Source organism: Apium graveolens, chromosome 8, assembly GCF_009905375.1.
Source record: "Apium graveolens cultivar Ventura chromosome 8, ASM990537v1, whole genome shotgun sequence".
Lineage (NCBI taxonomy): Eukaryota > Viridiplantae > Streptophyta > Magnoliopsida > Apiales > Apiaceae > Apium > Apium graveolens.
In genome coordinates, this window is record NC_133654.1 from 167,654,684 (window position 1) to 167,943,041 (window position 288,358).

General features: G+C 36.0%; 1 protein-coding gene and 2 non-coding genes across 3 annotated transcripts; 2 read left to right on the forward strand and 1 right to left on the reverse strand.

The window, feature by feature from the left end:
• Positions 1 to 79,709: 79,709 nt before the first annotated feature.
• LOC141680132 (uncharacterized) lies at positions 79,710 to 193,920 on the reverse strand. The gene is made up of 6 exons (XM_074486438.1): positions 192,998 to 193,920; positions 192,536 to 192,918; positions 192,360 to 192,454; positions 80,684 to 80,802; positions 80,014 to 80,193; positions 79,710 to 79,897 (listed from the first exon to the last, which is right to left on the reverse strand). Exons 1-6 carry the CDS (start codon positions 193,806 to 193,808, stop codon positions 79,710 to 79,712), a joined length of 1,776 nt encoding a protein of 591 aa, XP_074342539.1. The 5' UTR covers positions 193,809 to 193,920.
• A 26,324-nt stretch (positions 193,921 to 220,244) lies between these two features.
• Positions 220,245 to 220,351, forward strand: LOC141681746 (small nucleolar RNA R71). The gene has a single exon (XR_012559170.1). It is a non-coding gene; the product is annotated as a small nucleolar RNA R71 (small nucleolar RNA).
• Positions 220,352 to 288,004: 67,653 nt separating this feature from the next.
• Positions 288,005 to 288,111, forward strand: LOC141681747 (small nucleolar RNA R71). Its single transcript, XR_012559171.1, has one exon. It is a non-coding gene; the product is annotated as a small nucleolar RNA R71 (small nucleolar RNA).
• Positions 288,112 to 288,358: the final 247 nt, after the last annotated feature.

Genomic DNA, 288,358 nt, shown 5'->3' on the forward strand with positions numbered 1-288,358 from the left:
CTACTGTGAAGCCTTCATCTTCCAAGCCTAAGAGGACAAAGATTGTTCCTCAAACACCTCAGAAGAGAAGGAGGATTGTTTTGAGAGATGAATCTGATAGTGAGGTACAGGTTCCTACTTCAGAACCTGTTGATAAAGAAGCTGAGAAAGTTCATTCTCAGAAGGATTCTGGATTTGGGGGATCTAAGCTTTTCAAAAGGCTTAGAAAAATGACCTCTTCTGAAACCCCTAAGGAATCCTCATCTTCAAAGAGATACAAGAAACAGAGAGCAAAAAGGCCAGTTTCGGATGATGAGGAAGCAGCAGCTAAGGAAGGAGATCAGGAATCTCTGATCTCACAAGAACTAGAATCTGCTAAAGCCACTGCTTCTCCATCAACTCTAACTCAGGAAGCTCCTATTGAAAAGGCCAACACACCATCTGTGTCTCCTGTTCTAATGTCTGTATCTCCTGTTGATCCAGGCACAAGTGCTTAAATTGATATCTTATATAATGGAGCTAAATTAGTCTTCATGAGTATACATCTATACACACCTATGAACCTGCTATACGTGTGGCGATGAAGCCAATTCACTTACACTTATCATTTCTATTTTACTGTTCCAAAAGGACCAGCATAATGTCTATTAATTCTCTTTTCTTTCTAATTCTAGTAATTCATGCTCATGAACGTTTGCAATAGTTACTGGTTATTGAACCCCATTCCCACATGTTTCTCTGTTCAATTAACCTAGTTTGTAATCGCTTCCAATCGCATTCGAGGCTCTTTGATCGTTCTCTTAATCTTCTCGTCCATCTACGAATGATATACTGAAACCATGGCGTATTCAATTTCTAACGTTCTCGAAATTACTTTAGAATTAAAAATTAATGAGAAAATCTCGACTGAATATGATTGACACACAAACTTATCACCATATCTTAATTTCCTTGAATCATAATCGAGTATATTTACTGAGCGAAAATCTTTTACTATTTTGAAGAAAGTACACTAGCCTGGAGGTATCACTGGCATTTTCTAACCCATATTATCAATTATTTTGGTTCTAAGAAGTTCTCATAAGAAACTAACTACAATGTTTTCCTTGACATCTAGTCACATATAACGTTTATTCTTTCTTTGTGCCTTACTATCAGAAAGTCTTCTTTGACATCTATGTCTCGTATCATATTCTCGGAGTAGCTTGAATCCCTTGAGTTATCGTAGACAAATTCCTATCTTTTATTTACACCTTACTTAATGCCCATTCCTCTAGGAGTGGTATATACTATTCTGGTTTGACATAATTCATCGTATTTTGAATACTCCTGTCAAATCCTAAATCAAACAATATTGATCATTTACAATCAATTTCTGGATCTGATGATATACCGCAATTTCTTCAAGCAAGAACTAACCCACTTATTGGACAAACTGTCTATTATTATAAGAGAATAATTAGGTTTGGATAACCTATCGATAATGATACAGTTAACACTTTCCTCACCTTTGGTTCTCATGTGACTTCACTATGACGTCTCTTGGCGAAATGTATCCATCTAGTCTTTGATGTCCTGCCTTAACTCTTGGGGAGGTCTAACATTTACTTACATGTTTCTCCCATTTTCTCTTCATGTCTGGTCACTAGATATTTTCTTTTAGCCCTCGGTATTTAATTGTACTTTTGAGATGCATTCCATATCTCAATTTACAAATTTTTCCTCAAACTCTTCACGTTACTCATGTCCCACATAATACCCACATCTTACCTATATTGTGGCATCTTCTAAAGTTTCTTCATCATCCTTTTGATTTCACTTCCTTTCCTATTTTTGTTCTCCATTCTCGTAGCTCATTCAAAACCGAACTCTTGACATTAATACTCATTTTGATGTCATATCAAATTAGATATCAATACTAACTTGATGCTCACAACATCCCATTCTGAAGTAAACATCAATCATCTATATTAATACCACTTTTGATATTTAACAACTTAAGTATCAACATCAATCAGAAACGGAATTAAAACTGTGTCTTATACTTTATCCAAAACAGAAATACTTGGTAAATCATTTATTGTATGATTATCAAAACACTTTAGAAATAAGACGTCTTTTAATAAACTTTATTACAGATGATAAAATCTAATTGTTTGTCTAATAAAATCCATATTGGTGTAGTCATTAACTGTTAGTCCCTTAACAATATGACAAGAATTACAGAAGGGGGGTTGAATGGAATGCTTGAAACTTTTTCTTGAAATAAAATGTTCTAACTCCAATATAAATATAAGTGTATTGATTAGCACAATGCGGAATAAAAACTTAAGTGAATCAAAACTCAAGTAATTAAAAACAATAGTCTTTAAAAACTTTCTGGTGGTTTTGAATGATTCTACCAGAGATATATATTATATATCGAGAGAAACCTGTATGCAGAAATGCTCACAGCTGCTTACAACAATTGAACTTCTAAGACTACAGAGAAATGCTAAGAATCCTGCTTACAAATGTTTCTCTGCTTTCTTGCTTTGATCGATCGTGTCTTAGTTGCTACTACTTGGTTTATATATCACCAAGATTACAAAGTAATAAGACAAGATAATAAAACAAAAACTATCTAGTCTATTACAATGCTACTTCATTACTCTATTCCAGCATCTTTGAATATCTTCATAATAGCATGGAAATGGCAATGCTTCTTTGTTCTCGAAAACCCAGTTGAATAGGCTACCACATTCCATTTACATCCACTCGACGCATATGACTGTGTTGTCACTGTCAACAGATATTTGAATTCTTTATCCGTCGGGTTCATGATCATCCGTCGAGTTATTGAACATCCGTCGGGTTGTCTATTTGATCATCCGTCGACTTCATTGTAGGTTATCCGTCAGATAGCAAACTGGCACTTGACTTCATTTCATTTAGGCAGAATTACAAGACATCATTTATGTACAATTAATCAACCTATTCTGCATATCTAGTTAAAGTCAACATGACTTGAATACTACTTATAGAATCTATACTATGGTGAATGTAGAAATGTGTTACAGACTTATTATTACATAAGCTACTCACTCGATGGATAATAAGTCATCATCCGTCGGGACTATAATCAGTCATCCGTCGGGACTATAATGAGTCATCCGTCGGGACTATAAATCTTATCCGTCGAGTGCTATATTATTTCACTAAGTAAAATCTACTAAGGTGTTTTTTTCGTGAAATCATCAAGTACACAACATATACACAACAATCTCCCCCAATTTATGTGTACCGGAATTGTAGCCATAAATTAAGAGATACTTGATGATAACAAAACACCCTAAAAATAACTTTAAGAGAAAGTAGATATTAATGAAAAGTGCTTCAAATAACAAAAATGTACAAAGTTTTGCTCACAGTCATTTTTCAAGATGCTCCTCTAGCCTGAGCAGATTTGTCTAGTTTTTTGAAGGTCTGGATCTCTTTCCAAGCTTTCTGTTGTTTTCCTCAATCTGATTTTGGAGCTGCCTGTGGAATTCCAATTCATCAGATTCTGAGAGATTTAGCTTTCCTTGCATTTCCAAAAGAGTCTCACTGCTAGAGATACTCAATTGGTCTTCCAATCTGAAGAATCTTCTCACACCTTTGTCATCCATGAACTCCATCAGCCAGTAGGGCCTTAGATGCACTCTTCTCCCTGTGTAAGGGATGATTAGAGTCTTTGGGAGTGCATCTTTAGCTCTAACACTCCTTAGTTCTTCAATCTTCTTCAATACCAATCTTCTTGCAGTAATGTTGAACCCAAAGTTCTTCTTGAACGATGAATAAACTTTAATCAGTACAGCTTGGCTTTCTTGAAGGATCCTATGAAGAGGCCACTGAATCTTCTTTCCTCCTTTGTACTTGAACACTAACCTTTCAGGTAGGTTTCTGTATGCATCAATTCTTCTCACTTCATCTAGTTCATCCAAACAGAGGTTTAGATCAGAAAATTCTTTGATGTCACACAAGTACAGATAGTCTCCCTTACTGACTTTAGATTGAGCTTTGACTTGAGACTTGGATTTGAGAGGTGACAGCTTCACTTTCTTGACTGCTCTTAACTTTGTTCTTTTTGGCTTGCTAAGGATTGGTAGATTGAAGTCAGGAATTGGTATGTTCTCCCATTCTATTGGCTCATCCTTGGGCACAATAGGTTCACCATGAATATTCCTGTAGGGATCCACCACCCTAATATCTTCAAATACCATAGAGGGCTTTGATGCTTGAGTTATAGATGGTGTGGATTCATTAGGAAATTGATCTCCCAATTCCTTGTCAACAATATCCAGTTTCCTTTTAGTTCTTTTAGACAATTCCTTCTTTCTTGGAGATTTCTTCTATTGTTCAACTTGCTTCTTGGATTCAATAGCTTCAGATGGTTGAGAAGGAATTTGTTGTGATAAATTTACAGCATGTAGCTTGGCCAAGATAGCAATCTGCTCTTTCTTTTGTTTAGTCTTTTTAGCATCCAGAGCAGCTTGCTTCTTTTCTTGCTTCAATCTAGCCTTTTCTTCTCTCTTTGCTTGAGCAAATTGAGGATGTCCAGCTACCACACAAATTTCTTTCCCATTTTTGGAAAATCTTGGCAATTCTTCTTTTGGAAGCTGAATCAGCTGGATCTTTGTATAAAGCAATTGACCTTGACAGAAGCTTCTTCTCATCAGGCTTAGGTGTCTCATACACAGTGTCCAAAGGGTTCTTTAATGATAATTTTGAGTAGTTTGCCCTTGGTTTAAGAATTATTTCAGCCTTTGGAGATTTGATGCAGGAAGACTGTCCACTTTCCAGATAGTTCATACTCATCTCATTCATACTAATTTGCTTGACTTGAGAGTGATGGATGGCTGACTTAACTGGCTCCTTGACAAGTTCAAACTTCTTCTGTATTTCCTCATCAATCTTCTCCCAGTTGACTAAACTCAACTTTTCCTTATCAGCTGCTCTTAAGTTGGCTGCTGCTGCATTGATCAGATCTATGCTATCTGTAACTGATGGCTTTGAGATAGTAATTGAAGGTACAATTACTTTACTGATTTGAATCTGAAGCTTCTCCCCCTCACTTGATCCTTTCTTTCCCTTTTTGTTATCATCAATTTGAGTAGAGGAGGGGGTTTGAGCAGCCACCAGTTTTTGAAGTAGATCAGTCTGTTAGGCTTGATGGAGATGAATGGCAGTTAAAGATGCTTCCATGGCTGACATTCTTGTATCCAAGGCATCTATCTTGGTTGACAGATCAGAATTTTTCCTTCGTTGCCTCTTGATGTCAAGCATTGTAGCTTCTGGAAGTTTAGAATCTATCCTGTCTGAAATAGCCTTTTTCATCTCCTCAATATCATTCTTCATAGTATTCACATCTCTAGCATGCTGGAAGCCTTGGATTTGTTGAAGTTGTAGGGAGGCTAGATGTGCATGAAGGAGCTTCTTAGTGCTGGCATTGGTAGTGGTTTGAAGAGCAGTATCTGTCTGATTGATTAACTGGATCAGGGTTGTCTTGAAGTAATGCTCATCACAGTGCTTTGAGAATGCCCATGATGGCATATCTGACCTTGAACTTGAGCCTACTTCTCCCCCTATGTCCATTGCTTCATCTTCACTATCCCCACTCCCATCTCCAAAGAATTTATCTAAACCACCAGTCTCATAGTCCACATCACCAGCTGTAGAAGGAAAAACTGTGATGACATCCTTAGCTCTCATGATAGACTGTATGGTATGCACCAAATTCAGCATCCTTTCTGTATTGTCATTGCCCTGTTCAGCTAGAAGTTGATAAACTGGAACAGGGTGAGTAAATGCCTCAGCATCAAGGGAAGTGGAATCTATAACAGCTTTAGGATGCTGAGATAGTCCTTCCCTGTCTGCATCCTGAACATTCATTGACTCACTAGCAATGACATCCATCCTTATTGCTCCAGTACCTGCATTTCTCTCATTTTCTCTCTTTTGTTGCATCAGGGTCTCACCCTGGATCCCCACCCTCACACCCTCACCTTCACCTACTAAGGTGGGACTCCTCTCACTCTCTTTTGCCAATCCTGAAGAAATGGATTGCATATTTTCACTCATTTCCTCTCCTTTTTCCTGGGAGAAACCCAGACTCTCACTCAAAACACTCTTCTCTCTCAATCCTAAGAGTGACTGTACAACCACTAAATCTTCTGCACTTGAAATAATTGAAGTTTAAAGTTGTGCAGAGATACTCGACGGATGAGTGATATCCATCGAGTGAGTGGTTTTGCTATCCGACGGATAACTGCTGTGAGGCTTATCCGTCGGGATACAATCACTACTCGACGGATGAACAATATCCGTCGAGAGAGTAGAAATGAATGAGCTGGGAATAGAAACTATTGTTGACTTTATGCTGATTGAAGATATTTTAGGCACAAAGGACTCAACAGTTCCTGAAAGAATTGGAAAGTGAGCCAACAAATCATCTAAAAGATGATGCTCACTTGCACTAGATTTTGGCTTCCCCAATAGAGTTAAAGAAGGGGAATCAGGAATTGATGTGTTTATCATATCCACATCCATAGAATTTGTTGGTGAGTGTGTTTGAGGTACTTCTATAACTAGAGATTTTGGCTGTGACTCCACATTTATTGGAGCCACATCAAACTGAATTTGTGAAGGTGCAGTGACTGTGTCTTTAGCACCAGTTTGCACAGTGTGTGTACCCTGTGCATCCCCAAAGGTTTTTGATTTCTTCTTTCTGGTATAAGTTTGGGGCGAGCTTGTGTCCCTAACCTTCTTGGCCTAAGCTCTTGGTTGAGAGCTTTATTCAATAGCTACATCCTTTTGGGAGGATGTAGCTAGAAATGAGCTTTTGTCCATTTTAAGCACTGCAGTTTGTTAGGAAACTGCGGTGTGGCTAGGCTGGGATTCACTCAACTCTCCAACCTTATTCTTGGGGTTTCTTTTATGTTCACCCCTTCCCTCACCTAACTTACCCTCCTTCACACTCCCCTCTTTGGCTTTAGTGGATTTTTCAACTGGCATCTTTTGGAAGATACCAGAGGGGGCTTTCTTTGATTTGGATTTTGAAATAATTGTAGGTTTGGCAGCTTTGGTAGGCAACTGTTTGGTCATTGACACAGTTGCCATAACTACACTTGAACTCAAAGAAATTGTGGAGGTTGGAATAGTTGTAGGGATAGGTGAACTTACCTCACTTACCTGAGGTGCTTGCATTACAGGAAAATAGAACATTGGCACATCCTTGTGATGATTAGCCCTGTTCAAATCTGCAATGAGCCTTCTTTCTTGAACCCAACAATCTAGTTTGTTGTTAGGGTTCTCAAGCACAATCTCTTCACAGAGGTGGTTAGCTAATAACATAAGAAATCTAGCATGATACACATTCTTACCTCTTTTATTTAACTCTCCTAATTTAAAACCTAACTCAAATAAGACAAGGTCACTAAAATTGTAGAATTTATCTGTAACTAGCATGTAGAGCATGTTAAGCATAGAAATATTTACTGAATCAAAATTACTGATCTTTCCTGAGAAAACCTTTGTAACTACATCACACAAGAAACTCCACTCTTTCCTAAGACCCATTCTCCTAATATCACTCAGTTTAGAAGTAGGAAGTGCATAGTGCATGTAATTAAGCATATTGATTATATCAGTGTCAGTGTGTGGTGAAGTCACATTGTTATCAGGAATTTTAAAACATGCTTTTATCACATCACTATTGATACAGAATTCTTTACCTTTAATGGTTAGAGTGATGGTCTTATCTGTAGAGTTGTAGGTAGCAGTGGTCCACATCTCTTCAAGAACTTCACAGAAGATTGTGGGTGATTCCAGCATGGCATAGTTGAGCTTGCAACTCTTCACAAAGTCCATCATCTTGTGATAGTTTCCAGATTGCTGAATACCCTTGTTCACTAGTACGGTGAAATTGTTCTTCTCATAAATGAACCCAGTTTGAGACATAATCTTTACAACAGGTGCCATTTTTAGAGAATAAAAGCTTGAAGAGAAAGAGAGTAAGTGCTTTGAGAGAGAATGAAATTAGAGCAGTTGAATTGAGAATGATAAAAGAAAAGCAATTGCAATGAAATAAGCTTTTATACTATCTCAAAAATAATTGATAAAAATAATAAAGTAAAATAAAGTAACCAATAGAAATTGCCTAAAATAGCCGTTTGAAAATAAACTGTAAAAATTCTACCCATTATCCGTCGTGTTATGCTTACAACCTGTAAGTATACTTGATGGATAATGTACAGGGAATTAACGGCTGAGATTAAGACTATTCGACGGATGAGGATAAACTGTTATCCGTCGAGACATAAAATATTCCAGAAACATAATTGATTTTTGTTAGCAAATAATATATCGACGGATGATCAAACTCGATGGATAAAAATCATCTGTCGAGATGTAAATTTTGACTTAGCCAAAATTTCATCCAAGACTGAAAAATCAATTAAGTTTCTGGCTGCATTTCAACTTGCAAATTAACTCAGATAGATTAAAGAGTAATTAAGCATACCTAACTCACTTACCAACCTTTAAAAGGTGGATTCATCCAGTGGCTTGGTAAAGATATCTGCAAGCTGCTTTTCACTTGGAACAAAATGTAGTTCCACAGTACCATTCATTACATGTTCCCTTATGAAATGGTACTTGATATCTATGTGCTTTGTCCTTGAATGTTGTACTAGATTTTCAGTGATGGCAATTGCACTTGTGTTATCACAGAAAATAGGAATCCTTTCAACTTGTAAACCATAGTCTAGCAATTGATTTTTCATCCATAATTTATGTGCATAACAACTACCAGCAACAATATATTCAGCTTCAGCTGTAGAAGTAGAAACTGAATTTTTCTTTTTACTGAACCAAGAAACAAGCTTTTTTCCTAGAAATTGACAGGTTCCTGTTGTACTTTTTCTATCAATTCTACAACCTGCATAATCTGCATCTGAATAACCAGTTAGATCAAAAACAAAATCTCTAGGGTACCAAATGCCAAGAGGTGTTCCCTTGAGATATCAGAAAATTCTCTTAATAGCTATTAAGTGAGATTCTCTAGGATCATCCTGAAATCTAGCACATAAACACGTAGCAAATATTATATCTGGCCTACTAGCTGTTAAGTACAGAAGTGAGCCAACCATGCCTCTATAACTTGAAATATCCACAGACTTTTTAGTAGTGTTTAATTCAAGCTTAGTTGCAGTGGCCATGGGAGTTTTTGCAGATGTGCAATCCATTAGATCAAACTTCTTTAAAAGATCAAAAATATATTTAGTTTGACTAATGAATATTCCATCACTAACTTGTTTAACTTGTAAGCCAAGAAAGTAAGTTAGTTCTCCCATCATACTCATTTCATACGTACTTTACATCAATTTGGCAAACTTTTTGCAAAGTTTCTCATCTGTAGAGCCAAAAATAATATCATCTACATAAATTTGAACAAGTATACTAGAGCCATTAACATTTTTGAAAAATAAAGTTTTATCTACAGTACCTGTTGTGAAGTGATTTTCTAAAAGGAACTTTGATAAAGTGTCATACCGGGCTCTAGGTGCTTGCTTCAATCCATAAAGTGCTTTCAAAAGATAATAGACATGTTCTGGAAAATTTGGATCTTCAAAGCCAGGGGGTTGACTGACATAGACTTCTTCCTCCAAATCTCCATTCAAAAAGGCACTTTTGACATCCATCTGATAGACCTTAAAATTGGCATGGGCTGCATTGGCTAAGAAGATTTTGATGGCTTCAAGTCTTGCAACAGGATCAAATATTTTATCAAAATCTATTGCTTCTTGCTGACAATGTTGGGAACCACGGACTTGGGGTGTTACTATGTTTTACGATAAAGATTACGAAAAGAAGATTACCTTGTTAATGGTTGATTCCACGCTCTTCTATTGTATTCCCAAATTCCCTTGAGCGAAGTGTGGCCTCCGTCTTCTCAAGTTATCCTCTCTTCTTGCTCCTTGGTGGCTACAATATGTTTTCACACAATTTTCAAGCATGAAGAGAATAAGAATATATATAGGCTACAATAGGGACCATGGATAATTAGGTTGGGCCTTCTAATTACATCTTGAGCCTAGCCCAATGTAATTAAATATTAATTCAATCCTAAAGAATTAATATTTGCACTACCTTTCCTAATACCGTAATTTAATTAATTCGGTTCCAATATTATTTGCTTATTAAATTCCCCATGTTTAAAATATCATATGTCCATTAATTAAATAAATTACTGATAATTTATTTAATTAATATCTTTTATCCTTGATCATCCACTCAACCTTTATTTAATTATGCCAGAATAAATTCCACCTGCAGGGTTTCACATAATTAAATCTTTTTGAGCTTTCAAGGGGACATCATTAACCCGAATATTATCAGGACATGGATTCCTTCAATAAATAATATCCACCATGTATATAATTCCATCACCCAAAATATAATGATATAATTCAAAAAAAGTATTTCCTATATAAATCAAAGCATGTAAATAATATACACGTGTCAATTACTATTTCCGGATTAAGAACCTAAGTATTAATAATAACATAGAATCTTAGTTCTCCTTCTTAATCAGTATTGAGGGAACAATTCTAAATTTGATCCTGTTCAATATACACAAAGTATACTAGCATTATTTATTAGTCAATATAAACTAATCTAAATAATACTACAGCCATACCAGTGGATTGTCCAACACCACTTGTGCTGTGAACCTTATTATATTATATAACCGTATTTAACAATCTAATATTCTGTATCCCATTTGATACTAGATTGTTCACAATATATAATATTAGACAACATGTAAACATTCAAATGATTCTCAATTAAACTAGCCAGAAATAAATGTATATACTTCAAATAAATATTTTCAGTATACACTAACAATCTCCCACTTATACTCAAAATATTCTATGTGTATATCAGTGTTTATTTAATCCACTATTATATAAAAATCTATGTGTCCAACCATACAGCCTCCTTGGCAGTCTAAGAGGCCGCCACGTACTCGGCCTCCATGGTGGAGTCTGCAATGCATTTCTGCTTTACACTCCTCCATATAACGGCTCCACCTCCCAAAGTAAAAACATATCCCGAGGTTGATTTCCTCTTATCCCTATCTGATTGGAAATCTGAATCAGTATATCCCAAAGGAAATAGATCTGAGGCCTTGTAAATTAACATATACTCCTTAGTCCTTCTCAGGTACTTGAGTGTAATTTTTCTTGCACTCCAATATTCCTGACCTGGGTTCGACTGATATCTACTAACCATGCCTACAGCAAAGCAGATGTCAGGCCTCGTACATAACATAGCATACATTAAGCTTCCACATGCTGAAGCATAAGGAACAGCTTTCATGCTCTCTATATCCTTAGGTGTCGAAGGACACTGCTTCTTAGATAGAGCAACTCCATGCTTAAAAGGTAGAAAACCTTTCTTGGAGTTCTGCATGTTAAAACGAGCTAATACTTCATCAATGTAGGGCTCTTGAGATAAAGCCAACATCCTTTTCTTGCGATCCCTTATAACTTTGATCCCAAGGATGTATGTCGCTTCACCTAAGTCCTTCATGTCAAATTGTTTGAACAACCATGCCTTTACTGATGACAACATCTCAACATTGTTTCCAATGAGTAAAATGTCATCTACATATAGTACTAGAAAAACCACTGCATTACCTTCACTTCTCTTATACATGCACGATTCGCTTGGACTTTGATCAAATCCATATGACTGGACTGCCTGATCAAAATGAATATTCCAGTCTCTAGAAGCTTGTTTAAGTCCATAAATAGACCTCTTAAGCTTACATACCAGATGCTCTTGGCCTTCCTTAATGAATCCTTTTGGTTGCTGCATATAGATGGTTTCTTCAAGACTTCCATTAAGAAAAGCTGTCTTGACATCCATTTGCCAAATCTCATAATCGAGATGAGCTGCTATAGATAAAAGAATATGGATTGACTTAAGCATGACTACCGGTGAAAAGGTTTCCTCATAATCGATACCTTCTTTCTGAGTATACCCTTTCGCAACAAGTCTTGCTTTCCAGGCTTTCACCTTTTTATCTAATCCCCTCTTTTTCTTGTAGATCCACTTACATCCAATAGGTTTTATACCTTTGGGTGGTTCCACGAGCTCCCAGATCTGATTAGAATACATTGATTCTATCTCAGATTCCATCGCCTTTTGCCAAAGATCTGCATCTTTGTCTTGTACTGCCTCTTCGTATGTACGGGGATCATCATCATGTTCACCAGAGACCAAGTCTGAAGACTCTCCCAAAAACACCAGTGAGATTCTGACTTGTGCCATAGCCAACTTTCATCCTGACTTGCTTTACTGAGAAGACAAGTTATAGATTCTGCATTAGATGAGTTGAAATCAGCTAGGTACACATTTCCTTTTCTCACACCAGTGAGAACCACTTTGTTGCTTCTTTTATTAGTCATAACACAGGATTCTGAGTTGAAGGTTACTGAGTTGCCTTTATCACAAAACTGGCTGATACTCAACAAGTTGTGTTTGAGACCATCCACTAAGGTAACCTCCTCAATGATGACATTGTCCTTTGAAATCAAGCCATATCCCACAGTATAACCCTTGCTGTCATCTGCAAAAGTAATACTTGGGCCAGCTCTTTCCTTAAACTCTGTGAGCAGGGTAGAATCACCAGTCATGTGTCTTGAACAACCACTATCCAAGTACCAAAGATTCTTTTTGTTTCCCTGCACACATCAAAATCAAATCAAGTTGATTTTGGTACCCAAGTTTCCTTAGGTCCTGCCTTGTTAGCTTTCTTTTTCTGTTTCTTAGGCTTTATCTCATTTGACTTAGGGATATCAGATTCATCCTTGGTCATTTGAGTTTGGCCATTGAAACCATTCATTACAACAGAATTATCATGTATATTATTATTAACAGGGAATGGCATGCTATTAGTAAACATGTTATTCCAGTATGGCATGCTAAATGGCATTTGTGGCATACTAAATGCAGCATAATAAGGATTAGGTGCAAATGGCATGTTAACAAACTGAGCATTCATATTCTGTGCAGACATAGCATTTATAGGCATGGGACGCATGACATTCATGTTAGGAAATTGAGGTTGCACAGACATGGAAGTAGGCATGGAAGATTTGCAATTAACAAACAGATGATTTACACTACCACACTTGACACAGATTTTTCTAGGAGCATATTTATCAGGTGTGTAGTTATTGTGTTTATTAATCCCTACTTTACCATTCCTCTTGTTTTTCTTTTTAGTCTCTGGTTTTACCTCAATCTTTTCAAGTCTGTCACTTAACTGTTTGACGGTCATCTGACCAACATTAGCCTTTTTCCCTTTCTTAACCTGACTCGATTCTCCTGAAACAAAGTTCTTGGAAACAAACCCATACTTCTCATTCAGCTTAACAAGTTTGGCTTTACTGATAGGCTTTCTTACAGCCGACGGATGAGGATTTTCATCATTCGACGGATAACACTTTTTGTTATCCGACGGATGATCCTCATCATCCATCGAGTCTACATCTATAAGCACTCCATCTACCAAATTTGGTTCTAGTTTCTCTTTGTTCTTTTTCCAGGCTGCATCACAGAAAGACTCAATTCCTTGAACTTTGGTGATTTGAGCATGGACATCCCTGGATGTTTTCCATGCTTTAATCACCTCTTATTCATGGTCGAGCTGCTTCTTTAAAATTTCCTCTTTCTTCAAGGACTCAGTTAATTCCTCCTTGGCAATTTTACACTCAATTCTTAATTTTTCAAAATCAATAAACTGAGACTCAAGCACATTATTTCTCTCACTAAAAAATACATTGTTTTCTTTGATTTTAGCATTTTCTTTAGTAAGAGACTTAAGTGTAACACGTAAATGATATAACTCTGTAGACATGTCATTTATGGCATCATTACACCCAGCTTTAGACAAATGTGCAAGGTTTGTAGTAATTACCTGATTACTTGAAGAACTTGTTTCTGTCTCATCAGACTTGGCCATTAGGGCTAGATTGACATAGCTGGCATCTTCATCTTCATCCAGACCATCTGCTGCCCAGTCATTTTCTTGTGTTATGAAAGCACTTTCCTTTTGTTTGGGTAGCTCAAAGTATTTTTGCTTATAATCCAATGGCTCAAACTTTTTCTTACTGTAATCTGACTTCCTACACTCACTGGAAAAATGCCCTGCCAAGCCACATTTGAAACATTTGAATTTTGATTTATCCACCATGTTTCTATTTGGCTTGGCTGCTCCAAAGTTCTTTTTGAACTTGAGCTTGGCAAATCTCCTGAAAAGAAATGTTAGGTGTTCTTCAATGTCTTCCATGTCATCTTGGCTCAAAGAATCTTCACTTTCTACTGCAAGCCCCTTGACCTTGTTGTCACAGACCCTTGAAGTTAATTCAACAACTTCCATCTTCACTTCCTTCTCCTTTTCCAACTCAGCAACTAGTGCAATGGATCCTCCTTTCTTCTTTCCTCTCTCCATCCTTTCATCCTGCTCTATTTCAAGCTCATAGGTTTTCAAGATGCCATACAGTCTCTCCAAAGTAAACTCCTTATAATCTTGTGAGTTTCCTAATGAGACTGTCATTGGTTTCCATTCCTTTGGAAGAGATCTAAGGAATTTCATATTGGAGTCTTTTGTCTGATAGACCCTTCCATGCAACTTTAGAGCATTTAGTAGTTTTTGAAACCTACTAAAAATGTCAGTGAGATACTCACTTTCTTAATTTTGAAAATGCTCATATTGCTAAATCAATAGTTGCATCTTGTTTTCTCTAACTTGCTCAGTGCCATCACAGATTATCTGTATTGTATCCCAAACCTCCTTGGCAGTTTTGCAGTTGATAATGTTGTCAAACATATCTCCATCAAATCCATTAAACAGGATGTTCATGGCCTTTTTATCCTTCCTAACTTGTTCAATGTCAGGATCAGACCATTCATGCCTTGGCTTGGGGACTGATGGCTCGTTTCCTGTTGCTGCTCTTATTATAACAGGAGGGCCTCTTTCTATGCAGTCAACATAGGCCTCATCTTGAGAAAGTAAATGAAGATGCATCTTTACCTTCCAATGATGGTAATTATCTTTATCCAGAAAAGGGATCTTGACTCCAACATCCTTCTTGTTCATCTTGTTGTATTGTTTTGATCTTTAAACTCTTTGTAATTTAAGAGCTTTCTCGGATACCAATTGTTAGTCCCTTAACAATATGACAAGAATTACAGAAGGGGGGTTGAATGGAATTCTTAAAACTTTTTCTTGAAATAAAATGTTCTAATTCCAATATAAATATAACTGTATTGATTAGCACAATGCGGAATAAAAACTTAAGTGAATCAAAAAACAAGTAATTAAAAACAAGAGTCTTTAAAAACTTTCTGGTGGATTTGAATGATTCCACCAGAGATATATATTATATATCGAGAGAAACCTGTGTGCAGAAATGCTCACAGCTGCTTATAACAATTGAACTTCTAAGACTACAGAGAAATGCTAAGAATCCTGCTTACAAATGTTTCTCTGCTTTCTTGCTTTGATCGATCGTGTCTTAGTTGCTACTACTTGGTTTATATATCACCAAGATTACAAAGTAGTAAGGCAAGATAATAAAACAAAAACTATCTAGTCTATTACAATGCTACTTCATTACTCTACTCCAGCATCTTTGAATATCTTCATAATAGCATGGAAATGGAAATGCTTCTTTGTTCTCGAAAACCCAGTTGAATAGGCTACCACATTCCATTTGCATCCACTCGACGCATGTGACTGTGTTGTCACTGTCAACAGATATTTGAATGCTTTATCCGTCGGGTTCATGATCATCCGTCGAGTTATTGAACATCCATCGGGTTGTCTATTTGATCATCCGTCGACTTCATTGTAGGTTATCCGTCGGGTAGCAAACTGGCACTTGACTTCATTTTATTTATGCAGAATTATGAGACATCGTTTATGTACAATTAATCAACCTATTCTGCATATCTAGTTAAAGTCAACATGACTTGAATACTACTTACATAATCTATACAATGGTGAATGTAGAAATGTGCTACAGACTTATTGTTACATAAGCTACTCACTCGATGGATAATAAGTCATAATCCATCGGGACTATAATGAGTCATCCGTCGGGACTATAAATCTTATCCGTCGAGTGCTATAATATTTCACTAAGTAAAATCTACTAAGGTGTTTTGTTCGTGAAATCATCAAGTACACAACATATACACAACATTAACCCTTTCTTTATTCCACCTCCCTTCTTTCTTTCCTTCATTCCTTCTCTTTGCTCTATCTTAAATCTTTAGTTCTTGAAAACATTCTTCTCACTTGTCCATACAAATAACTTTTTATTTCTCTTGTCCATTATAAAGGGTATATTCATCCAAGTAAAGCCTCACAAACTTGTAACAATTTCTGAATTCTAATGGTGTTCTTACTTTCTCCAAATTCCCCATTACCTTGATTTCGGATTTTAAAGTCACATCAAAATTTGACTTGATCTAATTGGAGTCGATTTCCATCTAACTGACCATTAATTGGGAAAATTAACCAATTAGCTCACTTAATCGAATAATTGCACCAAGTGATGACTGGCTAAATGAAATCAAAGATCAACTATATATAGTCAGATTGACTGTAACAACCTCTTTCAAGAATTGATATCACAATTATTAGAAGTATCAACATGAATATCAGTAACACACGGAAGTATACTCTCTATCTTTAAAAGTAGGGTATTTTTCAAAAAAATTTGGCAGCATCTCCTTTATATTATTGACTACCAGTCGGGCTCAAGCCGACATCAATAATTAATCAAACAACCAACAATCAACCTTGAAATATACCAATCCACTGCCACCTTTTAAACTCATTATGCCACCACCACATGTAATGCTTAGCCCGTATAACCCATATCTTTAGTTCAACTTAAGATTATAGTGAACAATTCTTATGATACCATACCTTTTCTCATATCTTCTGATTGTAACAGAATATCACTAATGAGTATCATTACAAATTATTTAGAATTCTTCTAGTTCATGTTTCAATTCGAGCTCTCTCATTAACAATTCGTCTATCCTTGATGATATACACTTGTTCTTATTAATTAACTTGTTCAACTTCTGATAACCAACACCTGGTCTCAACCAACACTCTTATAATCTTGTGAAAGAATTCATTTGGTTTTAAAGTATCGCATCTTAAAATTTGTTGCAGTTAAACCACCATACCTTTATCTCCCCTTATGTCTTTCCATACTGAACCTTCTTTGCTGACCTAGTTATAAGCCCAACCATCCCTTGATGAACACACTCAAAGTTTATTCGTAACTAGCATTTCTTCAATCTTGAATCTTCATGACAAATATCTCCCACATGATTGAGGTATGCTTCATCTTCACAATGTATTAATCGAGTATCTGGTTATTATTAAGAGTTTCTTCATTCGCTTCCGTTGTCCAATCAATCATTTGCCTTATCCGATATACACATCTTTACTTTCTTATTCCTCTAGTTAATTTACCTCATCCGGTTCGCTAACTACTCCAATTCATGCCAAAATCGCACACTTGTAACGTATCATGTAAACAGATTTCCGCCTCTAAGTTGATGTCCTTGCAACAATCCCATTATCAGCATAATGGTCCTTCTTTGCATGCAAATGTCCACTATTTATTGGCTTGCAGTTATCCATACTCATCATATAACTCCATCTGCTACACGGGTTTATTTTACTTCCTTTTTAAAATATTCAAAGAATAGACCTTACATCGTACCAGGAAATTCATGTATATGATTCTGATTGGAAACCTTTTGTAAGGAATAAGAGTACAAGGAAACAATCGGAAGGATCCATGAATCAACAAATCATGATTGAAAAAGAAAGAATAAATAATGATTTAGATATGAATGAGACAACCATATTTGTACTCAAGATGGCTAGTCTTTCATACTATATGGCATACATCACATGATTAGGTGGCGTCCCACCAGACTCTTTGTCATTTGGACAAAGCGTCACACCATAACACTGTTTGTCTCAATCTGAAAATAAGACTTGAGGGAAAAAATGATTTTGAAAGGAATACAACAATTTTCTTATCACCTTATAAAGCTGATTATGAACGAAGTTCATACTTTATTCAAGATTCATAAGAACGAATGATATTATAGAAAAGAATGATAGCATTGGTCGCCATCCACATTTTATCTATTTAGAGCTTCAACGCTGATTCGATCAATATATTCCAATCTGAGTCATATATTAACCTTAGAAAGTTCTCTGACATTCCTTTTTAATCGATCATTAGAATAAATTTTCATGTACTGGGTCTTGTATCTTTAGCATCGCGCTCCCATGTTTATAATTCAACTTTATTTGCAGTCTTACGAAATTTACAATTATAACTTCAAATTTTGCTTATGCTGCTGATCGTTCAACATATCACCTCCTTTGCTAATAACATTTTTCCTTTAGAAAAGTCTGGAGATTTCCTCACTCTTCTTTGCTCATACTCGACTTCTTGTGAATCGACGTATTCTATGAACTCTAATCGTCTTAGAAGTTGGATGAACAGTTATTCCGCACATTGGTTTTGTCGTTAAACTTATCAAACAATATTTGCATTCTTCTGCTAGGAACAATCAAATGTTTTCTGTAATAGCGGATCCACTTGGCCTTCTAAATGAACCATACTAACTTCTAGAACCAGTATTCTTCTGTATAATCTGAATCTTAAAACAATCGAGAAACTCAAGGAGTAATTGGAGAACCAAGTCTTAAAACTTGTTTTGTTTAAGGGACTTTTTGGGGGAAAAAATTGTTAAGAAAAATCTCTTTTGAAAACTGGTTTAAAATTTTTAAAATCATACACCTGGTCGTCATTACTGTATGAGTTGGTTGTCGTCCTTCTCAACCACTACAAAGTATCAAACTAGGAACACAATCAGATAAAATCTCATTCATTTCCGTATATCCTCTACCCCTTGTTGGGTCCATTTTACTTTCATTAGTCGACAAAAATTTCAATTACCGCTCCATATTATCTTATTCGTAACTTCACTTCTAGTCTTTTATACCGGTAACACTCCCATCATCATCTCTTACGATTACTAAGTATAACAAGTCTATCCAGTAATCATTAAAACCATTTTATAAAATAAGGTCGACTAATATCACATCACATTACTACTATATGTATCATGATCGTACATAACATCATCATCAATTCCAAGAAAACTCCCGATATCCAATCTTCTCAAACTCTTTTAAATTCCATCTAGCTCACTCCACAAGATAATCATGGGTGGAATACTTACTAGTAGTTTCATATAACCTGGTAGCGGCTATCTTCCGGAACACATGTATCCTCACTCTCGGTTCCTCTCTCATTTCTAATTACCTCGTTTGCTTACTATATGCTGTAACTCTCGAATCCATCCTTATAGGTGTTGTTACTTCATAAGACGAGTTTTAAGCTGATGGTATAGAACAAGGCGTAGTGTAGACAGAAAAGATGCGCTTACAACTGAATATCTGGTAGAACCAGAATTAGCATGCGGGGGATTCTCGAATAGGTAGTCTCACATCAGGGGATGAGATAATAGCTGAAAAAGGTGCAACTGTCACAATCGGAGGTGATATGGTTAACACCAGTGGAAAAGCAGGGCATGATTCAAATGATAGTCCTCCGAATGAAGGCTTCGAATGATCAGACGATACCGAGATAGAAGAATATGCCATCGCTGCTATTAGAGAATCGCGTTGCTAGATAAGAATCTTGAGTCTCATCACGAATCATACCAAAACCTATTATACAGTCGCACTCAACCTCTCGACGTCCTATTTTTTCTATTTCTTAATCCTAATCCTAACCCTCTATCCATTCCCGACATTCTAAGCTTTTTTCAGTGACTTATAACCTGTGGCTCTGATGCCAAAACTGTAATGCCCTCCAAACCCGGGTCAGAAGTTTGGGGTCCACAACACACACACACACCATATTTAAACCTATATATAAAATATTATATGCATTGACCCTTCTTTTCACAACCATGGATTACAGCAGGTTAAAGTATGAAAACAAGCCACAACCTTAACTTTTATTACATCGTACCAAATCCCAACTAGTTCAACTTGAAAATGATATCGTTCTTACAATCTTGCATAACTCATCTACAATAGAAAGCTTCTGCTAGCTCGGTCCAACTTAACCTGGAATCCTAGCTCGCACACTGGACTGGGAATCCTCGTAACCAATAATTTCCTTTTCAACTGTTGAAAACATAAAAAGGTTTGCAAGAGTGAGCTAACTAGCTTAGCAAGTCATAATAGCAATAACGGAGGTTAAACAATAACCAATTGAAATGATTCAAAAGAATCAAGTTTCTGAATAAGCAATGATTAGAATTGAATATTCACTTTTTATTTTAAAAACCAAGGTTAGGCTGCTGATCAGTCACGCACTAACCCCGAGCAAGGCTCCCATCTTTGCTCTATATACTGGATCCAAGGCACGCATTGGCCTATTATGACCACGAATCTGGTCCGACCATGAATCAGGTCCACATTTATAAAACCATCCAATTCTAAAACAATTCAATATGATAACTGTAATATCCTGGATATCGCGTGTAATTATATTTATCAATAAATGATTATTATGTAATTTTTGGTGAATTATCTGATGACTGGTTTTGTTATGTGAATATTTATATGTGGTAAAGTCGAGGTGTGTTAATAAGCTGTGTTAATATAATCACCCTATGCTTCAAGATAAATGTTGTTTATGATTCAGCTTATTGAATCACCCTGTGTGAATTACATTTTATGACCCGTGTGCGGCCCGGCGCACAATTTTCGATACGATAATTATTTCGATGTACCAACAAAACCCGTATTCTCGAAAGACGGGATATTATTACATTATTTTTGTATAAAGTGTTTTATAAGAAGCCTGGTTTGGATAATTATCCAGTTCGGGTATCAAATTGGATCATTTTTGTAGTTACTTAGCGACTAAGCAACTAATTTAACGATCCAAAATGATCCAAAATGAACCAATATTCTAAAAATATATATAGCCCTTTTTATCATTATATTTTATTGGTATAATCACAATCAGTCGGTAAAACCCCGTAAAATACAGAGAAAACATCGAATTAAAATCGTGTTCTTGAAAATCAAACGCACGAACGAAGGCGTTATCGAACTCCGATTCAGGCGTGTAATATATCAAAACGAAGCTCTCGAAAATTACTTTTATAATCAATCATCCGTTTTTATACAGGAATCAAGGTATCTTCCTTATTTAATTAATTTATTTCGAATTATTTAAAGATTAAATTATGAAAATTTGTTCTTGATGTTGTTGATATAATTTGATGATTCCATCATGTAGATAATCTTTTTTGGGTCATTTTGGTATATAATACTTCGAATTTGAAGCTCAGTAACACGTGTAAATTGTGGTTTGATTATTGATTATTCGAAATTAGGGTTTATAAGAGTTTTGAATCTTTTTAATCGAAATTGGGGGGTTTTAGTTCTGAGGGTTATTATTTGATTTTGAAGCTTAAATAAGCTTCTCCAGATATTTTAGAACCGATTTATATATTCGCTTGCATCAAACGATTCCCAGAAGTTGATAGTCAAATTCAAGGTTTCACCAGTTTTTAATTTGCGAATTTTCAAATTATCCGAGTTTTGGTTGTTGTTTTTGATTACACAGACTAAATATATGCTTCTCAGACTTTAATTTCATACATATATCATTTTGTTTGGTTTGAATTTAACTCAAATCGAGTTTTGCCGGAAAAGATGAACCCGGGGGTCGGGTTTTGATCGATTTAAGGGTTGGGGTGATTAATTGTTGTTGTTGTGGTTTCCGTTGAATTACTCGATTCATTTTGATCGATTTTGGTATAGAGAACGTAAGAAATGGTGTAGTTTGACCCTTTTTCGACCTCGCCGGAGTCGACGGTGGTGGCCAGATTCTGGGCGGCGGTGTCCGGATTCTGGGGGAGGTGGCCGTATTCTTCAGGGATTTGGGTGACCCGATCTGGTCAATTTGACCCGGTGTTTTGACCCGGGGTTTTGACCCGATTTTGATTCCCTTCCCCTTAAAATTGAATCACAAAATTTGTTCTGGGAAATTCTATTTAATAATAATTCAAAATTCATTATTTCATTTCTATAATTCATTTTTACTTCCAAAAATCATTATTTTAATTTTGAAAAATATTTTTAATATTAAAATAAATCTTAATTAATTAATTAATTAATTAATTTTAGTTGATAATTAATTATTTAATTAGTCAATTAATTTTAATATTAATTGGTTAATTAATTTAATTAGTTATAATTAATTTTAATTAATTATTTAATTAGATTTAATTATTTATTTTTGATTTAAAAATTCTGAAAAATAGTTTCAAGATTCAAAATATTATTTTAAATTATTTTCAAGACTCGATAATTATTATAAAATTATTTTAAAGTCAGATTCGGGTATTCGAACCCTGTTATTTAACTATAAAATGATTCGGAGTCCCGTTTTAATTCCGAAAAATGTTTAAAAATTCGTATTAAATGCCTGAAAAATCATTTTAACCCCGAATCGTCTTTGACAAATTATTTGGATTAAATATCTTACGTGCTATGTGCTATATGTGATCTAATTGTTGTATAATATGACTGTACGTGCATTGTTTGACTGTTTTTACTATAACTTTCAATTCGTAAATCAGATATGGGTAAAACGAAGGGTAAATAAAAGCTTGTAACGTCTATGTGACGATTAGAGTGATATGAGATTGAGTATTGACAAATACTTGTGATGCCTAGTAGAGTAAGCGAGGCATAGAAAAGAAAGCTAGTGATCAGTAAATAGAACTGAAGTATAGAAAAAAAGAAAGCAAGTGATCGATGAATAGAAGCAAGAAATAGAAAAAGAAGGAAAGTGATGGAAAAGTAAAACTGTTGGATGGGTACGAGTAAAGTTGGAAATCATCGGTGATAAGGCAAGTACTTCTGAACCTTCTTCAAGATATATTACAAATATTTTCAAACTGTCTCATAACATGTCGCTATTATTCAAAATAACTCATGTTTTATATTGCAAGCGCTTTAAACTATTTAACCTTGAACCCTGATTCTTATTGATCTTGAGCCATAAGCCTTATTCTTCATAAACCATTGATTATTTAATTCCCAGACACGAGCCAAACGCATACGATACTACTCCACAAATACATATCTACCACATACTGATTTCTGATTTTGAATTGCTTGACATACCAACCCTTATTCCTTGTTTAACAGAAGACCAATCCTTGGAACCCTTGGTCTTCTACTTTCTGATTCTTTCCTTGATTGAAACCCAATCTTTTTGAATTCCTTGTTATACCTTCATGGTGTTGTAAATCACCCTATACTTCAACATAAATATTGTTTATGATTTAGCTCATTGAATTACATTGTTTATCATATTGTTATGCTGGAATTGGATTATTTTTAAATGTGGACCAGATTCATAGTCGCACCAGATTCGTGGTCATAATAGGCCAATGTGTGCCTTGGATCCAGTATATAGAGCAAAGCTGGGACACTTGCTCGGGGTTAGTGTGTGACTGATCAACAGCCTAACCTTGATTTTTAAAATGTAAAGTGAATATCCAATTCTAATCATTACTTATTCAGGAACTTGATTCTTCTGAATCATTTCAACTGGTGATTGTTTAACCTCAATATTTGCTATTATTACTTGCTGAGCTAGTTAGCCATTGTAAGTTGAATTAGTTGGGATTTGGTACGATGTAATAAAAGTTAAGATTGTGGCTTGTTTTAATACTTTAACCTGTTGCGATCCGTGGTGATGTGAAGAAGGGTCAATGCATATAATATTTTATATACAGGTTTATATATTGTGTGTATTGTGAGCCCCAAACTTCTGACCCGGGTTTCGATGGCGTCACAATAACCAATGTAATTCAATAAAATGAATTATAAACAACATTTATCTTGAAGCATAGGGTGATTCACAATACCATGAAGGTATAACAAGGATTTCAAAAAGATTGGCTTTTAATCAAGGAAAGAATCAGAAAGTAGAAGACCAAGGGTTCAAGGGTTCCAAGGATTGGTGTTATGTTAAACAAGGAATAAGGGTTGGTATGTCAAGCAATTTAATATCAGAAATTAGTATGTGGTAGATATGTATTTGTGGAGTAGTATCGTATGTGTCTGGCTCGTATATGGGAATTCAATAATCAATGATTTATGAAGAATAAGGCTTATGGCTCAAGATCAATAAGAATCAGGGTTCAAGGTTAAATAGTTTAAAGCGCTTGTAATATAAAACATGAGTTATTTTTAATAATAGCGACATGTTATGAGATAGTTCGAAAATATTTACAATATATCTTGAAGAAGGTTCAGAAGTACTTGCCTTGTCACAGATGATTTCCAACTTTACTTGTACTCTTCTAACAGTTTTATTTTTCAACCACTTTCCTTATTTTTCCATGCCTTGCTTCTATTCATCGAACACTTGCTTTCTTTTTCTACACTTCAGTTATATTTACTTATCCCTGGATTTCTTTTCTATGCCTTGCTTACTCTTGATTTCTGCACAAAAATAGATGGTGGATTCAGAAAGAGTTTTTCGAGAGCTTCGTTTTGATATATTACACGCCCGAATCGGAGTTCGATAACGCCTTCGTTTTTACGATTGATTCTCAAGAACTTAACATCTTTATGGTTTTTCTCTGTATTTTCTATATTTTTACTGATCGATTATGATTATACGAATAAAATGAAATAATAAAAGGGCTACATATATTTATGGAATATTGGTTCGTGTTGGATCGATAAATTAGTTACTTAGCCACTAAATAACTGCAAAAATGATCCGATTAATACCCGTATTGGGTAATTATCCAAACTGGGCTTTTTATAAAACACTTTATGCGAAAATAATGTAATAATATCCTGTCCTTTGAGAATACGGGTTTTGTTGATTCACCGAAATGATTATCGTATCGAAAATCTTGCGCCGAACCGCGCACGGGTCAAACCGTAATCCGGATCGAAAAAGTCAAAACACAAAAAATGTCTGGAATTACCAGGTTGGGTTAGAAAGGAGTTTTCGGAAGAGTTTCAGGTCGTAAAAATGTGAAAACGGTCGAAGTTGGATGATTCTCGACTTTATAAAATAATTTTGTAATTATTCAGAAAATAATTAGTAAACTCATAAATCAATATAAAAACATATAATAGCCCAAAAATTACCAGAAAAATACCGTAATTATTTATATTTTATTCTGGTCATAATAAAATTAACATACTTATACTTTACCACATTTAAGCATCTACATATCCATACCCATTGAAAGGATATCTTCGATATATTATTTATTTTGGTATTTGTATGATTAAACATAAAATTAATAATACGTAGATCCTCTCCATTAGGACATGAATTTAATTGATCCAACTCAAAGTCAAAAAGTCAAACTAGCAAAAAAATATCATGTCTTTTAAACAGATAAAAGAGATATTCCATTCTTGCAAAATATCAAAACTATATCCTTATGGAATATACCTCTAAGGCAATATGATCAAAGAAGAAACATCAAGATATGATATTTCTTAGATCTGTGTTGCAATAGAAATATGGCAACAAGCTCGAATAAGGAATATTGCAGAAATACTCTTTAGAAATCTCGTGCTATATCAAAAATGTTTTACTCTTCGCTCCTAAATATTTTTTACATCCTTCAAAAGATTTTTTACTCAAATTTTATTAATATTCATGGTTGAAGTATTAATATCCATTTTTACACCCATTCTGTGTGTTCGTAAATAATTTTCTCCCGTTTCGTAAAATCAGTATTTCTCGGAGAAAATTATTCAAAAATACTCAAAAATATTTCCCACCACTCAAATATATATTATATATTATGAAATATATTTTAAATATTTATACAAGTCAAAACTTTGGTTAAGAGATCCATCTCCTTTATTTCAAGACCAACGATATTTTTATTCGGAAGAAAGGCTGACATAATAGTTCCAATTTTAGATAAACTACTTCCACATGCTATAATGACTTGAAATTTGGTATGGATCATTTAAATGGTATTTTCTAAGTATGGTAAAAATTTCGTAGCATTCAGAGAATTTTTGTCCGGGCACAAAAATCGAGGCAGTTGGTCCCACAGTTGACCAAATTTGACCTAGCTACCATTGACTAAAGTTGACCAAAAATTTAAGGGCATCATTTTATAATATTTAGGTAATTATCATATTTTTTATGATATTTATGTAAGAGTTTTTGGGGTGGTCATAATTAATGGTGCTTAACCCTTAATTAAAGTAATTAAAGAATGATTAAAAGAAAAGGAAAATATATATTTAATATATATATATATATATATATTAGCTGAGATTTTAATGGATACTAGCTTGTGCTTCCTTCCCACTTTTAAAGAAACACAACCTACTTGCCATGTCATCAATCCATGAGATACACTCCATCCACCATTCAGTCCTTCTCAAATCTCAACCATTCAATGCACCCAACTCCTCCTATAAGCCCCACCCCAACCCATTTTCTTTAAGTTAAAGAGCCACAAAGTTTCTGGAATTTTTTCAAGAAGTGCTTCTCTTCATCTCTTTCAAATTCTATACACACACTTCTTCTCAAAAACCTTCTCTCTCTTCTATATACTTACATATATACAAGGTTTTTGAAACCCAAGCTTAGCTTCACCCAACCAAGCTTTATCCCACCAAGTAAGCTCATCCACTACACTTCAAGGCCTCCCGAAGGGCTGCCCAAGTTCGACCAAAGTGCTAAAATCCGGCCGAACCTCCGACAAAGTTTTTCGGCGAATTTTTTCGACCGTTTTTCAAAAGTGGTTAGTTTTAGCTTCTTATTTGAGTTCTTTGTATTTAAGCTTTGTACTTAACTTCTCTACTTCATCTTAAGCTGTAATACAAGCTCTCTTATAAAGGAAGTTCTCGGGGGGAGAACTTAGATTCGAACTCAGAATTCGAATAAGTACTTGATCTTCGTAAAAAATCATTCCAACGAGAAGATCTAAAAAGAAAAGTACTTTATCTCCAAGGAGAGATTATACACAAGTACGAGTTAGCTAATTATTTCTTGCACTTTAATTGGATCTTGGCTAACACTCATTCGTGCTCATAAAATAATTACGAAGTAAAAGTGTAATCCCTCCTATCATCTTTAGTGTTTCGGGGGATTATTACTTGTCTCATATAAACACTTCGTAAATTGTCAAATCTTAAAACGGATCATACGAGTTAGACAATTACTTAACGCTCTTTAATTGGATCTTTTCTAACTAATAACGTACATATAAAATATTATGAATTAAAAATGTAATATCTTCTATCATCTTTAGTATTCCGGGGGATTATAGCTTGTTCCATATAAACTACTTCGTAATCATCCGTTAAAATTAAGGACGAATCAAATTCACGAGTTAGCCAATTAATTTACGCTATTTAATTGGATCTTGGCTAACACATATCGTGTATATAAACAATTACGAGTCAAATCGTATAAGCCCCTTCTAACATCTTTAGTGTTCCGTGGGGTTATACCACGATATCTATAAAATACTCGTAATTATTCGTCCAAACTTCGAAAGCACAATCTTAAGTCAATTACTTGTACTTATTTAATTGGATCTTGGCTAAGACTCATAAATCTTCATAAACGTGCTTGAAGTTAAAAGAGTATACTTCGACCTTATAATCGTCAAAATACAAGTATACCTTAAAACCTTAAGTTGATATACTTAAAGATAAAATTACAACTCCGAGGTTGTAATTAAAGTATTCTTCGATCCATAAATAATTAATTGAAAGAAGAAGAATACTAAAGAAGTCATAAGCCATACGTGCTTAATATAAAAAGGGACTTCTCATATTACTCCACAACTTTATTAAATCTATAAAGGAGTAATTATTAATATACTTGACCATCTTGTATTATTTTAAGTCAAGTATAACTAATTAGTTTTAATATTCTTGTTTAGATATTATACTACTTATGGGCTAGTACAGTAACATACTAGTTCAAAACAAATCTTTTCCTACTTATTTTGTGTCGTGGATTGTCTTGTTAGTTTTGTAGTGAGGTGAAGCTCGTTCTAAGACCCAAGTCCTAGACGTACTAACGGGGAGTTAATAGTCTTCGCACCATGAAGAAGAGGAAAGACTCAAGACCGGATCACTAAGATCCAAGACCGACAAAAGCTAAGGAAGCCAAGTACACACAAAGGCTCTACAACAACTTTGAAGAAATAGCGGGGAGTTATTGTCTAAGATAAGTTGTGTAGGTAATGAAAGAGATATGTCCTAAGTCCAATCATGTATGAGGATTTAGGAATAACTTTTATGTAATCTGTTTTGATTTCATTTATATTAATAAAAGACTAGTTTTGTTTTTATTACAGGCTCTATCTATTTAAATGTTTAAATAAGATATACCACAATTTAGAGTAAAGCTTTTTATGGATTGTGATGAGATCATAATAATGAGACCTAAAAGATGATAACTCTAAACTTAAATAGTTCCTGGTCATAGGATTACTAACTGGTAATTAATAATCCGCAAAGATCGGTACATACTATGCTTGCTTCATTATGAAGGATGTCTGTTCTCATAGACATTTGTGTGGTGACACTATAGCTAGTATGTAGGTGCTTATTATAGAATAAGTTCACTGAAGATGACTCACACAACTGAACAACTGATGGAGTTCACTCACGTGTCAGCAGTTGTTCACATAGTGATAGTTGTATAAGTATCCTTAGACTTGAGGTCATCATAGTCATCTTGTGTACACTGAACTATGCTTTGGTTTAGTTCTTAGTCTCAAGGGACAATTATAAGGGCTCTACTGGGTATAGGAATTTGTACACGAAGATAGTGTATGATCAATAAAGGATCTATCCCTTCCAGTGTAGGAAGAGAATGTTCAATGCTGATCCACTTATGTTAGTTCAGGAATCTCTGGCCAGAGTGAATAAAATTAGAAAGGAGTTTCTAATTTACTTTAAAAGAACTAAGCATAGTGAATGGGAAAGCAAGTGCTTAAATAAGATAGGCTTGACACAAGTTCCATGCCTTGTATTTAATCGTGACATTGCAAGGTAGAAGGAATTAATTGTACGGTAACTATTCATTGAATATGTTCTTGGTATTCTAAGCAGTAAATTCGTATTATCCGGATAGTCGCGATATGCTGAGAAGTATCCCTCACGATGTAGAATAAATATGATTAATTAATTAATCATATTTAATGAATTAGAGAATTTATATAAATAATGATAAAATAGTTTTATTATTATTTATTTCTATTACCGGCTTAATATTGAACCTACAAGGTCACACAATAAAAGAGAATGATTTAATGGTGGAGGAATTAATTAATAATGGCTGATAATTATTTATTTATGAAATAAATAATTAATTGACAAATTTAATAATTGATTAAATGAGATTTAATTGATTATAAATTAATTAAGAAAAGTTCTTAATATTATTAATTAATAATTTAATTTTTGGAAATTATATCAAGTGAGAGAATTATTTCTAAAGTGTTTAGAAAAAGGATTAATAATTAAAAGGTGTTTTAATTATTAATGAGAATAATAAAGTGTTAATAATAATAATATTTTATGGAAAAATTTTCAGCTGAAAATTTTGCCTATAAATATACTATTATAAACCTTATTTTTGCCTCAACCAAAAAGATTTACAAAACCCTAATTCTCTCCATCTCCTCCTCCTTCATTACATCGTTTTCTTGGTGGATACCGGTGGAGTGCTTCACAGTTGAGGAGCAGCTGCTAAGGATCTCCGTTCATCATTTTTGGATCGCCATTAAAGATCTCCATCTTTCCATTAACGTAAAGCTTCTCAAGGTAAACATACTAAACTACGAATTAAATATTATTTTTCGCATGGATCCTGCAGAGGGTTTCGTTTTTTAAGATTTAAATTTACGTTTTCGTTGCGTTTATGTGCTAAAAACCCTTCAGGTAATACATTTATTTTGAGGTGGTGACCCTTGTGTTACGCACCAAGATAAATACTTGTAAAGGGTGTAAAGGCTTCTCCGCCTACTAAAGGAGCGAGTTTATTATAAGGGAAAATCCTGAGTCCGGGAGAGGAGCTCGGGGACTGGATTAGGGGTGAGCGAATCTATTAGAGGTTGCGCCATCGCGAACCAGGATAAAATCACCGTGTGGTATTTTCTTTCCTTGCACTTCATCTTCCGCACATATAAACTGCATAACCACTCGGTAAAGTTTTAAAAAGGGATAAAATATTTTTAAAATGCCACAACAATTTTTAAATTGGTAATTAAGCTATTCAACCCCCTTCTAGCTTAAAATAGCCCTCATACGGGACCTTACAATTGGTATCAGAGCAGTGCTTTTTAACGTGTTTGTTAAGTGATTTGCAGATTTATAAGCACAATAAAAAGTGATCTGGAATGGCATATATTAATCCCGTTGGATGTGGTGAAGGTCTATCTAGCTCACGACCTCCTCTATTTGATGGCACCAACTTTGCAACATGGAAAATGAGGTTTCACATTTATGCTAGATCTCAAGGAGTCAAAGTTTGGATGGCTATCGAAGACGGTGTTCGCATTCCTACCAAAACTATCGATGACATCATCGTTGGAAAGAAGGTTAGTGAATATAACTTAGAGGAGGAAGCCAAAATGAATATAGCCGCAAAGGCGGAAATGGTTCTCACAAGTGCACTTGCAGAAAAAGAATATAAAAGAGTAAATAATTGTAAGTCAGCACAAGAAATGTGGAACAAATTAGTGGTAACCTATGAAGGAACCACTTATATAAAAGATTCTCGGATGGATACATTGATCCAAGAATACAAGAACTTTGAACTCCAAGAAGGAGAAAATATCATCGATATGGAAACAAGATTTACTCGTATTATCGATGAGTTATCTCAACTTGGAAAGAATTATACTCAAAATGAAAAGAATAGAAGAGTGCTCAAATCTCTACCTCCTAGTTGGAAGGTTAAAGTCACTACTATAAAAGAGATGCTCAACTTAAATGAGTATAAGATTGATAACCTATTCGGAAATCTTCGTGCTTACAAAGAAGATAATGTTCCAGAAAAGGTTGCTCCAAAGGTGGAGGATAAAAAGAAAAATATGGCTCTAAAGGCCATATTAATTGATGAAGATTAAAATGACGAGGAGTTAAACGAGGAACTCCAAAATCTCGATGAGACTGAAATTGCTCTACTCACGAGACAACTTCGTCGTGTGCTTCAAAGCAAAGCTCAAAGATACGGAAAAGGCTTCCTAAAATCAAATAATCAACAAAGAGTTTTTAACTCTAACGAAAGGCCAAATTACTCTTAAAATTATTCTTCCAACTATAAGAGTAATTATCCGTCAACGAGCTACAATAAAGGCAAAGACAATCAAAATATAAATACCTATAGTAATGCCAATGCCTCCACAAACCATCCGGTTTACACTCCTCCAAAATCTAAAGATCCATCTTCGGAGGAAACACAAGATGTGTGTTTCGAGTGTAAACAACCCGGTCATTATAAAAGAGAATGTCCTAAACTTTCAAAGGGACGAAGTCTCGTGGCCAAAAATGGTTGGGATCTAAGTGAAGATAAAGAAGCTCCAGAAGCTAGTGAAGAAGTGGCGAATCTATGCTTGATGGCTCTCGAAGAAGAAACTACATCTAGGGAAATCTCCTCTACAAATGAAGAGGTAACATCTAACTACGTCTCAATTAAATCATTATTGGATGAATCTAATTTATCACTTATGAACATGAATAAGCATGATTTAATTGGACTTGTGGTATAATATAAAAGTAAATAAAAAGATGTTGATCAAAGGCTTCACTTAGTGTGGTCCGAGAAAATGAAAATAGAAAAAATACATCATACTCAAAATCAAAAGTATATTCAGATGATAGACTCAAGAGTCCAAGATGAAAAAGAGATTACATCTCTAAAAGATCAAAACCATCTCATCAAGGTTGAAGTAAATAAACTTCAAGAAAATATAATCAACCTTGAAACAAAGAATATATCATTAATTCTCAAAGACGAAGAGATGGAACGTGAAAATATATAATTGAATGATAATATTTGTAAACTTCACGTTGATCTATTGAACTTAAAGATTTTAAATGAATCAAATGTTCAAGATATAGAAACATCTTATAAAAACAATCTTGATAAAGAAAATGAGCTATTAGAAACCAATGAGCTTAAATGTGAAGCTCTAAGGCTAAAAGAAGAAAATTATAAACTCATATCTCAAATTAAGGATCAAGAAAGAATCCTTAACAACAAGATTGATGCCTTAAAGAAAGAAAATGAAAATCTTGAAGAAGTCATTCAAAGATTTACAAAAGGCAATAAGATGTTGGATCAAATGGTGCATACAAAAACCTCATATAATCATGAAGCTTTGGGATATAATAAGAATTCTCCTCCTAAAGGAAATACTCGGAGATTTGTATCACCAATAAAGACTTCACCCGAATCACCATCTTATAAATGTTCTTATTGCAATAAAATGGGACATACCATTCAATATTATAAATTCAAGAATGGAAAAATTAAGGCAAAGCATGTATGGATTCGCAAGGAATCATACAAGAAAGATGATAAACGCGTGCCTCACAAAAATATGGAATATAAGAATCCAAGGCAACAATGGTCTCATCCACCAAGTATGTTTCAAAATAGAAACACAAAATATCATGTAAATGGTAATACATTTAGAAGACAACAAACTCTTAGTAGAAATGCTTATGCTACTTACCATGCCAATAATAGATATAATGTTTATCATGCTCCATCAAGATGTTTTGATAGCTCTAGGTATTATCAACCTCAAACTAGGCCTTATGTATGTAGAAATATTTATATGCCTAATGATTATTACACCATGCCTAGATTCCTTTATAAATCAAATGTTATATATGATGTAATAACCCCAGGACCCTCAAGACAAAGGGGTACCTATAAATTTAACTAATCATGTATGTAGGTTTGTCTTGCCGTGAAACAAGATATATGGTACCTTGATAATGGATGTTCAAGACATATGACCGGTAATAAGTCACTCTTGAACAAAATTAAAAAGGTTACCGCGGGGAGCGTAACATTTGGTGATAGTAGTAAATGAAACATTGTCGGCATCGGAGATATCGGAAATGGGAAAGTTAAAATTTCCGGCGTCCAATTGGTCACCGGGTTAAGGTACAATCTTCTCTCAATAAGTCAATTATGCGACAATGATTACAAGGTAATTTTCTACACTACTCATTGTTATATATTAGATAAATTTGGAAAGTTGGTTCTCACTTGCCCTAGAAATAAAAATGTTTATACATGCGACATGAGCAAGCAAGTGAACGTGTGCCTAATCACTATAAATGATGATCCATGGCTATGGCATCGAAGATTAGGACATGCCAACATGAAGTTGATAAAGAATATATCAACTAAAGACCATGTCCGAGGTATACCAAAACTAAACTATCATAAAGATCATACTTGTGAAGCTTGCGAAATTGGTAAACAAATTAGAGCTTCTCAAAAAGCAAAGTTTATGGTATCTACCTCGTGACCTCTAGAGCTACTACATATGGATCTTATTGGTCTGGTTCCAATACAAAATCTCGGAGGTTGCTCATATACGTTGGTAGTTGTGGATGATTATTCACGATTTACATGGACTGAATTTCTCAAAGCCAAAAGTAATGCTTTTGAATCTTTCTCATCTTTATGCAAAAGGATTCAAAATCAACAAAATAAAAACATAGTCTATATAAGGACTGATCATGGCACATAATTTGAGAATTCAAGTTTCACCAACTTTTGTGATGAACATGGCATCACACATAATTTTTCCGCTCTATACACTCCTCAATCCAACAGAGTAGTTGAACGGAAAAATAGAACACTCCAAGAAATGGCTAGCACAATGCTAAATGAATATCAATCGACCTAAATATTTTTGGGCCGAGGCTATGTCAACCGCTTGCCATATTCTTAATCGGGTTTTGCTATGACCTATAAAACAAAAGACTCCTTACGAGTTATATTTTGGAAAAACTCCGAAACTAAGCTACTTTCGAGTATTTGGAAGCAAGTGCTTCATATTAAATTCAAAAGAGTACCATACTGTTATGGATTAAAACTAATATATATAATTGCTGTGTTTAATACTAAGGAACGTGAGCTCTAAGGCTCGATTTGACTGCTCTTGTGTTTCGTGACTCAATTCTGCCTTAACAAGATGCCTACGTACCTTGCTGATTGCCAAGGATCAAGTCAAAAAACGTAGTTCTGATTTGTGGGGTGAGATCCCTTATATAGATGTTGGTGGTCCTTGAATTGGACTTGGTATAGGAGACTTGATGGATAAGCCTCTGAATTAGGATAGACTTAGGAGTCCTAGGAAGTAGGAAGCTGATTCCTTATCCTTTTAGGTCCCCTTGGGGCTAATCTCTAAGGATTTATATCCTTATCGGGACTCTTTTCAACATCTGATTTCTCCCTTATTAATTAATTACGAAATTAATTAATAATCAGGGCTTTTGGGCCTTTTTTATTCCATCAGGCCTGATCTGGTCCATCAGGCTTAGCATTTCTGGATTGAGTATCATATATCTATTTATTGGGCCTAGCAGCCCATACCTTGCAGTATTTAATTATACTATCATAATTTATTTATCCCTATCATTTGCCCCCCAACTTTTGGGAAACATTGATTAGGTTTCGCAGAAGTTAAATCTATTCGTTCCCTTACAGGGTTTTGTTTTTTGCGTAAAGTGTGGAGCGACCTACACATTTACAATGAATCTTCCTTTTATTCAGGAAATATCTTAATTTCCAGGAATTTTTCCCTAATTTTCTGGGATTTTCCCTAATTTTCTGGATTTTTCCCTTAATTTCTGGGATTTATCCTTAATTTCTGGATTTTTCCCTTAATTTCTGGATTTTTCCCTTAATTTCTGGGATTTATCCTTAATTTCCGGATTTTTCCCTTAATTTCTGGGATTTATCCTTAATTTTCTGGATTTTTCCTTAATTTTCTGAAAATATTACCATTTTTCAGAAATTATTTAAGGAATTTCCTTAATTTTCTGGATTTTTCCCTTAATTTCTGGGATTTATCCTTAATTTTCTGGATTTTTCCTTAATTTTCTCAAAATATTACCATTTTTCAGAAATTATTTAAGGAATTTCCTTAATTTTCTGGATTTTTCCCTTAATTTCTGGGATTTATCCTTAATTTTCTGGATTTTTCCTTAATTTTCTGAAAATATTACCATTTTTCAGAAATTATTTAAGGAATTTCCTTAATTTTCCAGGATTTTTTCTTCCTTCCTTTTTTACTTTTTTTTTTTTTTTTTTTTTTACAATTTTCGACCAGGAATCCATTCGACCAGGATCCTGGTCGAATTAAACCCCATATTGCCCTGGTCGACAGCTTTTCGAGCAGGAGTGTTTCGAGCAGAAGTCCTGGTCGAATTTCGGCCAGGATTTCCGCCCCCCCTTTTTTTTTTTTTTTTTTTTTTTTTTTTTGAACAGAAATCTTCGACTAGGATTTTCGGTCAGAAAACATTATTTTGACCGATTTAGCCTTTCTTTTAAGCCCAGATCGACAAAAATTCGGGCAGGTTCTATTCGACCAGGTTTTTACCTTGCTTCCTGGTCGACAGGGTCAGAAAAAAAAGGTCAGAAATCATTCAGGCATTCTGGTCGAATGAAACAAAATATTCTTTTCTTCCTTTTTCGATCAGGAATTTTTGGTCAGGATTCTTTTCTTGACCGAATTAACCTCCATATTGTGCCTTGATCGAAGCTTTTTTGAGCAGGATTGATTCGACCAGGGTTTTCATTTGATTTCTAGTCGAATGAGTAAGAAATGATCATTTTCATATCCTTTTATCTTGAAGTTGGGCCATATGTTTGGGCTGGACTCTCTTTTTTTTATTATTTGGGCCTAGATTCTTTTGGGCCAACCATTCAGTGGGTTTTTCCTTTTTGGGCCTTTGATTTTCAACTATTTGGGCCCTTTTCTGGGCTGGTTTTATTGGGCTAACCATTCAAAAAGATATTAGGGCCTCAAACAGGGCTTTTATACCTGGGCCTTAGCTCTGGGCCTTTTTAGCCCTACACACTTGGATTTTCCAAGATTCTTATAAAATTGGGCCTTATCTCTAAGTCCAAATTCCAGGTTCTTTCTTCTAAGGTTTTTCTGGATTCTTCTAGAATCTTTGAAAAATTAAAATTCTTTACTTGGTCTTTCCAGGAATTTCCAGGATTTTCCAGAACCTTCTATTTGTTGGGCCCAAATGGGCTTTTTGAGGCCCAAACCACCTCTTCTTTGGCTATATAAAGGTGGGTGGGGGGAGTGTTCCTACTCACACTCTTCACTCCTCATTCCTTCCAACTTCCTACTCTCTCAACCTTCCTTCCCTAGCTTTCAGCCTTCTTCCTTCCACAGTTTCCAGGCTTTTCCCAGCTTTACTAATGGCTGACAAGAGTTCTGAGAGGGCGGCCAAGATAGCCTCGGCTTCAAAACGAGGTAAGGATATCGAGATCCGCTCTTCATATATGTCTTTAATTGATATGATTAATACTAGGGGGGATGAATATCCTTCCACTGCACATCTCGATTCCTTTAATCATTGTAATACTTGGCATAACATAGATTTCAATAAACTAAATGCTCGTTATAACGTCCCTCCCCCCTTTAGACTAGTTCCAGTCTCTGGTGGTGACCGTACTTGCCACTGGAGGCCCGATACTCTCTTCATCTACACCGACGCCCTTAATGCTGGGCTTAGGTTCCCTTTCCATCCTTTTATCCCTCATCTTTTGGCTGACTTACAAATCAACCCGTGTCAGCTTCCTCCAAACGCCTGGAGGAATATTCTATGTTTTATGGTTTGTTGTCTTAGGGAGGGCTTTCCTCTTTCTGTAGCCGTTTTTAGGAAAGTCTTTCAATGTTACAATAGTTCTTCCAATATTTGTGGCTGGGTTTATGTCAAACAAAGGCCCAAAAGCAAACATATCTTTAACAGCGCCTCTATTCCTGATAATAATCCAAATTGGAGGAATAGTTTCGTTGGGTTACGTTGGGAGAATGGCGACTGGGGCACGCTCTTTCGATCTTCCTTCGGGAAGGTCAGTGATGGTAGCCTCAAATCCATTCACTTAACTCCTGAAGAAACTATCATTTACAATGGGCTCACTCAGGATGATGGCACCACCACCAGCTGGACTCTTTTAGAAGAGTTTTCCCTGATTCATGTGGGACTATCCTCTGTTTCTCAACAGGGTATTTCTCTTCCCTTCTCAATTTTTCTTTATTTCACGCATTATTAACATCACTTATTTTGTCTTTTGCTTTGTTTCAGCTGCTAAGGAGATTAACGAGGACAATGTCCCCTTGGTCGAGGAAACAGCTAGGATGAAGAAAGCTCGGTTAGCAGGCCTAGACACCCGAGGAAAGGCGACAGAGCCTATCTTCTTGAGAAAGCACGAGGAGCCTATGGGGGAGGCCTCAACTGAAGGAGCTGAGGGCCATAATGCTCCTATCACTGCTGCTGCCCCTGCTGCTGCTGCTACAGGCGCCTTTCAGCCTCTCTGGGGATTCCGCCGAGGGGATACCGTGGTTGGTTCCACGAAGCATGCTTGGGATTTGTCCTACCATAGCGTGACTCCAAAGGACTTTACTGATGTGGTGGCCACCCCTGACCTTGAGAGGATTAAGCTCATGGGAGCCCAATCTCTGGCTTCGGTATGCCTTCTCTTTTTTTTTAACTTATTTCTCGTTCTTGTAGCATTTTCTTGCCTTATACTTTGTTAATTGTTTTGTTTCAGTCTAACGCCTACTTTCAAGGCGCTGTGAGGCAAGCCGAATCATGGAAGCGGGCTTCTGATAAGGCCGATAATGCCCTCAGGAGGCAGCAGAAGAAGTATGCTACCCTGGAGAAGAAGCTCAAGCGCAAGGAGGAAGAACTCGGAGAGTCTAACGCCGAGCTGGTGGTACTTCGGGCGGATAAGGATAAGGCTATAGACAACTATCTAGACTCGGAGGAGTTTGCTCAATCCATGAGGATTAGGGATGATTCAGTTTTTCCCGGGTTTTTTAGGACTGGTTGGGACACGGCCCTTGGGACCGTGAACGAGGCTTGTCCTGATATTAACCCGGCGGACTACATCTGCCCTGATGACGAGGCTTTGCTACAGAGGTTTCGTACCCGAGTAGTCATCTCAGATCATGTTCCTCAGGATCCGCTCCTTCCTCCTCCCGAGTCTTCTTCCAGACCTGCTGAGGACGATGGCTCTTCCTCCTCCTCCGAGACGACAGAGACATCCAGCGAGAGCGGGGACGACGATGATATGGATGCCGAGGGTACTTCAGCTCCTTAGAGCCTTTTTCAGCCCTGCGTGGCTTGTTGTTGTTTTTTTTTTCCTGAGACTTTTATTTATCGAACTTTTGTAATATCTATCCGATCTATCTCATTTATCACCTTATATGCTTGCATTCATGCACTTGATTTTTATTTGTTAGGGCACAAACATAATTTGAAGAACTCATGAATTTCGTAAAATTGTCTGGGATTCGTCCCTTACACAGGTAATAATAAACTTCGTGATAAAACTAAAACTTATAAAACCTAAGCAAGCAAAGCTTCAAGGTGCTTTTCAACCTACTCGCCATCCTGACAAGTAAGAATCGTATCCGGCTGCCCTATACATAGTAAACCTTTAAGTTTTGTGCATGCCAAGTTCTCGGGACTTCAAATCCATCCATAGTCTCTAGCTTGTAGGTTCTTCCTCTACCCTGTACACTCTTGACTCTGTACGGCCCTTCCCAATTCGGGGCAAGCTTCCCTTTTTGTCCTACACCAGATGCTTCTATCTTCCTTAAGACTAGATCGCCTTGTTTAAAAAACCTTTCTTTAACCCTTAGGTTGTAGTAGAATGAAGCCTTTTTCTGATATTCTACTATCTTTGCATGTGCTTTATCTCGCACTTCATCGATCAAATCCAGGGCTAACCTCCGACCTTCCTCATTTTCCTCTGCGTTGAAAGCCTGAATCCTTGGAGAGGAATGTGATATCTCCACGGGAACTACTGCTTCTGCCCCATATGCCAACAAGAAGGGAGTTGCTCCTGTCGTGACTCTACAGGTAGTCCTATAGGCCCATAATATGGGAAGTATCTCGTCCACCCAATTATTTCTTGACTTCTCGATCCTCTTCTTTAATCCATCCAGGATTATCCGATTTGCTACCTCCGCTTGCCCATTGGCTTGCGGGTGAGCCACAGAGGTGAATCGTAACTCAATTTCACTTTCCTCACAATACCTCTTGAATTCCTCATTATTGAATTGCGTTCCATTGTCAGTGACGAGGATACGGGGAATTCCAAATCGGCACATAATGTTTTCCCACAGGAATTGTGTAACCTGCTTAGTTGTGATTTTGGCCAAAGGTTTGGCTTCGATCCACTTGGTGAAATAATCAATGGCTACAATCAGAAATTTCCTTTGTGCCGTGGCCATAGGAAAAGGCCCTAGAATATCCATCCCCCACATGGCAAAGGGAATAGGTGCGTTGATAGAGGTCAGCATCTCGGGGGGTTGTCTAACAACTGGTGCATGCTTTTGACAGCGGTCACACTTCTTCACATATTCTTTGGCATCAGCCATCATTTCTGGCCAATAAAAGCCTAAACGGGTTAACTTATGAGCCAAGGCCCTGCCCCCCAAGTGCTGCCCGCAAATGCCTTCATGCACTTCCTCAAGAGCCAAGCGTGCCTCATCGGGCCTGAGACACCTCAAGTAAGGAACCACGAAAGATCTCTTATACAGAATCCCATCTATCAAGGAGTACCTTAGTGCTCGAATAGTTAATTTCCGTGCCTCAGTTGTATCACTTGGCAACCAACCGGTCTGAATGTGAGCCTTAATGGGATCAATCCATGACGTCCCCAAGCCTATGGGAGCCACAAGCTTAACATCTATGCTCCGTGTCTTCAAAATACGGAAGTACACACTTCCTGAACTTTCTTCAATCTCAGACGAAGCGAACTTTGATAGCGCATCTGCTTTAGCATTTTCTTCCCTTGGAATGTGTTCAACATGGCATTCATTAAATTGGGTCATCACAGCCCTTACTAGGAGAACATACTTAGCCATCGTACCATCCCTTGCCTCAAATTCTCCCTTTACCTGGGATATGATCAACTTCGAGTCTCCACGGACTTTTAAGTTTTTGACTCTAAGTGTCCCAGCTAGACCAAGGCCAGCAATCAGGGCTTCATACTCTGCTTCATTGTTTGTGGTTGGGAAGTCTAGCTTCATAGCGTACTCAATTAGGAATCCATCAGGGCTTTGCAAAACCAACCCTGCTCCACTGGAATTTGTTTTTGATGCTCCATCAAAATAGAGAACCCAATATTCTTTCTCCTTGTCCTCCTTGTCGACTCCCTTGTCTTGAGGTATGGTATCTTCCTGCCCCCCGACTTCTTGGTTGGGTATGGTACATTCCACCACGAAGTCAGCTAGTGCCTGGGCTTTTATGGCCGTACGTGGCTTATACTTGAGATCGAACTCTCCCAACTCTATTGCCCACTTAATCAGTCTCCCACTCGCCTTGGGACTGTGAATGATGTTTCTCAGCGGCTGATTTGTTAGCACTTCAATCTGGTGAGCTTGAAAATAAGGACGCAGCTTTCTTGAAGCCATCACCAAGGCTAAAGCGAATTTCACAATAGTCGAATAATTCAACTCAGCTCCATGCAAAATTTTGCTGACATAGTATACGGGTTTCTGGACTTTCAGTTCTTCCTTAACCAAAACCGCGCTCAAAGCGCTTTCTGAAACAGCCAAGTACAAGAATAAAACTTCGCTCAGAACTGGCTTAGCCAACAACGGGGCCTGGCCCATATACTTCTTTAACTCTTCAAATGCCTTCTGATTTTCCTCACTCCATATAAAGTCTTTAATGTTCTTTAATGACTTGAAGAATGACAAGCACTTGTCTCCTGACTTGGAGATGAATCGTCCTAGCGCAGCGACCCTTCCTGTGAGCTTCTGGACATCCTTGATGGTTTTTGGTGGTTCCATGTCCAGGATCGCCTTGATTTTATCGGGGTTAGCCTCAATTCCCCTTTTTGAGACCATCAATCCCAAGAATTTTCCAGATCCTACTCCGAAAGCACACTTCGTAGGATTCAACATCATCTTGTGGTACCTCAGGACCTCAAAAGCTTCCCTCAAATGGGTTATGTGATCAGTCTTTACTAGACTCTTGACTAACATGTCATCAACATAGACTTCCATAGTCTTACCAATAAGATCCTTAAAAATTTTGTTTACCAACCTTTGATAGGTTACTCCTGCATTTTTGAGACCAAACGCCATAACAAGATAACAATAAACACCAAAGTCAGTGATAAATGATACCTTTGGAATGTCATCCTTATGCATTTTGATCTGGTTGTATCCGCTAAACCCATCCATGAAACTCAGCATCTCATGTCCAGCGGTGGCATCAATCAAAGTATCAATTCTAGGCAGCGGAAAATAGTCTTTGGGGCATGCATCATTCAGATCAGTGAAGTCTATACACATCCTCCACTTTCCATTAGCCTTCTTCACCATTACAGGATTTGCTAACCACTCTGGAAATTGAATCTCCTCAATGAAACCAGCCTCTAAGAGCTTTTCTACTTCCTGTTTTATAGCCTCTTGTCTTTCCGGGGCAAAATTTCTTTTCTTTTGTTTCACTGTCTTCCTGTTTGGATCCACGTTTAGCTTGTGAGTAATTAACTCCGGGTCTATGCCTGGCATATCAGCTGCTGACCATGCAAACACATCACTATTTTCTTGCAAAAATTTCACTAACTTCCCTCTAAGGGGATCCTCTAATGTGGCTCCAATGAAAGTCGTCCTCTCAGGATTTTCGGGGTCTAAAGGAACCGAAACCAATTCTTCTGCTGGTCTTCCTCTATTCTCATCATTTTCTCGAACATCCATATCTTCAATAGGAAGAACTTGCCCCCCAACTCCATCTGCCCTCAAAGAGGCCACATAACAGCTTCTAGCCATTTTTTGATCTCCTCTCTCTTCTCCAATCCCGTCTCGGGTGGGAAACTTCATAACTGAATGGTATGAAGAGGGGACTGCCTTGAAGGCATGTATCCCTGTTCTCCCCATGATAGCATTATAAGTTGAACTAGCCTTTACCACCACGAAATCCAGCATCTGCGTTGCTTGCCTTGGCTCCGTACCTATGGTGGTTGGTAACTTGATTATCCCTTCTACAGGACATTCTACTCCAGCAAATCCATATATCGGCATGTCGGTTGGTGTTAACTGGGAATCGTTATACCCCATCCTCAGAAAGGCGTCATGGAGCAAGATATCCACAGAAGCACCATTATCAACAAGGACCCTCTTGACTGGGCTGTTTCCTATTATCGGTGTTATGACCAGCGGGTCGTCATGAGGAAACTTGACTCCCTCTAGGTCAGAATCATCAAAAGCCAATGTTACTTCTGTCCTGGCCCTTTTCGGGGCTTCTCCAACAATATGCATAACCTCTCTAGTATATGCCTTTCCGGAATTTTTGGATAATCCAGCAACAGTTGGACCTCCAAAGATCGTGTTTATCACAGGCCCTCGAGGTTTCGGCCCTCCATATATGGTGTTTATAACTGGTCCTCTAGGCTGGGGGTTTCGCCCCTGATCGTCTTGGTCCCTCCTACGATCCTCAAAGTTCTTCCTTCCATTATTATTCCTGTCCCCTCCTTCTCCAGTATATTTATTCAACCTTCCTTTTCGAATCAAAAACTCAATTTCGTCTTTCAATTGCCTACACTCATCGGTGTCATGGCCAACATCTTTATGGAATCTGCAATACTTGCCCTTATCTAGTTTGGCTGGATCAGCCTTCAAGGGCTTAGGCCAGCGAATATCTCTGTCTTTCTCAATTTCCATCAAAATCTGACTTCTAGGAGCATTCAGCTTAGCGTATTCAGTGAACTTCTGCCCAGGTCCTCCCTTCTTGGGGGTTGATTCAGGATTTTGTTCGGTTCTAGGATACTTGTCCTTAGCGATATATTCCAGATCTGTTTTTCGCTTCTTGCCTCCCGTGGGCTCATTACTTACTACGGTCTTCCTCATGCTTTCTTCAACCTTGATATACTTCCCTGCCCTCTCCTGGAGCTGCAACATATTTTCAGGGGGACGTTTGGCCAAGGACATCTTAAAAAACTCATCCCTAGTTCCTTGCTGCAGTGCTATCATGGCTACCTTATCATCAAGGTCTGGGACTTTTAAAGCCTCCTTTGTAAAACGATTCAGGTAGTCTCTCAAAGATTCCTTTGCTCCCTGCACAATACTCATGAGAGATGCTGAACTTTTCTCATGGACTCTCCCACTGATGAATTGCTTAATAAAAGCCTGACTTAACTCCCTGAACGACCCAATTGAGTTTGGAGGCAAGCGACTATACCATCTTTGAGCCATACCTGACAGGGTTTGAGGGAAGGCCCGACACTTTATAGCGTCATTCACGGGTTGCAGCAGCAGTGCATTAGAGAATGTCCTAACATGATTAGCGGGGTCTCCCGTGCCATCATAGGCTTTGATAGTGGGCATCTTAAATTTTCTCGAGATATGGGCATTCATTATCTCTTCTATGAAGGGTGGAGTTGGATCATCAGGATCTCCAAGGGGAAGAAGATTGCTTGGATCAGTTCTTGGGACAGCAGCCCTTCTTCGTACCGGACCATCCAGGTCTATGATAGGAGGAGGGTTTCTCCCCCTAGGAGGCATCTGGCTTTTGGTGGCCTGGTGAGCTTCCAAATCACGCCTCAGCCTTTGGATTTCAGCCTCATGAGCCCTGATCCTTTCCTGCACTTCTTGGGGATTCGCCCCTGGGGTGCTTTGGGGGCGTTGCCTTCCATCGGCCATCGGCTCTTTTCCAGGACGCCTCCTTCTCGGGGCCACTTCATCGTCTGAAGATTCAGAGTCTCTCTCAGTGTAAGGACCAGAAAATTCCCGATCCTCAGGGATAGGATCCAAACCTCGTATATAGGGGGGCGACTGCCCTCGTGCTATGTTTCGCCCAGCATATCCGCTTCCTCCAACCTCGGGGTAAAGGGGCATCCCATAAGGGGGGTTAGTGGTAACAATAGTTGAATATTCATACCCGACGGGTCGAGAATTCACAGGTATATGTACTTGTTGAACTTGAGGATTCGTACCTTGAATAGTCGGGGGAGTCGTCCTCTGTGGTTGAGATTGAGTTGCCCCTATCTGGGTCTCCCCCTGAGTAGATGCATAAGTTGAATGTGGAGGAACCTCCACGGTTGATGAAATCACCTGGGTTATCTCTGATGGTGTTCCTTCCTCCAGAGTACTAGTTGTTCTCCGTGTTCTCGCCATGGTTGTTGTTGTGCCTTCCCACAGACGGCGCCAAATGTTATGGATTAAAACTAATATATATAATTGCTGTGTTTAATACTAAGGAACGTGAGCTCTAAGGCTCGATTTGACTGCTCTTGTGTTTCGTGACTCAATTCTGCCTTAACAAGATGCCTACGTACCTTGATGATTGCCAAGGATCAAGTCAAAAAACGTAGTTCTGATTTGTGGGGTGAGATCCCTTATATAGATGTTGGTGGTCCTTGAATTGGACTTGGTATAGGAGACTTGATGGATAAGCCTCTGAATTAGGATAGACTTAGGAGTCCTAGGAAGTAGGAAGCTGATTCCTTATCCTTTTAGGTCCCCTTGGGGCTAATCTCTAAGGATTTATATCCTTATCGGGACTCTTTTCAACATCTGATTTCTCCCTTATTAATTAATTACGAAATTAATTAATAATCAGGGCTTTTGGGCCTTTTTTATTCCATCAGGCCTGATCTGGTCCATCAGGCTTAGCCTTTCTGGATTGAGTATCATATATCTATTTATTGGGCCTAGCAGCCCATACCTTGCAGTATTTAATTATACTATCATAATTTATTTATCCCTATCACATACGAAGTTTGATCCTAAATCAAACGAAGGTATATTTATTGGATACTCGAACAATAATAAAGCTTACCGAGTGTTTAACCTCAAATCGCTTGTGGTGGAAGAATCTATGAATGTCGCTTTTGATGAAAGTAAACCACCAGCGAAATATAAAGATCTTATTGACCAAGAAAATGTTGAACAAAATGATATTGAAAAGGTTATTCGACAATTCGAAAATATGGATCTCGGGACTCCAGTACATAAAAATCCATTAGAATTGGACGAAAAGGAAGATGAACTTCCTCAAGCAATTCCTACTATAAAAAGTCATCCATTAGATAATGTGCTTGGAGACTTAAGGAAGGGAGTTTAACGCGGTCACAAGTTCAAAACATTGTGAATCATTTTAGTTTTCTATCTCAAATAGAACCTAAGACCGCGAAAGAGGCTTTATTAGACGAGGATTGGATTTTTGCTATGCAAGAAGAATTGCTCCAATTTACTCGTAGTAAAATGTGGGAACTTGTCCCTAAGCCTCATGAAACTTCCATTATTGGTACAAAATGGGTATTTCGAAATAAATTAGCGAGAATGGAATGGTAGTTCAAAATAAAGCAAGATTAGTTGCACAAGGATATACCCAAATGGAAGGAATAGACTTTGATGAAACATATGCACCAGTAGCAATAATTGAATCAATTCGAATGTTATTGGCTTATGCTTGTCATAAAAATTTTAAAGTCTATCAAATGGATATGAAATCTGCATTCTTAAACGGGATTTTGGAAGAGGAAGTATATGTGAAACAACCTCCCGGGTTTGAAGATGCAACACATCCCGATCATGTCTATAAATTATACAAAGCTCTATATGGCTTAAAACAAGCCCCAAGAGCATGGTACGAAAGGTTGAGCAAGTTCCTACTAGACAATAAATTTAAGATGGGAACGGCCGATAAAACCTTATTTACGAGGCAAGAAAAAGATGATATATTGCTCGTACAAATATACGTAGATGACATCATTTTTGGGTCAACAAATGATGCACTATGTAAAGAATTCTCTGAAAATATGAGTAAAGAATTCGAGATGAGTATGATGGGAGAATTAAACTTCTTTTTGGGATTGCAAATAAGGCAATCTGATGAAGGCATCCATATCTCTCAATCCAAGTATTGTAAAGAGATGTTGAAAAAATTCGAAATGGATAATGCCAAACCCATCTCTACTCCTACATCCGATAAATTAACGGAAGATCCAAAAGGAATTCCCGTAGACACAAAGAAATATCGAGGAATGATCGGTAGCTTGCTCTATATAACTGCAAGTCGTCCCGATATTCAATATAGTGTTTGTAAGTGTGCTAGGTTTCAAGTAGCACCTAAAGAATCTCATTTATCCGCGGTAAAAAGGATATTGAGATATCTTAAAGGAACCATCGATGTTGGTCTTTGGTATCCAAAAGGAATACCATTTGACTTAGTATGCTTTTCTGATTCGGACTATGCCGGATATTTAGTCGACAGAAAAAGTACTAGTGGTACTTCAGTTTCTCGGTGGATGTTTAGTTTCTTGGTTTTCAAAGAAACAAAATTCCGTATCCATCTCAACAACGGAGGCTGAGTATATAGTAGCTGCAAAGTGTTGTGCTCAAATATTGTGGATGAAGAAAACACTAGCTGACTATAATATAAAATTTGATGTGATCTCAATCTTATGTGATAATACGAGTGCTATTGATCTTAGCAAGAATCCCGTATTATATTCTAGATCTAAACATATAGATGTGAGACATCATTTTTTTTGTGATCATGTCAATAAAGGCGATATAAAAATGACTCATATTGATACTGAGATCAATCTCGCTGACATAATCACAAAACCATTAAATTCCGAAAGATTCACTAAACTCTACTTGGATTTAGGAATGTTGGAATTTATGAAATAATGGTTTATATATAAAGAACGGTTGAGAATTATAAAGAAGTCTCAACGATAAGGATATTCTCCCGATCAAGTTATTAAGTTTATCTGAAACTCAGATTTGTCAATAAAGAAATTATTGATCGGGTTATGATAACTTAAATAGCCCAAATTAACCGGGAAAATAAACTTAATCGAGTGAATATTTATTATTCCATAAGATTTATAAATATTTAGAAGTCCTTCTTATATAAACTGATTATTATTCATATATATGTATATATATATATTTTCTTAAATATATATATATATATTTAGTCTCATCTTTTTGAGATATATCTAAATATATGTTATTTTAATATATATATATATATATATTTCTGTAATATTTATATATATATATATAAATTTTAGCAAAAATTATATAAGGATAAATATATAATAATCCAGCTATATTAATAAATATAGTTTTTCAAATATATTTTCAGGATTACTTTTAACCGGCCCAATCAAAAAAAAAATTATCCGGCCCAAAGCTTCTATCTAAGCCCATATATTTTAACAAAATATAAAACTATTTATCAAAAATAAACCCAGTCCATATTTTACTATTTGGCCCAATCTGTTTATAACTTCTAATCTCAACCATCTATTCCTTACACTAATCAATCCTGATCGTTCATTCAACAAAATATATAAGCCATTCACTGTTTTGTACAGTGCAGTCACTCTATTCATTCGAAACCCTAATCTCTAACCTCTCTCTCTCGCCTCTTCTCTCCGCCTCTCTTCCGAAGAACCCTAAATCATTTTTTTCATTTTTGATCTTCGATTCTTGATGAAATTCATCAAATATTATACGTATAGTGTGTTAATCATAGTTAGGAACATACGATTAATAAATCTTGGTTGGGTTGGTGAAATCAAATCGATTCCGATGATAAAAATCGACGATTTATACATAAATCGGACGAGAATCATCAAATCGGACATCAAATTGATAGTTTATATATATATACACTCAATTTTCTTTGATTTAAATCATTGTTTTAGCAATAACCTAACTCGATATCAAGGTATATTGTAACACCCCCAAATCCGGGGTCGGGGATTCGGGTTGTCACGAGTTCCATTTCCCTTATTAATACTTAATCTTAACAGTCAACCAACTACTGCGTACTGTGACCCCATAATATACACACACACACACCATAAGTTATAGTGTCAGAGATGAATACCAAAAATAACACAAGTCATTTTTTCCGCAATTATAAGTCATTACACCTCAAAAGGGTTTTTGAATAAATTTACATATTCTTTGCCATTATTACAATTCATAATATACATAAGTCTGGTACATCAAAAGTTGAAAGCCTAGCCTATTGGTAACTCCTACCTCAGCCACAACGGCATCAACGCCTACAGGAAACTACGGAACGTTTCCTATCCGCTCACGAATTGGGAGCTTGGTCCTGCTCATCTTTTCTATCTGTTGTTGTGTGATGAAAGAAGAAAGCAAGGGTGAGCAACAAGCCCACCGAAATAATATGTATAATAATTTAGAATATATGAGCATTCTCATAGTACTCATGAAAGTCTTGGTCAAGAAGAAATGAACCAAGTTTGAAATCTTAATGCGACAAAGTCGCAAAATATTCAGTATATATATACATATATACTTCCCAAATCTTGGAAGTCCTCTTTCATGCATAATACACACCGAGTTCTAGTGTATAACTGGATAAAATATCGTTGCAAGGTGATCTCATATATCTAACCTTGTCTCAACGTTTTTCTGAAAATCTTTGTCATGCATAAGATAATCATTTACTAGATATAAGTTGAAAAGATGAAGTTACAAGATACTCCAATATACTTATATCTTTTCCGAATACTACTTGAACTACCACCGTTCAAGGTATAACCAGTTCAAAAGTTCATCACATAAATGAGACTACAAGATAAGATTCGAATAGATTCAATCTTTGAAATATCATTCAAAAGAAATGAAGTTACGAGATACTTCATTAAGTCCCGATATATATATATATATACACCTATATTTATATATATATCTCATACTTTCCTTGGAAACCTCTGTTATGAAAAATATAAACAGAGTTATAATATCCAATGAATTTGGAAAGAAGAAAACCTTGGCATAAACCTGATATCTTGCTGATCAGGCAAAGATACCAATAAGTAACCTTTTCTACTAGTAGATGGACGAATTCCCCACTGGTCATCACCCTGGCCACATTAGGACCTATGCTGGACTGCCACTCAGCCACTTACGCATTGATGGACTCCCACTGAGCCACTTACACTTTCATGGACGCCCACTGAGCCCATGTTGCTTATGCCGACTCAAATAGATGGACTTACTTTCCGAACGTTGGGCAAGTAATCAAAATATTTTATCAAAACAGCAACCTCGTTGCGAATATAAAATACACCACAGAGCCGGATCCCTCAATTTTTAAGCGAGTATTTAAATCCGCTTCGAAAGGAAGATCTTAAATTTGAAAACGAGTTTTGGGATCCGCTTTAACTTTTAAAATCATTTTGAAGACTCGAAAACATTTTTAAGAATGTTTGGAGTAATGTTGATTTAATAAAATAAATCAGTCCCGATATGTCGGAGAATATCTGAATATTATTATTTAAATAATATTCCCATAAAGGATAATCTCTATAAAAATAATTGAAGTAGAAGTTTTAAAACTCATACTTGAAATGAATAATAAATAACCAAAGATATACTTATACGAAAGTACGATCTTTATTTGAATAATCGAAAATAAGTTTGATTATCGAAACATTATTCTTTAATAAAATAAAGAATATTATTTAATAAAATGAGCGGGGTCATAAGTCCTCGAATGAATATTCAAAATAATATTCATTAAATAAAATAAGCGGAGTCATAAGTCCTCAAATGAATATTCAAAATAATATTCATTAGATAAAATAAGCGGAGTCATAAGTCCTCGAATGAATATTCAAAATAATATTCATTAAATAAAATAAAGTTATCAAATAAACCTTATTCGATTAATAGTTTTTAAAACTATATATATATATATATATATTATACTCGGGAACATCGACTCCCGGTTTAGAAATATGTTCACCTTTGGGTCCCCTATACTAAGGATATACGCAACTACTGCTTATCTCTAGCATAGGTATTATGCAAATTATAAGCAATTGAATCAACAATTAGATATCAAGATTACGAAATAGACATGCATATATACCATATCAGCATGCTCCAATATATCGCAAGATTTGCTAATAACAATCATGCACTTATCACAAGATAATGCATATACATATATACATCACAATAACAGTATAACGGGTAGAAAACTTGCCTGAGTGCTCTGGGGTAGACTTAAGCTTAGAGTGGGTCCAGTAACCTATGAACAACAACATAAGCCGGAATTAAAGCACGGTCGCTTAAGAAACTAGACTTTATCCACTTAGACCCTAACGTTCGCTTATACACTTAACGATTTGCGTTAATCGTTTGCACACCCTCGGCTCCACCAATTTTAATAAATTAATCATTACGAATTTTAAGGAGACTCTTTCGCGAGTAATTTACCAACTTCCTTTCCACCTTACATAATTGTTTCGTAATCCAATTAGTCTTTTAGGGGCCTTAAACAAGGTCTCAAAGTAAAGCGAGGGGTAAAGGTTCGTTCGCGAAACGCCGTTACTTAAAACGGTCGTGTCTCCTAAACCGTACATCGGAACCAAGCGATCCACATATCAAAATGAAGCTTACGACACGATCTAGCTAAACATGGCAATGTTACAGATTGTTTGTTGAGTTTTCTTTACTGAACACTAAGAACAAGCAGTTGAATAAAAATGGGCATTACGACGGCTATGTTTACGCGATTACCAATGTTTAAACTACTCCAATTAACCACCAACCAACTCATAACAATCAATACAACAAAACTTCACCTAAACCATACCACATCAGTCCATAACCTCCAAGTTTTTCAACTCAAACAACCACAATCAAGACCTATGGACTATAATCAAGCTTCAATTACCAAAACACTTCCAAATCAAACCAAACTACTAATAATCATAATCCATGCTTCTCATTTCACAAAACCAACCATTAAACTTACTAACAAATAAAGTAAAGGCTAGGGTTTGAAGTTTATACCTTCCTTGGGAGGTGTTAAGTTGCTAGGAAGCCTTAGGGAGCCTCCTACAAGCTTGATCTTTCCAAAGAAATCAAGGACACAATGTTAGGCTTTGAAGTTTCTAAAAGTCCGATTGAAATAACTGTAAAAATTAGGGTCTTACCATGCTTATTTGGACAAGACATGTGAACAAGAGTTGTAGGCCATCTCAATAACTTTCCAACGAGCTATAGAACACAACATTTAAGTGAGAAATGAAGGAGATACAGCAGTTTTAATGTGTTGGTTCTGTTTTGGCCGAGAGCAATGGAAATGGGGGAGGAAATGCTTTTGCTTTCTTGTTTTGGTGGAATAATGTGGTGGATAATGATGGTTTGTCTTGATATTTTGCTAGGTTAATAATAAACAAAGGAGTTAGTGGAAGATGATCTCACTATTTGCCATGTGTTGGTGATTTATGGTGAGATGAGATCATCCCTAGTTAACTAGATAATTAACTAGCCATTCCTTCCTAACTATCACTTGGTTTCTTGTTTGATCAACCATCCACTTGCCTTACCACTTGCAAAGGTATTTACAAGAGTCGTTATTCATTTCTTTGTCCGGTTATCACTCAATCTCGTTGATCATTTGGTTAAATACCTTAATGGTTTAGTTGATAAAATCTTCTTGGTATTTTTAATACCTAAATTAATTCTCCTTTATAATCCTTGAATTTAAAATCCTTCATCTTAATATTAATTCCTTAAATCCCTTAATGTCTGGTGGAAATCTCGGGGAAAAATAAAAGTGCTCGTTTTCGAAATCCGACGGCTTTTACATACACTTATTTTTTTATGGAATACTAATACGATCTTAGAATTTCCATAACAGTACTCCTATATATCGTGGTCTGATAATTTTTCTTAATCAGCATTGTCAGCAAAAGTTACTATTCGTCCGGGTTTCAAAATTTCCAAAAATTGGGGTTATTACAGTCTCCCCTCCTTAAAAGGATTCCGTCCCGGAATCAGATAGAAAACAGTTGGGGATTCTTTTCTAGCATTGTGCCTTATAACTCTCAAGTTAATTTTCCACGTTATGGTTCTACCACCAAACTCTGACTAGTTTGATAACCCTTCTCCTAAGCACTTGTCCCTTTTCGATCTATAACCCTTCCTGGTTGCTCCATATAGGTTACGTCTGGTTGCATGCCTATGCGCTCATACGCCTCTATTTGTCTGGCATCCGAATTACACTTCCTTAACATTGATACATGGAACACGTTATGAACTTGCTACAGGTTCGGGGGTAGGGCTAGCTCATATGAAAACTATATATATATATATAATATACTCGGGAACATCGCCTCCCGGTTTAGAAAATTGTTAACCTTTGGGTCCCTTATACTAAGGGTATACGCAACTACTGCTTATCTCTGACATAGGTATTATGCAGTTTATAAGCATTTGAATTGATAATAAAATATCAAGATTTCACAACATGCATATATATATATATATACCATATCAACATGATCCAATATATCGCAAGATTTGCTAATAACAACCATGCACTTATCTCAAGATAATGCGTCAATATATTTACATCACAACAACAGTATAACGGGTAGAAAACTTGCCTGAGTGTTCTGGGGTAGACTTAAGTTTAAAGTGGGTCTGGTAACCTATGAACAACAACATAAGCCGGAATTAGACCACGGTCGCTTAAGAAACTAGTCAAAACTCACTCATACCCTAATGGTTGCTTACGGTCGCTTATACGCTTAATGATTTGTATTAATCGCTCGTTTACCCTCGACTCCACTAATTTTAATAAATTAACCGTTATGTATTTTAAGGCGACTCTTTCGCGAGTACTTTGCCAACTGCCTAACCCACCTTACATAATTGTTTCATACTCCAATTAGTAATTTAAGGACCTTAACCAAGGTTTCAAAATAAAGCGAGGGGTAATGGTTCGCTCACGAAACGATGTTACTTAAAACGATCGTTTCTCATCGCTCGTAAGTCGGATTTAGGCGAACGACATATCAAAATGAAGCTCGTAACATAAACTATCTAAACATGGAAAAGGTAAGAATTTAAAATGAGTTCAAGGGTCCTAAAGTTAAGCACAAAAACAGTTAAGGAAATTCGGGCATTATGACGGCTAGAACTTATCGATTTCCAATATTTTTACCACTCCAAATCAATCCCCTCCAACTATAATCCATCCACAACTTCAAGATTCAAACCTAGGCTACTGATATTAGCCAAAAAAAGCTCAAGATCCTCAATCCAATTCAATATTATACCATCTCCATAATCAACTAATCTACTTAACAATCAAAGTTCAATTCAAGCTTGATCATTCAAACAACTACTCATCCATCCAAACCATCCCAAAATTCAAGAAAACAAACTTAGTACTTAAAGGTCCAAAATTTTTATACCTTTATTTTTGAGGGGAAAGTTGCTAGGAAGCCTTAAACTCCTGATTAATCCTTATACAAGCCTGGATCTCACAAACAATCAAGAAAACACAAGGTTAGATTTTGAAGTTTCTAAAAATTCGATTGAAATAACTGTAAAAATGAGGGCCTTACCATGCTTATTTCGATAAGACTTGTGAACAAGAGTTGTAGGTGTTGGATTTTAAACGCAGCGGGGGCATGGAAAAACACTTTTACACATATAAAATCCAAATAAAAGCATATAAATCGTGAATAAAAATTTGAGGGATCGAATCTAACCTTTAAAATAATTCGGAGACAATGATCAGAGATCCTTAACAGTTGCTCCTCAAGTGTGAAGCACTCCACCGGTATCCACCAAGAAAACGATGTTAAGGAGGAGGAAGGAGGTGGAGAGAATTGGGTTTTCCAAACTTTTTGGGTTTTCCGGTTTCGAGGTTGGAATAAAATTAGGGTCTATAATAGTGTATTTATAGGCAAAATTTTTAGCTGAAATTTTCCCATAAATATTATTATTATTATCCCATTTATTATTCTCATTAATAATTAAAACACCTTTTAATCATTAATCCTTTTTCTAAACACTTTAGAAATAATTCTCTCTCTTGATTTAATTTCCAAAAATTAAATCCTTTAATTAATAATATTAAGAACTTTTCTTAATTAATTAATAATCAATTAAATCTCATTTAATCAATTATTAAATTTGCCAATTAATTATTTATTTCATACATAATTATTAGCCATTATTAATTAATTCCTCCACCATTAAATCATTCTCTTTTTATGGTGTGACCCTGTAGGTTCAATATTAAGCCGGTATTAGAAATAAATAATAATAAAACTATTTTATCATTATTTATATAAATTCTCTAATTTATTAAATATGATTAATTAATTAATCACATTTATTCTACATCATGAGGGATACTTCTCAGCATATCGCGACTATCCGGATAATATGAATTCACTGCTTAGAATACCAAGAACCTATTCAGTGAATAGTTACCGTACAATAAACTCCTTCTACCCTACAATGTTCCGATTAAATACAAGGCATGGATCTCGTGTCAAGCCTATCTAATTCAATCACTTGCTTACCATTTACTATGCGTAGTTCTATGCAAATTAGAAACTCCTTTCTAATTTCATTCACTCTGGCCAGAGATTCCTGAACTAGCATAAGTGGATCAGCCTTGAACATTCGCTTCCTTCACTGGAAGGGGTAGATCCTTTATTGATCATACACTATCTTCGTGTACAAATTCCTATACCCAGAAGAGCCCTAATAATTGTCCCTGGAGACTAAGAACTAAACTAAAGCATAGTTCAGTGTACACAAGATGACTATGATGACCTCAAGTCTAAGGATACTTGTACAACTATCACTATGTGAACAACTGCTGACACGTGAGTGAACTCCATCAGTTGTTCAGCTGGGCGAGTCATGTTCAGTGAACTTATTCTATAATAAGCACCTACATACTAGCTATAGTGTCACCACACAAATGTCTATGAGAACAGACATCCTTCATAATGAAGCAAACATAGTATGTACCGATCTTTGCGGATTATTAATTACCAGTTAGTAATCCTATGACCAGGAACTATTTAAGTTTAGAGTTATCATCTTTTTAGGTCTCACTATTATGATCTAATCATAATCCATAAAAAGCTTTACTCTAAACTATGTTATATCTTATTTAAACACTTAAATAGATAAAGCCCGTAATAAAAGCAAAACAAGTCTTTATTAATATCAATGAAATCAAAACAGATTACATAAAAGTTATTCCTAAATCCTAATACATGATTGGACTTAGGACATATTCCTTTTAATCTCCCACTTGTACTAAAGCCAATCACTCTGGTATCTAATACCCATCTTGTCTTTATGACGATCAAAGTGACTTTCATAAAGTAGCTTTGTGAGTGGGTCTGCTATGTTGTTATGTGTGTCAACTCTAATTCAATACAATAAGAGAAATGTTACCGCGCTCCCACTAACCCTTTTGTAGACGCATGGTTCATCTACGTTTTTGATAAAATCAAACTCTTTGATTATCTCATCAAAATGAATGTTCCATCTTTCGAGAAGCTTGCTTTAAACCACATATGGTTCACAGCAGCTTACACACTAGGTTTTCATTTCTCTTGGAAAGAAAACCATCTGGCTATTTGCCAGATCTCATAGTCGTAGTAAGCAGCAATCGCAAGCAAAATCCAAACTGATTATAACAGGGCTACAGGTAAAAGGTTTCATCAAAGTCAATCCATTGCCTTTGTTTGAATCCTTTTGCCACAAGCATGGCCTTATAGGTCTTCACCTGGCCATCTGCTCTAATCATTCTTTTGTATCCCATATACATAGAATTCATTCCGGATTTCATGGCACTATGCCATTTCTCTGAGTCAACACTACTCATAGCCTCATTATAGGCAGGGTCGTCATCATCAATGATCGACAACTCATTGTCATTCTCAATGACAAGGCCATAATACCTCTCAGGTTGGCGAGACACTCTCCCTGATCTATGAATGGGCTGTTCCATAAAAGGTTGTTCAGTCAGAACAGGTGTTTCCACTTGATCCATAGTAGTTTGTGCTTCTTGAACTTCATCAAGTTCAATTTTGCTCCCATTGTTTCCTTCAAGGATAAACTCCTTTTCCAAGATGGTAGCATGTCTGGAGACAAACACCCTATGATCGGTGTAAAAGTAATACCCTAAAGTCTCTTTAGGATATCCCACAAAACTACATCTTACGGATCGATATTCCAGCTTATCTGGGTCAACTTTCTTGACATAAGCTGGACATCCCCAAATCTTAACGTGTTTAAGACTCGGTTTCCTTTCTTTCCATATCTCATACGAAGTTTGAGGAACAGATTTTGGAAGGCACCTTATTCAGTAAATATGCTGAGGTTTCCCATGCATAACCCCATAGGAATACTGGAAGATTTGCATAGCTCATCATGGACCGAACTATGTCTAACAAAGTTCGATTTCTCCTTTCAGATACTAATCTGGAGGAGTCCACTGGGAGACTATACCATTTACTTTATGATAATCTAGAAACACTCCATTAAAGTATTTCACCACCTCGATCTGATCGAAGAGTTATAATACTATGTTTGGTTGTTTCTCCACTTCATACTTATATTCTTTGAACTTTTCAAAGGCCTCAGACTTGTGTTTCGTCAAACACATATCTGAATCTAGATCTATCATCTATGAACGTAATGAAGTATAAAAATCCACCCATGGCTTGCGTAGACATTGGTTCACATACAACTGTGTGTACCATTCCTAGCAAATCTGCAGCCCTCTCTCCATGTCCACTAAATGGAGACTGCAGTGCCACTATAAAGTGAAATTTTCATCATCCCTTTTCTTTTATTAGTTTATTCAATCTGAAGTAAATTATGTCACATATATACAGACCATTATTTAAAGTACCACGTCCATAAAGAATATTATCTCTAAGAATAGAACATTCATTATTCTCAATAATAAATGAAAAATCCACCCAAGTCTAACATGGGAATAATATTCCTCACAATCGAGGGAGCAAAATAACAATTATTTCAAACAATAGTCTTGCCCGTAGGCCTATATAAATGAAATGATTCTACATCTACAGCAACAACTCTTGCTCAATTTCCATCAGTAGAATCACCTCCTCTTCCTAAAGAGTCCTACTTCTCCTTGGTCCCTGCAACAAATTGCAGATATGAGAACCGCAGGCGGTATCTAATACCCAAGTAGAAATGACATATTCACTTCTATCATGAACATACCTGAATCAGAAGCGGTAGTCTCACTACCCTTCTTCTTCTTTATTTCTGCAAGGTAAACCTTGCAGTTCCTCTTCCAGTGCCCCACCTTGTTACAGTAAAAGCAAACAACTTTGCTCTTGGGGTCTTCAACTTTTGGTGGAACCGGCATTTTCTCACCTACTTTCTTCTTCTTGGAAGGGTTCCTCTTCCTTTTCTTAGGATTGGAACCTTCACCAATTAGAAGAACATAACTCTTCTTAGGGGAAAAATTCAATTCCGCAGTCTTCAACATGTTGTGGAGTTGAGGCAGGCTGACATCCAACTTATTCATGTGAAAGTTCACAACAAACTGCGAGAACGAACTCGGAAGCGATTGCAAGACCAAGTCTTGGCTCAGCTCCCCATCCATGGCAAAACCAAGTTGTCCAAGACGTTGAATCAAATTGATCATCTTAAGTACATGGTCATTCAAAGATGATCCCTCAGACATCCTACAACTGAACAGCTCCTTCGATATCTCATATCGAGCTGTCCTCCCCGCCACATCATACAACTCTTGTAGATGCATTAGGATAGTGTGAGCATCCATATGCTCATGTTGCTTCTGTAGTTCAATGTTCATGGAAGCTAGCACGATGCATTGAGCAACATTTGCATCATCTATCCACTTACGATACACAACATGTTCATCATTATGTGCATCACTAGCAGGTTCAGTAGGCTTAGGTGAGTCAATCACGTATTCCAGCCTCTCAATCATGAGAACAATTCTCAAGTTTCGAAGCCAGTCAGCATAATTAGGACCAGTCAATTTGTGAGCATCCAGAATGCTCCTGAGTGATAGTGCAGAAGACATAACGTACAAAGTAAATCTGTAAATGATAAACATATAACAACACTTAGCAAATAATTGATTTCATTTCAAAACACTATATGAATCGGGTCTTTATTCATAAGTGGCTCCCACTAGTTTACCTAATTTATTCAACCCCCTACGTGAAAAATTAAGCATTCATAATGCTAGTGGGAATATGGATCCTACATTCCATTACACAACCCCGGCTATAGCACGAACCACCATGTAATGTTCAATAGGCAGACAACTCTTGTCAATTACATCTTATGTTATTCCCTAATCAAACTTTAGCCTCTTGAATAATTGAGTCTCGGCTGTAGCACGACAAACTCAATATTCTAAGTCAAGTCTAACCCAACATTCTGTACAGTTGAATCAGTCCCCAAAGGTCCACGGCTGTAGCACGTACCGACCTTTAGATTCTTATTCAATGTACACATCTCTATGTAATAGACAAGTATTTCTTATTTCGAAATCAAAGCCCTCGGCTGTAGCACGAACCGACAATGATTCAAAAATAAGAACTACTTTTCTATCATATTGGAAGGCTATGACCGACACAAGCCCGTTGTATCATTGGCCAATTACTACTTGATATTATTTAATTTTAGAGGGATTATATTACGTTACAATCATAATCATATTATAAAGAAATTCTTTCTTTTAATTTAAATATTTCAAATCAATAATCAATAATCAGATGATTCCCAGATCGGGTGGAGCATTGTCAAGATGCGTCACTTAATAACCCTTTCTTACAGATAGAAATCTGTTGTTGACAGAATCATCCTTTCTCTCATATCGAAAATTCATATTCAATTACGTGTTTCATAAACACAAGAATCTCATGATTGTATTCATAATATTATTATTAAGGTTATGAAACAATTTCACTATACTAGGTTGTCTAACAAACGCCTTATGTTCATTTAAGTTCACCTAAATCTATCATCGCATGATAAACTAAGCATATATCACATATATAAACATGAATAAACATCAAGGTAGGCATGTTACATCATCTAGCATATTGGTCTAAGCATTATACATCTCTATGTATCACATGAAGCATTTAAAAGCAGTTAAAACAGTTAAAAACATCTTTAAAATACTTCATAGAAATATAAACAGTTCAAAACTTTTATATAAACTAAAATTGATCACTCCATTAGATCCGTCTCGGAAAAATGAATCCAACGGTATATTGCACGCCTAAAACGGAGTTACGAAACTCCTAGAAAATCAATTTTAAAATCAACAGAAGGGCTGTAACGCATTACATGAACGCGTTACAGTATCTGTAACGCATTCCGGTGATGCGTTACACCCCTTTTCAGCCATTAAAGGGTGTAACGCATTCCGTGAATGCGCCACAGGTGTGTAACGCATTCCCGGAATGCGTTACACCCCTATTTTTTTTTTCCGCCGCCTGACAGTCCTTCTCGGTTGCCGTGCATATCAGACCTGCTTTGTTTCCGTGCCAACAGACAGAGTACAGCAGACTTTGCAGATAGCAGCACACAGATATATAGCAGATAACACAAATATATATATATATACTTTATATATATATATTTACTTATTTAATTACAAATTTTAATTACAAGAACTTCAAAAATTCATAATAAAAAATCTATACATCATAAAATTATGAAAAAAATACCCAGACGATCTACAACACTTGTAGAATCCAGATCAACATTCAAAACTATTATGAGAAACGATTTCTCATCAGACAAAATTAATCCATAATATAACTTGTAAAAATCATAATTAATTCATACAAGCATACAAAATTCTGAAATTTTTACCACAGATCTATATGCATACAACCTATGCTCTGATACCATTGTTGGATTTTAAACGCAGCGGGGGCATGGAAAAACACTTTTACACATATAAAATCCAAATAAAAGCATATAAATCGTGAATAAAAATTCGAGGGATGGAATCTAACCTTTAAAATAATTCGGAGACAACGATCAGAGATCCTTAGCAGTTGCTCCTCAAGTGTGAAGCACTCTACCGGTATCCACCAAGAAAACGATGTTAAGGAGGAGGAAGGAGGTGGAGAGAATTGGGTTTTCCAAACTTTTTGGGTTTTCAGGTTTCGAGGTTGGAATAAAATTAGGGTCTATAATAGTGTATTTATAGGCAAAATTTTCAGCTGAAATTTTCCCATAAATATTATTATTATTATTATCCCATTTATTATTCTCATTAATAATTAAAACACCTTTTAATCATTAATCCTTTTTCTAAACACTTTAGAAATAATTCTCTCTCTTGATTTAATTTCCAAAAATTAAATCCTTTAATTAATAATATTAAGAACTTTTCTTAATTAATTAATAATTAATTAAATCTCATTTAATCAATTATTAAATTTTCCAATTAATTATTTATTTATTTCATAAATAAATAATTATTAGCCATTATTAATTAATTCCTCCACCATTAAATCATTCTCTTTTTATGGTGTGACCCTGTAGGTTCAATATTAAGCCGATAGTAGAAATAAATAATAATAAAACTATTTTATCATTATTTATATAAATTCTCTAATTTATTAAATATGATTAATTAATTAATCACATTTATTCTACATCGTGAGGGATACTTCTCAGCATATCGCGACTATCCGTATAATATGAATTCACTGCTTAGAATACCAAGAACCTATTCAGTGAATAGTTACCGTACAATAAACTCCTTCTACCCTACAATGTTCTGATTAAATACAAGGCATGGATCTCGTGTCAAGACTATCTAATTCAATCACTTGCTTACCATTTACTATGCGTAGTTTTATGCAAATGAGAAACTCCTTTCTTATTTCATTCACTCTGGCCAGAGTTTTCTGAACTAGCATAAGTGGATCAGCCTTGAACATTCGCTTCCTTCACTGGAAGGGGTAGATCCTTTATTGATCATACACTATCTTCGTGTACAAATTCCTATACCCAGAAGAGCCCTAATAATTGTCCCTGGAGACTAAGAACTAAACCAAAGCATAGGTCAGTGTACACAAGATGACTATGATGACCTCAAGTCTAAGGATACTTGTACAACTATCACTATGTGAACAACTGCTGACACGTGAGTGAACTCCATCAGTTGTTCAGTTGGGCGAGTCATGTTCAGTGAACTTATTCTATAATAAGCACCTACATACTAGCTATAGTGTCACCACACAAATATCTATGAGAACAGACATCCTTCATAATAAAGCAAGTCTTTATTAATATCAATGAAATCAAAACAGATTACATAAAAGTTATTCCTAAATCCTAATACATGATTGGACTTAGGACATATTCCTTTCAGTAGGTAATCTCAATACCTTCCCAAAGAGATATAGAACATACTATTTGAGTGAGTATTGAAGGACATATGACAGTTTGAAGTTGCTGCTATGGTTTTGGCCGAGAGCAAGCTTTGAAAAATGAGGTGATGAAATGCTTCTTTGATTTGCCTTGGTTAATTGGTGTGATGTTTTATTTGATAAATATCTAGCTTCCTTTATGCTAAACATGTGGTGTTTAGTTGGCCACCAAGGCAACTACAAACTACTAATTGTGTGGCTCATATTAGTTGCTCCCACTCACTTTTACTAATTACAATTTCACGCCTCTAGTCCTCTTGCTTTTCATTTTTAACCTTTCACAAAAGATGCTCTCAATACTTATACTCTAATTCCTTATTTGGTTCCCCTTTGTTTCATTAGTCATTCGTCGCTCAATCTTGTTGATCGTTTGAGGGATCATATCCGGTATCTTATTACTTGGGCTTCCCTGAACCTTTATTAATATCTTATATTCCTTTAATGATCCTCTGCTATAATCCTTAAACAAAAATCCTTTTAATTATGTTACCTTATACTTAATCCTTTCGGTATCTGGTGGATTTTCGGGAAAAACCAAAGTGTTCGAATCCGAATTCTGAGGACCTTTACATACACTCATTTACTTTATGGAATACTAATACGATCTCAGAATTTCCATAACAGTACTCCTATATAGCGTGGTATGATAATTTTCCTTAATTAGCATAGTCAGAAAAAAATTACTATTCATCAGGGTTTCAAAAATTTCCAAAATTTGGGGTTATTACATGTTATCTGTTGAAATTTGAGAAATTATATGTTGGATTTATATTATCTAATGGATTTCGGATTATCTGTTGGATTTGTGTTATCTGGTGGACTTATGATTATCTATTAAATCTGTGATTATATGATGGATTGGTAATTATTTGTTTGCAATAAAGTTCAGTCAAGAAACTTGGGTGATTAATCTGGAATGCATGATTGCTTAAAATGATCACTTGATTAAGTTAAGGACAATTTTTTAAGCTTAACTGGACTATAAATATAAGTATAAAATATGAGCTTGATAGTTGATAGTATTCTTATAATCAACAGAACATGCTTGGTTAGAATGTTGGTTTGAATTAAAATCTCATAGAAATTGTCTGTTTAAAAATGAGGTCTCAAAAAATTTGCTTGGTTAATTATGGATTCTTGGTATAAGTTTGACTGATATCATCTGATTGTTGATATACTTAATCCAAGAAAGTCAGTGTTCTGGTTGTTTTGAATTGTTAGTCCCTTGCTGATTCTGTGTAATACATGAATCCCTATTTTCTAAATAATAATACTACCTAGGTGTGCTAAAGAATGGGGTTGATTTGCTTTTTAATAACAATTATATATATTTGTGCTCTAAGTACCTGTTAATCTCTGTAGAATTATAAGAATATTTTCTTATGATCTGTGTACTATTAAAGGATGTTATTTGTCTCTTTTTCACAACTTATATACATTAGTTTTCAAATAATACTTTAAAAGGTAATCTGTCTTGGATTAATAAGTCTCAGTTCTGTTTTAACAAGCTATCTGCTAGCACTTTCCTTTAAAAAGAAAAACAGAATCTTGCCTTCATTTTCTGTCAAGAACACAATGTATAATCAAGATTAAGATACTGAACATGGTCAGTTACCTCTTTAAATGATAAAATCTGTGTAAAATGGACACTGAACATGCTAACACTTGATTATCTTGGTTATTTGGACTACTTACATGCTAAATTATCTGTGATCATACTGATTAATATTATTCCATTTCTAATCTACCTAATTGATTTAAGACTATTGAAATGATTAAATGTGTGATCAACTGAATGTGCAAGCTGTCCTGATTGAAGTTTTATACAATGAATCTGGATAAGAAATGTCTTATTATCTCCAATCTCTACTTGCCTATCTGATAAAATGTACTTAGTCTATGCATGATAATCTGTGGACTATTAGTGCAACACTGTTTACTAGTCTATGTTTATTTATACTTAAGCATTTATAAGAAATCAGATAAGGTATTGTGTACACTGGGTTGTGTAATATAAACAAATACACTCACACACCAGCCCTCACAGTAAGACCTGGTAGGGGAGCCTTGAGCATCCCTGTATCGGGATCACTGCTGTGATTAATGGGCACTTAGAAAATTATGATGACATTTTATTTTAACTTACTGCATTTAAAGTGTTATATCTGATATAAATGATCTGAGTGTTGTATTGCCTTGAATGCTATTTGAATTAAATGAAAACTGATTGTGTATGCTCTGTTATGTGTTTAATGTGCATGACATTCCTTTAGTTGCATCTCATTAATAACATAATTTCTTGAGAAATAAATGTAATAGATCTTATTTGCATTAAAAATTCAGTTCTTCTATCAAATTCACTTCACACAGCTCATCCTTAAATGCTTCTGCACTAAAAGTACAGTTCCTGTGTAATAGAGTAAGCTAGGATATCAACTTTATGTCACACAGTTTCCAAAATTGGTACTTATGTACTGTGCTATTTTTTAAAGTAGACACAAAGACAAAGAATTAATACAATTCTTTATTCTCTGCTGTAAAAGTTTATGAATCTGTGTATATGTGCTGCATTACATCATTCATTCATATGCATCATCCTAGTATCTATTAATAAAGAACTTGGACTTTTATGTAACACAGCCATGCATACATTAAATGTTTTTCACTATTCATGAACAGTAAACAATTTCTAAAAATCTTAATTTTTAAAATCTTTTCTTTCTGCATCTGTGTTAAATGGTTATATATATATGCATATCTTGTATGCTGCATTCACACACACACTAGTTGCATAAACTCCACTTCACTTGCAACATGAACCCAAATGCTAACCATTTTTACCCTAAACCAAGACCACTGATTGAAAACCCATATCTTCTTGAAGATATGGAGAAAAATCAGTTTCATCACCATAAGACCTATGCTTTTAAACCTGTTCAAACCTCACACCCTAAACACTATCACAAAAGACACCTCCCTCCAAGACAATTCAGAAAGGGATATAAAAACCATACCATCCCTTTCTATCAAAGTAGAAAATATCAAAACCCTAAATCCCCTAACCCTAGACCTCCTAAACCCTTGCAAGCCAAAGTATACACCAAAAAAGCTAACCTAGGACAAAACACAAACACCTCCATGAACACACCAAAGCCCCCTCCACCAAAACTGTCAAACCCTTCAAACACCAAAAAGTTTCTTGAACTTATCAAAAATGTCCAACCTGGTACTTGTGTTGATGTGAAGGGTGAAGTGGAATTCTTAATTAGAAGGGCTAGGTGGGATGGTCTCATGTATAACTTAGGTAAGTACTATTGCACACACCTCATGGGAGAGTTCTATTATAACATGAATGTCATAAAAGGGGTAGATGGTATATTGCATTTCACTACATCAGTCAATAAAAAGGTCATTTGTGTTGATAACAAAAGCATTAATAGGGCACTGCATTTACCTTTGCATCTGTGTGAGTTGCCTTGTAAGGATATCTTCTCTCTGTTTGTTTTTAACAAATCTGAATTTGAACTAATGCTTGGCACTTTTTGTAAATCTGACATTCCTGATGGTTTATGTGATGTTAACTGTGGTATTCATTTCAAACACTTCACTGGCACTTTTCAGCATATTGCTCTAGTCATTAGGGAAAATGTTATGCCAAAACCAAATCAAAGTAAGTACTTTGATTTCTTTGATATGAAAATCATGTATCTTTTATGAACAAACAAAATCCATTTCAGCATATCTTATGTTATTCTTCTAAACATGATCAATGCACATCTTGTAGATTATATGCCTTATGGTATCCTAATCTCATCTTTCTTTACACTTTGCAACATTAACATGCCTGAAGTATTTTCTAATCTTGCTGATTCTCAAATCACTAATGAACACATTAGGCCACAAGTACCCCTGATGCACTGTGAGCCTCAAGAGGCAACTCCCACAGTTATTCCTCAATTCATTAGAGAGGAAGATGTGTTTATGTCTAAGTTTGAGTCTATCAAAACCATGTTTTATGAACTAAAACTTAAACTTAAGAGGGTTAAGGAAGAAAATAATGAGATTAAAGAAAAAGTAGGAGCACTAGAGAGTCTCACTGCCTCTTGCAAATACAGGATTGCATATTTAGAGCATTTGGCTGCATCTACTCTAGGAACTCCTTGCATGAATGATCATGACATTGTCTCTTCCTTTCAAGTCCCTATGCATGATAACACTGCTATGATTCATGAAATAGAAGAAGTTAATGTGGGTGCTAAAGGTCAACTGATTGATAATTTGCCTGATTTGGTTCATATCTGTGATGCTGATGGAAATGTGATTGGTTAAGTTTGCTTGAGTCTGCTGTTTGATGAAGTCTGCTATGTGATGTTGTACTTGTACTTGCTGTTATGTACCTATTTTGCTACTTTCTGATGTATTTGTACTTGTAAGGATTCTGTGTTGAGGTATGTAATATTTAAACCTTGTTGATCTTTGAATTTCAGAAGTGTATGCACTTCTTTGGTTTGTAATGACTTAAAACAGGTTCAGGATTTTGTTCTAAATAATCAGTGAACCACACTGAATATTGAGAACACTTTTGGTAATATAGCATGGCTTGTTTTGTTGCAAATCTGTCTTTATCTATCTTATGCAGGAAAATGTGAACACTGTCATGTGTCTCTATTCTAAATTATGATAATACTGCTAGTATAAGGGTCAATAATGTTTATCAGATTCAATCTAGTTGTACTCTGCCTTGTCCAGTATCTTGTGGCATTTAGTAACTTCTGATTTATATTTAAAAGATATATTTATAAAATCAGAAATCAAACTATATATTCTTAACCATCATGCAGGATTTTCATAGTTAATAAACTTAAATTGATTTGATGCATGTACTATGAACATATATTTTATACAATGCATATGTAATCTGTCTTTGACATCCAACTGTGCACTATTAAGACTAACAGATTACCAAAGGGTAGTCCTTGTATTGTATCTAATTGATGTGCAGGTAGACTCACATGTCCCAGAATGAACTCCAGAAGAAACGATTGGCAAAATTGAGTCTTTTGCATCCAGCAAGAGCTTCACAAAGGTCACAAGGAACACCACTTGCATTCCCAAGCAATCTGACAGAATCCATAAGGTAAAATAGGTATATATTTTCAAAATCTCCTCATTTTACTTCACATACACACACTAGTTTGATGTATTATATTCCAGTCTCAAACCAATCCAACTGCACCTTTGTAGTAATCGACTGTGTAAAATTCTTAGCATATTAGTAATATGGATTTATATGTATTGTTTTCGGTTATTGTAGAAATGTGGTTTTTCTCTAGAATGTATTAGATCTCCAAACTATGTAGTCTGTTACTCAGACCTAGATTATACATAGATTGTATTAGTGTTAGACTTTGTAAACATGCAATTGGCCAAAATTGTCTAAAGGACAAAATAGTGTGTATTAGTGTTAGACTTTGTACCAAGAGCACAGTTTGTATTAGTAACCGTTATTATAATTTGTGATTGCAGAATTATGTACTCTAGAAAGTAAACCACTAAGGCCTTTGTTCTTATAAATCAAGATATACTCCAGATTGAAAAAGAATAAAATTGGCTTAGTACAAGTTGTCTAAAGATTACATACAATCCGTCATAATGACATGAACTTACTAAAAACTTAACTGATCTTTAAGTATACGTTCAAATAGGCGGCTAAATCACACCTTCTTATAAAAACTGTTTTAACTACAACTTTGGTAATCAATTTGAAAAAAAAGGATCAACTACTAATAGATATAATTGGCTATTAACCATTACATCATATCTTTTAAAATCAAACCATGCATGCTTAAAATAGTTCTTCTATTTTTGATTTGCTAAACTATATCAACTGTTTTCCTTCAATTCATTTAAAACAGATTAAAAATACCATGCATACAATGTTGAATTCATCCTTATATGCTCAAACTGCATGTACTTGACTAGATCTATGATCAAATTGCCATGCTTACCTAGTCAATACTTTTAGATACAACTCTTCCTCATAAATATACACTCTTTTGGCATATACCAAACAAAAGGGGAAGAGAAATTATGATCAATTTGAACAAGGATAAGAGATTTGGACCCCTAATTTCCAATCTTTAGAAAATTTCTATCTTTTTTATACAAGGATCTATCTGTGCTTCTATTATTATATGATACATCTAACAAAGTATTTTCCAGGATCTCAAGAAAGAGATTTAATCTCTAAGTACATAAATGCTTTATGTGCAAAATATTTTTCAAAAATTCATGCATACACCAAGGGGAAACACACACTATTAATTTTATGTTTGTTTGGCAAATACCAAAAAGGGGAAGATTGAAAGGATATCTTCAATATATTATTTATTTTGGTGTTTGTATGATTAAAAATAAAATTAAGAACACGTAGAGCCTCTCCACTAGGACATGAATTTAATTGATCCAAATCAAAGTCAAAAAGTCAAACTAGCAAAAAAATATCATGTCTTTTAAACAGATAAAAGAGATATTCCATTCTTGCAAAATATCAAAACTATATCCTTATGGAATATATCTCTAAGGCAATATGATCAAAGAAGAAATATCAAGATATGATATTTCTTAGATCTGTGTTGCAACAGGAATATGGCAACAAGCTCAAATAAGGAATATTACAAAAATACTCTTTCAAAATCTCGTGCTATATCAAAAATGTTTTACTCTTCGCTCCTAAATATTTTTTACATCCTTAAAAAGAGTTTTTACTCAAAGTTTATTAATATTCATGTTTGAAGTATTAATATCCATTTTTACACCCATTCTGTGTGTTCGCAAAGTAATTTTCTCCCGTTTCATAAAATCAGTATTTCTCAGAGAAAATTATTCAAAAATACTCAAAAATATTTCCCACCACTCAAATATATTTTATATATTAGGAAATATATTTTAAGTATTTATACAAGTCAAAACTTTGGTCAAAAGATCCATCTCCTTTATTTCAAGACCAACGATATTTTTATTCGGAAGAAAAGATGACAGAACAGTTCCAATTTTAGATAAACTACTTCCACATGCTAGAATGACTTGAAATTTGGTATGGATCATTTAAATGATATTTTATAAGTATGGTAAAAATTTCGTAGCATTCAGAGAATTTTTGTCCGGGCACAAAAATCGAGGCAGTTGGTCCCACAGTTGACCAAGTTTGACCTAGCTACCATTGACTAAAGTTGACCAAAACTTTAAGGACATCATTTTATAATATTTAGGTAATTATCATATTTTTTATGATATTTATTTAAGAGTTTTTGGGTGGTCATAATTAATGCTGCTTAATCCTTAATTAAAGTAATTAAAGAATGATTAAAAGAAAGGGAAAATATATATTTAATATATATATATATATATATATATATATATATATCAGATGAGATTTTAATGGATACTAGCTTGTGCTTCCTTCCCACTTGCAAAGAAACACAACCTACTTGCATGTTATCAATCCATGTGATACACTCCATCCACCATTCATTCCTTCTCAGATCTCAACCATTCAATCCACCCAACTCCTCCTATAACTAAACCCCCACCCCAACCCATTTTCTTTAAGCTAAAGAGCCACAAAGTTGCTGGGATTTTTTCAAGAAGTGCTTCTCTTCATCTCTTTCAAATTCTATACACACACTTCTTCTCAAAAACCTTCTCTCTCTTCTATATACTTACATATATACAAGGTTTTTGAAACCCAAACTTAGCTTTGGAAGGAATATGTCCTAAGTCCAATCATGTATTAGGATTTAGGAATAAATTCCTGTGTAATCTGTTTTGATTTCATTGATATTAATAAAAGACTTGTTTTGTTTTTATTACGGGCTCTATCTATTTAAGTGTTTAAATAAGATATACCATAGTTTAGAGTAAAGCTTTTTATGGATTATGATGAGATCATAATAGTGAGACCTAAAAGATGATAACTCTAAACTTAAATAGTTCCTGATCATAGGATTACTAACTGGTAATTAATAATCCGCAAAGATCGGTACATACTATGCTTACTTCATTATGAAGGATGTCTGTTCTCATAGACATTTGTGTGGTGACACTATAGCTAGTATGTAGGTGCTTATTATAGAATAAGTTCATTGAACATGACTCGCACAGCTGAACAACTGATGGAGTTCACTCACGTGTCAGCAGTTGTTCACATAGTGATAGTTGTACAAGTATCCTTAGACTTGAGGTCATCATAGTCATCTTGTGTACACTGAACTATGCTTTGGTTTAGTTCTTAGTCTCCAGGGATAATTATTAGGGCTCTACTGGGTATAGGAATTTGTAGACGAAGATAATGTATGATCAATAAAGGATCTACCCCTTCCAGTGAAGGAAGCGAATGTTCAAGGCTGATCCACTTATGCTAGTTCAGGAATCTCTGGCCAGAGTGAATGAAATTGGAAAGGAGTTTCTAATTTGCATAGAACTAAGCATAGTAAATGGTAAGCAAGTGATTAAATTAGATAGGCTTGACACGAGATCCATGCCTTATATTTAATCTGGACATTGTAGGGTAGAAGGAGTTTATTGTACGGTAACTATTCATTGAATAGGTTCTTGGTATTCTAAGCAGTGAATTCATATTATCCGGATAGTCGCGATATGCTGAGAAGTATCCCTCACGATGTAGAATAAATGTGATTAATTAATTAATCATATTTAATAAATTAGAGAATTTATATAAATAATGATAAAATAGTTTTATTATTATTTATTTCTACTACCGGCTTAATATTGAACCTACAGGGTCACACCATAAAAAGAGAATGATTTAATGGTGGAGGAATTAACTAATAATGGCTAATAATTATTTATTTGTGAAATAAATAATTAATTGACAAATTTAATAATTGATTAAATGAGATTTAATTGATTATAAATTAATTAAGAAAAGTTCTCAATATTATTAATTAAGGATTTAATTTTTGGAAATTAAATCAAGAGAGAGAATTATTTCTAAAGTGTTTAGAAAAAGGATTAATAATTAAAAGGTGTTTTAATTATTAATGAGAATAATAAATGGGATAATAATAATAATATTTATGGGAAAATTTCAGCTAAAATTTTTGCCTATAAATATACTATTATAAACCCTATTTTTATTCTAACCCCAAAATTTTATAAAACCTTATTCTCTCCACCTCCTCCTCCTCCTTAACGTCGTTTTCTTGGTGGATACCGGTGGAGTGCTTCACGTTTGAGGAGCGGCTGCTAAGGATCTCCGATCGTTGCTCTTGGATCGCATATTAAAGGTTAGTAATCGATCCCTATGTTTTTACCATGATTTATATGCTTTTATTTGAATTTTATATGTGTAAAAGTGTTTTACCATGCCTCCGCTGCGATTAAAATCCAACAATGGTATCAGAGCTTAGGTTGTATGCATATAGATCTGTGGTAAAAATTTCAGAATTTTATATGCTTGTATAAATTAATTATGATTCTTACAAGTTATATTATGGATTAATTTTGTCTGATGAGAAATCGTTTCTCATAATAATTTTGAGAAATCGTCTGGGTATTTTTTTCATAATTTTATGATGTATAGATTTTTTATTATGAATTTTTGAAGTTCTTGCAATTAAATTCGTAATTAAATAAGTATATATATATGTATATTCAGTTGTATATATATATCTGCTATATATTTGTACTGCTGCTGTGTTGAATACTGATGGCACGGAAAGAAAAGTCAGGCAACACGCTGATCGAGAGGAACAGGTACGGCAGAAGCTGTTGTCGGCTGCTGGAAGAGAAGGGAAAGGGGTGTCGCGCATTCCGGGAATGCGTTACACCTTTTAATTGGTTAAAAGGGTTGTAACGCATCACCGGAATGCGTTACAGGGCTTGTAACGCGTTCCTGTAATGCGTTACAGCCCGACTGTCCACATTAAAATTGATTTTCTGGGAGTTTCGTAACTCCGTTTTAGGCGTGCAATATACCGTTGGATTCGTTTTTCCGAGACGGATCTAATGGAGTGATCAATTTTAGTTTATATAAAAGTTTTGAACTGTTTATATTTCCGAAAGTGTTTTAAAGCTGTTTTTAACTGTTTTAACTGCCTTTAAATGCTTCATGTGATACATAGAGATGTATAATGCTTAGACCAATATGCTAGATGATGTAACATGCCTACCTTGACGTTTATTCATGTTTATATATGTGATATATGCTTAGTTTATCATGCGATGATAGATTTAGGTGAACTTAAATGAACATAAGGCGTTTGTTAGACAACCTAGTATAGTGAAATTGTTTCATAACCTTAATGATAATATTATGAATACAATCATGAGATTCTTGTGTTTATGAAACACGTAATTGAATATGAATTTTCGATATGAGAGAAAGGATGATTCTGTCAACAACAGATTTTCATCTTTAAGAAATGGTTATTAAGTGATGCCTCTTGACAATGCTCCACCCGATCTGGGAATCATCTGATTATTGATTATTGATTTGAAATATTTAATTTAAAAGGAAGAATCTCTTTATAATATGATTATAATTGTAACGTAATATAATCCCTCTAAAATTAAATAATATCAAGTAGTAATTGGCCAATGACACAACGGGCTTGTGTCGGTCAGAGCCTTCCAACATGATAGAAAAGTAGTTCTTATTTTTGAATCATTGTCAGTTCGTGCTACAGCCGAGGGCTTTGATTTTGAAATAAGGAATACTTGTCTATTACATATAGATGTGTACATTGAATAAGAATCTAAAGGTCGGTATGTGCCACAGCCGTGGGCCTTTGGGGACTGATTCAACTGTACGGAATGTTGGGTTAGACTTGACTTAGAATATTGAGTTTGTCGTGCCACAACCGAGACTCAATTATTCAAGAGGCTAAAGTTTGATTAGGGAATAACATAAGATGTAATTGACAAGAGTTGTCTGCCTATTGAACATTACATGGCGGTTCGTGCCACAGCCGGGGTTGTGTAATGGAATGTAGGATCCCTATTCCCACTAGCATTATGAATGCTTAATTTTTCACGTAGGGGGTTGAATAAATTAGATAAACTAGTGGGAGCCACTTATGAATAAAGACCCGATTCATATAGTGTTTTAAAATGAAATCAAATATTTGCTAAGTGTTGTTATGTGTTTATCATTTACAGATTTACTTTGTACGTTATGTCTTCTGCACTATCACTCAGGAGCATACTAGATGCTCACAAGTTGACTGGTCCTAATTATGCTGACTGGCTTCGAAACTTGAGAATTGTTCTCAGGACTGAGAAGCTGGAATACGTGATTGACTCACCTAAGCCTACTAAACCTGCTATTGATGCACATAATGATGAACATGTTGTGTATCGTAAATGGGTAGATGATGCAAATGTTGCTCAATGCATCATTCTAGCTTTCATGAACATTGAGCTGCAGAAGCAACATGAGCATATGGATGCTCACACTATCCTCATGCATCTACAAGAGTTGTATGATGTGACAGGGAGGACAGCTCGATATGAGATATCGAAGGAGTTGTTCGGTTGTAGGATGTCTGAGGGATCATCTGTGAATGACCATGTACTTAAGATGATCAATTTGATTGAACGTTTTTGACAACTTGGTTTTTCCATGGATGGGGAGCTGAGTCAAGACTTGGTCTTGCAATCGCTTCCGAGTTCGTTCTCGTAGTTTGTTGTGAACTTTCACATGAATAAGTTGGATGTCAGCCTGCCTGAACTCCACAACATGTTGAAGACTGCGGAATCGAATTTCCCCCCTAAGAAGAGTTCTGTTCTTCTAATTGGTTAAGGTTCCAATCCTAAGAAAAGGAAGAGGAACTCTTCCAAGAAGAAGAAAGTAGGTGAAGAAAAGCCGGTTCCACCAAAAGCTGAAGACCCCAAGAGCAAAGTTGTTTGCTTTCACTGTAACAAGGTGGGGTACTGGAAGAGGAACTGCAAGGTTTACCTTGCAGAATTGAAGAAGAAGAAGGGTAGTGAGACTACCGCTTCTGATTCAGGTATGTTCATGATAGAAGTGAATATGTCATTAAATCAAATTTCTACTTGGGTATTAGATACCGCCTGTGGTTCTCATATCTGCAATTTATTGCAGGGACTAAGGAGAAGTAGGACTCTTGAGGAAGAGGAGGTGATTCTACTGATAGGAAATGGAGCAAGAGTTGCTGCTGAAGATGTAGAATCATTTCATTTACATATGCCTACGGGCAAGACTATTGTTTTTTAAATAATTGTTATTTTGTTCCCTCGATTGTGAGGAATATTATTCCCATGTTAGACTTGGCTGGATTTTCATTTATTATTGAGAATAATGAATGTTCTATTCTTAGAGATAATATTCTTTATGGACGTGGTACTTTAAATAATGGTCTGTATAAATGTGACATAATTTACTTCAGATTGAACAAACTAATAAAAAGAAAAGGGATGATGAAAATCTCACTTCATTGTGGCACTGCAGTCTCCATTTAGTAGACATGGAGAGAGGGCTGCAAATTTGCTAGGAATGGTACACACAGATGTATGTGGACCAATGTCTACGCAAGCCATGGGTGGATTTTCATACTTCATTACTTTCATAGATGATAGATCTAGATTTGGATATGTGTTTGATGAAACACAAGTCTGAAGCCTTTGAAAACTTCAAAGAATATAAGTATGAAGTGGAGAAACAACCAAACATAGTATTATAACTCTTCGATCAGATCGAGGTGGTAAATACTTTAATGGAGTGTTTCTAGATTATCTCAAAGTAAATGGTATAGGCTCCCAGTGGACTCCTCCAGATTGGTATTTGAAAGGAGAAATCGAACTTTGTTAGACATAGTTCGGTCCATGATGAGCTATGAGAATCTTCCAGTATTCCTATGGGGTTATGCATTGGAAACCTCAGCATATTTACTGAATAAGGTGCCTTCCAAATCTGTTCCTCAAACTCCGTATGAGATATGGAAAGTAAGGAAACCGGGTCTTAAACACGTTAAGATTTGGGGATGTCCAACTTATGTCAAGAAAGTTGACCCAGATAAGCTGGAATATCGATCCGTAAAATGTAGTTTTGTGGGATATCCTAAAGAGACTTTAGGGTATTACTTTTACACCGATCATCGGGTGTTTGTCTCCAGACATGCTACCTTCTTGGAAAAGGAGTTTATCCTGGAAGGAAACAGTGGGAGCAAAATTGAACTTGATGAAGTTCAAGAAGCACAAACTACTACGGATCAAGTGGAAACACCTGTTCTGACTGAACAACCTTTTGTGGAACAGCCCATTCATAGAACAGGGAGAGTGTCTCGCCAACCTGAGAGGTAATATGGCCTTGTCATTAAGAATGACAATGAGTTGTCGATCATTGATGATGACGACCCTGTGACCTATAATGAGGCTATGAGTAGTGTTGACTCAGAGAAATGGCATAGTGCCATGAAATCCGGAAAGGAATCTATGTATACGGTATACGAAAGAATGATTAGAGCAGATGGCCAGGTGGAGACCTATAAGGCCAGGCTTGTGGCAAAAGGATTCAAACAAAGGCAATGGATTGACTTTGATGAAACCTTTTACCTGTAGCCCTGTTAAAATCAGTTCGGATTTTGCTTGCGATTGCTGCTTACTACGACTATGAGATCTGGCAAATGGCCAGATGGTTTTCTTTCCAAGGGAAATGAAAACCTAGTGTGTAAGCTGCTGCGAACCATATATGATTTAAAGCAAGCTTCTCATAGATGGAACATCCATTTTGATGAGACAATTAAAGAGTTTGGTTTTATCAAAAACGTAGATGAACCATGCGTCTACAAAAGGGTTAGTGGGAGCGCGGTAACATTTCTTATATTGTATTGAATTAGAGTTGACACACATAACAACATAGCAGACCCACTCACAAAGTTACTTTATGAAAGTCACTTTGATCGTCATAAAGACAAGATGGGTATTAGATACCAGAGTGATTGGCTTTAGTACATGTGGGAGATTGAAAGGAATATGTCCTAAGTCCAATCATGTATTAGGATTTAGGAATAACTTCCTGTGTAATCTGTTTTGATTTCATTGATATTAATAAAAGACTTGTTTTGTTTTTATTACGTGCTCTATCTATTTAAGTGTTTAAATAAGATATACCATAGTTTAGAGTAAAGCTTTTTATAGATTATGATGAGATCATAATAGTGAGACCTAAAAGATGATAACTCTAAACTTAAATAGTTCCTGATCATAGGATTACTAACTGGTAATTAATAATCCGCAAAGATCAGTACATACTATGTTTGCTTCATTATGAAGGATGTCTGTTCTCATAGACATTTGTGTGGTGACACTATAGCTAGTATGTAGGTGCTTATTATAGAATAAGTTCACTGAACATGACTCGCACAGCTGAACAACTGATGGAGTTCACTCACGTGTCAGCAGTTGTTCACATAGTGATAGTTGTACAAGTATCCTTAGACTTGAGGTCATCATAGTCATCTTGTGTACACTGAACTATGCTTTGGTTTAGTTCTTAGTCTCCAGGGACAATTATTAGGGCTCTACTGGGTATAGGAATTTGTACACGAAGATAATGTATGATCAATAAAGGATCTACCCCTTCCAGTGAAGGAAGCGAATGTTCAAGGCTGATCCACTTATGCTAGTTCAGGAATCTCTGGCCAGAGTGAATGAAATTGGAAAGGAGTTTCTAATTTGCATAGAACTAAGCATAGTAAATGGTAAGCAAGTGATTAAATTAGATAGGCTTGACACGAGATCCATGCCTTGTATTTAATCAGGACTTTGTAGGGTAGAAGGAGTTTATTGTACGGTAACTATTCACTGAATAGGTTCTTGGTATTCTAAGCAGTGAATTCATATTATCCGGATAGTCGCGATATGCTGAGAAGTATCTCTCACGATATAGAATAAATGTGATTAATTAATTAATCATATTTAATAAATTAGAGAATTTATATAAATAATGATAAAATAGTTTTATTATTATTTATTTCTACTACCGGCTTAATATTGAACCTACAGGGTCACACCATAAAAAGAGAATGATTTAATGGTGGAGGAATTAATTAATAATGGCTAATAATTATTTATTTGTAAAATAAATAATTAATTGGAAAATTTAATAATTGATTAAATGAGATTTAATTGATTATAAATTAATTAAGAAAAGTTCTTAATATTATTAATTAAGGATTTAATTTTTGGAAATTAAATCAAGAGAGAGAATTATTTCTAAAGTGTTCCGAAAAAGGATTAATAATTAAAAGATGTTTTAATTATTAATGAGAATAATAAATGGGATAATAATAATAATATTTATGGGAAAATTTCAGCTAAAAATTTTGCCTATAAATATACTATTATAAACCCTATTTTTATTCTAACCCCAAAATTTTATAAAACCTTATTCTCTCCACCTCCTCCTCCTCCTTAACGACGTTTTCTTGGTGGATATCGGTGGAGTGCTTCACGTTTGAGGAGCAGCTGCTAAGGATCTCCGATCGTTGCTCTTGGATCGCATATTAAAGGTTAGTAATCGATCCCTATGTTTTTACCACGATTTATATGCTTTTATTTGGATTTTATATGCGTAAAAGTGTTTTACCATGCCTCCGCTGCGATTAAAATCCATCAAGCTTCACCCAACCAAGCTTTATCTCACCAAGTGAGCTCATCCACTACCACTTCCCGGCCTCCCGAAGGGCTGCCCAAGTTCGACCAAAGTGCCAAAATCCGGCCGAACCTCCGGTGAATTTTCCGACGAACTTTTCCGACCGTTTTTCAAAAGTGGTTAGTTTGAGCTCTTTGTATTTAAGCTTTGTACTTAACTTCTCTACTTCATCTTAAGCTCTAATACAATCTCTCTTATAAAGGAAGTTCTTGGGGAGAACTTAGATTCGAACTCGGAATTCGAATAAGTACTTGATCTTCGTAAAAAATCATTCCAACGAGAAGATCTAAAAAAAAAAGTACTTTATCTCCAAGGGGAGATTATATTTGACACAAGTACGAGTTAGCCAATTATTTCTTGCACTTTAATTGGATCTTGGCTAACACTCATTCGTGCTCATAAAATAATTACGAAGTAAAAGTGTAATCCCTTCTATCAACTTTAGTGTTTCGGGGGACTATTAGTTGTCTCATATAAACACTTCATAATTTGTCAAATCTTAAAACGGATCGTACGAGTTAGACAATTACTTAACGCTCTTTAATTGGATCTTGTCTAACTAATAACGTACATATAAAATATTACAATGTAAAAGTGTAATCCCTTTTATCATCTTTAGTGTTCCGGGGGATTATAGCTTGTTCCATTTAAACTACTTCGTAATCATCCGTTAAAATTAAGGATGAATTAAATCCAGGAGTTAGCCAATTAATTTACAGTATTTAATTGGATCTTGGCTAACACATATCGTGTATATAAACAATTACGAGTCAGATCGTATAAGCCCCTTCTAACATATTTAGTGTTCCGTGGGGTTATACTACGATATCTATAAAATACTCGTAATTATTCGTCCAAACTTCGAAAGCACAATCCTAAGCCAATTACTTGTACTTATTTAATTGGATTTTGGCTAAGACTCATAAATCTCATAAACGTGCTTGAAGTTAAAAGAGTATACTTCGACCTTATAATCGTCAAAATACAAGTATACCTTAAAACCTTAAGTTGATATACTTAAAGGTAAAATCACAACTCCGAGGTTGTAATTAAAGTATTCTTCGATCCATAAATAATTAATCGAAAGAAGAAGAATACTAAAGAAGTCATAAGCCATAAGTGCTTAATATAAAAAGGGACTTCTCATATTACTCCACAACTTTATTAAATCTATAAAGGAGTAATTATAAATATACTTGACCATCTTGTATTATTTTAAGTCAAGTAGAACTAATTAGTTTTAATATTCTTATTTGGATATTATACTACTTATGGGCTAGTACAGTAACATACTAGTTCAAAACAAATCTTTTCTTACTTGTTTTATTTCGTGGATTGTCTTTTTAGTTTTGTAGTGAGGTGAAGTGACGTGAGGTGATTCTCGTTCTAAGACCCAAGTCCTAGACTTACTAACGGGGAGTTAGTAGTCTTCGCACCGTGAAGAAGAGGAAAGACCCAAGACCGGATCACTAAGATCCAAGACCAGCAAAAGCTAAGGAAGCTAAGTCTACACAAAGGCTCTACAACAACTTTGAAGAAATTGCGGGGAGTTATTGTCTAAGATAAGTTGTGTAGGTAATACATTTATTTTGAGGTGGTGACCCTTCTATTACGCACCAAGATAAATACTTGTAAAGGGTGTAAAGGCTTCTCCACCTACTAAAGGAGCGAGTTTATTATAAGGGAAAATCCCGGGTCCGGGAGAGGAGCTCGGGGACTGGAGTAGGGGTGAGCGAACCTATTAGAGGTTGCGCCATCGCGAACCTGGATAAAATCACCGTGTTGTATTTTCTTTCCTTGCACTTCATCTTCCGCACATATAAACTGTATAACCACTCGGTAAAGTTTTAAAAAGGGATAAAATATTTTTAAAATGCCACAATAATTTTTAAATTGGTAATTAAGCTATTCAACCCCCCTTCTAGCTTAAAATAGCCCTCATACGGGACCTTACATCCATCATCCGATAATTCACCAAAAATCACATAATAATCACATAAAAATCATTTATTGATAAAAATAATTACACGCGATATCTGGGATATTACAAAAACTGAACAACATAATAAAGCAGCTACTATATGACAACCATACAGAAATCCAACTGATACAACTGATATCCAACTACTAATCCATCCGAGTACGCAACAAAATTAGCTGATATAACAGCCTCCAACTACTACAAACTACAACAACATAATATATATATATATATAAACAACTACAGAACTCCTGAAGAACCAAATCCGAGCTCTGTCTGACACTGCTGTAACTCTGCTCTAACCATTGCCACTGCCACTACCACCAATCAAGCCTAACTCGAACACCAACCAGTTAACCAAGTCCTGGTACTGAATGGCCCTTAACTCAGAGCTAATAAAAGGGTCAATAGTCCTATCTTGCTCAACAGCAGTCTGAGTCAAAGTCCTCACTCTAGCCCGGATATCAGGTGAGGGATAGGGATGCCCTAAAAGGGTCCAATTGGTACTCGATTAAGATGCGTGGCCAGCTCCAGGCTCTGCTCTCTAATAAAAAATCTTTGCATCGCCTGGTGAACATGATACGGAATCGGGGAAGAGGTACCTGTAGGAGCAGAATGAGGGACTGGTGGTCTAGAGTAAGAAGAACTAGGACCGCAACCTGGTGGAATGTCTTTAACAGTTGACACTGATCTCCAAACCCAACGGGGACGGGCACTAGGTCCAGGAATATCTCTCGGAACTAATTGAGGCACTGGTGGAGGAGGCAAAAGAGTCTCCTCAGCTACAACATCTAAGGTCCTCTATGAGTCTGAGTTGTCTAAATCAGATCGGTTCTCCCGGGATGGAGAACTGGAGATCACTATGGGCCACTGTCAACATTATATATATACATGAAAGACACAACGAGGTTAAGGAAGTTCTATCAAAACATCAATAGATGTTAGGGTAACGCCGTCGGAACCCTCGACTGACTCTTAGGGTTGCTCCTCTAAATTAGTTGCTGACTCACACATTAGGACACAGTTTTTATACCTTTTTGACTCGATTCCTAACCTAAATAAGGGACTTGAACCTGTAGCTCTATTACCAACTATGACGGCCTCAACCCCGAGGTCAGGAGTTGACATCACCAAACACAACAAACCACAAAATATAAGCTATAAGATTAATATTATTATAGTATCACGACCCCAAAAAAAGATCTGATCCAGGTTCAAGTATGATTTAAGCTACTCACTATTACAAACCATTTACTTAAAAGTCAGACACACTAAACTTATTCAACAGCTCATCAGACCGCATGTGGTCTGATACAAACAACCTCAGTGGAGCCGGGTCCGGAAGGGGATGAGACTCGATTCTGCCAAGGTCTGATAGGTCTTCTAGGCATCTGCGATATACATATAACAGGTTACAAGAGTGAGCATATAATCGCTCAACAGTACCAACAAATGAATATCAAGATAAAAACAGTAAAGTAAACAGTTATAGGAATAGAACAATGAATCATATGAAATCAGTAACCTGTAAATCATTTCGAACAACATTAAATAATCATCAATAAAGAAACTGGATATCACTGACTAGCATGCTCTTTATAAAACAACATAGTCGTGTATTTTGTAAATACCATAGTCCAATTTTAGCATGCTATTCACATTTGTTATTCAACTCTATGAATCACTTATTCCCTTACGGGAATCGCAAAGACAAGTCAGATATATAATGGATATGTGAAGACAACTGATCAGGCTATCAACACCAGACGGCTCCAACTGCCATCCCGTACCCCTGTTCTGGAACTCAGAGACTAGCTAGGTCTCTGACCTGCTGGACTAATCGGTTAGGTAATGCTCGCAACCGAGTTAGCCTCTTACGCAACCTCAATAGGCCACTCTGGCCCCTATGTATCCAATATCTGACCGTTTTATCCAGTTTTCAAATCACTTGTACCTATCTCATTTTAAAACCGTTCATTTATAGCACACGCAAAAACTAGTTCACAAATCATTTTCATTTGAGATAGGTACCTTTCGAAGTTACTTTTCCCCAAACCGATTTAAAATAATTAGTTATAAATATAGGGGATACGTAACTTAAAACAATCTATGTTCCTGTACGAGAATAAAACAATAGTTTATTCATATGCACTGAACCATAAGGAATGGTCAGGGGTACTTGCCTTGCAATGCTTTATAGAAACCCTAGGTAGCTTTTACGCTGACTTCGGTCCTTTCAAGACTCGACTGGGATTTACAGTAATACAGTACCCTAATTAGTTACCGACATGCTTGATATCCTCGAACCTAAATAACCCAATCCGATAACCCGACTCGTATAATATATATACACATAATCACGTAATAGATATTCACAATAAGGGTAAAATGTTTTATATCGTATAGTACGTTTATCATATTTTTAAAATAATTTTCATAAAATTTCGACAGCGACTCCTCTGTTTATAAGCCTGCCCGTCGAAGCATAATCGACGTCAATTCCAACAAATCATAATTTTCGTCAGAATAAAATTTTCAGAAATAAACAACTATTTACGTACGAAACTAATTACAAGAACCATTTTATTTATTTTATAAATTTAGGACTCAGAACGTATCATCACCGTCCACCGTCGACTCACCGAAGTTCATCGTCGCCGGCAACAAAATTTTGCGGGTACCCGATAAATTTTCTGATTTCCAATGTAAAACTTTGCCGATTATCTATAACAATTTCCTGCACGAATAAATTAATTCTTACTCAAGTAAAATCTTGCAGAAAAATTATTAAAATTATTATAATATTCCAATCCACAATCTGCAAAGACAGAACAGGAACGAAACAAAAAGCCACACAGCCCCAACACGCGCGGACGCGCCGCCCACACACAAACACAACCAACACACACACACGCACACACTGATACACACACAACACATACACAATCGAGCACACACATATACATACCTATATGCATATATATGAATCAATAGCACAGAGACTGAACCAACCAAGCCAGTACTTAAGCGGCGGCTCACCAAAAAACAGGCCGGAAAACGAAAACGGCGGTGACCGGAAACACCAGGGAAGAAAAAGAGAAACAGAACGCGAACGGAGGAAAAAAAGAGAGAAACAGAGAGGGATTTATGAGAGAGAAATATAAAGAGATTAGGAGAGAACGAGAGATGAGAGAGGAGACGAGAGATGAGAGAGGAGAGTGACACTCTGATGCTTTTGTGTGTGTTAATCCACTGCCACGAAGCAATTAACCAAGATACATGGCAAAAATTAATAAACTGATTACTTACACGCGTCCCTGGCGAATAAACAGAATTCCGACTCGTTTCTCTTAATTAAATGTACCCAGGTGCACATAAAAATTCATCGAAAAATCACAAATATAGTACCAAAATTCTCGGAATATTCAAAAGTTAATAAAATGAAATTTTCAAGATTTTTTAAGCCATTTTTGAAACGCAATTCATATCCGCATTTAACGATTTAACGACTAAACGCTCGAGTGAATTTAATCCCAAAAATTCCCAATCTTTTTTAAAATTACCAAAATATTATAAACTTCATAAAATATCAGTTTAGTAATTTTTGAAGCATCCTGAATTAAATACTGATTTTACAATTAAATGCAATCAGAAAATCATTTAAAGGTAAATAATTAATAAAAATATTGAATTCTGAATTTTATAAAATTCCAAAAATAATTATTGAAATTATAAAATCATAAAAATAATTATAGAGACAATCTAAATATTATAAAAATAAATCTGCAATAAAATCACATTTAAAAGTGGAAACAAATCAATATAGCTCAATAATTAATTACGCAAATAAATCATGTACACCAATAAATCACACATAAATAATAATAACAACACCCAGCTGTCAAAGCCAATACATATATTTAATATAATTAATTATTTAATAATTACACTTTTAAATCATACAAAATATACGAGTCATTACAGAATCAATGATCGATTAAACCTTTAATAAATAATGTACAATGTAATATAATCCCTTTAACCAAATATCATAGATTAAACTAGAGGCATGTAATGTGTCATCCTCATCATAGTTTAATCCAAGTTTCCTTGATCAATGAGTATACTATCATACCAAATCAACATTTGAGTGTGGTCACGCATTTCATAGTCTAGCTCACACAAGAGGCCAATAATATCACTCCTTAAATAGGAGGGTTAAATCTCATCAAGATCATTGATATTTCTCATACGATTCATAATATACCCAATGACCACTTTTATCATTACCCGGTCAAGAATAATTTTTAATGGAATCAATGTATATTAATTCTCGTATAGAAATATAATGACTTCAGGTCTAAGGACCATTACATTATTATCACTGTGAGAATTACTTATGACACAACAGACATGTAGAATCTCACATCGAGTCTGTCAAGCACCATATACATTTACATAAGCCTGTATTTTTGACTTTAGTATCACTATACCTATGATTGATCGGTCTGAATTATCGTAGAAGGGGGTGGGGTTGAATACGATAATCACTAAATTAGAAAATTCTTTCGAATCTTTTGCGGATATAAAATTTAGTGCTCAGTTAGTGGTTTCGTGTTCTTGAGAGGAATAGTGTTTGTAATAATAAAAAAAGAACAAAAGATATTCGGGAAACATATATTCGTATATGAATCCTCGAGGGTGTTGCTACACTCCGGTAAATAAATTAACCGACTACAATCTAAGGACAACAAAGTTCCTATCTTCTACAAAGATTCACAAATCATATCCTATACAATGATCTAGCTTTTGTTTGTACTAGGATTTAATTACCAGGTAACGTTTATAATGCCCCTAAGAATATACAAGAGTTAAACTGGGCATTATAACGTTACTCCGATGAGAAGTTAAACGGATAAACAAAAAGCTTGAGCTTCTCTGTAAATTCTTTGCTGCAATCTACAGCTCTTTTGGGAGAGAAGAAGATGAACAGAACAATACAATTGCTTGCTTAATGCTTCTGTTACTGAGTGTAGACTTTATATTCAATTAAAATGTGTGGCTGAAATTGAACCACACAAATTAATTGTACAACAAATATGTGGCTGAGGAGTAAGTGGCGACCAGTAGAAGTATAACCTGCGACTAGCTTTATTTGCAACCTGTGACTAGTAAATTAACTAACAAAAATGGCAACCTGCGACTAGAAAATACAAATGGCGACTAGTATTTGATTTACAACCTGTGCCATGTTTCTTTTACTTTATCACACAACCTGCGACCAAATATGTGGTTGCCAGGCTTGTTTACTTTGCTTATTTTTTTTTCTTTTTTCTTTTTCTTTTTCTTTTTCTTTTTCTTTTTGTTTTCTTTTTGTATTTTCTTTTCTTTTCTTTTTCCCTTTTTTTCTTTTTCTTTTTGTTTTAATTTAAGTTTAAATTATAGCTAAATTAATTTATAAAATAAACTAAAATATAGTTTATATAAATAAACTAATTTAGATTTATAAAATAAACTTATTTAAATTTTATAAAATAAATCATTTTAAGTTTATTAAATAAATTATATTAAAGTCCATTAAATAAATTTGTTTAATTTAACAATTAAATTTTGAGCTTCGCCAGTCCCTCGAGCAATTTAGCCGTGTACCCCGCGCACCTCTTCTCGTACTTTAACAGATAAACGTTCAATCCAAGTACGTTCCTCAACTTAACAATTCTTCTATAAATAATACCCAGATTCCTTTCACGAGCTGTTGACGCCTAGTGCAACTGGTCTGGTTCACAGACGACTAACCCCGATTCAGGTCTTCGTATTATAGCCTTGATTAAATTGTTAAGCTTGCAACAACTTTGTCACTTCAAGCAATGACTGTCAATAAACAACTGCACTTTCACTGGAATTCTTTTTGGTACTTTAGAAAACATCTTCATTGCTACTACAATCTTGAATACTTCATTCACTGTTCTTCACCGACGTTTGAACATATAAATGAACTCATGTCAGTGAGTATAACATCAAGACTGCAGTTATCTTCTTTAACCTCTGTCTATACCCTGTCTTCAATTCTTCAGATTCCTATGCTTCTTACACTGTCTATCTTCAATCAATGCCAATACACTGAAATCTTCATGTGACACTTATACACTGAATCTTCATCATTTCTGAAACCTTGAAAGTCTTTAACCTTTATTCTTCACTGAGGCATGAACATATTAATGAGCCTCTTTCAGTGACCTGTAAATAGACTTCAAGCTTTCTTCTAATCTTTTGATTCTTTGTATTTGCCTTGTCTTCATTTCTTCTGATTACTTGTGTAGACGTAATATTATTAACCTGTCATGTTCTAGTGTTGTTCTCATGTTGAGTTATCACGTAACTGTTCATACAGCTATGCAGTCTCACCAACAATCTCCCCTTATTTGATTGTTAAACCTAACAAACAAATTAAATAGAGAGGATAACTTAACTAACAACTAGGAAAAAGTAAAGTATCAGGACTTGTAAATAATGCTACTGGTTTTTTGGATCAAGTTTCGCATTTCCAGATTTCTTTAGTAACTGAAATGAAAGATGCTTGTTCCTCTAGCACTAAACTGATCTTCAAGTAGTTTCATCTTGATTTTCTTGGTTCTTCAAATCTCTACCAGATAACACTTCTCATTCTTGAAGTAATCATCAGCAGCTTCCTTTGTACAACCACATTTCCCGTTGAGAAGTGCATATATCTCTTGCTTCTCCCCCTATGAGAGTAAACTTCTTAAAGAAGATCACCTTTATTTACCACCTCTCCCGTATAATAGGATCAACAGATAAAAACCAATGGTACTCCCCTTTTGGAAAACAGCTTCTCCCCTTATGAAGAATAGTGATGAACCAAACCACTTCTTCTGATCACTAGGAAATCACCTTCGTGTTAACCACCTCTCCCATACAATAGGATCCATAGTTACAAACAACAATGGTATTGTAGTTATATACTTTACCTTTTTCCTCCCGCCTACTATTTATCCCCCTTAGTTGAGGAATCCTCCAAACTATTACGTAAGCTTTTATCTCCCCCTTAGAGAAGAAATGTATGCTGTCGTCTGAAGGAGTTCTCATATTTCACTTGGTTGGAAAAGAAATAACAAGTCATAGTCTGATCAACGATGTCCCTTTAAATGCTGCAATAATAACTTCATTGTTGATCATCATATTCACCAATCTTCCCAACTCCTTATACCTCCCAAACATGAGATCACCAATTGTTAGCTCCAAACTGTTAGGTCCTGAAGTGTTCTAATCCATTCTGTAAATGTTAGGTCCCTAAGAGTTACGTTCCAATCATAAATAGATTCGAAACCCGAAATATCAAGAACCATATTTAGGGATAGGGAATGGGATATGATGTTTCTCTTTCTTCCTCACTGCGAGTGTGTGATTCTATTTCGTGTACCTCACATGTGTTTTACTCTTCTCTCCACTCGTGTTTACACTCATTCTCACAAGTGTATCACTCCTCTCACAGCTCCAAAATCCAGTTGTACCTGGAAGGAAAATCACCTTAGCCATCCTTAAGGAGGTCATAGGTGGTGCAATAGGAGTTCACAAATCCCCATCCTTGTTAGACTCGTCAGATGAATCTGAGTCATAATATACAAGTTTCTAGTTTCCCTTTTAGGGTTCGAGATTTGAAATCTGGGAAGGTAAACAATGATCCAAAGAATTTAGCATAAAGATCAAAGTTCCCTTCTAATATCTGTGAAGACATTTCCTGGAGACTCATCAGGTAAATCTGAATCATTATCAACAAGGTACCGATCTGCACCTATGTCAGATCCAATATCCACAGATGCATCCAGAGGATTTAAGCCTGGGGAGGTAGACACTGACCACTGATATATGGCTATTGGATCAGTATCCTCTTCTAACACCTGTAAAGACAATTGGTCCATTAAAGAACCTTAAATAATCGAATCTAACCTTAAAATGGTTGAAACTCTTATTTCCGTCAACTCTTCCTTTGTGTGTGTAACCTATCCTTGTGCATCAAGAATTGTTTATGTTTGAGGTGGTGAAACTACATCGGATACCTTGGCCGATAAGCGAATTTCAATAGACGCACCCTGTTGAGAGGATGAATCTAGTAACTATTTTTGTGCCTTTTCAGCCATTACATCTTTTTGAGAAGATGTATGGGGGCTAGCAGTTGTCTTGGTTTAAATACTACTCATCTTTGTAAGAGACAAAGCTGCTGGGTTGACTTCAGAACCTTCCTTATGTGGTGCACTAAGGCACTTTCTCCCTCACGCTCATTCATACTTCATTTTAGGGGTGAGAGTGTTGTTTGGTTCTCTTTATGTGTTTTTCTTTATAGTCTGGGATAGAAGTTGTGGGTTTTCAACCTCATGACTATCAAATGAAAGAAGGCCATTGGAGGCTTAACCTATATCACAGAACATATGACGATATAGAGATAAAATGCACTTATGATCTACAATGAATGAAAATCATGCATTTAATCTTTTGAGAGAAATGATCTACAATAGTGATTTCAAAAGATTTTGATGAAATAAGCACTCACCATTGTAGAAAGAAGTTTGATTTTTCTCTTAAAACTGTTCGAGTGCACAAGTCTGTTTTTATGCCTAAAAAGATAAATGATTTGATAGGACACAGACTCATGACCTAGTAGTATTAAGAAGAGGAAGAAATATTTTATCTTTGAATATGAATGAGTTTTTGTAAAAGCATTGATCATTTAGTGTAAAATCTAAGAAATTCTCATTCACGTCAAAAGCTCCATAATCCATCCTTTTAAAATTATAATCAACAACAATGTTTGTTTATAAATAATCTTAATAAGAATGGCTATGCTACTAATTTTAAATTATAGTGAATCTTTCAGATATAGCTAACCATTTAAATTCACTAGAACTTAAAATCTCACAATTATCTACAACAAAATATTAACAACATATCATTGACTGATAATTGTCAAGTATTATAGATACCTATAATTATGTTGCATCCTACTTTAAAAATTAAAATAAGATATCAATGAATTAAATACCAAATATCTATTAAATAGACATTAGCATTCAATTTCATATACTATACAATTGTTAACTCCTAACAACTGTAATATCTCAAACAATACTGGTTCGATAAATAAGGCAACATTAACCAACATTGTCTTGTTTGAAATCTTAGAAAAACATTCTAAGTTCCATGTACTTTGACCCATTGAGTATTGCATCTATTATCAAAGTGTTTAGGAATTTGCAAATAAGTAGAAAAATTATTCTAAGTGGACAACATATGGTTACTTCTAATAAAGCATTATCCACATTGACTGTAGTTGTACTTAAGAAAGATTTTTACAACTTTTATATTAGTATAAGTGACTGAAGATAACCATTGATTATATAGGGAAGTTCTAAGTAATGTCACAAATACTAATACTTCCCAAATAGTTCATAATTAAAATCTTAACTAAATATCATTAACTGATATAAGTCAAGAATTAGCATACAACTAATCATGCTACAATCATTGCTTTGATTTCAGCGAATTCTTGAGATTTAACATTGCTAAATTCACTAAAACCAAAACCTCATAATTAACTTATAACACATAAGTTACAATCAATATACTAGATATCAATTGTTGACAGATTTAGTTATAATCAATCATGCTTCTTATTTATTTTAAGTTAGTTTGAATTATGGAGCAAATAAAATCATTGAATTGCTTCAATTTGCATAATACAAACTACCCAAAATAAATACTAAATAAATAAATACTAAATATCTACGAGTTAGATACTAGCACTTAATTATTTATAATTATCCTTGAATAATCACTAATATGACATCTGACTTATATACTTGGCAATCACTCTCTGGATAATTAGTAGTTTTAGAAATACTTTCTAAGCATATAAAATATTGAGAATTTCATACACATGACTTAGAAGATACTTTAACCTTCAGTATTAGTGATTTTAGAAATAAGCATTGATTACTTAGAACAAAAATTCTAAATAATATCACTAATACCAAAAGTATCATAATTATTCATACACGATACAAATAACTATGATGCATACTATTTTAATATAATTCAAATTATGAGATTGATATGGAATGGAATTGTCTACAATCATAATTTAAATTAATTAAAATAATATTCAAACTTAATGCTATAATACTTAACTACCACAAATGTATATGATATTGTAATTATGATAATCAAGATAGTAGCCCTAAGTACGAGGTCTTGAATTACTGATGAATTCACAAGTCCTTCAAATATTGAAGATTTAATACTTGTGAACTTATATAAAAAATTCCTTATAGATGAGATTTCCAGCTAATGTGCAATGAATGATATCCCACACTTACAAACCAGTTTTGAAAATTTAACTTTATCAAGTGATTTAGTAAATGTTTCTGCAAGTGACTCTTTGACTAAAAGACATGCTCTCGAAAGAAATGATACCTGGTATGAAGGTGCCTTGTCATAGAGTATTCCACAGACTTGTTGGATTTGAGGTTGTTTCTTATTAAAATAAGAAATCAATCTTCTTCTATGAAGTTGACAGCTTCCTGAGATGCTTCTCTTGTTACTTAAGTTGACAACTTCAAATATGCTTCTCCTGTCTTTCTTACAACCTGTATAATCTATATCTATATAGCCAAATATGTTAAGCACAATATCTTTAGGGTACTTTACTCCAAGAGTTGGTAATCCCGTTAGATATATAAAATCCTTGTTAATAGCTATACGATTGAATTCTCGAGGATCCACTTGGAACCTTGCACATTGGCATCTTGAGAGCATTACATGTTGTCCATTAGCATTTGAGTAAAAGAGTGAGCTTGTCATACCTCTATAGCTTATCATTATACCTGAATTGTACTAATCAAGCTTTAGTGGTTTCAGTTGGTAAGTAGTCTTGGAATGTTCGAAATCATCCAAATTTTGCATCTTCAAAAGATCCTTAACTTACTTGTATTGCCATCATTCTTTTGGTTTACTTGAGCTTCTAAAAGAAATATTTTTTTGGCATGCTTGTAGTAATTCCAAATAGAATTACAACCTTTCCAACACACTCCTCCATACCTACTCTGCAATTACTTAGCAAATAATCTTGCACAAGTTTTTGTTTGTAGACCAATATATTTAACATTATCATTATATCACTACACATATATGACATTCTGTTTGTGTCTAGTGATAAGAGAGTTATTAATATGACAACTCTACTAGTTCATATTAAATTGTAACTTTAGTTAGAGTGCCATACCATGTCCTTGACGATTTCTTGACTAAGATACCATTTCATACCATCCTGAAGTGAGCTTGTGAAGAAGAGATATGCATAGTCCAATAGATCTGCAACTGCAAAGTCCATGAACTATTGTGCATTAACTTCCTCCTTTGACTCACCAACCAGAATTGCACTTGTACACATTTACCAGAGTCCAATTCCAGGTAGAATGTGCATCAGATGACTGATATGTCATAATATCCTCAAGTCTTGTCACTGGTGCTTTCTATCAGATACTGCTTCCAGATAATAACCTAGCATCCAGTTTGGCCTTGTCCCTCGTAAGAATGCCATTGTCATCCAGTTTTGACTTCTGGTTATCCTGGTACCAATTACAAAATTGTCATTTGGTTTGGATACTAGCTTCCTTTCAATCTCCTTGCTGACTGATTGAGTTCATCTTGATTTGCAATCACCCATCAATCTGGATCTATTAGAGCTTCTGTAACTTTCTTAGTTTCTTCTTCAGATAGGAAACTAGAGAATTAATCATTCATACTCAGTAGCCCCGCTAATCATTACTTCACCATCTGGATCACTTAAGAACTAGAATCTGGGAATAATATTGACATGAAACCTTTGTCTAAGCAGATATGTTCTTTTTGTATCCTCTTGATTTACAATGAGGTGGTGTGTCTGACTAGTTGATCCTTTTATTTCTCCCCCTAAGCTTTTGCTGGGATTTCTGGAAAATCCTTACCCTTGCTGACTAGATTCATTGAAATAATGAGTTGTGTTATACACTACAATTCTACTGCTTGGATATGAATCATCAATACCATTAATTTCTCCTGTAATAGCTTGGAGCATGGAGTTGTTAAACTATGCATTTTGACTTTCAATCATCTTCAGTTGATAAAACACAAATTCCCATAGATTGTATACTCCATTGAGTAGCCATGGAAAATATCCTAACTAGTCTTAGCTGCAAATGCCAAGATCTTTAAATAACTGAAAACATTTCATTGTTTGCTTCTATAGAATATTATCTCCAAACACTTTCAGGTTATCCAGTGTTTGCTTCTGTTGGCCATTAACTCATTAGTGGTCTTCATGTATACATCCTGATTAAGGCTTGATCTTACTTGTGGCAAACTGTATTGACTGTTTCAGCCCTTTGGTATTTAGAAAGTCTTGATTAGCTTGACATTATCCTCGTTGCTTTAATCAAGTTCCGGTTCGTCCTTTGTACCACTCGATTATGACACGGAGCTCCCAGTGCTGAATATGTCTCTGAATGTTCTTGATGTTACAGATATTAATCAGAACTGCTTCTTGAATATAGTCTCATTATCTAACCACAAGATTATTTCTTTTACAGTTGTTTCCAGCTTGATCTTCAGATATGATCAAACACCATCTATGATGTCTTGTCTTGAGAACGCACGAACAACAACTTTGTGTAAAGAGTAGTCATCAATCATCACTAAGTTATATCTTCACTTTGATGTGATATTTTCTTTGACTTCCCTTTCCGACATGCCTCACATTCTTTATCATTCTGAATTCCATATGAGGCAGTCCTATCACTAAACCCTTTTTACAAAAGAATTCCGTGTGTTGATATTCAAGGGTGAGAGCTTCTAATGCCATAGCTAACCTTTTTTCAGATGAAGCTTTACTGTAGAAACCGTTGACTTCACCTTTTTTGAGATTCCAGTCTAGCCATGAGCATTTCCTTTCCTTACTCTAACAAGAGCAAGCTTCTCATCCTTCCTGCTTCAGATGAGACACTAATCCTTCGTTGAATTGACATTTTATCCTTTGATGCAGAACTGTATGATAAGAGGATTTGTGTCTTAATTCCCCAGCAAGAAAGATGCTTCAATTGTTATCAGTGACTCCAATGATTAGTTGTTATTAGTGATAGAAATTGTTGAGTCCATGATGACATCCCTTTTTCTTCATAGCTTTGTTCCGTAATGAAAACCTTTTCTGTCATCTCCAAGGATTATTGACGGGATAGCTTTTGTCAATCACATTTGATTATGTGGCTCTTTCTCTGATCATATGCCTTGAGTATGAATTACTAAGAATACATATGAGTCAGTTAACCTGTTTATGTCCTGCACTCACAAATGGATTAACAGTTCTTGGTACCCAACTCATCAGTTTGGGTCCAGATGGATTAGAGATTTTATTATGATCATAGATAACAACAGCTGCAACCTTATCATGCTGATTTTTATCTTTGACTGGTCATTTCCTCCATTTTGATACCCTTGACAAAATTGTCTCTAGGCTAGGAGAAAAATAATTCCAACCTTACATAAGGAGGACTAGCAGTCTTTGCCCTATTGTAATTTTAAACATGCGTTTTCTACAAGTACTGCAAGTACTAAAAGATTCATTCATGACATAAAAATAAGCAAACATTGTATTAGGAATACATGGCATTCATTCAGAAATATTACACATAATGTAACATCCGAGACATAGTGTATGATAATCTTTATCAATAAATGATTATTATGTGATTATAATGTGAATTTTTGGTGAATTATCTGATGATTGATAATAATATTTGGATGTTTATATATAATAAAATGTGATTATGTTAATTTTAATATGTCAAAAATAAAATATAGATAATTAAGGTATTTTTCTGGTAATTTTTGGAGTGTTATATGATTTTATAATGATTTATGAATTTATTATATATTTTCTGAATAATTACAAAAATATTTTAGAAAGCCAAGAATTGTCCAACTTCAACCGTTTTTACGTTTTTACAACCCGAAACTCTTCCAAAAACTCCTTCATAACCTAATCTGGTAATTCCGGACATTTTCCGTGTTTTGACTTTTTCAATCCGGATTATGGTTTGACCCGTACGCGTTCCGGCGTACAATTTTCGATACGATAATCATTTCGATATATCAACAAAACCCGTATTTTCGAAAGACGGGATATTATTACATTATATTCGTATAAAATGTTTTATAAGAAGCCCGGTTTGGATAATTATCCAATACGGGTATTAAATCGGATCATTTTTTCAGTTACTTAGCGACTAAGTAACTAATTTATCGATCAAATACAATCCAACTTGTACCAATAATCCCATAAATATAAATAGCCCTTTTATTATTTCATTTTATTCTTATAATCATATTTAATCAGTAGAAACCGATAAAATTCAGAGAAAACCCTAAAAACACCGTGTTCTTTAAAATCAAACTCACAAATGAAGGCGTTATCAAACTCCGATTTGGGCGTGTAAGTAGTCGAATCGAAGCTTTAAAAAATACTTTCAAAATCTACAATCAATTTCACTGCAGATTTAGCAGGTATCAAATTATTAAATTTTAAAAATTTGAAATTATATGATTTAAAATATAATTTTTTGCGGATGTAATTATCTGATTATTTTGATGATTCCATGTTGTAGAACATGTTTTTCTGGTCAATTTCATATATTATACTTCAAAAATAGAGTTCAATAACATATAGTAATTAAGGTTTGATTTTATGAAAATTCGAAATTAGGGTTTTTGGTGTTCTTGAGTTGAAATTTGGGGCTTTTTGATTCAAGGGTTATTGATTGATTTGGATGATTGGAAAAGCTTCCTTATGTAATTTACAATTGATCCATATATTTAAATGCATCAAACGATCCCGAGAAGTTATGAATCGAGTTCATGGGTTTATGTATATTTTTTATTCGATTTTCTGAGTTTATTATTGATTGTTAGTTGAGTATGATCCTATGATTAGATTGTATGTAATTCAGGCTTTATTATTTGATATTAAGTGTTCAATTTGGTATAGAAATGAGTGGGTTCGACTTTTGGCTGGATTTTAGAAGCCCCCGCCGGTTATAATGGTTGTGTTAGCCGGAAATGACAAATTTGGTTCGTTGTTGGTTGTCTTTCCAAGGTCTGAATTGCTGGGATCTTGTAGAGTAGTTTTGACTGAAAAATAGAGTTCAAATCGGGAGTTTAAACAAGTTTAGGGCTGCCGGATGTTCGCCGGGAACTGACCGGAAATTCTACAGGTCGCCGGATTCTGCAGAATTATCCGGCAGTTCTTGACTGACCCGATGACCCAACAGACAACCTGTTTTCCTTATTTTATGACCCGGTTTCGATCCACTATTACCCAAATCAGTTTGATAAATTCTGTTTCTGAATTTTTTTTATTGAAAAATCATTTCTAATTTCTAGAAATTGATTTTAATTTTGAAATTAATTTAGTTAATTATTTTAATTAATTAATTATATTATCTTAATTCTAGAAAAATTATTTTATTTATTTTTTTCAAAAATTTGAATTTGATTTAATTATTTATAATTTATTTTAGTTAATTATTTATGGATTTAATTAATTAATTAATTCATTTAATTAATTAATTTAATATATAAATAGTTAAATAAAATATAATTATTTATAATTCAGCCAAATAATGATTTAAAAATCATTTTGAGCTTTTAAAAGTTATATAAAGATATTTAAAAATTCAATTAATATTATTATTAATTGAATTATTCTTATTTTATTCATAATAAATAGACCGTTCGCCCGTTTAATATGAAACGAACGCGTCTAAACTCAGAAAAATATTATGCTTCAATTAAAAATACTTTCGAGACATGAAATCTTTCATTTCGAAAGGTCGCTTAACTTTGTAAACGTTTCTGAGTCGCGTAATTATCATAAAATTGTATGTCGACTCGATTTCAGTTTTAATCATACCGAGTCGAATGTTTTGATAAACTGAGTTATATGTTATTCAAATTATGTGATACGTGCCTTATGTGTTTATGTGTTATGTGAATTATGAGTCCACGTGTCTATTAAAATTTAGATGATCCTTATCTGTTATTATCGGGCGGGTAGATGGTAAGGATAAACGTATAGACTAGACAATTATATAATGTTAGTTAACCGAATGGTATTGTAACACCCCCAGATCCGGGGTCGGGGATCCGGGTCGTCACGAGTTCCATTTCCCTTAATAACACCCAATCTTAATAATTACTCAACTACTCTGTACTGTGACCCCACAATAAACACACACACCACACGTTATAGTCTCAGAGATGAACATCCAAAAATAACCACAAGTCATTTTATTCCATAATTATCTGCCAATACACCTTAAAAGGTTTTCTGAATAAATTTACATTTCCTTGCCATTATTACAATTCATAAATATAAATAAATCTGGTCCATCAAAAGTTGAAAGCCTAGCCTATTGGTAGTTCCTACCTCAGCTACGGCGGCATCAATGCTTCTAGAAAACTGCGGAACGTCTCCTAATCGCTTGCGAATCGGGAGCTTGGTTCTGTTCATCTTTTCTATCTGTTGTTGTGTGATGAAAGAAGAAAGCAAGGGTGAGCAGCAAGCCCACCAAAATAATATGTATAATGATTAATAGTATATGAGTCTACTCATAATACTCATGAAAATCTTGGTCAAAAGAATGAACCAAGTTTGATATCTTAATGTGATGAAGTCGCAAAATATTCAGTATATATACATATATACTTTTCAAAATAATGGAAGTCCTCTTCCATGCATAATATACACAAAGTCCCATTGTATAACTGTATAAAAATATCGTTGCAAGGTGATCTCATATATCTAACCTTGTCTCAACGTTTTTCTGAAAATCTTTGTCATTCATAAGACAATTATTAATTAGATATAAGTTTAAAAGATGAAGTTACCAAATACTTCACTACACTTATATCATTCCCAAATACTACTTGAACTACCACCGTTCAAGTTATAATCAATTTCAAAAGTTCATCCCACTGATGAGACCACAAGATAAGACTTGAATAGATTCAATCTTTGAAATATTATTGAAGGAAAAAGTTATGAGATACTTTATTTAGTCCTGATATATATATATCCACATATATATATATCCCGAAAACATTTCCTGGAACCTCTGTTATGTGAAGTATGAACAGAGTTCGAAACATCCAATGAATTTTGGAAAGGAAAAGAATTTTGGCATAAACCCGATATCTCGCTGATCAGGCAAAGATACCAATAAGTAACCTTTTCTACTAGCAGATGGACGAATTCCCCACTGGTCATCACCCTGGTCATAATTAAGACCTATGCTGGACTGCCACTCAGCCACTTATGCATTTGATGGACTCCCACTGAGCCACTTACACAATAATAGACCGTACCTCGGCCTGTCGCTTATGCCGACTCAATGAGAGGGGCTTACTTCCCGAACGTTGGGCAAGTAATCAATTCATTTACCAAATCTGCAACCTTGTTGCGAATATAAAATACACCACAGAGCCGGATTCCCCAGGTTTTGAGCGAGTATTTAAATCCCCTTTAAAAAGGAAGATCTTAAATATAAAATGAGTTTTGGGATCCGCTCTGACTTTTAAAAATCATTTTGAAGACTCGAAAACACTTTAAAGAGTGTTTGGAGTAAGGCTGATTTAATGAAGTAAATCAGTCCCCAGAATATTAGAAAATATCTGAATATTATTAATTAAATAATATTCCCATAAAGAATAATCTTTATAAAAATACTTGAGGTAGAAGTATTAAAGCTTATACTTGAAATAAACATTAAATAACCAAAGATATACTTATATGAAAGTATTATCTTTATTTGAATAATCGAAAATAAGTTTGATTATTGACATCTTATTCTTTAATAAAATAAAGAATATATTTCAGCAAATAATCGGAGTCATAGATCCTCAAATGAATATTCAAATAATATTCATAAATAAAATAAAGGAGTCATACATCCTCAAATGAATATTCAAATAATATTCAATAAATAATATAAACTGAGTCATAAGCCCTCGAATGAATATTCAAAATAATATTCATTAATAAAATAAAGTGAGTCATACATCCTCAATTGAATACTCATATAATATTCATTTAATATAAAGGAGTCATACGCCTTCGAATAATATTCGAAATAATATTCAATAATGAATAAAGTTTAAAGTTATCGAATAAACCTTATTCGATTAATAGTTTTGAAAACTATGACCATATATATATATAAATATATATGTAAATAAATATCCAAATCCATATATATAAAATCTACTCGGGATCCTCGACTCCCGGTTTTAGAAGATATTTTCACCTTTGAGTCCCTATACTAAGGGTATATGCAAGATACAACTATCCTCTAGCATAGGTATTATCGAATAAACCAACAGATATATATCTCAAGAATATAAAACATGCATGCATATATACCATATCACATGCTACAATATATCGCAACATTTGCTAAATAGCAATCATGCAATATCACAAGATAATGCATATACATATATTTACATCACAACAACAGTATAACGGGTAGAATACTTGCCTGAGCGACTGGGGGTTACGAATGGCTCGGGACGAGTCTGGTAACCTATAAGCAACAAGTAAGTTGGAATTAAACCAAAGTCACTTGTAAATCTATACTTTAACTAACTTAGACTCTAACGCTCGTTTTGCGCTCACTGATTCGCTTAAGTCACTCGGGTACCCTCGGCTCCACCATTTTTAATAATTTAACCTTTACGAGTTTTAAAGCGATTCCTTCGCGAATGACTTACCAACTGCCTAACACACTTACCATAAATGTTTCACACATTAATTAACCCTTTTTGGTCTCTAACCTATGTTTCAAAGTAAGGCGAGGGAAAAAGTTTCGTTCGCGAAACGCCGTTACTTGAAACGGTCGTTTCTCCTAAACCGTGCATCGGAATCGAACGAACTACATATCAAAACGAAGCTCGTAACATGAGCTATCTAAACATGGCAGTGGTCATAAGCTAGCAGGGGGTTCTCGGGTCCTAATGCTATGCACAAAAACAGTCCAAAGAAAATCGGACGTTACGACGGCTATGTTTACGTGATTTCCAAATTTTAACCCATTCACAAACAACCCAAATCAACCTCAAATCCAACATACAACCATCCTACATCCTTATCACATCATAAAAACCTCAACCAATTCAATTTAACCATTCATACTTATGCTTAAACTTTACTTTAATCATTCTTAAGTTTCTTTAAATCAAAACCACAAAATTACCATTTCATTTCACTACCATTCCAAATCTCAAACTCTAATCATAACAACAACTACAATAACATCCTACTCATCAAAATCACCTTATAATATATATGAACCTAGGGTTTGAAAATGGTATACCTTCCTTGAAGTGGTGGGTTGAGCTAGGAAGCCTTAAGAAGCTTGGAGAAGCCTTAGGAAAGCTTGGATCTTCAAGAAAAACAAGAAAAAGTTCAAGTTAAAAACTTGAAAACACTATTCATTATCTTCTTCATTGATTAAATGGAGAAGCTAGAGAAAGAATTAATGGCTTAAACTCATGATATAGCCATAACTAAGCATAAAGATGGTTAGGGAATTTTCTTACCAATTAAGGATGCTTGGATCTTGATTTTGGAAATTTTTTTCTTTGAAAAAGGCAAAAAGCCGAGAGCTAATATGAAGAACAATGCCTTGGCTGATTTTTTGATTTTTGATGAAATGATTTGCTAGTTGGTTGGCTTGGTTTTGTTTTTGATTTAGCAAATTACCACCTTGCCCTTGAATTTGTGTGGTCCTTAATCAACCACACCTCCCTTCTTCCATGTCATGCTTATGTCACCCTTATGATGTCATCCTCCCTTCCTTGTCTCCTTTCTATTGGTTGGATGACATCACTCCCATTAAACCCTTTGATTAGCTTCCTAATCGTTTGCCTAATGACCGCTGATCTGTTGTACGGTTCGCTTAACTTTTGTTCTCGTTTATCGTTTGAAGGATCATACCCGGGATCTTATTACTTAGGTTCCCTTAACCTTTCTCAATATATTGTATTCCTTTTATGATCATCTCTTATAATCCTTTAATTTAAATCCTTTTTATCCTGTTACCTTATACTCAATTCTCTCCGTATCTTGTGGATTTCCGGGAAAAACCAAAGTGTTCGGAATTGGATTCTGACGATCTTTACATACACTTATATACTTCATAGAGTACTAATAATATCCCAGAATATCCATAACAGAACCCCTACATAGTGTGGCATGAAAAGTTTTCTCGTTCAGCAAAAACACTATTCATAAGGGTTTCAAAATTTTCCAAAAATTGGGGTTATTACAGTCTCCCCTCCTTAAAAGGATTCCGTCCCGGAATCATATAGAAATGAATAGGGATACTTTCTTAGTATTGCACTTTCTAACTCCCAAGTCAATTCTCCCACATTGTGGTTCTACCATCAAACTCTTACTAGTTTGATAACCCTTCTCCTAAGCACTCGTTCCTTCTTAATCTATACCCTTCCTGGTTGGTCCATATAGGTTACGTCTGGTTGCATGTCTATGCGCTCATATGCCCCTATTTGTCTGGCATCCGAATTACACTTCCTTAACATTGATACGTGGAACACGTTATGAACTTGCTACAGGTTCGGGGGTAGGGCTAGCTCATATGCTAACTTCCCAACGTCTTAATATATCCAAGGGTCCAACAAATTGTAGACTTAGCTTTCCTTTCTTTCCGAATCTCATCAATCCTTTCCAAGGGTTTCCAAGGGGATACCTTTAACAACACTAGGTCCCCTACTTCCTATTCTTTGTCCTTTCGTGTCAAATCAACATACTTCTTATGTCCATCTTGGGTTACTACCAGCCATCCTCTGATTAGATCTATTATATCCTTGATCCTTTGGACTACTGCGGGTCCGAGCATCTTGCGCTCTACAACTTCATCCTAACATAAGGGAGATCGACATTGTCTTCCCTCAAGGATCTCATAAGGCGATATCTCAATACTGACATATGATCTATTGTCGTAAGATAACTTAATCCGCGTTAAGTGATCATTCCAATTTCTTTCAAGTCTATTGCACAGACTTTCATTATAGCTTTTAGCATTAGAACTTTTGCTTCTCAATACCCATTCTTTTCCAGTTCGTAATCGCTACTACTTCCCGTTCCTAATATTATACTGGTTATACTTTTGCTCGTTAGCGTTCTATAACCTTTTAATAACCACGTCAACCTTAGTATCACGAATGTGTTCCCATTCCGCATACTACCACCACTTTATTACTCCTTTTTCAGTTGTTTCTATTTTCCAAAGTTTGATTCATCATATAGAAGTAAAGGAATTTGTTGAGAGATCACTATGATCATGAATACTTGTTATATCGCATAGCTAGTACAGAAGGTGGCCAGCCTTTAGTACTTGACAAGCAATTAAACAATAGCTGGTATCCTACTAGGCTTCTATCACACAGATAGATAGTCATTCGACAATACCTCCCCTTTTCTGGAAGGGTTGTTCTTCTCAGCTTACATGAAATGAAAAGAAGAGAAAAGAGCGAACTGAAGAGAATTATATATATATGTAAAAAAATATTGCCATAAAATATCTGGCTTGGAATCTACCTCTGAACTATAGAGGTTTGTCATAGGAGAACAAAACATATATATATTTATATCAACATCAAGTATTATAGCATCGTATTTCACGTGCCTAAATATTTTCGCTATCCCGTCCATCATTCTATGGACCCGTGCCCTTCCTCGAGCTTATACACAATTACCTTTGAAACTCCCTCGACATCGAAAATCGAATCTGGGATCTCATTCTATACATCATCGCTACTAGAATTCTATGCTTGCACTGCAACCATCCTCGTATAATAATACGACTCTCTATTGATAAGAAAGAATAATAATTCACCAGGTAGATACTCTACTTAATTAGTCTATCAATGATAACTTATACACTACCACGACCTGATTAGTGGTACTCAATCTCAACACCCATTCCAATACAACTCTCATGGTTGTAATCAGCTCACTACTCGCAGAATCATTGCTGCCTTACTATGGTCCACCACTGACCCACTGTAGTCATTTATTTTCCCTGAAGTCTTAATAGCTAACCATACAGAGTCCATACATCTCGTATCAAATCCTTCTAAGGAGGTAACATAATCACCATTCCTGATTCATGAAGAACACTCCTGATCCTGACATACATACATGACATGAAGCAGATAAAAGTGCAGAAGAGTTTCAATCAAAGCAACGATAGCAGGTTAATACCATTCTTAATCATACGCCCTAAATAGAAGAATTAACTCAAGGGTTCATCTAGTCCTTTTTGAAACATGGTCCTGGCTTATCTCAAGATAGGACCTTCTAAGATAGATAGCCCGTTCATGGCGATTACACGAATTAAACCTTTACCAACTACTATTACGGCTGGGTATTGCACAGTTATCAGAAGGAATGACAATCTTCCTAACCATAATTCAACCTTCACATTTTTTTTTTTTAACCATCATCACTATATTCTTTTGGCACACGCGCCTATAATTATCCTCTTACCTTTAAAGTGTTGGCCACCTCTTTGGCCTTCCCTGATAGTAATAGTTCCTTATAATCAATGTCTTTTAACCACCTTCAACTAAATTTTCTACCTTATTTCAATCACAGCTTATGTGAAGATGTTTTCCTTAACATCTGATAAAAAAAAATCACCATTTTTTTTCCATAAGTTGTTGCCTCAGTCTTTAGAGGTTAATCACTGTCATGACTGACTCTCAATCATAATTAGAACATCTTTTATCTTAAGTCCTAATTGCCCTGAACAATTTCGACCATTACTGGTTCGATCCATACTTTCTCGTGGTTTAACACGTGCCCCACTTGGCAACATTATAATTACGTCATATTTCCTTTATCAACATTTCTATTCTTGAGAATTTTGAATATTACCTTTCTCCTTGTAAAACCTCTAAGGTTATCCTTCAATCGTTCCTCCTGTATTCCCTAGATACATGACATATCACAATACCATTTACTAATACTAGAACCATTGTTTATATTCTTCTGAAAATTTCTCCACTGATTCTTAAAGGTTGTTGTCACTTTAACCCTTTCTCAATCATACTGTCAAAACTCATACTGTCCCTATTAAGGGTAACATGCCAACCTTTATGCAGTCCCCTAGGATTCATTTTAAGTTACCAATGTTCTATCCTTAATTCCACCTTTAAAAGGTACCTGCGTCCTTCCATGGATAAATCAAGTCATATATCCTTGATAGATTATCTTATTCATCATTCCCACCTCGATAGTCTATACCTAACTTCATAATAGCATCCTTATTCAAATTGAGGTCAATCCATATGGCCTCCAAAAGATAACAATGGTCATCCGCTTTTCTTTCCTGATTTGGTAATGATAACATGGATGTTCTGGAAGATATTGGTCATGTTCAACGTGAACCTCTTTTTAATAATTCCTTATTTACTTTTGTTGTTTATCTCAACAGTCATCTCAATATTGGGATATCTCTCATACCTGGCGTCTCCCTTCCTGGGTATCGGGCCACCGGTCTTACATTTCACATTATTGAAGGTCACTTCCTTCATCCAATTTTTTTCTGATTTCTTACTTTCTTGTCTCCTCAGTCTATCCGTGTCTCGATATTTATCCTTCGAACTATCTCAAGGTTTCCTCGAATCCTCCCAACTTAAAGGGGGTACAATATATGTATCTCTTACGCCTTCAACCATCAATTTTAACTCATGGTGGATCATCATCATCCTGACGATTACATACTTTTCTATTTCTATTGCTATGAGTCTTTAGGGTTTCCTCATACCCAACTCCCTTATCATTCCTCAAGCTCTATTGCCTTTATATTCCTTTCCACTTCAGTTTCTTTTTATTTTCCTTTCTCTTATCATTATTTCACAAACCAATCACAATATAAGCATTGATTTCAAACATCCCGTCATTCTGGATTCGTGTCCTTAGAACGAATCTTGACAGCTTTTACAACTTAGATTCATAATTTATCATACTTGTCTGCCTTTGTTCTGGCTCTAAAGCTTTTACACTATCTCCTTATCTTTGGGAATTACTTTCCCGAAAACAATTGACTGGACTTAAATCAGTTTATTATAATCTCTTGCTCCGTGCCTTCCTTGGTCTTTCACCAGCGGGTGGTCTCTCTCTTAGGAGGGTAAGTGATAAAAACAGTCTTTTGTGATTCGTCGATCATTTAGAATCTCAAATGATTCCTATATTTCCTTTAGCCAGGCTCTTGCCTCGACTGGGTCAGCTTGTTCCTTGGAACTCTGAGAGCTTGGCGACTTAGAGGTCCTGAAAGAATTTCACACCACATTGTTTCCTCAAGGTGGTGGTTGGGAATAAAATATAAGTTCTGTTTAGACAGGTTCATGGATTTCCGTAAAGGAGTACCGTCTCGGGTCTCCTTATCTCGCTCGACTTCTGCTGTCTTAGTCTAAATATTTCTTCCTACTCCCCATAATTGGGGTCATCTTTTAATTTAAAATCTTCATTTTCCACTTTAATATATTCCAGATTCTTTATATCTTAATCGCGACCTCCCTGATTATCACATTCAAGGTTTGCCCCTAATCTTATTCCTTGTGGGGGCATATTACTTGGAAAATTTTGAGAATCTCCGGATATTTGTCTTACTTACTTTGCTTAAGTCTTCCCCTCGTTTAGTCCTTGCACGGTTGCAAATTATGAATTCTCAAGTTCGATAAACTTCATGACACTCTCTTAAGTGTTAATAGAGCAATTAACAATGTGATTTTATCACAAACAAACTGATCTGAACTGAAATTAACGAATATATACATAACCATTTGTTCGAGGGTACAGCAACTGAACATATTGAAGAGGATTACATCATATGAACTTATCGCTCCTATCCCAAAAGTACTACCATAGATAGTCATCTCGTCATTAAAACTAACCATTCATTACTTAGGCTAATCCTCCGAAAGCGGTGCTACATGAAACCCTTGTTTGATTGCTCTGGCTCTGCACACTACCATGGATTAAGAGATGCGAGCACGCACGACATCCCTAACCTGCTCCATCACAGAGGTGATGAGGTCTAAGATAGTCGCAAGTAGAGCTGGATCAACCTGACCCTCAAGATGGCCTCTAGCTGTAACACGGGTGGTAGCCTCAATCCTTTCCATGCTATACGCTAATCCTGCCGGAAGTATCCCACCCTCAATCCTTGGTGCAGTAAGTCGATCCAACAGATCACTCCTAACATTCCGGGCCTCTGACAGGCCACCCAAAGTCATATGATAATCAGCGATAAGAGAAGCCTGAGTGGTAGCATCTAGCAGTCCATGGGGTGCAGGTGGTGCAGACCCAGGAGATCCAAATGGATAACCAAGCACGGTATCAGGTGACAATGGTGCAGGGGATAAAGGTGGCATTTCCTCAGTATGTGCTGGGCTCTGTACAGGGGAGGGAACAGGAATTGGTGGAACCTCATGGATGTCTACAGGAGCCTCTGGAAGAGGGTCTGATACTGGTATAATTGGGGTCGTGGAAGGCCCCACTCCTTCTGTCCTCATTAACCTTTGTGCCCTTGGTAACTCTTCATCCTCTAGTGCCACCCTCGCGGCCATTCTTGCTCTGGTAGTCGCCCTGACTACGGTCATCTGTTCCTCAGCGGTCCTCTCTTCATTCTCATCAGGATCCCCCATGAGATCCTCCTCAGCCACAATCCTTTCCGGAATAACATCCTCAACCGCAACATTCTCTATCTGAACCTCATCCGGTCCCTCATTAGGGTACTCCATCGGATTCACAATTTGATCTCCAACTTGTAATAAAACATCCTCACGCTGATGCTCCTGAACCTCAAGGTTCGGTGCCCCGCTGCCCTATACGAGAATGAACTATGTTACTATCACGATACTTATAAGGGTTCCCGTAAGGGTTTTAACTGTCAGTGCTACGTTAGGTAGCCCGACTATGAACTTGGCAAGAGTTCTTATTATCTTAGTGAACTTATTATCTTAACGTCACATCATCTCTGAGGTTTATAATGCTTAGCTCTGATACCATTTCTGTAACACCCCCAGATCCGGGGTCGGGGATCCGGGTCGTCACGAGTTCCATTTCCCTTAATAACACCCAATCTTAATAATTACTCAACTACTCTGTACTGTGACCCCACAATAAACACACACACCACGCGTTATAGTCTCAGAGATGAACATCCAAAAATAACCACAAGTCATTTTATTCCATAATTATCTGCCAATACACCTTAAAAGGTTTTCTGAATAAATTTACATTTCCTTGCCATTATTACAATTCATAAATATAAATAAATCTGGTCCATCAAAAGTTGAAAGCCTAGCCTATTGGTAGTTCCTACCTCAGCTACGGCGGCATCAATGCTTCTAGAAAACTGCGGAACGTCTCCTAATCGCTTGCGAATCGGGAGCTTGGTTCTGTTCATCTTTTCTATCTGTTGTTGTGTGATGAAAGAAGAAAGCAAGGGTGAGCAGCAAGCCCACCAAAATAATATGTATAATGATTAATAGTATATGAGTCTACTCATAATACTCATGAAAATCTTGGTCAAAAGAATGAACCAAGTTTGATATCTTAATGTGATGAAGTCGCAAAATATTCAGTATATATACATATATACTTTTCAAAATAATGGAAGTCCTCTTCCATGCATAATATACACAAAGTCCCATTGTATAACTGTATAAAAATATCGTTGCAAGGTGATCTCATATATCTAACCTTGTCTCAACGTTTTTCTGAAAATCTTTGTCATTCATAAGACAATTATTAATTAGATATAAGTTTAAAAGATGAAGTTACCAAATACTTCACTACACTTATATCATTCCCAAATACTACTTGAACTACCACCGTTCAAGTTATAATCAATTTCAAAAGTTCATCCCACTGATGAGACCACAAGATAAGACTTGAATAGATTCAATCTTTGAAATATTATTGAAGGAAAAAGTTATGAGATACTTTATTTAGTCCTGATATATATATATATCCACATATATATATATCCCGAAAACATTTCCTGGAACCTCTGTTATGTGAAGTATGAACAGAGTTCGAAACATCCAATGAATTTTGGAAAGGAAAAGAATTTTGGCATAAACCCGATATCTCGCTGATCAGGCAAAGATACCAATAAGTAACCTTTTCTACTAGCAGATGGACGAATGCCCCACTGGTCATCACCCTGGTCATAATTAAGACCTATGCTGGACTGCCACTCAGCCACTTATGCATTTGATGGACTCCCACTGAGCCACTTACACAATAATAGACCGTACCTCGGCCTGTCGCTTATGCCGACTCAATGAGAGGGGCTTACTTCCCGAACGTTGGGCAAGTAATCAATTCATTTACCAAATCTGCAACCTTGTTGCGAATATAAAATACACCACAGAGCCGGATTCCCCAGGTTTTGAGCGAGTATTTAAATCCCCTTTAAAAAGGAAGATCTTAAATATAAAATGAGTTTTGGGATCCGCTCTGACTTTTAAAAATCATTTTGAAGACTCGAAAACACTTTAAAGAGTGTTTGGAGTAAGGCTGATTTAATGAAGTAAATCAGTCCCCAGAATATTAGAAAATATCTGAATATTATTAATTAAATAATATTCCCATAAAGAATAATCTTTATAAAAATACTTGAGGTAGAAGTATTAAAGCTTATACTTGAAATAAACATTAAATAACCAAAGATATACTTATATGAAAGTATTATCTTTATTTGAATAATCGAAAATAAGTTTGATTATTGACATCTTATTCTTTAATAAAATAAAGAATATATTTCAGCAAATAATCGGAGTCATAGATCCTCAAATGAATATTCAAATAATATTCATAAATAAAATAAAGGAGTCATACATCCTCAAATGAATATTCAAATAATATTCAATAAATTATATAAACTGAGTCATAAGCCCTCGAATGAATATTCAAAATAATATTCATTAATAAAATAAAGTGAGTCATACATCCTCAATTGAATACTCATATAATATTCATTTAATATAAAGGAGTCATACGCCTTCGAATAATATTCGAAATAATATTCAATAATGAATAAAGTTTAAAGTTATCGAATAAACCTTATTCGATTAATAGTTTTGAAAACTATGACCATATATATATATAAATATATATGTAAATAAATATCCAAATCCATATATATAAAATCTACTCGGGATCCTCGACTCCCGGTTTTAGAAGATATTTTCACCTTTGAGTCCCTATACTAAGGGTATATGCAAGATACAACTATCCTCTAGCATAGGTATTATCGAATAAACCAACAGATATATATCTCAAGAATATAAAACATGCATGCATATATACCATATCACATGCTACAATATATCGCAACATTTGCTAAATAGCAATCATGCAATATCACAAGATAATGCATATACATATATTTACATCACAACAACAGTATAACGGGTAGAATACTTGCCTGAGCGACTGGGGGTTACGAATGGCTCGGGACGAGTCTGGTAACCTATAAGCAACAAGTAAGTTGGAATTAAACCAAAGTCACTTGTAAATCTATACTTTAACTAACTTAGACTCTAACGCTCGTTTTGCGCTCACTGATTCGCTTAAGTCACTCGGGTACCCTCGGCTCCACCATTTTTAATAATTTAACCTTTACGAGTTTTAAAGCGATTCCTTCGCGAATGACTTACCAACTGCCTAACACACTTACCATAAATGTTTCACACATTAATTAACCCTTTTTGGTCTCTAACCTATGTTTCAAAGTAAGGCGAGGGAAAAAGTTTCGTTCGCGAAACGCCGTTACTTGAAACGGTCGTTTCTCCTAAACCGTGCATCGGAATCGAACGAACTACATATCAAAACGAAGCTCGTAACATGAGCTATCTAAACATGGCAGTGGTCATAAGCTAGCAGGGGGTTCTCGGGTCCTAATGCTATGCACAAAAACAGTCCAAAGAAAATCGGACGTTACGACGGCTATGTTTACGTGATTTCCAAATTTTAACCCATTCACAAACAACCCAAATCAACCTCAAATCCAACATACAACCATCCTCCATCCTTATCACATCATAACAACCTCAACCAATTCAATTTAACCATTCATACTTATGCTTAAACTTTACTTTAATCATTCTTAAGTTTCTTTAAATCAAAACCACAAAATTACCATTTCATTTCACTACCATTCCAAATCTCAAACTCTAATCATAACAACAACTACAATAACATCCTACTCATCAAAATCACCTTATAATATATATGAACCTAGGGTTTGAAAATGGTATACCTTCCTTGAAGTGGTGGGTTGAGCTAGGAAGCCTTAAGAAGCTTGGAGAAGCCTTAGGAAAGCTTGGATCTTCAAGAAAAACAAGAAAAAGTTCAAGTTAAAAACTTGAAAACACTATTCATTGTCTTCTTCATTGATTAAATGGAGAAGCTAGAGAAAGAATTAATGGCTTAAACTCATGATATAGCCATAACTAAGCATAAAGATGGTTAGGGAATTTTCTTACCAATTAAGGATGCTTGGATCTTGATTTTGGAAATTTTTTTCTTTGAAAAAGGCAAAAAGCCGAGAGCTAATATGAAGAACAATGCCTTGGCTGATTTTTTGATTTTTGATGAAATGATTTGCTAGTTGGTTGGCTTGGTTTTGTTTTTGATTTAGCAAATTACCACCTTGCCCTTGAATTTGTGTGGTCCTTAATCAACCACACCTCCCTTCTTCCATGTCATGCTTATGTCACCCTTATGATGTCATCCTCCCTTCCTTGTCTCCTTTCTATTGGTTGGATGACATCACTCCCATTAAACCCTTTGATTAGCTTCCTAATCGTTTGCCTAATGACCGCTGATCTGTTGTACGGTTCGCTTAACTTTTGTTCTCGTTTATCGTTTGAAGGATCATACCCGGGATCTTATTACTTAGGTTCCCTTAACCTTTCTCAATATATTGTATTCCTTTTATGATCATCTCTTATAATCCTTTAATTTAAATCCTTTTTATCCTGTTACCTTATACTCAATTCTCTCCGTATCTTGTGGATTTCCGGGAAAAACCAAAGTGTTCGGAATTGGATTCTGACGATCTTTACATACACTTATATACTTCATAGAGTACTAATAATATCCCAGAATATCCATAACAGAACCCCTACATAGTGTGGCATGAAAAGTTTTCTCGTTCAGCAAAAACACTATTCATAAGGGTTTCAAAATTTTCCAAAAATTGGGGTTATTACAGGTATCTTTTATGATACATACACATAATGCGACGCATTCAAAGCCAGACAGAGATTGTAAAAGTAAATCCTGATTGCGTATAGTAATAAAACGAGTGGATTCAGAATAGAGATAAACCTGAAACGGTGAATGAGAAGAAAGGTCAAGTGGCCTGTCAATGAAAATACAAATACATCAGGACTGAGTGATATGGCAAATAGTTAAAGATCAGAGGCTTATCAATTGAGTTAAGTATTCCTAAACTTTCTTCTAAAATACTGCAAATATTTCTTCATTTCTATTCTAAGTTCAGAATAGTTAAATGTTTTTATATTTCGCTGCAATTACTCTTATTTATGCAAGTACCTCTTTGATCTTGTTCCTTGATTATCGATTGATCTCTTGAGCAAATACCCATTATTTCGGGTTATTTACGAATCCTGAATCGGGATATATTGAAATCAAAGTGATTTGACATCAAAATACTCTACGGACTGGATGGTTATGATGAGGGCCAGGAATGAGCTGGACCCTAAGGGCCAGAGATGGCTGGACCCTTAATTATCAGGCCATAGTGCCTAGGTACCCTATATGTTGGCGGGTCTATATAGTTGGGTATAGATCTGTGCTATATCCTGACTGATCAGCAGGTTATAGTGCATATGTTGGTTTTAGTGTCCTGTCTAATTTATTGTTGATCGCCATTAACGACATTCCTCCTTGGAAAGTTATGGTTACAAAAACAAACGGAGATTTGATTCAAGAAATAAATCAGTGAAACGTTCACTGTTCTTTTACAAGGAAATGTGATTGATAATTAAAGGCCAATGAGGGCCGATACTTTTATTTGCTCAACTGTTTTAAATAAATAAAAGTGTTTTGATATCATTTAAAGATTGTTTTCAGAAGTTTTTTGATCTGATACCTGGAAACCAATTATGATACTTGCTGGGTATTTTGGCTCACTCCTGCTTTATGAATTCTTATTTCTTTCAGTATCAAGTGAGGACAAAAGTAAATAGCTCTTAATAGTCAACAAAAGTGGAGAGATCCCAGCTGAAGGAATTTGGAGGTGTCAGAGTGAATAATACAAGGAAGTTAGTATAAAGGTAATACAATTATATTTAGTTATCGTAATTTTAGAAGGTTAGATTTTTGTTTCATACCATAACTTTAAGCGATCCGGAATAATGAGGGGTTATATGTATATTTGTTTTAATATACAGGATTATATTGTTTAAAGTCATTTAGTGACACCTAATCCTGACCCCGGATTTGGGGATGTTACACATAAGAATTAAGAAATATAGGCATGATATGGAAGAAACATAATTAACAAGTAAATCACTAATTTTATCTAGTCCAATCCTGTTGATGTATCTCATCTAGCCGTCTCAATCCAATTATAAACTAATACATCTTAAGAAACAATTCAGATCAAATGAATAAATCAAAATGTAATGGGATACATGAGATAAGCATAAACAAAGGTCTTAAGTGCTGAAAAATATGTATCTCATTAAAGAAATTAATGATTTTGAATAAATATTCAAACACATATTTAAGATCATCTAAAGTAACATGCACAAGTTAAACATCAATCCCAGTTACCAGAAAAATAATCTAGCGAACTAGTTCAGCATTATCTATGTGTGATGCTATCATGCTTGTGCGAGTGTTAAACATTTAAACAATAAGATCTTATCATGCATTGAATATTAAAAATAAAATATTGCAGTGGTTCAAGAAATTGAAACATGAGATATGTGAGTTAGACCATCTTTAGAGATTGCTATGAAAGCAAGGTATTCATGATCTTCCTTATCATCATCTGATCCATCCCAACTCTTTCCCGTGCACTATAAGTTTTGACTGACTGCTTCCCTAAGAAAACATTCAACCTCTATCTCAACTCTTCAACTGAATCCCTACTCATCCTTATTTGTCAAGCTTCTTGTTCTGTTGTAGAAAAACCTTTGATAGTTATTTGAGACATATATCTTGTCAGACTGTAACTATCAAATCTTGTTTATGTCCCAATCTTAGACTTGTAATCACCCCTTGAACTGAATCTGTAAGAATCTCTGATTCAGAATAGATAAGCTTGATCATTGGATATAGCTTATATACTCCTTATGAATCTGATGCGACTAAACTTCCCTGATAAGTAAAACACTACCCTGATGTCCAGTCCCTCAAGTACTTCTACCCGAGCTTCCTCTGATTCAGCTATCAGTAACTCTTACATTCTGTCCCGAGGTTCCAACTTTACTGCATGTAACTGAGATATATGTATGTCCCCACTATTCTCTCTGACCTCCTCGATTCCTGCCTATATGATCTCAATGATTCCCGGATAAATGTAGTATTGGTACAAACCACTGTGTGACTGTATAATCTGGAATCATAGAGTTGTCTTAAAAATCTTCGAGAAAACTTGTACCCGTAGAAATTTCATTCCTTTCCTGCGTCTGAAAACCCAGTGGTATCCTATGGAGTAAGCATTTGAGGATGTTCCATAAATTTCTTCTGTAGGTCTTGAAATCAGTTCCATTGGAGTAAGAAAACCATTATCTTCAATTTCCGTATTCGGGAATTTTCCGTCTGAATAGTACATGGTCTTCGTTTTCTTCGAAAGATTAAAATCATCTTTAAAAGCCCAGAGGAATCTCGAGTCTACCAATACCTTGAGTACCCTTAATTTAATAATTATGAAAAATTTAAATTTCCATAAATTTTAATTTTCTTAAAAAATAAATTAATCAAAAATAAATATTTATGAAAAATCTAATTTTTAAGAATTTTGAATTTTCTTAAAAATTTAGTCTTTAGAATGTTCTGTTTGTAAGCTTAAACACTACTTATTATCTGATGTGATTCTATAAACTCTGAAAGTGTTTTGAATGTTCTGTGACTATTTAATCCAATGAGGATTATCTTGTTAGATGCTGACTTAGTAGTGTTTAACAAACTATGTATCCCATATTTGAATTAGTTATTTATGTGGAAATTAATAACACAAGCAAATTCTGATTTTGATCTTAGTCAAATTTACTTCATGTATCTTATTACTAAGTCACAAACTAGATTATTGCTTCTCATCTGTCAAATTCTGATGTTAGTAAATCTTAAGGATGAACTACATGCTTGATAAGCCTCACTTATCTGAAGAAAATAAAAAAATTGAAATCAGGTACTCCTTTGAGATCTAGAGTAATTTATGTGAAAGGGAAGATCCAAGTGCATTGCTGGAATTAAGTTATATGCATTAGAAAAGAAAATTCATTTTTCTTGGTGACTGTTGGGAATATGTTGTGAACTTGATGATTTCATTAACAAAATACCTTAGTAGATTCAAGTTAGTGAAAAATGTAGCACTCGATGGATAACCAAATATAGTCCCGACAGATGACTCAATATAGTCCCGACGGATGATGATTTGACATCTGTCGAGTGAGTAGCTTATGTAACAATAAGTCATGTTGCACATTTCTGCAAACACCTTTGTATAGATTCCGTGGTAGCATAAAAGTCATGTTGACTTTAATTAGATATGCAGAATAGGTTGATTAATTATAAATAAAAGATGTCTTGTAATTTTGCAAAAGTGAAATGAAGTCAAGTGTCAAATAGCTACCCGACGGATGATCAACAAAGCTACCCGACGGATGATCAACAAGGCTACCCGACGGATGATAATCATGTACCCGACAGATGATCAATTCAAACATCTGTTGACAGTGACAACACAGTCACATGCGTCGAGTGTTTGCAAAAGGAATGTGGCAGCCTATTCAGCTGGGGTTTTTAAAACAAAGAAGCATTACCATTTCCATGCTATTATGAAGATATTCAAAGATGCTGGAATAGAGTAGTGAAGCAGCATGGTATTAGACTTGATAGGTTTTGTTTTATTATCTTGTCTTATTACTATGTAATCTTAGTGATATATAAACCAAGAGTAGCAAGTAGAACAACATGTAGACTAAGCGAATGCATTCTCAGAGAAACAATTGTAAGCTGTATCCTGTAGCATTTCTCTGTAAGTTTAGTTGTTCATATTTGTAAGCAGCTATGAGCAATTCAAGCTTCACAGGGTTCTCTTGATATATATATATATATATATATATATATATATATATATATATCTCTGGTGGATACATTCAAATCCACCAGAAAGTTTTTAAAGACTTGTGTTTTTAATTACTTGTGTTTTGATTTATCTAACTCTTTGTTGTGGATATGTTGTGAACTTGATGATTTCATTAACAAAACACCTTAGTAGATTTTACTTAGTGAAAAATGTAGCACTCGACGGATAAGGAATATAGTCCCGACGGATGACTCAATATAGTCCCGACGGATGATGATCAATTATCCATCGAGTTATTAACTTATGTAATAATGAGTCTGTAGCACATTTCTGCATACACCTTGTTTAGATACTGTAGTAGCACTCAAGTCATGTTGACTTTAATTAGATATGCAGAATAGGTTGATTAATTGTACATAGATGATGTCTTGTAATTCTGCATAAATGAAATGAAGTCAAGTGCTAGATAGCCACCCAATGGATAAACAACAATGCCACTCGACGGATGATCAACAAGACAACCTGACGAATAATCATGTACCTGACGGATAATCAATTCAAACATCAGTTGACAGTGATAACACAGTCACATGCGTCGAATGTATGCAAAAGGAATGTGGGATCTTCTTCAACTGGGTTTTAGAGAACAAAGAAGCATTTCCATTTCCATGCTATTATGAAGATATTCAAAGATGCTGGAATAGAGTAATGAAACACATAGTATTAGACTTGATAGGTTTTTTTATTATCTTGTCTTTTACTTTGTAATCTTGGTAATATATAAACCAAGAAGTAACAAATAGAACAACAAGAACACTAAGCAAGAAAATTCTCAGAGAAACATTTGTAAGCTGTATTCTTAGCATTTCTCTGTAAACTTAGTTGTTCACATTTGTAAGCAGCTGTACGCAAATCTTGCTACACAGAGTTCTCTTGATATAATATATATCTCTGGTGGATACTTTCAAATCCACCAGAAAGTTTTTAAAGACTTGTGTTTTTAATTACTTGTGTTTTGATTCATTCCAAGTTATTATTCCGCACTCTGCAAATCAATTCACACAGATATATATTTTAAGTTAGAACACTTTTTAAACCAAGAAAAAGTTTCAAGAATTCCATTCAACCCCCCTTCTGTAATTCTTGTTGATTTTTCAGGGACTAACAATTGGTATCAGAGCAAGCTCTTGATAAACAAAGAGTTTAAAGATCACAACAAAATAGCAAGATGAACAAGAAGGATATTAGAGTCAAGATTCCCTTTCTGGACAAAGATAATTACCATCACTGGAAGGTAAAGATGCATCTTCATTTACTTTCTCAAGATGAGGCCTATGTAGATTGCATAGAAAGAGGCCCTCATATACCAATAAGAGCTGGAACTGGAAATGAGCCATCTATCCCCAAGCCAAGGAATGAATGGTCTGATCCTGATATTAAACAAGTTAGGAAATATAAAAAGGCCATGAATATTCTGTTCAATGGAGTTGATGGTGACATGTTTGACAACATCATCAATTGCAATATGGCCAAGGAAGTTTGGGATACAATACAGATTATCTGTGATGGCACTGAACAAGTCAGAGAAAATAAGATGCAGCTGCTAATTTAGCAATATGAGCACTTTCATAGTGAAGAAAGTGAGTCTCTCACTGACATATTTAGTAGGTTTCAAAAACTACTAAATGCTCTGAAGTTGCATAAAAGGGTCTATCAGACAAAAGACTCCAATCTTAAGTTCCTTAGATCTCTTCCAAAGGAATGGAAACCTATGACAGTCTCATTGAGAAACTCTCAAGATTACAAGGAGTTTACTTTGGAGAGACTGTATGGCATCCTGAAAACTTATGAGCTTGAAATAGAGCAAGATGAGATGATGGAGAGAGGAAAGAAGAAAGGAAGATCCATTGCACTTGTTGCTGAGTTAGAGAAAGAGAAGGAGATGAAGATGGAAGTTGTTGAATCAACTTCAAAGGTCTGTGAAAACAAGGGCAATGGGCTTGTAGCAGAAAATGAAGATTCTTTGAGCCAATATGACATGGAAGATATTGATGAACATCTAGCATTTATTTTCAGAAGATTTGCCAAGCTCAAGTTCAAGAAGAACTTTGGAGCAGCCAAGCCAAATAGAAACATGGTGGATAAATCTAAATTCAAATGGTTCAAATATGGCTTGGTAGGGCACTTTACCAGTAAGTGTAGAAAGTCAGATTCCAACAAAAAGAAGTTTGAGCCTGTGGATTATAAATAGAAATACTTTGAGTTGATCAAACAAAAGGAAAGGGCTTTCATTACACAAGAAAATGACTAGGTAGCAGATGGTCTGGATGAGGATGTCAGCTATGTCAATCTAGCCCTAATGGCCAAGTATGATGAAATAGAGATAGGTTCTTCAAGCAATCAGGTAATCACCACTAACCTTGCACATTTATCTAAAGCTGAGTGTAATGAAGCAATAAATGACATGTCTACAGAACTATATCATTTGCGTGTTACACTTAAGTCTCTTACTAAGGAAAATGCTAAAATCAAAGAAAATAATTTATTTTTAAGTGAGAGGAATAATGTGCTAGAGTCTCAGTTCATTGAGTTTGAAAAATTAAGAATTGAGTGTAAAATTGCTAAGGATGAATTAACTGAGTCCTTGAAGAAAAAAGAGATCTTGAAGAAGCAGCTTGAACGAGAACAGGAGGTGATCAAGGCATGGAAAACATCTAGAGATGTTCATGCTCAAATCACCAAAGTTCAAGGTATTGAGTCCTTTTGTGATGCAGCCTGGAAGAAGAGTAAGGAGAAGCTAGAATCCAATTTGGTTGAAGGATTGCTAACAGATGTAGACTCAACGGATGATGAGGGTCATCCGTTGGATAACAAAAAGGGTTATCCGTTGAGTGATATAAATCCTCATCCGTCGACTGTGAGCAAGCCTGTGAGTAAAGCCAAACTTGTCAAGTTAAATGAAAAATATGGATCAGTTTCCAAGAATTTTGTTCCAGGAGAATCTAGTCAAGTGAAGAAGGAGAAAAAGGCTAATGTTGGTCATATGACTGTAAAGTAATTGAGTGACCGATTGGAAAAGATTGGGGTTAAAACAGAGGCTAAAAGGAAATATAATAGAAATGGTAAAGTAGGAATTAACAAGCATAACAACTACACACCTGATAAATATGCTCCATGAAAAATCTGTGTCAAGTGTGGTAGTGTAAACCATTTGTCTGTTAATTGCAAAACTGCCATGCTTACTTCCATATCTGTACCACCTTATTTTCCCAACATGAATGCCATGCCTTTTATGCCTACGAATGCTATGTCTACACAGAATATGAATGCACAGTTTGCTAATATGCCATTTACACCTAATCCCTATTATGCTGCATTTAGTATGCCACAAATGCCATTTAGCATGCCTTACTGGAATAACATGTTTACTAATAGTATGCCATTTCCTGTTAATCAAAATATGCATGATAATTCCGTTATAATGAGCGGTTTCAAAGGTCCAACTCAAATGACTAAGGATGAATCTGATATCCCTAAGTCAAATGAGATAAATCCTAAGAAACAGAAAAAGAAAGCTAACAAGGCAGGACCCAAGGAAACTTGGGTACCAAAATCAACTTGATTTGATTTTGATGTGTGCAGGGAAACCTAAAGAATCTATGGTACTGGATAGTGGTTGTTCAAGACACATGACTGGTGATTCTACCCTGCTCACAGAGTTCAAGGAGAGAGCTGGCCCAAGTATTACTTTTGGAGATGACAACAAGGGTTATACCGTGGGATATGGCTTGATTTCAAAAGACAATGTCATCATTGAGGAGGTTGCCTTAGTGGATGGTCTCAAGCATAATCTGATGAGTATCAGCCAGCTTTATGATAAAGGCAATTCAGTAACCTTCAATTCAGAAGCCTGTGTTGTGACTAACAAGAGGAGCAACAAAGTGTGTTATTCCCAAGGAACTAACAATGAGATTTACAGAAGGGGGGTTGAATGTAAATCTCAAAACTTTTTCAAGTTTTGAGTAGTTTCAAAAGCTAAGTGTATGATGAACAGATGTGTGTGAATTGAATTTTTTTGAGCAGGTGCAGACAGATGTATATTCAAGACACAAATGTAAAGAACACAAAGGCTTTAAAAACTTTTCTGGTGGATTTGTTGTTCCACCAGAGATGTGTATTTCAGAAAATCTGTGATATAAAGAATTGTTCACAGCTGCTTTCTAGTACAAACTAGATGATTTTCTCTCTATATTTTTCTAAACATCTATGGAGAATTCACTTCTAATTACTAGCTACAACTTGGTTTATATATCACCAAGTTTACAAGTAAAGACAAAGATAAAATACAATCATAAAATAGTTCTTCAGATGTTTCTTCTTAATTTCTCTATCCAATGCAATCTAAGATAATCTGAGAATCTTTGAATACTTCCTTGTTTGCACCCGAATGGAAATGCTGCTTTTTCTTGATTTCTCTAAGAGGCTACCACATTCCAATTGTCTCTATCAACCCATGTGCCTCTGTCAGCTTATGAATTATCACTATCAACTGCTATGGAACTGAGCATTCGTTGAAGCTTTCATCCGTTGATGGCTTTACCTGTTGATGCTTTAGTGACATCCGTTGATGCTTTAACAGTTGAAGCTTTATCTGTTGATGCACTCATCCGTTGATGGATGTTATCCGTTGATGCTTTAGAGACATCCGTTGAAGCTTTGTTTCTCATCCGTTGAAGGCCTTTAATCTATCAGTTGATACTACTTCATTTATACAAAATTACAAGGCATCAAATATTTACAATTAGCCCTCCTATTTGCATATCCACTAGTAGTCAACATGACTTATAATTTCCCACAACTTCTAAGAATTATAACTTAAATACAGAGACTGAAATGTGCTACAATACTAAACTTATTTCTAAGTAAAGCTACTCCATCAAAGAACAACCTCATGGTATAATTCCTGAACTCAGTTTCATTGTCACTCCTAATATTCCTTACTTTAAAATCTGGATGGTTGTTGACTTGCTTGATATGATTGATAATGATTTCACTAGCTTCATCCTTTGATCCAAGAAAATAGGTCCATGAAAACTTTGAGAAATCATCTACAATGACTAGGAAATATCTTTTCCTTGAAATTAACAATACATTGACTGGTCCAAACAGATCCATGTGTAGCTGTTGTTATGGTTCATCAATTGCTGATTCAAGCTTCTTACTGAATGATGCTCTCTTTTGCTTTCCTTTCTGACAAGCATCACACAGTCCATCCCTTGAGAATTCCACTAGAGGCATTCCTCTAACTAAGTCCTTTTTGACTAGATCATTCATTATCTTGAAATTCAAATGGGACAGCTTCTTGTGCCATAGCCAACTTTCATCTTGACTTGCTTTACTGAAAAGACAAGTAATTGATTCTGCATCCGTAGAGTTGAAGTCAGCCAAGTACACATTCCCTTTTCTAACTCCAGTTAGAACCACTTTGTTGTCCTTCTTAATGGTAACAACACATGCTTCAGAATTGAAGGAAACGGTATTCCCTCTGTCACATAGTTGACTGATGCTCAATAGATTGTGTTTGAGACCATCAACTAATACAACTTCATCAATGATGACATTTTCCTTTGAAATCAAGCCATATCCCATAGTGAACCCTTTGTTGTCATCTCCAAAGGTTATGCTAGGGCCAGCTCTCTCCTTAAACTCTGTGAGCAGGGTGAAATCTCCTGTCATGTGCCTTGAACAACCACTGTCCAAGTACCATAGATTCCTTCATTTTCCCTGCACAAAAAAAAATCAAATCAAGTTGATTTTGGTACCCAAGTGTCCTTAGGTCCAGCCTTGTTAGTCTTTTTCCTAGACTTCACACTTCCTGCACCTTTTGACTTAGGTAACTTTGAGTTAACCTTGGTCTCAGATGTTGTTGGTTGAAATGTAGGGTTAGTCACAGAATCATTTAGCACATTTGGTTGAATTTGATAAGGCATAGATTGTGCAAACATATTATTCCACATAGGCATGTTGTATGGCATTTGAGGCATACTAAATGCAGCAAAATAAGGATTATTAACATATGGCATGTTTGCAAAATGTGCATATGGATTCTGTTGAGACATAACAGACATAGCATGAAGTGGTGACATAGACATGTTAGGCATGGAAGGAGTTAAAGGCATGGGAGCATTTTTAATAGATTTGCAGTTAGCAGATAGATGATTAACACTACTACAATGCACACAACTTTTTCTAGGAGCATACTTATCAGGTGTGTAGTTGTTGTGTTTGTTAATCCCTACCTTCCCATTTCTATTAGATTTTCTTTTAGTTTCCTTTTTATCCTCAACCAACTTAAGCCTATTTTTCAACTGATCTAAAGTCATGTGTCCTATATTCACCTTACTGGCATCTTTGGATGTGCTAGCTTCTTCTTTGACAAAGTTCTTGGAAGTTGAACCAAACTTCTTACTGAGATTTTTCAAATTATCCTTTTTAGAGTCATTTTCCTGTTTCAACTGATCAGCCTTCAACGGATGCTCCTTTTCTTCCTTCAACGGATGACTCTCATCATCCGTTGATTCCACATCCATTGACAGTCCATCAATTCATTCCATTTCCTTTTTGTTTTTCTTCCAGGCATTCTCACAGAGTGATTCAATTCCTTGAATCTTGACAATTTGAGCACTAACATCCCTAGATGTTTTCCAGACCTTGATTACCTCTTGCTCACGTTCTAGTTGTTTAGAAAGAATTTCTACTTTCTTAACAAACTCTTCTAGTTCACTCTCAACAGATAAGCATTTGATTTTAATCTTTTCAAGCTCAATTACCTTACCCTCTAAGACAGCATTCCTGTCACTTAAAAACATATTATTCTCTTTAATTCTCATATTCTCTTTAGCCAGTGATTTAAGGGAAACACGTAAATGATATAATTCATTGGACATATTATTTATAGCTTCATTGCATTCATTTTTAGAAAGAAGAGAGAGGTTAGTAGTGATTACCTGGTTTCTTGATTAACTCGTTTCATTTTCATCAGAATTAGCCATCAGGGCTAAGTTGACATATTCCATATCATCATCTTCATTGGCTCCATCAGCTACCCAGTCATTTTCCTGAGTTAGAAAAGCCCTTTCCTTTTGTTTGAGCAATTCGAAATATTTCTTTTTGTAATCCACTTGCTCAAATTTCTTCTTTTCAGAAGTTGGCTTTCTGCACTCACTTGCAAAGTGTCCACTTGTGCCACAGTTATAACACTTGAACTTAGACTTTTCCACCATATCCTTGTTTGGCTTAGTGGCTCTAGTGTTTTTCTTGAATTTCATCTTTGCAAACCTTCTGGACAGAAAAGCCAGATGTTCATCAACATCATGAGAGTCATCTTGACTGGAATTGTCTTCAACCTCAGCTCCTTGCTCCTTTCCCTTGCTTGATTTTGATTTGCTTGTTCCAATTTTGGGACTTGGCATTGTCTTTTCTTCATTCCTGGCTTCAGTTCTCTCATTTTAAGCTACAAGTGCAACTGATCCACCTTTTCTCTTTCCCTTCTCCAACAGCTCATCTTGCTCCATCTCATGTTCATAGGTCTTCAAAATTCCATATAATCTTTCAAGTGTGAAGTCCTTATAATCTTGAGAATTCCTTAGTGAAACAGTCATAGCTTCCATTCCTTTGGTAGAGACCTCAGAAATTTTAAGTTGAAATCCTTGACTTGGTACACTCTGCCATACAGCTTCAATCCATTCAACAGTTTCTGAAATCTATTGAAGGTATCATTCAATGATTCTCCTTCTTCAGAATGAAAATATTCATATTGTTGAATGAGAGGCTGCATTTTGTTTTCTCTAACTTGTTCAGTACCTTCACAGATAAGTTGTACAATATCCCAAATTTCCTTAGCAGTTTGGCTGTTAATGACATTATCAAACATATCTTTGTCTAGGGCATTAAACAGAATGTTCATGGCCTTCTTGTCCTTGTGAACCTCTTCAATATCTTCATCAGTCCATTCTGCTTTTGGCTTGGGAATAGACTATCCAACAACAACTGTGGCAGTGGCAGCTGTGGCCACTTTGTGAGGGATGTGTGGACCATTCTCAATGCAGTTTATGTAGCTTTCATCTTGAGAGAGGAGATGTAGATGCATCTTCACTTTCCAGTGATGATAATTATCTCTTTCCAAGATTGGAATCTTCACTCCAATATCCTTCTTACTCATGATGTTAGTAGAATAGATCTTTAAACTCTTTGTATGTCAAGAACTTGCTCTGATACCAATTGTTATTCCCAAGGAACTAACAATGAGATTTACAGAAGGGGGGTTGAATGTAAATCTCAAAACCTTTTCAAGTTTTGAGCAGTTTCAAAAGCTAAGTGTATGATGAACAGATGTGTGTGAATTGCTTTGAGCAGGTGCAGACAGATGTATATTCAAGACACAAATGTAAATAACACAAAGGCTTTACAAACTTTTATGGTGGATTTGTTGTTCCACCAGAGATGTGTATTTCAGAAAATCTGTGATACAAAGAATTGTTCACAGCTGCTTCCTAGTACAAACTAGATGATTTTCTCTCTACGTTTTTCTAAACAGCTCTGGAAAATTCACTTCTAATTACTAGCTGCAACTTGGTTTATATATCACCAAGTTTAAAAGTGAAGATAAAGATAAAATACAATCATAAAATAGTTCTTCAGATGTTTCTTCTTCATTTCTCTATCCAATGCAATCTAAGATAATCTGTGAATCTTTGAATACTTCCTTGTTTGTACCAGAATGGAAATGCTGCTTTTTCTTGATTCCTCCAAGAGGCTACCACATTCCAATTATCTCTGTCAACCCATGTGCCTCTGTCAGCTTATGAATTGTCACTATCAACTGCTATGGAACTGAGCATCCATTGAAGCTTTCATCCGTTGATGGCTTTATCCATTTATTCTTTAGTGACATCCGTTGATGCTTTAACAGTTGAAGCTTTATCCGTTGATGCACTCATCCGTTGATGGATGTTATCCGTTGATGCTTTAGAGACATCTGTTGAAGCTTTGTTTCTCATCCGTTGAAGGCCTTTAATCTATCAGTTGATACTACTTCATTTATACAAAATTACAAGGCATGAAATATTTACAATTAGCCCTCCTATTTGCATATCCACTAGTTGTCAACATGACTTATAATGTCCCACAACTTCTAAGAATTATAACTTAAATACATAGACTGAAATATGCTACAATACTAAACTTATTTCTAAGTAAAGCTACTCCATCAACGGATAGCCAAGGTGGTCTTATCCGTTGAGGCTACAAACACTAGATTTCTACTTAAGTGTTTTGTTTAACTTATCATCAAACTAATACATATATTCCTGACAAAGTGGTTCTCACTGGTGTGAGAAAAGGAAATGTGTACCTAGCTGACTTCAACTCATCAAATGCAGAATTTGTTACTTGTCTTCTCAGCAAAGCAAGTCAGGATGAAAGTTGGTTATGACACAAGAAGCTATCCCATCTAAATTTCAAGTCCATGAATGAACTAGTAAAGAAAGAACTAGTTAGAGTCATTCCTCAAGTGGAGTTTTCTAAGGATGGATTGTGTGATGCCTGCCAAAAAGGAAAGCAGATCAAAGCATCATTCAGGAAGAAGCTTGATTCAACAACTGAAGAACCTTTGCAACTGCTACACATGGATATGTTTGGACCAGTCAATGTGTTGTCGATATCAAGGAAAAGATTTTTCCTAGTAATTATAGATGATTTCTCAAAGTTCTCTTGGACATATTTCCTAAAGTCTAAATATGAGGCTAGTAAAATCATCATCAATCACATAAGGCAAGTCAATAATCATCCTGATTTTAAAGTTAGAAGAATCAGGAGTGACAATGGAACCGAGTTCAAGAATTCTGTCATGAGAGCATTTTATGAAGAAAATAGGATTTTGCATGAGTTTTCAGCAGCAAGAACTCCACAAAAAAATGGAGTAGTAGAAAGGAAGAACAGATCACTTATTGAAGCTGCAAGGACAATGCTTGAAGAGTCTAAGTTACCAACATATTTCTGGGCTGAAGTTGTAAATACTGCATGCTACACTTAGAATATTTCTCTGGTTAATCAAGCAAAATGCATGACTCCCTATCAATTGTTCAAGAACAAGAAGCCAACTCTAAATTTTCTTCATGTCTTTGGCTGCAAATGTTATATCTTGAGAAATCAAACTGATCAGAATGGGAAGTTTGATGCTAAAGCAGATGAAGGAATTTTTGTTGGATATGCTGTTGGTAAAGCATATAGAGTCTACAATCTAAGAATCAACATTGTTGTGGAATCAATACATGTTGTGTTTGATGATAAAAAGATTGAAGGACTGCAAGATGGAGATTACCATGAGAGACTCAAATTTGACAATGTGGAGATGGTTAGTGATGACAGTGATGATGAAAGTGATCAAGAAACAGCATCAAAGGATAATACAGAAAAATCTACTACCAATAAAGCACAAAATTCAACATCTATCGAGTTGCATAATGCTTCATCCGTTGGGAGACAACCAGCCTCATCCGTCGGTACTCAAAATTCACCATCCGTCGGGTCATCAAAAGAAGCTGGGAGTCAGAATAGATCACTTACAGAAAGCTCCCCTTTCTCAAATCAAAGATCCATTACCTCAGGAGGAGTTTCTAATAATCAAAACTCAATCACACATCAAGACAACAATGAGGCCTCTTCATCTAGAGCTAATCTACCTCAACAAAGGAAATGGACAAAGGATCGCCCCTTTGAGCTCATCATTGGTGATGTATCTTCTAGAGTTCAAACAAGAAAAGCAACTCAAGAAGAATGTCTATACAGCAGCTTTCTTTCTAAGGAAGAACCAAAGAAGGTAGAAGAAGCTTTGTTGGATCCTGACTGGATTTTAGCTATGCAGGAGGAGCTAAAACAATTTGAGAGGAATAAGATATGGAAGCTGGTACCCAAGCCTAAAGGAAAGAATCCAATAGACACAAAATGGGTTTCAGAAATAAGATGGATGAAAATGGCATAGTAGTCAGGAACAAAGCTAGATTGGTTGCTAAGGGCTATTGTCAACAAGAAGGAATAGATTTTGATGAAACATTTGCTCCTGTTGCAAGACTTGAAGCCATCAGAATCTTCTTAGCCTATGCAGCCCGTGCCAATTTCAAAGTCTATCAAATGGATGTCAAAAGTGCCTTTCTGAATGGAGATTTGGAGGAAGAAGTCTATGTCAGTCAACCTCCTGGTTTTGAAGATCCAAACTTTCCAGAATATGTTTACTATCTTTTGAAAGCACTTTATGGACTGAAGCAAGCACCTAGAGCCTGGTATGAGACTTTGTCAAAGTTTCTTTTAGAGAATCACTTCACTAGAGGTACTGTAGACAAAACTCTTTTCTTTAGAAATGTTAATGGCTCTAGTATACTTGTTCAAATTTATGTAGATGACATTATTTTTGGATCTACAGATGAAAATTTTTGCAAAAAGTTTGCCAAATTGATGCAAAGTAAGTATGAAATGAGTATGATGGGAGAACTAACTTACTTTCTTGGTTTGCAAGTTAAGCAAGTTAGTGATGGAATATTCCTTAGTCAAACTAAATATATTTATGATCTTTTAAAGAACTTTGATCTAATGGATTGCACATCTGCAAAAACTCCCATGGCCACTGCAACTAAGCTTAAATTAAACACTACTGAAAAGTCTGTGGATATTTCATGTTATAGGGGCATTGTAATAACCCCAATTTTTGGAAATTATGAAACCCTGATAAATAGTAACTTTTGCTGATGATGATGATTAAGGAAAATTATCAGACCACACTATATAGGAGTACTGTTATGGAAATTCTAAGATCGTATTAGTATTCCATAAAGTAAATAAGTGTATGTAAAGATCGTCAGAATCCAAATTCGAACACTTCGATTTTTCCCGAAAATCCACCAGATACCGAAAGAATTGAGTATAAGGTAACATGATTAAAAAGATTTTAATTCAAGGATTTTAAGAGGGGATCATAAAAAGGAATATAAAATATTGAGAAGGGTTTAGGGGAACCCAAGTAATAAGATCCCGGATATGATCTCTCAAACGATAAACAAGAACGAAAGTTAGGCGAACCGTAAAACAGATAAGCGATCATTAGCCGAGTAATTAGGGGTTAATCAAGGAGGTTAGTGGATGATGATGTCATCATACTACAAGAAGAAGACACGTGGAAATTGGTTTACATAAGAATGATGACCTAAGCATGACAAAAAGGAAGTGTGTTGTTGGTTGATTCTTGGCCATGCAAAACTTACCATGGTAAAAAGTAATTAACAAACAAAGGAAGCAACCAACCAACAAAACATCATAAACATAAAATGAGAAGTTGACTTCCCATTTCAAGAAGAAAGCTCTCGGCCTTCCTTCATTTTCAAGGAGAAAAAAATCAAAATCCAAGATCCAAGCATTGTTAAATCGTGAGGTAATTATCCAAGGTTCCTTATACATAGATATAGCTATCCCATGAATCTAAGCTTCCATTTCCTTCGCAATCTCTTCCAATAATTCAAGGAAGAACATGGTGAATAGTAACTTTCGAAAAATGACTTTAGTTTTCTTGAATTTTTATGAAAGTTTAAGGTTATACAAGCAAGGATCAAGGTTCTTTTAGGCATTCAAAGGTCTTGTGTTGTGTTAAGAAGCTTCAAGAAGGTATAAACTCCAAACCCTAGCTTTAGTTTTGAGTATTTAGGAATGGTTATGATTGATATAGTATATGAGAAGCATGATGCTTGTTTGTTTAAAGTTTGGTTGAGTTTGTAGAGATTTTGATGGTTGAATCTTGGTTATTAGTTAATGAACCTTAGTATGGTTATTAGCTTTTGTTGTGATTGAATGAGTTGGATAAAACATGAAGTAATGGACTGATGTAGTAAGGTTTGGAGGGGTTTTGGTTGTAATGTTGATTGTGGGTTGATTTGTGGATTCATTGGAGTGGTATAAATTTGGTAATCGCGTAAACATAGCCGTCGTAATGCCCGATTTACCTTAGACTGTTTTTGTTCTTAACTTCAGGACCCATGAATTCACTATTTTTTGACCATTGCCATGATTAGATAGTTCATCTTACGAGATTCATTTTGATATGTGGTTCGCTTGATTCCGATGTACGGTTTAGGAGAAACGACCATTTTAAGTAATGACGTTTCACGAACGAATCATTACCCCTCGCCTTACTTTGAAACCTTGGTTAAGGCCCTTAAATGACTAATTGGAGTATGAAAGAATTATGTACAGTGGATTAGGCAGTTGGCAGAGTACTCGCGAAAGAATCGCCATAAAATTTCTGATGGTTAATTTCTTAAAAATGGTGGAGCCGAGGGTACTCGAACGACTTATGTGATTCGTTAAGCGTAGGAGTGACCATAAGCGAACGTTAGGGTTCAATTGGTTAAAGTCTAGTTTCTTAAGCGAGCGGGGTTTAATTCCGACTTATGTTGTTGTTCATAGGTAATCGGACCCACTCTAAACTTAATTCTATCCGGGAACACTCAGGCAAGTTTTCTACCCGTTATACTGTTGTTGTGATGTAAATATATGTATATGCATTATCTTGTGATAAGTGCATGATTATTATTAGCAAATTTTACGATATATTGGAGCATACTGATATGGTATATATGCATGTCTGTTTCGTAATCTTGATATCTAATTGTTGAGTTAAATGCATATAAGTTGCATAATACCTATGCTAGAGATAAGCAGTAGTTGCGTATACCCTTAGTATAGGGGACCCAAAGGTGAACATTTTCCAAACCGGGAGTCGATGTTCCCGAGTATAATATATATATATATATATATATATATATTTATATATATATATTGATATAGTTTTCAAAATTATTAATCGAATAAGGTTTATTCGATAACTTTATTTTACTTAATGAATATTATTTTAAATATTCATTCGAGGACTTATGACTCCGCTTATTTTATTAAATAATATTCTTTATTTTATTAAAGAATAATGTTTCGATAATCAAACTTATTTTTGATTATTCAAATAAAGATCGTACTTTCGTATAAGTATATCTTTGGTTATTTATTATTCATTTCAAGTATGAGTTTTAAAACTTCTACTTCAATTATTTTTATAAAGATTATCCTTATGGGAATATTATTTAAATAATAATATTCAGATATTTTCATATATATCGGGACTAATTTATTTTATTAAATCAGTATTACTCCAAACATTCTTAAAAATGTTTTCGAGTCTTCAAAATGATTTTAAAAGTCAGAGCGGATCCCAAAACTCGTTTTCAAATTTAAGATCTTCCTTTCGAAGGGGATTTAAATACTCGCTTAAAAATCTGAGGGATCCGGCTCCGTGATGTATTTTTATATTCGCAACAAGGTTGCTGTTTTGATAAAAAGGGTTTTTGATTACTTACCCAACACTCGGGAAGTAAAATTCTTGGAATGAGTTTAATCCATTAACAGGCATCGCCTGGGAAATATCGGTGAGCTTTCCTTTCCAACTAGATACGACTTCTTGGTGGAGCCGTATCAACAAGTTTCTACTTGGGGAAAGGGGGGACGAGCTTTACGTTTCAGAGTCATGGATTTCATCTGAACTAGGAGTGGCGTAAGTGGTCGAGTGGCGTCGGCCCAGCCTTATTATATTGGCCCAAATGGCCTGGAAGTTCCACTAAGACGGTCCATTCCTTAGGAGTCCAGGGTTCGGTTGACAAGTAAATCCGACTGTTCTCCTCTATATGTAGAAAATGGTGGGGTTACACTACTGCGACTGATCATCGTAAGTGGTCTTCCTGGCGTGACAAACTCCCGTAATGAGTTCATCATCCAGTTTGGATCTTTCTGTAACACTACCCGGAGCACTCGATCGAAAGGCTACGGATGGGTGATTGCTGAAGCATTGACAAGGTCAAACAGTTATAATGATGTTTCCCTCAAATAAAGTATATCGTAACTTCAATTCTTTTAAACAACATTTCAAAGATTGAATCTATTCAAGTCTTATCTTGTAGTCTCATCTATGTGATGAACATTCGAACTGTTTACACCTTGAACGGTGGTGGTTCAAGTAGTATTCGGAAAAGATATAAGTATATTGGAGTATCTTGTAACTTCATCTTTTCAACTTATATTTAGTTAATGATTATCTTATGCATGACAAAGATTTTCAGAAAAACGTTGAGACAAGGTTAGAGATATGAGATCACCTTGCAACGATATTTTTATACAGTTATAAACTGGAACTCTGTGTATATTATGCACGGCAGAGGATTTCAAAGATTTTGAAAAGTATATATATATATACTAAATATTTTGTGACTTGGTCGCATTAAGAGGTCAAACTTGGTTTAATCCTTCTTGACCAAGACTTTCATGAACAATATGAGAATGCTCATATATTGTTAATCATTATACATATTATTTTGGTGGGCTTGTTGCTCACCCTTGCTTTCTTCTTTCATCACATAACAATAGATAGACAAGATGAACATGATCAAGCTCCCAATTTGCGAGCGGATATGAAATGTTCCGCAGTTTCATGTAGGCGTTGATACTACTGTAGCTGAGGTAGAAATTACCAATAGGCTAGGCCTTCAACTTCTGATGTACCAGACTTATGTATCTATATGAATTGTAATAATGGCAAAGAAATGTAAATTTATTCAGAAACCCTTTTAAGGTGTAACGGTTTATAATTGTGGAATAAAATGACTTGTGTTATTTTTGGTATTCATCTCTGAGATTATAACTTGTGGTATGTGTATGTATATTGTGTGGTCACAGTACGCAGTAGTTGGTTGTTTATTCAGATTAAGTGTTATTAAGGGAAATGGAACTCGTGACAACCCGGATCCCCGACTCCGGATTTGGGGGTGTTACAAAAATAGTATCATAGCTAAGCGTTATAAATCTCAGAGATGATGTGACGTTAAGATAATAAGTTCACTAAGATAATAAGAACTCTTGCCAAGTTCATAGTCGGGCTACCTAACGTAGTACTGACAGTTAAAACCCTTATGGGAACCCTTATAAATATCGTGATAGAAGCGTAGTTCGTTATCGTATATGGTAGCGGGACTCCGAACCCTGAGGTTGAGGAGCAACAATGCGATGATGTTTTATTACTTATTGGAGATCAGATTGTGGATCCGATAGAGCGTCCTAACAAGGGACCGGATGATGTTCATATTGAGGATTTAGCGGTTGAGGATGTTGTCCTAGAAAGAATTATTGCTGAGGAGGATCTCATTAAGGATCCTGACAAGAATGAAGAAAGGACCGCTGAGGAATTGATGACCGTAGTCAGGGAGACTGCCAAAGGTAGGATTGGTCGGTTACTACCGGAGGTTCGTTCAAGTTTGCAAAGACCGCATCCCATGTAATGCGGCTTACTCGCAAGACTGAGAAGTTTGAATGGACCGAGAAATGCGAGAACGGCTTCCAAGAACTGAAGCAAAGATTGGTGACAACCCCTATGTTGGCATTGTCAGATGGAAAAGGAGATTTTTGTGATTTGAGGTGACGCTTTGCACAAGGAATTAGGGTACGTGCTTAGACAGCACGATAAGGAATTCGCGTACGTGTCAATATAATTAAGGGAATATAAAATTCGATATCCCAACCCATGATCTTGAGCTCACGAAAATAATTTTAGCCTAAGTATTGGAGGCACTACTTGTATGGAGAGAAGTGTGAGGTTTACGCAAACCCCAAAAGCTCAAGTATATTTTTACACAAAAAGAGCTCAACATGCGCCAGAGGAGGTGGTTAGAGCAAATCAAGGATTATCATTATGATATTATTTATCAGCCAGGTAAAGCCAATGTGGTGGCTGACGCCCTTAGTAGAAAGGAGAGACTCAAGATGATAATGTCTTCGAGAGAGTAGATAAAAGATTTCGAGAAAATGGAAATAGAAGTGAAGGTAACCGGAGCCGGTACTGAAAGGCTATTTGAGGTTGTAATGCAACCTGAATTATGGGAAAAGATCATATTGTGCCAAGAAAAAAAATTGATGAATGAAGGCAGAGAGCCAATGACTGGAGAAGAGATTAATACCGAGAAAGATGATAAGGGAATAATGAGGTGTTCATACAGAATTTGGGTTCCAAATGTTCAAGAGCTTAAAGACGAGATCTTAGATGAAAGCCCTAGTTTGAGGAATAAGATTTACAGCAAGCCCTGAATGTGATAACCAGGGAGGTCGCTATCAAGATAGAAGGAACCCATAACATAATGAAGTGGAAAATGAGGATTTAAAACATGTAGGATGACCCTGATTATGGGGAGGAGGAGGGAACGTTCAGACTAAGGAAACAGAAGTCGAGTAAGGGTAGGGAGAACCCGGATGGTACTCCTATGGGACAATTCCTGGACCTGCCAAAAGAAAACTTATACTTTTACCCCAACCACCACCCTGAGGAAACAATGCAGTGGGAAATTCTTTCAGGACCTTTAAGTCGCTATGCTCTCAGAGTTCCAAGGAACAAGTTGACCCAGTCGAGGCAAGAGCCTGGCTAAAAGAAATAGAGGAATTATTTGAGATTCTAAATGATTGATGGAGCACAAAAGACTATTTTTCCACTTACCTTCCTAAGAGAGAGGCCACCAGCTGGTGAAAGGCCAAGGAAGGCACGAAACCGGAGGTTATAATCAACTGATTAAAGTTTAGTCAATTATTTTCGCGAAAGTACTTCCCAAGGATAAGGAGATAGTGTAAAAGCTTTAGAGCCAGAACAAAGGCGAACAAGTATGATAAATTATTAATCTAAGATTGTAAAAGTTGTCAAGATCGACTGGAGGACAAGAATCCCACAACGATGTGATGTTTGAAGTCAATGATTAGTGGGTTCGAGAAATGATTGTAAGAGAGAGGTAAATAAAAAGAAACTGAAGTGGAAAGGAATATAAAGGCAATAGAGTTTGAGGAATAATAAGGGAGTTGGGTATGAGAAAACCCTAAAGACTCGTAGCAATAGAAATAGAAAAGTATGTAATCATCAGGATGAGGGTGATTCACCATGAGTTAAATTTGATGGTTGAAGGCATAAGAGATAAATATATTTTATCCCCTGTAAGTTGGGAGGATTCGAGGAAACCTTGAGATAGTTCGAAGGATAAATAATGAGACGCAGATAGACTGAGGAGACAAGAAAGTAAGAAATTAGGAAAAATGGATGAAGGAAGTGACCTTCAAGAATGTGAAGTGTAAGACCGGTGGCATGATACCCAAAAAGGGAGACGCCAGGTATGAAATGTAACACCCCCAAATCCGGGGTCGGGGATCCGGGTTGTCACGAGTTCCATTTCCCCTAATAACACCTAATTCTTAATAAACAATCATCTACTGCGTACTGTGACCCCACAATATACACACACCATAAGTTATAGTTTCAGAGATGAATATCCAAAATAACACAAGTCATTTTATTCCACAATTATAAACCATTACACCTTAAAAAGGGTTTCTGAATAAATTTACATATTCTTTGCCATTATTACAATTCATAAATATACATAAGTCTGGCACAACAAAAGTTGAAAGCCTAGCCTACTGGTAGTTCCTACCTCAGCTACAACGGCATCAACGCCTACAGGAAACTGCGGAACATTTCCTATCCGCTCACGAATTGGGAGCTTGGTCCTGTTCATCATGTCTATCTGTTATTGTGTGATGAAAGAAGAAAGAAAGGGTGAGCAACAAGCCTACCGAAATAATATGTATAATAATTAACAATATATGAGCATTCTCATAGTACTCATGAAAGTCTTGGTCAAGAAGAAATGAACCAAGTTGATATCTTAACGCGACAAGTCGCAAAATATTTAGTATATATATACATATATACTACTCAAAATCTTTGAAATCCTCTAACATGTATAATGTACACAGAGTTCCAGTTTATAACTGTATAAAAATATCGTTGCAAGGTGACCTCATATATCTAACCTTATCTCAACGTTTTTGTGAAAATCTTTGCCATGCATAAGATAATTTTTAACCAGATATAAGTCGAAAAGATGAAGTTACAAGATACTCCAATATACTTATATCTTTTCCGAATACTACATGAACTACCACCATTCAAGTTATTATTAGTTTCAAATGTTCATCACATAGATGAGAATACAAGATAAGACTTGAATAGATTCAATCTTTGAAATATTATTGAATGAAATGAAGTTACGAGATACTTCATTAAGTCCCGATATATATATATATATATATATATATATATATATATATATTCACACACATATATATATATATCTCATACATATCCTGAAAACCTCTGCCATGTAAAGTATGAACAAAGTTGCAATATCCAATGAATTTTGGAAAGAAAAGAATTTTGGCATAAACCCGATATCTTGCTGATCAGGCAAAGATACCAATAAGTAACCTTTTCTACTGTAAAAGGATGAATTCCTCGCCGGTCATCACCCAGGCCGTATTAGGACCTCGCGCTAGACTGTTACCCGACCACTCACGCGTGGATGGACTGTCACCCAGCCTCTTACACCTTCATAGACCGTACCCCGGCCAGTCGCTTATGCCGACTCAATTAGATGGACTTACTTCCCGAACATTGGGCAAGTAATCAAATTGTTTTCTCAAAACAGCAACCTCGTTGCGAATATAAAATACACCACAGAGCCGGATCCCTAAGATTTTTAAGCGAATACTCAAGTCTCCTTCGAAAGGAAGATCTTAAATCTGGAAACGAGTTTTTGGGATCCGCTCTAACTTTTAAAATCATTTTGAAGACTCGAAAACATTTTTAAGAATGTTTGGAGTAATGCTGATTTAATGAAATAAATCAGTCCCGATATATTAGAAAATATCTGAATATTATTATTTAAATAATATTCCCATAAGGATAATCCTTATAAAAATAATTGAAGTAAAAGTTTTAAAACTCATACTTGAAATGAATAATAAATAACCAAAGATATACTTATACGAAAGTACGATCTTTATTTGAATAATTGAAAATGAGTTTGATTATCGAAACATTATTCTTTAATAAAATAAAGAATATTATTTAATAAATAAGCGGAATCATAAGTCTTCGAATGAATATTCAAAATAATATTTATTAAATAAAATAAACGGAGTCATAAGTCCTCAAATGAATATTCAAAATAATATTCATTAAATAAAATAAACGGAGTCATAGGTCCTCGAATGAATATTCAAATTAATATTCATTAATTAAAATAAAGTTATCGAATAAACCTTATTCGATTAATAGTTTTGAAAACTATATCTATCTATATATATATATATATATATTATACTCGGGAACATCGACTCCCGGTTTAGCAATATGTTCACCTTTGGGTCCCCTATACTAAGAGTATACGCAACTACTGCTTATCTCTAGCATAGGTATTATGCAACTTATAAGCATTGAATCAACAATTAGATATCAAGATTACGAAACAAGCATGCATATAAATATCATATCACATGCTCCAATATATCACAAGATTTGCTAATGACAATCATGCACTTATCACAAGATAATGCATATACATATATACATCACAATAATAGTATAACGGGTAGAAAACTTGCCTGAGTGCTCCGGGGTAGACTTAAGCTTAGAGTGGGTCCGGTAACCTATGAACAACAACATAAGCCGGAATTAATCCCCGGTCGCTTAAGAAACTAGACTTTAACCAATTAGTCCCCAAACGTTCGCTTTCGCGCTTAACGATTCACTTAAGTCGCTCGAGTACCCTCGGCTCCACCATTTTTAATAAATTAACCATTAAGAGTTTTAAGGTGATTCTTTCACGAGTACCTTACCAACTGCCTAATCCACTTAACATAATTGTTTCATACCCCAATTAGTCATTTAAAGTCCTTAACCAAGGTTTCAAAGTAAGGCGAGGGGTAATGGTTCGTTCGCGAAACGCCGTTACTTAAAACGGTTGTTTCTCCTAAACCGTACATCGGATTCAAGCGAACCACATATCAAAATGAAGCTCGTAACATGAACTATCTAAAAATGGCAAAGGTTAGAATATTTCAGTGAGTTTACGGGTCATAAAGTTAAGAACAGAACAGTTAAGGAAAATCGGGCATTATGACGTTTATGTTTACGCGATTTCCAATTTTTAAACCACTCCAAACAACCACCATTCAACTCACAACCAACAATACAACCAACCCTCATCCAAACCTTACTACATCAGTCACCAAACCTCAAGATTTTCCAATTTATACAACCCCACACATGAACTACTAGCTATACTTAAGTTTCATTAACTATAGATAAGATTTTAACATCCAAATCACTACAAATCCAATCCAAACTCTAAACACACAAGTATCATGCTTCTTATTTACTATAACCATCAAAACCATCATAATACTCAAAGTAAAGTTAGGGTTTGGAGGTGTTATACCTTCCTTGGAGTGATTAGAGTAGCTAGGAAGTCTTAGGGAGCCTCCTACAAGCTTGATCTTTCCAAAGAAATCAAGAACACAAAGTTAGGTTTTGAAGTTTCTAAAAGTCAGATTGAAAGAACTGTCAAACGAGGGTCTTACCATGCTTATTTGGACGAGCCTTGTGAACATGAGTTGTAGGCCATCTCAATACCTTTCCAAAGAGCTATAGAACATACTATTTGAGTGAGTATTGAAGGAGATATGGTAGTTTGAAGTTGCTACTCTGGTTTTGGCCGAGAGCTTTTTGAAGGAAATGAAAGTCAACTTGTATTTTGTGTTTTTGATTTGTTTTGGCTTGGTTAATTTGTTTTGTTTTGTTAATTATCCTTTTACCATGGTATAAAATGAATGGCTTAAAATCAACCAACCAAATCATCCATTTGCCACATGTCTCTTCCTTGTGGTTTGATGATGTCACAATCCTCGGCTTCTTGTACAAGCTTGTCTCTTGGTCCCTTATTTATTTTACGGTTCGCTTAACTTTCGTTCTCGTTCGTCGTTTGAGGGATCATATCCGGGATCTTATTACTTGGGTTCCCCTAAACCTTTCTCAATATTTTGTATTCCTTTTATAATCCTCTCTTATAATCCTTGAATTTAAATCCTTTTAATCATGTTACCTTATACTCAATTCTTTCGGTATCTGGTGGATTTTCGGGAAAAATCAAAGTGTTCGAATTTGGATTCTGAAAATCTTTACATACACTTATTTACTTTATGGAGTACTAATACGATCTTAGAATTTCCATAACAGTACTCCTATATAGCGTGTTCTGATAATTTTCCTTAATCAGCATCATCAGCAAAAGTTACTATTCATCCGTGTTTCAAAAATTTCCAAAAATTGGGGTTATTACAGTCTCCCCTCCTTAAAACGATTCCGTCCCAGAATCAGATAGAAAATGAATAGGGATGCTCTCTTAGCATTGCACTTTCTAAGTCTCAAGTAAATTTTCCCACATTGTGGTTCTACCACCAAATTCTGCCTAGTTTGATAACCCTTCTCCTAAGCACTTGTTCCTTTTCGATCTATAACCCTGTCTGGTTGCTCCATATAGGTTACGTCTGGTTACATGCCTATGCGCTCATATGCCCCTATTTGTCTGGCATCCGAATTATACTTCCTTAACATTGATACGTGGAACACGTTATGAACTTGCTACATGTTCGGGGGTAGGGATAGCTCATATGCTAACTTCCCAATACGTCTTAATACCTCAAAGGGTCCAACAATTTGTAGGCTTAGCTTTCCTTTCTTTTGGAACCTCATCCATCCTTTTCCAGTGAATACCTATAACAACACTAGGTCCCCTACTTCCTATTCTTTGTCCTTTCGTGTCAAATCAACATACCTCTTTTATCCATCCTGGGGTTGTTGTCATCCATCTTCTGATTAGATCCACTATGTCTTTGGTCCATTGGACCACTTCGGGTCCGAGCATCTTGCGCTCTATAACTTCATCCTAACATAAGGGAGATTGACATTGTCTTCCCTCAAGGATCTCATAAGGCGATACCTCGATACTGGCATACGATCGATTATCGTAAGAAAACTCAATCCGCGTTAAGTGATCATTCCAAATTTCTTTCAAGTCTATTGTACAGACTCTCATTATCTAATCTAGATTATCTAATCTAGATATATAGCTTTTGCTTCTCAATACCCACTCTTTTCCACTTCGTAATCGTTACTACCTTCCGTACCAAATTTTATACTGATTACACTTTTGCTCGTTAGCGTTCTATAACCTTTTAATAATCGCGTCAACCTTAGTATCACGAACGCGTTAGAATCGGAATACCACGATACTTGGTACCACTTCATCTCTAGCTGTCTCCATCTTCGAAAGCTTGGTCCTTCATATAGAAGTAAAAGAATTTATTGAGAGATCACTATGATCATGAACACTTGTTACATTGTATAGTTAGTACAGAAGGTGGCCAACCTTTAGTACTTGACAAGCAATTAAACAATAGATGGTATCCTACTAGGCTTCTATCACACAGATAGATAGTCATTCGGCAATACCTCCCCTTCTGGAAGGGTTGTTCTTCTCAGCTTATATGAAATAAAAAGGAGAGAAAAGAACGAATTGAAGAGAATTGTATATATATAAAATATACTGCCACAAAATATCTGGCTTGGAATCTACCTCTGAACTATAGAGGTTTGTCATAGGAGAACAAAACATATATGTATATATATCAACATCAAGTATTATAGCATCGTATTTCACGTGTCTGAATATTTACTATTCCATCCATCATTCTATGGACCCATGCTCTTGCTCGAGCTTATAAACAATCACCGTTAAAACTCCCTCGACAGAGAAAATCGAATCTGGGATTTCATTCTAGACCTCCTCGTTACTAGAATTTTATGCTTGCACCGCAACCTTCCTCGTATAGTAATACGACTCTCTATTGCTAAGAAGAAATAAATATTCAATAGGTAGATAATCGACTTAATTAGTCTATCAGTGATAACTTATACATCACCACTACCCGATTAGTGGTACTTAATCTCAACATCCATTACCATACAACTCTCACGGTTGTAATCGGCTCATTATTCAAAGAATCGTTGATGCATTACTATAGTCCACCACGGACCTACAGTAGTCATTCGTTTTCCTTGGAATCTTAATAGCTAACCATACGGAGTCCATACCTGTCGTATCGAATTCTTCTAAGGAGGTAACATGATCACCGCTCATGATTCATGAAGAACACTCCTGAACTTGATGCACATATGACATGAAGCAGATAAAATTTCAGAAGAGTTTCAATGAAAGCAACGATAGCAGGTTAATACCATTATTAACCATATGTCTTTATTAGTAGACATGAAGCTTAAAGGTTCATTTAGTCCTCTCGTAACATGGTCCTGGCTTATCTCAAGATAAGACCTTCTAAAATAGATAGCCCGCTCATAGTGCTATCATGAATTAAATCTTTACCAAACTACTATTACGGTTGAGTATCGTACAATCATCAGAAGAAATATCAATCTTTCAAACCATAATACAACCTTCACGGTTTTAACCATCGTCACTGTATTCCTCTGGCACGTGTGCTTATAATTGTCCTCTTACACTTAAAGTGTCGGCCACCTCTTTGACCTTTCCTGATAGTAAAATTTCCTTACAATCAATGTCATTTTTTTAACCACCTCCAAATAAATTTTCTACCTCATTTCAATCACTGCTTATGTGAAAATGCTTTTCTTAAGCCCTGGTGAGAAGAAAAAAAATCACCATTTTTTTCCATAAGTCATTGCCTTAGTCTTTAGATGTGAACATTGCCACGACTGACTCTCGATCATACTTAGGACGTCTCTTATCTTGGGTCCTTCTTGTTTTCACCAATCTCGACCCTCATTGGGTCGATCTATACTTTCTTATGGTTCAACACGTGCCCCACCTGGCATTATTATAATTACGTCATATTTCCTTTATCAAAATTTCTATTCTTGAGAACTTTGAATATTACCTTTTCTCCTTGTAAGACCTCTAAGGTTATCCTTAAATCCTTCATCAGGTACACCCTATGATTCATTTCAAGTTATCGGGGTTTTATCCTTAATTCCACCTTTACAAGATACTTACACTCTTCCATGGATAAATCAAGTCATATAAACTTGATAGATTACCTTATTCAATCATTCTCACTTCGATAGTCTATACTTAATTTCACAATAGCATCCTTATTCAAACTGAGGTCAATCCATATGGCCTCCAAAAGATAACAACGGTTTTTTTTTCTCTTTGCTTGCCTAATTTGGTAATGACAACAGGGATGTTCTGGAAGATATTGGTCGTGTTCAACGTGAACTTCTTCTTAATAATTCCTTATTTACTTTTGTTGTTTATCTCAACAGTCATCTTAATGTTGGGATATCTTTCATACCTGGCGTCTCCCTTTCTGGGTATCAAGCCACCGGTCTTACACTTCACATTCTTGAAGGTCACTTCCTTCATCCAATTTTCCTAATTTCTTACTTCCTTTTCTCCTCAGTCTATCCGCGTCTCATTATTTATCCTTCGAACTATCTCAAGGTTTCCTCGAATCCTCCCAACTTACATGGGATAAAATATATGTATCTCTTATGCCTTCAACCATCAATTTTAACTCATGGTGAATCACCCTTATCCTGACAATTACATACTTTTCTATTTCTATTGCTACGAGTCTTTAGGGTTTCCTCATACCCAACTCCCTTATCATTCCTCAAACTCTATTTCCTTTATATTCCTTTCCACTTCAGTTTCTTTTTATTTTCTTTTCTTTTATCATTATTTCATGAACCAACACAACATAAGCATTGATTTCAAACATCCTGTCATTCTGGATTCGTGTCCTCAGAACGAATCTTGACAACTTTTACAACTTAGATTCATAATTCATCATACTCGTCTGCCTTTGTTCTGGCTCTAAAGCTTTTACACTATCTCCATAACCTTGGGAAGTACTTTCCTGAAAACAATTGACTGAACTTAAATCAGTTTATTATAATCTCTTGCTCCGTGCCTTCCTTGGCCTTTCACCAGCGGGTGGCCTCTCTCTTAGGAGGGTAAGTGACAAAAACAGTCTTTTGTGATTCGTCAATCATTTAGAATCTCATATGATTCCTATATTTCCTTTAGCCAGGCTCTTGCCTCGACTGGGTCAGCTTGTTCCTTGGAACTCTGAGAGCTTAGCGACTTAAAGGTCCTGAAAGAATTTCTCACCGCATTGTTTCCTCAGGGTGGTGGTTGGGGATAATAGTCTAAGTTCTGTCTAGAAAGGTCCATAAATTATCGTATAGGAGTACCGTCTCGGGTCTCCTTTCCTCACTGGACTTCTGTTTCCTTAGTCTGAACATTCCCTCCTCCTGCCCATAATCGGGGTCATCCTACATGTTTTAAATCCTCATTTTCCACTTCATTATGTTATGGGTTCCTTCTATCTTGATGGCGACCTCCCTGACTATCACGTTCAGGGTTTTTTCTAAATCTTATTCCTCAAACTAGCTTTCATCTAAGATCTCATCTTTAAGCTCTTGAACATCTGGAACCCAAATTCTGTAGGGATACCTCATTATTCCCTCATCATCTTTCTAGGTATTAATCTCTTCTCCGGTCATTGGTTCTCTGCCTCTATTCATCACTTTTTTTTCTTGGCGCAATATGATCTTCTCCAATAATTTGGGCTGTATTGCAATCTCAAACAGCTTTTCGGTACCGGCTCCGGTTACCTTCACTTCAATTTCCATTTTCTCAAAATCTCTTATAAACTTTCTCAAAGACATTATCATCTTGAGTCTCTCCTTTTTACTAAGGGCATCAGCCACCACATTGGCTTTCCCCGAATGATAAAGAATCTCCCAATCATAATTCTTGATTAGCTCTAACCGCCTCCTCTGGCGTATGTTGAGCTCTTTCTATGTAAAAATGTACTAGAGCTCCTATGGTTTGTGTAAATCTTGCACTTCTCTCCATACAAGTAGTGCCTCCAATCTTTAGGGAAAAACTATTGCCACGAGCCCAAGCTCATGGGTGGGGATATCGAATTTTATATTCCCTTAATTGTCTTGACGCGTACACGATTACCTTGTTGTGCTGTATAAGAAGCACCCTAATTCCTTATGCGAAGCGTCACTACACATCACAAAATCTCTTTTTCCATCCGACAACGCTATCATAGGGGCCGTCACCAATCTCTGGTTCAGTTCTTAAAAGCTGATCTCGTATTTTTCTGTCCATTCGAACTTCTCAGTCTTATGAGTAAGCCGCGTTAAAGGGGCTACTATCTTTACAAACTTGAACGAACCTCCGGTAGTGACCGGCCAATCCTACCTCTGGTAGTTGCCCTGACCATGGTCATCAATTCCTCAGTGGTCCTTTATTCATTCTTGTCAGGATCCTCCACGGAATCCTTCTCAGCAATAATCCCTTCTAGGACAACATCTTTAACCACTACATTCTCAATATGAACATCATCCGGTCCCGTGTTAGGACACTCTATCGAATCTACAATCTGATCTCTAATAAGTAATAAAACATCATCGCGTTGTTGCTCCTCAACCTCAGGGTTCGGAGTTCCGCTACCATATACGATAACGAACTACGCTTCTATCACCATATTTATAAGGGTTCCCATAAGGGTTTTAACTGTCAGTACTATGTTAGGTAGCCCGACTATGAACTTGGCAAGATTTCTTATTATCTTAGTGAGCTTATTATCTTAATGCCACATCATCTCTGAGGTTTATAATGCTTCACTCTGATACCATTTCTGTAACACCCCCAAATCCAGGGTCGGGGATCCGGGTTGTCACGAGTTCCATTTCCCTTAATAACACCTAATTCTTAATAAATAATCATCTACTGTGTACTGTGACCCCACAATATACACACACCACAAGTTATAGTCTCAGAGATGAATATCCAAAAATAACACAAGTCATTTTATTACACAATTATAAACCATTACACCTTAAAAGGGTTTCTGAATAAATTTACATATTCTTTTCCATTATTACAATTCATAAATATACATAAGTCTGGCACAACAAAAGTTGAAAGCCTAGCCTACTGGTAGTTCCTACCTCAGCTACAACGACATCAACGACTACAGGAAACTGCGGAACGTTTCCTATCCGCTCACGAATTGGGAGCTTGGTCCTGTTCATCATGTCTATCTGTTATTTTGTGATGAAAAAAGAAAGCAAGGGTGAGCAACAAGCCCACGGAAATAATATGTATAATAATTAACAATATATGAGCATTCTCATAGTACTCATGAAAGTCTTGGTCAAGAAGAAATGAACCAAGTTGATATCTTAACGCGACAAGTCGCAAAATATTTAGTATATATATACATATATATACATATATATATGTATATATATACATATATACAGAGTTCCAGTTTATAACTGTATAAAAATATCGTTGCAAGGTGATCTCATATATCTAACCTTGTCTCAACGTTTTTGTGAAAATCTTTATCATGCATAAGATAATCATTAACCAGATATAAGTCGAAAAGATGAAGTTACAAGATACTCCAATATACTTATATCTTTTCCGAATACTACTTGAACTACCACCGTTCAAGTTATAATTAGTTTCAAAAGTTCATCACATAGATAAGAATACAAGATAAGACTTGAATAGATTCAATCTTTGAAATATTATTGAATGAAATGAAGTTACGAGATACTTCATTAAGTCCCGATATATATATATATCCATATATATATATCTCTCATACATTTCCTGAAAACCTCTGTCATGTAAAGTATGAACAGAGTTGCAATATCCAATGAATTTTGGAAAGAAAAGAATTTTAGCATAAACCTGATATCTTGCTGATCAGGCAAAGATACCAATAAGTAACCTTTTCTACTGTAGATGGATGAATTCCTCGCCGGTCATCACCCAGGCCGCATTAGGACCTCACGCTAGACCGTTACCCGGCCACTCACGCGTTGATGGACTGTCACCCAGCCTCTTACACCTTCATAGACCGTACCCCGGCCTGTCGCTTATGCCGACTCAATTAGATGGACTTACTTCCCGAACATTGGGCAAGTAATCAAATTGTTTTCTCAAAACAGCAACCTCGTTGCGAATATAAGATACACCACAGAGCCGGATCCCTAAGATTTTTGAGCGAATATTCAAGTCTCCTTCGAAAGGAAGATCTTAAATCAGGAAACAAGTTTTTGGGATCCGCTCTAACTTATAAAATCATTTTGAAGACTCGAAAACATTTTTAAGAATGTTTGGAGTAATGCTGATTTAATGAAATAAATCAGTCCCGATATATTAGAAAATATCAGAATATTATTATTTAAATAATATTCCCATAAGGATAATCCTTATAAAAATAATTGAAGTAAAAGTTTTAAAACTCATACTTGAAATGAATAATAAATAACCAAAGATATACTTATACGAAAGTACGATCTTTATTTGAATAAGTGAAAATGGGTTTTATTATCGAAACATTATTCTTTAATAAAATAAAGAATATTATTTAATAAATAAGCGGAGTCATAAGTCCTCGAATGAATATTCAAAATAATATTTATTAAATAAAATAAACGGAGTCACAAGTCCTCGAATGAATATTCAAAATAATATTCATTAAATAAAATAAACGGAGTCATAGGATCTCGAATGAATATTCAAACTAATATTCATTAATTAAAATAAAGTTATCGAATAAACCTTATTCGAATAATAGTTTTGAAAACTATATCTATATATATATATATATATTATACTCGGGAACATCGACTCCCGGTTTAGCAATATGTTCACCTTTGGTTCCCCTATACTAAGGGTATACGCAACTACTGCTTATCTCTAGCATAGGTATTATGCAACTTATAAGCATTGAATCAACAATTAGATATCAAGATTACGAAACAAGCATGCATATAAATATCATATCACATGCTCCAATATATCGCAAGATTTGCTAATAACAATCATGCACTTATCACAAGATAATGCATATACATATATACATCACAACAACAGTATAACAGGTAGAAAACTTGCCTGAGTGCTCCGGGGTAGACTTAAGCTTAGAGTGGGTCCGGTAACCTATGAACAACAACATAAGCCGGAATTAATCCCTGGTCGCTTAAGAAACTAGACTTTAACCAATTAGACCTCTGACGTTCGCTTTCGCGCTTAACGATTCACTTCATTCGCTCGAGTACCCTCGGCTCCACCATTTTTAATAAATTAACCATTAAGAGTTTTAAGGTGATTCTTTCGCGAGTACCTTACCAACTGCCTAATCCACTTAAAATAATTGTTTCATACCCCAATTAGTCATTTAAAGTCCTTAACCAAGGTTTCAAAGTAAGGTGAGGGGTAATGGTTCGTTCGCGAAACGCCGTTACTTAAAACGGTCGTTTCTCCTAAACCGTACATCGGATTCAAGCGAACCACATATCAAAACGAAGCTCGTAACATGAACTATCTAAAAATGGCAAAGGTTAGAATATTTCAGTGAGTTTACGGGTCCTAAAGTTAAGAACAGAACAGTTAAGGAAAATCGGGCAATATGACATTTATGTTTACGCGATTTCCAATTTTTAAACCACTCCAAACAACCACCATTCAACTCACAACCAACAATAAAACCAACCCGCATCCAAACCTTACTACATCAGTCCCCAAACCTCAAGATTTTCCAATTTATACAACCCCACACATGAACTACTAGCTATACTTAAGTTTCATTAACTATAAACAAGATTTTAACATCCAAATCACTACAAATCCAATCCAAACTCTAAACACACAAGCATCATGCTTCTCATTTACTATAACCATCAAAACCATCTTAATACTCAAAGTAAAGTTAGGGTTTGGAGGTGTTATACCTTCCTTGGAGTGATTAGAGTAACTAGGAAGTCTTAGGGAGCCTCCTACAAGCTTGATCTTTTCAAAGAAATCAAGAACACAAAGTTAGGTTTTGAAGTTTCCAAAAGTCAGATTGAAAGAACTGTCAAAAAGATGGTCTTACCTTGCTTATTTGGACGAGACTTGTGAACAAGAGTTGTAGTCCATCTCAATACCTTTCCAAAGAGCTATAGAACATACTATTTGAGTGAGCATTGAAGGAGATATGGTAGTTTGAAGTTGCTGCTCTGGTTTTGGCCGAGAGCTTTTTGAAGGAAATGAAAGTCAACTTGTAGTTTGTGTTTTTGATTTGTTTTGGCTCGGTTGATTTATTTTGTTTTGTTAATTATCCTTTTACCATGGTAAAAAATGAATGGCTTAAAATCAACCAACCAATCCCTCCATTTGTCATGCTTATGTCACCATGCCTATGTCATCCATTTGCCACATGTCTCTTCCTTGTGGTTTGATGATGTCACAATCCTTGGCTTCTTGTACAAGCTTGTCTCTTGGTCGCTTATTTGTTTTACGGTTCGTTTAACTTTCGTTCTAGTTCGTCGTTTGAGGGATCATATCCGGGATCTTATTACTTGGGTTCCCCTAAACCTTTCTCAATATTTTGTATTTCTTTTATGATCATCTCTTATAATCCTTGAATTTAAATCCTTTTAATCATGTTATCTTATACTCAATTCTTTCGGTATCTGGTGAATTTTGGGGAAAAATCAAAGTGTTCGAATTTGGATTCTGACAATCTTTACATACACTTATTTACTTTATGGAGTACTAATACGATCTTAGAATTTCCATAACAGTAATCCTATATAGCGTGTTCTGATAATTTTCCTTAATCAGCATCATCAGCAAAAGTTACTATTCATTCGTGTTTCAAAAATTTCCAAAAATTGGGGTTATTACATGAAAGATATCCCAACATTGAGATGACTGTTGAGATAAACAACAAAAGTAAATGAGGAATTATTAAGAAGAAGTTCACGTTGAACACGACCAATATCTTCCAGAACATCCATGTTATCATTACCAAATCAGGAAAGAAAAGCGGATAACCATTGTTATCTTTTAGAGGCCATATGGATTGACCTCAATTTGAATAAGAATGTTATTGTGAAATTAGGTATAGACTATCGAGGTGGGAATGATTGAATAAGATACCTTTATCAGGGATATATGACTTGATTTACCCATGGAAGAATACGAGTACCTTTTTAAAGGTGGAATTAAGGATAAAACCTCGATAACTTAAGACGAACCATAGGGGAATGCATGAAGGTTGGCATTTCACCCTTAATAGGGACAATATGAGTTTTGAAAGTATGAATTGGAAAGGATTAAGGTAACAAACAACCTTTAAGGATCAGTGGAGAAATTTTTCAGAAGTGTATAGACAATGGTTCTAGTATTAGTAAATGGTATTTTGATATGCCCTATATCGAAGGAATACAGGAGGAAGGATTTCAGGATAACCTTAGAGGTTTTACAAGGAAAAAGGTAATATTCAAAGTTCTCAAGAATAGAAATTTTGATAAAGGAAATGTGATGTAATTAAAATAATGCCAAGTGGTGCACGTGTTAAACCACGAGAAAGTATGGATCGAACCAGTAAAGGTCGAAATTGTTCAAGGCAATTAGGACCTAAGATAAAAGATGTCCTAAGTATGATCGACAGTCAGTCGTGACAATGATTAACCTCTAAAGACTGAGGCAATAACTTATGGAAAAATGGTGATATATTTTTTTTCTCATCAGATTTTAAGGAAAACATCTCCACACAAGCAATGATTGGAAATGAGGTAGAAAATTTAGTTGGAGATTGTTCAAATGACATTGATTGTAAGGAAGATTTTACTATTAGGAAAGGCCAAAGAGGTGGCCGACACTTTAAGTGTAAGAGGGCAATTATAGGCGCTCGTGCTAGAGGAATACAGTGATGATGGTTGAAGCCGTAAAGGTTGTATTATGGTTTGGAAGATTGACATTCCTTCTGATGACTGTGCAATACCCAACCGTAATAGTAGTTTGGTAAAGGTTTAATTCGTGTAATCTCCATGAGCGGGCTATCTATCTTAGAAGGTACTATCTTGAGATAACCTTTGAGATTCATGTATTCTAATAAAGACATATGATTAAGAATGGTATTAACCTGCTATCGTTACTTTGATTGAAGTTCTTCTACAATTTTATCTGCTTCATGTCATGAATGTACGTCAAGATCTGGAGTGTTCTTCATGAATCATGAATGGTGATTATGTTAACTCCTTAAAAGATTTTGATACAACAGATATGGACTCCGTATGATTAAATATTAAGATTCCGAGGAAAGCGAATGACTACGGTAGGTCAGCAATGGACCACAGTAATGCATCAATGATTCTGCGAGTAATGAGTCGATTACAACCGTAAGAGTTGTATTAGAATGGATGTTGAGATTGAGTACCACTAATCGGGTCGTGGTGATGTATAAGTTATAATGGATAGACTAATTAAGTCGATTATCTACCTATTGAATATTTATTCCTTCTTATGAATAGAGAGTCGTATGACAATACGAGGAAGGTTGCATTGCAAGCATAGAATTCTAGTAACGATGATGTCTAGAATGAAATCCCAGAATCGATTTTTGATGTAGAGGAAGTTTCAAAGGTGATTGTGTATAAGCTCGCGCAAGAGCATGGGTCCATAGAATGATGGACGGAATAGAAAAAATATTTAGGCATGTGAAATACGATGCGATAATGCTTGATGTTGAGATATATACATATATATGTTTTGTTCTCCTATGATAAACCTCTATAGTTCAGGGGTAGACTCCAAGCCAAATGTTTTCTGGCAAATTTTGTTTTTATATAATTCTCTTAAATTCTTTCTTTTCTCTTCTTTTCATTTTCGTGTAAACTGAGAAGAACAACCCTTCCAGAAGGGGAGGTATTGCCGAATGACTATCTATCTGTGTGATAGAAGCCTAGTAGGATACCACATGTTCTTTAATTGCTTGTCAAGTACTAAAGGCTGGCCACCTTCTGTACTAATTATGCAATAGAACGAGTGTTCATGATCATAGGGATCTCTCAATAAATTCTTTTACTTCTGCACGAAGGACCAAACTTTCGAAGATGGAGACAGCTAGAAATGAAGTGGTACCAAGTATGGTGGTATTCCGATTCTAATGCGTTCGTGATACTAAGGTTGGCGTGGTTATTAAAAGGTTATAGAATGCTAACGAGCAAAAGTATAACCATTATAATATTATGAACGGGAAAAGAGTGGGTATTGAGAAGCAAAAGCTATAATGCTAGAAGCTATGATGAGAGTCTGTGCAATAGACTTGAAAGAATTTGGAATGATCACTTAACGCGGATTGAGTTTTCTTACGATAATAGATCGTATGTGAGTATCGAGATATCGCCTTATGAGATCCTTGAGGGAAGACAATGTCGATCTCCCTTATGTTAGGATTAAGTTGTAGAGCACAAGATGCTCGGACCCGCAGTAGTCCAAAGGACCAAGGATATAATAAATCTAATCAGAGGACGGCTGGTAGTAGCCCAAGATGGACATAAGGAGTATGTTGAGTTGACACGAAAGGACAAAGCATAGGAAGTAGGGGACCTAGTGTTGTTATAGGTATTCCCTTGGAAAGGATGGATGAGGTTCCAAAAGAAAGGAAAGCTAAGCCTACAAATTGTTGGACCCTTTGAGGTATTAAGACGTATTGGGAAGTTAGCATATGAGCTATCCCTACCCCCGAACATGTAGCAAGTTCATAACGTGTTCCACGTATCAATGTTAAGAAAGTATAATTCGGATGCCAGACAAATAGGGGCAGATGAGCGCATAGGCATGCAACCAGACGCAACCTATATGGAGCAACCAGGAAGGGTTATAGATTGAAAAGGAACAAGTGTTTAGGAGAAGGGTTATCAAACTAGTCAGAGTTTGATGGTAGAACCACAATGCGGGAATATTTACTCGAGAGTTAGAAAGTGCAATGCTAAGAGAGTATCCCTATTCATTTTCTATCTGATTCCGGGACGGAATCCTTTTAAGGAGGGGAGACTGTAATAACCCCAATTTTTGGAATTTTTGAAACCCTGATGAATAGTAACTTTTGCTGATGATGCTGATTAAGGAAAATTATCAGACCACACTATATAGGATTACTGTTATGGAAATTCTAAGATCGTATCAGTATTCCATAAAGTAAATAAGTGTATGTAAAGATCGTCATAATCCAAATTCGAACACTTCGATTTTTCCCGAAAATCCACCAGATACCGAAAGAATTGAGTATAAGGTAACATGATTAAAAGGATTTTAATTCAAGGATTTTAAGAGGGGATCATAAAAAGTAATATAAAATACTGAGAAGGGTTTAGGGGAACCCAAGTAATAAGATCCCGGATATGATCTCTCAAACGATAAACGAGAACGAAAGTTAAGCGAATCGTATAACAGATAAGCGGTCATTAGCCGAGTAATTAGGGGTTAATCAAGGAGGTTAGTGGATGATGATGTCATCACACTACAAGGAGAAGACATGTGGTTATTGGATGACATAAGAATGATTACCTAAGCATGACAAAAAGGAAGTGTGTTGTTGGTTGATTCTTGGCCATGCAAAACTTACCATGGTAAAAAGTAATTAACAAACAAAGGAAGCAACCAACCAACAAAACATCATAAAAACAAAATGAGAAGTTGGCTTTCCCATTTCAAGAAGAAAGCTCTCGGCCTTCCTTCATTTTCAAGGAGAAAAAAATCAAAATCCAAGATCCAAGCATTGTTAAATCGTGAGGTAATTATCCAAGGTTCCTTATACATAGATACAGCTATCCCATGAATCTAAGCTTCCATATCCTTCACAATCTCTTCCAATAATTCAAGGAAGAAGATGGTGAATAGTAACTTTCAAAAAATAACTTTAGTTTTATAGAATTTTTATGAAAGTTTAAGGTTATACAAGCAAGGATAAAGTTCTTTTAGGCATTCAAAGCTCTTTTGTCGTGTTAAGAAGCTTCAAGAAGGTTTAAACTCCAAACCCTAGCTTTAGTTTTGAGTATTTAGGAATGGTTATGATTGATATAGTATATGAGAAGCATAATGCTTGTTAGTTTAAAGTTTGGTTGAGTTTGTAGAGATTTTGAGTTGAATCTTGGTTATTAGTTAATGAACCTAGGTATGGTTAATAGCTTTTGTTGTGATTGAATGAGTTGGATAAAACATGAAGTAATGGACTGATGTAGTGAGGTTTGGAGGGATTTTGGTTGTAATGTTGATTGTGGGTTGATTTGTGGATTGATTGGAGTTGTATAAATTTGGTAATCGCGTAAACATAGCCGTCGTAATGCCCGATTTACCTTAAAATGTTTTTGTTCTTAACTTCAGGACCCGTGAACTCACTGTTAGGTTTTGACCATTGCCATGATTAGATAGTTCATGTTACGAGCTTCGTTTTGATATGTGGTTTGCTTGATTCCGATGTACGGTGTAGGAGAAACGACCGTTTTAAGTAACGGCGTTTTGCGAACGAATCATTACCCCTCGCCTTACTTTGAAACCTTGGTTAAGGCCCTTAAATGACTAATTAGAGTATGAAACAATTATGTAAACTGGATTAGGCAGTTGGTAGAGTACTCGCGAAAGAATCGCCTTAAAATTTCTGATGGTTAATTTATTAAAAATGGTGGAGCCGAGGGTACTCGAGCGACTTATGTGATTCGTTAAGCGTAGGAGTGACCATAAGCGAACGTTAGGGTTCATTTGGTTAAAGTCTAGTTTCTTAAGAGACCGGGGTTTAATTCCGACTTATGTTGTTGTTCATAGGTTATCGGACCCACTCTAATCTTAGGTCTATCCGGGAACACTCAGGCAAGTTTTCTACCCGTTATACTGTTGTTGTGATGTAAATATATGTATATGCATTATCTTGTGATATGTAACACCCCCAAATCTGGTGTCGGGGATCCGGGTTGTCACGAGTTCTATTTCCCTTAATAACACTTAATCTTAATAAACAACGAACTACTACGCACTGTGACCCCATAATATACACACACACACCACAAGTTATAGTCTCAGAGATGAATACCAAAAATAACATAAGTCATTTTATTCCACAATTATAAGCCATTACACCTCAAAAGGGTTTCTAAATAAATTTACATTTCTTTGCCATTATTACAATTCATAAATATACATAAATCTGGTACATCAGAAGTTGAAAGCCTAGCCTATTGGTAGATCCTACCTCGGCTATAACGGCATCAACGCCTACAGGAAACTGCGGAATGTTTCCTAACCGCTTGCGAATCGGGAGCTTGGTCCTGTTCATCTTTTCTATCTGTTGTTGTGTGATGAAAGAAGAAAGCAAGGGTGAGCAACAAGCCCACCAAAATAATATGTATAATGATTAACAATATATGAGCATTCTCATAGTACTCATGAAAGTCTTAGTCAAGAGGAAATGAACCAAGCTGATATCTTAACGCGACCAAGTCGCAAAATATTCAGTATATATATATATATATATACTTTTCACAATCTTTGAAATCCTCTAACATGTATAATATACACAGAGTTCCAGTTTATAACTGTATAAAAATATCGTTGCAAGGTGATCTAATATATCTGACCTTGTCTCAACGTTTTCCTGAAACCTTTGTCATTCATAAGACAATCATTAACTAGATATAAGTTTAAAAGACGAAGTTACAAGATACTCAAATATACTTATATCTTTTCCGAATACTACTTGAACTACCACCGTTCAATGTATAAATAGTTCATCCCATAGATTAAGCTACAAGACAAAACTTGTATAGAATCAATCTTTAAAATATCATCAAAATAAAATGAAGTTACAAGATACTTCATTTGATGCAAAAATCATTTTGAAAACTGTTCCCTGCCAACACTCAACAATCGTCCAACCGTAGCCTTCCTATCGAAGTGCTCTGGGTAGTGTTGCAGAAATATCCAATTGGATGATGAACTCATTACGGGAGTTTTATCGCGCCAGGAAGACCACTTATGATGATCAGTCGCAGTAGTACAACTCCACCATTTTCTACATGTAAAGGAGAACCTGTCGGATTTACTTGTCAACCGAACACTGGACTCCTAAGGAATGTATAACGGCTCGTGTATTTTTATTTTTATTTTATACTTGAAAGTGTAATAAAAGCTTAAGTAAATAAATAAAAGGTGTGTATTGATTTTGACAGCGATTACTGATTGTTATTTAATTATTTATGACATGTTAATATGTAGAATTGGAATTATGTGATTTATTTGCGAGTTATATGATTTTATTTCTCTTGTAAAAGTGATTTTATGATAATTTTAATTCCATAAATATTTGGGTTGTCTTTAAAATTGGTTTTCCCAATTTTATAATTTCAATAATTATTTTTAGGACTTTATAAAATTGAGAAATCAATATTTTGTTAATTATTTATGTTTAAATGATTTTCTGAGTGTGTTAAATGCTAAAATCCATATTTAATTATGGGAATCTTTAAAAAATTATGAAACTTATATTTTATTAAGTTCGTATTATTCTGAGAATTTTAGAATTATTTTGGGAATTATCGGAATTAGTTTCACCCGTGCGTTGATTCGTGTAATTGATAAAAGTGGGTACAAACTGTATTTCATAATTATTCTAAAATTTCAAAACCTACGATTTAATTAAGTTCGGGATACGTATAAAACTTTGAAGTGGTTTCAATAAATTTATGAAGTTGTTTTCTCGCGAACCCATTGCGTAAATAATAACTGCGGGGTGTTATAGACCCAGTTCGGCTCGGTGTGGTGGTTATAAGGGAGTGACACGTATCCTAATTAGAAGATACGTGTCAGCAACTGGTTTTGGGGGATTAAAACATCACCTCTCATTTGTCTCTCTCTCGGGCCTCGGCTGTAACTCTCTTCGTTTCTCTTCGATTCTCTCTCGATTATTTCTGTTCTTCCTTCTTTCTTCCTCCTGATTCTTTATTCACCGGTTCCTTTCGGTTTTCCGGTGAGTTTCGGTTGTTTTAACTCCCAAATGTAGCTTCGATTTCTTCTGTTGGATGTATATATACATGCACCTGTGTGTATGTATATTTTGTGCAGTGTTGCCTTAATTATTATAATGAATTCCGGTTGCCGCCGCGTAAATTCCGGCTAGGTGGCCGGAAGTGTGTGTGCGCGTCTGTGTTGTGTGTGTGTGCGTCTGTGTTGTGTGTGGTGTGTGGCGGCTTGGCCATGTGTGGTGGCCGGGGTTTGGCCGTGTTCTGTGCTTCCATGTTTTGCTTGTTTTGGGCTCTGTTGGGCCTATTCATTCGAGACTTGGGTTCTTTGTTGGGCCTGGCAGTTGGATTTGACTATTGGGCCGAATTTTGTTGCAGTGGGCTGATTATTAAATTTTTAATTTCTATTTTCCTTTTTATGCAGGAATTATTTGATTACGTATTCATGATATTAATAATTTCGTGCGGGAATTATGATTAATCGGTGAAATGCGCGATGGAAACCCGAAGTAACGGGTACCCGCAAATTTTACCGCCGCCGGCGATGAGCCTCACCGAGCCGATGGTGGACGGTGATGACGATGTTTTGAGTCCTAAACTCTATAAATAAATAAAATAAAATAATTATGTAAAATATGTTTGGATTTGAATAATTAATTTTTATTGGTGTTGGGTTGTACAGAATAATATTGTGGATGGTTGAGAATTATTGACGTCGACTATAATCGACGGGTAGTCTTATAAATAAAGAAGTTACTGCCAAAATTTTCTAAAAATATATTTGTAATTATACATAATTATGTTTTACGTGATATCCCTATTTATGTTCGAGAAATATAATTGCATGATTATGTGTATAATACTAATACGAGTCGTGTTATCGGATTTGGGTTATTAGGATTTGAGGATATCAAGCATGTCGGTATAACTAATTAGGGTATTCTGTAATTGTAGATCCCTGTCGAGTTGTTCCAGGATCAAAGTCAGCGTGAAAGCTATTAGGGTTTGTAAAGCGTCGCAAGGCAAGTACCCCTGACCATTCTTTTATGGTTCAGTGTATATGAATAGCTAAATGTTTTATTCTCGTGATGGAACATAAATGTTTTAAGTTACGTATCCCCTGTGGTTATAAAATCATTGTTTTCGAATTGTTTTGGGGAAAAGTAACTTCGAAAGGTACCTGTCTCAAATGGAATGATTTGCGAAACGGATTTTATATGTGTGCTGGCTAAATAAATGATTTTGAAAATGAGATAGGTACAAGTGTTTTTGAAAACTGGATAAAACGGTCAGATATGGGATACATTGGGGCCAGAGTAGGCCTATTGAGGGTTGCGCGCATTATAAAACCGATTAGTCCAGCAGGTCAGAGACCTAGCTAGTCTCTGAGTTCCGGAACAGGTAAATGGGATGGCAGTTAGAGCCGTCTGGTGTTGATAGCCTGATCAGCTATCTTCACATATCCGCTATGTATCTGATTGGGATTTATGAATTATATGAAAGCATGATTGATTGATACAGCGGTTTTATAAAATGGTTAGCATGCTAAAATTGGACTCTGGTATTACGCAGCACACTATAATGTTGTTTTCACAAAGCATGCTAATTAGTGATATCCAGTTACTTTGATTATTATTATGAAATGTTGATATCATGATTACAGCTCTGTTCCCATTATTGTTACATTACTGTTTTAATCTGTTATTCATATTTGGTACTGCTGAGCGATTATGCTCACCCTTGCAAACTGTTATGTACATTTTGTAGATGCCTAGAAGATCAGTTAGACCGACCCATGTTCCCGCCCCTTCTGGACCCGGCTCCTCTGAGGTAGTTTGTATCAGGCCATGAGATCTGAGGAGTTGTTGAATAAAGTTAGTGCGTCGTAGATAGTGAATAAAGAGTTTGTAATAATAAGAATCTGAATTATACTTGAACCTGGATCGGATCTTGGTTTGGGGTCAAGTTAATATATTCTAATAATAATTCTGTTGTTTGTATTTTTAAGTAATTGTGTTTAGTGACGTCAACTCCTGACCCCGGGGTTGAGACCGTCACAGTTGGTATCAGAGCTACAGGTTCAAGTCCCTGATTCAGGTTAGGGATTGTGTCAAGTAGGTGATAACGTGAGTCTTAAGTGTGAGTCAGCAACTCATATAGAGGAGCAGACCTTTAGAGTCAGTCGAGGGTTCCGACGGCATTACCCTGGCATCTATTAAATGTTTTGATAGAATTGCCTTGACCTGGTTGTGTCTTTCCTGTATATTTATTACGTTGTCAGTGGCCTATTGCGATTTCGATTTCTTCATCTCGGGCTTCTGATTCGGATAGCTCAGATTCGGAGAAACCCCTTGATGCTGTTGCCGAGGAGACCCCTATGCCTCCTCCCCCAGTTCCTTCTTTTGTGCCTCGAGACATCCCTGGATCTGGTCCTCGTCCCCGTTGGGTACGTAGGTCTGTGTCTGCTGTCAGGGATTTCCCTCCCGGCTGCGGTCCCAGTTCTTCCATGATGAGACCTCCGACACCTCCTGTGGCCCCTAGTGGTATTTCTTCATCGATCCCTTATCATGTGCATAGGGCGGTGAATACTTCCTTTATCAGAGAGCAGAGTCCAGAGTTGCCTGCTCAGTTGGACCAGGTACCTATTGCACCATTTCAGGGTATTTCTGCCCCTTCCCCTGAGGTGCGAGCCCGTGTGAGAGCATTGACCCGGATGGCTGTAGAGAGGGCTAGGTCTGTTGACCATTTCATTAGTTCAGAGTTCAGAGCTGTGCAGTATCAGGAACTAGTGAACTGGCTAGTGTTTGAGCTAGGTTCCATTGGTGGCAGTGGTAGAGACTAGACAGAGTTGCAGTAGAGGGATGCAGAGCTCAGAGTTGACTTCTAGGAGTTCTGTGATGGTTTTCTTTGTATATGTACATTATGTTGTGATAGTTTATAGTAGGCGCGGCTGTTATGACAACCAATTTTGGCGTGTATTCAGATGGTTCTTTGTATTTGGATTTTCAGTTGTACTGGTTGGATTCTGTTGGTTATTGTATTTCAGCTGCTTTATATTATTATTCAGTTTTACATATTGTGTGTTGCTATTATTGTTGTTATTGTCATTGTTGATTCTGTTGCTGGCATTTTTAGATTATAATCATTCACTCAGGATGGATCCAATTATAATGGGGGATAAGAATATTGTCTTAGTGGCAACACTCTCCTGATGCATAAATATAAACTGTTGGAGCAATCCATTTTCTTATATATGACTATTATGTTTCAAGAGATGCCACCAAAGAGAAATTCTCTGCCCAATAACGGATCAGCTGGGGATCCTTCCATGAGTGATTTGATGAACTTGTTGCGTCAGCAGACTGTACAGCTGGCCCAACAGCAATAACAATTCCAGCAACAACAGCAACAATTGCAACAGCAACAACAACAGCAACAGCAGCTCATACAACAACAACAGCAAATCCAACAGCAACAACTACAAATCCAACAACAGCATGAGATGAGAGGGGCAAATCAAGGTGTTAGTTTTAAGTCTTTTCAAGCAGTGAAGCCCCCATAGTTTAAAGGAGATAGATCCTGTTGCTGCCAGGATATGGTTAAAGGAAATGGAAAAGGCGTTTGCGCTCACTAAGGTGAGTGAGGATTTAAAGACTGATTATGCTAGTTATTTTCTGAGGAATGATTCGAATTATTGGTGGGAATCTACGCGAGCCCTAGAAGGAGAAGGTCAAGTTCCCTGGGCCAGATTCACAGAATTATTTTTGGAAAAATACTTTCCAGCCTGTCTCTAAAGTCAAATGGAGATGGAATTTTTGGAGTTGAAATAAGGAAATAGGAGTATTACGGAATATGAAGCGAAGTTTACGGAGTTGGCCCGTATAGCACCGGAATATGTGAGTTCCGAAGCCCAATGAGCGAAGCGGTTTCAACAAGGGTTGAAGCCAGAAATAAGAAGTGGAGTTGTAGCCTTACAACTCAAGACATATACTTCGGTAATTCAGGCTGCCCTGGTGATAGAGAGTGATCAGAAGTTAGCTGCAAAGGAGTAGGGTGAAAAGAAAAGGAAATTTGAAAGTGGACCTGCAAAGTCAGAATCAGGAATGGTAAGTCGAAGGTTTCAGCGTTGGTTTGGTAGGAATAAGAATAAAAAGTTTAAAGGGCTGAACTTTCCCCAAGTTAAGCCCGGTACAACATCAGTTAACTCTGCCCCGACAAGGATGAGTAAGCCAGTAGTTGATTGTTAGACGTGTGGGAAAAAGCACAGTGGTCAGTGTCGAGAGAATGTTAATTGTTTTAAGTGTGGACAGAAAGGTCACTATTCCACGGAGTGTAAGTCTGAGATTCAAGGAGTTACTTGTTTTAGTTGCGGCAAAGTGGGACACATAGCTAGGAATTGCAAGTCAGTGACTCAAGGTAATGCGGGAAGGAGTGTGTCTCAAGGACCAGCAACCAGTACTGCGAGAGCTAGGACTTTTAAGATGACCCAGAAGTCTCCAGTTCATAATTCTGATGTGGTTGCAGGTACGCTTACTCTAAATTCCGTACCTGTTAACGTTTTGTTTGATTCGGGAGCGTCCAAATCTTTTATATCCGTGAATTGTGTGAGTAAAATGCAATTAATGCTAGAAGATTTAGATGAACTCTTAACTATAGAAGTGGCTAATAAAGATAAAGTACTTGTAAAACAATTTTGTCCTAGTTGTTCCTTAGAGATTTCGAGGTATATGTTCCCTGTTGACTTAATACCCTTCGAGTTGGGAGACTTTGATGTTATTCTAGGTATGGATTGGTTGTCTCGATATATGGCAAATATTGATTGTAAGAAAAAGAGAGTTGTTTTGTACACCTCAGATAATAAAAGGATCAGTTACCAAGGGCAGAGGAAAGATAAGAAGTTTCTCTCAGTGATGCAAACGAGAAATTGCTGAGACAAGGATGTGAAGCGTACTTGGCTCATGTAGTGGATACGAAGAAAGAGACCCCTATTTTGGAGGACATCCTTGTAGTAAGAGGATTCCCTGATGTTTTTCCAGAAGAATTACCAGGATTGCCACCTGATCGTGAGATAAAGTTTTCCATTGATTTGATACCTGGAGCTGAACCAGTTTCTAAGGCTCCATACTAAATGGCCCCGATTGAAATGAAAGAATTGGCTAAGCAACTTCAGGAGTTATTGGATAAAGGAGTTATTCGACCTAGTATTTCTCCGTGGGGTGCACCACTGTTATTTGTGAAGAAAAAGGATGGAAGTATGAGATTGTGTATTGATTATAGAGAGCTGAATAAGTTGACGATAAAGAATAAATATCCTTTACCGTGGATCGATGATTTGTTTGACCAGCTTAAGGGAGCATGTTACTTTTCAAAGATTGATTTAAGGTCCGGCTACCACCAATTGAAGATAAAGCCCGAGGATATCCCCAAGACTGCATTTCGAACAAGGTATGGCCATTACGAGCTTCTAGTAATGTCGTTTGGATTGACAAATGCGCCAGCAGCTTTCATGGATTTGATGAATAGGGTATACAAGTAGTATCTGGATAAGTTTATTATTGTATTTATTGATGACATCCTCATATATTCGAAGAATCCAGAAGATCACGCGGTGGATCTGCAGATTGCCCTTCAAAAGTTAAGAGAAAAGCAATTGTATGCTAAGTTTTCTAATTGTGAGTTTTGGCTGACGGAGGCACAGTTTCTTGGACATGTGGTGAGTAAGGAAGGTATCAAAGTAGACCCGGTAAAGATTGAAGCCGTATAAAAATGGGAGCAACCGAAGACACTCACGGAAATAAGAAGTTTTCTTGGATTAGCAGGATATTATCGAAGGTTTGTGAAAGATTTCTCAAAGATTACATCCCCACTAACTAAGTTGACCAGGAAGAATGAGAAGTTTATTTGGACGGAAAAGTGTAAAGGGAGTTTCCAGGAGTTAAAGCGAAGATTAGTGACAGCTCCAGTGTTAGCATTGCCAGATGAGACGGGAAACTTTGTAATTTATAGTGATGCTTCTCTGAAAGGATTGGGATGTGTGTTAATGCAGCATGACAAAGTGATTGTGTATGCCTCCTGACAATTAAAGCCTCACGAACAAAAATATCCAGTTCATGACCTTGAATTGGCGGCTATAGTATTTGCTTTAAAGTTATGGCGTCACTACTTGTATGGCGAGAAATGCGATATTTACACCGATCATAAGAGCCTGAAGTATATATTCACACAGAAAGATCTGAACATGAGACAGAGAAGGTGGTTGGATTTGATTAAGGACTATGATTGTTCATTTAATTATCACCCAGGTAAAGCCAATATAGTGGCTGATGCCTTGAGTAGAAAGGAAAGGCTGAATATGATTCAGATTGCGGAAGAGTTGGCACAAGACTTAGAAAGAATGGAAGTTGAAGTTCGAGTACCTAATGAAAGTCAGGAGCAGCTATATGAAGTTACTTTCCAGCCAGCATTGATGGAAAAGATCATAAGGTGTCAAGAAGGAGTTATGGAACAAGAGTTGGATACTTTGACAGGAGAAGAGCTGTGTACTCAAAAAGATAGTCAAGGTTTGTATAGATTTTCGTCCAGAGTTTGGATTCCTAATGTAACAGAGTTGAAGAATGAGTTATTGCAGGAAGCACATAACTCTAGGTTTTCTATCCACCCTGGTAGTACCAAGATGTACCAGGATTTGAAGAGAAATTTTTGGTGGCCAGGAATGAAGAAAGATATTGCCAATTGGGTAAGTAAATGTCACGTGTGTCAGACGGTGAAAGCAGAGCATCAACGATCGAGTGGATTGTTACAACCTTTGGAGATTCCCCAATGGAAATGGGAAGACATTGCTATGGATTTTGTAGTGGGATTGCCAAAGACGAGAGCGAATCATGATGCTATTTGGGTAATCATTGATAGATTGACTAAGTCGGCGCATTTTTTTCCGATTAATGAAAGGTATTCATTCGAAAAGTTAGTTAAGTTATACTTGGATGAGAGAGTTACCAAACATGGAGTTCCTGTTTCTATAGTGTCGGATCGAGACCCGAGATTTAATTTCAGGTTCTGGACTAAATTCCAAGAGTGCCTAGGAACGAAATTGAATATGAGCACCGATTATCATCCTCAGACGGATGGCCAAAGTGAGAGAATGATTCAGACCATAGAGGATATGTTGAGAGTCTATGTTTTAGATTTTAAGGGTAATTGGGATGAGCACCTACCTTTGATTGAGTTCTCGTATAATAACAGCTACCATGCCAGTATAGGGATGCTACCTTATGAAGCTTTGTATGGACGAAAGTGTAGGTCACTATTGTACTGGGTTGAGGTAGGAGAAAAGAAAGTGTTAGGCCCTGAATTGGTTCAGCAGACTAGAGATGCTATAGTGTTGATTCGGAAAAGATTGGAAGCAGCTCAAGATAGACAAAGAAAATATGCAGATTTGCATAGGAAAGACATGGACTTTGAGATAGGAGCTTTGGTGTTACTAAAAGTATCGCCTTGGAAAGGGTTAGTACGATTTGGTCAGAAGGGTAAACTTAGGCCTAGATTTATAGGACCCTTTGAGGTTTTGAAGAGAGTGGGAAATGTCGCTTATGAAATAGCGTTACCACCGCAGTGGCAGCACATTCATAATGTGTTCCATGTATCTATGTTGAAGCCTTATGTCCCTAATTCGAATCAAATTATAGAATATGAACCGATTGAGCTTCAACCAGATTTGTCCTATATAGAACAACCGGTTCAGATCCTAGACCGTAAGGAACGAGTCCTTAGGAATAAATCAATTTCAATAGTAAAAGTTTTGTGGAGAAATCCTCGAGTAGAAGAGTCTACTTGGGAATTAGAGTCAGACATGCTTGAAAAATATCCTCATTTGTTTAGATGAGTCAGATTCTGGGGACATAATCTTTTTAAGGGGGAAGGAATATAACGACTCGTGTATTTTTATTTTTATTTTATACTTGAAAGTGTAATAAAAGTTTAAGTAAATAAATAAAAGGTGTGTATTGATTTTGGCAGCGATTACTGATTGTTATTTAATTATTTATGACATGTTAATATGTAGAATTGGAATTATGTGATTTATTTGCGAGTTATATGATTTTATTTTGCTTGTAAAAGTGATTTTATGATAATTTTAATTCCATAAATATTTGGGTTGTCTTTAAAATTTGTTTTCCCAATTTTATAATTTCAATAATTATTTTTAGGACTTTATAAAATTGAGAAATCAATATTTTGTTAATTATTTATGTTTAAATGATTTTCTGAGTGTGTTAAATGCTAAAATCCATATTTAATTATGGGAATCTTTAAAAAATTATGAAACTTATATTTTATTAAGTTCGTATTATTCTGAGAATTTTAGAATTATTTTGGGAAATATCGGAGTTAGTTTCACCCGTGCGTTGATTCTTGTAATTAATAAAAGCGGGTACAAACTGTATTTCAGAATTATTCTAAAATTTCAAAACCTATGTTTTAATTAAGTTCGGGATACGTATAAAACTTTGAAGTGGTTTCAATAAATTTATGAAGTTGTTTTCTCGCGAACCCATTGCGTAAATAATAATTGCGTAGTGTTATAGACCCTGTTCGGCTCGGTGTGGTGGTTATAAGGGAGTGACACGTATCCTAATTAGAAGATACGTGTCAGCAGCTGGTTTTGGGGGATTAAAAACATCACCTCTCATTTGTCTCTCTCTCGGGCCTTGGCTGTAACTCTCTTCGTTTCTCTTCGATTCTCTCTCGATTATTTCTGTTCTTCCTTCCTTCTTCCTCCTGATTCTTTGTTCGCCGGTTTCTTTCGATTTTCCGGTGAGTTTCGGTTGTTTTAACTCCCAACTGTAGCTTCGATTTCTTCTGTTGGATGTATATATATATATGCACCTGTGTGTATGTATATGTTTGTGCAGTGTTGCCTTAATTATTACAATGAATTCTGGTTGCCGCCGCGTAAATTCCGGCTAGGTGGTCGAAAGTGTGTGTGCGCGTCTACGTTGTGTGTGTGTGCGTCTGTGTTGTGTGTGGTGTGTGGCGGCTTGGCCGTGTGTGGTGGCCGGGGTTTGGCCGTGTTCTGTGCTTCCATGTTTTGCTTGTTTTGGGCTCTGTTGGGCCTGCTCATTCGAGCCTTGGGTTCTTTGTTGGGCCTGGCAGTTGGATTTGATTGTTGGACCGAATTTTGTTGCAGTGGGTTGATTATTTAATTTTTAATTTCTATTTTCCTTTTTATGCAGGAATTATTTGATTAAGCATTCATGATATTAATAATTTCGTGCGGGAATTATGATTAATCGGTGAAATGCGCGATGGAAAACCTAAGTAACGGGTACCCGCGAATTTTACCGCCGTCGGCGATGAGCCTCGGCGAGCCGACGGTGGACGGTGATGACGATGTTCTGAGTCCTAAATTCTATAAATAAATAAAATAAAATAATTATGTAAAATATGTTTGGGTTTGAATAATTAATTTTTATTGGTGTTGGGTTGTACAGAATAATGTTGTGGATGGTTGAGAATTGTTAACGTCGACTATAATCGACGGGTAGTCTTATAAATAAAGAAGTTGCTGCCAAAATTTTCTAAAAATATATTTGTAATTATACATAATTATGTTTTACGTGATATCCCTATTTATGTTCGAGAAATATAATTGCATGATTATGTGTATAATATTAATACGAGTCGGGTTGTCGGATTTGGGTTATTAGGATTTGAGGATATCAAGCATGTCGGTATAACTAATTAGGGTATTCTGTAATTGTAGATCCCAGTCGAGTTGTTCCAGGATCAAAGTCAACGTGAAAGCTATTAGGGTTTGTAAAGCGTTGCAAGGCAAGTACCCCTGACCATTCTTTTATGGTTCAGTGTATATGAATAGCTAAATGTTTTATTCTCGTGATGGAACAGAAATGTTTTAAGTTACGTATCCCCTGTAGTTATAAAATCATTGTTTTCGAATTGTTTTGGGGAAAAGTAACTTCGAAAGGTACCTGTCTCAAATGGAATGATTTGCGAAACGGATTTTATATGTGTGCTGGCTAAATAAATGATTTTGAAAATGAGATAGGTACAAGTGTTTTTGAAAACTGGATAAAACGGTCAGATTTGGGATACATTGGGGCCAGAGTAGGCCTATTGAGGTGGCGTAAGAGGCTAATTTGGTTGCGCGTATTATAAAACCGATTAGTCCAGCAGGTCAGAGACCTAGCTAGTCTCTGAGTTCCGGAACAGGTAAATGGGATGGCAGTTAGAGTCGTCTGGTGTTGATAGCCTGATCAGCTATCTTCACATATCCGCTATGTATCTGATTGGGATTTGTGAATTATATGAAAACATGATTGATTGATACATCGGTTTTATAAAATGGTTAGCATGCTAAAATTGGACTCTGGTATTACGCAGCACACTATAATGTTGTTTTCACAAAGCATGCTAATTAGTGATATCCAGTTACTTTGATTATCATTATGAAATGTTGATATCATGATTACAGCTCTATTCCCATTATTGTTACATTACTATTTTAATCTGTTATTCATATTTGGTACTGCTGAGCGATTATGCTCACCCTTGCAAACTGTTATGTACATTTCGCAGATGCCTAGAAGATCAGTCAGAACGACCCATGTTCCCGCCCCTTCTGGACCCGGCTCCTCTGAGGTAATTTGTATCAGGCCATGAGGTCTGAGGAGTTGCTGAATAAATTTAGTGTGTCGTAGATAGTGAATAAAGAGTTTGTAATAATAAGAATCTGAATTATACTTGAACCTGGATCGGATCTTGGTTTGGGGTCAATTTAATATATTCTAATAATAATTATGTTGTTTATATTTTTGAGTAATTGTGTTTAGTGACGTCAACTCCTGACCCCGGGATTGAGGCCGTCACAGTTGGTATCAGAGCTACAGGTTCAAGTCCCTGATTCAGGTTAGGGATTGTGTCAAGTAGGTGATAACGTGAGTCTTTAAATGTGAGTCAGCAACTCATATAGAGGAGTAGACCTTTAGAGTCAGTCGAGGGTTCCGACGGCGTTACCCTGGCATCTATTAAATGTTTTGATAGAATTGCCTTGACCTGGTTGTGTCTTTCCTGTATATTTATTATGTTGGCAGTGGCCTATTGCGATTTCGAGTTCTCCATCTCGGGCTTCTGATTCGGATAGCTCAGATTCGGAGAAACCCCTTGATGCTGTTGCCGAGGAGACCCCTATGCCTCCTCCCCCAGTTTCTTCTTTTGTGCCTCGAGACATCCCGGGATCTGGTCCTTGTCCCCGTTGGGTACGTAGGTCTGTGTCTGCTGTCAGGGATTTCCCTCCCGGTTGCGGTCCCAGTTCTTCCATGATGAGACCTCCGGCACCTCCTGTGGCCCATGGTGGTATTTCTTCACCGATCCCTTATCATGTGCATAGGGCGGTGAATACTTCCTTTATCAGAGAGCAGAGTCCAGAGTCTGCTGCCCAGTTGGACCAGGTACCTATTGCACCATTTCAGGGTATTTCAGCCCCTTCCCCTTGAAAGGAATATGTCCTAAGTCCAATCATGAATTAGGATTTAGGAATAACTTCCTGTGTAATCTGTTTTGATTTCATTGATATTAATAAAAGACTTGTTTTGTTTTTATTATGGGCTCTATCTATTTAAGTGTTTAAATAAGATATACCATAGTTTAGAGTAAAGCTTTTTATGGATTATGATGAGATCATAATAGTGAGACCTAAAAGATGATAACTCTAAACTTAAATAGTTCTTGGTCATAGGATTACTAACTGGTAATTAATAATCCGCAGAGATCGGTACATACTATGCTTGCTTCATTATGAAGGATGTCTGTTCTCATAGACATTTGTGTGGTGACACTATAGCTAGTATGTAGGTGCTTATTATAGAATAAGTTCACTGAACATGACTCGCACAACTGAACAACTGATGGATTTCACTCACGTGTCAGCAGTTGTTCAGATAGTGATAGTTGTACAAGTATCCTTAGATTTGAGGTCATCATAGTCATCTTATGTACACTGAACTATGCTTTGGTTTAGTTCTTAGTCTCCAGGGACAATTATTAGGGCTCTACTGGGTATAGGAATTTGTACACGAAGATAGTGTATGATCAATATAGGATCTACCCCTTCCAGTGAAGGAAGTGAATGTTCAAGGTTGATCCACTTATGCTAGTTCAGGAATCTCTGGCCAGAGTGAATGAAATTAGAAAGGAGTTTCTAATTTGCATAGAACTACGCATAGTAAATGGTAAGCAAGTGATTAAATTAGATAGGTTTGACACGAGATCCATGCCTTGTATTTAATCGGGACATTGTAGGGTAGAAGGAGTTTATTGTACGGTAACTATTCACTGAATAGATTCTTGGTATTCTAAGCAGTGAATTCATATTATCCGGATAGTCACGATATGCTGAGAAGTATCCCTCACGATGTAGAATAAATGTGATTAATTAAATAATCATATTTAATAAATTAGAGAATTTATTTAAATAATGATAAAATAGTTTTATTATTATTTATTTCTACTACCGGCTTAATATTGAACCTACAGGGTCACACCATAAAAGAGAATGATTTAATCGTGGAGGAATTAATTTATAATGGCTAATAATTATTTATTTGTGAAATAAATAATAAATTGGCAAATTTAATAATTGATTAAATGAGATTTAATTGATTATAAATTAATTAAGAAAAGTTCTTAATATTATTAATTAAGAATTTAATTTTTGGAAATTAAATCAAGAGAGAGAATTATTTCTAAAGTGTTTAGAAAAAGGATTAATAATTAAAAGGTGTTTTAATTATTAATGAGAATAATAAATGGGATAATAATAATAATATTTATGGGAAAATTTCAGCTGAAAATTTTGCCTATAAATATACTATTATAGACCCTATTTTTAAAAAGAACCCAAAAACCCAAAAAGTTTGGAAAACCGAATTCTCTCCACCTCCTTCCTCCTCCTTAACATCATTTTCTTGGTGGATACCGGTGGAGTGCTTCACACTTGAGGAGCAACTGCTAAGGATCTCTGATCGTTGTCTCTGAATTATTTTAAAGGTTAGATTCGATCCCTATATTTTTACCACGATTTATAAGCTTATATTTGGATTTTATATGTGTAAAAGTGTTTTGCCATGCCTCCGCTGCGATTAAAATCCAACATTGGTATCAGAGCATAGGTTGTATGCATATAGATCTGTGGTAAAAATTTCAGAATTTTATGTGCTTGTATGAATTAATTATGATTTTTACAAGTTATATTATGGATTAATTATATCTGATGAGAAATCGTTTCTCAGAATAATTTTGAATGTTGATCTGGGTTCTACAAGTGTTGTAGATCGTTTGGGTATTTTTTTCATAATTTTATGATGTATAGATTTTTTATTATGAATTTTTGAAGTTCTTACAATTAAAATTCGTAATTAAATAAGTAAATATATATATAGTATATATATATATATATATATATATATATATGTTTGTATCTGCTGTAAGTCTGCTGTGTTGAATGAATGTACGGAAGAAGAAGACTCAGAAGCAGGTACGGCTGCACGACGTTCGAGGAGGAAAGCAACGACGGCGGCTGCAAAAGAAAAAAAAAGGGGTGTCACGCATTTCGGGAATGTGTTACACCCTGTGGCGCATTCACGGAATGTGTTACACCTTTTAATTGGTTAAAAGGGTTGTAACGCATCACCGGAATGCATTACAGGGCTTGTAACGCGTTCCTGTAATGCGTTACAGCCCGACTGTTTACATTAAAATTGATTTTCTGGGAGTTTCGTAACTCCGTTTTAGGCGTGCAATATACCGTTGGATTCGTTTTTCCGAGATGGATCTAATGGAGTGATAAATTTTAGTTTATATAAAAGTTTTGAACTGTTTATATTTCCATGAAGTGTTTTAAAGCTATTTTTAACTGTTTTAACTGCTTTTAAATGCTTTATGTGATACATAGAGATGTATAATGCTTAGACTAATGTGCTAGATGTTGTAACATGCCTACCTTGATGTTTATTCATGTTTATATATGTGATATATGCTTAGTTTATCATGTGATGATAGATTTAGGTGAACTTAAATGAACATAAGGCGTTTGTTAGACAACCTAGTATAGTGAAATTATTTCATAACCTTAATAATAATATTATGAATACAATCATGAGATTCTTGTGTTTTTGAAACACGTAATTGAATATGAATTTTTAATATGAGAGAAAGGATGATTCTGTCAACAACAGATTTCTATCTGTAAGAAAGGGTTATTAAGTGACGCCTCTTGACAATGCTCCACCCGATCTGGGAATCATCTGATTATTGATTATTGATTTGAAATATTTAATTTAAAAGGAAGAATCTCTTTATAATATGATTATGATTGTAACGTAATATAATACCTCTAAAATTAAATAATATCAAGTAGTAATTGGCCAATGATACAATGGCCTTGTGTCGGTCATAGCCTTCCAACATGATAGAAAGTAGTTCTTATTTTTGAATCATAGTCGGTTCGTGCTACAGCCGAGGGCTTTGATTTCGAAATAAGAAATACTTGTCTATTACATAGAGATGTGTACATTGAATAAGAATCTAAAGGTCGGTACGTGGTACAGCCGTGGGCCTTTGGGGACTGATTCAACTGTACGGAATGTTGGGTTAGACTTGACTTAGAATATTGAGTTTGTCGTGCCACAACCGAGACTCAATTATTCAAGAGGCTAAAGTTTGATTAGGGAATAACATAAGATGTAATTGACAAGAGTTATCTGCCTATTGAACATTACATGGCGGTTCGTGCTACAGCCGGGGTTGTGTAATGGAATGTAGGATCCCTATTCCCACTAGCAGTATGAATGCTTAATTTTTCACGTAGGGGGTTGAATAAATTAGATAAACTAGTGGGAGCCACTTATGAATAAAGACCCGATTCATATAGTGTTTGTAAAATGAAATCGAATATTTTCTAAGTGTTGTTATGTGTTTATCATTTACAGATTTACTACGTTATGTCTTCTGCACTATCACTCAGGAGCATACTGGATGCTCACAAATTGACTGGTCCTAATTATTCTGACTGGCTTCGAAACTTGAGAATTGTTCTCAGGATTGAGAAGCTGGAATACGTGATTGACTCACCTAAGCCTACTGAACCTGCTAGTGATGCACATAATGATGAACATATTGTGTATCGTAAGTGGATAGATGATGCAAATGTTGCTCAATGCATCATGCTACCTTCCATGAACATTGAGCTACAGAAGCAACATGAGCATATGGATGCTCACACTATCCTAATGCATCTACACGAGTTGTATGATGTGGCGGGGAGGACAGCTCGATATGAGATATCGAAGGAGTTGTTCGGTTGTAGGATGTCTGAGGGATCATCTGTGAATGACCATGTACTTAAGATGATCAATTTGATTGAACGTCTTGGACAACTTGGTTTTGCCATGGATGGGGAGCTGAGCCAAGACTTGGTCTTGCAATCGCTTCCGAGTTCGTTCTCGTAGTTTGTTGTGAACTTTCACATGACAAAGGAGTGAGAAGATTTTTCAAATTAGAAGACCAATTGAGCATCTCTAGCAATGAGACTCTCTTGGAGATGCAAGAAAAGCTAAATCTCTCAGAATCTGATGAAATGGAATTCCAAAGATAGCTCCATCAGATAGATGAAAATAACAGAAAGCTTGGAAAGAGATCCAGACCTTCAAGGAACTAGATAAATCTTCTCAGGCTAGAGGAGCACCTTGAAAATGACTGTGAGCTAAACTTTGCACATTTTGTTAATTGAAGCACTTTACAGTATTATCTACTTTCTTTGAAAGTTGTATTTTTAGGGTGTTTTGTTATCATCAAGTTTCTCTTAATTTATGGCTAAAATTCCAGTAGACATTGTAGCCATAAATTGGGGGAGATTGTTGAGAATATGTTGTGTACTTGATGATTTCATTAACAAAACACCTTCGTAGATTTTACTTAGTGAAAAATATAGCACTCGACGGATATGGATTATAGTCCTGACGGATGACTCTATATAGTCCCGACGGATGATGATTTATTATCTATCGATTGAGTAGCTTATGTAACAATAAGTCTGTAGCACATTTCTGCATACACCTTTGTATGGATTCTGTAGTAGCATATAAGTCATGATTGACTTTAACTAGATATATAAAATAGGTTGATTAATTGTACATAAATAATGTCTTGTAATTTTGCATAAATGAAATAAAGTCAAGTGTCAAATAGCTACCAACGGATGATCAACAAAGTCATCGACGGATGATCAATATAGCTGTCGACGAATGATCAACAAAGCTGTCAACGGATGATCAACAAAGCCATCGAGGGATGATAATGTAATCAATGGATAATCAATTCAAACATCCGTTGATAGTGACAACACAGTCACATGCGTCGAGTGTATGCAAATGGAATGTGGTAGCCTATTCAACTGGGTTTTCGAGAACAAAGAAGCAATGCCATTTCCATGCTATTATGAAGAAATTCAAAGATGCTGGAATAGAGTAATGAAGTAGCATAGTATTAGACTTGATAGTTTTTGTTTTATTATCTTGTCTTATTACTTTATAATCTTGGTGATATATAAACGAAGAAGCAGCAAATAGAACAACACACTAAGCAACCAAGAGAGAAACATTTGTAAGTTGTATTCTTAGCATTTCTCTACACTCTTAGTTGTTCAACATTTGTAAGCAGCTGTGAGCTTTTTGCTACACAGAGTTCTCTAGATATATATTATATATCTCTGGTGGATACATTCAAATCCACCAGAAAGTTTTTACAGACTTGTGTTTTTAATTACTTGTGTTTTGATTCATTTAAAGTTATTATTCCGCACTCTGCAAATCAATTCACACTGATATATATATTTAAGTTAGAACAATTTTATGTAAGAAAAAGTTTCAAGAATTCCATTCAACCCCCCTTCTGTAATTCTTGTTGAATTATTAAGGGACTAACAGTTTAAATATAACTGCAAGAAGACTGGTTCTAAAGAAGATTGAAGAACTGAGGAGTATTAGAGCTAAAGATGCACTCCCAAAGACTCTAACTATTCCTTACACAAGAAGTAGAGTGCATCTAAGGCCCTACTGGCTGATGGAGTTCATGGATGACAAAGGAGTTAGAAGATTTTTCAGATTAGAAGACCAATTGAGCATCTCTAGCAATGAGACTATTTTGGAAATGCAAGAAAAACTAAATCTCTCAGAATCTGATGAAATGGAATTCCACAGATAGCTCCAAAATCAGATAGAAGAAAATAACAGAAAGCTTGGAAAGAGATCCAGACCTTCAAGGAATTAGATTAATCTGCTCAGGCTAGAAGAGCACCTTGAAAATGACTGTGAGCTAATCTTTGTGCATTTTGTTATTTGAAGCACTTTATAGTTTTATCTACTTACTTTTAAAGTTGTATTTTTAGAGTGTTTTGTTATCATTAAGTTTCTCTTAATTTATGGCTACAATTTTAGTAGACATAAATTGGGGGAGATTGTTGCGGATATGTTGTGAACTTGATGATTTCATTAACAAAACACCTTAGTAGATTTGACTTAGTGAAAAATGTAGCACTTGATGGATAAGGAATATAGTCCCGACGGATGACTCAATATAGTCCTGACGAATGATGATCAATTATCCATTGAGTGAGTAGCTTATGTAACAATGAGTCTGCAGCACATTTCTGCATACACCTTGTTTAGATTCTGTAGTAGCACTCAAGTCATGATGACTTTAATTAGATATGCAGAATAGGTTGATTAATTGTATATAAATGATGTCTTGTAATTCTGCATAAATGAAATGAAGTCAAGTGCCAGATAGCCACCCGACGGATAAACAACAATGCCACTCGACGGATGATCAACAAATAATCATGTACCCGACGGATAATCAATTCAAACATCAGTTGACAGTGACAACACAGTCACATGCGTCGAGTATATGCAAAAGGAATGTGGGAGCCTATTCAACTGGGTTTTAGAGAACAAAGAAGCATTGCCATTTCCATGCTATTATGAAGATATTCATGTTGGATTTTAATTGCAGCGGAAGCATGGTAAAACACTTTTACACATATAAAATCCAAATAAAAGCATATAAATCATGATTAAAACATATTAATCGATTACTAACCTTTAATAGCGATCCAAAAGCAACGATCGGAGATCCTTAGCAGCTGCTCCTCAAACGTGAAGCACTCCACCGGTATCCACCAAGAAAACAATGCTAAGGAGGAGGAGGAGGTGGAGAGAATTAGGTTTTTCTAAAAATTTTGGGTTAGAATGAAAATAGGGTTTATAATAGTATATTTATAGGCAAAATTTTCAGCTGAAATTTTCCCATAAAATATTATTATTATTAACCCTTTATTATTCACATTAATAATTAAAACACCTTTTAATTATTAATCCTTTTTCTAAACACTTTAGAAATAATTCTCTCTCTTGATTTAATTTCCAAAAATTAAATTCTTAATTAATAATATTAAGAACTTTTCTTAATTAATTTATAATCAATTAAATCTCATTTAATCAATTATCAAATTTGCCAATTAATTATTTATTTCATAAATAAATAATTATTAGCCATTATTAATTAATTCCTCCACCATTAAATCATTCTCTTTTATGGTGTGACCCTGTAGGTTCAATATTAAGCCGGTAGTAGAAATAAATAATAATAAAACTATTTAATCATTATTTATATAAATTCTCTAATTTATTAAATATGATTAATTAATTAATCATATTTATTCTACATCGTGAGGGATACTTCTCAGCATATCGCGACTATCCGGATAATACGAATTCACTGCTTAGAATACCAAGAACCTATTCAGTGAATAGTTACCGTACAATTAACTCCTTCTACCCTGCAATGTCCTGATTAAATACAAGGCATGGATCTTGTGTCAAGCCTATCTAATTTAATCATTTACTTTCCCATTTACTATGCTCAGTTCTATGTAAATTAGAAACTCCTTTCTAATTTCATTCACTCTGGCCAGAGATTCCTGAACTAGCATAAGTGGATCAGCCTTGAACATTCTCTTCCTTCACTGGAAGGGGTACATCCTTTATTGATCATACACTATCTTCGTGTACAAATTCCTATACCCAGTAGAGCCCTAATAATTGTCCCTGGAGACTAAGAACTAAACCAAAGCATAGTTCAGTGTACACAAGATGACTATGATGACCTCAAGTCTAAGGATACTTGTACAACTATCACTATGTGAACAACTGCTGACACGTGAGTGAACTCCATCAGTTGTTCAGTTGTGCGAGTCATGTTCATTGAACTTATTTTATAATAAGCACCTACATACTAGCTATAGTGTCACCACACAAATATCTATGAGAACAGACATCCTTCATAATGAAGCAAGCATAGTATGTACCGATCTTTACAGATTATTAATTACCAGTTAGTAATCCTATGACCAGGAACTGTTTAAGTTTAGAGTTTTCATCTTTTAGGTCTCACTATTATGATCTCATCATAATCCATAAAAAGCTTTACTCTAAACTATGGTACATCTTATTTAAACACTTAAATAGATAGAGCCCGTAATAAAAACAAAACGAGTCTTTTATTAATATCAATGAAATCAAAACAGATTACATAAAAAGTTATTCCTAAATCCTCATACATGATTGGACTAAGGACATATCTCTTTCAATCTCCCACTTGTACTAAAGCCAATCACTCTGGTATTTAATACCCATCCTGTCTTTTTGACGATCAAAGTGACTTTCAGAAAGTAGCTTTGTGAGTGGGTCTGCTATGTTGTTATGTGTGTCAACTCTCTTTCAATACAATACAAGAAATGTGACCGCGCTCCCACTAACCCTTTTGTAGACACATGGTTGATCTACGTTTTTGATAAAACCAAACTCTTTGATTGTCTCATCAAAACGGATGTTCCATCTACGAGAAGGTTGATTTAAACCATATATGGTTCGCAGCAGCTTACACACTAGGTTTTAATTTCCCTTGTAAAGAAAACCATCTGGCCATTTGCCAGATTTCATAGTCGTAGTAAGCAGCAATCGCAAGCAAAATCCGAACTGATTTTAACAGGGCTACAGGTAAAAGGTTTCATCAAAGTCAATCCATTGCCTTTTTTTGAATTCTTTTGCCACAAGCCTGGCCTTAAAGGTCTCCACCTGGCCATCTGCTCTAATCTTTCTTTTGTATACCGTATACATAGATTCCATTTCAGATTTCATGGCACTTCGCCATTTCTCTGAGTCAACACTACTCATAGCCTCATTATAGGTCACAGGGTCGTCTTCATCGATGATTGACAACTCATTGTCATTCTCAATGACAAGGCCATAATACCTCTTAGGTTGGCGAGACACTCTCTCTGACCTACGAATGGGCTGTTCCACAGAAGGTTGTTCAGTCTGAACATGTGTTTCCACTTGAACCGTAGTAGTTTGTGCTTCTTGAACTTCATCAAGTTCAATTTTGCTCCCACTGTTTCCTTCAAGGATAAACTCCTTTTCCAAGAAGGTAGCATGTCTGGAGACAAACACCCGATGATCGGTGTAAAAGTAATACCCTAAAGTCTCTTTAGGATATCCCACAAAACTACATTTTACGGACCGAGATTCCAGCTTATCTGGGTCAACTTTCTTGACATAAGCTGGACATCCGCAAATCTTAACGTGTTTAAGACTCGGTTTCCTTTCTTTCCATATCTCATATGGAGTTTGAGGAACAGATTTGGAAGGTACCTTATTCAGTAAATATGCTGAGATTTCCAATGCCTAACCCCATAGGAATACTTGAAGATTCACATAGCTCATCATGGACCGAACCATGTCTATTAGAGTTCGATTTCTCCTTTCAGATACCCCATTCAACTGTGGAGTATATGGAGGAGTCCACTGGGAGACTATACCATTTTCTTTGAGATAATATAGAAACTCTCCATTCAAGTATTCACTACCTCGATCTGATCGAAGAGTTATAATAATGTGTTTGGTTTGTTTCTCCACTTCATGTTTATATTCCTTGAACTTTTCAAAGGCTTCAGACTTGTGTTTCATCAAATACACATATCTGAATCTAGATCTATCATCTATGAAAGTAATGAAGTACGAAAATTCACCCATGGCTTGCGTAGACATTGGTCCACATACATCTGTGTGTACCAATCCTAGCAAATCTGCAGCCCTCTCTCCATGTCCACTAAATGGAGATTTGGTCGTTTTACCCAATAGACAAGACTCGCATGTAGGATATGATTCAAAATCAAAGGGGTCTAGTAACCCTTCCTTATGCAATGTCCGAAGTCTATTTTCACTAATATGACCTAGCCTATAGTGCCATAAATAGGTCAGATTTTCATCATCTCGTTTTCTTTTATTAGTTTGTTCAATCTGAAGTAAATCATGCTCTACGTCACATACATACAAACCATTATTTAAAATTCCACGTCCATAAAGAACATTATCTCTAAGGATAGAACATTCATTATTCTTAATAATAAATGAAAAACCATCCAAATCCAACATAGGGATAGAAACAATATTCCTCACAATAGAGGGAACGTAATAACAATTATTCAAAATAATAGTCTTGCCCGTAGGCATATGTAAACTAAATGATCCTACAGATATGGCCGCAACCCTTGCTCCATTGCCCATACGTAGAATCGCCTCATCTTTTTCAAGATTCCTACTTCGCTTTAGTCCTTGCAACGAATTACAAATATGAGAACCACAGGCGGTATCTAATACCCAAGTAGAAATTTGACCTAGTGACATATTAACTTCGATCATGAACATGCCTGAATCAGAAGCGGTAGTCTTACTACCCTTCCTCTTCTTCAATTCTGCAAAGTAAACCTTACAGTTTCTCTTCCAGTGCCCTAACTTGTTACAGTGAAAGCATACAGCTAAATTAGGATCAGTCAACTTGTGAGCATCTAGTATGCTCCTGAGTGATAGTGCAGAAGACATAATATAGTAAATCTGTAAATGATAAACACATAACAACACTTAGCAAATATTCAATTTCATTTCAAAACACTATATGAATCGGGTCTTTATTCATAAGTGGCTTCCACAAGTTTATCTAATTTATTCAACCCCCTATATGAAAAATTAAGCATTCATAATGCTAGTGGGAATAGGGATCCTACATTCCATCACACAACCTCGGCTGTGGCACGAACCGCCATGTAATGTTCAATAGGCAGACAACTCTTTTCAATTACATCTTATGTTATTCCCTAATCAAAATTTAGCCTCTTGAATACTTGAGTCACGGCTGTGGCATGACAAACTCAATATTCTAAGTCAAGTCTAACCCAACATTCCATACAATTGAATCAGTCTCCAACGGCCCACAGCTGTGGCACGTACCGACCTTTAGATTCTAATTCAATGTACACATCTCTATATAATAGACAACTATTTCTTATTTCGAAATCAAAGCCCTCGGCTGTAGCACGAACCGACAATGATTTAAAAATAAGAACTACTTTCTATCATGTTGGAAGGCTATGACCGACACAAGCCCGTTGTATCATTGGCCAATTACTACTTGATATTATTTAATTTTAGAGGGATTATATTACGTTACAATCATAATAATATTATAAAGAGATTCTTCCTTTTAAATTAAATATTTCAAATCAATAATCAATAATCAGATGATTTCCAGATCGGGTGGAGCATTGTCAAGAGGCGTCACTTAATAACCCTTTCTTACAGATAGAAATCTGTTGTTGACAGAATCATTCTTTCTCTCATATTGAAAATTCATATTCAATTACGTGTTTCATAAACACAAGAATCTCATGATTGTATTCATAATATTATTATTAAGGTTATGAAACAATTTCACTATACTAAATTGTCTAACAAACGCCTTATGTTAATTTAAGTTCACCTAAATCTATCATCGCATGATAAACTAAGCATATATCACATATATAAACATGAATAAACGACAAGGTAGGCATGTTATATCATCTAGCATATTGGTCTAAGCATTATACATCTCTATGTATCACATAAAGCATTTAAAAGCAATTAAAAATAGTCAAAAACAGCTTTAAAACACTTCTGTTAGCTATAAACAGTTCGAAACAATTTCTTAAAATATCATATAATATACCATTAGAAGCGTCTCGCAAAGACGAATCCAACGGCACCAAAAACGCCCAATTCTGAGCTCCCACGCGCCCTCACGCGCCCCGAGAAGGTGACTCACGCGCCTCCACGCGCACACGCGCTGTCAGGCGCGTGTAAGGATCCCGACCACGCGCTCCCACGCGCCCACGCGCCCCACGCGCTCAAAACCCTGTGTTGACATCAGCATGACGTCATCTGATGACGTCAGCATGACGTCAGACCGTTGACCAGCGCGTGTCCGGCACGCGCCGCGCGTGGCCCACCAGCGCGTGAGCCCCACGCGCGCATGGCAGACGCGCGGTCCTCCCCTCTTCTGTGAGTTGCCGCCGTCTTTTTCTTTCTCGATCGCCGTGCTGTTCTTTAATTTCCATGCCATCAGACAAACATTCAACACAGCAGATATATATATACTTACTAACAATTTATATATATATATATGATTATTTAATTACGAATTTAATTGCAACAACTTCAAAAACTCATAATAAATAATCTATATATCATAAAATTATAAGAAAAATACCCAGACGATCTACAACACTTGTAGAACCCAGATCAACATTCAAAATTCTTCTGAGAAACGATTTCTCATCAGTAATAATTAATCCATAATATAACTTGTAAAAATCATAATTAATTCATACAAGCACATAAAATTCTGAAATTTTTACCACAGATCTATATGCATACAACCTATGCTCTGATACCATTGTTGGATTTTGATCGCAGCGGAAGCATGGTAAAACACTTTTACACATATAAAATCCAAATAAAAGCATATTAATCGTGATTAAAATATATGAATCGATTACTAACCTTTAATAGCGATCCAAAAATAACGATCGGAGATCCTTAGCAGCTGCTCCTCAAATGTGAAGCACTCCACCGGTATCCACCAAGAAAACAATGCTAAGGAGGAGGAGGAGGAGGAGGAGGAGGTGGAGAGAATTAAGTTTTTCTAAAAATTTTGGGTTAGAATGAAAATAGGGTTTATAATAGTATATTTATAGGCAAAATTTTCAGCTGAAATTTTCCCATAAAATATTATTATTATTAACCCTTTATTATTCACATTAATAACTAAAACACCTTTTAATTATTAATCCTTTTTCTAAACACTTTAGAAATAATTCTCTCTCTTGATTTAATTTCCAAAAATTAAATTCTTAATTAATAATATTAAGAAATTTTCTTAATTAATTTATAATCAATTAAATCTCATTTAATCAATTATTAAATTTTCCAATTAATTATTTATTTCATAAATAAATAATTATTAGCCATTATTAATTAATTCCTCCACCATTAAATCATTCTCTTTTATGGTGTGACCCTGTAGGTTCAATATTAAGCCGGTAGTAGAAATAAATAATAATAAAACTATTTTATCATTATTTATATAAATTCTCTAATTTATTAAATATGATTAATTAATTAATCATATTTATTCTACATCGTGAGGGATACTTCTCAGCATATCGCGACTATCCGGATAATACGAATTCACTGCTTAGAATACCAAGAACCTATTCAGTGAATAGTTACCGTACAATTAACTCCTTCTATCCTGCAATGTCCTGATTAAATACAAGGCATGGATCTTGTGTCAAGCCTATCTAATTTAATCATTTGCTTTCTCATTTACTATGCTCAGTTCTATGTAAATTAGAAACTCCTTTTTAATTTCATTCACTCTGGCTAGAGATTCCTGAACTAGCATAAGTGGATCAGCCTTGAACATTCTCTTCCTTCACTGGAAGGGGTACATCCTTTATTGATCATACACTATCTTCGTGTACAAATTCCTATACCCAGTAGAGCCCTAATAATTGTCCCTGGAGACTAAGAACTAAACCAAAGCATAGTTCAGTGTACACAAGATGACTATGATGACCTCAAGTCTAAGGATACTTGTACAACTATCACTATGTGAACAACTGCTGACACATGAGTGAACTCCATCAGTTGTTCAGCTGTGCGAGTCATGTTCAGTGAAATTATTCTATAATAAGCACATACATACTAGCTATAGTGTCACCACACAAATATCTATGAGAACAGACATCCTTCATAATGAAGCAAGCATAGTATGTACCGATCTTTGCGGATTATTAATTACCAGTTAGTAATCCTATGTCCAGGAACTGTTTAAGTTTAGAGTTTTCATCTTTTAGGTCTCACTATTATGATCTCATCATAATCCATAAAAAGCTTTACTCTAAACTATGGTACATCTTATTTAAACACTTAAATAGATAGAGCCCGTAATAAAAACAAAACGAGTCTTTTATTAATATCAATGAAATCAAAACAGATTACATAAAAAGCTATTCCTAAATCCTCATACATGATTGGACTTAGGACATATCTCATTCAATTCAAAGATGCTGGAATAGAGTAATGAAGCAGCATAGTATTAGACTTGATAGGTTTTGTTTTATTATCGTGTCTTTTACTTTGTAATCTTGGTAATATATAAACCAAGAAGTAGAAAATAGAACAACAAGAACACTAAGCAAGAAAATTCTCCGAGAAACATTTGTAAGCTGTATTCTTAGCATTTCTCTGTAAACTTAGTTGTTTACATTTGTAAGCAGCTATGAGAAAATCTTGCTACACAGAGTTCTCTTGATAGAATATATATCTCTGGTGGATACTTTCAAATCCACCAGAAAGTTTTTAAAGACTTATGTTTTTAGTTACTTGTGTTTTGATTCATTCCAAGTTATTATTCCGCACTCTGCAAATCAATTCCTCAGATATATATTTTAAGTTAGAACACTTTTTAAACCAAGAAAAAGTTTCAAGAATTCCATTAAACCCCCCTTCTATAATTCTTGTTGCATTGTCAAGGACTAACACTCTTCATTCCGCATTTTGCAAATCAAACACTTATATATTGTTAAGTTAGAACAACTTTTAATTTAACTTCAAAAAGTAGCCAGAATTACATTCAACCCCCCCTTCTGTAATTCTTGTTGTATTGTTAGGGACTAATAAATGGTATCAGAGCAAGCTCTTGAAGCATAAAGAGTTTAAAGATCACAATAAACAGCAAGATGAACAAGAAGGATGTTGGAGTCAAGATTCCTTTTCTGGACAAAGATAATTACCATCACTGGAAGGTAATGATGCATCTTCATTTACTTTTTCAAGATGAGGCCTATGTGGATTGCATAGAGAGAGGTCCTCACGTACCAATGAGAGCTGCAACTGGAAATGAGCCATCAGTTCCCAAGCCAAGGCATGAATGGTCAGATCCTAATATTGAACAAGTAAGAAAAGACAAGAAAGCCATGAATATTTTATTCAATGGAGTTGATGGTGACATGTTTGACAACATCATCAATTGCAAGAAAGCCAAGGAGGTTTGGGACACCATTCAAATAATCTGTGATGGCACTAAACAAGTTAGAGAAAATAAGATGTAATTACTGATTCATCAATATGAGCATTTCCACTATGAAGAAGGTGAAACTCTCACTGATATCTTTAGTAGATTTCAAAAGCTACTAAATGCTCTGAAGCTGCATGGAAGAGTCTACCAAACCAAAGACTCCAACCTCAAATTCCTGAGATCCCTTCCAAAAGAATAGAAACCAATGACAGTCTCCTTGAGAAATTCACAGGAATACAAGTAGTTTACACTAGAGAAACTGTATGGCATTCTAAAGACTTATGAGCTTGAAATAGAACAAGATGAAAGAATGGAGAAAGGGAGAAAGAAAGGAGGGTCCATTGCACTGGTTGCTGAGCTAGAGAAAGAGAAGGAGATGAAGATAGAAGCTGTTGAGTCTACTTCAAAGGTCTGTGAAAACAAGGGCAAGGGGTTGGTTGCAGAAAATGAAGATTCTTTGAGCCTAGATGATATGGATGATACTGATGAACATCTTGCATTTCTTTCCAGAAGATTTGCCAAGCTCAAGTTCAAGAAGAACTTTGGAGCAGCTAAGCCAAATAGAAACATGGTGGATAAATCAAAATTCAAATGTTTCAAATATGGCTTGGCAGGGCACTTTGCCAGTGAGTGTAGAAAGTCAGATTCCAACAAGAAAAAGTTTGAGCATGTGGATTATAAACAGAAGTATTTTAAGTTTCTCAAACAAAAGGAAAGGGCTTTTATTACACAAGAAAGTGACTGGGCAGCAGATGGTCTGGATGAGGATAAAGATGTCAGCTATGTCAATCTAGCCCTAATGGCCAAGTCTGATGAAACAAAGACAAGTTCTTCAAGTAATCAGGTAATCACCACTAACCTTGCACATTTATCTAAAGCTGAGTGTAATGATGCAATACATGACATGTCTACAGAATTATATCATTTGCGTGTTACACTTAAGTCCCTCACTAAGGAAACTGCTAAAATCAAAGAAAACAATTTGTTTTTAAGTGAGAGGAATAATGTGCTAGAGTCTCAGTTTATTGAATTTGAAAAATTGAGAATAGAATGTAAGATTGCTAAAGAGGAATTAACTGATTCCTTGAAGAAAGAAGAAATTTTAAAGAAGCAGCTTGATTGTAAATAGGAGGTGATTAAGCCATGGAAATCATCTAGAGATGTCCATGCTCAAATCACCAAAGTTCAGGGTATTGAGTCATTCTATGATGCAGCCAGGAAAAAGAGTAAAGAGAAGCTAGAATCCAATTTGGTTGAAGGATTGTTAACAGATGTAGACTCGATGGATGATGAGAGTCATCCATCGGATAATCAAAAAGGTTATCCGTCGAGTGACATAAATCCTCATCCGTCGGCTGTAAGAAAACTTGTGAGTAAAGCCAAACTTGCCAAGTTAAATGAAAAATATGGATCAGTTTCCAGAAACTTTATTTCAGGAGAATCTAGTCAAGTAAAGAAGGAGAAGAAAGTGAATGTTGGTCATCTGTCCATCAAGCAATTGAATGACAGACTAGAAAAGATTGAGGTTAAAACAGAGACTAAAAAGAAAAATAATAGAAATGGGAAAGTAGGGATTAACAAACATAAAAACTACACACCTGATAAGTATGCTTCTAGTAAAATCTGTGTTAAGTGTGGTAGTGTTAATCATCTATCTGTTAATTACAAACTTGCCATGCCTACTTCCATGACTATACCACCTTCTTTTCCCAACATGAGTGCTATGTCTTCTATGCCTTTGAATGCTATGTCTACACAGAATATGAATGCACAATTTACTAATATGCCATTTGCACCTAATCCTTATTATGCTGCATTTAATATGCCTCAAATGCCATTTAGCATGCCCTATTGGTATAACATGTTTGCAAATAGCATGCCATTTCCTGTTATTCAAAATGTGCATGATAATTCTGTTTTAATGAATGGTTTCAAAGGTCCAACTTAGATGACTAAGGATGAATCTGATATCCCCAAGTCAAATGAGATCAAACCTAAGAAATAAAAGAAGAAAGCTAACAAGGCAGGACCCAGGGAAATTTGGGTACCAAAATCAACTTGATTTGATTTTAATGTGTGCAGGGAAACAGAAAGAATCTATGGTACTTGGATAGTGGTTGCTCAAGACACATGATTGGAGATTCTACCTTGCTCACATAGTTCAAGGAAAGAGTCGGCCCAAGTATTACTTTTGGACATGACAGCAAGGGTTATACTGTGAGATATGGCTTGATTTCAAAAGACAATGTCATCATTGAGGAGGTTACCTTAGTGGATGGTCTCAAGCACAATTTATTAAGTATCAGCCAGCTTTGTGATAAAGGAAATTCAGTAACCTTCACTACAGAAGCCTGTTGTGACAAACAAGAGGAGCAATAAAGTGGTTCTCACTGGAGTGAGAAAAGGAAATGTGTACCTAGCTAACTTCAACTCATCAAATGCAGAATCTGTTACCTGTCTTCTCAGTAAAGCAAGTCAAGATAAAAGTTGGTTATGGCACAAGAAGCTATCACATCTAAACTTCAAGACCATGAATGAGCTTGTTAAGAAATAATTGGTTAGAGGTATTCCTCAAGTGGAGTTTTCTAAGGATAGACTGTGTGATGCTTGTCAAAAGGGAAAATACATCAAAGCATCATTCAGAAAGAAGCTTGATTCAATAATTGAAGAACCTTTGCAACTGCTACACATGGATTTGTTTGGACCAGTCAATGTGTTGTCCATCTCAAGGAAAAGATTTTGCCTATTAATTGTAGATGATTTCTCAAAGTTCTCTTGGACATATTTCCTAATGTCTAAAGATGAGGCTAGTGAAATCATCATCAATCACATAAGGCAAGTGAACAATCATCATGATTTTAAAGTTAGAAGAATTAGGAGTGACAATGGAACTGTGCTCAAGAATTCTGTTATGAGAGTATTTTGTGAAGAGAATGGGATTATGCATGAGTTTTTAGCAGCAAGAACTCCACAACAAAATGGAGTAGTAGAAAGAAAGAACATATCACTTATTGAAGCTACAAGGACAATGCTTGAAGAATCAAAGTTATCAACATATTTCTGGGCTGAAGCTGTAAATACTGCATGCTACACTCAGAATATTTCTTTGGTTAATCAGGAAAAATGTATGACTCCCTACCAATTGTTCAAGAACAAAAAGCCAACTCTAAATTTTCTTCATGTCTTTGGCTGTAAATGTTATATCTTGAGAAATTAAACTGATCAAAATGGGAAGTTTGATGCTAAAGCAGATGAAGGAATCTTTGTTGGATATGCTGTTGGTAAAGCATACAGAGTCTACAATCTGAGAACCAACATTGTTATGGAATCAATACATGTTGTGTTTGATGATAAGAAGATTGAAGGACAATAAGATGGAGATTACCATGAGAGCCTCAAGTTGGATAATGTGAAGATGGTTAGTAATGACAGTGATGATGAAAGTGATCAAGAAACTACAACTAAGGAAAGTGCAGAAAAATCTACTACCAATGAAGCTAATAACTCATCATCCATTGAGTTACAAAATGCTTCATCCGTCGGTAGATAATCTGCATCATCCATCGGGAGACAATCAGCTTCATCCGTCGGAACCCAAAATTCACTATCTGTCGGGTCATCAAAAGAAGCTGAAAGTCAGAATAGATCACTTACAGAAAATCCCTCTTTCTCAAATCATAGATTTACAAACTCAGGGGGAGTTTCAAATAATCAAAACTCAATCACACATCAAGACAACTATGAGGCCTCTTCATCTAGAGCTAATCTACCTCAACAAAGAAAATGGACAAAGGATCACCCCTTTGAGCTCATCATTGGTGATGAATCTTCTAGAGTTCAAACAAGGAGAGCAACTCAAGAAGAATGTCTATATAGAAGTTTCCTATCCAAGGAAGAACCAAAGAAGGTAGAAGAAGCTTTGTTGGATCCTGATTGGATTTTAGCTATGCAGGAGGAGTCAAACCAATTTGAAAGGAACAATGTATGGAAGCTGGTACCCAAGCCTAAAGGAAAGAATCCAATAGACACCAAATGGGTATTTAGAAACAAGATGGATGAAAATGGCATAGTAGTCAGGAACAAAGCTAGATCGGTTACTAAAGGCTACTGTCAACAAGAAAGAATAGATTTTGATGAAGCATTTGCTCCTGTTGCAAGACTTGAAACCATCAGAATTTTCTTAGCCTATGCAGCCCATGCCAATTTCAAGGTCTATTAAATGGATGTCAAGAGTGCTTTTCTAAATGAAGATTTGGAGGAGGAAGTCTATGTCAGTCAGCCTCCTGGTTTTGAAGATCCAAATCTGCTTGATCATGTATACTATCTTTTGAAAGCACTCTATGGATTAAAGCAAGTACCTAGAGCCTGGTATGACACCTTGTCAAAGTTTCTTTTAGAGAATCACTTCACTAGAGGTACTGTAGACAAAACTTTATTCTTTAAAAATGTTAATGGCTCTAGCATAGTTGTTCAAATTTATGTAGATGATATTATTTTTGGTTCTACAGATGAAAAACTTTGCAAAAAGTTTACCGAATTGATGCAAAGTAAGTATGAAATGAGTATGATGGGAGAACTAACTTACACTTGGTTTGCAAGTTAAGCAAGTTAGTGAGGAATATTAATTAGTCAAACTAAATACATTTATGATCTTTTAAAGAAGTTTAAACTAATGGATTGCACATTTGCAAAAACTCCCATGGCCACTGCAACTGAACTTGAATTAAATACTACTGAAAAGTCTGTGGATATTTCTAGTTATAGATGCATGGCTGGCTCACTTCTATACTTAACAGCTAGTAGGACATATATAATGTTTGCTACATGTCTTTGTGCTAGATTTCAGGCTGATCCTAGAGAATCTCACTTAATTTCTATGAAGAGAATTTTCAGATATCTCAAGGGTACACTAAAACTTGGCATTTAGTACCCTAGAGATTCTGCTTTCGATCTAACTGGTTACTCAGATGCAGATTATGCAGGTTGTAGAATTGATAGAAAAAGTACAACATGAACCTGTCAATTTCTAGGAAACAAGCTTGTGTCCTGGTTCAGTTAAAAGCAGAATTCAGTTTCTACTTCTACAGCAGAAGCTGAATATATTGCTGCTGGTAGTTGCTGTGCACAGATTTTGTGGATGAAAAACCAACTGCTAGACAATGGTCTGCAAGTGGAAAGAATTCCCATTTTCTGTGATAGCACAAGTGCAATTGCCATTACTTAGAATCCAGTACAACACTCAAGAACAAAGCACATAGACATCAAGTACCACTTCATAAGGGAACATGTAATGAATGGTACTGTAGAACTACATTTTGTTCCAAGTGAAAAACAGCTTGCAGATATATTTACCAAGCCACTGGATGAATCCACCTTTTCAAGATTGATAAGTGAGTTAGGTATGCTTAATTATTCTTGAATCTTTTCAAATATTTTGAAAGTTATAATGCAGCCAGAAATTTAATTGATTTTTCAGTCTTGGATGAAATTTTGGCTAAGTCAAAATTTACATCCCGGCGGATGATCATTATCCATCGAGTTTGTTCATCCGTCGGTATACTATTTGTCAATAAAATCAATTATTTTTCTGGAATATTTTATATCTCGACGGATAACTGATTTATCCTCATCCGTTGAATTGTCTCATTCTTAGCCGTTGATTTTCTGAATATTATCCATCGAGTATACTTACAGTTTGTAAGCATAACATGACGGATAAGTGTTGGAATTTTTATAGTTTATTTTTAAACGGCTATTTTGGGCAATTTTTATTGGTCACTTTATTTTACTTTATTACTTTTGACAGTTAGTTTTGAGATAGTATAAAAGCAAAATTCTTTTTTTATTTCTTTTCTTTTATCATTCTCAATTCATGATAGGGATAAATAAGTCCTGATTTTATAATTAATGGGCTGCTAGGCCCAATAATAATAAGATGTATAATATTCAGACCAGAAAGGTTAAGTCTGACGGACCAGATTAGGCCTGGTGGAATAAAAGAGGCCCAAAAAGCCCTGATTATTAATTAATTTCGTAATTAATTAATAAGGGAGAAATCAGATGTTGAAAAGAGTCCCGATGAGGATATAAATCCTTAGAGATTAGCCTCAAGGGGACCTGAAAGGATAAGGAATCAACTTCCTACTTCCTAGGACTCCTAAGTCTATCCTAATTCAGAGGCTTATCCACCAAGCCTCCTATACCAAGTCCAATTCAAGGACTCCCGCATCTATATAAGGGGCCTCACCCCACAAATCAGAACTACGTTTTTTGACTTGATCCTTGGCAATCAGCAAGGTACGTAGGCATCTTGTTAAGGCAGATTGAGTCACGAAACACAAGAGCAGTCAAATCGAGCCTCGAAGCTCACGTTCCTTAGTATTAAATACAGCAATTATATATAGTAGTTTTAATCCATAACATTTGGCGCCGTCTGTGGGAAGTTACGCAACAACAACCATGGCGAGAACACGGAGAACAACCAGCACTCTGGAGGAGGGAACACCATCAGGGACAACCCAGGTGATTTCATCAACCGTGGAGGTTCCTCCCCATTCAACTTATGCATCTACTCAGGGGGAAGCCCAGACAGGGGCAACTCATCCTCAGCCACAAGGGACAACTCCCCCGACTGTTCAAGGTACGAATCCTCAAGTTCAACAAATACATATACCTGTGAATTCTCGACCCGTCGGGTATGAATACTCAACTATTGTTACTACTAACCCCCCTTATGGGATGCCCCTTCACCCTGAGGTTGGAGGAAGTGGATATGCTGGGCGAAGCGAAGCACGAGGGCGGTCGCCCCCCTATATACGAGGTTTGGATCCTATCCCTGAGGATCGGGAATTTTCTGGTCCATACACTGAGAGAGACTCCGAATCTTCGGATGATGAAGTGGCCCCAAGAAGGAGGCGTCCTGGAAAAGAGCCAATGGCCGATGGAAGGCAACGCCCCCAAAGCACCCCAGGGGCGAATCCCCAAGAAGTGCAGGAAAAGATCAGGGCTCATGAGGCTGAAATCCAAAGGCTGAGGCGTGATTTGGAGGCTTACCAAGCCACCAGACCCCACATACCTCCTAGGGGGAGAAATCCTCCTCCTATCATAGACCTGGATGGTCCGGTAAGAAGAAGGGCTGCTGTCCCAAGAACTGATCCAAGCAATCTCCTTCCCCTTGGGGATCCTGATGATCCAACTCCACCCTTCACAGAAGAGATAATGAATGCCCATATCTCAAGAAAATTTAAGATGCCCACTATCAAAGCCTATGATGGCACGGGAGACCCCGCTAATCATGTTAGGACATTCTCTAATGCACTGCTGCTGCAACCCGTGAATGATGCTATAAAGTGTCGGGCCTTCCCTCAAACCCTGTCGGGTATGGCTCAAAGATGGTACAGTCGCCTGCCCCCAAACTCTATTGGATCATTCAGAGAATTAAGTCAGGCTTTTATTAAGCAATTCATCAGTGGAAGAGTCCATGAGAAAAGTTCAGCATCTCTTATGAGTCTTGTGCAGGGAGCTAAAGAATCCTTAAGAGATTACCTAAATCGTTTTACAAAGGAGGCTTTAAAAGTCCCAGACCTTGATGATAAGGTAGCCATGATAGCGCTGCAACAAGGAACTAGGGATGAGTTTTTCAAGATGTCTTTGGCCAAACGACCCCCTGAGAGCATGTTGCAGCTCCAAGAGAGGGCAGGGAAGTATATCAAGGTTGAAGAGAGTATGAGGAAGACCGTAGTAAGTAATGAGCCCACTGGAGGCAAGAAACGAAAAACTGATTTGGAGTACATCGCTAAGGATAAGTATCCTAGAACTGAACAAAACCCTGATTCAACCCCCAAGAAGGGAGGACCTGGGCAAAAGTTCACTGAATACGCTAAGCTGAATGCCCCCAGAAGTCAGATTTTGATGGAGATTGAGAAAGACAGAGATATTCGCTGGCCTAAGCCCTTGAAGGCTGATCCCGCCAAGCTAGATAAGGGCAAGTATTGCAGGTTTCACAAAGATGTTGGTCATGACACCGATGAGTGTAGGCAGTTGAAAGATGAAATTGAGTTTTTGATTCGAAAAGGAAGGCTGAACAAGTATACTGGAGATGGAGGAGACAGAAACAATAATGGAAGGAAGAACTTTGAAGATCGTAGGAGGGACCAAGATGATCAGGGGCGGAATCCCCAACCTAGAGGACCAGTTATAAACACCATTTATGGAGGGCCGAGACCTCGAGGGCCTGTGATAAACACGATCTTTGGAGGTCCAACTGCTGCTGGATTGTCCAAAAATTCCAGAAAGGCATATACTAGAGAGGTTATGCATATTGTTGGAGAAGCCCCGAAGAGGGCCAGGACAGAAGTAACATTGGCTTTTGATGATTCCGACCTAGAGGGTGTGAAGTTTCCCCATGACGACCCGCTGGTCATAACGCCGATAATAGGAAATAGCCCGGTTAAGAGGGTCCTTGTGGATAATGGTGCTTCTGTGGATATCTTGCTCCACGACACCTTTCTAAGGATGGGGTATAACGACTCCCAGTTGACACCAACCGACATGCCGATATATGGATTTGCTGGAGTAGAATGTCCTGTGGAAGGGATAATTAAATTACCAACCACCATAGGTACGGAGCCAAGGCAAGCAACGCAGATGCTGGATTTTGTGGTGGTAAAGGCTAGTTCAACTTATAATGCTATCATGGGGAGAACAGGGATACATGCCTTCAAGGCAGTCCCCTCTTCCTACCATTCAGTCATGAAGTTTCCCACCCGAAACGGGATTGGAGAAGAGAGGGGAGATCAAAAAATGGCTAGAAGCTGTTATGTGGCCTCTTTGAGGGCAGATGGAGTCGGGGGGCAGGTTCTTCCTATTGAAGATATGGATGTTCGAGAAAATGATGAGAATAGAGGAAGGCCAGCAGAAGAATTGGATTCGGTTCCTTTAGATCCCAAGAATCCTGAGAGGATGACTTTCATTGGAGCTACATTAGAGGAGCCCCTTAGAGGGAAGTTAGTGAAATTTTTGCAAGAAAATAGTGATGTGTTTGCATGGTCAGCAGCTGATATGCCAGGCATAGACCCGGGGTTAATTACCCACAAGTTAAACGTGGATCCAAGCCGGAAGACAGTAAAACAAAAGAAAAGAAATTTTGCCCCGGAAAGACAAGAGGCTATAAAGCAGGAAGTGGAAAAGCTCTTAGAGGCTGGTTTCATTGAGGAGATTCAATTTCCGGAGTGGTTAGCAAACCCTGTAATGGTGAAGAAGGCTAATGGAAAGTGGAGGATGTGTATAGACTTCACCGATCTGAATGATGCATGTCCCAAAGATTATTTTCCGCTGCCTAGAATTGATACTTTGATTGATGCCACCGCTGGACATGAGATGTTGAGTTTCATGGATGGATTTAGCGGATACAACCAGATCAAAATGCATAAGGATGACATTCCAAAGGTATCATTTATCACTGACTTTGGTGTTTATTGTTATCTTGTTATGGCGTTTGGTCTCAAGAATGCAGGAGCCACCTATCAAAGGTTGGTGAATAAAATTTTTAAAGATCTTATTGGGAAGACTATGGAAGTCTATGTTGATGACATGCTAGTCAAGAGTCTAGTAAAGACTGATCATATAACCCATTTGAGGGAAGCTTTTGAGGTCCTGAGGTACCACAAGATGATGTTGAATCCCACGAAGTGTGCTTTCGGAGTAGGATCTGGAAAATTCTTGGGATTGATGGTCTCAAAGAGGGGAATTGAGGCTAACCCCGATAAAATAAAGGCAATCCTGGACATGGAACCCCCAAAAACTGTCAAGGATGTTCAGAAACTCACAGGAAGGGTTGCTGCGCTAGGGCGATTCATCTCCAAGTCAGGAGACAAGTGCTTGTCATTCTTCAAGTCATTAAAGAACATTAAAGACTTTGTATGGAGTGAGGAAAATCAGAAGGCATTTGAAGAGTTAAAGAAGTATATGGGCCAGGCCCCGTTGTTGGCCAAGCCAGTTCTGGGTGAAGTTTTATTCTTGTACTTGGCTGTTTCAGAAAGCGCCTTGAGCGCGGTGTTGGTTAAGGAGGAACTGAAAGTCCAGAAACCCGTATACTATGTCAGCAAAATTTTGCGTGGTGCTGAGTTGAATTATTCAGCCATTGAGAAATTTGCTTTAGCCTTGGTGATGGCTTCAAGAAAGCTGCGTCCTTATTTTCAAGCTCACCAAATTGAAGTGCTAACAAATCAGCCACTGAGAAATATCATTCACAGTCCCAAGGCAAGTGGGAGACTAATTAAGTGGGCAATAGAGTTGGGAGAGTTCGATCTCAAGTATAAGCCACGTATAGCCATAAAAGCCCAGGCACTAGCTGACTTCGTGGTGGAATGTACCATACCCAACCAAGAAGTCGGGGGGCAGGAAGATACCACACCTCAAGACAAGGGAGTCGACAATGGGGACAAGGAGAAAGAATATTGGGTTCTCTATTTTGATGGAGCATCAAAAACAAATTCCAGTGGAGCAGGGTTGGTTTTGCAAAGCCCTGATGGATTCTTAATTGAGTATGCCATGAAGCTAGACTTCCCAACCACAAACAATGAGGCAGAGTATGAAGCCCTGATAGCAGGCCTTGGTCTAGCTGGGACACTTAGAGTCAAAAACTTAAAGGTCCGTGGAGACTCAAAGCTGATCATATCCCAAGTAAAGGGAGAATTTGAGGCAAGGGATGATACAATGGCTAAATATGTCCGCCTAGTAAGGGCTGTGATGACCCAATTTAATGAATGTCATGTTGAGCACATTCCAAGGGAAGAAAATGTTAAGGCAGACGCGCTATCAAAGTTTGCTTCATCTGAGATAGAAGAAAGTTCAGGGAGTGTATACTTTCGTGTTTTAAAGACGCGAAGCATAGATGTTAAGCTTGTGGCTCCCATAGGCCTGGGGACGTCATGGATCGATCCCATTAAGGCTCACATTCAAACCGGATGGTTGCCAAGCGATGCAACTGAAGCACGAAAGTTAACTGTTCGAGCACTAAGGTACTCCTTGATAGATGGGATTCTGTATAAGAGATCTTTCGTGGTTCCTTACTTGAGGTGTCTCAGGCCGGATGAGGCACGCTTGGCTCTTGAGGAAGTGCATGAAGGCATTTGTGGGCAACACTTGGGGGGCAGGGCCTTGGCTCATAAGATAACTCGTTTAGGCTTCTATTGGCCAGAAATGATGGCTGATGCCAAAGAATATGTAAAGAAGTGTGATCGTTGTCAGAAGCATGCACCAGTCGCCAGACAACCCCCCGAGATGCTGACCTCTATCAACTCACCTATTCCCTTTGCTATGTGGGGGATGGATATTCTAGGGCCTTTTCCTATGGCCACAGCACAAAGGAAGTTTCTGATTGTAGCCATTGATTATTTCACCAAGTGGATCGAAGCCAAACCTTTGGCCAAAATCACAACTAAGCAGGTTGCACAATTCCTGTGGGAAAACATCATGTGCCGATATGGAATTCCCCGTATCCTCGTCACTGACAATGGAACGCAATTCAACAATGAGGAATTCAAGAAGTATTGTGAAGAAAATGAAATTGAGTTACGATTCACCTCTGTGGCTCACCCGCAAGCCAATGGGCAAGCGGAAGTAGCAAATCGGATAATCCTGGATGGACTAAAGAAGAGGATCGAAAAGTCGAGAAATAATTGGGTAGATGAGATACTTCCCATATTATGGGCTTATAGGACTACCTGTAGAGTCACGACAGATGCAACTCCTTTCATGTTGGCATATGGGGCGGAAGCAGTAGTTCCCGTGGAGATATCACATTCTTCTCCAAGGATTCAGGCTTTTGATGAAAAAGAAAATGAGGAAGGGCAGAAGTTAGCCCTGGATTTAATCGATGAAGTACGAGATAAAGCACACGCAAAGATAGTAGAATATCAGAAAAAGGCTTCATTCTACTACAACCTAAGGGTTAAAGAGAGGTTTTTCAAACAAGGTGACCTAGTCTTGAGAAAAATAGAGGCTTCTGGTGTCGGACAGAAAGGAAAACTTGCCCCAAATTGGGAAGGGCCGTATAGAGTCAAGAGCGTTCAGGGTAGAGGAACCTACAAGCTGGAGACTATGGATGGTTTTGAAGTCCCGAGAACCTGGCACGCACAAAACCTGAAGGTTTACTACGTGTAAGATGGTCGAAGTACGATTCTCACTCGTCAGGATGGCGAGTAGGTTGAAAAGCACCTTGAAGCTTTGCTTGCTTAGGATTTATATGTTTTAGTTTTATTACGAAATTTATTAAGACTTGTGTAAGGGACGAATCCCAGACAATTTTATGAAATTCATAAGTTCTTCAAAGTATGATTGTGGCCTAACAAATAAAAATCAAATGCATGGATGCAAAGCATAAAAGGTGATAAATGAGATAGATCTGATAGATGTTACAAAAGTTTGATAAATAAAGTCTCGAAAATAAAAAAGCCACGCAGGGCTGAAAAAGCTCTAAGGAGCTGAGGTGCCCTCGGCGTCCATATCATCGTCTTCTCCGCTCTCGCTAGATGTCTCCGTTGTCTCGGAGGAGGAAGAGCTGTCATCCTCAGCAGGTCTGGAAAAAGACTCGGGAGGAGGAAGAAGTGGATCCTGAGGAACATGATCCGAGACAACTACTCGGGTACGAAACCTCTGTAGCAAAGCCTCATCGTCAGGGCAGATGTAGTCCGCCGGGTTAATATCAGGACAAGCCTCGTTCACGGTCCCAAGGGCCGTGTCCCAACCAGTCCTAAAAAACTCGGGAAAGACTGAATCATCCCTAATCCTCATGGATTGGGCAAACTCCTCCGAGTCCAGATAATTGTCTATAGCTTTATCCTTCTCCGCCCGAAGTACCACCAGCTCGGCGTTAGACTCTCCGAGTTCTTCCTCCTTGCGCTTGAGCTTCTTCTCCAGGGTAGCATACTTCTTCTGCTGCCTCCTGAGGGCACTATCGGCCTTATCAGAAGCCCGCTTCCATGATTCGGCTTGCCTCACAGCGCCTTGAAAGTAGGCGTTAGACTGAAACAAAACAATTAACAAAGTATAAGGCAAGAAAGTGCTACAAGAACGAGAAATAAGTTTAAAAAAGAGAAGGCATACCGAAGCCAGAGATTGGGCTCCCATGAGCTTAATCCTCTCAAGGTCAGGGGTGGCCACCACATCAGTAAAGTCCTTTGGGGTCACGCTATGGTAGGACCAATCCCAAGCATGCTTCGTGGAACCAACCACGGTATCCCCTCGGCGGAATCCCCAGAGAGGCTGAAAGGCGCCTGTAGCAGCAGCAGCAGGGGCAGCAGCAGTGATAGGAGCATTATGGCCCTCAGCTCCTTCAGTTGAAGCCTCCCCCATAGGCTCCTTGTGCTTTCTCAAGAAGATAGGCTCTGTCGCCTTTCCCCGGGTGTCTAGGCCTGCGAGCCGAGCTTTCTTCATCCTAGCTGTCTCCTCAACCAAAGGAACGTTGTCCTCGTTAATCTCCTTAGCAGCTGAAACAAAACAAAGGACAAAATAAGTGAAGTTAATAACGCATGAAATGAAGTAAAATTGAGAAGGGAAGAAAAATACCCTGTTGAGAAACAGAGGATAGTCCCACATGAATTAGGGAAAACTCCTCTAAGAGAGTCCAGCTGGTGGTCGTACCATCATCCTGAGTAAGGCCATTATAAATAATAGTTTCTTCAGGAGTTAAGTGAATGGATTTGAGGCTACCATCACTGACCTTCCCAAAGGAAGATCGAAAGAGCGTGCCCCAGTCGCCATTCTCCCAACGTAACCCAACGAAACTATTCCTCCAATTTGGATTATTATCAGGAATAGAGGCGCTATTAAAGATATGTTTGCTTTTGGGCCTTTGTTTGACATAAACCCAGCCACAAATATTAGAAGAACTATTGTAACATTGGAAGACTTTCCTAAAAACGGCTACCGAAAGAGGAAAGCCCTCCCTAAGACAACAAACCATAAAACATAGAATATTCCTCCAGGCGTTTGGAGGAAGCTGACATGGGTTGATTTGTAAGTCAGCCAAAAGATGAGGGATAAAAGGATGGAAAGGGAACCTAAGCCCAGCGTTAAGGGCGTCGGTGTAGATGAAAAGAGTATCGGGCCTCCAGTGGCAAGTACGGTCACCACCAGAGACTGGAACTAGTCTAAAGGGGGGAGGGACGTTATAACGAGCATTTAGTTTATTGAAATCTATGTTATGCCAAGTATTACAGTGATTAAAAGAGTCGAGATGTGCAGTGGAGGGATATTCATCCCCCCTAGTATTAATCATATCAATTAAAGACATATATGAAGAGCGGATCTCGATATCCTTACCTCGTTTTGAAGCCGAGGCAATTTTGGCCGCCCTCTCAGAATTCTTGTCAGCCATTAGAAAGATTAGAAAGCTAGAAAAAGCCTGAAGGAGAGGTTGGAAAACTAAAGGAGGGATTTGAGAAAGGAAAGGCTAGAAAGTTGGAGGAGGGATGAGGAGAAGTTGTAAAATGAAATGAGAGGTGAAATGAGAGGTGTGAAGAAATAAAACTCTCACCCCACCTTTATATAGCCAAGGAAGAAGGAAAATGGGCCTTAAAAAAGCCCATTTGGGCCCAAAACTTAGAAGGTTCTGGAATAATCCAGGAAGTTCTAGCAAAAATCAGAGGAAAATTAAAGTTTTTGAAGAATCTGGAAGAATCCAGAAAAACCCTAGAAGGATTTGGAATTTGGGCTTAGAAAATGAAAGCCCATCTCAGAAAAGGGCCTAATTTTAGAAAAATCAAACCATGTTGAGGCCCAAATGATGTTTAAGAAAAAAGAGTGGGAAGGGAGCCCAGTTAAAGCAATGGGCCAATTGCAAAAAACTAGTTGGACCAAGGAAAATGGGCCAAGGTTTTTTCTATTGTAGCCCAGGAAAAAGGGTAGGCCAAATTAGAGAATAGGCCCAGTTAAAATGAGCCCAAGTCTTAGCCCAGAATTGAGAATCCAAGGATATACAAAAAATATATATGTATTCTTGAACCTTTCGAAGAGAAAACACAGAAAAATCCTGGTCAAAATGTTCCTGCTCGAAAATCCTTCGACCAGGGCTTAGAAGGAAGGTTAATTCGGTCAGAAAGTAAGAATCTTGACCGAAAGGGAAGAAATCCTATTCGAAAAAAAAAAAAAAAAAAAAAAAAAAATTTTTACTGGTTCGACCAGAATATTTCCTGACACTGTCGACCAGGAATCAAGGTAAAATCCTGGTCGAATAGTACCTGCCCGAAATAGCTTCGACCAAGGCAAGAGATGGTGGTTAATTCGGTCAAAAAATGGGGATCTTGACCGAAAATCTTAACCGAAAATTCCTGGTCGAAAAATCCTATTCGAAATAAAAAAAAAAAAAAAAAAAAAAAAAAATATATATATATATATATAGGAAAAAATCCTGGCCGAAATTCGACCAGGAATCTTGCTCGAACCCAACCTGCTCGAAATTCAATCGACCAAGGCATACTGAAGGTTAATTCGACCAGGATCCTGGTCGAATGGATTCCTGGTCGAAAATTGTATTTAAAAAAAAAAAAAAAAAAAAAAAAAAAAAAAAAAAGGGAGAGAAAAAAAAAAAAGAAGAAAAAATCCTGGAAAATTAAGGAAATCCCTTAAATAATTTCTGAAAAATGGTAATATTTTCAGAAAATTAAGGAAAAATCCAGAAAATTAAGGAAATTCCTTAAATAATTTCTGAAAAATGGTAATATTTTCAGAAAATTAAGGAAAAATCCAGAAAATTAAGGATAAATCCCAGAAATTAGGGAAAAATCCAGAAATTAAGGAAATTCCTTAAATAATTTCTGAAAAATGGTAATATTTTCAGAAAATTAAGGAAAAATCCAGAAAATTAAGGATAAATCCCAGAAATTAAAGGAAAAATCCGGAAATTAAGGATAAATCCCAGAAATTAAGGGAAAAATCCAGAAAATTAGGGAAAATCCCAGAAAATTAGGGAAAAATTCCTGGAAATTAAGATAATTTCTGAATAAAAGGAAGATTCGTTGTAAATGTGTAGGTCGCTCCACACTTTACGCAAAAACGAAACCCTGTAAGGGAACGAATAGATTTAACTTCTGCGAAACCTAATCAATGTTTCCCAAAAGTTGGGGGGCAAATGATAGGGATAAATAAGTCCTGATTTTATAATTAATGGGCTGCTAGGCCCAATAATAATAAGATGTATAATATTCAGACCAGAAAGGTTAAGTCTGACGGACCAGATTAGGCCTGGTGGAATAAAAGAGGCCCAAAAAGCCCTGATTATTAATTAATTTCGTAATTAATTAATAAGGGAGAAATCAGATGTTGAAAAGAGTCCCGATGAGGATATAAATCCTTAGAGATTAGCCTCAAGGGGACCTGAAAGGATAAGGAATCAACTTCCTACTTCCTAGGACTCCTAAGTCTATCCTAATTCAGAGGCTTATCCACCAAGCCTCCTATACCAAGTCCAATTCAAGGACTCCCGCATCTATATAAGGGGCCTCACCCCACAAATCAGAACTACGTTTTTTGACTTGATCCTTGGCAATCAGCAAGGTACGTAGGCATCTTGTTAAGGCAGATTGAGTCACGAAACACAAGAGCAGTCAAATCGAGCCTCGAAGCTCACGTTCCTTAGTATTAAATACAGCAATTATATATAGTAGTTTTAATCCATAACAATTCATTTGCTCTAACTTCTTTCTTTCTAAAAAGCAATTACCCACTTTCTCTCTACAATTTTTACTCTCTAACAATGGCACCAGTCATCAAAATCATGTCTCAAACTGGCTTTATCTATGAGAAGAACAATTTCACGGCTCTAGTGAACAAGGGGATTCAGCAGTCTGGCGACTACCACAAAATGATGGATTTTGCGCAAGGCTGTAAGCTCAAATATGTCATGTTGGAGTCTCCCACTATCTAATATGAGGTTGTGGAGGAAATATGGACGACTGCAATGTACAACTCAACTGACAAGACCATCACCTTCACTATTAAAGGTAAGGAATTTTGTGTTAATAGTGACATTGTTAAAGTATGTTGTAAGATTCCTGATAATACTGTCACTACTCCACACACAGACAATGATATTATTAACATGTTAAACTCCATGGGTTATGCACTCACCATCTCTAAATTAAGTGAAATTAGGAGATTGGATTTTAGGAAAGAATGGAGTTATCTGTGTGATGTAGTTACTAAGGTATTTTCAGGTAAAATTAGCAATTTGGATTCTGTTAATATCTCCATGCTCAACATGTTTTACATGCTAGTAACTGATAAATACTTTAATTTTAGTGATCTTATCTTGTTTGAGTTGGGGTTTAAGTTAGGCGAGCTTAATAAGAGGGGTAAAAATGTTTATTATGCTAGATTTCTAATGATGCTTGCTAACCACCTCTCTGAGGATATTATGCTTGAGAACCCAACCAACAAGTTAGATTGTTGGGTTCAAGAAAGGAGAATTATTACAGATCTCAATAGAGCAGATCACCACAAAGAGGTGCCACTCTTCTACTTTCCTGTAATGGAGGCACCTTAGGTAAGTGAGGTAATTTTAACTATCTCTACTCTTCCAACCTCAACCATTTCTTTGCCTTCTAGTATACCGGTGGCATCTGTGTCAATGATCAGATAGATGCCTACCCAAGCTACCAAAACCAAAGTCTCAAAACCAAATACAAAGAAAGCCCCTCTGGTGTCTCTCAAAAGATGCTAGTTGTAAAATCCACTAAACACAAAGAGGGGAGTGTGAAGATGGGAAAGAAAGGTGAGGGACAGGGTGAAAATCAAATAAGCCCTAAGGATAAGGATGGTGAGCATAGTGTACCCAAACCAAGACACACCCCAGTTTCCCAACAAACTGTGGTTATTAATAAGGATGAAAGCTCAACTCTAGTTTCATCCTCCCAAAAGGATATAACTATTGAAACAAGCTCTCAACCAGGACCACAGAACAAAAAGGGTAGGGACACAAGTTCACCACAAACCTACACAAGAAAGAGGAAATCTAAAACCCTTGGGCATGCACAGGGTACACACACAGTGCAAACTGGAGCTAAAGACCCAGTCACTGCACCATCTCAAAGTCAAATTGATGTGGCTCCAATAAATGTGGAGTCACAGCCAAAATCTGTACAAAATGAAACACCTCAAACACAAATTCTACTCACTCGATGGATATTGTTCATCCATTGAGTAGTGATTGTATCCCGACGGATGTGCCTAACAGCAGTCATCCGTCGGCTGGTCAAATTACTACCCCGATGGATATTTCTCATCCGTCGGGTGTCTCTGCACAACTCCAAAGTTCAACTATAGTCACAAGTGTAGATGACTTAGTAATTGTGCAATCACTATTAGGATTGAGGGAAGGTAGTGACATGAGTGAGAGTCTGGGTTGCTCCCAGGAAAAAGGAGAGGAAAAGAGTGATCCAATGCAGTCCATTTCTTCAGGACTAGAAAAAGTGAGTGTGAGGAGTCCCACCTTAGATGAAGAAGGTGAATCTGTGAGGGTGGGGAGCCAACGTGAGACCTTGATGCAAAAAAAGAGAGATTATGAGAGAAATGCAGGTATAGGAAATATAAGGGTGGATGTCATTGCAAGTGAGTTAATGAATGTCCAGGATGCAGACAGGGAGGGACTATCTCAGCAAACTCAAGCTGTTATAGATTCCACCTCCTCAGATGCTGAGACATTTACTCACCCTGTTCCAGCCTATCAACTTCTAGATGGACAGGGAAATGACAATGCAGAAAGGATGCTAAACTTGGTGCACACCACACAGTCCATGCAAAGAGCTAAGGATGCCATCACAGCTTTGCCTTCAACGGCTGGTGATGTTGATTATGAGACTGGTGGTTCAGAAGAATTCTTTGAAGGTGAGGGTGGAGATAGTGAAGAAGAGCCATTGGACACAGGGGAGAAGTAGGCCCTAGTTCAAGATCAGGCATGCCATCTTGGGCATTTTCAAAGCAATGTGATGAACACTACTTCAAGACAACCCTGATTCAACTTATAAATCAGACAAATTCTGCTCTTCAAACCACCACAAATGCCAGCACCAAAAAGCGTCTTCAAGCACATCTTGCTTTTCTGCAACTACAACAAATCCAAGGTCTTCAACATGCTCAAGATGTCAACACTATCAAAGGTGATATTGATCAAATGAAAAAGGACATTTCTGACAGGATGGACTCTAAACTTCCAGAAGCTACAATGCTTGATATTAAGAGACAAATCAGGAAAAATTCTGATCTTGCCACAAAGATAGATGCCTTGGATATAAGAATGACAGCAATGGAAGCATCTCTTACAGCAATCCATCTACACCAAGCTCAACAAACAGACTTGCTTTAGAAACTGGTGGTTGCACAGACCTCCTCCTCTATTCAGTTTGATGATAACAAAAAGGGGGAGAAAGAGAGCTCTAGGAGTGAGGGGGAGCAAAAAGTGCTCAACATTCAAGTGATTAAAGAAATTGTGGCAACAATTGCTTTCACAAATCCACCCGCTAAAAACAGCATTGATCTAATTAATGAAGCAGCAGCCATTTTGAGAGCAGCTGAGAAGAAGCAGTTTAGCACAATAAACTAGGAGAAAATTGATGAGGACATTCAAAAGAAATTTGGTCTAGCAAAGAAGCCAGAAAAATCAGCCATTCATCACTCTCAAGTCAGGAAAATTTCTGTGAATGATATGAGCATGAATTATCTGGAAAGAGGCCAGACATCTTGCATCAAGTCTCCAAAGGCAGATCTAATCATGAAGCCAAAGGTGAACTACCCAAAATCTTCACTAAAGAACCCTTTGGGCACAGTGTATGAGACACCAAATCCTGATAAAAAGAAACTGTTGTCAAGATCTATTGCATTCTACAAGGATCCAGCTGATTCGGCATTGAAAAGGAGAATTGTAAAGATTTTCCGAAATGGTAAGGAAATTTGTGTGGTGGCTGGACACCCCCAATTTGTTGAAGCAAAAAGGAAAGAAAAGGCAAGATTGAAGCAAGAAAAGAAGCAAGATGCTCTAGATGCTAAAAAGCTCAAACAAAAGAAGGAGCAAGCTGCTATCTTGGCCAAGTTGCAAGCTGTGAAACCCACACAACAAATTTCTGCACAACCATCTGTCATTGCTGAATCTTAAGATCAAATAGTGCAAGATGAACCCCCAAAGACAAAGAAGCCAAGGTACAAGCAAAGAATCAAGAGAAAAATGGATTTCAGTGTTGAGGAGATGGAAGGATACTTTCCCAAAGAGTCTACTTCTATAACAACTCAAACATCCATGCCCTCTGTGGCACATGAAGAATTCAAGATAGATCCATCCAAGAATTTCTATGATGAACCTATCATTCTAAAGGATGAGCCAATAGACTGGGATAGTCTACCAATTCCTGAACTTAATCTACCTCATTTCATGAAGCCAAAGAAGACAAAGACCAGAGCAGTTAAGAAAGTGAAGCCCTCAACTCTCAGATCCGAATCCCTAACCATAGCTCAAACCAAGGTCAACAAGGGAGATATCATGTACATCTGTGACATCAAGGAATTCTATGAACTAAATATTTATCTAGATGAACTGGAAGAAGTTAGAGGGATTGATGCTTACAGGAATCTTCCTGAAAGGTTAGTATTCAAGTACAAGGGAGGAAAAAAGATATCATGGCCACTTCACAGGATTCTTCAAGAGAGCCAATCTGTAATGATAAAAGTTTATTCATCCTTCAAAAAGAACTTAGGATTCAGTGTGACAGCTAGAAGATTAGTTCTAAAGAAGATTGAAGAACTAAGAAGTATTAGAGCCAAAGATACACTCCCAATGACATTAACTATTATTCCTTACACAGGGAATAGAGTGCATCTAAGGCCCTACTGGCTAATGGAATTCATGGATGATAAGGGAGTTAGAAGATTCTACAGATTAGAAGACCAGATGAGCATCTCTAGCAATGAAACTCTTCTGGAAATGCAAGGAATGCTAGATTTTTCAGAATCTGATGAACTTGAATTCCACAGACAGCTCCAAAATCAGATAGAAGAAAACAACAGGAGGCTTGGGAAGAAATCCAGAAAATCAAGGAAATCGATCAATCTGCTCAGACTAGAGGAGCACCTTGAAAATGATTGTGAGCAAATCTTTTGACACTTTGTCTTGTAACTTTTTTTTCAGTAACCAATGCAGCACTTTTTAGTTTTATCTACTACCTTTTAAATCTGTATTTTAAGGGTGTTTTGTTATCATCAAGTTTCTCTTAATTTATGCCTACAATTCTAGTAAACATGAATTGGGGGAGATTGTTGGGAATATGTTGTGAACTTGATGATTTCATTAACAAAACAACTTAGTAGATTCAACTTAGTGAAAACGTAGCACTCGACGAATAACCAAATACAGTCCCGACGGATGACTCAATATAGTCCCGACGGATGATGATTTGACATCCGTCGAGTGAGTAGCTTATGTAACAATAAGTCATGTAGCACATTTCTGAAAACACCTTTTTATAGATTCTGCGGTAGCATAAAAGTCATGTTAACTTTAATTAGATATGCAGAATAGGTTGATTAATTGTAAATAAAAGATGTCTTGTAATTCTGCATAAGTGAAATGAAGTCAAGTGTCAAATAGTTACCCGACGGATGATCAACAAAGCTACCCGACGGATGATCAACAAGGCTACCCGACGGATGACAATCATGTACCCGACAGATGATCAATTCAATCATCTGTTGACAGTGACAACACAGTCACATGCGTCGAGTTTTTGCAAAAGGAATGTGGAAGCCTATTCAGCTGTGTTTTTGAGATCATAGAAGCATTACCGTTTCCATGCTATTATGAAGATATTCAAAGATGCTGGAATAGAGTAGTGAAGCAACATGGTATTAGACTTGATAAGTTTTGTTTTATTATCTTGTCTTATTACTATGTAATGTTGGTGATATATAAACAAAGAGTAGAAAGTAGAACAATATGTAGACTAAGCGAATACATTCTCAGAGAAATAATTATAAGCTGTATCCTGTAGCATTTCTCTGTAAGTTTAGTTGTTCATATTTGTAAGCAGCTGTGAGCCATTCAAGCTTCACAAGGTTCTCTTGATATATATATATATATATATATATATATATATATATCTGGTGGATATATTTAAATCCACCATAAAGTTTTTAAAGACTTGTGTTTTTAATTACTTGTGTTTTGATTTATCTAACTCTTCATTCCGCATTTTGCAAATCAAACACTTATATATTGTTGAGTTATAACCACTTTTAATTTAACACTAAAAAATAGACAGAACTACATTCAACCCCCCTTCTGTAATTCTTGTTGTATTGTTAGGGACTAACAGTGACTTTTCACATTCTTTGATTACTGGAGAAATATTCTGATAACAACATAAATTCTGATGACAGTCGTAACTCATTTACACTGAGAAGCCCTTGTCAAAAGAATTTCAAAAGATGCATAAAATAAGCACAAACAGTTGAGGTGGATTCTTGCATAACTTTATTCTATAGTAGACTTCACAATTCAAGACAGATTTTAAGCATTTTTCTTAGTTATGCCTTATTTCTAAGATATACTGAAGTTTATCAGACTTTAATCTTTATCTGATCACTTGCACATACACACACTATCACTCCATATGAATGATGAAAATTACTGTGGTGATTAAGTTATTTCTAATACACAGTTAAGTATTATTTGTATAAATTCTGAGGACAAGTTCTGACTATGTTCTGATGAATAAACTCTGAAGACACAGTCAGTATTTGTGTGAAGAAACATAGAAACAGTCATTCACTTTTTGAGTACAGAAACCATGTTCTGATGACCGTTAAACTCTGATAATAGTCAAGTTCTGATGCAAACTCTGATGCGTATGTGTCACATTTTAATTGGTTGATTTATTATTAGTTTTTACTGTAACGGTCATTTTTTCCAGAAAATAATTAAGTGAGATAAAAACAATTATAATCATTTGGTTAATGGGTTGCGTGTTTGTTTTGGTAACCGCATGTGAGCAATAATTACTACACGTTTACCGTGCCCACTAATAATGTTTTGACTGTTTACATGCTGCCAGGTGTAAAATGTATGTTCTGCTTCACAAATATAGTCGTTGTCACGTGGAGAGTATAAATACTAGAGTTAAAAGATTTTACAATCTTTTACCTACTTTTACTCTTTTCTAATCTCTCTTTTTCTCTCTCACTCTCTATTATTCTCTGAAGCTATTTTCTTACAGGCATTTTATCAAACACTCTATACATACACAAATTTTCACTTAATTTTCACAGAAATGGCACCTAACTATCTTATCTATGATGGAGCCAAGTTTGTCCCCAAAAACTATATGGCTATTCTCAACAAGGACGAGGCTCCTTCAGAATTTCACTTCATTCAAGATTTTCTCGCTCGAAGTGAAATTGGGTATGCTCTGACCCAACCACAGGCTCTCTTAGGCAAGCAAATTCTGGAGTTTTGGAGGTCTGGAGTCTATGATAATGGTGGTGAAAGTGGGTCCCCAAGCATCATTTTTACAACAGGGGAAGATGAGCACCTGGTAACCTTGTCAACTGTTCGACAAACATTGCATCTGCCAGAAAACTATACTTACAATTCACAAGTTGGGGAGTCAGTTCTTCAAAACATGATGGAAAATCTTGGCTATGAGAAGTCTTTGTACAAGCTGGGACAACAAAAGAGGCCCTACATCAGGAGGGAGTGGAGCTTCTTTTTCGATTATATTACCAAAGCCTTTGCAAACAAATGCTCCAATTTTGATGCTATTCCAGTCATGAGTCAGCAAATCGGGTATGCTTTTATTAATCAAACTCATTTTGATTATGCTAGTGTTGTGCTAGGGTTTATAGGTGATAGGATGAAAGAAGATAGCAACATAGTATAATTTGCTAGATTCTGTCAGCTTATATATAGTTTCTATTTTCCTGATGCACCTCAAACCTTTAGTGAGTTAATTTAACCCTTTAAACTTCACAAAAGGGATTTCACAGACTTATTATCTGGTGATAATAAGAAGGATATACTAAAACCCCTCCAAATTCCACAATATATCAAACAATCCTTAGTAAATTCTGATCCTCACACATACACAACCATATATCCTGATGTTGCATCTACAAAGCCTACTACTTCTCAACCTCCACCAACCCAGCCTTCCAAAACTCAACCAACACAATCCTCTCAACCACAACCATCAGCACCTGCTGTCAGAACCTCACCTCTCAAGTACAAATCTAAATTACACTCTGTTACATCTAAACAAGTGTCAGTTGTGAAATCTGCTACATGATCTAGGCCTAAAACCAAAAGAACTATCTTTCTGCCTAAATCTCCACCAAGGAGAAGGAGAAAGTTGATTATGAGAGATGAATCTGATGAGGATGAACAAGTCCAAGTTCCTGCATCAGAACCTGTGACATTAGAAGCTCAAGAGTCAACTCTTCAGAAGGAGAAAGCAGCTGAAGCTTCTGGCATTCAGAAAAGAAAGAGGTCTTCACATTCTGATATAGATCATGTCACCCTCCATCTAGAAAATCAAAATCAAGGAAGATTAGGGCAGGTATGCATATTGCACAAACTCAATATGAGGATATTGAAGATGCTGAGGAGAGGATCAGGAATCTCTGATCTCATCAGAACCTATTGTGATTGAAGCCCTTCCAGCAGCTGAAGAAGTTCTGATTCAGGAATCTGAAATTCCTGAAGTCCACAGATCAGAACCTGTACAAGAATATGTGATTTCCCCACCTTACTCTCCATTCAAAGAAACTGCCTCAGTTGAAGATTCAGAGTTAAGTCCTGAAATTGACATTCACAGGTTAAATATTCCAACTATTTTGTATCTGGAAGCACCACCAGCAAAAGAGTCAACTCCACATGTTTCTCCAATACTAAATGCTGAGATACCAACAATACCAATTCTTGATCTTGGAACTGAAGATCCGAATTTAGACAAAGCTGATTCAGAGTCTCCTATAGCCACACACACTTTGGTGTTATCTGAAGATGAGGAGATTCTAGCTAGTTCTGGAGAGTCAGCTCCAGTAAATGATCCAGTGCCTACAGGAAAGGAGCCATTATTCCAGTTTGAGTAAGAGGATGCTCCAGTTCCATGGGAGGACACCTTTAGAGGGGCTGAGTAAACACATAAATGGAATGATACTGATTTTATTCCCAACCCATATGTTCTGACAGATCATGTTGCAAAAGCTGATGAGTTGCTGATAAATTCTGACTTCAAAACACAATTTAAAGTCACTGCTCTCAGTATTAAAACTCTTGAAGGTCTACACTCCAAGACTCATGCAAAGGTTGATAAACTTCAGGAAATAGCTGATAAGCTAGACATGATGCTCAAACTAGATAAGAAGAGGTTTATCAGACCAATTCAAAAAAAAGTGGATGCTATTGAGCTTGTTCAAGACAAGCAGCAGGCCCAACTGGAAGAGGTCTTACAAAATCAAGATGCTCAACAGACTCAGGTAAATGAGATCCAATCTATAATGGAACTCCTTCTTTCTCTACTCCTGACGGATGATGCCAAGAAGTGGGAGAAGGTAGTTAAGTCCAAATGCTCAATTAGCAAGACACTGAAGAAAAAGGATGATTCTGAAGATGACTAGGGAAACCCTAGCAAGGGAAAAGGTTAAAGTCAAGGAAAGCAAGTTAGCAAAATTCCTATTCAGAAAGTACCTGATAGTAAGATTTCTGATAAGTCTACTATTCAGAGGAGTGATAAGGAAGGAAAGAAAAATTCAGCTACAGATCAAACTTTGTTGCTCACAAGTTCTGAAATTGAAGATCAAGTTCTGATAGCAAGTTCTGATAATCAAATTCTGATGACAAAGTCTGATATTCTCATTCAAGGTGGAAGTCAAGACTTGAAGAAATTCATGCAAACCTTAAAGTTCAGGGGAAAGAAGGCAACCTTCTTTTACAAGGATCCTAAGATTCAAGCCTTAGATGAGGAACTTGCAAAGAGACTGTTCCTTAAGGATAATCCAGGAGTGGATTTAGAGGAACTTAAAAAAGAAGAAGCAAGATTTAATGTTAAAAAGTCAAAACTATAGTCTAAAGCTTCTAATACAAAGAAGCCTCCCAAACCTAAGGAGAAAGGTATAGTAATAAGAGAAAGATCTGCCGTAGAGACCTAGATCAAGTACTAGATCTCAAACTACTACTGATCCCAAAGACAAGGGAAAATGAAAAGTTGGGGAGATAGTCAAGAAACAGAAGATGAAGATTCCTCAAATTCTGATGGATCCTGTGTGCAAGATGGTTCAAGTCTTTGATGATACTGCTGCTGAAGATGAAACAGTTGAAACTCTGAAGAGGATGACAGAAGAATCTAAGACAACCTCTGACATAGCTCAAGTTGTTCAGAGTGAAGATATTTCAGAACAACAAGCTACAGATGAAACTGCAAATCCTGACCAATTCATCAAGATATCAACCTCTGACACTGCTCAAGTTGACATAGAAAGCTTAACACTTGATCAGAAAAAGAAGCTGCTATAGAACAAAGCTACTCCAGTGGAACCTAAGACCAATCTAATGCTGAATCAGCTTGTATCTTTTGGGATTAGACCTAAACAAGCTAAAGACAAGTCTGGGTTAGGTTCTGACCAAGAAAAGAGATAAACATGAGTAGAAGTTACTCTTAGAGATCCTTTCATTTCGACAGACAAACCATATGAAGAAATCAAACAAAAGCACCTTGACAAAGTGCTGTCTGCTCAAATTGTCATGGATACTCATGATGAATCAGAAATTAAAGAAAAATTGATCCTATTTCTCAATGATGGCAGAACTTAAAGACTTGCAGATTCTGATGTGCTAAAGAAGTCTGTCAAAGAGCTTCAACATATTCACTACCTTCTAGAAGTAAAATCTGATGTTACAAGAAGATGGCCAAATTATATTTTGAAGGCTATAAGAGATCTTCTCAGAATTTCTGGTGCAAAAGCTTCTGAATACATTCCAAAAATCACTGAAGATGATGGAAAGGAAGTTTCTATGAAGAAGAAGTATGCCAAGATTGAAGTAATTCTGAACGGAAAGTGTCTATGCTACAATGAAGACTCTTCACATCCCAGAGTTATCAGACTTGGAGATGGGCTTGAAAGAACATCGATTCCTGCACTTAGAGCAGCCATTTATCAGATTGGTGATAATGAAGATGAAGAATTGATGCAAGTTAAAGCACAGTTAGTTTAAGTCCCGAGAAATATTGAGGACAAGCTAGTAACAGACTTTACAAGGAATCACTATGGATTCATATTGATCCAGTGTTATTGGTAGAGCTACATGTATTGTAAGTTGTATTTAGATGTTTAAAATAATATCGCATTGCATTTGTACTTAATTGTTTTTGACATCATCAAATCTATTAACTTGTATATTTTTCATAATTTACAAGTTGGGGGAGATTGTTAGATATATTTGTGATGTCATGTCTAATCTGATTTGTTTAGTTTCAGAATTTAATATCAGAACTTAACTGGAAATCAGAACTTACTGAAGACGGGAAGTTATCAGAACTTAAGTCATCAGAACTTATATCAGGACTTAAGTGTGGGTACACTTCAGATAAGGAAAGTAGTTGATTTACATGAGAGGAGCTGGATTAAACAAGAAAAGATATGCATGAAGAATTGGACAGCTATAGGGTTGCTGTAGATAATCTCTGATTGATGTATCCTAGGAAACAGAATCATTATCATATCAATTAGGAGATATCTTGTAACTGTGTATTATATAAACACGGATTAGGGTTTACACTATAAGTGTTATCATTCACGAGAATATTATTCATTGTAACCCTAGCAGCTCTTAGTGATATCATACATCACTGAGAGAGTAGATTAAACCTACTATAACAGAGTTTGATATATTAAATAAACTTGTTTTCTGTTACCTACTTGTGTTTATAATCGAATTAATTGTAGATACTATATTCAACCCCCTTCTATAGTATCATTGAGGCCTAACACTCTACAAATCTTCAAACCCAATCTCTTCAACAACAAGTTTCAGACTTGCAGACCTCAAATGCCTCCATCAATTCTCAAGTTCAAACCTTAACTTCTCTAGTAAAGAGTCAATAATCAGATATCCAGACCCTGGTGGACTCTCACAAGCATCTCCAAATGTAGAATTTTGTTGGTTTGGGGGCCATCATGGGGAAGCTCAACATATCATTGCCCTCTCTACCTGGACAAATAAGGCCAGAATTACCAACTCCCCTACTCATGCCTGTCACCAAGACTAAAGGGGAGATTGAGGCTAGGATTCAACAATCTATGGATGCTAAAGCAAATTCTAAAGAGCCTATTCAGGTTGGTCAAAGCTCTTCTCAAGTTGATGTTGGAAAAGAAAGACTTCTAAAGGCTGCAGTACTAAGAATGTCTCTTTCAAACAATTATGTAACCTACAAGAAAGCTTTGGCCAAGAACATCAACTTCATCAGGGCAGTGGTGAAAATTGATGACTTCTTGGAGAAAAGGATTGTTGTGAACATTAATGATGGTGGTGTGGATAGGTATCTTCAGGTGACTCTTCCAAATCTTTAAAATTTAAGAGCATCTGAACTGGATGTAATGATAGATAGAGTAAATCCAATTATTCCAAAAGACACTCAACTTCTCATTGAGCTCAAAAAGGCACAGATAGAAGCTTTTCCTGAAGCTTATGTATATCCAAACAGAGGAGTAGTCTATGTTTGTCTAACGACAAAACAAGCCGAACATCTCCTTGTTCCTAAACATTGTGTCATATCAAATATGAGGCTGATCATGACTTTACAGTCTGATCTAAAACACAAAGAACAAGAAGCATGAGGATGTAGAGATGATACAAATCTTAAAAAGGTATCTTATAAATGTTGACACCATGTTGCCAAATACTCAATACAATTTAAGAAAAGACAAGGATGATGATGAGCAGAAGGATAACAAGAAAAAGCCTTCTGGTTCAAATCCAAGTCAATCTTCTAAAGAAACTGACAGCAAGGACAAGAAGCAAGAAGAGAAAAAGGAGGATGAGAAGAAAGATGGTGACAAGAAATGGAGATGAGAAAGGAGAAGCAAGTAAAGGCATGATGGCCCAAAACCACACCAATCCCTAAAAATCCAAACAACTCAAGCTCAACCTTCAAAGCCAACAAACTCCAACATCAAACCACCTCAAATCTCTAAGCCTAAATTTCTATACAGACAAACTACTAACACCCTACTAAAAATACCAATCACCATAAGCCAAACATCTGTCAAGAAAATTACAAATCTACCTTCTATCAAGACATTACAAAAAACTCATTTCAAGTTGGGAGAAAACCTAAGAAGGCTAAGCCTACTGAAAAAGTTGAAGTCACTAAAAGGGCCATCTGGAACTGTTTCAAGCAAAGTGACTTTCTACCTTTAAATTGGTGCATCTCAGATGAAGAATATTTCCAACAACTAGCTGAGGAAATAGTTAGAGTCTGGGTTGTAACTCTAAGGGAAGTAAGAATCTACTTTGAAGATGGGTTCTTCACTTTTCTTGGCAGCAACTTAATGGACACTCTCTCTCGCACAGAAATTAAAAGAGTGATAAACTTACTGAAGGATAAGAATACTGCTACAAGAGTATGAAGATTTGTGTTGGCTGAATGGTTAATTGCAAGGGAGGAAATAAGAGCAAGGAATAAATCTGAATATGAGGAGAAGAAGAGGAAGAATGATGAGGAGATTGAATTGTATATTAAAAGATCAGAAGAACTCAAGGCAAAAGGAATGAGCAGAATTTCCAAGGATGGAAGATTTTTGAATGTAAAAGCTGGCTCATTCTCAAAGTTTAGAACTGAGATGTTAGATGGTTATCCAAAGCAAGACATACTCGAGCTGGTAGAAGCTTTAACAGGGACACCAATCATAGAGGAACTTGAAATTCTTATATATCTAAAGGACCTCATTAGAGAAGAATCAAAAGTCCCAGTTTTTGTCTGATGTATATAACTATTTAAACTCAAGAAATCACCTGATGTATAAATGATGTATTTTAGTCAATTTTTATATTAGCCTTATTTTCCATTGTAGCTTGGGGTTAGTCTTGTTAACATGCATAAATTTTTGATAAACAATCTTCTCACAAATTGGGGGAGATTGTTGTGCAAGACATGCTTCTATAATAACAAGACTAAGTCAATATGTTAACCATAAGTAAGTGTTATGATAATCTTAGTTTATATTTTGTATTGAAACATTTTAAAGTCTGTAAAAATATCATAGAGCAGACTAGAATCTTTTTCTGTAAACAGTATCAAGCCTAAGAATTCTATCTGGAAGAAGATCAAGATGATCATGCCTTAGAAGAATTATGAAGAAGCTTGGAGTTAAATAAATGTGTTTTGAGAAAAATGTTCTAAGTCAAGATCTCTACAAGTCACAGATTTACATTTATAGAGAAGTCATTCGAGAACTCCAGAATGACTTATAGAGAAGTCAGGAAAGCTACTAGAGAACTTAGAGATATCGACAAGCCAAATTAAAGACATGAAGATTGGAGATATCGACAAGTCTTTTCTTCACTAGAGAAATCAGAGATATCGACAAGTCAAATTTCACTAGAGAACTCAGAGATATCAACAAGTCAAATTTCACTAGAGAACTCTGAGATATCGACAGGTCAAATATCACTAGAGAACTCTGAGTTATCGATAAGTCATTTAGTCACTAGAGAACTCAGAGATATCGATAAGCCAAAGTGAAGACATGAAGATGAGAGAGCTCAACAAGCTAAAATTCTCTTATAGAGAACTCAGAGACCTCTACAAGTCATATCATCTATAGAGTAATAAGAAATCTCGATAAGTCATTATACTTATCAAGATGTCAAGTTCTCTATATACCAAACTGAGATCTCAAGGTAAAACTCAAAGTACAAAATACAGACCAGTTAAATATCCAAGATTATCAATCAACAAATAATCTAATCAAGTTGGATTGACAAGTCTACAAAAGCAGCTTCAAGAGTACAAGAACAAAGTCCAAGATTAACTGGCAAAGTAAAAGTCACAAGCGTGGAAGATTAGCAAAGATACACTAAGCCAGAAATAGAAAAATTTGATTATCTAAAAATTAGGATTAGTACATGTTGTTGCATGTTGTGTAATAACCAGTGTTTATTGTTCTATAAATTAAATACTGGATGCTTTGTTAGTTGTAACAATTTAGATAAGAAAAATATTATATTCTCTCAAGGAAGAAGCTAAGCTCTTTATCAACAAAGAGTATAGAAATTTTGTAGCAAAACATTCTTAATTTTAATATAAAATTAAGTAAGTTTTGAAAGATTTATTTCCGATGTTCTTACTTGTTTAATTTCAGTATTAACACATTTCACCACAAGATTTAATTTACTTTGTTCACCACCTTAAACATTTCAAGAAAAGCAGTTATCTAATAAAACTGATATAAGAGAGAATCAACATGAAACAAAAGCATGTAGAGAACTGTGTTCTCGATAAGTGTTTTCTGACTTCTCAATAGAGTTATTGATAAGTCTTTTATGACTTCTTGATTGAGTTCTCAATAAGTCTTTTCTGACTTCTCGATAGAGTTCTCGATAAGTCTTTTCATGACTTCGCGATAAGTCTTGTAGAGATCTCGATATACTAATCGATATGGAATTCTCTATGATGCAAATTTAGACTTCTTGATAACTTAGACCGGGATAATTTATATCAATAAATTATCTTCAGAAAAATACTTTTGATGTCAAATTAATTTTATTAAAATAAATTTAGTCATAATGGGAGAACTGGGTATTTGTACAACATATCGATATGTCATTATCTAGTTCTCGATCAGAGTCAAGAAAATGATATCTCGATATGAGTTATCCACAAACTCCATGTGACTTATCAATATAATTTTTTACCGTTTCTACTTCTCTTGTGGTGAAGTTACATCTTTACAATATAAATACCCAGACTCTACTTCTCTTGTCGTGAAGTTACATCTCTACAATATAAATACCCAGACATCTCGACATAACCCCTTTTTACTCTTTCAAGGTCTCATTGACCTAATCACAATGATTTTTCACCATTTCACATCTTTACGAGCTTTCTTCTTATCAAAACACTTACTCTCTCATTTTCTCTTGCTTACAAATGGCATCCAACGCCAACAATCAAAGAACAATAGTCCCCAAGAAAGGCACCGATTTTATGGCCGTTGTTGACCTAACACAAGCACCTGATAATTTTAAGTGCTTTGTGAAGTTTGTGTCTGAATCTTACCTTGCAGGTGCTCTTACTTCAAATCTAACCCTGTGCTTGGACGTATTAAACAAATTCTGGAATTATGTTGTCCTACACACCAACATAGATGACAACCAAGTAGTGACCATGATGGTTACTTGCACAATTCATGATGTAATTGTGGAGTTTAATGCCAATAACATGAACAAAGCACTAGGTATCACCATATAGAACCAAGTTGAAGCTCCTAGCTCATAGGAAATCTCTTAATTTATGAACGTCATCAACTACAGTGAAAAGATTAATTTAGCGAACAAGAAGAATCTGAGAAGGGAGTGGTTTTTTGTGTTTGATATAATAATAAGGGCCTTCATTTGCAATAAAACAAGTTTTGGACAATATATCGAGTGTGGTCCAAAAGCTGGTCTACTCAATGGCTTACGACAGGAACATTGATATTGGAATTCTCATACTTGGAGAGGTGAGCACCAGGATAAAAATGCCTTTGGTAAGTAGGGGTAAGGAAAATTTCTTCCCTAGATTTATCATGTTTGTTTTAAACTATAAGGTGAATAAAATTTACCAAACAACATGAATTGATGCTAGTCAAATAGGCATTTGTAAGTGTGACGCCCTCCAAACCCGGGTCAGAAGTTTGTGGTTCACAACACACACACGCAAAATATATAAACCCTATTTTTGAAAATAATAATATGCAATGACCCTTCTTACCATAACCACGGATCATAGCAGGTTAAAGTATGAACACAAGCCACAACTTTAATTATGTTATAAACGTACCAAATCCTAACTAGTTTAACTTACATCTGAAAATAAAATATTCTTACAAACGTCCAAACTCAAAACTAAAACAAAAGTCTTCTGCTAGCTTATTCTGCCTCAACCTGGAATCCTAGCTCGCACACTTATCTGGGAATCCTCGCTACCAATAGTTTCATTCTTAACTGGAAAAGAACATAAACAGATTCACAAGAGTGAGCTAACTAGCTCAGCAAGTCATGGTGACAATATTGAGAGTATCAATGATCAAATGAAATGATTTAAGGAATTAAATTTCGTGATAATCAATGATTAGAATTGGATATTCACTTTTATTTTAAAAACCAAGGTTAGGCTGCTGATCACTAACACACTAACCCCGAGTAAGGCACATAACTTTGTTCTATATACTGGGTCCAAGGCACACATTGGCCTAATATGACCACGAACCTGGTCTGACCACGAATCTGGTCCACATTTATAAAATAATACAGTTCTATAACAATAACAGAATAAACAATGTAAATCAATAAACAGAATCATAAACAACATTCGTCTTAAAGCATAAGGTGTTCATAATACCATAAAAGTATAACAAGATATGTATAAGGGTTGGCTTCTAGCCTGTGAAAGAATCAGATAACAGAAGAACAAGGGTTTAATGGTTACAAAGATTAGTCTTCTAATGTACAAGGTATAAAGGTTTGTATGTTAAGCAAATCCAGTTCAATGATCTATATATGGTTTATATATATTTTTGGAGTAGTATCGTATATATGTGCTTTGTATCTGGGAATTCAATGCTTAATGGTTTACAAGGAACAAAGCTTATGGCTCAAGATCAACAGGAATAATCAGGGTTTAGGTTTGAGTATTTCAAAACACTTACAATATAAAACATAACTATTCAATTACTTGCAACATATATTGAGAAGGTTCAGAACACTTGCCTTATCTCAATTCGCTAACACTTCACTTGCTCTCGTTTACCGACTCCTATTCACGACTATCTGTTTTCCCTCTCTACACCTCGCTTCCTCTTCTATACATCATAAGTATCTATCAATACTCATTTTCACTTTATTCTATTCATTACAAGCTTTTATCTACCCTTCATTTCACCCAAATCCGATATACAGATTGAAAGTTACGATAAAAACCGTCAAACAATAAACACATAAGCATGGTATACATCAATCAGATTACATATAGCACATAGCACGTAGGATATCTGATAAATATAATTTTTCAAAGAAGATTCGGGGTTAAAATAATTTTCAGGTATTTAATACAAATTTTTGAACATATTTCAGAATTAAAACGGCTTAACGAATCATTTATAAACAATTAACAGGGTTCGAATATCCGAATCTGACTTTAAAATTATTTAATAATAATTATCGAGCCTTGAACATAATTTAAAATAATATTTTAAAACTTTCAAACTATTTTTTAGAATTTTTAAATCAAAAGAAATAATTAAATCTAATTAAATAATCAATTAAAATTAATTAATAACTAATTAAATCAATTAATCAATTAATATTTAAATTAATTGACCAATTAAATAATTAATTATTCACTAAAATTAATTAAATAAATAATTCAGATTTATTTTTATATTAAAAATAAATTTTAGAATTAAAAATAATAATTTTTGGAATTTTAAATAATTAAAATCAATTTTCTGAAAATAAAATAAACAGAAATACAATTTTTGAAAATGTTTAAAACAGGAAATCCTGTTTTTGTAAATTTTTAAAACATGAATATTGATTTTGTAAATCAGGGAAACTTCAGGGGGACAAACTGTAATTTGCCACCCCTATCGTCTTCCCCGACGAACTCCGCCGGCCGGACTCCATGGCCACCGCCATGGAGCTTTTCCGGCGGCCGCAAACTTCCCAGAAATGAACCAAATTAACAAGGGATAATCTACTGGCTTCCAGGAATTCATTTATGCAATTAGTTCGATCAAACAATTAACGAATCAGTTGGAAATTCAACCGGAAAAATACGCCGCCGCCACGCCTGATTTTCCGGCGAGCCTGCTACAATAGTACCATTTGATTCCTTGTTCAACGATCTATAAGCTGATATCAACCAATTAAACTAATAACCCCTAGGTTAAAAGCGCCCAATTTTCTTTTAAGAACAATCAAGAACATTCAAACCCTAATTTCAATAATTCGAGAATCAAACTCAATTTTCTATATGTTATTGAACTCCAAATTCAACATATAATATACCAAAATGATCAGAATCAAATTATCTACAACATGGAAGCATCAAATCACACGAACAACATCAAAATCAAAAATTCAAAATTAAACCCAATTTAATTCAAAATTAAATAAAAATATAAAAAAATACATATTGATTCTTCAGTAGTATGGTTTACAGATTCTGAAAGTACTCTTCAAGATCTTTGATTTGGTTACTAGAACATAAAAATTTGACTTCAATAACGCCTTCAAATCTTGGTTTGATTCTCAAGAACACTATAGATTCTAGGGTTTTTTCTCTGAAAATTATATATTTTTACTGTCTCCATATGATTATCTGTATAAAATAAAATACGATAAGGGCTATTTATATTTACGGAATATTGGTACCCCGTTGGATCATATCGGATATAAAATATAATACTTAGTTGATAAAAACAGATCCAATTCGGTACCAGTTTTGGGATAATTATCATACCAGGCTTTTTGTAAATACGCTCTTGGTCTCAGCGCTTTGGTTACATGAATTATGAGAAGATAATATAATAGTATAATCAAAATATCCCGTTTCTCGAAAATATGGGTTTTATCGATTTACCGAAACAAATATTCTATCTAAAATTTTATGTCGGGACCCACACGGATAAAACCGTACTCCGGATCGAAAAAGTCAAAACATATAAAATACTCAGAATAATCATATTAGATTAGAAATGAGATTTTCCGAGACTTCCGGGTTGTAAAAACGTAAAAACGCTTGAAGTCGGACGGTTCCCGATTATACCAAATAATTTATAATTACTCAGAATAATAATTTATTAAATCCAAAAAGCCTTTATAAAATCATATAAAAATATATAAATTAAAAGAAAAAATATTACCATTATCTATACTTTATTTTGGATAAATAAAAATTGAAATTCTCAAATTTTACCACATTTAAACATCCAAACAAAAATACCACTCAACAGATAATTCACCAAAATTCACATAATAATCACAGAATATCTATTTATTGATAAAAATAATTATATGATATATCTTAGATATACTAGTATGTCAGCGTCCAAAATTCTATTTGGACAACTAAATACAAAACATCAGGTAAATGTGATCCTAAATATCACTAATTTTATATAGGAGAAATTTAGGACCTTCCATTTGTTAGAGTTGAAACACGCACTAATATTCACGCAAGTAAATGATCGAAAGTAATATAGAATTAATTCTAGTTCATTCCCACAAGGACTGGTTTAGGTTAATTTCAATCAATGTATTTATGCAACAATGGTATGGCCATTATCCAATGCTAAGACGAATAACAAATTGAGATTGTTTATAACTAAGATTAACTAAGGGATTATACTAAAGAACATTAACTAAAGAGTAAAGAGAGTTGAATACTATATGACACAAACATGGGATTCTAACTTCATTCAATAGCCTTTTCGTTCTTAACCTTAGCATGCAATGGTGACACTAATCAGATAACACGAAACTGATAAACGCTAACTTTCGTTGCACGAATACCATACTACCAGACATCCACAAAAGAGATAGAAGCTGAATAGACATCAATTATATTGAGACCCTATATGTCTATAGAATTTGACAACATAACGGTTTAATGCACAAGTTATCTATCTTGATTACATAGGGTAAGTAAGATGGTTAAAATTACCTACGAATCATGCATATCAAATACATGAACCTATGCTAGCATGGCAAGTTCTAAACCCTTAAATTCACTTTCGCTTAATTAAAGATTAACACGCTATCTTATAAGTTCGCGACACTCATAAGACAAATAAGCACAACCAATACTAGGTTATCATTCAATTATCACACACTAAGGCGTTGAAATAAATTAACTAAAGAAATCCATAAATAAATCCGTTAGAACCCCACGATAATGATTAGGCCATAATCGGACTCATCATCAACGTGGGTTCTGATGAAAGCATGATATAATAAACATAGTCTTTATACTGAATAATAATAAACCAAGTACGAAACAAGAGTATAGGTTCATGTATCAGAAAACTAGCATCCAAAGTTACAACTTAAAACAAATAATCACAAGAATAAACTAGATCCTCTTCGCCTCGGTTGAATTGTGCTCTACGGTCTTCTTACGCCTTCTCCTTAAGCTCTGGTACGTCTTGTTATGAGAAACGACCTTAAGTTATGTATATATATAGCGGCCCATACAGAGTAGAAGTCTACTGGATCAAAATCAGAGGAGGATCAGGATTCTGAAATCCCGACCCGGCGCGGCCACACGCTGTCTTCGAGTCCTTCTTTGAGACGAGATATCGAATCGCAGCTCGATTAGTAAAAATTGTCACCTTCGTCCCAAGCAAATAAGATCGAAACTTCTCAAAACCGTAGATAATTGCCAAAAGTTCTTTCTCCATAGTAGTATAATTCAGTTGAGCACCATTGAGGGTCTTACTAGCATAGGAGACCACATGAAATATATTGTTCTTTCTCTTCCCAAGAACTGCTCCAACTGCATAGTCATTTGCATCGTACATCATCTCAAAAGGTTCATTCCAATCCGGTGCAGTTATGACATGTGCCGTGATCAAACTCTTCTTCAAGAACTCAAATGCAGCTAGGCACTCATCATCAAACTTGAACGGGACATCCTTCTACAAAAGATTGCACAAGGGTTTAGAGATTTTTCAGAAGTCCTTGATGAACCGCCTATAGAAACCCGCATGACCAAGAACACTGCGAATCCCCTTGACATAAATTGGTGGAGAAAGATTTTCAATGACCCCCACCTTGGCTTTGTCCACCTCAAGACCTTTACTTGAGACCTTGTGACCAAAAATAATGCCATGTCGCACCATAAAGTGACATTTTTCCCAGTTGAGAACCAGATTGATCTCAACAAAACTTTTAAAAACGTCTCTAAGATTTTGCAAGCACTCATCAAAAGAATCACCAAAGACAGAGAAATCATCCATGAACACCTCCACATTCTGACCAATCATGTCAGAGAAGATAGCCATCATACATCTCTCAAATGTGGTCGGTGCTCCACACAACACAAAAGAAACTCTTATGAAAGCAAAAGTACCAAAGGGATAAGTGAACGTAATGTTATCCTGATCATCTGGAGCAATGCAATTCTAATTACAGCCAGAATAGCCATCCAGAAGACAGTAATACTCGTGCCCAGCCAACTTGTCAAGCATCTGATCAATAAAATGCAGAGGGAAGTGATCCTTTCTCATGGCCTTATTCATCTTTCTATATTCCATGCAAACTCTCCACCCCGTGACTGTTCGAGTAGGAATGAGCTCGTTCTTCTTATTAACTACTACCGTGATATCTCCTTTCTTCGGCACCCATTGAACTGGACTCACCCATGAACTGTGAGAAATGTGATAGATGATACCTGCATTTATCCAGTTAAGAATTTCCTTCTTCACCACTTCTTTCATGATCAGATTAAGCCGTCTCTGTTGCTCAACAGTAGGCTTGCTACCTTCCTCTAGCAGAATTTTATACATGCAATAAGAAGGGTTGATTCCCTTGATATCTTCTATAGTCCATCCAATTTCCGATTTGAACTCTCTCAGAATCCTTAAGAGTTTTTCCTTGTTACTACTGAAAGGTCAGATGCAATAATCACAGGCAAAATAGATGCATCACCTAAAAAAGCATACCTTAAGTGTTCAGGCAATAGTTTAAGCTCAGGTGTAGGAGCTTCCTCAATAGATGGCTTGCGGCGCTTTGGAGATTTATTTAGCTCCTCCATTCAAAGAGATTCAAAGGCATATCCATCTTTCTCTTCCAGGGAGAAGCATTCAGATATTGCAACTGCTCATCACTTTTATCTTTTTCACTATCTAAATTCCCCAACAAGGCCTTTTCTAAGGCATTTAACTTTAGCAATTGATCAAGTTCTGTAGTAACCAATGAATCGACCAACTCCACCATTAAGCACTCCTCATTTTCCGTAGGGAATTTCATGGCATTTAACACATTAAAAGTTACATCCTGATCCAGCACTCGCATGGTGAGCTCACCCTTCTACACATCTATCAAGGTTCGACCAGTAGCCAAGATAGGTCTTCCCAAGATTATGGGAATCTTCTTATCCTCCTCAAAATCAAGAATTACAAAATTGGCAGGAAAGATGAGTTTATCCACCTTGACCAAGACATCCTCCACAATGCCTCGTGGATATTTAATAGAACGATCGGCCAACTGCAAGGTCATATAAGTAGGCTTTGGATCATGTAAATCCAACTTCTTGAAGATTGACAAAGGCATCAGATTGATGCTAGCTCCCAAGTCACATAAGCATTTGTCAAATGACATTTTTCCAATGGTGCAAGGAATAGTGAAGCTTCCAGGATCCTTAAGCTTAAGAGGCAACTTCTGTTGTAGCACAGCATTGCATTCCTCCGTGAGAGAAATGGTCTCTAAGTCATCAAGTTTCACTTTCTGAGAAAGTATACCTTTCATAAACTTTGCATAACTAGGCATCTGTTCAAGCGCTTCAGCAAAAGGTATGTTGATGTGAAGTTTCTTGAACACCTCCAAAAACTTCTCAAACTGCTTATCCAGCTTTTTCTTCTGCAGCCTCTTAAGAAAGGGAGGTGGATGATAGATCTGCTTCTCCCTTGTATTACCCTCAGGAGGAGTGTGTTCAACAGTAGTCTTCTTTGGTTCCAATTCTGCTTCCTTCTGCACTTCTTCTTCAGCTACAGCTTCTTCATTCGAAACTTGAGAGTGTTCGGAATTTGTAACCTTCCCAGACCTCAATGTAATTTCCTTTACCTACTCCTTAGCTTCCCTCTTTCCTGGAACTTCAATATCACTAGGGAGTGTACCAGGTTGACGATTTGGTAAGGCATTGACAATTTTCCCAATTTGATTCTCCAAGGTCTTGATAGAAACCGCTTGGCTCTTGCATATGAGCCTCAACTCCTCCAATTCAGATTTTTCATTAGACTGTTACAGTTGGAGTTGTTGCCTTGGTGCATATTGCGGTTGCTGAAAACTAGGGGGTTGTATTGCTTTGATTGATACTGCGGATAAGGCTGGTGAACCGCATTCTGAGTGTTGCTCCAGCTAAAGTTAGGATGATTGTGGTTGTTGGGATGATAGGTGGCTGGCACAGGTTGTTGCGACCTCTGAAAGTTGCTCACGAACTGAGCTGATTCACTAGAAATAGCACACTGCTCCATCTCATGGGCACCAACACAAAGCTTATAGACACTAGTGATCTGATTAACTCCATAATTAGCCAAAGAATCTACCTTCATCGTTAAAGCCTTAAGCTGAGCAGCTATAGCAAAAGCTGTCTCTAACTCCAGAATTTCTGCTACCTTTCCCTGAGATAGTCTCTGAGTAGGATTCTGGTATTCATTAGTAGCCATCAGTTCAATCAATTCATAAGCTTCATCGTAGCTTTTAGCCCACAAGGCTCCTCCTGATGCTGCATCAAGCATGGGTCTAGAACTAGAACTCAAACCATTATAGAAGCAGTTAATAATCATCCAGTCAGGCATCCCATGGTGATGACACTTTCTAAGCATCTCTTTGTAACGATCCCAAGCCTCACATAACGATTCTCCAGATTTTTGAGCAAATTGAGTAAGTGTGTTTCCGATTACAGCAGTCTGCGCCATAGGAAAGAATTTAGTTAAGAACTTTTTAGCAAGATCCTCTTATTTGGTGATTGACCCTGGTGGTAGAGAATGTAACCAGCACTTCGCTTTATCCCTCAGAGAAAATGGGAAAAGTCTTAACTTAATAGCATCTTCAAAAACTCCATTGAACTTGAAAGTGTTGCAGATGAAATCTCTGATGTGCATGTTAGCGTCTTCTGTCGGAGAACCCCCAAACTAAACTGAGTTATGTATCATCTGAATCGTGCTCGACTTGATCTCAAAGGTGTTAGCCGAGATGGTTGGTCAAACAATGATACACTGAATATCATTGATCTTCGGTTGAGAGTAATCCATCAAAGCCTTCGGATTCGCTTCTGGTTCTCCCATTGCAATAAGTTCTTCTTCTTCCTTCTCAACTAAGATCTCTTCTTCAACTTTTTCCTCTACTATAATTTTTTCCTCAGTTTGATCCAGTGTTCTCTTACGAGACCGAGAACATGTATGCATACACACTCGCTAGATTACCTGAAACACGACAAGGAAATAAGTAAGCAACAATGTCCGAGTCACTAGACTTTAACAACCAATGATGACAAACACATAAACTAAAAATTAACACCGAAAATCCCCGGCAGCGGCACCAAAAACTTGTTAGAGCTGAAACATGCACTAATATTCACACAAGTATACGTGATTGCAAGTAATATAGAATTAATTCTAGTTCATTCCCACATGGACTGGTTTAGGTTAATTTCAATCAATGTATTTATGCAACAATGGTATAGCTATTATCCAATGCTAAGACGAATAATAAATTGAGATTATTTATAACTAAGATTAACTAAGGGATTATACTAAATAACATTAACTAAGAGAGTAAAGAGAGTTGAATACTATATGACAAAAACATGGGATTCTAACTTCATTAAATACTTCATTTAATATCTTTTTCATTCTTAACCTTAGCATGCAATGGTGATGACACTAATCAGATAACATGAAACTGATAAACACTAACTTTCATTGCACGAATACCATACTACCAGACATCCACAAAAGAGACAAAAGCTGAATAGACACCAATTATATTAGGACCCTATATGTCTATAGAATTTGACAATATAACGGTTTAATGTACAAGTTATCTATCTTGATTACATAGGGCAAGTAAGATGGTTAAAATTACCGACGAATCATGCATATCAAATACATGAACCTATGCTAGCATGACAAGTTCTAAACCCTTAAATTCACTTTCGCTTTATTAACGATTAACACGTTATCTTATAATTTCACGATGCTCATAAGACAAATTAGCACAACCAATACTAGGTTATCATTCAATCACTACACACTAAGGCATCGAAACAAATTAACTAAAGAAATCCATAAATAAATCCGTTAGAACCCCACGATAATGATTAGCCCATAATTAGACTCATCATCAATGTGGGTTCCGATGAAAGCATGATATAATAAACGTAGTCTTTATATTGAATAAATAATAAACCAAGTACGAAACAAGAGTATAGGTTCATGAATAAGAAAACTCGCATCCAAATTTACAACTTAAAACAAAGAATCACAAGAATAATCTAGATCCTCTTCGCCTCGGTTGAATTGTGATCTACAGTCTTCTTACGCCTTCTCTTTAAGCTCTAGTACGTCCTGTTATGAAAAACGACCTTAAGTTATGTATATATAGCATCCCATACAGACTAGAAGTCTTCTGGATCAAAATCAGAGGAGAATCAGGATTCTAAAATTCCGACCCGGTGCGGCCGCGCGCTTGTCCAGCGCGGGCGCGCTGTACTTCTACCATCCCAGCGCGGCTGTGCGCTTCTACAACGTGGGTGTGCTGTACTTCTGCCATCCCGGAGCGGGCGCGGACTTCTACAGCGCGGGCGCTGACTCTCTGGAAAATTTTCGGACATCTTCTTTTCTTGCTGATTTGAGTTGGTCTTTTCATGAGCTTTTGTTCTAGACATCATCCTAACACCATATTAACATCAAATCAATGCCAATTCAGATGTATTCCTGTTATAAGTCTGAAATGCAAAAACACTACGAAACACATTAAAAACACCAATAACATGAGTACAAAATTCCAATTCAAAGCTTTACAGGGCGTTATAAAGTGACATAAATGCCACTCAACACCATTATCCTATGCCTGACATAAGAAGTACTGCCATTACTTTTACATCTATGGCTTCTGGTCCTGTAAAAGTACAAATATAGGCACACCCACAAGAGCCTCCATAGCTGAAACAATTTCTTCTAAGCCCATAGATGCTAGCAAATCAACTGCTTCATCCTCTCAAAAGGGCGGAGCTAGTAAAAAGAAGATAAAGCAGATAAAGCTAGATGTAATCGATGAAATTGGTGAGGAACAAAGTGAGGAATTAAGTCGCCTGGTCAAGAAACCAAAGAAGAAAAAGATAGAGTTGACCACTCAATAGTACCACTCAACAAGATGTCACTGTTGAGTGGTAATCTTTGTTCAATACTGAGGAATCATGTGCACAACAGCTTTCACAGGCTTTAAGGTTTGAGGGTAGTACTCTTAAGGGGGAGCTACTCAAATCCTCTCCAATTCAATTGGAGGTTTATCTAGAAGGACAATTTCCGTCAAAATCTTAGCTGAAATTTCTTTGACAATTGATGTTAGGAGTCCCACTGCCAATGATCCATCTAATAAGGAGGCAAGTACTCAAGAACATTCAAGTGCCAGTTCTTTGCATGCAGAACAAAGGTTTGTGTTCATAATACAGGACAGTAACCTGGTCAACTCCCCTTCAATTCAAATAAAGGATCACAAAATACTATCACAACCATAGTTCACACTAAATCCAACTGTGACTTCTATCATAGGTGTTTCACATACCTCAACCATTACACCACCAAACCCTGATTTACCCTCCACCTCTACTCAACCACCACCTAAACTTCTAGCCACCTGGATCCAAGACACCAAAGCTCAACCCACTTCTGTGAATGATATGCTTGTGGATCAGCTTGAAGGACTTGCCAATATAGCTCAACAATTGCTCATTTTTGACATGCCAAATCAGGATTATCAAGCTATTTTGTTATCTTACAAGGAAGATGTTGAAGAACAACATGCAAAGATAGTAGATGAAGCTCAACAGGATGGCAATGTTGATGCTTGGTTGTCCAAAACTTTCAGCATTAACATGGAGGAAACTCTGGCAAGGTTTAGGGGGAGTATGTCACCATTTTAGGTAGAAATCCCAAGGTGCTTACTTCTCAGAAGTTTATGATGCCATCACAAAGGTCTAACAAGGACAACTCAAAGCCTTTTAATGTATTGGTAAAGCACTAGAGAAGACTCTAAATGGTCATCAAGGAAGTCTAAAAGAGATAGTGAGGTCAAGATTTGATGAGCTCCTCCCAGGTCAGATAGAGATTAAAAATAAGTTCAACAAATTTTCTGAGAAGCTGGCCACCTTCAATCTCAAAGGAATAGAATCCAGCATCAAACAGATGAATGAGTCTTTTCAAGCACTACACATAAATCTGTAGAGTCAAATCTCTCATAATAATGATACTAAAGTCAAGCTAGATCAACTTCACAAGCCTATATATGAACCATTTGCTTTGATGATAGAAGAGATAAAGAGGGTGGTGCAGGGAAGTTTTGGCAGTGGAGTCTCTACCAGTACACCTTCTACTTCTTCAACCCAACAAATCCAAACTCTTCAAGCTCAAGTGATTGAACTTCAAGCTTTAAACTCAAATATTGTTACTCAAGTCAACCAACTCACATCTCAAGTTCAAAGTCATCAAAATGACATCAAGTCATTGATAGACTCCCAATATTATTTTCAAATGCAGACAAGTATGTTCCCCTTCAAGAAACTCCATAAATTTGTCGGAGCTCAAATATCTCAAACCCTTATTCAACCTAATAACAAGACTAAAGGGGAGATGAAAGCCAAGCTCAGATCTTTACATCAAGCAGAAGTTGGTATAGAAGAGAGACTCAAGATGGCAGTTGACGGTCCTTATTTTGACAAAGAGTTTAGTGAGTTTCTAGAATTCCTTAGAGTCTCAGTGAACCACAACCATCATACATACAAGAGGGTTGTTGACAGAAACATAAATTTCTTGAGGGTGCTTTTGGTCACCAGGGACATGCTAAGGGAAAAAAGAATTATTGTCAACATTAAGGACACTGGAGTTGATATGTGCATGCAGGTCTCACTAGAATTTCTTAAATCTAAGAGAGCATCAGAATAGGATATCTTCATCAATAAAGTCAGGGTGATGATTCCAGAAGACACTCAATTGCTAAGGGAACTCAAAGTAGGCAAAGAAGGAGCTTAGCCTGAGACATATCTCAAACATAATAAGGGAATGGCTTACATATGCCCAACTACAGATAAATGCAGGCATTTTCTAATTCCTAAGCATTGTATCATGAAGAACAAAAAGCTGATGATGGTGATTGACACAACATTGAAGGTGAAGAAGATCAAGCATGATGATTTGAAAATGATCACTATCTTTGGGAGGTATATTCAAAATGATGAGACCATGCTACCAATAACTGCTATCAATGACAAAAATGATGACAAGGATGATGATGAGCAAAAAAAAAATGAACATAAATCTTTTGGCTCAAATCCAAGTCAATATAGTAAAAGCAGTGAGAGTCATAAGGATGCAAAGAGTAGCAAAGATGAGAAGAAAGGGAGGGATAATGATGGAGATAAGAATAAGAACAAAAAAGATAGGAAGGACATAAAGAAAACACCAATAAGCCAAACATCTACAATTCTGCAAACTTCAAACCAAATCCTTAGAAAAACAAAAACTCAAACCACTCACGCCACCAAGCCTAAATACCTCTTCAAACTCACAACCAATTCTCTACTAAAATACCTAACCTAGAAAATCAAACTTCCTTGAAGAAAGTAGCCAAATCAACATTCAAACCACCAGTCAAAACACACTTCAAGTCCATTGGAAGAAAACTGAAGAAGATCAAGGTTGAACTGGTAGCATTATGGAATTGCTCAATTAAGATGACTTCTTACCAATCTCAGAAGATGATTACAGTGAGCAACAAGAAGAGTTCATAAACAACGTCTTTATGGATAATTTGGGAGAGATAAGAATCTAATCCAAAGATGGCTTTTTCAACTTGCGCAAAAGAAAGATGAACACAAATCTTTTGGCTCAAATTCAAGTCAATCTAGCGAAAGTAGTGGGAGTCATAAGGATGCAAATAGTAGCAAGGATGAGAAGAAAGGGAGGGATAGTGATGGAGATAAGAAGAAGAGCAACAAAGATAGGAAGGACATAAAGAAAACACCAGTAAGCCAAACATCTACAACTCTACAACCTTCAAACTGAATCCCTAGATAATCAAAAACTCAAACCACTCACACCATCAAGCTTAATACCACTTCAAACTCACATCCAATTCTCTACTAAAAATACTTATCATAGACAATCAAACTTCCTTGAAAAAAGTAGCCAAACCAACATTCAAACCACTAGTCAAAACATACTTCAAGTCCATTGAAAGAAAACTGAAGCAGAGCAAGGTTGAAATGGGAGCATTATGGAATTGCTTAATCAAGATGACTTTTTACCAATCTTAGAAGAAACCTCAGAAGATGATTATTATGAGAAACAAGAAAAATTCATAAACAAAGTCTCTGTGGATAATTTGGGAGAGGTAAGAATCTGCTTCAAAGATGGCTCATTCAACTTGCTTAACAAAGAAGTGATTAAAAATTACTCAGTAGTGAAACTTGAAAGGGTTATTAGTCTAATGAATAAGAATGACTCACACACAAAGTTGAGAGAGGTAGAACTGGATACAAGGATTTTGAGAAGAAAGAAGAGCAAGGGAGAAGGCTGAGAGGGAAGAGAGTGCTATTAGAAAGGATAAAGAGATGGAGATGTTTGAGAAAAGATCAAATTAGCTGAAAGCTAGAGGATTGAGCAGAGTTTCTAAAGATGGTATATTTCTCAATATCAAGACTCATAGATTCTCAAGGTCCAGAGTTAAGTATCTTGACAGTTACTCGTTAATGAATGGCTAAAGCTTGTGGAAGCACTTAGAGGTACTGAGATCATTAAAGAACTAGAATGTCTTGTAAAACTCAAGCACGTGATTAGGTCTCATCCTGGTTATGGAGATTTTAGCTAGTTTTGTAAATTCAAATCTCATTGTAACTGTTAAGTAACATTTATGTATAAAAGATCATACCATGTAATTCTTTTTTGTCTTTCAGTTTAACTTGGGATTAGTCTTGTTATCAGGCATGAATTTGTCACAAGTGATCTTCTCATAAATTAGGAGAGATTGTTATGCAAGACATACCTTAACTTAACAAGACTAACTCACATTGACAATCCTGATATTTAGTTGACTTGTAATTTTATGTAATCTGTAATGATATTTCTTGAGTCTATAAAATTATTTGAATAGACTAGACTGGAGTATTTTCCAGTTAATAGCCAACAAGTAAGGAATAAATATATGGAAGAAGATCAAGCATGATCATCCCTTAGAATCAAGATAAACTCTTTGGTGAAGAATAAAGATGTAGATTGAAAAATATTCAAAGTCAAATGTCAATAAGTCACAATCAAGTTATATCGAGAAGTATATCGAGAAGTCAATTTGTCCTGTAGAGAAGTCACATTACTTGTAGAGAAGTCACTTCATTTGTAGAGAAGTCACTTTACTTGTAGAGAAGTCAATTTGGCCTATAGAGAGTGAAGATGTCGATAAGTTAGTTAAACATGTACATAAGTTGAAATAAACATTTACAATTTATTAAAAAATTGAGTAACCAATAAACACGTACATGAACAAATATCAAATTAAGAAAATTATAAGTTAAACTATAATATTCAACATGATATACATGTAAAACACTCAACACCATAATGTTCATATAGAATATTCATGAAAAATTACAAAAAATAATCACGGAAATCAAATATGTTAATGTATTTAACTTGACGTGATAATAATAATTTTTATATAAACCTATAAACATAGTCAAATAGTTACATAATTTGTTTTAGATTTTTATTTTATGACCAGTTAGTTATAGAATTTGAAAAAAATTATCATTATTAGAGCATTTGTTATTTATAAGTCCCTAAAGATTAAGACCCTTAAAAGAAAATTTTAATTTTTAATATTAGAAAATAGAGAAGTTCTATAGAAAAAGATAAATATGATTCGTATTACAGCTCCTGGAGGTTTACTTTATATATATCCAAAATACTCATTTATATAATATGTTTGAATTTCAAATTTAAATAGGGGTTTACAATTTAAGTTAATAGGGAAAAAGGTAAAATATGTTTAAACAAATTATAAATAAAATTAATTTCATCCCTATTAATTATAATTTATATACTCCTTTAGATAATAGCTTTGAACTTCAAATTTAAATAGCATACTGCGATTTAAGTTAGTTGAGAAAAAGATAAAATTAATTTAAATAAATTCTAAATATGATTGACTTTTAAATCTTTATTATCTTCCCTATTAATTTGTACAAACAACTTTTAAATAGGATTTATTTCTAAATATTTATTATCTTCCATATTAATTTGAATAAATAAATTCTAAATATGATTGATTTCTAATTTTATTTATTATCTTCCCTATTAATTCGAATGTATATATAGAAATTTAATTTTATTGAATTATATAGGGGAGCTCTAACAAAATAGATAAATAATTTTCAAACGATTATGTAGCTCCCAGGGGTTTTCTTTTATATATATAAAGATAAAGTCTAGTCAATAAAGCAGCGCTTCGCGACAGCCTTGTAACATATTTTTAAAAATTTTAAATAAAGATTTTTACGAGACGTGTTATATAAACTTCTTTATACAGATTTTTGTCAAGGTTTTTCATGTTGTTGTCCGTCGTAACAAATATGTATATAATTTTAAAAATACTAATAATATACAATAATAAAATATTTAAGTAATAACCATAGCTTCTAACTCTAGTTATTTATATTATTACTTTTTTATGCTGACTTTTTATCATAATTTTTCAAGCCGACATCCTTTGTAATAATATAAATTAAAAAAATAATGATATATAATAGTAATAATAATAATAATAAATTAAAGTAGCAACAGTTGTTCATATTTTTAGTTATTTTTATTATCACATTTTTATAGCAGATATCAGCTAACTCAATGAATACATGATCCGATCATTCCAAAATGATTAAAGTAACCATTGGTGTTGTGGAATAAAAACTAGAGTACGTTAGTATTTAATGCTAGGTTTGTGAGCTTCGAGTTTTTATGGCTGCTCTTGCGTTCGGGACTATCGGTCCTTGGAAGATGCCTACGTAAATCTGTGTGGTAGAAAATCAAGCCAAAAATGTAGTTCTAGGTTGAGGGGTAGAACCCTTTATATAGAAGTGAGTCTAGGGTTAGACCTGTGTTGGGAGACTTGGTGGAAAAGTCTTTAACTTAGATGGTGATTAGGAGTCCTATAAGGGAAGGCACTTCAGAACCTTCTGTGTAGGACTTTGAGTTCGTTCAGGATACATGTCTCTGCTCTTCCAACCATATTGGGCCTAGTTTATGAACAGCTTGTCTTCGTGGACCTTGACAACCTCAGCTGGTTGGCCTTGCCTACATGGGACGTCTTGAGTCTGCTACGAGCTCGGACCAGACAGGTATGTACTGGACTTTAGACAAGAAGCCCAAGTGTAATTAATGCGACATTTAATGTGTCTTTAGGATTATTTTCAATCCATATCATTTGCCCCCAACTTTCGTGAATAATGCTCGAGTTTTTTGGAAGTTATAATAGTTTTTTCGCGATTCGGGGTATTTTTAGCCTTCTCGGGTATCGGCCCTTCATGAGTATCGGCCCTTTATGGGTATCGGCCCTTCATGGGTATCACCATTTTATCATAAATTGTGGAGCAACCTACACATTTACAATGACTTATTAATGTGAGTATACACACTTAAGGCCTTTGTACAGGCTATCTGGATAGTGTTCAACACAAAATGGTCCTGATCAGGACTAAAGAGTGAGCATTTATCACCCCTTAACCTTCGTCAAGTTTATTTATAGGGTGAAAGCTGCTAATTGGCCCTGATCAGGGCTAATCGGCCCTAATTGGGGCTAATTTTCATGTACAAGCTTCCAACTAGGCTTAAAAAAACCTAATTTTAAGCTAGAACGCACTAATTGGCCTTAATCGAGGCTAATCTGCCCTTATCGCGGTTAATCAGGACTAATCAACATGCATAAGATGCTAAATTCCCTAATTCACATTAATTACAAGAGTGAACAGGTTAAATGACCTTAATATGGGCTAATTTCATCATACTAATCACTAATTCCCCTAATTCAGGTTAATTATGCTTAATATACACTAATCATCCCTAATCCGGGCTTTATTTCACTAATTGGCCCTAATCTGGGCTTAATCTTAAAATCCCGAAAATTTAAAATTTCCAAAAATTTCTGATTTTTTCTATTATTTTCAAAAATTATGAAAATTTTCGTAGAGGGCTCACCGGGGCCGAGAAAAACCTTCTGTTGCAGATGGCTCTGCTCGACCACATGCCCTTACATGTGGGCTGCTTGGCTTGTAGAGGTCGACCACCCCTGGTCGGCCTGGAGTAGGTCCTCCTGCTTTGTGCTGTCCGGGGGTGCCGACTCCAAAAAAAAATTGAACCTCTTACTCAGAGTAATGTCTTCTACATACCTTGCCATGCCCTTCTTGCTCTTGGTTGTCCATTATATTAATTTCATGGTTGCCTTTGAGTTCCTCATGGCTCTGCTACGGCTGTTTCAGTGAACGTTCTGTACTCAACCTAACGGACGTTCTGTACTCGTTCTTGCTAAACATTTTGTGTTCAATTGAACTTGTTCTTATAGTAAGTCTTATGCTTCATTGAACTTGTCCAAACTTCCTTTGTAATATGTTCTGCACTCCAACGAACTTCGTTCCCGTGGATGTTCTAGTCTTCACAAAACTAGGTTGTGCTGAGAGTTACCTTTTTCGAGAAATCTCCGAAGGACCTCTCCAGAGGGCCTCCGGAGCAACTTTTGAAGGCCTCAGGGCTCTCCTACAGGAGCCTCTGGTCGGCCAAAAGGTCTCAATTTTTGGCTGGTCTGCCAGGGCCACTACAAAGGCAAATTGTGGTCGTCTTGACTCTATTACGGAGGCTCCTGGTTGGCCAAAAGGCCTCTTGTGGGCTGGTCGGCCGGGAGCACTATGGAAGCAAATTATGGCCGTCTTGGATCTACTACGGAGGCTCCTGGTTGGCCAAAATGCCTCAATTTGTGGGCTGGTCGGTCGGGAGCACTACGGAAGCAAATTATGGTCGTCTTGGCTCTGCTACGGAGGCTCTTGGTTGGCCAAAAGGCCTCAATTTGTGGGTTGGTCGGCCGGGAGCACTACGAAAGCAAATTGTGGCCGTCTTGGCTCTACTACGGAGGCTCCTGGTCGGCCATATGCCCTCCAATTGTTGGCTGTTGGTCAGGTGCACTACAGAGGCAAATTATGGCTATCTTGGCTCTGCTACAGAGGCTCCTGGTCGGCCATATGCCTTCCAATTATTGCCTGGTCGGTCGTCGCTATTCCGGATGGACCTTGGGAGCCTCTTATAGGGTATTCTGATCTATAAGGAGGAGAACGTTCTGCTCTCATACTCATGAGTTCAGCTGAAAAGCTAATATTGTCTTCATGTATACAATGTTTTGCTAATCATGGTGATTAACGTAATTGTCCCTTAGGTAAGACTAATGACATGTATTTAGTCCCAGCCAGGATTTTCTCGGAGGACTGATACGATAAGCGATGTCCTGCACCGCTTTTTTCATTTATTATGTTTTTTTCTTATTTTTGATCGTTTTTCTACATCATTTCCGGTCTTCTTTTAGAGAGGTACCTGCTAGCGCGAACTAGGCAAACTTACGACCTGTTGTAGTAGGGGACCCTTTTCCTATAAAAGAAGATGAGAAGTGCTCATTTTCATTCACACTTTCATTTCTCAACTTCTAAGATTCTTAAACTCTCTCAAGATTTTATCTTTCTTTAAGCTCTTCAAGAATATCTAGCGGACAAGGTCCTAGAAAGTCCTCTTTCTCCCAGAAGGAAGCTCTGCACAAGAGGGCTACTTTCCGCTTCCTTCAAGGTATAGCTTTTGTCTCTCCCTTCTCCATTAACCGTTGTTCCAATAGCCTAAAGAGTATATTAGATGTGAGGGCGGACGAGTACCCAAGTACTGTCTATTTCGATGTGTTTCATCACAGAAGTATGCTCTGCGAGAAGGATATCAAAGAGATTCAGTCAACTTACTCCTGGCCCGACTGCTTAAAGATTCATAAAGCTAAGCCTAGTGAGAGGGCTTGCAACCTCTGCCACAAAGGCTATTCGTGTACAAAGCGGCCCTTAAGTCCGTGCTACGGTTTCCCCTGCACCCTTTCATTCTGAGGTTTCTAGCTGAGCACAAGGTTCATCCATGCCATCTTTATCCCAACGGGTGGTCTTTCATTATTTTGTTCATTGTGAGATATCATGACTTAGGTATCCCCTTGATTGTGATGATGTTTCATAATATCTTCATGATGAAAGCTTCTACTCTGAGTTGACCTGGTTGGGTTGTGATACAACACAGAGCTCATGTTTCTCATCTGGTGAACACCATCTCTCTTCATGACTCACATCACAAATGGAACAAGAAGTTCGTGGTCGTTGAATGGAAGGGTGGAGACTGGGGGACGTACTTCAGACGTGACTTTAGCATCCCAGTTGATAGTTCTCATTTTATTCGTAATCTTTCGGATGCCGAGCTTCTAGCCCAAGATCTCCTCATTGATAACGACGGGAGAACCCCTTATTGGGAGTTCGTAACAGAAACCAAGCTCGTTGAATCTGGCCTTAGCAGCCTCTCTATAGAGGGTATTTATTTTCATTTCTCCTTATAAACTTTGTGCAAGTTTATTCTTATATATGCTTTCTTTTCTTCTTGTTACTGCTGTTGAGGCTCTCGATGCCAATGTCAACATGAGCGATGCTGTTATGAGTAGCATGGTGATTAATGTAATCATCCGTTAGTTAAGACTAATGACTTGTATTTAGAGCCAACCAGGCTTTTATCAGAGGACTGATACGATAAGCGATGTCCTGCACTGCTTTTTCGTTTATTATGCCGTTTTTTTTATCGTTCTTCTCCAGCATTTCCGGTGTTCTTTTAGAGAGGTACCTGCTAGCGTGAATCATGCAGACTTACGACCTGTTGTAGCAGGTGACCCTTTTCCTATATAAGAAAATGACAAATGCTCATTTTCATTCACACTTTCATTTCTCAACTTCTAATATTCTCAAACTCTCTCAAGCTTTTATCTTTCTTCAAGCTCTTCAAGAATGTCTAGCGGATAAGGTCCTATAAAGTCCTCTTTCTCCCAGAAGGAATATAATAAGACTCGTACATTTCTGTAATATTTAAATGTGTAATTACTAAATAAATAAATTATGTGTATGAGGTCTATCAGCTGAATATTATTTTTGTTAATATTTTATTAATTATGTGTGATTATTGGAGTTCGAGGATCGTTTGTGTAATTAGCGGTGACGTTGTGTTATATGTTTCATGATTAAAGGTCAATTTCTTCAAAATTTATTTCCATAAATACTTGAATTGACTCTAAAATTATTTTTATCACTTTACAATTTTATTTATTATTTTTAGGACTTTATGAAATTTAGAAATCAATATTTTATTGATTATTAATCTTTAAATGATTTTCTGATTGCATTATATTGTAAATTAAGTATTAAATTCATAAGTGTTTCAAAAATTATGAAATTAGTACTTTATTAAGTTTGGAATATTCCGGGAATTTTAAAATTATTTTGGAGATTTTTAGGATTTATTTGACCCGCGCGTTATTTCGTTTATTTGTAAAATAAGGATCGAGTGCATGTTTTAAAAATCTTTAAAAAAAATTTGTTTAGTTAATTATTAATTATTGTGCTAATTTTAAAATTATTTCGGTAAAATGTTAGAATTATTTTACTCGTAATTTGCCCGTTTAAATATACGTGTGTCGTGTTTTTGCGGGTATTTCAGAGTAAGTGTTGCAGATGGCAAGTAAGATTAATGCATAAAATAAACAAAAACTTTCCCCAGCCCCGTGTTTCTCTTTTGAGCCCTAATTGTCTCTCTCAGGCTAATCTCTCTTTGCCCTCTCTCAAAACTTAATCTCTCTCACTCTCCCCGCTCCCTCTGCGACTCTCTTCATCTCTTTCTTTCTTCTTTTTCTCTCCCCCTCTCTTTTCCTTTTCTTTTCTTCCATTTCTCCCTGTTCGTTCTGTTTTGCCGCCTTGTCTCTGTACCGGCATGGTTCTGTGCGCAGTCGGGTGGGTGTTGCGCGTATAGCGCGCGTGTGCGTGTGTTTTGTGTGAGTTTGTCTATGTGTGTTACGTATATGTGTGGGTCTTTGTGTGTGTACGCGTTGTCATAGTTGTTGCTGATGTTCCTTTTATTTTTCGGCCGCCGTCGGGTTCCTTCCCGACGCGGTGGCCTGAAATGGGTCACGATGTTGCTTTGTGTTTTAATTCTGCTATGCTTCAGTCGTTGTTGCTGGGCTAACCGAATTGGGACTCCTGTTTCCTATTGATTACTCGATTATTGTTTTTTATAATTAGTATATTTATGAAAAATTCGTATGAATTTTAATGATTAATCGAATAATATTTTAGTTGTTCCGGAATTAATCGGTAGAAGTTGCGTTGGAAACCCGAAATTATTCGGGTACCCGCAAGTTTTACCGCCGTTGACGATGAACTACGGTGAGTCAACGGTGGACTGTGATGACGTTGTTCTGAGTCCTACAATTTAAAATAAAAATATGATTTAAAACACAAAATGCAAATAAAATTGTAAAATATGGATTAAAACATAAAAATACGACTAACAATTAATAATCATATTTAGGTGGTATTTGTGAATTTGCGAATTGTTGTTGACTGAAGTCGGTGGTTGGAATTTGGATTGGGTTGAGTTGTGGTTGTGATTGATTTGACTTCGGGATGTTCGACGGGTTAGCCGATAATCAAAGGAGGTGCTGCCCGATTTTCGGAAAATTTAATTACGGAAATACGAGGCCGTGCCCAATGGCTATCGGAACGTCGATCGATTATATGTAACTATTTTGTACGAAACCTGATTATGTGTTGCGATGGAATACTGTGCGAAACCGATAACCCTAATTTCGTAAAAGGATAAATATACCTATTTTCTGAAAATGAACACCGAACTGACTTTCAAAGACGTGAACCCTAATTGATACATGTATTATTATATGAAGTATTACGAGTCGGGTTTTGTTAATGTTCGGGTAGATGGTTAGCGAGGATATGTCGAGCATAATCGAAGGTCTAAGTTAGGGTGTTTCGACTTTGTAGGTGCTAGTCGGAAACCCAAGAGTTGGCGTTGGATAGCCTAGTGGACAGTCGACGAGCTCAGTAAGGTTCCAATCGAAGGACCTGAGTGTTGAAGTTGAAGACAGGGTAATCTAGTGGTTAGGTGATAAAGTCTGAGCGTTCGTGTCGGTTCAAGGTCAATTAATATTATTTGTAAAGCTCTGCAAGGCAAGTACCCTGACCATTCTTTTATGGTTCAGTATATGTGAATAACTAAATGTTTTACTTTCGTAATGGAACATAAATGTTTTAAGTTACGTATCCCCTAGATTCAAATTGTTTTGTTAACTTGTGTTTTAGGGGAAAAGTAACTTCTGAAAATGCCTATCTCTAAGTTCTGAATAAAATGAAAATGTTTTGGGAAAATGTGTTGTGTTATAATTGTTTTGACAAGAGATAGGTAAGTGATTTGGAAAAATGGATAAAAAATGATCAGATAATTGGATGAGTGTGCGTAGAAGGCCCGTAACGGCCTGGAAGTTAGCGTAAGAGACGAAGTGGTTGCGCACCCTGTTATAACCACCAGCCCAGCATGACAGAGACCTAGCTAGTCTCTGAGTTCCAGAACAAGTTTCATAGGATAGCCTGATCAGCTGTCTCACCAGGGATCATCCAATGCTTTTATATCTGAGCAAGTGATTTTGAGGTTCCCGGAGAGGAACAAGTTTTATAGGTCCTGTGATGGGACAAGTTTATAGAACCTGTGATGGGATTAAAATTGAAATTGATATTTATGCACAGCACACAACTAATGATTTGGTTTTACAGAGCATGCTAGTTTTGATATCCAGTTCGCACATGTTTTACTTGTTTTCTAGAAAGTTATGATTTCTATTCCTATAAATTGTTTATCATAAATTGTTTTTGATTATTATCCATATAGTGGTACTGCGGAGCAATTGATTGCTCACCCTTGCAAAATGTTTTATATATGTATTGCAGATACCTAGGAGATTTTTCAGTGGTAGTAGGGGCAGAGTTCCAGTTCCTTCCGTGTCAAGTTCCTCTGAGGTAGTTGTGTTGGACCCAAGCGGGTCTGTTGAGTTGCTGAATAAAAATAGTATTGTTTGGATTGTCTTTAGTAAGTTGGTTTTTTTTTACGGTTGTAACCTAAGTCATACTTAAACCTGGAAAAGGTCTTGGTAAAAGGGGGTCGAGATTATGTATAATTAATAATTTAGGTTATATTGATTATTAGTATTGTTGTTGGTGACGTCAACTCCTGACCCCGGGGTTGAGGCCGTCACAAGGAAGCTCTGCACATGAGGGCTACTCTTCACTCCCACCAAGGTATAGCTCTCATCTCTTTCTTCTCCATTAACCATTTTTCCAACAACCTAAAGAGTATATTAGACGAGAGGGCGGGCGACTACCCAAGTACCGTCCATTTTGATGCGTTTCATCATAGAAGTATGCTCCGCAAGAAGGATGTCCAAGAGATTCAGTCGACTTACTCCTGGCCCGACGGCTTAAAGATTCGTAAATCTAAGCCTAGTGAGAGGGCTTGCAACCTCTACCACCAAAGGCTATTCGTGTACAAAGCGGCCCTTAAGTCCGGGCTATGGTTTCCCCTGCGCCCTTTCATTCTGAGGCTTCTAGCTGAGCTTAAGATTCATCCATGCCAGCTTTACCCCAACGAGTGGTTTTTTAATTATGATGTTTATAGTGAGATGTCATGACTTGGGCATCCCCTTGAGTGTGACGATGTTTCGTAGCATCTTCATGATGAAAGCTTCTCCTCTGAGTTGACCTGGTTGGGTCCTGATACAACACAAAGCTCATATTCCTCATATGGTGTTAGGAGCAATTAATGATATCAAGAAGAAACTATCAGAAGTTCACATCAGAACTTATATATCAACGGATGATGATATCAACAGATGATGATATCGACGGATGATGATGTCAACGTATGATGTAATCAGTATTTGTCATATCAGTTGATCTTCGATAAGGAAAAGGAAACAGGAACTCAAGTCGGTGAAGGAATTTATCTCAGAAGCATTGTATTAGGTTTCCTTATTGTTGAAAAAAATAGGATTCCTTATACATTGTGTAGCTGTGCTAGATATAAAGCATATAACCTAGCAGCTCTCAAGGATTGCGAAATTGTTATATCTTTCACATAACCTAGCAGCTCTCAAGGATATTTGTTCATCCTTTTGAGAGAGTACGTTTGTAATCAGTTTTTATCTGTTAATATAAAAACTGTTGATTCTGTTAAAGCTTGTCGAATTGATTGAATTAACTGCATTCACCCCCCCCCCTCTACAATTGATTAAGGGCCTAACAATTGGTATATGAGCTTGTTGTTAACGCACAAACAGTTTTAGATCTGAAAATCAATTTACAATGGGAGACAAACAAGAAGAACCACAGAATCTAAAACCACCAACCCCAGCCACATCATAGATAAGCAGCAACATGAGTAGGTATACAGAAATCAAGGTTCCTACAATGAAGATACATGAATATCCAATCTAGAAAGTCAGGATGGCCATGTGTTTGGAAGCCACATATCCTGAACATCCAAATAGAATTTATGATGGTCCTCATAAACTAATGAAGGTAGTTGTTTCTCTTGCAGAAGAACCAGAGAAGATGATAGACATAGACATGAAGGAATATACTCATGAAGATCTCTCATCTATCATGAAGGATACTAAGGTCAGACACATTTTGCATAGCAGTCTTGATAGATAGTGTTATGTCCAATAGAGTTATTGGATGTAAGACAACAAAAGAGATAAGGGATGCTTTAGAAGTAAAGTGTCAAGGTACAACCACTATCAAGAAGAACAAGAGGATAATACTTACTCAAGAATATGAGCACTTTGACTCAAGGGACAGTGAGTCCTTAACTGAGATCTATGACAGATTTCAGAAGTTGCTGAATGACTTATCCCTTGTTAAGAAAGAATATGATTTGGAGGATTCATACTTGAAGTTCCTACTTGCTCTCCCTGAAAAGTGGGACTTTAAAGTCACATTAATAAGGGATAAATATGAACTTGATGACACACCTCTAGATGAGATCTATGGAGTTCTGAAAACTCATAAACTAGAGGTGGAGCACAGAAGCAAGAGGAAAAGATCTAAATCTAGACCAGTTGCACTCAAGGTTGAAGAAAAGCCAAAGGAGAGAGCTAGGAGGAAAAACTACTCCAAAGGTAAATCCATGATTGCAAAGTCAGATACTGAATCAAAAATAAAGATGACTCAAATACTGATAATGAATCAGATACTGACAGTGATCAAAACAACAATGAAGACATGGATCAAATGGATGCCCTACTGGCTAAAAGCTTCAAGAAGATGGTCTACAAGAACTTTAAGAAAGGGAGAAGATTTTCTAGAAAAGGTTCTAGTTCCTCAAACTCTGAGAAGAGGAACAAAAGAAGATATACTGATTGGAAGGAATCAAGATCTGGAAAACCTGACAAGTCAAAAGAGAGATGTTACAACTGTGATGGAATTGGACACTTTGCAGCTGACTGCAGAAAACCCAGAGCTGAGAAGAAACAAGCATTGATCTCAAAGAAGAGAAAGGGGATGATTTATCATATTTAGATGATAAAGTCGATTATGCTCTCATGGAAAATGTTGATGCTGAGGCTGATAATTCTAAATTAAAGGTACCTTAAATGACTATTTCTTTTGATACTGATGATATCTATGAATTAAGATTATTTTTTAAGACTCTGCATGTTAGTTATAGGGATCAAACCTTAGAGAATAATAGAATCAAGAGTGAAAACTATGAGTTAAAGAAAAGGATTGATCACCTAGAAATTGAGTTGCTTTACATGCTAGAAATTTAAAAAGAAAGAGATAATGTTGTTTATATTAAAGAAAAATTGTTAGAAAAACATGCTTATCTAGAGAAGGGGCTAGCTAAAGAAAGAGAAGTTCTTTAACTTTGGACTAACTCAGGAAAGACAACTCAGGAAATTTTATAGAATGGTTGTTGAGGATCAAGATTAGGATATTCTGCCAGATCTAATTCTGCTAAGAAAAATGGAAAATAAACTGAGAAAACAGAACCAATAAAAACTGATAGCAAGGTCAAACTGAACAAGGTTCAGATAAAGACCATTAAGTTTAATCCAAGTGTGATAATACTGTTAAGTCAATTCATGAGGAAGGTACAACCTCAGTACCTAGATCAAACTTAATTACTGATAAGAGTGAAAACGTTCACACAAAATCAGTAAATATTGGTTCAATGACTCAGAAACTGCTTACGCAAAAGCTAAAGGACTTACACATGAAAGATAAGAGGAAAAGGACTAGGAAAAATAGGAATGGCAATGTAGGTATTAATAAGAATGGAAATTATGTAACTCATCATAATGCACCTAGAAAGGCCTGTTCAAACTGTTGTAGCACTAATCATTTTGCTAATTCTTGCAAGAAGAATAAAGAGATAAATATTGTTCCTTCCAAATCAGAGTTTAGGAATAGAACAGTTAGATATAAACCACAGAGTTCTTGTTTTTATTGTGGTAGTATTCGGCACTCTATTTATACATGTAAAGAGTATAACAGTTTGTATTATGATTATTATAAACTGAAACCCTCTTTAGTTAAAGCAAAATATATTTCTGCATATATAAATACTGATAGTAAGAATTTTAACATAAACTCTGATAAAAAGTCTTCTTCTACATATGTTAACAAACTTAAAGAGGCCAAAGGATCCAAACAAGTCTGGTTCCTTAAAAACACTAAATGATTCAAATTACTGATTGGAGGGTGACAAGAGAAAGCTCTAGTCTTAGACATTGGATGCTCAGGACACATGACTGGTTATAAATCCCTGCTATCAGAATTTGAGGAGAATGCTGGCCCAAGTGTTTCTTATGGAGATGGCAACTTAGGAAAAATCTTGGGATATGGCAAAAACAAAATTGGAAATGTCATCATTGAAAATGTAGCTCTAGTTGTAGGACCCAAGCATAATCTGATCAGTGTGAGTCAAATCTGTGACAAAGGTTACCATGTCAACTTTTATGAGGAGTATTGTGAAATTGTCAGTAAGTCTGATGGCAAGATTGCATAGACTGGTGTAAGACATGGTAGTTTATATGAAGCCAGGGTCTCCACAAATACTGATGAATCAGAAGTTTTTCTATTAAGTAGAGCATCTGTGGAAGACAGCTGAAACTGGTATAAAAGACTTTCTCACCTCAACTTCAACAAAATCAATGAAATTGTGAGGAAAGATCTTGCGAGAGGATTGCCCAATGCAGTGTTTACTCCTGATGGCTTATGTGATTCATGCCAGAATTCCAAGCAAATAAAAACATCTTTCAAGATTAAAACTGAATCCTCCATTGTTGAAGCATATCATCTACTTCATATTGATCTCTTTGGTCCAGTGAATGTTATGTCAATTTCCAAGAAGATGTATGTGAAGGGTTTTTAGCACATAAACGCAGCAAAAACGTAAATTTAAATCTTAAAAAAAACTGAAACCCTCCGCAGGATCCATGCGAAAAATAATATTTAATTCGTAGTTAGTATGTTTACCTTAAGAAGCTTTACGTTAATGGAAAGATGGAGGTCTTTAATGGAGATCCAAAAAACGATGAACGGAGATCCTTAGCAGCTGCTCCTCAAGTGTAAAGCACTCCACCGGTATTCACCAAGAAAACGATGTAATGAAGGAGGAGGAGGAGATGGAGAGAATTATGGTTTTATAAATCTTTTTGGTTGAGGTTAAAATAGGGTCTATAATGGTATATTTATAGGCAAAATTTTTAGCTGAAAATTTTCCCATAAAATATTATTATTATTAACCCTTTATTATTCTCACTAATAATTAAAAGACCTTTTAATTATTAATCCTTTTTCTAAACTCTTTAGAAATAATTCTCTCACTTGATTTAATTTCCAAAAATTAAATTCTTAATTAATAATATTAAGAACCTTTTCATAATTAATTTATAATCAATTAAATCTCATTTAATCAATTATTAAATTTGCCAATTAATTATTTATTTCATAAATAAATAATTATCAGCCATTATTAATTAATTCCTCCACCATTAAATCATTCTCTTTTATGGTGTGACCCTGTAGGTTCAATATTAAGCCGGTAGTAGAAATAAATAATAATAAAACTATTTTATCATTATTTATATAAATTCTCTAATTCATTAAATATGATTAATTAATTAATCATATTTATTCTACATCGTGAGGGATACTTCTCAGCATATCACGACTATCCGGATAATACGAATTCACTGCTTAGAATACCAAGAACCTATTCAGTGAGTAGTTACCGTACAATCAATTCCTTCTACCCTGCAATGTCACGATTAAATACAAGGCATGGAACTTGTGTCAAGCCTATCTTATTTAATCACTTGCTTTCCCATTCACTATGCTTAGTTCTATTTAATGTAAATTAGAAACTCCTTTCTAATTTCATTCACTCTGGCCAGAGATTCCTGAACTAGCATAAGTGGATCAGCATTGAACATTCTCTTCCTTCACTGGAAGGGGTAGATCCTTTATTGATCATACACTATCTTCATGTACAAATTCCTATGCCCAGTAGAGCCCTTATAATTGTCCCTTGAGACTAAGAACTAAACCAAAGTATAGTTCAGTGTACACAAGATGACTATGATGACCTCAAGTCTAAGGATACTTGTACAACTATCACTATGTGAATAACTGCTGACACGTGAGTGAACTCCATCAGTTGTTCAGCTGTGTGAGTCATGTTCAGTGAACTTATTCTATACTAAGCACCTACATACTAGCTATAGTGTCACCACACAAATGTCTATGAGAACAGACATCCTTCATAATGAAGCAAGCATAGTATGTACCGATCTTTACGGATTATTAATTACCAGTTAGTAATCCTATGATCAGGAACTATTTAAGTTTAGAGTTATCATCTTTTAGGTCTCATTATTATGATCTCATCACAATCCATAAAAAGCTTTACTCTAAACTGTGGTATATCTTATTTAAACATTTAAATAGTTAGAGCCCGCAATAAAAATAAAACAAATCTTTTATTAATATGAATGAAATCAGAACAGATTACATAAAAGTTATTCCTAAATCCTCATACATGATTGGACTTAGGACATATCTCTTTCAATCTCCCACTTGTACTAAAGCCAATCACTCTGGTATCTAATACCCATCTTATCTTTATGACGATCAAAGTGACTCTGAGAAAGTGGCTTTGTGAGTTGGTCTGCTACGTTGTTATGTGTGTCAACTCTCTCGACGTTGACATCTCCTCTTTCAACAATCTCAATTGCACCATCATTCAGAGTAAACACGTACCCTGACATGGATTTGCTATCACTTTCTGATTGAAAACTAGAGTCAGTATAACCCTCTATTTTCAACTCAGATTCACCACCAAAAACAAGAAAAATGTCCTGAGTCCTTCGCAAGTACTTAAGGATGTTTTTCACTGCTTTCCAGTGGTCGTCACCTGGATTGGACTGATATCTGCTCATCACACTAATTGAATAAGCAACATCAGGCCTTGTACACAACATCGCGTACATGATAGATCCTATTGCTGAAGCATAAGGAATCTTACTCATACGCTCTCTTTCCTCAGGTGTCTTAGGAGACATTTTTTCGAAAAGGGACACCTTTTGGAGTTTTCTATGCTAAACCATTTAAGCACTTTCTAGACGTATGTACCCCGGGTAAGACCTATCATTCTTCTAGATCTATCTCTATAGATCTTCATACCAAGAATGTAGGATGCTTCTCCCAAGTCCTTCATGGTGAAGTTCTTTGATAGCCATACTTTGACTGATTGTAGCATCGGTATATCATTTCCTATAAGAAGTATGTCATCCACATACAATACAAGAAATGTTACCGCGCTCCCACTAACCTTCTTGTAGACACATGGTTCATCTATGTTTTTGATAAAACCAAACTCTTTGATTGTCTCATCAAAATGGATGTTCCATCTACGAGAAGCTTGCCTTAAACCATATATGGTTCGCAGCAGCTTACACACTAGGTGTTCATTTCCCTTGGAAAGAAAACCCTCTGGCTGTGTCATATACACTTCCTCCTCAAGTTCCACATTGAGGAAGGCCATTTTCACGTCCATTTTCCAGATCTCATAGTCGTAGTAAGCAGCAATCGCAAGCAAAATCCGAATTGATTTTAACAGGGCTACAGGCGAAAAAGTTTCATCAAAGTCAATCCCTTACCTTTGTTTGAATCCTTTTGCCACGAGCCTGGCCTTATAGGTCTCCACCTGGCCATCTACTCCAATCTTTCTTTTGTATACCCACTTGCACCCAATAGGCTTAACACCTTCAGGCGCCTCAACCAGAGTCCATACTTGGTTGGTATACATAGATTCCATTTCGGATTTCATGGCACTATGCCATTTCTCTGAGTCAACACTACTCATAGCCTCATTATAGGTCATAGGGTCGTCATCATCAATGATTGACAACTCATTGCCATTCTCAATAACAAGGCCATAATACCTCTCCGGTTGGCGAGACACTCTCCCTGCCCAATGAATGGGCTGTTCCACAGAAGGTTGTTCAGTCTGAACAGGTGTTTCCACTTGATCCGTAGTAGTTTGTGCTTCTTGAACTTCATCAAGTTCAATTTTGCTCCCACTGTTTCCTTCAAGGATAAACTCCTTTTCCAAGAAGGTAGCATGTCTGGAGACAAACACCCGATGATCGGTGTAAAAGTAATACCCCAAAGTCTCTTTAGGATATCCCACAAAATTACATTTTACAGATCGAGATTCCAGCTTATCTGGGTCAACTTTCTTGACATAAGCTGGACATCCCCAAACCTTAACGTGTTTAAGACTCGGTTTCCTTTCTTTCCATATCTCATATGGTGTTTGAGGAACAGATTTGGAAGGCACCTTATTCAGTAAATATGCCGAGGTTTCCAATGCATAACCCCATAGGAATACTGGAAGATTCGCATAGCTCATCATGGACCAAACCATGTCTAACAAAGTTCGATTTCTCCTTTCAGATACCCCATTTAACTGTGGAGTATATGGAGGAGTCCACTGGGAGACTATACCATTTTTTTTGAGATAATCTAGAAACTCTCCATTCAAGTATTCACCACCTCGATCTGATCGAAGAGTTATAATACTGTGTTTGGTTTGTTTCTCCACTTCATGTTTATATTCTTTGAACTTTTCAAAGGCTTCAGACTTGTGTTTCATCAAATACACATATCTGAATCTAGATCTATCATCTATGAAAGTAATGAAGTATGAAAATCCACCCATGGCTTACGTAGACATTGGTCCACATACATCTGTGTGTACCAATCCTAGCAAATCTGCAGCCCTCTCTCCATGTCCACTAAATGGAGATTTGGTCATTTTACCCAATAGACAAGACTCGCATGTAGGATATGATTAAAAATCAAAGGGGTCAAGTAACCCTTCCTTATGCAATGTCCGCAGTCTATTTTCACTAATATGACCTAGCCTACAGTGCCATAAATAGGTCAGATTTTCATCATCTCATTTTCTTTTATTAGTTTGTTCAATCTGAAGTAAATCATGCTCTACGTCACATACATACAGACCATTATCTAAAATTCCACGTCCAAAAAGAACATTATCTCTAAGGATAGAACATTCATTATTCTTAATAATAAATGAAAAACCATCCACATCCAACATAGGAATAGAAACCATATTCCTCACAATAGAGGGAACGTAATAACAATTATTCAAAATAATAGTCTTGCCCGTAGGCATATGTAAACTAAATGATCCTACAGATATGGCCGCAACCCTTGCTCCATTTCCCATACGTAGAATCACCTCATCTTTTTTCAAGAGTCCTACTTCCCTTTAGTCCTTGCAACTAATTACAAATATGAGAACCACAGGCGGTATCTAATACCCAAGTAGAAATTTGACCTAGTGACATATTAACTTCGATCATGAACATGCCTGAATCAGAAGCGGTAGTCTTACTACCCTTCTTCTTCTTCAATTCTGCAAGGTAAACCTTGCAGTTCCTCTTCTAGTGCCCCAACTTGTTACAGTGAAAACAAACAGCTAAATTAGGACCAGTCAACTTATGAGCATCTAGTATGCTCCGGAGTGATAGTGCAGAAGACATGACGAATATAGTAAATCTGTAAATGATAAATACATAACAACACTTAGCAAATATTCAATTTCATTTCAAAACACTATATGAATCGGGTCTTTATTCATAAGTGTCTCCCACTAGTTTATCTAATTTTTTCAACCCCCTAAGTGAAAATTAAGCATTCATAATGCTAGTGGGAATAGGGATCCTACATTCCATCACACAACCTCGGCTGTGGCACGAAACGTCATGTAATGTTCAATAGGCAGACAACTCTTGTGAATTACATCTTATGTTATTCCCTAATATAAGTTTAGCCTCTTGAATAATTGAGTAACGGTTGTGGCACGACAAACTCAATATTCTAAGTCAAGTCTAACCCAACATTTCGTACAATTGAATCAGTCTTCAACGGCCCACGGCTGTAGCACGTACCGACCTTTAGATTCTAATTTAATGTACACATCTCTATGTAATAGACAAGTATTTTTTATTTCGAAATCAAAGCCCACGGCTGTAGCACGAAACGACAATGATTTAACAATAAGAACCACTTTCTACCATGTTGGAAGGCTATGACTGACACAAGCCCGTTGTGTCATTGGCCAATTACTACTTGATATTATGTAATTTTAGAGGGATTATATTATGTTACAATCATAATCATATTATAAAGAGATTCTTCCTTTTAAATTAAATATTTGAAATCAATAATCGATAATCAGATGATTCTCAGATCGGGTGGAGCATTGTCAAGAGGCGTCACTTAATAACCCTCTCGTACAGATAGAAATCTATTGTTGACAGAATCATCCTTTCTCTCAATACTAAAAATTCATATTTAATTACGTGTTTCATAAACACAAGAATCTCATGATCGTATTCATAATATTTATTGTTAAGGCAAGAAACGATTCCTATACTAGATTTTCTAGAGCACGCCTTATATTGATTTAAGTTCACCTAAATCTATCATCACATGGTAAACATATGCATATATCTCATATATAAAATTAAATAAACAAGTAAATGTAAAGCGCAATAAAGTAAATGTGTTTGGTTATGGCCCCATCCTATGTGATCTTTATCAAGCTCATGATAAAGATCAAGGTCAATCTAATATGGTGATGGAAATAAATACAACTACTTATTACATAAGTCTTCTTCTTTGTATCACCTCCATTGGATAGCCTTCTTGAGTCTTCAATTACATTACATGATTGAAAGTAAAACTAATCTAATGAACTTGCAAGAATAACTCAAGTTACATTCGAGATTTATGATTACAAAGATTGACGACATGCAAGTCGTATTTAAAACCAAAACCATTACACTAAGGTCGAAAGGCCATAACCATCAACCATGCTCATACAACACATAAAAGCATGTTAAAACATATAATCTGATCTTAACATATCATATTGTCCATGATCTAATCATAAAAAGAAAATATGACAAAAATCAGAAAAATCAGAATCAAATCAGAAAAACAAGAATCATTGTTTACGGGAAGTAAACAACGTCAAACGCCTTACAGACGAGTCGTTGATAGCAATAGCTATCAGTTTTGTTCAGACGCTCGTTTACCTATGGAATAGGGTATTCGTTTGCGTAAATCGAACACCAGACCCAGATTTCGGCAAATCTGCAGCAGCCAATTCAGAATCTGTATCTAATATGATTCTCATAATTAGAACAAACATAAATCATGTATATATCAGTATATATACAGATTACATAATCATCTTATGATTATACAACTCACATGAATATCATATATTCAAAACCATACATATATAAGCATATTATATCAACATCAAATCATGGTGAATCATGTACATGCTCATATATCGAAAACAGTTAAACACATAAACGAATTAAAAAAATTTCGCAAGTAGCTCTGATACCATTGAAGGGTTTTTTAGCACATAAACGCAGCGAAAACATAAATTTAAATCTTAAAAAAAAAATCGAAACCCTCCGCAGGATCTATGCGAAAAATAATATTTAATTCGTAGTTCAATATGTTTACCTTAAGAAGTTTTATGTTAATGTAAAGATGGAGGTCTTTAATGGCGATCCAAAAAATGATGAACGGAGATCCTTAGCAGCTGCTCCTCAAGTGTGAAGCACTCCACCGGTATCCACCAAGAAAATGATGTAATGAAGGAGGAGGAGATGGAGAGAATTAGGGTTTTGTAAATCTTTTTGGTTGAGTTTAAAACAGGGTCTATAATAGTATATTTATAGGCAAAATTTTCAGCTGAAAATTTTCCCATAAAATATTATTATTATTAACCCTTTATTATTCTCACTAATAATTAAAACACCTTTTAATTATTAATCCTTTTTCTAAATTCTTTAGAAATAATTCTCTCACTTGATTTAATTTCCAAAAATTAAATTCTTAATTAATAATATTAAGAATCTTTTCTTAATTAATTTATAATCAATTAAATCTCATTTAATCAATTATTAAATTTGCCAATTAATTATTTATTTCATAAATAAATAATTATCAGCCATTATTAATTAATTCCTCCACCATTAAATCATTCTCTTTTATGGTGTGACCCTGTAGGTTCAATATTAAGCCGGTAGTAGAAATAAATAATAATAAAACTATTTTATCATTATTTATATAAATTCTCTAATTCATTAAATATGATTAATTAATTAATCATATTTATTCTACATCGTGAGGGATACTTGTCAGCATATCGCGACTATCCGGATAATACGAATTCAATGCTTAGAATACCTAGAACCTATTCAGTGAGTAGTTACCGTACAATCAATTCCTTCTACCCTGTAATGTCACGATTAAATACAAGGCATGGAACTTGTGTCAAGCCTATCTTATTTAATCACTTGCTTTCCCATTCACTATGCTTAGTTCTATTTAATGTAAATTAGAAACTCCTTTCTAATTTCATTCACTCTGGCCAGAAATTCCTGAACTAGCATAAGTGGATCAGCATTGAACATTCTCTTTCTTCACTGGAAGGGGTAGATCTTTTATTGATCATACACTATCTTCGTGTACAAATTCCTATACCCAGTAGAGCCCTTATAATTGTCCCTTGAGACTAAGAACTAAACCAAAGCATAGTTCAGTGTACACAAGATGACTATGATGACCTCAAGTCTAAGGATACTTGTACAACTATCACTATGTGAACAACTGCTGACACGTGAGTGAACTCCATCAGTTGTTCAGCTGCGTGAGTCATTTTCAGTGAACTTATTCTATAATAAGTACCTACATACTAGCTATAGTGTCACCACACAAATGTCTATGAGAACAGACATCCTTCATAATGAAGCAAGCATAGTATGTACCGATCTTTGCGGATTATTAATTACCAGTTAGTAATCCTACGACCGGGAACTATTTAAGTTTAGAGTTATCATCTTTTAGGTCTCATTATTATTATCTCATCACAATCCATAAAAAAAGCTTTACTCTAAACTGTGGTATATCTTATTTAAACATTTAAATAGATAGAGCCCGCAATAAAAACAAAACAAGTCTTTTATTAATATCCATGAAATCAAAACAGATTACATAAAAGTTATTCCTAAATCCTCGTACATGATTGGACTTAGGACATATCTCTTTCAGTATGTACTCGTAATTGTTGATGCATATACATGATACACATGGGTGTATTTTTTGCACACCAAGGATGAATGTCCATCCATTATTCTTGATCATGTGAGGGAGCTAGAAAAAGGATCAACATACAAAGTGAAGATCATCAAAAGTGATAATGGAACTGAATTTAAGAATAGCATTATAGAAGAGTTCTGCCAACTCAAGGGGATAAAATAAGAGTTTCCTGCTATTGGAACTCCACAACAAAATGGAGTTGTTGAAAGAAAGAATATAACTCTCATAGAAGCTGCAAGAACCATGCCAGAAGAAGCAAGACTGCCTACCTACTTCTGGGTTGAGGCTGTGCAAACTGCTTGCTTTACACAAAATACAACATTGATCAACATGCATGGAAAAACACCATTTGAGATGGTGAAAGAAAAGTAGCTAAATTTGAAGTATTTTTACATTTTTGGTTGTAAGTGTTTTATTGTCAAAACTCATCGGGAGCAGCTGACCAAGTTTGATCTAAAAGATGATGAAGGAATCTTTGTGGGATATCCATTATTCACAAAAGACTTCAGAGTTTACAATCTGAGAATAAGAATAGTCATGGAATCTAAACATGTATCTTTTGATGATAAGAAGATAACATGACTAGAAGATGCAGATGACCCTGAAATTTGTAGTACCTTATGCTGAACTTTAAAGTCCTGACCCTGATATAGTAAATCCTGATATCATTCAAAGCTCTGAGGTTCCACAGAACAGTGGAAATTCTTCCAACACTGAAGCATATGTTAAAGGGGAGCAACATAACTCAAATCCAGAGACAATTACAAGTGATTTAACTCAAGAAACATTAGTAGAAAGATCATCATACTCATCTTTCTCAAATTCTGATGAGTCAAATATTGTTAATAATGGGAACAACGATTCATGGGGAGCATCAGGAAATAATAGTGGTACTAATCAAAGAAATAATAGAGAGTTCATGGATCAAGGGGCAGGTTCGTCTTCAAGGAGTCAACTTCCATCTACAAGAAAATGGTCTAAGTCACACACACCTGACTTAATCATTGGAAACCCTGACAGTGAGGTAAGAACAAGAAAATCTGCTCAGAATGCATGTCTCTACTATTATTTTCTATCTCAAACTGAACCTAAGAAGGTTTAGGAAGCTCTGAAGATGCTGACTTGGTTACAACAATGCAAGAGGAGCTCAATGAATTTGAAAGGGACAAAGTCTGGAATCTTGTGCTGAGATCAAAGAACAGATCTGTAGTTGGCACAACATGGGTGTTCAGAAACAAAACTGACAGTGAGGGCATTATCACAAGGAATAAATCAAGAATGGTTAGAAAGGGTTACTCACAAGAAGAAGGCATTGATTATGATGAGACATTTGCTCCACTTGCAAGGCTTGAGGCAATTAGAATATTTCTTGCCTATGCTGCTCACAAGAAGTTTAAGGTGTTCCAAATGGATGTGAAGAGTGCATTTTTAAATGGAGAACTCGAAGAGGAAGTTTAAGTTGAACAACCTATAGGTTTCATTGATCCAAAGTATCCAAAGCATGTCTACTTACTGGATAAAGCACTCTATAGACTTAAGCAAGCTCCAAGGGCATGGTATGAAATACTTTCTCTATTTCTGCTAGAGAGTGGTTTCACAAGATGTACAATTGACAAAACTCTCTTTTATAGATACCATGGTAGGGACTTGTTGTTAGTACATATATATGTTGATGATATCATTTTTGGATCTACTAATGATAAACTATGTGAGAGATTTGCAAAGCTAATGCAGTCCAGGTATCAAATAAGTATGATGGGATAATTGATTTATTTTATGGGTTTACAAGTTAAACAGACTGATGAAGGGACCTTCATAAATCATTCCAAATACACCAGGAATTTACTCAAAAGATTTGGAATGCAAGACTGCTCAAAAGCATCAACTCCCATGGCCACTGCAACCAAGTTGGATTTACATACTGGTTCTTCAGTAGATATAACTAACTACAGAGGTATGATTAGCTCACTCCTATATCTGACTACTAGTAGACCTGATATCATGTATGCTACCTATCTCTGTACAAGGTTTTGAGCTGATCCTAGAGAACCTCATCTATTAAGTGTGAAGAGAATTTTTAAGTATCTCAAAGGCACCATGAATCTGGGATTATTGTATCCTAGAGATTCAGACTTTAAGCTAATTGGATATTCAGATGCTGATTTTGCAGGATACAAATTAGACAGGAAAAGCACTTCTGGACGCTGCCAATTTCTTGGTGGCAGTTTTGTTTCTTGGTATAGCAAGAAACAAAAGTCAATTTCCATATCAACTGCAAAAGTAGAATACATTGTTGTAGGAAGCTGTTGTGCTCAGATTCTATGGATGAATAATCAGTTACTGGATTATGGGTTAGACTATTCTTCTATTCCTATATATTATGATAATCAAAGTGCTATTGCAATGACAGGAAATCCAGTGCAGCATTCAATGACTAAACACATTAGCATCAGGTACCATTTCATAAGGGAACATATGAAAGCAGGTACAGTGGAATTGGTCTTTGTTCCAACAGATCAACAAGTAGCAGATATATTCACCAAGCCATTCTATGAAGCTGCTTTCACAAGATTGGTGAATGAATTGGGAATGATATCAGGACATTTCTCAAACTCTGATCATTAAGACTGCTGATATTATTGAAGCATGGTATCTTATTATGTGTCTGTACTTGTTAGGTACTAATTATTGTGCTAAATGTTGATGTCATGATAACATGCAATTATCTTCTATGATCTTATATGAAAACTGCATGTTGAACTACTAATTATGCGTACATGCTATGTTATTAGTTAAACTTGTTTTGACAATTAGTTTATGTCAGTAATTAATAAATTCTGATATTGGTCAACCCAGTTTTGACAGATAAGTCCTGATAGTCGTGATTAAAATACTGATAATGGTCAAATCTTGATTGACTGTTATACTTCATTGTTTATTTTGAATTTATTCGAAATAAATTGTTACGCAATATTTTTAATTAATCAGTAAGTCAGTGAAATATCTTTTAATTGCTTAAATGGGTTAGCTACTGATGTAAGTATCTAGTAATACTTGAGTACTTATATTGGGAATAGGAATCTGAAGAGAGAGATTACTTTTTGTTTACCTAGATATGCGTAATCGTGTATTCTTATTATGATTAATTATTACATGGTTAATCAAAGAGTCCCTTCAGTTTCTATCTCCTCTACTGTAAATACAAACCCTCCACTCTCAAAACTTCTCACTGCCTTTCCATTCAAAAACTCCAAATATACTCAAATTCTTCATTCAGAATCTATGGCCACTGTTTGTTCTCTTTCCCATGGAGTTTATCGTCCAGTTGCAGTTCCTGAATATGGAAGACTGTATTTTGACATCTTTCGCTTCAAAGTAATCTTTAATGGCCAAGATTATCCTCCTTTTGAGATCCCAAAGTCGATTCTTGATCGACTTAACTCGGATGACACTCGGTCAATTCATCGTTTTAGAATGGACGTCCACTTTGAAGAGATGAGGAGGCTGAGCAACGACGCCTCGAGGAAGAACAACGTCGCCTCGAATGGTTGACATTGCAAGAGAATATAATTTCTCTTGCAGGTTCTATGTCACGTATCTTCCATCAGAGGTCGATGAAGAAGCTGGAAGATGAAAAGAAGAAGAAGTCCGAGTAGCTAGATTGTTTTTAGGGTTATATGTTTAAAATTCTATAAAATCTTGTACTCTGCTTCTTAATGATTAATGGAAATATTTTTGTCTTCTTTCATTCTTTAAGTGAATGAATACTTGTTTACTTTCTTGTGTATGCTTGAATGTTTTTAACTGTTCATATTCAAATCAGTATTGCATGCTTAATTTCAGATGTTTTTCTAGTGCATGTGAAGAAACTAATCTCTGTTTGAGTTCATATGTTCACTACAATACGGATTGAGCACATTACAAGAAGTAACTGATGTAACAGAAGGAATTTATGAAAGATTTAATTCTGAGTTCACAAGAATTATAATCTTTGAGTGTTGCATTCTATCCAAATTCTTTGAAACTTTCTTTTTTCACAAAGAAAGTTGTCCACACTCAATCTCAATATCATAAATCTTATATATCTTATTTTTTTTTCACAACTGAAACACTTGAACTCTTTTCTCAAATGTTTCCAAAAATCAAGTGACATAATTCTTGAATTGTGATCACCACTCAGAAATAACATTTAGTTGGTTAGAGACTACTTGATGAGGTAGATCTTAATGATACTAACAGAGACATAGAGGTTTCATCAGTTTTTATTGAAGACTCTGTGATAGCTTTAAATAAACACATTCAAGTGTTAGTTCTTTGCAAGAAGAGCAAGGTTTGAGATCATGGTACATGACACTAACCTGATCAAAGCCTCTCCAATTCAAATGGAGGTTCTCATTATTGATGAACAACAACTGTCATAACCACAGTGTTAACTGTGAGCTTAATTATGATCTTCAGATTCACAAGGTGTAAATAATGTTATTACTTTATCAGTATTTATTCTAAATACTGAGTTATTATTTTTAGCATTTAATTTTCATTATATAAATCATGTTGGTATGATTACTTCTAGACCTTATTTAAGGACTACCTCTAGTAGTATGACCACATATCACCCTTCTTTAGCCACCTCTTATTTCTGTAAGACAATCTTTCTGAGCTTTTTCTGTGAGATGTGTGAAAAGATTGAGAGAAAAACAGAATTAAAGAGAGACAGGATCCTTCCTGGAAAAAGGAGAGGTAGATGAGAGATAGGATTTAGTAATCCTAGTGAGGAAACTTTGACTATTAAAAGTCATGAGATGTGTGGTGTGAGGAATAGTGAGACTACTTTAAAAGAATAGTGAGATTAAGTTTTATTTTCTATATGTTTGCAGGTGCTCAGAGTACTAAAGAAACATATGTTGAACAATGGTCTGTTGAACCTCAAGTAAACCCTGATGTACCAAGGGCTATTAATCTCCCTCCAAGTCTAAGTACTGATACTTTCTTGCAGTCCATACATTCTACTATTTCACCACATGAGATAATCCCTGTTTTTGGTCAAAAGTAGTCCATTTACTCTACTTTACCATCACCTGAGAAAATCCATGTTATTGCTGAAGGTGTAGTAGCACAACAATCCATTCATAAAGTTTCATCCAATTCAGAATCACCACAGCATTCTACAGAACTGAAGTTCTGGAAGTTCATTTCGAAGCTCCAATTTATTTATCTACAAAACTTGAAGATGTGGAGTTCACTGCTGAAGGTGTGGAAGCTTATGAAGCTACTGGATCACATATTGCACCAATTTTTAATTCTATTATACATGTTGAAGCTGGTGATGAAGTTCAAAAATTAGTGCAAAATCCAGTTACTATTGAAGAATCTAATGATAGTGAAGAAGCTAATATTTCTAATGCTATTATAGATCCTAAGGATGATCTTTTCTTACCTGAAGGTATGCCTATGCATGTGAGACAACAGAAAATGAAAGAGTTAGATTCTAAGAAGGACAAGGATTATTTTGATAATCTCTGGAATGCTCATTGGAAAGATAATACGTAACCTATTTCCAGAATATATGTTGTTGCGCATCTGGAAACAGCAGAATAGAAGATTATGAATCCTGATATGCTGAATCATCTGAAAGCATCAACTTTAGTTGTCAGATCCTTACATACATCTCAAGAAGCAACTACTACTCAAATCAATCATATCAAATAATCATTGATTGCTTCAAGGTTGACTACTCATCAGGAAATTCAGAAACAAATTACACTAATAGTTGTCAGGAAAACTGCAATTGAAGCCAATCAAGCTAGATTGGAAGCTAAACAAGCTTAAATGTTTGATCAATTTACAGAAGTATAGAATTCATTGGAGTTGATTATTTCTCTATCGCTTGGTGATAATGCCAAAAAGTGGGAGAAAATTATTAAATCTAAATGCAAACAGCCGACATTGACAAATACTGATGATAAAAATCATGATGGAGGTAATAAGGGGGGATAGAAGGATAATGAAAGGAGAATAAGTGAAGAGCTAGTTGGAGTTAGTGGTTCATCAAAAGCAATCACTAGATTTCATTCTAGACAAGGTAGAGAGAGTAAGAGAAATGAAATAAGAGTAGAAGATTTGAATCTGACTACAAATATGCAACAATCTTTACAAGTCATAACTGCTGATAATGAAGACCAGGGTATTCTGGAGATAGAAGCCGGTGCTAAAGCAAGTCAATATCTTCAAACTCTGAAAGTAAAAGGAAGAAAGACAACTCTATTCTATAGGGATTCAATTATTTTACTCTAAGGTGAGTAGAAGAATCTTTGCAAGAGAAAATCATGGAGTTGATCTTAAATAGCCATGGCAAATGGAGGAAGACTTCAAGAATTCCATGAAGACAGCAAATGCTTATATTGCTGGTATTTCTCAAGTACTTTATAAGATGATCCTTCTAATAGACCAACCAGAGGTGTAGTTATAAGGGAAATCAGTCAGGCAGAAGATGGAAGATCTCTCAGATCACAAGTTATTATAACTGCTGACAAGAAGCTTAAAGAAAAGGAGAAGATAGAAGAGAAGTCAAAGATTTTAAAGCCTAAATATAAAGTCGTTGTAAAGAAGAAATCAGTATCTAAAGAAACTAAATCTCAAATACTGATAGATCCAATCTGTACAGTAGCTCAAGCTTATGATACTGAAGAAAAATGTGAAGAAGAAGAAATCATCCAAGCTCACCAAAGAAGGAAGATTTTTGGAGCTAACTGGGCTGATGAACTGAAATTAACCTCTGACATTGCTCAAGTTAAGGAAGCAGTTCAGAATGAAGAGTAAATTCTGATATTCACAGAAACAAGATTGAATATGCATACTTGATTCCTGTATTTGGATAGTGTTGACATCATCAATTGAAACTTATCCATATTTCCATAATGAACAGGTTGGGGGAGATTGTTAGGAGCAAATGATGATATCAAGCAGAAACTATCAGAAGTTTACATCAGAACTTATATATAAACGGATGATGATGATGATGATATCAACAGATGATGACATCAATGGATGATAATATCGACGGATGATGATGTCAATGGATGATGTAATCAGTATTTGTCACATCAGTTGATCTTCGAAAAGGAAAAAGAAACAGGAACTCAAGGCGGTGAAGGACTTTATCTCAGAAGCATTCTATTAGGTTTCCTTGTTGTTGATAGAATAGGATTCCTTATACAATGTGTAGTTTTGCTCTATATAAAGCACATATTAGGTTCATGCTATAAGCATTGTGACATTGTTATATCTTTCACATAACCTAGCAGCTCTCAAGGATATTTGTTCATCCTTTCGAGAGAGTACGTTTATAATAAGTTTTTATCTGTTAATATAAAAACTGTTGATTTTGTTAAAGCTTAGTTGAATTGATTCAGTTAACTATATTCACCCCCCTACAGTTGATTAAGGGCCTAACATATGGTGAACACCATCTATCTCCATGACTTAAACCATAAATGGAACAAGAAGTTCATGGTCGTTGAATGAAATGGTAGAGACTGGGGGATGTACTTCAGACATGACTTTAGCAGCCTAGTTGATAGTTCCCATTTCATTCTTAATCTTTCGGATGCCGAGCTTCTAGCCCGAGATCTCCTCATTGATGATGACGGGAAAACCCCTTATTGGAATTTTGTAACAGAAACAAAGCTCGTCGAAGCTGGCCTTAAAAGCCTCTCTATAGAGGGTATTTATTTTCGTTTCTGCTTAATTTTGTGCAAGTTTATTCTTATATCTGCTTTCTTTTCTTCTTGTTTCATCTGTTGAGGCTCTCGATGCCAATGTCAACATGAGCAACGCTGTTATGGGTAGAATGGCCAGAGATGTAGCTAAGAAGGCCAACCGTGTTCCTAAGATTTCTGCCTTTCTTGAGGCGTCGGGATCCAGTCAGAAAAGGACTAAAGACTTTTATTACAATGCAAGGACACCTTTTGAACCAGGATGGGGTATCTCTACCAATGACTCTATGCTCAGTAGTTTGGGCCTTGCCCTTGAGTGGTTGAAGAACTGCATCACTCCTCCTGACCTCCTGTTTGTCTCTTCCGGTGAGAAGCTTCTCGAGGCCGAGATGTTGGGGGTTCAAGCCTTGTACCAGGTACACTTCTCCTTGTATAAATTTTGTTTAAGTGCACTTTTTCTTAGAACTTGAAAAATGTTATAGGAATCACTCATCGGGGACTCGGCCCTTCTTACTTAAACTTTTTATAACTCTATTCATGTTTTCCTTGTCAGGCCAATGCCTACTTCGCGGCGTCCTCCACCCAGGCTATCAAGATGAGAGGAGACTGTGTTGCATTACAGACTTCCATGCACAAAATGACTATCTCCTCGGGGGAGTGGGAGTCCAAAGCTCATAAAGCAGAGGGTAAGCTTGCTGTCATGGAGAGGAAATATGCTAGTTCGGATGAGAAGAGGAAGAGGGAATGGAAAGACCTCGTGGGAGCGTACCACAAATCCTGGATGTTCACCAAAATGATGGATGAACATTATGATGAGATGCGCCCTACTAACCTGGCCATAGGTTGGAAGAGGGGAATCAAAGATGCTCAAGGCGTATAGCCGGACGTGGTCGACCCGCGTCTTCTATCTTGCCCTTGGAAGCTACCCGTCATGGACCCATCCGGATGCACGAGGCTCCTTGCATGAGGTCTCAATCACGCTCTAGCCATAGTGGTTCTGGTTCCAAGGGTAAGGCCCCCTCGGGTAGACCTAACTTCTGAGCAGCCCTTCGTGGGAAAATCAGGGAGCATATCCCAGGGAGTAGCTGTTCTTTTTCTTCTTCGGAGGGCTCGAATATTTGGAACAAAAATTCTGTAGGAATACCTCATTATTGCATTATCATCTTTCTCGGTATTAATCTCTTCTCTATTAGTTGGCTCTCTGCCTTCATTCATCACTTTTTCTTGACACAATATGATATTTTCCAATAATTCAGGCTGCATTGCAATCTCAACAGCTTTTCGGTACCGGCTCCGGTTACCTTCACTTTTATTTCCATTTTCTCAAAATCTCTTATCAACTCTCCCGAAGAAATTACCATCTTGAGTCTCTCCTTTCTACTAAGGGTGTTAGCCACCACATTGGCTTTCCCTGGATGATAAAGAATCTCATAATAGTAATCCTTGATTAGCTCTAACCACCTCCACTGGCGCATGTTGAGATCTTTCTGCATGGAAATATACTTGAGCTCTTATGGTTTGTGTAAATCTCGCACTTATCTCCATACAAGTAGTGCATCCAATCTTTAGGGAAAAACTATTGTCATGAGCCCAATATCATGGGTGGGATATCGAATTTTATATTCCCTTAATTGTCTTGACGCGTACATGATTACCTTACCATGCTAGATAAGCACGCACCCTAATCCCTTGTGCAAAGCTTCACTATAAATCACAAAATCTCCTTGTTCCCTCCGGCAAAGCCAACGCAAGAGCTGTCACCAATATTTTCTTCAGTTCTTAGAAGATGTCCTCGCATTCCTCTATCCATTTGAACTTCTCAGTATTATGTGTAAGTCGTGTTAAAGGGGCTGCGATCTTTGTAAAATCTTGGATGAACCTACGGTACTAACCGACCAATCCTATATCTGGTAGTCGCCCTGACTACGGTCATCATTTCCTCAGCAATCATATTTTCAGTCTCATCAGGATGCTTCACGGGATCCTCATCAGTAATAACCCCTTATAGGATAACATCCTCAACCGCTACATCCTTAATATGAACATCATTTGGTCCCTCGTTAGGGTGCTCCATTGGATCCACAATCTGATCTCCAATATGTACTAAAACATCATCATGTTGTTGCTTCCGAACCTCAGGGTTCGGTGCCCCGCTATCCTACACAATAATGAACTATGCTACTACCATGATATTTGTAAGGGTTCCTGTAAGGGTTTTAACTGCCAGTACTACATTAGGTAGTCTAACTAAGAACTTGGAAAGAGTTCTTATTATCTTAATGAACTTATTATTTTAACGACACATCATCTCTGAGGTTTATAAAACCTGGCTCTGATACCATTTTTGTAACACCCCAAAATCCGGGGTCGGGGATCCGGGTTGTCACGAGTTCCATTTCCCTTAATAACAACCAACTACTGCATACTGTGACCCCACAATATACATACACACACCACAAGTTATAGTCTCAGAGATGAATACCAAAATAACACAAGTCATTTTATTCCACAATTATAAGACATTACACCTCAGAAGGGTTTCTAAGTAAATTTACATTTCTTTGCCATTATTACAATTCATAAATATACATAAGTCTGGTACATTAAAAGTTAAAAACCTAGCCTATTGGTAGTTCATACCTCAGTTACAGTGGCATCAACGCCTACAGGAAACTACGGAACATTTCCTATCCGCTCGCAAATTGGGAGCTTGGTCCTATTCATCTTGTCTAGTTGTTATTATGTGATGAAAGAATAAAGCAAGGGTGATAAATAAGCCCACCAAAATAACATGTATAGTAATTAACAATATATGAGCCTTCTCATAGTACTCATGAAAGTTTTGGTCCAGCAAAAATGAACCAAGTTTGATATCTTAACGCGCCCAAGTCGCAAAATAATCAGTATATATGTATATATACTTTTCAAAATCTGTGAAATCCTCTTCCATGTATAATATACACAGAGTTCCAATTTATAACTGTATAAAAATATGGTTTTAAGGTGATCTCATATATCTAACCTTGTATCAACGTTTTTCTAAAAATCTTTGTCATGCATAAGATAATCTTTTACTAGATATAAGTTGAAAAGATGAAGTCACAAGATACTCCCATATACTTATATCTTTTCCGAATACTACTTGAACTACCACCGTTTAAGGTAGAATAAGTGTCAAAAGTTCATCACATAGATAAGCCTACAAGATAAGACTTGAATATAATCAATCTTTGAAATATCATTTAAAAAAATTGAATATACAAGATACTTCATTAATTCTCGATATATATATATATATATATATATATATACGTATATCTATATCTCATACACTCCTTAAAAACCTCTGTCATGAAAAGTATAAACAGAATTGTAATATCCAATGAATTTGGAAAGAAGAAAACTTTGGTATAAATCCAATATCTTGTTGAACAGGAAAGATACCAATTAAGTCACTTTTTCTACTAGTAGATGGATGAATTTCTTGCTGGTCATCACCCTGGCCGCTTTAGGACCTCGCGCTAGACCGTTACCCGGCCACTCACGCGTTGATGGACTGTCACCTAGCCTCTTACACCTTGATAGACCGTCATGTCGCTTATGCTGACTCATTTAGATGGACTTACTTCCCGAATGTTGGGCAAGGAATCAAAAACTTTTTTATCAATCTGCAACCTCGTTATGAATATAAAAACGTATCACAGAGCCGGATCCCTCAGATTGTTTAGCAAGTATTCAAGTCCCCTTCGAAATGAAGATCTTTAATTTGAAAACAAGTTTTGAGATCTGCTCTAACCTTTAAAATCATTTTGAAGACTCAAAACTATTTTTGAAAGCGTCTAGAATAAGATGATTTGATTGAATAAATCAATTCCAAGATAATCAAAGAATATCTGAATATTATGCTATAAATAATATTCCAATAATGAATAGCTTTTATCAAAGAGAATAAAGTAAACGTTTTGAAAATAACTTTCTGAAAATATTTATGGTAAGAATGATTGACGATATCAATCATTTCTCGAATACTTGGCGAATAACGAAACATTATTCTTTAAGAAAATAAAGATAATTTTTAATAAAATAAATGGAGTTATAAGTCCTCGAATGAATATTCAAACTAATATTCAGTTATAATTTAAAACTATCGAATAAACATTATTCAATTAATAGTTTTGAAAACTATATATATATATATATATAATATACTCGGGAACATCGCCTCCCGGTTTAGAAAAATGTTAAACTTTGGATCCCCTATACTAAGGGTATACGCAAATAATGTTTATCTCTAGCAGATGATTGACCTAGAGATTGAAACAATTGTGTCAAAGACAATAATGATTTTGGTAACCTCAATTCTTCTGGAATGAATGAATCTCGACGGAGAGGAAAAAAATGATACGTTATACCCCGTTTGTTCAACCTATCATCTAGCAAACCCGGTCTTCCCACTAAGGGGCCGTAGTAGACATGTTTAGTTCTCCTTGAAGCCTCCCTATATAATCTGGTTGTATGATGCCATTAAAGAAATCACGACTCTGTACATTTGGCAAGTCTTCGCTAAGGTTGTAATAACTCTTAGGTATAGAGATTGGCCAGTGCTATGCTCTATAAGGAGTGAAGCTATGCTTTGTATATTTCTTTTTGTGTAGCTAATGCAGCAGCAAGTTGAGAGCAGGATAAACAATATTATTGCAGCTCAGCGAGGATGGGCTTGATATAGATCTGCAGGCTTTTGCTTGAATTCCATCTCTAGTTGGGGGTTTCGGTTCGAAGGGTGCTAAGACACTGTGATCATTCATTCTATTTTTCGGTCGAGTTTCCAAACTCATTTTAGAGAGAGATCGCCTTATCAACTAGAAGGAAAGTAATATTTTAAATAATGAATTCGATCCTTCGAGGGATGACGGCCCTGCACCGCTCCCAAGCTCAACCTCAAATTGGCCTAGGCGAAGTGTACAATCCAGGTATTAAGCAATTTATAACAATTGAATTAACAATGAGATATCAAGATTATGAAACATGCATGCATATATATATATCATATCAACATGCTCCAATATATCGCAAGATTTGCTATTAACAATCATGCACTTATCACAAAATAGTTCATATACATATATACATCACAACAACAGTTATACGAGTAGAAAACTTGCTTGAGCGATCCGGGGTGGAAATGGGTCTAGGATGAGTCTGGTAACCTATAAACAACATATAATCCTTAATTAAACCATGTTCACTTAAGAAAATAGACTTTATCCACTTAGACCATAACGCTCGCTTTTGCGCCTAACGATTTATAATAGTCGCTCGAGTACCCTCGGTTCCACCATTTTTAAAAAATTAAATGTTAACTGTTTTAAGGCGACTCTTTCGTGAATACTCTACCAACTGACTAATTAACCTTACATAATTGTTTCATAATCCAATTAGTCTTTTAAGGGACTTAAACAAGGTCTCAAAGTTAAGCGAGGGGTAAAGGTTTGTTCACGAAATGCTGTTAATTAAAACAGTCGTTTCTCCTAAACCGTACATCGGATCCCAGCAAAACATATATCAAAATGAAGCTTAAAACACAACCTATCTAGGAATGGAAGTTGTTAGTTCTTAGCAGTGGTTGTTCGGGTCCAAAAGTTATGCACAAAATAGTTAAGGAAAATCGGGCATTACGACGGCTATAACATAACAATTTCTAAATTTTACCAACACCGAATCAACACCAATCCAACCACAACAATTCAAAAATCAACCACAAACAACCCAACATCCTAATCACCATTATCATCCAAGCTAACCAAATTTAAAACTAAGGGTTCAAGAGTTTATACCTTCCTTGGAGTGCGGAGAATTACTAACAAGCCTCTAGGAACCTCTAACCATCTCTACCAAGCTTGTATCTTAAAGATAACATAAGAAAAGAAAATGTTAGTTCTTGAAAACATTATTCATCAAGAACTTTGAGGAATTGTTTAACTAAGGAATCCTTCGGAGCTTCGCTTCAAACTTATAGCATAACTAAGTTATGAAATATAGGATCCAAAGAAACAAACCTTGTAATTTTCCATGGCCTAGATCTTGAGTTTTGAAAATCTATATCTCCATTTCTATGAAAAGGTCGAATGGAAGAAGAAGGATATGGGGGAGAGATTTTGCTTTCTTGGTTTGCCTTGGGAAATTAGAAAGAAATGCTTGGTGGAGGATGAATCTTGAACAAATATCTTGATAAAGTGGTGACATCACTTGCTTATGTCATTGCGTGCATTATTCCTTTGCCACATGTCACAATCTCATGGTGTGAGGGTGTATTAACTTACAACCACATGTTTTAGCTTCTCTTGGAAGCTTTCTTCCCATGCTACTTGCATATGCTTGCCCCTTGGTCTTTTATTTGTTTTACAGTTCGCTTAACTCTTGTTCTCGTTAATCATTTGAGGGATCATATCCAGAATCTTATTACTTAGGCTTTCCTAAACCTTTCATAATATTTTATATTTCTTTAATGATCCTCTCTTATAATACTTGAATTAAAATCCTTTTAATCATGTAACATTATACTCAATTCTTTCAGTATCTGGTGGATTTTCGGGAAAATTAATGTGTTTGAATTCGAATTCTGATGACTTTTACATAAACTCATTTACTTTATGGAATACTAATATGATCTCAGAATATCCATTAAAGAACCTCTACATAGGATATTCAGATAATTTTACTCAATCAGCAATATCATCAAAAGTTACTATTTATCAGAGTTTCAAAAATTTCCGAAAATTCCTTAAAAGGATTCCATCCCGGAATCAGATAGAAAACAGTTAGGGATACTTTCCTAGCATTGCACTTTCTAACTCTCAGGTCAATTTTCCCACATTATGGTTCTACCACCAAAATTTGACCAGTTTCATAACCCTGTTCCTAAGCACTTGTTCCTTTTCGATCTATAACCCTTCCTAGTTGCTCGCGATAGGTTAAGTCTGGTTGCATTTCCATGCGCTCGTATTCCCCTATATGTCCGACATTCAGATTATAGTTCCTTAACATTGATACTTGGAACATGTTATGAACTCTACAGGTTTGGGGGTAGGGCTAGCTTATATCCTAACTTCCCAATACGTCTTAATATCTCCAAGGGTTCAATAAATTATGTGTTAGCTTTCCTTTCTTTTCGAACCTCATCAATCTTTTCCAAGGGGATACCTTTAACATCACTAGGTTACCTACTCTATATTCCTTGCCCATTTCAGGATAAACCGACATACTTCTTCTGTCGATCTTGGGTTGCTACCAGCCATCCTCTGATTAAATTCACTATATACTTGGTTCTTTGGACCACTTCGGGCCCGAGCATCTTGCGCTCTCCAACTTCATCCCAATACAAGGGAGATTGGCATTGTCTACCCTAAAGGACCTCATAATGCATCATCTTGATACTGACATAAAATCGATTATCGTAAGTAAACTCGATATGTGCTAAGTGATCATTCCAACTCCCTTTCGAGCCTATCATACAGATTCTTATCATAACTCCTAGCGTTATAGCTTTTGCTTCTCAATTCTCATTCTTTTCCAGTTTGTAAGCATTACTATCTTCTGTACCTAATACTATACTGGTTACATTTTTGCTTGTTAGCGTTCTATAACCTTTTAATAAACGCGTTAACCTTAGCATCATGAACGCATTTCTATTATGAATACCACCACTCCTTTTCTAGTTGCTTCTATCTTCGAAAACTTGATCTATCATATCGAAGTAAAAGAATTTATTGAGAGATCACTATTATCATGAATACTTGTTATGTCGCATAGTTAGTACAGAAGGTGGTCAGGCTTTAGTACTTGACAAGCAATTAAATAACATATGGTATCCTACTAGGCTTCTTTCACATAGATAGATAGTCATTCGGCAATACCTCCCCGTATGGAAGGGTTGTTCTTCTCAGTTTACACGAAATCAAAAGGAGAGAAAATAACAAATTTAAGAGAATTATATATAAAAATATATGGTCACAAAATATCTGGCTTAGAATCTAACTATGAACTATAGAGGTTTATTACCAGAGAACGAAACACATATACATGTGTATATATATCGATATCACGTATTATCACATCGTAATTCACATGCCTGAATATTTTCGATATTCCGTCCATCGCTTTATAGACCCATGCTCTTGTCCGAGTTCATAAATAATCCCTTTGAAACTCCCTCGACATCGAAAATCGAATCTAGTATTTCATTCTAAACATTATTGTTACTAGAATTCTACCTTTGCGCCACAACTTTCCTCGTATAGTAATATGACTCTCTGTCGATAAGAAGGAATAAATATTCAATAGGTAAATAATTGACTTAGTTAGTCTATCAATGATAACATATACATTACTATGACCCGATTAGTGATACTCAATCTCAACATCCATTCAAATACAACTCTGACGGTTGTAATCGACTCATTGCTCACATAATCACTGCTACATTACTATGGTCCACCGCTGACCTATTGTAGTCATTCACCTTCCTCAGGATCTCAATAGCTAATCATACGGAATCCATACCTGTCTTATCAAAATCTTCTAAGGAAGTAACATAATCACCATTTGTGATCTAGGTAAAAAAAATTTAGAACTTGACGTCTATATGACATAAAGCAGATAAAATTGCAGAAGAGTTTCAATCAAAGCAACAATAGCAAGTTAATAACATTATGAATCATATGTAATCAATAGGACACTAAAAATCAAGGGTTCATTTAATCCTTTCATAACATGGTCCTGACTTATCTCAAGACAGGACCTTCTAAGATAGGTAGCACACTTACAGTGATGACAGGAATTAAACCCTTATCAAACTACTATTACGGTTGAGTATCGCACAATCATCAGAAGGAATGTCAATCTTCCACACTATAATACAACCTTCGAGGCTATAACCAATATTATTGTATTCCCTTCGCAAGAGCACCTATAATTTCTCTCTTACACTTAAAGTGTCAGCCACCTCATTGGCCTTTCTTGATAATAATATTTCCTTACAATCAATGTCATTTGAACCACCTTCAACTAAATTTTCTACCACATTTCCAATCACTGCTTATGTGAAAATGCTCTTCTTAAGTCTTGGTGAGAAAAAAAATATCACCATTTTTCCATAAGTCATTGTCTTAGTCTTTAAATGTGAACGTCATCGTGGCTGACTCTCGATCATACTTAGGATGTCACTTATCTTGGGTCCTTGTTATTTTCACCAATCTCGACCTTCATTCGATTGATCAATACCTTCTTATGGTTCAACACGTGCCTCATTTGGCATCATTATTATTATGTCATATTTCCTATACCAAAATTTCTATTGGGAAAACTTAATTTTTACCTCTCTTCTTGTAAAATCTCGAGGGTTATTCTTGAATCATTCATCCTGTATTCCCTAGGTACAGGGCATATCAAAATATCATTTATTAATACTAGAACCATTGTCTATATACTTCACAAAACTTTCTCCACTGATCTTTAAAGGTTTTTGTTGCCTTAGTCCTTCATTTCGTATTACCCAAACTCATAATGTCCCTATTAAGGGTGAAATGCCAACCTTTATGCATTCCCCTATGGTTCATCTCAAGTTATCCTTAATTCTACCTTTAAAAAGGTACTTACATCCTTCCATGGATAAATCAAATCATATATTCTTATTAAGGGTATCTTATTCAATTATTTACACCTCGATTGTCTATACCTAATTTCACAATAGCATCCTTATTCAAACTGAGGTCAATCCATATGGCCTCCAAAAGATAACAACGGTTATCTACTTTTCTTGCTTGATTTGGTAATGATAACAGGGATATTCTGGAAGATATTTGTTACGACCGGTATTTCTAAACCCTATCTATATATAATTGTGTTTTTATAATTAAAATTTAAATTTTATGGAATTATAAATGTGGATGATCTATATGACTGAGTGCCTATAAACTAAGTGTTTAATGTATTAGTTTATATAAAATTTTTGAAAAGAAAATCTTATCATTTAGTATTTTTAAATGATAATTAAAAGTATTTAATTTTATGTGAAAAATCTATTTTAAAAATCTTTTAACAATAAACTTTCAAATTTTATATCATTAAATTTCTAAAATCATAAGCTATTTTATGATATTTATTTTGTAATTTATGGAGGTGCATTTATATTTATAAAATATTGTTGTATATAAATTAGTTGATTTTTAAATTGCAAATTACTTAGTTGCCCATGCATGCAAATACCCTCCAATTCAATTTAAAAGGACATAAGAGACAATTCACACCACACTAACCTTCTTCTATCCACCAAAAGACTAAACTACCCTTGCATTCACTTTTGCTTGGTTATTGGAGAAGGGCACTTTAGTACATTCCAAATTCCACTATTGAATTAGTGCATGATGAACCATAAAGAGAGGAGTTAACCCAAAACCACACTCCACTCAAACTCATCATTTTCACTCTCAAATTTTCTCTCTTCCCCCTCTCTTTTTCTTGATTCGGCCGAAGCACCTTCCCCCATTCCCTTCAATTTTTCTTCATCAAATCCATGTCATTCTAGTATAATTCCATTACTCATTCATATAATATACACTTTACAAGAAGTTTCACGCTTAGGAGATGAAGTTTAATGCTTGCATGTCTTGATTTTATGTGATCTCCCAAGAGAAACTCTTAATTCATGTGGATTAAAGAGTTCTCTAGGAGATATACTTTTTATGTGCATAAACTAAGTGTTTCCATGAATAAAACTCTTTTAAAACCTTTGCATGCTACTGATATTTAGTTGTAAAGTCATATTCTACTTTGCATGTTAGATATAGGGCATTATTTTCAAGTATAATCATGTTATATATGCTCTTCTTTTCGAAAATGTACATGCATGCTTAGTTTGTGTTAAATTCGACCTTATATGTGCTTAAAATAAATTGTTTCCTTGATATTATTCTTGATCTTAGTTTTTAAAAGGTAGTGTGCATGATCTTTTGAAGTAGTTAAGTATTTTAAGTCGAATTTATGAGCTAATAACCCTCTTGTTTAGTCAAACTTGATTAAGTGATTATCTTGAGTTACATGTTAAGTTTTATTTTGCATGTTGGTACTATAGGGCATCGATGATCTCCATTATTTGTTGAGGCCTTAGTTTAGAGTCTTATAGTAGTAAATTTGCCTTGGTTGAGGTTTAATTCGTGGTTTTAAAGTGGGAGTTAAGGTGGAAAGGCTAGGATAGAATCCTTAAAATTTTTCCAGATTTGCATGTGAGTTTTGTGTTGATTTTAAATGGGCATTTCTGAGGCATTGTTAGGCCCAAGCTACGGGGAATTAATAATTGGGGTATAATTTAGTCTAGAAGTCACAAATTATAGAAATCCAACCATTTAGTGATGTGCACACACCAAAATTTAGAATCTGTCCAACAGGAGACAGTTTTGTTGCAACTTAGAAATGAGGAGTTTTGACCATGTCATGGGTAGGCCCTCACTAGGCCTTGGTTAGCCCTAGTTAGAGGGAGTGTCAGAGGAGTTATTACAGCGATAGTTCATAGGAATTAAGTTATAATCATGTGACATAATTTAGTGCAAAACAGGACACTTTTCTTTCCAGAAAACAGGGGAACATTGGACTTTAAGCTTAGGCCCAGGTAGGCCCAAGCTAGGCCCTTAAGCCACACCAAGTTTGAGAGTTGTCTTATGATCAGAAGAGTCTAGTGTAGAAGTTTGAGAGGTAAAATTAAAGTATAAGGGTGTCAATTGTACCCATAAACCCATTGGTGTCACCCTGAAATCACTATAATGAGCAAAATCACTTAACCATTAGTTTTAAGGCACTTATGAGTGAGGCCTAGGTTGACCACCATAGTTTAAGATAGTATGAGGTCATTAGAGTGTAAGGAATAAGTCAGGGTCCATAATAACTTGATGGTTTAGAAAAGGCACTTCGAGTTATGAGGACGATATTAAGAGTTTTGGCTAGTTTAGCATAACTAAGTGACTTGAGTAAGTGGAGTGAGATCATCCAAGCCTAGTGATGCAATATAGTGTGTATGGATATATTATTATGTACTTAAATGTGCTATGTGAACATGAGTGGCTATGTGAACTATTATGCTTGTAAGGTAATTATAAGCGTTTATGTGTATATAGGCCTAAGTGCCAATGTGCGTAATTTCGATTTATAACTAGGTTGAGTTAGTAAGTATATATTATAATGAGGATATTATTATTTTGTGTAGGCTCTTGAGACGAGGGTAAACTTGCCATTAAATTCGAGTGAAGCTCCAGTTGCTCCCACTTTCCAGTCAAGTCAAGCATTTCTCAAGGCAAGTGTTTCAACCTACCTTTTTGTTTATACTGCAAGATAGTGTTAGCCCAGCTTTTTTATATGATGCGAGTATTCTAATTCACCTTGATATATATGATCCAAATGGTTTCAAATCTATCTTTCGTATTATATGCAAATACCATGAACCCTCAAGTATCTATTGCAAGTAGTTTAACTTTGCTTGGAGATTTCTATGCAAGTAATTCAAAAGTCATACCATGCTAATATACCAAGTAATTGTGATGTGGAACCCTGTGCAAGTTATACTCAGTAACCTGATCTTGATACCTAAAAGTTAGCTATCCCTTAAAAGTCGTTCATGATTGTTTGATAACCCTATTCTTACCCCTAAAACATGATACCCTATTATACTTTGAACTGATGCTCACTTTCTTTATATTTCAATACCTATGTCTTATCTGGAACCATTACCTTGAACCTAGTTTGACTTAGTTCCTTCATACTATCCGATAACCCTGCTAAATCTCATTGTCAAATTCCTTACTGAATAGAAACCTTGTAATTCCCTTGATAAAGTATAGTCTAGTTGATCATGGCCTTGAAATTTAGTGGACCTATTCCCTGTGCTTAAAAGTTGATCTAGAACCCTTGATAAAGATGCTCACTGTTTAAGAAATTAACCATCACTTGGCATCGGTTTTTAAAATAAAAAGTTAAAATTTGGATTTCCAGTCCCAAAGGGGGACATATATTATCTTTAGATAGTGGATCTGGACTGAGACGCAAGTCCTTTCCGCTCTTAATTTGTTGGCTTAAAAGTTTCCTAGGGATCCCATTAATGTTCTAGAACCTAGCGAGGTTCGGGATTACTTCGCGGCTGATCACCGGTTGTAATCCGTAGCATCATAAAATGGTTTTTGATAAGGAAATGGTTTTGAATGGTTTTATTACAATAAAAGATGCCATCATCCTGAAAGTTTATCTCTTGATACAATATTGTTGAATATTTCAATTCCATTGTTAATGTATTATTCTTGTTTATGTATATTATAGCGCTTGTTGAGCATTTGGATCACTACTTGTTTACCCTGATATTACAGCCAGTAGATATGGCTAGATTCAAGCAGACAGCGCGTAAGACTTGTGATGCCGATTTGTATGTTCGAGCTCAGGTAGTTAGTGATTTTGTGTGTGAGGACTCGATATTGGAATCAGGTTGTATTAGTTAATAGTGTTGGGCTATTCCAAACCCTAAACTAAGATCTTGGATTCGGATGTATTGACTTCCTTTTGTTAACTAATATAATTACTCGTATATTGTCTTTTGTAAATGTTTGGGGCGTGACAGGTTTTGGTATTAGAGCTACGGTTTAGAGTCCCTGGACAGCCCAAATAGGTTATATATGTATATCGGTTTTTAGAATATTATAGGAGAGTGTAGGTATAAGATATTCGAGTCGTTCGCTACTAATTCTCTTATATATATATGCATTGTTTGGTAGCAAAGGGTGCATTCCTCATCATCTTTTGAACCGTCTGACACAATTGCTTTCTCCGTGTATGCTGAGTTGAGGCGTGAGTTCGACAGGCTTCAGGGCAAGTACGATTGAATCTTAGAGCGATTGAAGAACGTGTATCCGGACATCCAAAACTATGAAGGAAATCCTAAGGAGCAGATGACTGTAAGACTTGAGACCTTGGTTCAGTACGTTAACACTAAGCTTGATGAGATGCCATCGCACCGAGACCGTACCAGCCAGTATACTATCCAGATGATTGCGGACGAGCTCCAGTACATTGTGAAGACGCTTCGTAAAGAGAAGACTACCGGACCATGTTCTGATGGATTGGAGCCTTAGTTCTTTCCATTATCTACTTTTCATGTCATTGTATCGTTGGACTTTGTAGAATTCCCTGTTGTTTCCTTTAATTAAGCATGTTATCCCTAGATTCAGACTCTATTCCAATTTTGATGTACCTTGACCCTAATTTCGATAACTATGCATTATCGTTCTATTTGCTTTCAATTGTTCTTATGCTTTTATATGCATCACCCTAATTGTTTAATTTGAAACCCGATTGAATGAATATAATGACTTGCGACACCATAACCATGAAATTTTCTGTATTGTTCGTACATGTTTTGATATAACTTTTATTTCAGGATCATGCCACCTAAAAAGAAGAACCCGACAACAACTTCTGTAATAACCCCAATTTTTGGAAATTTTTGAAACCCTTATGAATAGTATTTTTGCTGAATGGGAAAACTTTTCATGCCACGCTATGTAGGGGTTCTGTTATGGATATTCTGAGATTTTATTAGTACTCTATATGGCATATAAGTGTATGTAAAGATCGTCAGAATCCAATTCCGAACACTTTGATTTTTCCCGAAAATCCACTAGATATGGAAAGAATTGAGTATAAGGTAACAGGATAAAAAGGATTTAAATAAAAGGATTATAAGAGAGGATCATAAAAGGATTAGAATGTATTGAGAAAGGTTAAGGAAACCCAAGTAATAAGATCCCGGGTATGATCCCTCAAACGAGAAACGAGAACGAAAGTTAAGCGAACTGTATAACAGATCAGCGGTCATTAGGCAAACAATTAGAAGCTAATCAAAGAGATTAGAGGGGATGATGTCATCCAACCAATGAGAAGAGGGCAAGAAAGGGATGATGACATAGCAATGTGATGTAAGCATGACATAGGAGGGAAGGAAGTGTGGTTGAATGATAACCACACAAAGTCAAGGTTAATTAGGTAATTAACCTAAAACAAATCAAAATTCAACCAACCAAGAAAAACATTTCATTTTTTTCATCAAACAAAACACAAAACCCTCCATTTCTTCATGAAGCTCTCGGCTTCTTTCTTAGCAAAATGAAGATCCAAGCTCCACCACTTACTATTTAGCAAGGTATTTATCTAAGCTTCCCCATGGATAGTTACATACTTCCTATAAGTTTAAGCTTCTAATTCCAAGCCAATTTTTTTTTTATAAATCAAGGAAGAAGATGGTGAATAGTAACCTTCAAGAAATAACTTTGGTTTTCTTGATTTTTATGAAAGTTCAAGGTAGCTTAAGCATAGATCAAGGCTTACATGGGCATTCCAAGGATCTTTCATTGATTAAGAAGCTTCAAGGAAGGTATAACATCTCTAAACCCTAGCTTTACTTTGTATATTAGGGTGATTTTGGTTGTTTTGGTATTAGAGTAGCTTAATGATGGATGGTTTAGAGTTGGGTTGAAATGGTGGAGATTGGAATGTTGAAATCTTATGATTTGATTAAAGAATGTAGTATAGTTTAAATTCAAGTTTTAGGATTAAGTAAATTGATTATAATGAGTTGATTTGGGGCTGTTTTAAAGTAATATGGATGGAGTTTTGATTGGGTTATGAATTGGGGTTGATTGGTGGTTGTTTTGGAATGGTTTAAATTTGGGAAATCGCGTAAACATAGCCGTCGTAATGCCCGATTTACCGTAGACTGTTTTTGTTCTTAACATCAGAACCCTTGAACTCACTGCTAGGTTTTGACCATTGCCATGTTTAGATAGTTCATGTTACGAGCTTCATTTTGATATGTGGTTCGTTGGATTCCGATGAACGGTTTAGGAGAAACGGCCGTTTTAAGTAACGACGTTTCGCGAACGAACCCTTACCCCTCGCCTTACTTTGAAACATAGGTTAAAGACCTTAAAGGACTAATTGAAGTATGAAACATTTATGTAAGGTGTAATAGGCAGTTGGTAAGACACTCACGAAGGAATCGGCTTAAAACTCGTAATGGTTAAATTATTAAAAATGGTGGAGCCGAGGGTACTCGAGTGACTTGAGAGAATCAGTAAGCGCAAAGCGAGCGTTAGAGTCTAAGTTGGTTAATGTATAGATTTACAAGTGACTTTGGTTTAATTCCAACTTACTTGTTGTTTATAGGTTACCAGACTCTTCCCGAGCCATTGTAACCCCCAGTCGCTCAGGCAAGTTTTCTACCCGTTATACTGTTGTTGTGATGTATATATGTATATGCATTATCTTGTGATAGATGCATTTGGTTAATTAGCAAATTTTGCGATATATTGAAGCATGCTGATATGGTATATATATGCATGCCTGTTTCGTATTCTTGCCATATATATCTGTTGGTTCAGTTGATAAAACCTATGCTAGAGAATAGCGGTAATTTGCATATACCCTTAGTATAGGGACCCAAAGGTGAAAACATTTTCTAAAACCGGGAGTCGAGGATCCCGAGTAGATTATATATATATATATATTTATATATATATATATATATGGTTATAGTTTTCAAAACTATTAACCGAATAAGGTTTATTCGATAACTTTATTTTATTAATGAATATTATCTTGAATATTCATTCGAGGACTTATGACTCCTTTATATTATTTATTGAATATTACTTGGATATTCATTTGAGGATGTATGACTCCTTTATTTTATTTAATGAATATTATTTATAATATTCATTCGAGGTGTTATGACTCAGCTTATTATTTAATGAATATTATTTCGAATATTCATTCGAGGGCTTATGACTCAGCTTATTTATTTATTGAATATTATTTCGAATATTCATTCGAGGGCTTATGACTCAGCTTATTTTATATATTGAATATTATTTGAATATTCATTTGAGGATATATGACTTCGATTATTTTCTGAGATATATTCTTTATTTTATTAAAGAATAAGGTGTCGATAATCAAACTCACTTTTGATTATTCAAATAAAGATAGTACTTTCGTATAGGTATATCTTTGGTTATTTAATATTCATTTCAAGTATAAGTTTTAAAACTTCTACTTCAATTATTTTTATAAAGATTATTCTTTATGCAAATATTATTTAAATAATAATATTCAGATATTTTCTAATATATTGGGACTGATTTATTTTGTTAAATCAGCATCACTCCAAACATTCTTAAAAATGTTTTGCAAGTCTTCAAAATGATTTTTAAAAGTTAGAGCGGATCCCAAAACTCATTTTTATATTTAAGATCCTCCTTTCGAAGGGGATTTAAATACTCGCTCAAAACCTGAAGGATCCGGCTCTGTGGTGTGTTTTATATTCGCAACAAGGTTGTTGTTTTGTTAAATGAATTGATTACTTACCCAACACTCGAGAAGTAAAATTCTTGGAACAAGTTAATCCATTAACAGGCATCGCCTGGGAAATATTGGTGAGTTTTCCTTTCCAACTAGATACGACTTCTTGGTGGAGCCGTACCAACAAGTTTCTACTTGGGGAAAGGGGGGACGAGCTTTACGTTTCAGAGTCATGGATTTCATCTGAACTAGGAGTGGCGTAAGTGGTCGAGTGGCGCCGGCCCGGCCTTATTATATTGGCCCAAATGTCCTGGAAGTTCCGCTAAGGCGGTCCATTCCTTAGGAGTTCAGTGTTCGGTTGACAAGTAAATCCGACAGGTTCTCCTCTACATGTAGAAAATGGCGGGGTTGCACTACTACGACTGATCATCGTAAGTGGTCTTCCTGGCGCGGAAAACTGCCGTAATAAGTTCATCATCCAATTGGATATTTCTGCAACACTACCCAGAGCACTTCGATAGAAAGGCTACGGTTGGGCGATTGTTGAGTGTTGGCAGGGTCAAGTTTTCAAAATGATGTTTGCATCAAATGAAGTATCTCATAACTTCATTTTATTTTGATGATATTTTAAAGGTTGAATCTATTCAAGTATTATCTTGTAGTCTCATCTATGTGATGAACTTTTGAACTAATTATAACTTGAACGGTGGTAGTTCAAGTAGTATTTGGAAAAGATATAAGTATATTGGAGTATCTTGTAACTTCATCTTTTAAACTTATATCTAGTTAATGATTATCTTATGCATGACAAAGATTTTCAGAAAAACGTTGAGACAAGGTTAGATATATGAGATCACCTTGCAACGGTATTTTTATACAGTTATACACTGGAACTTTGTGTGTATTATGCATAGAAGAGGACTTCCAATATTTTGAAAAGTATATATATATATATACTGAATATTTTGCGACTTCATCGCATTAAGATATCAACTTGGTTCATTTCTTCTTAACCAAGACTTTCTTGAGTACTATGAGAATGTTCATATATTGTAAGTTATTATAAATATTATTTTGGTGGGCTTGCTGCTCACCCTTGCTTTCTTCTTTCATCACACAATATCAGATAGGCAAGATGAACAGGACCAAGCTCCCAATTCGCGAGCGGATAGGAAACATTCCGCAGTTTCCAATAGGCGTTGATGTCGCTGTAGCTGAGGTAGGAACTACCAATAGGCTAGACTTTCAACTTTTGATGTATCAGATTATGTATATTTATGAATTGTAATAATGGCAAAGAAATGTAAATTTATTCAGAAAACCTTTTAAGGTGTATTGGCAGATAATTGTGGAATAAAATGACTTGTGATTATTTTTGGATGTTCATCTCTGAGACTATAACGTGTGGTGTGTGTGTTTATTGTGGGGTCACAGTACAGAGTAGTTGATTAATTATTAAGATTGGGTGTTATTAAGGGAAATGGAACTCGTGACAACCCGGATCCCCGACCCCGGATTTGGGGGTGTTACAGAAGTGGTATCAGAGCTAAGCGTTATAAACCTCAAAGATGATGTGATGTTAAGATAATAACTAAGATAATAAGAACTCTTTCCAAGTTCATAGTCGGGCTACCTAACGTAGTACTGACAGTTAAAACCCTTATGGGAACCCTTATAAATATCGTGATAGAAGCGTAGTTCGTTATCGTATATGGTAGCGGGACTCCAAACCCTGAGGTTGAGGAGCAACAACGCGATGATGTTTTATTACTAATTGGGGATTTGATTGTGGATCCGATAGAGCATTCATATTGAGGATGTAGCGGTTGAGGATGTTGTCCTAGAAGGGATTGTTGCTGAGGAGGATCCCGTGAAGGATCCTGACAAGAATGAATAAAGGACCACTGAGGAATCGATGACCATGCTTAGGGCAACTCCCAGAGGTAGGATTGGCCGGTCACTACCGGAGGTTCATTCAAGTTTGTAAAGATAGTAGCCCCTTTAACGCGGCTTACTCGTAAGACTGAGAAGTTCGAATAGACAGAGAAATGCGAGAACAACTTTTAAGAACCGAAGCAAAGGTTGGTGACGTTCCCTATGTTGGCGTTGCCGGATGGAAAATGAGATTTTGTGAAGTGTAGTGACGCTTCGCATAAGGAATTAGGGTGCTTCTTATACAGCACAGCAAGGTAATCGCGTACGCGTCAAGACAATTAAGGGAATATAAAATTCGATATCCCCACCCATGAGCTTGGGCTCGTGGCAATAGTTTTTCCCTAAAGATGGGAGGCACTACTGGTATGGAGAAAAGTGCGAGATTTACACAAGCCATAAGTGCTCTAGTACACTTTCACGCAGAAAGAGCTCAACATGCGCCAAATGAGGTGGTTAGAGCTAATCAAGAATTATGATTGGGAGATTCTTTATCATTCAGGGAAAGCCAATGTGGTGGCTAATGCCCTTAGTAAAAAGGAGAGACTCAAGATAATAATGTCTTTGGGAGAGTTTATAAGAGATTTTGAGAAAATGGAAATAGAAGTGAAGGTAACCGGAGCCGGTACCGAAAAGCTGTTTGAGATTGCAATACAGACCGAATTTTTGGAAAAGAACATATTGTGCCAGAAAAAGTGATGAATGAAGGCAGAGAGTCAATGACTGGAGAAGAGATCCATACCGAGAAAGATGATAAGGGGATAGTGAGGTGTTCCTACAGAAATTGGGTTCCAAAAGTTCAAGAGCTTAAGGAGGAGAACTTAGATGAGAGCCATAGTTTGAGGAATAAGATTTAGGGCAAACCCTGAATGTGATAGTCAGGGAGGTTGCCATCAAGAAAGAAAGAACCCATAATATAATAGAGTGGAAAACAAGGTTTTTAATGTATAAGATAACCCCGATTATGGGAGAAGGTTGAAACATTTCATACTAAGGAAACAGAAAGTCGAGTAAGGAAAGGAGACCCGAGACGGTACTCCTATACGGAAATTTATGGACCTGTCTAGACAGAACTTAGACTATTATCCCCAACCACCACCTTGAGGAAACAATACGGTAGGAAATTCTTTCAGGACCTTTAAGTCTCTAAGCTCTCAGAGTTCCAAGGAACAGGTTGACCTAGTCGAGGCCAGAGCCTGGCTAAAGGAAATAGAGGAATCATTTGAGATTCTGAATGATTGACGAATCACAAAAGATTGTTTTTGTCACTTACCCTCCTAAGAGAGAGACCACCCGCTGGTGAAAGGCCAAGGAAGGCACGGAGTAAGAGATTATAATAAACTGATTTAAGTTCAGTGAATTATTTTCAGGAAAGTGCTTCCCAAGAGTATAGAGATAGTGTAAAAGCTTTGGAGCTAGAATAAAAGCGGATGAGTATGATGAATTATGAATCTAAGTTGTAAAAGTTGTCAAGATTCGTTCTGAGGACACGAATCCAGAATGACGGGATGTTTGAAATCAATGCTTATGTTGTGATTGGTTTGTGAAATAATGATAAGAGAAAGGAAAATAAAAAGAAACTGAAGTGGAAAGGAATATAAAGAAAATAGAGTTGAGAAGTGATAAGGGAGTTAGGTATGGGAAACCCTAAGAAACCCTTACAATAAATATAGAGAAGTGTGTCATCATCAGCGCGATGGTGACTGATCATGAGATAAATTCAAGGTTTGAAGGCGTAAGCGATACGTATAGTTAATTCCCTTGAAGTTGACAGTATCTGATGAAACTTTGAGATAGATCGATTGATTAATAAGGAAACGCGGATGGACTGAGAAGTCAAGAAAGTAAGAAATTAGGAAAATTGGATGAAGGAAGTGACCTTCAAGAATATGAAGTGTAAGACCGGTGGCTTGATACCCAGAAAGGGAGACGCCGGGTATGAAAGATATCCCAACATTGAGGTGACGGTTGAGATAAACAACAAAAGTAAATAAGGAATTATTAAGAAGAGGTTCACGTTGAACACGGCCAATATCTTCTAGAACATCCTTGTTATCGTTACCAAATTAGGCAAGACAAGCGGATAACCGTTGCTATCTTTTGGAGGCCATATTGATTGACCCCATTTTGAATACAAATGTTATTGTAAAATTAGACATATACTATCGAGGTGGGAATGATTGAATAAGACACCCTTATCAGGGATATATGACTTGATTTATCCATGGAAGGATGCAGGTACCTTTTAAAGGTAGAATTAAGGATAGAACATCGGTAACTTAAAATGAATCCTAGGGGAATGCATAAAGGTTGGCATTTCACCCTTAATAGGGATAGTATGAGTTTTGACAGTATGAATTGGAAAGGATTAAGGTAATAACAACCTTTAGGGATCAGTGGAGAAATTTTTTCAGAAGTATATAGACAATGATTCTGGTATTAATAAATGGTATCTTGATATGCCATGTGCCTAGGGTGTACCTGATGAAGGATTTAAGGATAACCTTAAGAGGTTTTACAAGGAGAAAGGTAATATTCAAAGTTCTCAAGAATAGAAATTTTGATGAGGGAAATATGGCGTAATTATAATAATGCCAGGTGGGCACGTGTTTAACCACGAGAAAGTATGGATTGAACCAGTAAAGGTCGAATTTGTTCCAGGCAATTAGAACCTAAGATTAAAGATGTTCTAAGTATGATTGAGAGTCAGTCATGACAGTGATTAACCTCTAAAGACTGAGGAAATAACTTATGGAAAAATGGTGATTTTTTTTTACTCATCAGATTTTAAGGAAAACATCTTCACATAAGCTGTGATTGAAATGAGGTAGAAAATTTATTTGGAGGTGGTCACAAGCGTGGAAGATTAGCAAAGATACACTAAGCCAGAAATAGAAAGATTTGATTATCTAAAAATTAGGTTTAGTACATGTTGTTGCATGTTGTGTAATAACCAGTGTTTATTGTTCTATAAAGTAAATACTGGATGCTTTGTTAGTTGTAACAATTTAGATAAGAAAAATATTGTATTCTCCCAAGGAAGAAGCTAAGCTCTTTATCAACAAAGAGTATAGAAATTTTGTAGCAAAACATTCTTAATTTTAATATAAAATTAAGTAAGTTTTGAAAGATTTGTTTCCGATGTTCTTACTTGTTTAATTTCAGTATTAACACATTTCACCACAAGATTTAATTTACTTTGTTCACCACCTTAAACATTTCAAGAAAAGCAGTTATCTAATAAAACTGATATAAGAGAGAATCAACATGAAACAAAAGCATGTAGAGAACTGAGTTCTCGATAAGTGTTTTCTGACTTCTCAATAGAGTTATTGATAAGTCTTTTATGACTTCTTGATTGAGTTCTCAATAAGTCTTTTCTGACTTCTCGATAGAGTTCTCGATAAGTCTTTTCATGACTTCACGATAAGTCTTATAGAGATCTCGATATACTAATCGATATGGAATTCTCTATGATGCAAATTTAGACTAGACCGGGATAATTTATATCAATAAATTATCTTCAGAAAAATACTTTTGATGTCAAATTAATTTTATTAAAATAAATTTAGTCATAATGGGAAAACTGGGTATTTGTACAACATATCGATATGTCATTATCTAGTTCTCGATCAGAGTCAAGAAAATGATATCTCGATATGAGTTATCCACAAACTCCATGTGACTTATCAATATAATTTTTTACCGTTTCTACTTCTCTTATCGTGAAGTTACATCTCTACAATATTAATACCTAGACATCTCGACATAACCCCTCTTTACTCATTCAAGGTCTCATTGACCTAATCACAATGATTTTTTACCAATTCACATCTTTACGAGCTTTCTTCTTATCAAAACACTTACTCACTCATTTTCTCTTGCTTACAAATGGCATCCAACGCCAAAAATCAAAGAACAATAGTCCCCAAGAAAGGCACCGATTTTATGGCCGTTGTTGACCTAACACAAGCACCTGATAATTTTAAGTGCTTTGTGAAGTTTGTGTCTGAATCTTACCTTGCAGGAGCTCTTACTTCAAATCTAACCCTGTGTTTGGACGTATTAAACAAATTCTGGAATTATGTTGTCCTACACACCAACATAGATGACAACCAAGTAGTGACCATGATGGTTACTTGCACAATTCATGGTGTAACTGTGGAGTTTAATGCCAATAACATGAACAAAGCACTAGGTATCACCACATAGAACCAAGTTGAAGTTCCTAGCTCATAGGAAATCTCTTAATTTATGAACGTCATCAACTACAGTGAAAAGATTGATTTAGCGAACAAGAAGAATCTGAGAAGGGAGTGGTTTTTTGTGTTTGATACAATAATAAGGGCCTTCATTTGCAAGAAAACAAGTTTTGGACAACATATCGAGTGTGGTCCAAAAGCTGGTCTACTCAATGGCTTACGACAGGAACCTTGATATTGGAATTCTCATACTTGGAGAGGTGAGCACCAGGATAAAAATGCCTTTGGTAAGTACGGGTAAGGAAAATTTCTTCCCTAGATTTATCATGTTTGTTTTAAACTATAAGGTGAATAAAATTTACCAAACAACATGAATTGATGCTAGTCAAATAGGCATTTGTAAGTGTGACGCCCTCCAAACCCGGGTCAGAAGTTTGTGGTTCACAACACACACACACAAAATATATAAACCTTGTTTTTGAAAATAATAATATGCAATGACCCTTCTTACCATAACCACGGATCATAGCAGGTTAAAGTATGCACGCAAGCCACAACTTTAATTATGTTATAAACGTACCAAATCCTAACTAGTTTAACTTACATCTGAAAATAAAATATTCTTACAAACGTCCAAACTCAAAACTAAAACAAAAGTCTTCTGCTAGCTTATTCTGCCTCAACCTGGAATCCTAGCTCGAACACTTATCTGGGAATCCTCGCAACCAACAATTTCATTCTTAACTGGAAAAGAACATAAACAGATTCACAAGAGTGAGCTAACTAGCTCAGCAAGTCATGGTGATAATATTGAGAGTATCAATGATCAAATGAAATGATTTAAGGAATTAAATTTCTTGATAATCAATGATTAGAATTGGATATTCACTTTTATTTTAAAAACCAAGGTTAGGCTGCTGATCACTAACGCACTAACCCCGAGTAAGGCACATAACTTTGTTCTATATACTGGGTCCAAGGCACACATTGGCCTAATATGACCACGAACCTGGTCTGACCACGAATCTGGTCCACATTTATAAAATAATACAGTTCTATAACAATAACAGAATAAACAATGTAAATCAATAAACAGAATCATAAACAACATTCGTCTTAAAGCATAAGGTGTTCATAATACCATAAAAGTATAACAAGATGTGTATAAGGGTTGGCTTTTAGCCTGTGAAAGAATCAGATAACAGAAGAACAAGGGTTTAATGGTTATAAAGATTAGTCTTCTAATGTACAAGGTATAAAGGTTTGTATGTTAAGCAAATCCAGTTCAATGATCTATATATGGTTTATATATATTTTTGGAGTAGTATCGTATATATGTGCTTTGTATCTGGGAATTCAATGCTTAATGGTTTACAAGGAACAAAGCTTATGGCTCAAGATCAACAGGAATAATCAGGGTTTAGGTTTGAGTATTTCAAAACACTTACAATATAAAACATAACTATTCAATTACTTGCAACATATATTGAGAAGGTTCAGAACACTTGCCTTATCTCAATTCGCTAACACTTCACTTGCTCTCGTTTACCGACTCCTATTCACGACTATCTGTTTTCCCTCTCTACACCTCGCTTCCTCTTCTATACATCACAAGTATCTATCAATACTCATTTTCACTTTATTCTATTCATTACAAGCTTTTATCTACCCTTCATTTCACCCAAATCCGATATACAGATTGAAAGTTACGATAAAAACCGTCAAACAATAAACACATAAACATGGTATACATCAATCAAATTACATATAGCACATAGCACGTAGGATATCTGATAAATATAATTTTTCAAAGAAGATTCGGGGTTAAAATAATTTTCAGGTATTTAATACAAATTTTTGAACATATTTCAGAATTAAAACGGCTTAACGAATCATTTATATACAATTAACAGGGTTCGAATATCCGAATCTGACTTTAAAATTATTTAATAATAATTATCGAGCCTTGAACATAATTTAAAATAATATTTTAAAACTTTCAAACTATTTTTTAGAATCTTTAAATCAAAATAAATAATTAAATCTAATTAAATAATCAATTAAAATTAATTAATAACTAATTAAATCAATTAATCAATTAATATTTAAATTAATTGACCAATTAAATAATTAATTATTAACTAAAATTAATTAAATAAATAATTCGGATTTATTTTTATATTAAACATAAATTTTAGAATTAAAAATAATAATTTTTGGAATTTTAAATAATTAAAATCAATTTTCTGAAAATAAAATAAACAGAAATACAATTTTTGAAAATGTTTAAAACAGGAAATCCTGTTTTTGTAAATTTTTAAAACATGAATATTGATTTTGTAAATCAGGGAAACTTCAGGGGAACAAACTGTAATTTGCCACCCCTATCGTCTTCCCCGACGACCTCCGCCGGCCGGACTCCATGGCCGCCGCCATGGAGCTTTTCCGGCGGCCGCAAACTTCCCAGAAATGAAGCAAATTAACAAGGGATAATCTACTGGTTTCCAGGAATTCATTTATGCAATTAGTTCGATCAAACAATTAACGAATCAGTCGGAAATTCAACCGGAAAAATATGCCGCTGCCACGCCTGTTTTTCCGGCGAGCCTGCTACAATAGTACCATTTGATTCCTCGTTCAACGATCTATAAGCTAATATCAACCAATTAAACTAATAACCCCTAGGTTAAAAGCGCCCAATTTTCTTTTAAGAACAATCAAGAACATTCAAACCCTAATTTCAATAATTCGAGAATCAAACTCAATTTTCTATATGTTATTGAACTCCAAATTCAACATATAACATACCAAAATGATCAGAATCAAATTATCTACAACATGGAAGCATCAAATCACACGAACAACATAAAAATCAAAAATTCATAATTAAACCCAATTTAATTCAAAATTAAATAAAAATATAAAAAAATACATATTGATTCTTCAGTAGTATGGTTTACAGATTCTGAAAGTACTCCTCAAGATCTTTTATTTGGTTACTAGAACATAAAAATTTGACTTCAATAACGCCTTCAAATCTTGGTTTGATTCTCAAGAACACTATAGATTCTAGGGTTTTTTCTCTGAAAATTATATATTTTTACTGTCTGTATATGATTATCTGTACAAAATAAAATACGATAAGGGCTATTTATATTTACGGAATATTGGTACCCCGTTGGATCATATCGGATATAAAATATAATACTTAGTTGATAAAAACAGATCCAATTCGGTACCAGTTTTGGGATAATTATCATACCAGGCTTTTTGTAAATACGCTCTTGGTCTCAGCGCTTTGGTTACATGAATTACGAGAAGATAATATAATAGTATAATCAAAATATCCCGTTTCTCGAAAATATGGGTTTTATCGATTTACCGAAACAAATATTCTATCTAAAATTTTATGTCGGGACCCACACGGATAAAACCGTACTCCGGATCGAAAAAGTCAAAACATAGAAAATACTCGGAATAATCATATTAGATTAGAAATGAGATTTTCCGAGACTTCCGGGTTGTAAAAACATAAAAACGCTTGAAGTCGGACGGTTCCCGATTATACCAAATAATTTATAATTACTCAGAATAATAATTTATTAAATCCAAAAAGCCTTTATAAAATCATATAAAAATATATAAATTAAAAGAAAAAATATTACCATTATCTATACTTTATTTTGGATAAATAAAAATTGAAATTCTCAAATTTTACCACATTTAAACATCCAAACAAAAATACCACTCAACAGATAATTCACCAAAATTCACATAATAATCACAGAATATCTATTTATTGATAAAAATAATTATACGATATATCTTAGATATACTAGTATGTCAGCGTCCAAAATTCTATTTGGACAACTAAATACAAAACATCAGGTAAATGTGATCCTAAATATCACTAATTTTATATAGGAGAAATTTAGGACCTTCCATTTGTTAGAGTTGAAACACGCACTAATATTCACGCAAGTAAATGATCGAAAGTAATATAGAATTAATTCTAGTTCATTCCCACAAGGACTGGTTTAGGTTAATTTCAATCAATGTATTTATGCAACAATGGTATGGCCATTATCCAATGCTAAGACGAATAACAAATTGAGATTGTTTATAACTAAGATTAACTAAGGGATTATACTAAAGAACATTAACTAAAGAGTAAAGAGAGTTGAATACTATATGACACAAACATGGGATTCTAACTTCATTCAATAGCCTTTTCGTTCTTAACCTTAGCATGCAATGGTGACACTAATCAGATAACACGAAACTGATAAACGCTAACTTTCGTTGCACGAATACCATACTACCAGACATCCACAAAAGAGATAGAAGCTGAATAGACACCAATTATATTGAGACCCTATATGTCTATAGAATTTGACAACATAACGGTTTAATGCACAAGTTATCTATCTTGATTACATAGGGTAAGTAAGATGGTTAAAATTACCTACGAATCATGCATATCAAATACATGAACCTATGCTAGCATGGCAAGTTCTAAACCCTTAAATTCACTTTCGCTTAATTAAAGATTAACACGCTATCTTATAAGTTCGCGACACTCATAAGACAAATAAGCACAACCAATACTAGGTTATCATTCAATTATCACACACTAAGGCGTTGAAATAAATTAACTAAAGAAATCCATAAATAAATCCGTTAGAACCTCACGATAATGATTAGGCCATAATCGGACTCATCATCAACGTGGGTTCTGATGAAAGCATGATATAATAAACATAGTCTTTATACTGAATAATAATAAACCAAGTACGAAATAAGAGTATAGGTTCATGTATCAGAAAACTAGCATCCAAAGTTACAACTTAAAATAAAGAATCACAAGAATAAACTAGATCCTCTTCGCCTCGGTTGAATTGTGCTCTACGGTCTTCTTACACCTTCTCCTTAAGCTCTGGTACGTCTTGTTATGAGAAACGACCTTAAGTTATGTATATATATAGCGGCCCATACAGAGTAGAAGTCTACTGGATCAAAATCAGAGGAGGATCGGGATTCTGAAATCCCGACCCGGCGCGGCCACACGCTGTCTTCGAGTCCTTCTTTGAGACGAGATATCGAATCGCAGCTCGATTAGTAAAAATTGTCACCTTCGTCCCAAGCAAATAAGATCGAAACTTCTCAAAACCGTAGATAATTGCCAAAAGTTCTTTCTCCATAGTAGTATAATTCAGTTGAGCACCATTGAGGGTCTTACTAGCATAGGAGACCACATGAAATATATTGTTCTTTCTCTTCCCAGGAACTGCTCCAACTGCATAGTCATTTACATCGTACATCATCTCAAAAGGTTCATTCCAATCCGGTGCAGTTATGACATGTGCCGTGATCAAACTCTTCTTCAAGAACTCAAATGCAGCTAGGCACTCATCATCAAACTTGAACGGGACATCCTTCTACAAAAGATTGCACAAGGGTTTAGAGATTTTTCAGAAGTCCTTGATGCACCATAAAGTGACATTTTTCCCAGTTGAGAACCAGATTGATCTCAACACACCTTTTAAGAACGTCTCTAAGATTTTGCAAGCACTCATCAAAAGAATCACCAAAGACAGAGAAATCATCCATGAACACCTCCATATTCTGACCAATCATGTCAGAAAAGATAGCCATCATGCATCTCTCAAATGTGGTCGGTGCTCCACACAACACAAAAGAAACTCTTGTGAAAGCAAAAGTACCAAAGGGACAAGTGAACGTAGTGTTATCCTGATCCTCTGGAGCAATGCAATTCAAATTACTGCCAGAATAGCCATCCAGAAGACAGTAATACTCGTGCCCAGCCAACTTGTCAAGCATCTGATCAATAAAATGCAGAGGGAAGTGATCCTTTCTCATGGCCTTATTCATCTTTCTATATTTCTTGCAAACTCTCCACCCCGTGACTGTTCGAGTAGGAATGAGCTCGTTCTTCTTATTAACTACAACCGTGATATCTCCTTTCTTCGGCACCCATTGAACTGGACTCACCCATGAACTGTCAGAAATGTGATAGATGATACCTGCATTCATCCAGTTAAGAATTTCCTTCTTCACCACTTCTTTCATGATCAGATTAAGCCGTCTCTGTTGCTCAATAGTAGGCTTGTTACCTTCCTCTAGCAGAATTTTATACATGCAATAAGAAGGGTTGATTCCCTTGATATCTTCTATAGTCCATCCAATTGCCGATTTGAACTCTCTCAGAATCCTTAAGAGTTTTTCCTTGTTACTACTGAAAGGTCAGATGCAATAATCACAGGCAAAGTAGATGCATCACCTAAAAAAGCATACCTTAAGTGTTCAGGCAATAGTTTAAGCTCAAGTGTAGGAGCTTCCTCAATAGATGGCTTGCGGCGCTTTGGAGATTTATTTAGCTCCTCCATTCCAAGAGATTCAAAGGCATATCCATCTTCCTCTTCCAGGGAGAAGCATTCAGATATTGCAATTGCTCATCACCTTTATCTTTTTCACTATCTAAATTCCCCAACAAGGCCTTTTCTAAGGCATTTAACTTTAGCAATTGATCAAGTTCTGTAGTAACCAATGAATCGACCAACTCCACCATTAAGCACTCCTCATTTTCTGTAGGGAATTTCATGGCATTTAACACATTAAAAGTTACATCCTGATCCAGCACTCGCATGGTGAGCTCACCCTTCTACACATCTATCAAGGTTCGACCAGTAGCCAAGAAAGGTCTTCCCAAGATTATGGGAATCTTCTTATCCTCCTCAAAATCAAGAATTACAAAATTGGCAGGAAAGATGAGTTTATCCACCTTGACCAAGACATCCTCCACAATGCCTCGTGGATATTTAATAGAACGATCGGCCAACTGCAAGGTCATATAAGTAGGCTTTGGATCATGTAAATCCAACTTCTTGAAGATTGACAAAGGCATCAGATTGATGCTAGCTCCCAAGTCACATAAGCATTTGTCAAATGACACTTTTCCAATGGTGCAAGGAATAGTGAAGCTTCCAGGATCCTTAAGCCTAAGAGGAAACTTCTTTGTAGCACAGCATTGCATTCCTCCGTGAGAGAAATGGTCTCTAAGTCATCAAGTTTCACTTTCTGAGAAAGTATACCTTTCATAAACTTTGCATAACTAGACATCTGTTTAAGCGCTTCAGCAAAAGGTATGTTGATGTGAAGTTTCTTGAATACCTCCAAAAACTTCTCAAACTGCTTATCCAGCTTTTTCTTCTGCAGCCTCTTAAGAAAGAGAGGTAGAGGATAGATCTGCTTCTCCCTTGTATTACCCTCAGGAGGAGTGTGTTCAACAGTAGTCTTCTTTGGTTCCAATTCTGCTTCCTTCTGCACTTCTTCTTCAGCTACAGCTTCTTCATTCGAAACTTGAGAGTGTTCATAATTCGTAACCTTCCCAGACCTCAATGTAATTGCCTTTACCTGCTCCTTAGCTTCCCTCTTTCCTGGAACTTCAATATCACTAGGGAGTGTACCAGGTTGACGATTTGGTAAGGCATTGGCAATTTTCCCAATTTGATTCACCAAGGTCTTGATAGAAACCGCTTGGCTCTTGCATATGAGCCTCAACTCCTCCAATTCAGATTTTTCATTAGACTGTTGCAGTTGGAGTTGTTGCCTTGGTGCATATTGCGGTTGCTGAAAACTAGGGGGTTGTATTGCTTTGATTGATACTGCGGATAAGGCTGTTGAACCGCATTCTGAGTGTTGCTCCAGCTAAAGTTAGGATGATTGTGGTTGTTGGGATGATAGGTGGCTGGCACAGGTTGTTGCGACCTCTGAAAGTTGCTCACGAACTGAGCTGATTCACTAGAAATAGCACACTGCTCCATCTCATGGGCACCAACACAAAGCTCATAGACACTAGTGATCTGATTAACTCCATAATTAGCCAAAGAATCTACCTTCATCGTCAAAGCCTTAAGCTGAGCAGCTATAGCAAAAGCTGTATCTAACTCCAGAATTTCTGCTACCTTTCCCTGAGATAGTCTCTGAGTAGGATTCTGGTATTCATTAGTAGCCATCAGTTCAATCAATTCATAAGCTTCATCGTAGCTTTTAGCCCACAAGGCTCCTCCTGATGCTGCATCAAGCATGGGTCTAGAACTAGAACTTAAACCATTATAGAAGCAGTTAATAATCATCCAGTCAGGCATCCCATGGTGATGACACTTTCTAAGCATCTCTTTGTAACGATCCCAAGCCTCACATAACGATTCTCCAGATTTTTGAGCAAATTGAGTAAGTGTGTTTCCGATTACAGCAGTTTGCGCCATAGGAAAGAATTTAGTTAAGAACTTTTTAGCAAGATCCTCTTATTTGGTGATAGACCCTGGTGGTAGAGAATGTAACCAGCACTTCGCTTTATCCCTCAGAGAAAATGGGAAAAGTCTTAACTTAATAGCATCTTCAAAAACTCCATTGAACTTGAAAGTGTCGCAGATGAAATCTCTGATGTGCATGTTAGCGTCTTCTGTCGGAGAACCCCCAAACTAAACTGAGTTATGT

Bases quoted from the DNA above. Each gene is read 5' to 3' on its own strand.
- LOC141680132 (XM_074486438.1), bottom strand. From the start codon at position 193,808: ATGGCTGACAAGAATTCTGAGAGGGCGGCCAAAATTGCCTCGGCTTCA. The intron at 192,919-192,997 runs GTATTTTTCTTC...GTTTTGTTTCAG, and splicing joins ATCCTCTGTTTCTCAACAGG to CTGCTAAGGAGATTAACGAG. The intron at 192,455-192,535 runs GTATGCCTTCTC...GTTTTGTTTCAG, and splicing joins GAGCCCAATCTCTGGCTTCG to TCTAACGCCTACTTTCAAGG.